This window comes from Trichosurus vulpecula, chromosome 9 (assembly GCF_011100635.1).
Source record: "Trichosurus vulpecula isolate mTriVul1 chromosome 9, mTriVul1.pri, whole genome shotgun sequence".
In the NCBI taxonomy this organism is placed as follows: Eukaryota; Metazoa; Chordata; class Mammalia; order Diprotodontia; family Phalangeridae; genus Trichosurus; species Trichosurus vulpecula.
Window position 1 is genome coordinate 76,672,175 of NC_050581.1, and position 261,918 is coordinate 76,934,092.

Consider the following 261,918-nt stretch of genomic DNA (forward strand, 5'->3'; position numbering starts at 1 on the left):
CTGTATTTGGCTAACTATGTGGAACTACTCAAGATGAGATAAGCTGCCATAGCAGATGTTTGAGCAAAGGCTGGATAATTACTGGTTAGATATGTTTGAGAGGGGGATCCTCATTCAGACTAGACTAGAAGATCCTTTTTCTAGACTTTGACTAGATGACTCCTGAGTTCCCTACCAGCTCTGAGATTCAGAGATTTGTGTTATTCTATCTATATGTAACTGCCTGTGGGCTTTATCTGCTGGCCAGGTGCTCGAGTGTGTCCTTTTCTATGCAGGCTTTCTTTGTTGAGGTGTCTCATTTTGTCAGACAAGTGCCCTAAAAAATCTTTGCATTTGCACAGTGTAAAATCACATGATTCCAGTTTCATTTAGCTCACTCCACTGCTCTTCTCTTACTTGCCTGTCCCCTCAGCTGTTTTCTTGAAAGATCTCCAATTCTCAGGGTTCTTAGTCTCAAACTTCTTGGCCTTCTTGATGCTGAAGGACATTCTTCTCTTAATCTTCTCATACATGCCTCCTCCCCATCCCCCCAAACACTAGGAATTATAAGCTAAACTTTGGTAGTGAATTAAGGGAAAGCTCAGATCAAGCAAAAGGATATACTAAACTCAGTGGATCAAATCTACAGAGGTTTGGGGTTGTTTTTCTTATCCATCTTCTCCGATTCAGTCTGCCCTAAGGAGCCAAGCCCCTTTTCTCATTCATCCCTGTCCTGACCTCTTCCTGCTCTTCCCAGGTTGGTAAGGGAGAGGAAGCTCCTATTAACTTCTCCCTTCCTATTCCCTGTCCTATGAGGTGGGGAATAGGAAGGGGGGGTGCTTGGATCTGTCCCTGGGGACACTAAGTCATTAACATTCTAAGGTGCTTAGAAAACCCCTCTCTTTTGCTCTTTTTGGCCTGAAGCTCTGGCCTAGACCCCATATTGGGTCGAGACCCACAGTTTAAGAATTGCTGAAGGGGTCAAGAGCTGAAAAGGTTTAAGAAGCCCTGGCCTAGAGCACCTGGATGAGAAAAACTTTAAAGAAGGTGCAAAACACAGCCAGAGAGAGGCCAATTCCTATGCTGGCCTACACAAATAAGATTAAAGAGGATTCTAAAAAGTCATCTCTACTTCCTTCTATCATCCCTACACTTCCTCCACTCCATCCACCCAAGGTAGAGGCACTCACAGTGCATCCTGTGACCTAACTCAGACGGATATTGACTTTTTGCATAGATTTAGGTTCTGCTCTCCAAAAGGTCATTTAGTCCAGCCCTCTGCCTCTGACTTTTGGTTAATTATTCAAGAGAAACAGTTGATATCCCTGGCATCAAACAGCCTTTATTTCCAGCAGTTATGTATCCTCTTCCACCTACAGGTAACCTATAATTTCAGGGTCACTAAGAAACTTCCTACTAGACAATTCTTCCTTACTTGTAACCAAAATATCCTGTCTCCCTCCACTTTTCCAGTCTTCTTACACCTTATACCTCATCATATTCTCTTCAGTACAATGACGCTGGCTTCCTTGTTGTTCCTTGCATAAGACACTCCATCTCTTGATTACAGGCAGGGGACCATGAGCCATGGTTCTTAGTAGATGTTGACCCAAAGAATCCCTTGATCCCAGGTGTAGTCTTCAGGTTAAATGGATGCTAAGGTGTAAGGTTAATGGGGAATAAGATCTTCCCTGCCCAACAACAGGCCTCATGTGGAGCCCATAAAGGGAAGCTTTCTTGCTTGTAGGAAGGCTTACATACCTTTTGTTAATTTCTAATTAGGCACTGAGCCTACAGAGTATATATTCTGAGAGGTGAGCTTTTGCTTTCGGGGCTCGATTATGAGAAAGATGTGAAGGGTCAAGTCTCTGAGTGGCTGCATGCTCAGAGCTCCCCAACTTCTCAGAGGTAAAGGCTGTCTTGGTCCAGTGGTGTCTGTCTGTTGGTCTTTATTTCTCTTCTCTGTTCATATTTTTTGCAATTAAAAAAAAGAATATTGACCCCTGAAACAGCTATCTTTCCTTAGTAAAGCAGATAAAAGAACCTGCACTAGCAGCCATCCTGGGTATGCCAGTGTGGCTGTTATTACATAAGGCTACATATAAATATAAGTTATTTTTGTATGTAAAATTAGACATGATATGGTAGGGAAACTCATTAAAATCTACCTTAGTAAACTCATTAAAATCTACTTTATCATAGTGTCTAGGCTTTCTAACCTGATTCTTAACTAGAGATCTTCAGGTTATATGGCCCATGGTTCTTTTTATAACAGAAACCCCACCTTATCTTAGTGGAATTCCACTCCTCATGTTTTCAGACCAAAAATGTTGTTATTCACATACCTGGGCTTTCTGGATTAAGCCCATTGGCCCATTCTTCCTATTTCAGGCTCACTCCCTCCTAATAGCATGATGGACTAGTGGTATTCCACTCATTTTCTAATATAATAATTCAACCAGTTCCTCCTCCTTCTGTTCAAAGGAGGGAAAGGGATAGAACAATCATATGTAATTTCCCCCCCATCACCTTCAAAGTCAGAACAATTCATCCTGACACCTAGATCACCCCCAAAGTTCAGGAAAGATGGCATCTTCCTCAGAGAGCTCCATTCTTAGAGCAAGAGAAGGCTTCCATGCGAGTTATAGAATACACATGAGAATATGTGATTCAGGGCTACATTGTCCAGCATAGACAATATGAGTCTGTAAGAGCTCAGTGGAAGATTACCATGAGTTGTACCAATCAGGAAGATTTTTATGGGCCTAGAGAAAGAAGAACACTCAAAGTGAAAGATGGTTGTGTAAAGAAATACATATAAGAGAAGGAACTGGCATTTCCAAGAGAGACCCAGACTGAGAGATTTTCTGGCTTCCTAACATGCTAATCCTGATTGGCTGTTGATGGCCACTAGTCTTTGCCTAGCTATGAGGAACTAGATGTCATAGATTTTGTAGATGGTACCTGGGTGTTAATGTTCTGTTTAAAGTTGTACTCTTGCTCTGTGTTCCATGAATATGGTGAAGTGAGGGAATCAAAACTTAGCATAGTGCCTGGCATATTACTTAATAAATGCTTGTTAATTAATCCATTCATTAAACTTGTATGATTAGAAAGGTGGGGAATTGCAAATACTTCCAAACTATCTGGAGGAAAGGGGAAAGGTTTTGGGTATGCATTTTTGAAAAATGAGGGATTGAAAGAGGAATGGACAAATAACATAGAGTCAAGTGGATCATCACAAATGCCCCCCCAACCTTGTATATTAGCTCTGAACATTCTGCTTTGCTGCAATTATTATTTGAAATATCTTATTTCCTCTCTCTGTCTCTGTCTCTCTCTCTCTGTGCCTTTGTGTTCCTGTGTGTGTGTGTTTTCGAGCGCCTGGCTTGAACTTGAAGAAAATTCATTTAGCCCTAACAGGTTTCCAGTCTTTAATCAGAGGCAGGAAGGTAGAAGCTAATGGTAGTCTTTGGTCTTAGGAAACTCTCATCCCCAAAGAGTGGGATCAGGCAATCTCGGTAAAAGAAGTCCCCAATAAATGAGAAATATCTGATTTGTTTACACTGGCCTTGAGGGTTCCCAGATCCCCCGTCTTTTTAATATCAAAGAAGACAGAAATTTTACCTTACTCTCAGCCATGAGTGTGCTGGAAATATTTAACAACTGGCTCCCTTAAAAAAAAAAAAGATTATACAGGCACACATTTTAAAGTTTAATGCATTATTAACATTTTCACCACCATTTTCTTATGTCTAGACAATAAATAAAACAATTAATCAAGCCCTGGTTTGTAGCTTTTGCCAATTTTGGAAAATTTAACAATTGTCTCTGTGAGCTAGTTTGAACTGGCTCCAGCACTACACAGTGGTTCTCAGCTCAAATATTTATAAATGATACTTTCAAAGAACTCGTGATTTATTATTAGATTAGAGGGGACCTAGTATTATTAGATATAGCCTAGTATAATCTCTTTATTTTACAAAAGGGGAAATTGAAGCTCAGAGAGAAATGACTTACCCAAGAGCATTCAGGTAGGAAAATAGCTTACTAGGGAATTAGGGAGCAAAGTCACATCAAAGAAAAGGAAGTGCAGAGCTTAGAGGTTCTTACATTAGTCCTTTCTGATGATCTGCAATCTGACCTCCTTGACAACTCCTGGCTTCCACTTGAAACCTGCCCAAAGCTGGTAAGGGGAGGACTTTTTGGGGTGAGGGGAAAGGACATCGGGATAATCTTCAAATCTTCAGACTTAGCGGGAAGAGATTGAAGAATTGATGAGGAAGGAAATAGGGAGTTCAGATTTAAGTGGATCGCAAAAGTACTTTCTAACTTCTCAAACAGCAGGGCCTCCGGAAGGTCAAGAGGAAAACAGATTATTTATTTGATTATAGAATTTTAAAAAATCAAACAGTGTTACTAGGTTTACAATCTAGAGTGTCTTCTCTACTGAAATGATTTTGGTATTTAGAATAGATTCTTACCTAAAAAAAATAGCCTCGATTATTCATGGGTATTATTTATGTCCCAGGTCTGAATCTCTCTCTCCAGAGATGGAAGGATTAGAGCGCTGGGAGTTGATTTCTGTTTTCTCTTCGAGTTCCATAGCCTGGGCAAAACCCGATCTGTCCCAAGGGCGGCGGCGGGCCGAGGAGGATGCTGCTCCCACCCCTCCCCCTCCTGGGTCCAGAGAACTTCCCAAGCCCCCACCCAGTCTGTCCCGGACTCCCTCCCCTGCCGACCACAGGCACAATGGCCCTGACTGAGCCAGGAAGAAACTCCCAGATAAATTTCCTCCTTGGTCCCTAAGGCTGGAGGTAGTGGGGAGTGGAAGGGAGGCAGGGGCCTGCAGCCCGGGGCTCGATTGAGAGGAGGTGGGACAGTGCGGGAGGGAGGAGGGTCTGGCTTTTGCATACTCTGGACAGAGGCCTCCAGGGGGCGTCCCGAGGTCACTTTTTGTAGCGGAGGAAGGGCGGAGTTGCTAGGTTTTTCTCAGACTCTCTTAGACACCCCCCACCTCCGCCCCCCACCCCCCTACTCCCTTTGCTCCTGTGCAGGGACTGGGCCCCCTATTCTTATTCTTCCTCCTTAAGTGCTGACCAACACCTTCTGGTCTCTGTTCTCTGTCTTTCTGTCTCATTCTCTATTTCTCTTTCTTATTTCTGTCTCTCCACTCTGGTCTGTTTCGTTCTCTCCTTATTGTCTCGCTGTCTCAGACGATCTCTTTATCCTTTCTCTGTCTCACTCTCCTGTGACTCAGCTTCTCTTTCCCCTCTTGTCTGTTTCATTCTCTCTTCTCTGTCTCCGATCGTCTACTTCTCTTTTTTCTATCTTTCCTCTGTGTCAATCTCTTTCTGTCTCTGACTTTGTCTCTTTACCTTTCTCTATCTCTCCATTCTGGTCTGTTTCATTCTCTCCTCTCTGTCTCTGGCGGTCCCTTAATTTCTTTCTTTTTTTAAAAAATAGTATTTTATTTTTTTCCAATAACATGTAGTTTTCAACATTCATTTTTATAAGATTTTGAGTTTTTCTCCCTCCCTCCCTTTCTTCTCCCCTTTCCAAAAAGGCAAGTAATCTGATATAGGTTATACATATGCAATCATGGAAACATGTTTCCACATTAGTCATGTTGTGAAAGAAGAAACAGAACAAAAGGGAAAAGCCACAAAAAACAAAAACAAGAAACAAAAAGAAAATAATATGCTTCTATCTGCATTCAGACTCCATAGTTCTTTCTCTGGATGTGGATGGCATTTTCCATCATTAGTCTTTTGGAATTGTCTTGGATCATTTTATTGCTGAGAAGAGCTGAGTCAATCATAGTTGTTCATTGCACAGTGTTACTGTTACTGTGTACAATGTTCTGGTTCTGTTCACTTCACTCAGCATCACTTCATGTAAGTCTTTCCAGGTTTTTCTAAAATCTACCTGCTCATCATTTCTTAGAGCACAATTTGTTACTTCTTATATTACATTCGCATACCACAACTTGTTCAGCCATTCCCCAATTCATGGGCATCCCCTCAATTTCCAATTCTTTGCCACCACAAAAAGAGCTGCTATAAATATTTTTGTACATGTGGGTCCTTTTCCCTTTTTTATGATCTCCGTGGGATACAGACCTAGTTGTGGTACTGCTGGATCAAAGTGTATGTATTCGCAGCTTGATTGCACTTTGGGCATAGTTTCAAATTACTCTCCAGAATGGTTGGATCAGTTCACAACTCCACCACCGATGCATTAGTGTTCCAATTTTCCCACATTGTCCAACATTTATCATTTTCTTTTTCTGTCATATTAACCAATCTGATAAGTGTGAAGTAGTACCTCAGAGTTACTTTAATTTGCATTTCTCTAATCAATAGTGATTTAGAGCATTTTTAATAACTATAGATGACTTTAATTTCTTCATCTGAAAACTACCTGTTCTTTTCCTTTGACTATTTATCAACTGGGGAATGACTTGTATTCTTATAAATTTGACTCAGTTCTCCATATATTTGAGAAATAAGGCTTTCATCAGAAATGTTTGCTGTAAAAAACTGTTTCCCATCTTTCTTCTTTCCTTCTAATCTTGGTTGTATTGGTTTTATTGGTGCAAAAACTTTTAAATTAATGCAACCAAAATGATCCATTTTGCATTTTGTAATGTTCTTTATCTCTTGTTTGGTCATTAATTCTTCCATTCTCCATAGATCTGACAGGTAAATGATTCCTTGCTCTCTTAATTTGGTTATGGTCTATACTTTATGTCTAAGTCATGTAAGCCATTTTGACCTTGTCTTGGTATACAGTGTAAGATGTTAGTCTATGCTTAGTTTCTGCCATACTATTTTCCAGTTTTCCCAGTAGTTTTTGTCAAATAGTAAGTTCTTATCCCAGAAGCTGGAGTCTTTGGGTTTATCAAACAGTAGATTACTATGGTCACTTACTACTATGTCTTGTGTACTTAATCTATCCCACTCATCCACCACTCTATTTCTTAGCCAGTCCCAAATAGTTTTGATGATTGCTGCTTTATAATATAGTTTTAGATCTGGTACGGCTAGGCCAACTTCCTTTGTATTTTTTTCCACTAATTCCCTTGATATTCTCCTGAACTTTTGTTCTTCCAGATGAATTTTGTTATTTTTTCTAGCTCTATAAAATAATTTTTTGGTAGTTTGGCATGGCACTGAATTGATAAATTAATTTAGGTAGAATTGTCATTTTTATTATGTTAGCCCAGCCTACCCATGAGCAATTGCTATTTTTCCAGTTGTTTAGATCTGACTTTATTTGTGTGAAAAGTGTTTTGTAATTGTGTTCATATAGTTCCTGGGTTTGTCTTAGCAAGTAGACTTCCAAGTATTTTATATTGTCTACAGTTATTTTAAATGAAATTTCTATTTTTCTTGCTGCTTAGCTTTGTTGGTAATATGTAGAAATTCTGATAATTTATATGGATTTATTTTTCTGACAGTCTCTTTCTCTTTTTTCTATCTCTCCTCTGTGAGTCGATCTCTTTCTGTCTCTGTTTCATTCTCTACTTATTGTCTCACTGTCTGAAAATTTTTTCCTCCTTTCTCTTTTCTTTTTTCTCCTGTGACTCAACCTCTCTTTCCACTCTGGTCTGTTTTATTCTTTCCTTTCTGTCTCTGATGATCTCCTTCTCTTATCTCACAGTCTCTCCTCTGTTTGCTTTCTGTCTCTGACTTTGTCTCTCTCTATTTCTTTTTCATTCAAACTTCTAGTTTCTGTTTCTCTCTCTGTCTTGCTTTTCTTCTTGCATCTCTCCATCTCAATGCACTTGCTGGCTCCCTAGAGTGGAGGCTTCCTGCATCTTGGCTAATTAGTACTCATCAGTGCCAGTCCATGCAGGAAGCCTGGCTCAGCTTCCTCTATTAGTGTGGGGGAATTCCCGCAAACATTCCCTTCTCTCAAGGCTCCCCCACAACAGGCAGAGTTTGCTTTCTTCCTGCCCATTACAGCATTTGGACAGTGCTCAGAGACCCAGGCCTTCCTCTCCCCACCCCTCCACACACACATCAGAACCTTGAATCCCTTTCTCAAGTCCTTAGTGGACAAAAACCTAGGTGGGTGGCTCTCCTTGCAGTGGTAGGGACTGTGAGGATGAATTCCCTACTCTGTAAGAAAGTTATACACAAACCATCCTGGGACCAGGTGACTTGGCTGTCACCCTGGGATGGTAAACTGAAAAGATCACTAGAGTGAGTAGGACAATGGGGCTAGGCCCCTTTCCCATTCCCTAGACACCATTTATGTTTCAGATAGCCTGGCTCTTTCCTGGCAGCTGCCAGACACACCACCATTCCTAGTGGAGGTGGAGAGCAAGGATCACCTTGTCTATCCCCCTGCCTCTGGTCTAACCTCCAGCTGGAATGAAGGCAGACATACAAAGGTTTCTAGTCTCTATGTCCCCCCAGCCTAAAGCTACTTCTCAGGATCTATAACGCAACGCAACACACCCACAAAATCTTACATCCACAATCACTCACACAGTTAGATTCACATCTAATTACATACATGGTTACACAAATAGAATAAAATAGAGTTAGTTACACGTAGACTTACACAGCTAACCAAAGACATTAATAATGTACTTATCTGTTGTCACAAAATATAACTTTAGACACCTAAAGTCATTCACAGATGTTGAAATTACATAGCCATACAACTATATATGACACACATACACAACTATAGTTATCCAGATATATGCAAATTCATACAGACAGTTACACTCAGTGTCTTGAGTATACACGATCACAAATATTAAATCCTACCCACAGATAGTAACATACAGTTATGTGCCATCATATACATACAGCCTTATAGAGTTACAAACATACATGCAACACACAATTAGAGACCTAAACAATTATATGAAAACTAGGTGGTGAAGTGTATATAGCACTGGGCCTGGAGACAGGAACACTCATCTTCCAAAGTTCCAATGTGATCTCAGACACTTACTGGCTATGTGACCCTGACCAAGTCACTTAACCCTGTTTGTCTCAGTTTCTTCATCTGTAAAATGAGCTGGAGAAGGAAATGGCAAACCACCCCAGTATCTTTACCAAGAAAACCTCACTGGGGTCATGAAGTGCTGGACATGCATGACTGCAAAATGACTAAACAACAACAGCAAACAATTGTACATAGTTTCACACCCAACCTGGGCTGGTTCACACCCTTCTCCCCTTAGCACGTTATTGAAACATTCACCTTCAGTCCAAAAATCTTCAGATTCCTCTCCCTCCCCAAACCTCCCCCCCAGACTAGGGGCGGGGAGAGGTAGTACACAGCGTGAAGGACTACTGCTTTGGACTGGAGAGACCAGTTACCCTTCCCCAGACTATAGGAGAGATCTTGGTTCCCCATTAATCTCAGCTGGGGGACAAAGAGCTCTTGTTTGGAAGCAGGGATAGTAACCAGAACCCCCTCAGGGAATGTCCTGGCCCAGTGGCCTCTGCTGAGCCCTGACAATTCCTATTCAGAGGAAGGAGAGAAGCTGTGACTTGTCTCATGTGTCTCTTCTGTGTGTTATAGAATCATAGGATTTAGCTGAAAAGGATCTTGGAGCTTATTTAGTGCAACCTTTCATTTTACAAATATGGAAACTGAGGGCAAGAGAGGTTTTAGGTTTTACTTGCCTAAGAACATACCATCAATAATAATAATAACAGCTAACACTTGAAAAGACTTGAAAAGCACTTTATGTATGTTATTTTGATTGATTCTCACAACAACCCTGGAAGGTAAATAGTCATTCCCATTTTAGAGCTGAGGAAACTGAAGATCAGTCATCTAAGCTGGTAAGCATCTGAGACAGGATTCAGACTTGGGTCTTTTGGACTCCAGGTTCAGCACTCTATCCCCTGCGCCACCTAGATGTTTCTCTCCTCCATCCCCACCCTGCCCCCAATACCTCCATCTGTGACCCAGTCCTTGACTCCACCCCAAGTGACCTGTGTAACCCCATTACTTCTATGGGCCTTGATTTTCTCATCTGTTTGAAAGCCCTTACAAATCAGAAGAAACATGGAGGAGTTATGAAAAAGGGGAAAAACAGGCTTGTACTGGTGTCTTGGGAGAAAGGTGATTAGTGAATAACAAGGGGTGAGTCTCTTGAGAGAAAGTTGAACAATGGGTGAGTATTGGAGGTGTGGTGAAGATGACAGAGAGCAGTTGGCAACAGAGAGTGGGATTAGGATGAAGATTGGGAGGCTAAAAGGCAGAAACAGCACCGGATTTGGTGATGGAGGACTGGGGGTCCAAAATCTATCCTTGCCAGTTATTACCTGGGTGACCTTGGACAAATCCCTTCTCCTCTCGAGTCTCCTTTGCTTCCTCATCTTTAAAATGAGGGGCTTCAATTAAAGTATCTTCCAATGGTAAAATCCTATTCTAAGTTGGGGATGAGGATGGGACAGGCCTTTGTAGGGTTAAGAAGGTTAGGCCCTTTCTCTAAGAGGAGCTAGGCTGGTGGAGGAAGTGAAGTAGAGACTGAAGAGCTACCTGCGCCCTAGGGCTCTGGGAGGGTTGACAGGGAGAAACAGGGTTGGGTTTAGAGAAGAAATAAGACTACTTGAGAGCCAGGGAGAGAGGGTGGGTCCCTAAGCTGGGCAGGCTGGGTTCAGTAAATATACTGTGAACAGGATAGAGGGAAGGAATTTGCTCTGCTTCAGCCCCAGGGCAATGGTGTGAGTAACTCAGCTCAGGAGGAGTGTTGGAGGAGTGATGGAGGAGCAGGAGCAAAGATTTTTGACTTAGGAAAGAATCTGGAGTCTTAAAGGGGGCTGTTGTGGGGAGAAGGAGGAGAGGCCAAGAAGCAGTGGAACTGAGGCCATTATACCTGGTATCTCTCCAAGAGGACTCCACCTTCATCACTGAACCTAGCTTAAACCTTGAAGATGGGCTTCTGTCACCAGTGAGTGACCTGGGTGGAGTCAGTACCAGCTCAGTGGGGCATGGAGGAGTGAGGGCAGCAGTCACAAAGGTGATCCTCATTCCACCCTAATGGCCCTGCAGGATTCATCACAGAAGTACAGGCCCTGGGCTCAAGTGTCTGGGGCCCCAGGTCTTGCTGTTTGGTTTCCCCCCAAAGTGCCAATAGGGTGAATTTTAGCTTGGCATATACTGGAGGGGCCCAGGACAAGGTGGAGGAATACATTCCAGGATTGAGAAACATACCCTATAGAGAGACAGAGCCTATAGAAAATGTGGTATGGGCGAACCAAAGTGAAAAGACCCAGGAGAACTGTGTTCAAATCTTGGCTGTGCTCTTTACTTCCTATGTGAATTTGAGCAAATCCCTTCTCTTCTCTGGATCTTTAAAATGAAGTAGAATGGGGTAGATGTTACCTAAGGTCCCTCTCAGTTTTAATCTTGTAATCTTGGAGCTGAATCAGGGTCTGGCTAAAGACAAACTCATTGGACGAGGCTAGAGAGAAATTGATGACTTAATGTCCCACCAACATTAGCCTAAGTGGCTTTTATGCCAAGGGAGTGTAGGAGAGGAAGTACCACGTGGAAGTCCACTTAGCCAGGGAGAGTTACCCGAAAAAGGGGTGGGAAGCTGTTGCTGGGATGCCTAAAGATCGAAGACCAATAAGACAAACAACGGTGCTGAGGTTGGGCGTGGGATAGCCCAGTATGGTTAATCTTTATATTGGAGAGCAAGCAGCTCTGATAAGATGCTCTAATCCTCTGCCTTCATGGGGAATTGGCTGGGTCTGCTTTGTGGGACACCCCCAAGCCTGGTAAGTATCTTTTCATCTGTGTATCTTTGTGAACTAGAGGAGGACGGGGACCCCACGAAGAGAAGCCAGAGAATCCTGGGAAATCCTGGGAAAGCCTGCAGAGAAGAGATAACTTGGGGGCTGTGGGATAGAGGCCTAGAGGGGGAAAGGAGGGGAATAGAGAGACTTCTAGAAAAAGGAGAGACAATGAGGAAGGGAAAGTGAGAGTATGAAGGATGTAATGCAGGTGGGAAAGACAGAGAGAGCCCCTGGTGGTGGCAGTGGAAACTGGGGCTTTGCTCCAGGGCACCACTGAAGATAGAAGGTGCTAACAACTAACAGCTCTTTTGGTTATTCAGCCGTGTAGGAACAACAGAGCTCAGTACTTGGTTAGCAAAAATGATTAGTGAAGGTAAGAAGTTTTCAGATAGTGGGTCTGGGTGAGCTCATATGGAGTTCACTTCTTTTCTGTGCTGTCCCCAAGTGCAAAAATTCCTGGGCAAAATCTCTGAGTCTTATCCAGGAGTGGTATGGGACCCTTTGGGAGATTGGGGAAGAGCTTGGAGGTTAAAGAAATTCTCCTAACACAGCAGGTATTACTGTCACTATGAACACACACTCAGGGTTACTCTCACTCACCCACCAGCACTCATAGTCCACCTGGAGGGGTCATCTGAGAGGCCAACATTTCTTCCTTTAATAAGATGAGAACATATACAGAAAGGCAAGTTTTTACTCTTGGGGTACATATTAACTTGAATGGAAGAGGCCTCTTTTATTGATACTTTAAGGATCTACGACTTCCTTAATGTACAGACTTCCTCTCAATGATCCAGAACTCAAATCAAGTCCACTATCCTTTATTAAGCACCTACCTTGTGCCAGGCACTGTGCTGGAGATACCTAGAAAGGCAAAACCAGTCTCTGTCCTAAAGGAGCTTACAGTCTAATGGAGGGAGACAACATGAAAAAAACTATGTGCAAGTAAGATATGCACAGGGTAAATTGCAGATAATCTCAGAGAATTTCTCCATAACTTAGTGGCCATCTTTGAAAATTGTCACCAGCCTGAAGAAGAGATGAGAAAATGCATCTCTCCCTGTCTCCCTTCTTTGGGTGAGCTGGAGGACTATGGGTGGGGGAATAATTTCAGACTTGGTTGATGTCTTGGTTAGTTTTACCAGGGTTTCCTCCCCGCTCTTTCTTTTCTATCCCTTGTTACAAGGTATGGCTCAATGAGTAGGAGGGTGGAGGGGTATATTCAGAAGATGTTGCAAAACAAACAAAAGGCAGCAATACAGTTTTAAAAATTGTGGTCAAAATATGCATCTCCCTAGAACCAATCTGGTGATGAGTATCTCAGAACTTAGTGAAGCTGGTCTTTGGACAACCAAAGTTAGCAAGAGTCTATACACTTGTTCTTTTTAAGTGCTCTTTAGCTTTTCCTCTTAAGTCAGTTTAGTGGGACCCCTGCAATCTTCAAAGCCTAATTATTAGGTCTAAATGAACAAGATTTGACCTGTAAAGCATACTTAGCCAGGAAGGCTGGCCCATTCCAAAGGACTGAGGAGTGAAAAATAAACAAACTGAGAACTGTGGAGGACTAGAAGGGGGTGATGGGATATTGGCTGAAGGGGGAGCATGGCTGGTGGAAGTGGAGCCAGAGGAAGAGGGGGAGAAGAAAGGAGAAGGGAGACTGCTGTCTCGTGGTCGATCCTGAATCTTTGCAATTGCCGTGGACAGAGCAATTTATTCCCATTAGAGACCCGAACTCCTTCAAATCCAGAGCAGTGCTAACAAGGATCCAGAGAGGTTCTCCAATCCTTTCTTGAGACCAAATAGATGTTTAAGCCTTCTAGGATGGGACTGGTCTGTTCACTATTGTAAAGTGTACAGAGGTGGAGAATTCTCCTGAAGATCTTTGTATCTGACAACAAAACTACCTGCAAGAAATCTGTTTCCTTTTTGTGGAATTTGCTTCTCACTCAGGAAAGACTTCTTGCTTGGCTCTGCATGGGGAGGGTGTTCCAGGCCCCAAGCTGTCCCTCCCTCTAACCTTCTGCTCCCATATTCAGTACTGAGCTGGGAGATTACAGGGGACTTGTCAAATGATCCTGGGAAGGGGGTCCCTAGGAGATGAAGAGAGTCAGAAGAACCAGGTCAGGCAGGATTGGGAGAGGGTCACAGCCCTGAACCTACTGCCTAACTGGGGAGGGTGGATGAAGTCTGAGATAAGAGACTAGCACTGCACAAAGAAAGAAACTTAGCCCTCAAAATGCTCCAGTTAGTGTGTTTGAGTGATTTGGGGACTGTGTGTGTGTGTGAATACAAGTGTGTCAGGCAGTGTGGGGGTACTGAAAAGAAATGGGGAAATGGGCTTGTTTAGACAGGGTGGGTGGGGTTAGGAGGAATTTGTACTCTCAGGGACCTTCCTGAAGGATGGTGGGGATTTCTTTCAGGAGCTGGTAAAGGAAGAGAAAAGACTGGGTCTGGGAAGGAGAATTTAATACCAGAGAAACATATCAGAGAATGTCAAGGGAGTTAAGGGGAGGGAGGAGGCCTCAAGGTTGAAGCAGCAGAACTGGAAAGAGGACCCCGAGTTTTAAGTAACATGCCAGGCAGCCTGTGATTAGGTACCTTCGGAGGGCAGAGCTGGCCACTCTGAAGGAGAGGGTTTGCTGATAGAGGACAGATTGGGTGTTATTAGAGGGGAGAGGTAGTGTTAGGAGTATTATCCAGGGATCATTCTTTCCTCCTGCTTTGGAAACCTAGAAACTAGGGTACCCCTTCCCCATCCCCAACCGCCACCGTATAACTCAGGGACTGGCCTGCTTCGAGGCAGGAGGACGGGCGAAACGACCCCTCAAACCCTTTCCACAGGGTACCGGAGTCTCCAGGCAGGTCCCAGGCAGTGCCCCTTCCCCCATCCTGCGGCTCCGCCCCCGGACCTCCCACCCGGCGGGGGGCTACTGGGCGGGCGGCCCGAGTCCCGGTGGGCAGAAGGAAAAGGAGGGGGTGGAGGAGGCGGGGCGGGGGCGGCGCCGAGCAGGAGCCCAAGCCCGAGCCCGAGCTCCAGCCGGAGCGGGAGCGTAGCTTAGCCACCACCGCCGCTTGGTCCCAGCAGCCGCCTCCTTTTTTGCTCCAGCTCCAGCTCCAGCTCCAGCCCCAGCCTGGACCCGTTCTTGGGGCGGCAGCAATCGCAGCCTCTGGTCCGGTCCAGTCCTGCTTGGTCCTGCCCGAACCTAGAGCCCGGCCCAGCATGGCAGCAGAGGCCCCTGCCCCCGGTCCCAGTCGTTTCCCGGCCCAGTGCAGCGTCCAGCCCCGCCTCTGAAGGACTCCCGACGGAGGTCCCTGGGAGCCCGGCGTCCCTGCCCGCCCGCCCGCCCGCTTCCCCTACACTAGTTGAACTGCGGCCCGGACTTCCCGGATCCCCCAAGTTCTGCACCTCTCTGCCTCCCTGCCTCCCTCCCTTCCTCCCTTCTCCTTGCACCTAGATCTTCAGCAACTGAACCCCTCCGCACTGCACACCCGAGTTCCATCACCCGGATCCCCCAGACTTGCGCCCGCCATCCCCTCACCCTCCCTCCTCCCTCTCTTCTAGCTCTAATCGCCTACCCCACTTAATTTTCCTCGTCCCACATCCTCGGCTCCTCCAGGTCCCAGATCCCCCCTGGCCTTGCGACCCTTTCTCGAACTCTTCAGTCCCAGAACCCAAGATCCCCGAGTCCTATACTCGGGGTTAGGGGTTCCTCGCAGTCGCCCCCGCCCCCTCCACTCCCCTGAGCTCGCGCCCCCAGCGGCGGCGCCATGGCCAAGGACCAACTGCGGCCCCGGCTGTGCCGGATGATCAAGGGCGAGCAGGGCTACGGTTTCCACCTGCACGGAGAGAAGGGCAAGAGTGGCCAATTCATTCGCAAGGTGGAGCCGGGCTCCCCGGCGGAGGCGGCGGCGCTGCGCGCCGGGGACCGACTGGTGGAGGTGAATGGGGTCAACGTGGAGAAGGAGACGCACCTCCAGGTGGGCCCGAGATTGTGTGCATGTCAGTGTGTGTGGGTGATAGACACAGAGGGTCGGAGGGTGGCGGTGGATAGCAGCTATCCTGTGTCTGTGTGATTGAACTACTCTTGTATGAGCCTGTATATTGTGACACCGTGACTGTATCGAGGTGCGATAATGTGCGATATTGTATGCCTGCGTGACAGTGTCTGTGATTATATTGTGATACTCTGTGATAATGTTTGTGTGTAACCCTGTATCTACGTGCATTACTATGGGATATTGTGTGTCTGTGTGGATGTCTGGAAGGGAGTAAGGGGAAATTGTCTGGGGCAGAGAGCATGACACATGGCTGTGTGGGTCACTATTTTGAAGATGGATTCCTGGCTGTATCTATATTCGATACTGTATAATATTGTATCTAGGTGACACTATGTGTACCATATATGACACGGTATAGCTGTATATAATTGTCATGTAGCTAAGTGTAGCTGTGACTGCATGATATTGTATCCATGTGACATTGTGTATAGTTAGCTATGTAAACAGTGTATCACTGTGTGACACCATGTGTGACCTTGTGTGATAATACACCATATATACACATACACACACACAGTGTGATACTATATACGTGTATACTGTGGGACACTAAATCTGTATGATCCTGTGATAGTATGTTACATCGTACATGACACTGTAGATCTATGTATGACATTGTGGTGTGACGTTGTGTATAACTGTGACACCATCTGCATATGACTTTGAGACTTTTTGTGTCTGTGTTTGGGTGTCAGAGACTGTGTTGAACGCTGAGAAAGACATTGCTGTCCTCAAATGATTAGCCAGCTCACAGCTCTCACTTGTCTCCCCTGGGGAAAGTCTCCCTGTATAAGGAAGAAAAAAGTGTCAGGGATCAGGAAATACCTGTCCCTATGATGGGTATCCTAGCCACTGTCACTGGGTCCTGAAGGTGGGGGTCTTTGTCTGAAACCTGACTCTGTTTGGAGGGGACAACTCTTGGGTCTGGGCTGTGGGCTTTTCTGGCACCGTGACTCATTAGTAAGGGAGGGGTATAATTCTCTGTTGATTGTGTTTCCCAAGTGTATGTATATTTCTATGTATATTTTTGACAGAGAGAACATATGGGTATATGAATACCAGACTTGGATTCAGGAGCCCTTGTTCTGTTATTTACTCACTGTGTGACCTTGGGTAAACAGTTAATCTCCCTGTTTATCTGTAAAATGGGGATGATAATGTTAGGACATCTGGTGTCACAGGAATGTTATGAGGAAAGATTTTGTGTGCTAAAGAAATGCAAGCTATTGTATCCTAGTTTTTCCTGGTTTCCTGTGTGTCTGTGTGCACGTATGTGTGCTCACATGTGCGCGTGCACACACACACGTACGCACACACACAAACTTCAAAATATGTGTGAGACAATGTATTATATAGTGTAATCTTTAGCTCCAGAGCTACCTCGAGATATACACCCTGGGACTGCAGCTGGGGCCTTATACTTTTGCTTGCTCCATCTTGGCAAACTGCAGCAATCTTAGGCTGGGCAGGGGTGGGGTTGGGTTCTGTGTGTGTCTCTCTATCAGTCCTAAGGGAGAGAAGGTTGGGTAAGGGGCTCGCCTTATAGAATCAAAGAATGATGAAGCACCTGGGAGGTATTTGATTTGGAGAAGAGAAGACTGGAGTGGGGATCAGGAGGGTCCCCTTCAAGTACCTGAAGGGCTGTCATATGGAAGAGTCTATATAAGAGTATATACATACATAGCCTATATACCTATATATACATTCATATAGATATATACATGGATCTGTTTGGCTCTAAAAGAGCCAGGGCAATGGGTAGAAACTGCAGAAGCAGAATTGACAGAAGCAAAGTTAGACTTGAATAAAGAAAAACTGCCTAAAAAGAGAGCTATGGCAAAGTGCAATGGGCTGACTGGAGCTAGTGGGCTGCCTCTCTATGGAGGGCTTTAAACAAAGACTAGATGGCTACTTGTCCAGTGTGGTGTAGTGGCCTTGCATCTCTGGTATGAGGTTGGATGGCATTGCTGATGGGGTTCCTTCCAGCTTAGAAATTCTGTGATTCTGGGAATTAAGTGCCGGGAAAGGACATAGAGATCATCTAATCTAGTCATTTCCAACCTTTTTTTATATTGAAGAACTCCCTTGGAAGTCTGGTGAAGCCTCTTATCCAATGACCTCTTCTCAGAATGACATTTTTAAATGCTGAAAATAAATAGATCACAAAAGAAATCAACTATATTCAAATGCAGTTACATGTACATATTTGTATGTATGTATTCATATAATACACATGTATAAATATAGGTATGTAAGCATATATACGTATAATGCACATGTATGTCTATATGTATATGTACGGATAGTTCCTCATAGCCTATATACCTATATATACATACACATAGATATATACATACGCCTATGTGTGCGCACGCGCGCGCGCGTGCACACACACACACACACACACACACACATATATACAAGTTTAGAGACCCTCAATTAAGAACGCTGATGTATTCCCGACCCCCTCATTTTACAGATATGGACACAGAAGCCTAGCCAGAGTGGTTACATGATTCGCTTAAAGTCAATTGACCATTCTGTGGTTGGACCTCAGTTTCCCTGCTGTAAAATAAGCGCACCTCATTCCCAGGTTGGCTATGGGGTGATGAATTTTATAATAAAAATATTAACAACTCTATAAAGCTTACTATGTGCCAGGTGTTTTACAATTATTATGTCATTTGATCCTCACAACAACCCTGGGAGGTAGGTGCTATTACTATGCTCATTTTACAGATGAGGAAACTGAGGCAGACAGGTGAAGTGACTTGCCCAGAGTCACACAGTTAGCAAGTGACTGAGGGAGGATTTGAACTGAGGTCTTCCTGACTTCAGGCCTCTCAGTTTATCCATTACACCATCTCACTGAGTAGTTGCCTTAGCAACTCTCCAAAACCATTTACTAAGGTTTTAGAAAGGTTGGGAACCTATGTTAGGCAGAAGGACTACCCACATTGACAAAATTATAGATCTTGAAGTATTAATTATTCTCCTCCCCCGAAGGCTCATTGTGGTATGGAGATGCCCTGGGGTTCTCTGGGGTTATGCTAACAGAATGCAAGTTTTGGCAGGTTCTGCCAAGCTGGGAAGACTTTGAGTGCAGCCTGGCAATGACTGCTTGTCTTTCCTCTAAGGATCAGCTTTAGCTTTGCTAAAGCTGGTGACCAGGTTGGCTGCAGGGTGGATTTTTCAGCCATAGCAACCCCTAAGATAGTTTTTTTAAGGCATAGAGGAAATGAAATTTTTGTTGGTGGAGGGAGCACTTACACTGATGAAATCATGGTCCCTTGAATTATTGAAGCTTTAATATTACTTATTTTTTTGAAAATTAACCATACACCACCCCTATTTTACAAACAGGGAAACTGAGGTCCAGAGAGGATAAGTTGCTTAAGGAAAGTCATAACAGTGAGTAAGTGTCTGAAATGGGTTTGGAGATTAGGTTTTCTAGAGCCAAATCCAGAACTCTTCTATATTATTCAAGCCCCTTTGGGAAAGGCAGAGACAAGAATGGGTAGAAAAAGGCAGAGTTGGAGTATCATACTCCCCTTCCACTTCCTGGGACCGTGGGGTATGTATTAGCACAGTTCCTGGCACATGGTAGGCTACATGTTGATTTATTGATTGGTTGCCATGGAACCTCTCCCAGCTTGAGGCTCTAGACATGAAACCAGTAGGTGGCCTGGGACCACATAGGTTCAAGGGGAATAAGGATGCTTGTATAATGTGTGTGTATGGGGGGAAGGTTTCATACTCACAAGGTTTTTTTGGATGCATAATGGAATCATAGTTCTAAAACTTAAAGAGACTTGAGGACATCTAGTCCATTCCCTTTATTTTACAGATGAGAAAAATAAGGTCTTGGGAAGGTTGTGACTTGCCCAAGATCACATAGCTAGGAACATATCAGAGGTGAGATTTGAATCCAGGTTCACTGACCTCAGGATCAGTGCTCCTTCTACTGTATCATGAGTGATCTTTCTGTGAGAATGCTCTCAGCAGTCAGAGAAGGGTCCTCTACATTCCCTGTACTAGGATTTAGGCCTCTGCTCAATGCTGGGTTAATATTTCATCATGTAGTAGGCACCTATTCTCCACCACTGTTCCCCTAGGTCCTGACTCATTAGCATTTGTTTCTTCCTGGGAGGGTCTATGGACTGTGTCCCCACCCCTGGCCAATCTAGCTTTATTGTCTGGGAGTTCTGGATAATGTCACACATAATCACATACAATCCCTATTTTACAGATGAGGTAACTGAGGTCCAGAGAGGGTGAGTTGCGAAAGGAAAGTCATACATTAAGTGTCTGAAATGGGTTTGGAGCTCAGGTGTCCTAGAGCAGGCTGTGGTGAAGGCCTTTGCTTCTTTGCCCCCTGCTCCTCATAGCATTCAGGAGGTGCCAGAGTGTGCACATGCATTATGTCATCACCTTCCTCAAGCATACACTCACATTATACTGTCATTCTGCTCCATACTCAAATATTCACTCTGTCACCTTCATACGCACAGTTGTATACTCCTTCTATCACGGATACCAAAATACACTCATGGAAGTGCATGGAAGGGCATCCATTATGCTTTAACAAGAGTCCTCTCTACAGCAAGCAGTCATCTAGTTTCTGCTTGAACACCTTCAGTGTTCATGGGAAGCTCACTATCTCCTGGGGTAGCCCATTCTACTTTGAGATATCTCTAATTGGGGCAGCTAAGGGGTACAGTGGCTAGAGCACTGCCCCTGGAGTCAGGAGGACCTGGGGTCAAATCCAGCTGCAGACACTTACTAGTTGTGTGACCCTGGACAAGTCACCTGCCAGGGCAGGGGGAGGGGGAGAGGAGAGAGGAGAGAGAGAAAGAGAGAGAAAGAGAGAGAGAGAGAGAGAGAGAGAGAGAGAGAGAGAGAGAGAGAGAGAGAGAGAGAGCTTTGCTTTAATTGTTAGGAAGTTTTAATTTACATCTAGCCCAGGCCTGCCCTCTGGGACAAGCAGACCAAATTATCTCATCCTTCTCCCACCTGACAGCTTGGAGATGGATGGTGGTTTCCTTCAGTTGATTTTTGTAGAACTTTCACCACCCTGCTTGCCAGTTTGTCTATGACCTTCCTAAGATATCATGTACAGAAATGGACACAACATTCCAGAGGTGGTCTGACCAGGACAGAGGACGATGGGCCTACAACATCCTTTATCTTGTGTACTTTGCTTCTGTTAAGAATAAGATCACAGTGGCCTTTTCGGTTGCCTTATCCCATCAATATTGGCCTGTAATGATCTTGTCCCCTGAAACCTCCAGATCTTTCCCCACATGAATTGTTTTTAACCATGGTTCTTCCGTTCTGTGCTTAGGTGGTTTTCTAAAAATGTGATTTTAGGCCCTTCTATTCATGTTCATTCCATTTCAGTTAATTAAATGTAAGCCTATTGTTCTATGGTGTCCCCCTTTGTTGGAACCCTGACTGTTCTGCAGTGGGTTGTCTAACTCTCCTGGATCTGCTTCATTTGTAACTCTGATAAGTGTGCCATCCATGCTTTTGTTCAAATTATTGGTACAGCTGTTAACAGAATAGGGCCAAGGACAGATCCTTGAGGCACACTCCACTGGAGACTTCCCTCCAGGATGCCTCGCTCACCCTGACTCCTACACAGACCCCAGTGTTCAGTCACACGCTCTGTCTGGATGGCACCCTACTAGGACATGCACGCTCATTCCCAAGCTATCTTACCTCCCCCTAAATGCACCCCATATTCACGTACTCTGTCACCTGTACACAGTTATGCATTCCATTGTATACAACGATGTATACATTGTGGTTCTGTTGCCCCCACAGTCATGGATCATTCAGATGCAGTGGATAGAGTATTGGGCCTGGAGTCAGAAAGACCTGAGTAGAAATCCAGCCTCTGATACTTACTAGTTTTGTGACCTTAGGCAAATCACTTAACCTCTGTTTGCCTCAGTTTCCTCATCTGTAAAGTGGGGGTGATAATAATAGCTGCCTCCCAGGCTTGTTGCGAGGATCCCATGAGATAATTGTAAAGAACTTGACACATAGCAAGAGCTATATAAATGTTAGCTATTACTACCCATCAGTCTTCTCCCCTCCCCATTCCCCCCACGTCCCTCCTCTGAAGGTGGCTAGTTGGCATACAACGTCAGATTATGGGACTGAGCCTCCAGAAGACCTGTGCTTGAATACCACCTTGGACACTTATTAGCTGCGCAACTCTAAGCAAGTCATGGAAACTCTCTGTATCTCAGCTTCCTCATTTGTAAACATGAGAATAATCATGATCCTTCCCTCCCAGGATTGTTGTTCTGAAAAAATGAGCTAACGTTAAAGCATTTTTGCAGTACTTAAAGTGCTACATAAATGCTACCTATTGTTCCTGCCCTTTCCCATTTTCTTATTCTTCCTCATGATGTACTTATTTACTCTGGGCTGGGCTAGGCACCCAGCCAAGGAACCTGTGCTCTAGCTTCAGCAACGCCACTGACTCAATGTATGCCCTTGGACAGGTCTCTTGCCCTGTCTGGGCCTCAGAGTTGTGTTCTTTAAAATGGGCTTGGTAATCCTTGCCCTGGCTCCCTCATAGGTGGATAGTGTGAGGAGCTACTTTACTGTTACAGCTGTGTGTCACCTAAGGTGTGTTGTTAGTATTACTAGATTGGGAGCTCCCTGAGGCCAGGGACAATGTTCTATTCTTCTCTGCCTATCCCCCAAATTTAAACAGGGTCCAACATGCAGCAGGCATGTGTCCTAAATGAGGGAAGCCACATGTGTGTGCGTGTATGCTTGTATACAAGCACAATTATGTGTGTTTGGTGGGAGGGAAGCTTGGGTACTTGCTCCCTGCTCCCAAAGAAAGGGTCAGAAGTCTTGCCTTGCCTGGCTCCAGGGATTGTGCTCCAATTGTGCATCCCCAGCCTTGGTTTCGCCCAACTTTCCTCTAATGTCTGGCATTGGGATGATCTCTGGGGCTAGATCAGGAAAAAAAGATTAGGACCAGCGTTTTCCTTTTAAAGGCACAAACTTTCATCCTTTCAGCCTGATATCTTTTTGACCAAGCCTGATTTCTTTCTTTCCTTGTCCAACTGATAAAACTGGATGAATGTTTCAGAACTGGCCAATAATCTTCATGGTGTCCTCTTGGTCAGGCCTTAGTCATTTATTTTTTAATTTTCATTTATTTATTTATTTGGAGACAAACAGGATTAAGTGACTTGCCCAGGGTCACACAGGTAGTAAGAAACTGAGGTCAAATTTGAACTCAGGCCTTCCTGACACCAGGCCATGTGTTCTATCCATTGCACCATGTACCTGCCCAGGAACAGACCTATACTGAAGCATCCATCCATACCCTGTGGAGTACAACACAGGATCACAAGATAAGAAGTAGAAGGAAACTTAGAGGTCATAGGTGGCTCAGTGGTTAGAGTGTTGGAGTCAGGATGAGTTTGACTCCTGCCTCAGACACTTACCAGCGAAACTGGCAAGTCATTTAACCTCTCTCAGCCTTAGTTTCCTCATACGTAAAGTGTGGATGATAGTAACACCTATCTTACCAATTATTATGAAGATCAAATGAGATCTATAAAGTGCTTTGCAAACCAATGAGAAAACTCTAGCCCAGAGAATGAGAATGACTTGTCCAAGGTAACACAGCTGTGACTGACAGTAGAGTTCTGAACCATAATCTTCTGTCTCTATTCACTATACTAGGCTGCCTTCCCATATGCTTTCCAGATGGTCCTTCCTACTGGAAAAGAAATCTAAGAAGTGTTCTGAGGGGAAGGCAGGTTAGGAAAGAAAGGGCCAGCTTGGGTAGGGTCAGTTGTTTGGTCAATGAGCATTTATTATGTGCCAGGTACTGGGCTAAACCTTAGAACATTCACAGGAAAGAGAAGATGGGATAAGTTCTGATAGACTCAAGGGAAAAGGGGGAGACCCAGGTAGATTGTGAAATTTCTCCAGAAACATTTGTTCAGGGAACCCCCAGGAAGCTGCTCCATCAAATCTCAGGGGAATATAGCCCAGGGCTGACCACACTGGGACAAGCCACGCCTGGGCCTTTGAAGCTTCTCTGAAATGGGGGGAGGTACCCCAAGAGGGAGAGGTCATAGGGATCATAGGATTTTAGAGGAAGAAGGGACCTTAGATATCATCTGGTCCCATTTTACAGACTAAAGAAATTGAGGATCAGAGATGGGGAGGGATTTGCCCAAGGTCACCCAGGCAGTAAGCAGCAGACAATTTGAATCAAGTTTTTTTGCACCCAAATCTGGTACTTTTTTTTTTACTACACTCTCTCTATATTTGTGGGAGAGGGAGGGGAGTTCGTACACTAAAGCTCTAAGACCTGACTTCAGGGGATAGACTTGGTTACTTGGTGGAGGGAACCAGATCCCTGGTTGAGGCATGGATTAGGTGAGCAGAACTCCCAGGGCTCTGTCCCCTTTTATCCTTAAAGCTGCTTCTAGTCACTGGCTTCCAGCCTCCATTCTCTCCAGTGCTCTGGGAGGGGAAGGAGATTTCATAGTGTGGGAGTGGGGGGCTGGCCTAGCCAGGAGGAGGGGGAAATGAGGAAGGGAACCCTGCTCAGTCCTCATTGGCAGGGCAGGGTAGAGCCAGTCATGGCCAGGAGGGAATCCTCACCCATCTTCTCTGCCCTGGGAGCTGGGCAAGGCGTGGACAATGACTGTCCATATGCGCATCTGCCTAGATTCTAGCCACTTCCTGGACTGGGTGGGTGGCCAGCTGGGCTTCTAGCTAGTAAAGAGCCTTTGGCCTGGACTTTAACCTACCTCTTCCCTCCCTCAGGTAGTACAGAGGATCAAGGCTGTAGAGGGTGAGACCCGGCTCCTGGTGGTGGACAAGGAGACAGACGAATACCTGGCCAGCCTGCATCTGACTTGCACGGAGGAGATGGCTCATCATGGGGTTCTGCCGTCAGCTCCCATAGACCCCCAGGATAATGGCAACTTGTGGGAGCGCCAGCCAGAGACCTGGCCACCCAGGGCTGTGGGGGACAGCTTCAGCAGCCAGAAGGTAGGGACAAAATGAAGGGGAGTGCTCTGTGATGTCTTAGCCCCCGTCAGCTGACCTAGTCTCTGCTCTCAGAAGCTCTGGTTTCTTCCTGGGGTGGGGGGTGGGGGATGTAGTGGTAAGAATAATGCATTTGGATTCAGGAGTCCTAGGTTGGAATCCCCTTTCTCCCTGCTACAAGCTTCACTTCAGATTCTCTGGGCCTCAGTTTCTTAACATATAAATTGAGGAGACATGGAGCCTATGATCTCTAAGGCTTAGTTTTAAAACCCTCTGATCCTCTCTCCAGAGATATGCCAAGTCCGCTGGGGCCAGCAGCCTCTCTCTGGGCTTTCTCAGTCCCTGCTGAGCTGGGCAGCTCCCTCTCCACTGGGAGCTGCCAAGCCTAATGCTGGAGCTGTCCTCCCACCCCCATCCCTCTGCAACAAACACACAAGGACAAATGTCAGCAGAAGCTGCCTTGGCCCCCAGAGCGATGGCCGCTAACATGGGGGTGGGAGAAGAATGCAGGCAGTAGGAGGGGTAGGAGGTTACTCATAGCTGGTCTGTGTGTGGATGGCGTGTGGGCATGTGAGAGAGTGAAAGCCGATGCTCCTTCAGGGTGTTGGGGGCAGTGTGTACTGTGAGGAGAGGAGCTGGCCTACACATTCCTCCACACATACTCCCTTAAGGAGGGAGCAGTCCCTGGGCACACTCTGGGCAGAGCGATTTCTCTCCCTCATCCCCATCCCTACCCCCTTCTCAGAGCCCAATGTACCATCCTCCCCCAGCTGAATAGATCTCAGAGCTGGGCTCCTGATATAGCTAAAGCCGAGAGGAGGAGGGGGAGAGTCATGGTTCTAGGCCTGAGGTTCTTAACCAGGGGCTCACCATCTCCAAAGAATCCATGGATGGATTTCAGTCAAGGATGGAAGGGGGCGGGGCAGTCTGTGAACCTGGAACTTTTAATATTTTGATAGCTATATTTCAATATAATTGAGATTAAAAAATTTGTAATCTGAGGAGTCCATAGGCTTCATCAAACTGCCAAGGGGACTCTTGTTCTAGGCAGAGATCCTCGAACGGATGGGGGTCTGAGTGCTGGCGTCATTCTGGCAATGATCTGGAGTTGGGGGCTAGGAACCAGCTGTGGTTCAGGTCTGGGCTCAGCCAGGGAAGTCATCTTGAAGCAGGTGGACTGTGTTCTCAGCTGCCACAGTCCCTTGAGTTGCCTTTCCTGGTCCTCATTGTTCAAGGAAGGGGGTCAGGACTTTGAAGGAAACTCCCCCCTCCATTGTGAGATGAAAGACCTCCCAGAGCAGTCCATAACAAACCCTCAGGAAGCCAGGCCCGAGCTTCCTGGGGCCCCACCCTAGACGCACCCTCAAGAGCCAGGGCACTGATTTCCCTACTTTAAAGCACTCTTGATTATCTTCCCTGGGCACCTTCTTCCTCCCAGGCTGACCACACCTGGCTGTCAGGTGAGGGTCTCCCTTGTTCCTTCTCTTAAAGATTCCAGTCTCCAGTTTCTTCTTTTCTTTCTTCCTTCTCGGACTGGAGCCAGGAGGGAAGGATTTTGTCCTTACTAAGTCCAGGAAGGCACACTAATAGAGAGCTATTTATGTATGTGTGTGTCAGTGGGGGTATGCCTGACTGAAGATGGGTTTTTGATTGTGCCATGGGTGGGAGACATGTCTGCTAGCTCCTCTCCGCCACATTGTCAGTCTCTGTCAAATCCCTCTCCCCACCTCAGAACTTTTCCCAGCTCCAGGGTGCCTTTTCTGCTCCAGTCAAGCTATATTCCTCAAAGCCTCCTCTCACCGGCCCCCCACATTAGGCTTACTTCATTCCTGCAGGTAAAACCCTTCTTCTTCCTTTCTGCTTAGTCAAACCCCACCCAAACCCCACCTCCTCCATGAAGCCTTCTCTGATCCCTCTGACGTCCCATCTTGGAGCTCCTAGAGCCTTCAGAGTTTGAGTATAATTGCCCTGTTCTTGTTCTCTCACCAGTCCTTATGTCCTCCTCACCCCTGATTATGAGTTCCCTAATGGCAGGGCCTGGGTTTGCTCCTCCTGTGTCTTCCTGGAGACTGTATACCCATCTAAGTCAGAACTTTTCTCTGCTGTTTCCCGACATCATAGTTGAGCACAGGGGTTGCGTGCTCCAGGGGAGGAATTTGGAGAGTATAAAACTTTAGATCTGAAAGAGGATTTGGACACAATTGAGTCCAATCCCTTCATAGACTGAGTTTCAGAAAAAGAAAATGATTTATCCCAAATTACCCATCAGATGACTGACTAATAGAGGCGAGATGGGAAGCCCGTTTCTTGAAATAGTCGAGGGCTCTTTTTCATAGTCTAATCTCCCTCTGAAAGAAATCCTGGTATAAGGAAGATCTTCAGTAAGAGGGACAGAGTGGCAAAAGTCTGGGGATTATTGGAACCAGGATTGGAAGGGCTATTTCAGGATCCCCCCTTCTAGTCCCGGGGGCCAAAGCTGGCTCCCCCTCATAAGGCACATGACCCTGGGCAGGTCCTAGGCCCTTGAGGAGGAAAATATAGCCTCTCTCCTCTCCCAATTTATTTGGACATAAATGTTCCTGGGTTCACCTTCCTGTGGAAAAATCCACTAGCCCAGGCTGTCCAGACCTTATCTATAGGCTCCAGAGTCCTTGGCAGGAGGGCAGCACCCTTTGGGCTAGCTGGGGCTGTTCGAGGAGGCACAGGGTCATTCTGGAGTCTCAGGAAGCCATGGGGCGGGGGTGCTTCCTCCTGACTATTTTTAGTGCAGCACAAAGGAATGGGGTCCCTCTGTCCTTCTTTGCGAAGCTTTGGGGCTGGATGGAGGTGGGGGACGTGTTGGGGGAGGAAACCTGGGAGCAGTGGGTGGAGCAGGACAATGATTCTGGGTGTGGGGCTCCTTAGACTGGAGAGTGAGGCCATCCCAGGGGAAGGTCATCCTGATCCCTCCCACTGCTACAAAGATGAGGACAGAGGTCAGGGATATTGCCTCTCCACCTCCATATTAAAGAGTGGGGTGCTGAGGGGGCTCTGAGTTATAGGTATCCCTGAGCCTGGAGCAGGAATGGAGTGACTCAAGCCAGCCCAGCTCCATCCTTTAGATATCATTGGGCTAAGTGGTGAGGGACCTGCCTCAACCAGGACTGATTTAAGGGCTGAGATCTTTACCATCATCATCATAGCCCAGCTATATATAGTTTTAAGGTTTTACAACTGGCCCCGCTATGCCCTGACTTTGGTGGAGGCAATCCTTCCTCAGGCTATCAGGATCCAGTGGGTTTTCAGCCTTCTATTCAAGAGGATAGAAATTGCCTTTAATTTCTCCCAACCACCCTGATATCCTCTGATTTTAACTGAGGCCAAATTTGGGGGAAATCACATCTGACCAAAAGAAAGGCCAAACAGTATTAACTCTGACCCTGTTTTCTGGGTGGGGCCAGGACGGTGCCTCTATTTACCTCTCCCGGGCTGGGAGGGCAGGAGGAGTAGCCATTGCTCTTGAAACCAGCCTCCTGCCTGTCTAAGGGAAAATGGGCTGTTAAGGTGATGATGAGAGCTAAGCAAATTCCTTCTTATTCAGCTTCCTCTACTCTCTGGGCAAATTGCAACGGTCTAGGTGTTCTAGACTGGGGCAGGGAGGGGGCAGAAGAACTGGAGGAAGGACCAAAACGCATTAGTAAAATATGTATTATCATTATATAAATATAATATATGTGATATATAATAGAAAATATATTTTATATATACATATATACATATACATATACACATATATACATATATATATGAATATATAAAAATTAAGCTGGGGTGGATGAGGGCTCAGATACCCCAAGACCAGCCAGAGTCCAGCTGAGTGTTTGTCTTGTCTTCTCTCTGCCTTCAAGGGGGCTTTTCTGGCCTGGGAGGGAAGAGTGGAAGCTGTCTTTAATAAGGGAGAGGTAGTGGGGTTATCTGTTGTCAACAGTAACTCTAGGGGGAGGTCAGGGCTGAGGATAGCCCTTAGAGATAGGAGCTGTGTACAGGGGTCATCCCTTGAGATGTGTATAGGGTATGGGCTTAGGGATGGGAGATAGTAGGGTATTTTCTATGAAGTTCAGAGAGGCTCTCAGACCAAATGAGACCTCACCCACTTCCTCTCCCCCCACCTCATAAAAAAGTCCCTGAGGAAGGAAGGAAACAAGAATTTATGAAGTCATCTACTATGTGCCAGGCACAAATATCGTCTTGTTTGATTCTCAGAACAACTCTGGAAGGTATGGGCTATTATTATTCCCTTTTTATAGTTGAGGAAACTGAGGCAGATGGCAATTAAGTGACTTTCCTCAGGTCAAGTGGCTAGGAAGTGTGTGTGGAGGGGGAGGAGGGAAGGAGGGTTACCCAACCTGAAAGGGCAGAGATGCTTTTTAAGTCAAAGGGATCGTTCCCACTTTATCAGCAGATCTCACTGAATTGGGGAGATGGGAAGTGGGGGAGTAGTTTCTCTATCTCCGTTGGGATCTCCCTGAGAACAGGATTCCCTGGATTTGTTTTTCTAATGCCAAGTTTTCATTGATTGCTAAGCATTTCATAGATACAGACCCAGCAGTATTAACCAGACCCTCAGAGTGGGTAGGTCATTTCCCTTCTGTCTCTACTCCAGACCAACTTCAAGCCCATAGGGAGGGTGGCCAGAGACAAGCAGAGCAAGACAGGATTTATTCCCTCACCAGAAGATCCCCATAGACTGGGCTGAGGGCTGACACCATCCCAAGGTAAGGGATGAGTTGACAGAGTAGAGACTCAGATGAGGGAGCCTAGCTGTGCTCATATCTGAGAATGGCTTAATATCCAGATACCCTTCTACAAAATCCCTGGGCTCTTTGAGGGTGACAGAAAAGCTGCCTCAGGGAGGGGCCATATGTTCTGGTTTCCATATCTCTGGGCTGCTTGAGCTAGGGGCTGGACCAGATCACCCTAAGAGGGCCCCATGGGTGAAGAGTGGGAACAAGACGGGAGACATATTATCCACCCCAGAAGCTGACACTTCACTATCTTCCCCCCAACCCTCACTCCTTCCTGAACTTTTATCCAGGAACAGGGCTGGGGCAGTGGCTTCTTTCCTTTCTGGGGGAGGGGGTGGAAATTGAGGGCCCATGCTTTGAACTATCCAGTCCCTTCCTTGCCGTGTAACCAGATTTGAGAGTTTGCCAGATTTACACTGACCAAGCCTGGGATATATGACTTGTGCGAGAGAGGTGAATCCATGCCCTCCCCCCAAGTCCCCTGAAGTGACTCAGGCCCCACAGCCCTGGGCTATCAGACCCCTCCAAATGACTCAGACACCCCTTCCAGAGCCCCCCAGTTCCTCCAAGGTGACTCAATCATCCCCTCCACCCTTTCAGCCGTTATCTTTCCCAGCCTCTCCTCAGACAAAGGGTCTGGCCCCCGCCCTGCCTGTCCCAGTCCCCTGGGTCCCCCAGGATCCCTGGGCCAGGGGAGGAGGTAAATAAGAGGCTGTCTGTGCTCAACTGGGGACAGAAGGTGAAGGCTGGAACTTGTTCACTTGTACTCTCTCCCCGCTGGATAGCTGTGTCCGTGTGTCCATCCAGATGGCTCGGTCTGGGATTACTGCCCAGCCTCCCAGAGCCCCTCCGAGGAGTCCCCCTGGGGAAGGCATCCAGGTCAGGCTGGGTTGAGTACCATGTATAAGTAGGACTGTGGGCTGGGGTGGGGGTGAGCAGAAGGGTAAGGGACATGTCTAAGTTTGGAGACAGACATGTGTGTGAGTAGAACTCTTGGACCAGGGGCATGTGTGACCAGGAGTGCCAGGGCAGAAAAAGTTCCATGGATGGATCCTCTGGAAGTTTACTCGTAAGGGATTAGGAGTGACCAAGATGACCTGGGCCTGGGAACTCTGAGGAGAAGAATATATCTGACCGGTGTCCGAAGCTGGCCACAACATGAGTTGGGGTGGCTGGTCCAGACTATCAGAGATTTGCAGTGGTGGATGGGAAATCATCAGCTTCTCTGCAGCCCCCCCCGGTACATCCCTTCCTGAACCTAAACTTTCTTCCTGGATCCTAGTTGACATCTTGTGGCTCTTTCTTTGCCTCCTATCCATCCAATTCACAGAGGCCTTTGAAGCCTGAGAGAGCAAGGAAGGGGCTGAGGTTTATGCTCTGCTGTGCATCCTAGGGACAGGCCCTTGTTCTCTCTGTGCCTGTGTTCAGGGCTGAGGATTAGGACCTTAGCTGTCCTATTCACTGTCCTTTAGGCCCTGCCTTGTATGAGCCCTGAGACCCTTACGGAGAGGGAGAGAGAGGCCTTAGGGAGCTTTAATATCTGTCCTAAGCCTTGTCCCTGTCTCTTCTTTTTGTTTTGGGCCTGTCCCTGCTCTTGGTTTCCTAGAGGTAGGGGGTACATGGGGTCAAGACTGTCCCAGTCTTTGCCTCTCCCTTTCCAGGACTGGTGGCTTAATAAGGAATGTACCATATGATGCAGGCCTCCCCTTCCAATTCAGGAAGTGCATGCGGGTCCTGAGTCCAGATCCTTCTGGCTGTGTCCATGCAGACTGGGTGTGTGTGTTGGGGGCTGGGGATGCCTTGTGGAGTGACAATGAGGGCTTTTCTGCTGCCCTGGGATGGGTATTCTGTGAGTCATCATGCCCCTAGGGGAGGTGGGATGCTGTCATACTGAGCCTCCTGTCCCCTCCTTGGCACAGTCAAAGGCTTTGGACAATGGTTGCCCCAGTGTGTCCAAGGCTGGGTCCGCCTTCCTGCCGGGCACACAGCTGGCCATACAAGGATCCAGAGAGATGCTGGAGTGGGGACAAGGGGGATACTTCAGTGAGTCCTGGGCCTCAGCTTGCCTGTCTGACAGATGGGGCTGAAACTAAGAGTGAGAGACATCATTGGGGCAGGTCTTCAGGGCCAGGTCAGGCTGGCCAGGATGGCAGAGGGTGGGGCAGTCAGTCAACTGAGCTCCCTGTTCAGCAGGAAACTGACTTCCATGCCTGGAGTGAGAGCCAGAGCCAGGCCAGGAGAAGAATGTTAGCAATGTGATTTGGCTGGAACACTCCCTCCTGCCGCATTCTCTCCCAGCGCTCACCACCCAGAGGGGAGCTGGAAATGAAACTGGGGACTGCCCACTCCCCATTTGGCCTTGGGCTCAACCCCTCCTCAAGTGTCCCTGGAGAAGGGGAGATGAAGGTACAGAAGTCTTACCCTGATGATCCCGTGATGCCACCAATTGTCTCTGGAGTTTCTTGTCCTAGGATGGTCTGTTTCAGGATGGTGCTTATGTGTGCCTAGCCAGGGACTGAAATAGGGCAGGAGGGTAGTTTGTAGTATGAGGTTTCAGGGCTAGACAACAGGAGGACTTACTAGCTCTATGATACAGGGGTGGAAGGCTGAGGGAAGGGAATGGCCTTGATGACCCGAGGCCCTTTTGGCTTAGTACTGGAAGGAAGAGGTGTTGGGGCCTCTATACTCCTTGGACACTCACCACCCCCCATCCCTGTAGCTTTCCCAGCCAGCTTAGCCCAGGAAGGACTGACCCTGCATGCACCCTGGCTTCCTGTTTCCCCTATTCTAAGGCATAAACTAGGGGAAGAGACCGCTGAGGCCGTGAGAAAGTTTCTGAGTGGAAAGAGCCTCTGCTGGGGGGCCATGTTTGTACATGTGTGTAGAATCCATGGGGCTTTTCTCTGTCCTCATCCTCCTTAACCTCTGCATCACTGGATTATGGACTGGAAGGTCAAACACTGTGGCATGCCAGGAGGAACCCTGGGCCTGGAGACAAGAGAGATCAGAGTTCAAACTCTGTTTCTGATACTGAGCTAAGCGATTACTTTAACATCTCTGAGTCTGTTTCCTCTTCTGTAAAATGGGTTATGAGAGGATTCCTGGACTAGTGAGTAGAAAATCCACCTCAAAGTTAGGGACATCTGGGTTCAAGTCCTCCTTCTGAAACATACCACCTGTGTGATTTTGGGCAAAGTGCTTAACCTCTCAGTGCACCCAAGCGACTGCCCAAGACCATAAAGCAGAAGAGTGAGTGCCTATCTTCACTGGTAGAAGGATTTTCCTCACTGGGAGTTCCCTGTGCCAATGAAATCACAAATCTGGTTTAAAAAAAAGGAAGGGGATTAAAAAAATCAGAATAATATCTATAGATCAATGAGCTGTAAAGCAAAATATATTGCTGTATAAATCTTGGCTCTTAGTAGCAGCTGAGTTTTGAATGACACTTAAGTTTTATGAAGCAATTCATATACATTTATCTCATTGTTCCTCAGAACAAATCTGTGAAAAAGCTGGTGTTATTATCCCCAATTTACAGATGAGGAAACTGAGGCTGAAACAGTTTGTGATTTGTCCAAGGTCCAACAAGGTAGAAAGCCAGGATAGTGTAGTGGATAGAGATCTGACTTTGAAACCTGGCATACTTGGACTCAAGTCCACATACTGGCTGAATGACCCCTGGGTATTCAAGTCATGAACCTGATCAGGGCTTTTGGCCAGAGGTGTCAAACACTGACTCACCCAAGGGCCTGAATTCAGCCCACAACCCTCTTTGAGTGCAGTGGGAATCAGATTAAAAAGTAACTGGGAAATATTTTACAAAGTGAATAAAAATACAACAAAACATAGATAATAGATTACTTTTTAAAACGAAGTGGATGTGTGGCCCACAGGGATCCTCATAATGGGCCCCAATTCTATTTGAATTTGACATTATTGCTTTAGGCAAAGCTCTAAAATTGTAAATTGAGGGGAAGGTGCTGACCTACACAGCTAGAGAGAGTTTCCTTATGTGGGGAGTTCCATTTACATCCATGGAATCACAGCCTTCCCATCCCATACAGCTAGTAATTCTCTGAATCAAGATTGGTACTCAGGTCTTCCTGACCCCCAGTCCAGCCGCCTAGCCACCACACCTTCCAGGGCCATTGTGAGCTTTAAATGAGGAAAAGTATCCATTGTGCTTTGCAAACCCCAAAGTGCAATTTAAACAAATGTTAGCCATTATTATTGCTCAGCCCTTCTGTCTGGATATTCTATTCCCCTTTATTTTTGGATCACGGGGTCTTGGCTTTGGAGTTGGACCTTGGGAGATCACCCCTCATTTTACAGGGGAGGAAATTATGGTTATTTTAGACGCAGGGGTGGGAAACCTTTGGTCTTGAGGCCACATGTCATCCTCTAGGTCCTCAAATGTGGCTAAGGGCTGCACTTGAGGACCTAGAGGGCCATATGTGGCCTCGAGGCCACAGGTTCCCCACCCCTGGTTTAGAGAGATTGAGTGACTTGGACAAGGTCACCAGCTAATAAAGGAACTCAGGTCCAACTACACCATGCTGTCTCTGTGACACTCGCTGTCTTGGTTATCTATCTTTCTTCTGGGTTTCTTTAGTGATTCATCATCTGTCTCCTACTGCCTAAATGTAGGTATCCTGTAATGAGGCTCTGTGCTAAGCACTTCATTCTCTATATACTGTCTCTGTTTTGGCAATCCCATCTGTGTCTATAGCTTGGATTATCACCTCTGATCCTCATAGGGATCTGGATCTGTAGATACAATTCTAATCTCTCTTCAAAACTCCATCTCTGAGTCTCTGACTAATGGCTAGACATCTCCACCTGCATGTCCCATCAAATGCTGCGAAATCACCATGTTCATAATGGAACTCATTTCCAGCCCCACTCCCCAAGCTGACCATCCTGACTTCCCTGTCTCTCATGATGGCACCACCATCATGCTTTAAGTAAGTCACTTAAGCTCTAAATCTCGCAATCATCTTCCAGGAGTGTTCTGGAATCAGCTCAGGCTGGCTCAGGAGAGCTGATTGTTAAGTTTGCAGGGCGAGCATTTACACCTCAAAAATCTAAAAATACTATAAACCTGGGCTTGATTTATTGTTGATTGTCCATCTAGACTTAAGAAAGTGGGGGAGAAAATGTTATAATGAAGATTAAACTTAAAAGTGTGCTCAGTATGCATTTTTTTTTCCCATTAAAACATTTACCAGCACCTCCCAGGCAAGTCTCTAAATATAAATTACAGATAGGTTGTTGATCTACATTGCTGGAAGAAGTTTTGACAGCAGGAGTTCCTGTGGACTCTTTGCTCCTTTTGACCAAATCACCCTCCAAGCTAGGTGGCACAGTGGATAGAGCACCACCCCTGAAGCAGGAGGACCCGAGTTCAAATCCAGCTTCAGACACTTACTAGCTGTGTGACCCTGGGCAAATCAATTAACTCCAATTGCCTTTAAAACAATCACACAGCAAGTCCTGCTAATTTTGCCACTGTCTCTGGCTACACCCCTAGTTTAGACTTTCATCTCCTATCTGGCATGGACTATGGCACAAACTTTCTAACCATTCTTTGTCTGTAGTCACTTCTAGTTGAACCATCCTGTGCAAGTTGCCAGGTTAATTTTCCTAATGCACAACTATGAGTAGGGTGGCCCCTGCTCAGAAACCTTCCGGTGGCTCCCCACGGCCTGCAGGATAAAATCTAGACTCTTCAGCCTGCTTTCCAAGCTCTCCGCTGTCTGGATCTTCTCTTGCAGCTCTGACCACTTCTTTATGGATCTGATCTGCCCTAAGCTTCCATATTCCTTGAACATTTCCCTCAATTTCACTCATTAGTATCCTTCTATATACCTGAAATATCCTCTCTGGCCCCTTCTTTTCATCTATCAAAATCCTTCGATCCTCTAAGGACTAACTCAGGCATTATATTCTCCTTGAAATATTTCTTGATTCCTCTCCTTGACTTGCCCCTCCCCCCCAATAATTACAGCTAGGTAGGTCCCAATTAATGTCAATTTTGAATCTTAATGAAACCTGTGAAATGGTCACATTATTCAGATTTGCCCTGCCTATTTCCATTGGGCTGGAACCATTTACTACATTTATCCATGTATAACTTTGAATAGAGCAAATTCAAACATATGTGACCATTTCATGAGATTCATCATTCCATTAATTGGGACCTAGTTGAATAACAACAATAGCTGACATTTATATAACCCTTAAAGATATTTCCTCATACACTACCCTTATGAAATACATAAAGGAAGTATTATTATCTTCACTTCACTTTGAAAGAAAAGAGATTATGGGAAGTTAAGAGCCTTGTCCAAGGTTACACAGTAAATGTCAGAGGTGGCAGTAGAACCAAGATCTCCTGACACCAAATCCTATCTCATATGTACTTTGCTATTCTATGCTATATCTCTCATTTGTGCTCCCACAGCACTTTTCTGAGGTCATGTAGACCTAGAATTTCAACAATGTAAGGAACTCCTGCTGTCAAAACTTCTTCCAGAAATGTAGATCAACAACCTATCTGTAATTTATATTTAGAGACTTGCCTGAGAGGTGCTGGGAAGTTAACCAGCTTGCCTTTGGTCACACAATTAATATGTGCCCAAAGCTGGACTTGAACCCGGGGCTTCCTGACCCCCAGGCTGACTCTCTATTCAATACACCAAGCACTTTGTGCCTCTCTTATGTACTTATCATAAGAGAACAGCTTTAGTCAAGTGGTAGGGACCAAAGCCAGATTCCTGGCAGTTGAAGAATAAGTGGGTGGTGAGGAGTGAGTAAGCAGGCAGGTAGTGAGTGAGCAGAATAGCGTAAATGACTCTTGAGATGCTTTGCCATGAAAGGAAGAAGGAAATGGGGTGAGAGTAATAGAGGATGCTGATTTTTTTTCTAACAAGAACAACATGAGTGTGTTTATAGGCAGAGAGGAAGGAGCCAATGGAGAGGGAGGGATTGAAGATGCAGAAGAGAAAGGAAATAATTGATGGAGTAAGGTCCTAAAAAGAGGAAAGAGGTGGATGGGATGAATAATTAACCTTGAGAGCAAAAGTTAGGAGAAAGGATCATAGGATAATGTTGGGATTTCAGAGGTCCATCTAGTCCCAACCTCTCATTTTTACAGATGAGGAAACTGCTTAGTGACTAGCCCAAGGTCTTCCCACCAGTCTGGGTGAAGCTATGGAGAAACTTTGAGGGGGAGGAGATGGCCTTGAAAGAGTAGGTAGGGCAGGGTGGGTGGAGTGGTAGACTAAAGAAAGATTTGGAATAGTTACTGTGCAGCCTTGTTCAATACAGATGAATAAAAGGGTTGCCCTGAAGTTGTCGGGTGTATGCCTGCAATACAGGTACGTGCACACGTGCATGTGCCTCTGTGGGTGTCTATTTGTCCATGAACACGTGTGTTTGTGTTGACTGGTATCTGGGATTCTCTAAAGAACCTTTGAGATATGGCTTTATGCCACAAGCCTTGATCAGAATATTCTATACCTCTACCCTTATGTATATGTACGCATGTATGTATATACACATAATACATATATACACATATATGTCTGAGTATGTATATAAATATATATGCATACACACATACATTTATATATGTGTATATTGATATTTGTTTTTACATCAACTTCATTTTTCATATGTCTTCCCCTTTCAGAGAGCCATCCCTTAAAAGAAAAAAGAAAAAAACAAATCAACCGAGTTTGACAGTATATGTGGTATTCCATACCCATAGTCCCCACCTCTGTGAAGGAGGAAGGAAGGGAGGGAGGAACATGCTCCTAGCTCATCTTCAATGCTAAACTTGGTTCATTATAATTACAGTGTTCAGTTTTGATATTTTTCTTCCTATTTAGAGTAGTGCATCATTATGTTTATCATTCCCCTGGTTCTGTTGACTGCACTTTGCATCAGTCCTCAACAGTCTTCCCATGATTGTTGGTATTTGTCATATTTGTTATTTCTTACAGCACTGTAACATTCTATTACGTTCATATACTGCAGTTTGTTCTCCCTGGTTGATGGGCATCTACTTTGTTTCCAATTCTTTGCTACTACAGAAAGTGCTGCTATAAATATTTTGGTGTGTATGGAGCCTTTCTCTCCAGCTTTGACTTCCTCGGTTGTCTATGCCTAGCAGTGACTCAACCCCCTTCTTTTAGCAGCAGCTGGAGAATCTCATTCTCCCCGCTCCAGGAGCAGTGTGGGCTAGTGGAAAGAACATGAGATCCAACTGCAGATCCAGGCAGTCAGTAGTTGGGTGACCTTGGGCAAGTCAGTTAATTAGTAGAATTGTATTCCTTTATTGTCATATTCTTTGCACTTAGCGTAATGCCTTATACAAGCTAGGCACTTTGATTAGGCACCTACTTACTGTGCCTATTTTACAAGGCTGATGTGAGGAAAATGCTTTGTAAGCCTTAAAAGTTGTAAAGGAATATGAGTTGATGATATTCTGGATTGATGACAGAGGAAGGAGAGTGTGTATAGCCTTAAAGACCATTGCTTCCACATAGCTCAGCCCTCAGCTTTACAGACAAGGAAATTAAAATTCTACTGTTCCTCTTCCAGGCCGGGCCATTGAGCCCAGTTCCTCTCCTTCTGAGCCTTGATTTCCCTGTGACTTGAGGGGGAAGTGCAGGGGATGTATTCCCCCACCCCCATCTGTTTCTGCCTATTCTCTGCCCAGCCCCCTCCAGTTGGCCTGAGAAATCGGAGCACCTGGGCTGCCCTGGCCCTGTCTCCTGGCCACACCTCGATGTTTAATTCAGCACCTGCCCTGCTGCCTCTGAACTAGCTGAGGCCACTGTTGCTTGCTTGGGGAGCCAAGGGGTGGGAAGGGGGAGGCCCTGCCTCCCCTTCCCTGGGGGGCTTTCCAAAGTCAGGGTGGCTTCTCACACTCCTGATGCTCAGAACTAAATGCTGCATCCCTTGAAATGGCATCTCTCAGCCTCTGAGTACTCCAGGTCTTCCTCCCCCTGACCACCATTTTGTCGGTCCATCTGCCTAAGGAAGCCAAGCATAATGAGGAAGGTAAATCTGATGATCTGATGCATAAGACTTTCATGATGTGTGGCCAGTTATGATCTTTGGATTCTCTGTTGTTTTGGATAAGCTGGGCTCCAGATCTCCTCCTGGAATCTGATAGACTGGGGTCTGGGCTCGTCAGGGTCTGATACTGATTCTGGTGGCAGGAGAAGCTGGGAGTGGTCAGGGCTGGAGACTGGGGGAACTGAGAGGGTCCTGAGAGTTGGGGCATGCTGTGCTTGGAGCTCCTCTTTTCCCCACATTCTTCTGATTCTAGGCTTGTGGTATTGGTGAGCTCTGTGGGGGGGGGGGGTTGGGGGGAGCTGACCAGCTTAAGTCAGCTGGGGGAGGCTCCATCTGCTGTTGGAATGTTAAGAAAAAACAACCAAAAGGCCAGAGGCAGGATCCCAGAAATGACTCCATCCAACACACATGAACACAGATAGACATGGATCCATTTACACATATACACATGGATCATGGGTCTGTAGAATGTCAGAGCCAGAAGAGATACACAGACCATCGAGTCCATCTCCCTCATTTTAAACCCTGGGGAAAGGGAGGCTCTGAGACAGGAGAAAGCAAAAGTTGAGGACTCTTTCCACCACTTTGTGCCATCACACACACAGAAACATACAGTTCTTCATTACCCACATGAATGTGGACAGATGGACAAATGTTTAGAACTGCCCTTATATCTTATTAAGAGTCAGTATCGGGATGAGGCAGGAATCCACGGGTGGGGGAAATTTTGCTGGAGTTGGGAGAAAGCTCAACCCAGGAAAGGCCATGAAACAGTGAGTTCAAGAGGCATCCTTTCCTCCCCTTGCCCTGGCCTGTGACCCTGCATTCCTTAGCATAGTTGTCCTGTTGTGTGTGCATGTGGAGGCACCCAGATGCTAACAGCTGGAGGAGAGGCCATGCTGACAACTAGCCAGTCTTTCCTAGGTACCAAGGAATTCCTGGCAGGAAGGAGGGAGGTGGGGGTGGGACCATGGCACAACTGGGATAGCAGAAAGGGAGGTGAAATCTCTATTGACCCTTTGAAGGGAGGAGGGCCTGGAAAAAAGAAGTGTTGCCTGTTTGGCCTCCAGCGTGTGTGTGTGTGTGTGTGTGTGTGTGTGTGTGTGTGTGTGTGGGGTGGGGTGGGATAGGGATGGAGACCTGAAGGATAGTCCTCAGGCCGAGCTGGGGCCTGTCTACTGCTCTCAGCCATTGGGAGTAGAGTGGGGTGCAGAGAGATGCCTATCTACGTATACCATGGGAAAGCATAGATGTGAGAAGTCAGAGGTGGGCAGAATCTTGTGGGTCTGGGCTATCGGTATATTTAGGTAGCTGCCTTCAGAGACCATAACTTTGAACCATGGAAGACCTAAAGGGATGTGGGTCTGAGCTGTGGGGTGAAGTGTGGGATCTGGAGGGTCCCTGGGTCTGACCTGTGTCTCAGGCCATGCACAAGGCATCCCTATTTGTTCATTCATTTTTTTCCAGGATGTGCCTGGAACTCCTCGGGAGCTGCGACCACGTCTCTGCCACCTCCACAAAGGCCCTAACGGCTATGGCTTCAATCTGCATAGTGAGAAGTCCCGGCCTGGGCAGTACATTCGTGCTGTGGATGCTGGGTCACCTGCTGCCCACTCTGGTCTTCGAGCCCAGGATCGGTTAATTGAGGTGAGCTCAAGGACTGTGCTTCTATTTGTTCCTATGCAGTCAGAACCATGTGTGTTCCTGTGGCATTGTCTCTGTGTGTGTGTTTGTGCATGGGCCCATGTCTCTGCATCTTTATGCAAGGAGCTGGGGGAGGGGGAGGCTGACCTGCTGTGTTAGGAACCTGAGCTGTGTGGCATTAGTCATAGCCTTGGCTGCATTGGTGGCTCTAATAAATATTTGATGTTAAACCTGGTGCTGGAGATGGGGGAGGCAACAGGGGATGGGGATAAATAGGGTCCCAGGGAAGTAGGGTAGGTGGGGTAGGCTTACCCCCTGACTCTTCTCCCCTGATATCTCTGTCCCCTAATTCCCAGGCTCTCCCCTGCCTTTACCACAGGGGGAAGGGCTCTGACCTTATATCCTTAACTGCAGCACTGAAGGTGACTAACTTGATTGTAGAAGATCTCTGTTTAAGGCCCCTACCTTCTTTTTCTCTCCCCAAATCTGGCCTCGCTCTTGTCCCTGGTCCTTCTTTTTCACTCCCCAAATCTGGCCTCACTCTTGTCCCTGGTCCTTTTTTTTCATTCCCCAAATCTGGCTCACTGTTGTCCCTGGTTCCACAGGTAAATGGTCGAAATGTGGAGGGACTTCGTCATGCTGAGGTTGTGTCCAGCATCAAGGCCCATGAAGCTGAGGCACGGCTGCTTGTGGTTGATCCTGAGACTGATGCCTACTTCAAGAGACTACGAGTGGTGCCTACTGAAGAACATGTCACGGGTATGTGGGGGGAGGCAGTCCAGAAAAGAGCCAGGGAACCCCATCCCTGGCCTATTATCATCTCTTGTGGCGACCACCAGTCCTGTCTATTTAGGGTAAATTTAGCCCTGTCTGTTCTAAGAGCATCCTTCATCCCATCTGCCCTGGGGATACTTAGCTCCATCCATTCTGTCTGCCCTCAACTATAGCCTCATCTGTCATGGATGCTTTTTGCATTGGCCACCTTCAGAACCCCCAGGAACTGACCTTTTTTCCATCTCGAGAACTCCCAATCATATCTCTTTCTATCCTAGGGATTTCTGGTATTTGGGGTATGGTTCCCCAAACGAGACACTGGAGTGGTTTGGGTGGGTATAATGTTCTAAGCCTCCCAAGGCTAACCCTAGTTCAATGATGTGTTCTGTTTGGCCTCTGCAGGACCATTGCCTTCCTTGATTACAAATGGGATGAGCCCACCCCAGGTGAGCAACTGAGTGACCAAAGACCCAGGAGGAATGCAGGTGGTAAAGGGAGAAGGGGAAAGAGGTGATTGCCAGGTCTAAGACACTGGGCACCTGGGTACCATAATCTTTTGGGGCTTCGACTCCACTTGAATTTGCAGTGGGTATGTGCCATGGGACAAGGGATGAAAGGCTGGATGCTGGGGTCTTCCTGATCCTTGCTTCAGCCTAGATTTCCCCTGTAAGACTTCACCTTTCCTCCTCATGGAATGGAGGCAATTATCCTAGAGTTCCCTCCTTGTGGGCCGTTAGGAGGGCAAAGCTTTGGTGTATGTATGTTTTGGGGGAAATCACACTCCACATCGACTCTTGGGACTCAAGGAAAGGCCTGAGAGTGATTAACCCCGTGATTCCCCAGATCAACGGCGGTTCGACTTGCTCATCTCGGAGTGACTTGCAGAATGTGGACAAGGACACAGAGGTAACTGCCCAGCTGATCACCTCAGAATCACTACAGCCTCTACTGTCCACAGCTTCTCTTTGTAAACAATCTCCCTCCCCTGGCCACCCTCACCCTGACTGACCTCTGGACTTTCTTTCTATGACGCCTTCGTTTTCTTTCATCTTTCAGGATCATCCCCTCTCCCCCATCCCAAAAGTTAAAGTCTCCACACCTGCCCCTGATCCTCCCTTTGTGGGTCCTTCTTCCCTTCATCAATCTGTTCCTCTCTGTTCATCCATCCTCATCGCTCTGTCTGTCTCCCCTCTGCCCTTTGCATTTCTGCTTTGACTGCTGGACACTGAGCCAGACGTATGACCTGGGCCAATGGCCTTGCCTGTGAGAACCACTGGCAAAAATCCCATAGACTGACACCTAGATGTCTTAAAATGAGAATGGGGTTGAGGGCAAGGGTGGAGAACTGTCCAACAATGGGAGGGACTATCTCATTATATAGAAAGTTCTTTGGTCTGGATGACTGCTTGGCAGAGATGTTCTACAAGGAATTCTTGTTGGAATAGGTGACTTTTGAATTCCCTTTCAATTCTGAGAATCTTTGATTTTTTGGCAATTCCACATTGGGATCAAGCTGTTGTCCACCCATAAGCTGTTGCAGTAAAAAATAGAGAGCTCAGATGAATGAATGAATTAAAAAAGCATTTATTAAGTGTGAACAGGATGTGAAGCACTGCACTAAGTTGGGCACATGAAGAGAAAGATAAGAAAGTCCAAGGAGCTCATATTCATAGTAGAGGGAGATAGCATAAATAAGAGGGTTCAGCAACTGGACAGATGGCAAGGCTGAGGGGTTATTAGGGGAGCTTAAGGCAAATGGCAATGCATCTTCTTTAGTGTCATTTCTGTTGATAAAATTATATCCATTTCTGATGTTGAGCCATCAAATGGTAGGAGATAATTTACAGATTCGTTCACCAGTTCCTGGAAAATTGAGAGCTGATTGTATATTGAGTCCTTTGCTCTTAGCCAGATAACTTCTGGAGGGAGGGCCTAGTTGCCCACCTCCTGCAGAGCTCCCTGTTCAGATGCACCGATGGCCCATCATCTGAGAGGGAGGGTTTAGCTCTTTGCCGTGGCAATCCTAGCCTAAATGAGCCGTGAGCCCACCTGGGCTTTGTGTATGTGGGTGTGCATGTGCCCACTCCAGGAGAAGTGCATGACACAGATGGACAGCTGTAGGATGAGTGTTTAACTTCTGTGTGGGTGCACATCTCATGTTGATAAACAGCAACCAGGTGGCCTATTTCTCCACTCCCTCCCCTTTTCCTATTAAGTAAGGACTGCAGAGGTGGAGGTTGATGTCTCCCAGGAGGACCCAGGGGTTTGGCCCTCTCTGCTCTGTCTTAGATTTGTCTCTGCCCCCATAGGACAATGACATGGCCAAGAGGGACCCCTTCCAGGAGAGCGGACTCCATCTAAGCCCTACCGCAGCAGAGGCCAAGGAGAAGGCCCGGGCAAAGCGAGTCAACAAGAGGGCACCGCAGATGGACTGGAACAAGAAGCGAGAGATTTTTAGCAACTTCTGAAGCCCTGTTCCTTCCCCATCCCCCACAGCCAGTGGCTCCTCCTGCTTCTCCCTGACGGAAGGGAACTAGGGAACTCCCTGCCAGGAGTCACAGGCTCTGTGCTCCACTGCCCCCACCCCCTTCCTGAGGCCAGAGCTCCAGTACTGTCTTTAACCTGTGTCTGAGGAGCCTCTGGCTGAGGTTGGGGAAGGGGGGGAACTTCCTCTTGGTCCCAAGGATTTGGTCTGGTCTGTTCCCCTCCCAAGCCTCACTGCCTGCCTGCACCCTTGTTGCTAGAAGAGCCACTTCCTTCCCCATCCTCCTACCCCGACCAGAGCCTCAGTGAGGCAGGACCAGAGAATGGGTCTCCTTAGCTCCAGGAGCCAAACCTGACCCTTGGTGCTGGACCCTTGCTGAAACTTCTGTTCTTGTCTCTTTGGGGATATATTCCCTGAGAGGAGGGCAAGAGAGAGAGAAAGATTGAGAGAGACTCAGAGAGCCAGAGAGAAACAAAGAAAGATAGAGGCACAGTAAGAGAGAGACCCTTTATTATTGTTTTTTTTTTTTGCCATTGGCCAGTGGATTTAAGGGAATTTTTGTGTTACACATGTTTTCATTTACTGCCAGGAATCTCCCCTCCCCCCACAGGGACACGGACACACACACACACACACACTCTCTCTCTCTCTCTCAGTCTTTCTCAGGCAGCAAAACAAACCTCACTGCAGTCCTTTCCTTCTCCCTCCCTTCCCCCAATCACTAGTCCTCTCCTGTTAAAGTCACAGGGACCTGGGGACCAAGGCCAGAATTGGCAGCTGATGAGCCCTGCGGGTGGGTGGAAGGGAAGGAAGCTCGTTTGGGGCAATGAGCCAACCTTGCCCAGTTTGGGGTCTCTCAAGGAGGTTGCTCCATCTGGGGATGCTGGAAACAGCTCAAGGGACCATCCTAGGCCCCTGGAGGCAAGTAGGGGCCTAGAACTGAAGGGCTCCCTGCTCTTTGTCACCTAGGTCTGGGTCTCTCCTGAGCTTTGCTGCCTTTGCTCCATGTGGGCCTAGAACCTGGGTCAAGCCCTGGTCATTGGTGGGCCACAGGTCTGCTCTGCTCTGCATGAGCCTCATTGGGCAGTCGGCTACTGCATCCACAAGCCCCCCCAGCATCTGTTCTTGGATGGGCTGAGCTGGTGAACAAGGCACCTACAGCTTGTGCATCTCCTGCCCTGCTTCTCAGATTGGCTTCTTCAATGCTTCAAGCCTTCCTGGCAGTTGCCGCTCCCTTCCTTGGACAGCCTCTTGCCTTGGAGCCTGGAGGGCAAGTAATCCAGACCTTTTGGGAGTTTCTTTTTTAATCCATCAGTCTTTTTAGTTGCTGATTGATTTGCGTTGAAGACAGATATTTGGGCTGGGGATGTCTGCTTCAAACCCTATTGGGGTCAATTATTAAAATGCCTTTGGGGTCTTCTTCTTTTCCCAAAGCCACTGCCAACTGGAAGCCTCTTAGCCCAAAACAACCTGGATAGTTTATGGAAAAGGACCTGGAGGAAGGTGGTGCCCAGGGGCTCTCCTGGGTTAAGGTCTCTGTATGTACAGTTTTGTATATGTCGTAAAAGGTGCCTTAGGATTGTCCTGGGTGTCCCAGCCCATTCAGGGAGGGCTGAGCCCTGGGGGTGAGTGGGAAGGGGAATAGTTTTAGGAACGTGCTCAGGGCTAAGGAGGAAGAGTCAGATTTGCTTCGGTAAAGTTTGTTCTGGTTTGTTTTGTTTTGTGTTGGGGGGGAGTGAAGGAGTGAAGATGGAGTAAGGATAGAATGAGGGATTATCATGGTGAGGTTGGGGGCAGGGGTCTGCAGTGCATAGCAGCAACTGGGGTCCCAGCTCTGATGAAGAGATTGTATTTTGGGGTTTCACACCCAGCTCTTCCCTGAGGAACTGGGACACTCACTGACTGGACAATGCTATCCTGGTTGTTTGGTGCTCCTCGAAGAGACAACCAATGGAGGGAGTGATTCTGGCACAGAAAACCTGTTATGAGTGGAACTCACTGTTACACTGTGGTATCAGTATTGCTCTAGCCTCCAGGTCTCTCTAGGTGTAGGGCCTGAACCTGCCTGAAGACAGGGCCTTCCTTCCATGTAAAGAGCAAGATACAGAGTAGATTGTCTCCTCTTCTGTGTAAGGGCCAAACAGGGTGGGCACACCCTCCTCATCCATAGACCTCAGGAAAAGGTTTATGGTGGCAGTTACAGTGGGGAAGGCAGAACCAAGGTTGCTACTCAGCTGAAATCAGGTATGCATGATTGCAAATGCAAAATTAAGCTGCCCACTGATAGTGCACCCTACATCACCCATCTCTCTCTTTCTTGTAGTGTAATAGTAATAACTCTTCTTTCTTTCCCCTCCCCCCACTTACCTTGAAAACCAATGCGAGTATAAGCTGTTGGCATTGTAAGCTGTAATGTGCACTTTTAACATCAATAATAAACTTGGAATCGCCATGTACAGTAAAGATAGGCTGCTAAGCTGGAAGCAAGGCTTGGTTTGTTTTCACGTAACCCAGACCACATCCACCTGGGGTGAGGGCCAGACTTCAACCTGCTGCCCCGGGTGTTCTCCCACTTTGGAGGGAGAACGGAGGACCCTGGGCTCACCGAGCTGTTGTGGCTTGGAATTCTGAGACAATGCCACAGGAAAGCAGGCTCCCGGCACTTCTTCCCTCCAATGCCAACTCAGCCCCAGGCAAGTGTGGCCAAGCCTGCCTGCTGCTCTTTTCTTCCCTCTTTCTTAACCTGCCAGGTTGAACTCCAGACAAAAAAAAAAGTTGGGTAAATGTCTTAACGAACAGGGGAGGGCACAAGGACTACATGGGGTCCCCCAAGGAGCCTTCTGACCTTATGGTGTGGTACAAAGTACTTAGTTTGGAGTCAGAAAACTTGGGTCCCAATCCTGGATCTGCTATTTATGACCTCTCGGACCTTGGACAACTCTTCTTGCTTCTCAGGGACTCAGTTTGCTCATCTGTAAAATACAGGGATTGAACCAGACAGCTCAGGTTCTGCCCAGTTTGAGATCTATCCATGATCTTAACTTCTGAGCAGGAGGGTCAAGCTCTTGGAAGCCTGGGGGAAGGCATTTCAGCTGGGTCAGGGTGGGGTTTGGCCCAGTCAGCCGGAGGGAAAGATAACACGGCGATTTGTTTCCGGTCCCTTAGCCGGACCCCTTAGGGGTCCCATGGGGATCTGTCCAAACAGCCTTCCCAGAAGCTAGCCTTCGCCCTATTTCCCAACTTCCTCACTCGCCAGTTGGCCCATGTGCTCACTGCCTTTGCCTTTCTGTGTGTCCCCTCTTCAACACAGAAATCATCACACGTAGAACCTTCCTAGAAGTCACCAACTCACTTATCCTCACTGGGGTACAGAGGAAACAGAAGGGGATGCTGATGTCCCCAAAGCCAAAACTTGGCCTCAGTCCCTTCTATTCCAGCTGAGGTTTCCCGAGATTTCCTCTCTCCTCAGCCAGCAGCTCCCAGCTGAGAGGCTAAGCCTCAGTTCCTGGGCCCCTCGTGGACCAAATTTCCAATCACAAAAGAACACCAAACTTTATTAAACAGACCCAATGTGGGTACAAGTCTTAGGCACTTGACGGGAATTCCAACACTGGCTGGCTGTCCATCTGACCCCTGTACCTCCGGGGTCTTTGCTGCAGCCTTCTTCAAGGCCTCTGTGCTGCTGGGCACAAGCCTCCGTTGAGGCAGTCCCCACACCGAGGGTTCACTGGCAGGCAGGTCTGCTGGCCAAAGCCCACCATCAGCCAGTTAATCTCCTTCCACAGATCCCTAGAAGGGGAAAAAAAGGAACAGATTCTGTAGTGTAGCATGTGGGCCAGCGGGTATGAGATTAGAGTGAGCCCTGCCCTGTTCCTCCCACCCATGCATCCTTTCCCTATGCTGAAGCAGATGGTCCAGCCTGGCCTCTTCTCTCAGGCTAGCTGCACTCTGGCCCAATGGGGGCAGGGAAGACCGAGGCCTTTGAAATCGTTCACCTTGCTCATATCCATTACTGAGTTTGAAGGTTGAGTGCTACGGGAAACTGTAGCACTCAACTGGGGAAATCAGAATTGATCAGGCTCCTCTAGGGGTCATCTAGGCCAGCTCCTGCCTCCACAAACCTTGGCAGCCAGTCCTCCAGGGCAGCTCTGGTTTCCTCAGGGTACTTGGTCTCCTTCTTGGTCCATTTCAGTCTGTTGCTGATCCTGTGTACATGTGTGTCCACTGCTACAGGGGCAGACACAGAGTGAGGTTGATAAAGCTCATGTCAAGGCTTCCCTTTCTGTCTTTGTCCTGGGCCCAGAACATTTCCAGGGCCAGACTCTCCTCACCAGAGCTACAGAGCCACAAGGGAAGACTGTGGAGTGTCCATTATCATCTTAGTAATGCTGATAGCCCTTCACATCTGTAGGGCACTTTACCAAGCACTTACGAATCCATTATCTTACCTGATTCTCAAGGCAATCCTGTGAGAGGCTAGGCAGGGATTGTTATCCCTATTTTAGAGATGGGATTACTAAGGCCCAGGGAAGTAGCATGACTTGCTCAAGTTACACAACAAATTAGTGGCAGAGCTATTTTTCTTAAAAAAAAAAAAAACAAGATTTTTATTGATATCTTTTGTTTTTATATCACCTACATTTCCCTGTGTCTCTCCCCTTGCCCCTACCCAGAGAGTCATCACTTATAACAAAGAATATAAAAAGGGAGAAAAGGAAAAAAAAAGTTCAGCAAAACCAATCAATGCATTGAAAAAATCTGATGTGATACACAATGTTCCACGTCCATGGACTGCCTCCCTTCCCCTCTCCTCCCACCCACCTCTGCAGAGGAGCAGGGAATGGGGAGTGAGGAGTGGAGGAAACAGGTTTTCTCCTAATGGCAGAATTGACAGTACAATTTAGGTTTTCTGACTCCCAGGCCTAGGATTTTTCCATGGGGTCATACTGATTCTCATCTTCATTCAAGAGTTTAACCAGGATCTGGCTCAGATGTCTGAGGTTTCTCTTAAAGTCTCTAGCAGGGGTGGGGAATGTTTGGCCTCCAGGCCACATGTGGCCCTCTAGGTCCTCAAGTGTGGCTCTTTGACAGACTCCAAACTTCACAGATTACATCAAAGGGCTGAATTTGCGGACCTAGAGGGCCACATGTGGCCTTGAGGCCACAGGTTCCCCGCCCCTGCTAGGATCTATGGAACTGAACTTGGTGGTATCAGGGTTAGAGGCAGGGGAGGCACTGGGATAAGAATCCACCTGAATCATGACTTTTCCAGGTGGAATATACCTGTCTTTTTCTATCAACAGATGGAGATGTTTGAGGTGACAGGCTGATCATGGAGAAAGAAGAGGCTGGGATAATGCCCCTCCACAGGGCCTGGCCTGCCTAGTATGGGTGGTTGCCCCTACAGTTCCATCTACTTACCACTACAGTCAAGGGCAGCCACCCAGGGACAAGTGATGTCAGGGTAGCCTAATGAAATGAAGTCCCAATAGCTGCTGCTTAGGGACTTTTAATTGAATGGATCCGGCCCAGAGCTATTTACTTTGCCTGCAACGTTCAGCGCTGAATTGCTAAACCAATATGAATTATTCACCCCCAAAAAGCTGGGAGCAAACCATAGCACACAGCCCAGGGCCTCTGCTGAGTCAATATTATGCTCTAGCAGACTCCAAGCCTCCTCCCTCTTTCTCTGACTTGCCTCAGCATCTACCTCCCAGACTCCTCATCCTCCCCCATTATGCTATATGCTCACACCGAGCTCCAGAGAATGGGACATCCCGAATGAGCACGGACATCCTTTCTTACACTAACCTGAGTGTCCCCTATGGCCAATGATGCCTCTCCTTGGAATAATGCTGTCCAACTCAACCTCCCTCTTCTCCAAGGTAACTCAGATCTCAGCTCCCATAACTTTTTCTCATTTCTCACTTTTCCTGTGGGAACCCTGTTAATCATATCCAGGTCTCTCCCCTAAACCCTCATCCTCACTACCTCAGCAGCTGAGAAAGCTGTAGACAGTAAGCTGGGGAGGGCCAAGCCAGGATGAGCAGTTCAGGAGAGGTGACCCCAGGGATCCTCTCCGGATACAGAACTCCTCTTCACTTCCTGTGCAGGGCTGTCAGGCTGCTGGGAATCAGCTTTCTTACCCTTTCCTCCCCCAACTGTCTCCTTCTCTGGGCAGTTTCATTTTTTTCCACGAAGAAATAATGTGTGGATGGCTCTGGGGTCCATCTGGTGCAAAAGGCTGTGTCAGCAGCTTGTCAGCCTGGGCTGAGGCTTCCAAAGTCCCCACACTCCCCAGATGGGTATTACAATCCAAGGAATTCTGAACTGGCGCTCAGGGTGTCTGGTCCTGTGTCACTGCCCGAGAACAACTCATCACTCTGTGTCTCTCTCTGGTGGATGGGGGGGCAGGGGGAGAGGAAGCCGATCCAACCTTGCAGTCAATCTGCCGGTCTCCAAGAACCCTCAGCACCTGCCTGCCCTCCCGCCTGATCAGGAGAGCAGCAGCCATCCCTGCAGCAGGGAATGAGATCACCTCAGCTGGGGAGGCCAGCCTTGCCAACACAGAGCTGTCACTAAGCAAGAAGGTCACAAGGATGGCCAAGCAGGGCTCAGCTGGTTTCTACCTGGGCCAAGACAGAATTTTAGCCCCTCCCTCTCCCAGCTGCTGCAGCCCTTCCCTAGCAGTGAGGGTTTATTCTGGACAAAGCGCTGGGGAGCAGAGGGAAAATCACCTGATCCCATCATGGGGGCTTGAGGAAGGAACTAGCACATTTGTACCTAGTGGACAGACCCTCCCTCCTGCCCACTCTGCCCAAGCTAGAGTTCCCCCTTCGTACTTTTCCCCTGTCACTCCAGGCAACAGTAGAGGCCCCATGGAGCCCCTCTGGCCTCAGGTCATTTATTTTCCCAACACAGCTTAGTTCCAGACAGCAAGGTAACCTGAATTGCACCCAGGGCAGGGCAACGTGTTGAAATCCAGGACATTCCTTCTTTGTGATAAGCCAGCCGGCAGAGCTTGCCAAAGACAGAACCACTCCTCCCCCTCCCCCATCTTCTCCTGCCCCTGCTCAAACCAAAAAAGTAGCCCTGCCCATTTTAAGAAGTAGCTAAATGGTTAAAAGAGACCTGCTATCCAAACATCAGGGTAGGCACAAGCCCTCCCCTTTTGGCTTCTTTCAATCCAAGACAACAAACATTTGTGTGGTGCCTACTGCGACAGTCCAGGGCACTTACTACTGTACCACGCTGTGGAGGCAGCCTGGTACAGGGTTCAAATCCCCTCTATGACACTTACTTCCTCTGTGATCTTGGACAAACCACAAACCCTGGCTCTAAATTTCCTCATCTGAAAACTGAAAGGGCTAGATCCAGGAGAGGGCCTTTAAGGACTGTGAAACGAGGGTGGGGATGAGTCTGGATTCCCTCAGGCATGAGATCTATAAGCCTGGAATCCTTGGACCTTGATAAGAAACAGAGCCCTGTATGCATAAGAGGGCTCTGCCATGTGTTTACTGTGGGTCCTTGGCCAAGCCTCATCCTCCCTGTTTCTTCAACTTCCAGATGGACTAGATCTATGGCCTTTAAGGTTCCTCCGAGATCTAGTGTGCAGCATAGCTTCCCTCGGTGTTCTAAGTCACAGTACAATGGAGGCAGACAGCTGGTGGAGGGGACAGTCAGGAAGGCCTGAGCTTGAATCCTGCCTTATATATTTATCGGTCGTATGATCCTGGGAAAGGCATTTAATCTCAGGCTCCTCAACCATAAAATGGGGATAATAAATAATGTCTACCTCACACGGTTGTTGTGAGGCTCAAACGAGGGAACGTATATAAAAAGCGTCATATAAGTAACTATTTACATGGTGCTTTAAGCTTTGCGGAGCATTTTCCCGCAGAGCCCTGCGCAGGCAGTACAGGATTCTCACATCCATTTTACAGATCAGGAACAGGTTGAGAAGTAAAGTGATTTGTCCGTGGTCACAGAAATATCAAGAGCAGGGACTCAAACCCGGGTGTCTCACCTCTCACCTGAACCGGTGTAGTGACCGCTTTGCTGGTTTAATCAGATCACGGACTTAAAAATCACCTTGTCATAGGGTCACAGATTTGGAGCAGGAAAAGACATTGTGGGTCATTTCATAGATGAAGAAACTGAGGGCCAGAGAGACGAGGTGACTGAGGTGCCCAAGGTCACACAGGCAGCAGGGGTCAGAGCCAGGATTTTTACTTGGGTTCTTTGACATCAAAGTTCACAGCACCCATGGCTCCTCCCTCAATTTATTCTTCACCTGGCTGCCAAAGTAATCTTCCTAATGCACAGTTCTGATCATGTTCCAACCCTACTTCAAACACCTTCAATGCTGGCCCACTGCTGACCAAACAAAACGGAAAACCTTGGTCCTGGCATTCAAGGCCTACCACAATGTGCCCAGCCTTATCGCATATCATGCTCCCTATTTTCTATATAAATCTGACTACTTCTGTTGACGGGATTTAAAGATAGAAAAGACCCTAGAGACCATCTAGTCCAACACCTTCATTTTACAGACAAACTGAGGCTTTTTCTGTGCCGCCCCCCCCACTCTCATCCTGTACCTGGAATGATCTCCCCCCAGTCTGCCTGTTGGAATTCTCCCTTTCCACATCTCTACTGTGGATTTATAACAGTCTATCTTGTGTTATTTAGTTATTTATCTAGCTGCTGTATCCTCCTTCCTAAAGTCCTTTAGGCAGGGGCCAGGTTTGGTTCATCTCTGTGTCGCCAGCATTTTGCACAGGGCGCCATAGCTGCCTCGTCAATGTTGGCTGCATTGATTTCCTCCATACAGAGCTGTTTTTAGGGAATCTGCTGTCCTCCCCCTGGCTAGGGAAGACTCCTGGATATCCCAACTCTGAGGCTGGGGCTGGGGAGGTGAGGCATCTGCCTAGGAGTCCAGTGATTGGGCGCCCCCTGCTGGATTAGCCTTGCCTGCAGAGCCAGTCCCCAGTCCAGCTCACACTGCTTCACTCCTACTGGTCAGCTACACAGCTGAGAATGCTACAGGGCCCCAAGTTTTAGGGCTGGGAGCCATTTTAGAGCTCATTTAGTCCAGCCTCCTTATTTTACAGAAAGGAAAACTGAGGCCCAGGGAGATGTGATTTCACAACGGTCACATGGGGAGTTAAGTGGCAGAACTGGAGTTTAAAGCTAGCTCCTCTCACTTCGAATCCATTGCTCTTTCCAGTGCCCTGTACCATACCGGGCACACTGTGGATAAAGAGCACATGGCCTGGAGCCAGGAAGGAACTGAGTTCAAATCCAGCCTCAGACACTTCCTAGTTGGGTGTCTCTGGGCAAGTCACTTAACTTGCCTGCCTTGGTTTCCCCATTTGCCTCCCAGGATTGCTGGGAAGCTAAAACAAGATAACATTTGTATAGTGCTTTACCAAATTTAAAGTGCTCTGTAGAGGCTAACTAGTTAGCTCGGAAGGAAGAATTGTTGTAGACAACTTAACTGGCTTTGATGTGGAAGAGAGGCCAGAAAGGGGCAGGTTGAGAGCTGAGTATGTAGATATAACAAGGGGAAAAATACAGGCATTGAAAGTCCTTAGATAAAGATGTCCTACACCAAGGCCTCTGTGAAAACAAAACGAGATGTACCAATCGCCCCCACTCCACCCCGCCCACCATGACTGGCTCTGTCTCAAGAGACCCATGTTCTAATAAATTTCTCTGGAGACTGATGGGCACTATAACCAGGAAATGGGGCTGTCAAATGACCTTGGCAAGCCAGGGGGCTGAAACCCTCTCCCCAAGACGTGAATAGAGTTTTCTGTCCTTTCTAGATTGAGAGGCTGCCGCTGGAAAATACCTCAAATCCTGGCTTTCTCAAAGTGCTGGCAAATGGTCCCCTTTTGTCACCTAAGGAACTGATCAGTCCTATGATCCCTGGAAGATGTGAAGTGATAGCCAGCTGTTCTCCCTCTGAGGCAGGGAGGAAGCCAACCATGCTGCCCAGGTGGATCTCACACTGCAGGGTGTGCTCAGAAGGGCCAGAATGCCCACATTTGGTGTGGATGTATGTGTGTTTGGGGGGGGCAATGGGGGAGGTGGGGGAGATGTAGGCATATAGATGAACTTGTCCCTTACCCACTTTTCAGATGAACTCAATCTGTCACTCCTATCTCCTCCAGGGTCTATGATGTGGTCTCAGTCTGGAGGATTCATACACTAGCTTAGGGATCAATTGTCTCACTTCTTTTTCTCTGGGAAACCAGTGGGAAGATGATCTGATCTTGTCTGGGAGCTTCCCAGCTGTCACCTGGGGCTTGGGAAGGCATAGCCCACCAATCTTTCCAGTGCCAGCCAGTACCAGCTTGTGGCAACTGAATCACCAGCCCCTGAACAAAACTAGGAGAATGACATTTAAACACTCATTTCCTGCGTTTCTCCTATCTCTAAATGGCCCTTTCAAAACCTTATTACCAAAGCTCCCATCAATCTATTAATTTCATGCCCTTTTTCAAGCAGCCAGCTCTCAGTAAGACAGACCCCTGGCAGAGACAGCCTGAGGACAGTGTCAGAAACAAGCCTCGAGTGCCAGTTGTGGCATGGTGCAGCATCCTACTACAAACACTGGCTCCAGGCCAGGGGAGAAAGAACTGATTCCCCAGGCCTATCTCTCTACTCCACTGAAATGGCTTCCCAGGCAAAAGACACAGCAGACATCTCAAATGCAAAACCATCTGCTCTTTTGTAGGGCCCAGAGTCTCCACCTGTTAGAGGACATATGGGAGAGAGATAATTCCAAGCTAAGATCAGGGATAAAAGAAAGAAGGTCAGTCTTCATGAGACAGGGAGTCTAGCTGACTTCAGATCCCTATTCTCACCCTCCCTAAGGCTTGCGCCCAGAACCCTGTGATGGTCCTAGAACCAAATGCCGGAGCTCTTTATTCAGGACATTTGTAACGCTGAGGCTACTTTGTAGGTTATTAATTTAAAAACAAATGGAGAGGGCAGCTAGGTGGTGCAGTGAGTAAAGCACCGGCCCTGGAGTCAGGAGGACCTGAGTTCAAATCTGCCCTCAGACACTTGACACACTTACTAGCTGTGTGACCTTGGGCAAGTCACTTAACCCCAATTGCCTTGCCTTCACCCCTCCAAAAAAAATAAATAAAACAAATGGAGAAGAATCCCTGCTATCCAAAATCCCTTTTGTGTCTTGGACCTCTTGACAGTAGAGTGTTTTTAAATATATAAAATAAAACACAGAAGTATAAAGGAAACCAATTATGTAGTAAAATAAAGATGTAATTTTTTTTTCTCCCATCCAAGTTCATGAACCCTTAGGTTAAGAATTCCTGGTCTAATGGGTCTGTTTTCAAAGCCCCCAGCCTGAAGCTCATTGGCTAGTCATCAGGAGACCTTGGTTTATGTGGTAAGGGAGAGGCTTGGATTCGAATCCTGGCTTTGACTCTTACTAGTTATGTGACTTTGGGCCAGTCATTGAACCTGTAGGCCTAAATTTTCTCATCTGTAAAAATGACTAAAATGCTATTTTTTATGACTTCATAGGTATGATGAGGAAAGTACTTTGTAAATCCCAAATAAGGAGCTATATAAAATGTGAGTTGTTAATTAGTATTATTTGACTTTTGAGTCATCGAACCTCTCTGAGCCTCAGTCTCTCCACCTGTAAAATGGAGAACAATGTCCAACCTGCCTCTCTCAGGGCTGTTCGGAGGAAAAGTTAAAGCAGGAGATTCTACAGCATTTTTAAAAGCACGAAGCACCACAGATTTATTAAGTATCACTAACAGTTAACTTACTCACCTCAATTCAAGTTACTCCACATTCCAAGCAGCCTCATGTTACCTACGGGTGGAAACTAGTGGGGGAATGGCTAAAATGCCACAGAGGAACGGGGGATTCAGGTTTCTCTTGGGTTGGAAGCTTAATTCAGTTTTTTCCAAAGCTCTAGGTCCTCAGAGACACAAGTAAAGACAGAGAGGGAGAGGCCCTCCCACTCCAGGCCTTCCTACTGCCAGAGTAATTTTCTCACAGACACTCGGTAAGATCAAGCTGCCCCCACTGCTCAGAAGCCTCCAATGACTTCCCACTGTCTACTACCAGGAGCCTCAACTCCTTGGCCAGGCTTTCAAAGGCCCCTCAATCTAGGCGTCTCCTACCTCTCCCACTACAGGGGGTCCCAAAAGCTACTCTGCCTTAGAACTGCACCAAGACTTTTGAGATACCCTGTCTACTTTGCTCCCCAACACACATCTCTGCCAGCAAGGGTCGTCTTTGTACTTGTTCCCTATATGGGGCACTTCCAAGACCTATAGTATACTGAATGATAGTTCCTACATTCTCTCTGCCTGTCCACATTTTCCTGACCTTCAGGACCATGATAAAATTCACCTTCCTTTTTACCAAGGCAGGCTGCACTGGTCCCTCCCTTCTCCAACTTCCTACAAACCTTAGTGTCTATACTATTCGTGGAAGCATCGTGATGCACTGCTGATCACTCCCTGCTGCCACCATACTGGCCTCTTATGACGATTGAGCCCCCAGGATTTGGAGTCTGATGACCTGGGTTGGAATCCCAGCCCTGTTACTTACTAACCTGTATGACCATAGGCAAGTTCCCCTGATTTCCCTGGATCTTAAATGAGAGGCTTTTCCTGAGTAATTGTATCTCATTTCTTCGCAACTAGACTCTGATTTCCTGCAGGGCAGAGACTTTTCTTTTACCACCTTCCCCCAGTGCATATATATCTGGAGGTAAAGACTTTCTGGAATGAATAATTCCCAAGTGCCTTTTCTGTTCTCATGACTGGGCGAAGAAGTTGGGGTGTACCCAAAGTCAAAACCCTCAGATTCAGAGCTAAAAGAGACCATGGAGATAATTCAGTCCAAACCTCATTTATAGGGGAGAGAAGGGAGGCCTAATGAAGGAAGGGCCAATCATTGTGAATAGCCGAGCTGGGATCTGAAACCAGGTCTCCTGATCTCAAATCCAGTGGCTTAAATAACAGCGAGGGTGAAGTATGAGACTCTGGGACAGGAAACAGGAAACTCTGGGACCGGATTTCTGCTGAAAGCCAGTGGCTCAGTGGATAGAGTGCTAGACTTGGAGTCAGACAGACTCAAGTTCAAATCTAGGCTTGAACACAAGCTGGGCAAGTGACCCTGGGCAAGTCACTTAACCAATGCCCGCCTCAGCTTCCTCATGTGTAAAATGGGGACAAGAACAGCATCCACCTCCCAGGGTTGTTTTGAGGCTTCCTAAGGCACACTGAAAACCTCAAAGTGCTATAAATGCTAGCTATTAAATATAAATATAATATTAAATAAATGCTAGCTAGGTTGAGTAAGTCCCTTTCCATCTCTCAATATCAATTTTCTTTCCTGGGCAATAGGAGACAAGACACCTATCCCATTTGTACCTCACGAGAGGAGGGACCATACCCACCCACCAGCAGGTAAAATGCCTCACTTACCAATGCCTGACACCTTGTCCCAGGCAATGGCCATGGCCAAGTGCGCCATCTTGGGTCCAACGCCAGGAAGTGCCACCAGCTCTGCCACAGTGGCTGGGATGTCGCCCCCATATTGCTGCTTCAGGATCTTGCTTGTCTGCTTTATGTACTGCACTTTGCTCTGAAACATCCAAGCTGAGATCAGCTCTCTGCTCTCTGACAACAACAGGTCTCATGCTGGGGTCCTACAGCCCCCAGGACCAACCCATTCCAATGACAGAGTATGGGTGCTTGGTTCAGGCCAAAGCTTGGAACAAAGGTGGACTGGAGCAATGATACCTCCTGCCCACCATGGGAAACTTCCCTGGTCTGGGTCAGCAGAACCTTTTCTTTGATCTCTATGGGATATAGACCTATTAATGGTATTGCTGGGTCAAAGGGTATGTACAGTTTTATTGTCCTTTGGGCATAGGTCCAAATTGTTCTCCAGAATGGTTAGATCCGTTCGTAACTCCAGTAACAGTACATTAGGGTCCCTACTTTCCTACATCCCCTTCATAATTTGTCATTTTCCTTTTCTATCAACTTGGCCCATCTGATAGGGTGAGGTAGTACTTCCAAGATGTTTAATTCTGCATTTCTCTAGTTATTAGTGTTTTAGAGCATTTTATATTTTTCCTATTTATATGACAGTGATATTCCATTACATCCACGTAACACCCAGATTTAGGGAGGGTGACTAGGAAGAAATTTAGACAAGCCCAATCCTTTTTGGTCAACTGAATGAGGCAAGCGGCTCATGGGGCAAAGGCCTGGCTTTGAGCCAGGTGCTGCCAGACCTGGCTCATATTATTTGGATCCCTTTTCTAGGACCCCAAGTCCTTCACATCTGGGTGTGCGTGGTGCCAGAATTCCAAGGATCCACAGCTTATGGCAGATTATGAAGAAACCAAACGAGCAGCAGTTCTATCTACAGTTCTGTGCTTTTTTTGGGGGGGGGGGGTAACCTTTCCTCACAACTGACTGTATGAGAAAGGTAGTCCCCATGTTTTATAGCCAAGGGAACTAAGGCTCAGAGAGAGCCACATGACCATTAAGTACCAGCTAGTACTAGAACCCAAGTCTTTGGACTCCAAGTCCAGGGGTCTTTCCATTACACTATACTGCCTGTCGGTATTAGATTACCCAAAATACCCCATGAAGGACCACAGGCTTGGAGGGATAGTATAAGGACAAAGGAAGAACCTTGCTCCCCATAGGGACTCGCTTGGCTAGTCCCTTCAAGGAATTTTCCCTTATGGTGAATTCCTTGCCTAGAAACATAGCCTCGTCAGCCAGGACATCCCTTGCTATAAGGGAGTTCCTATATTTACAGCCAGCTATGTGGCAGCATAGTTTGTGAGGCACCAATCTGGCCTGTAAGAAACTCCTGGTGTTTATGTCTTTCTCCTGGCGTTCATCATGGGAAGGGTGCCACGTGTATTGAAAGCTAACAGAGCCAGGGACCTTGAGGGTGAGTGGGGAACAGGAGGTTTGTTTGGTTGTTTGGATGGGTGTGTATTTCAGCTCAGGATGTTTGGAGCACAAAGCCAGAGAGAAGCCAGGGTCAAGTTGAACAGGGCACTGGTAGTACGTGGAAGCCTGGGACAGGGTCTTCCCCCAGCCTGACACAATAGCAGTTTCTGGCTGAGGGCCCGTGACACCGTTAGCTCATCGTTGTGAACAGCGTGATCTTGTCCTAATAAGTTAGAACATGAATTCCCCTGGAAAGTAATGGGAGAGAGATACGGGGGGAAGGGTCAGCCTGGCTGATGTCTCACCTCCCACACAAAGCCTGGCCTTTGGCAAGGCTGTATGATCCACCAAGAGGCCACAGACAGGCCTGATGCTTCAAAACAAGGCTCTCCCCCATGGAGACCCTGGGAAAAACTCTGGAGGGGAGCCCGTGAGACTTTCAGGGTTCCCCTCATTCCAAAGCATCCTGAGTTTGGGGGCACTGAGGACATGAAGAAAGAAAGCAGCATTTTCTTTGTGCCAAAGCAGGCTTGGTTCTTTTGCAGACCAGCCCCTAAGCTGCCTGTTTACTGCAGTCCCACGATCTGCAGACACAGAGCTGAGAGACCTGGGTGGGAAATATACCCTCTGAGGCACTAAATACAGAGGACTATTTAAAAACACATTTGACAAAATAGAGCCCACGCTCAATGCTGCCGGGAAATGGACTCCACCCTGCAGGGTACCTCCTCCAGGAACAGGCAGAAAAGCAGAATTGGGTATATTTAGCTTCTGCATTGCCAAGAGCAAGGCTCTTAGGCACATGGGGTGGACAGCCGGAGATGGCACCAGTGACTTGGGACTGAGGAGAGGGGGTGGGGAGAGCTGCTGAGAATACCATTTACTTGTTTCACTTGGATGAGGAGCGTGTGACAAATTCCATGGGGTAAACAGGGGAAATTGGGAAGACCGGCATGTCCTACAGATCAGTGAAAAGCAGGAAGGGAAGGGCCCAGACACGGGGATGGTGAAGAAAGCCGGCTTGGGGGTACGGAAAGCAAGAAGAATGGAAAGGACAAGTGAGAAGTAATAGACTTCCAGATCTGCGCATCCAGCACCAACCACTCCCTTGACCTTCAGCCTCACATTTCCAATGGCCTAGGGGACAGCTCTGCCTGAAGATCTCCATGGCACCTCAAACTCAACTAAATTCATCATTTTCCCCTTGCAAGCATACTGCTTCTCCTGACTTGCTTATTTCTGCAAGACATACCTATATTCTCCCACTTTCCCAGGCTTGAAACCTCTGATTGATCTTTGCCTCTTTTTGTCTCTTCTTTCCATCCCCTATCTAATCACTCCCATGCCCTTCAGGCCCTGATGTTGCCACCTGAACTGCCTAAGTACCCCAAGGACCCTCAAGACCCCACAGATCCTTTCATTGGCCTGGTTGCTGAACTCTCCTATATGTGACGTCTCCTCCTATGGACGCTTGTTTTCTATTTTTATCAATAACTCTTGGCACGTAATTAACACTTAGTAAATGCATGCTTCCTTCTTGTTCAAAGCTATTTATTCTTCTTTCTTCCAGAGCATTTACTTCACTTTTTATTTTTTGCTTCATATATATGTATATATGTATAAAATACTTTGGGGAAAAATCCATTTTTTCCTTTCAATGACTACATGTAGTTGTTACAGAGTTATACTTTCCTTCTAAGGGGGCAGCTAGGTGGTGAAGTGGATAGAGTGCTAGGCCTGGAGTCAAGAGGACCCGAGTTTGAATCCAGCCTCCGATACTTCCTAGCTGTGTGACCCTGGGCAGGTCACTTAACCCTGTTTGCCTCAGTTTCCTCTTCTGTAAAATGAGTTAGAAAAAGAAATGGCCAACCCCTCCAGTATCTTCACCAGATGGGGTCATGAAGAGTAGGACACGACTCAACAACAACACTTTCCTTCCGGGGTGGATTTTTGGATGTCTTTGGATCTACGATGATTCTCTATAGTGGCTGTATCTTCTTTTGCTTCCTCATCTCTCTATCCTTAGTTCTTGAATTCAGGCACTGTACAGGGGCTGGGCCCTCTCCACTCTGGTACTTTTCGGGTGGGGAGGCTTGCCCTTCTTGCTCTCATCTTGTATCACCTGGGTTCTGGCTCTGATCTCCACCTTTCAGCATCTGTGAAGTCCAGAGCGATGGATCTAAAAGGCCTTCTGTGGTATCTCAGAACAGAGTACTAAGGGTCTGGGCCTTTTGAGTCTTGGAGTACGTGGTGGTGTGCCTGGACTGGTCCCTGCTGCTCTTGGTCCCTTCGAAGGTTCCTGCTGTGGGTTTCTGACCACCCTGAGGCTCTTAGGGGAGCCCTCTGGATAGAGAACTTGGAAGGCTATCCTCATCTCTTGTCATACTGGGAAGTGGCCTCCTGGTTTGCCTGAGTACAGGAGCTGGCTTTTCTGATGTGCCCTACATCTTTTCTTATTTATTGCCTGTGGGCCTCTGGCTGCCTTTTGGTGTGGTTCTGTGGTGGATGAAGTCACTGTAGTTTTTCACTGGATTTACTGATTATTATTTGGTCCGATGTGGGGTTTTTTAGTGTTTTTTTCTCCTGGAGTAGGTTTTGGGGAGCTGATTGACTGTCTCTTCAGGCAGCCATCTTGGCTAGAAGTCCTTCTCATTCATTGATTCATTCATTCATTCAAGCAGACATCAAGTCTTGCCAATTCTTCCATTGAGAATTGTCTTGGTACCAAGGCCCAGCTTCTCCTTTCTATTCCTACCCAAGTCATTATTTCTTGCCTCAACTATCATAACAGCCTCTTACTGTCTCTGTTTACCCATCTGCCCCAATCCATCCTGTAACAGCTACTTATCATTCTAACACAAAGCTCTGGCCATGTCACTCCCCTGCCTGAAACCAATAACGTCCCCCACTCTCCATCACTGACTAGAAGATAAAAATCCAAACTTCTTGACTTAAAATTCAAAATTTTCTACAATTTGACACCAATTTTTTTTTCTATCTCTTTTGCTCACTCTTCTCAAGAGATCAACTGGTAAGCATTAATTAAATGCTTCCCACCTGCCAGGCACTGTGCTAAGTGCTGGGGATACAAAGAAAGACAAAAAAATACCCTGCCCTTGAGGAGCTTATGTTCTGGTGGGGGAGGAGGAGTAAAAAAAACAGGTACATTCGAGATATGTACAAAGCAGCTAGAATAGACCTGCAAAACTTGGCAGTAGGTGGGTAGCCAGAATTAAAATAGGCTAAACTTCTTTGGGCTGCAGATAGGTTTTTAGCGGCTCACTTTCCAAGTAAAGGTATAATTAATGATTAAACTACTTCTCAAAAAACATTTTTTATTGGGGCATAATCTAGAAACTGAAATCAGGAAATACTTCTTTATGAAGTCACCTTCAGTAAAAGACTTCCCAGCAGCAGCAATTTCTTTAGAAATCTGAAAACTAACCTTAGTAACTGCCTCATTTTCTGAGTTTATTTTCTTGAAAAACCGCTGTTTGCCAGAGATTTTTTCCAACAATTTGGACGCTTTAATTCATTTTTATTGGTGTCCGATTTGCTTAAGTCAGGACGTTCTGATTTGAAATGGTGACAAAGATTGTATTCCTTTGGAACAGCTATCACTTCTCGGCAAACAAGGCACAATATTTTGTCTCTCATGTAAGTAAACAAGTTATCTACTTGTCTACTCTGGATTAAACAGTTTATGTTCTGATTTGATCTTCCATGTCTTTTTATCGCCCATTTTACCAAGTCACCCAAAAAATTCAAGGGAGGGGAAGAAGCCCTCAAATTGTCGCCGCTCGTTGAGTAGCGGGCATCGGCTATGTTGGCATGTAGCTGCACTCACTTTGTCCCTATGCAACACCAATAACAACCAAAAACACAGCAAAAAGATATGACTCTTGCTCCTCTCAGACTAGAGACAGACTGATGATGGTTGGTTGCCTCAGGCCACATGACAAACAGGAGAGAGTGCATAGTGGCAACCCACCCATAGTGACTGGTGAAAGGCAGGTTAAGCAGGGCATGGACAAAACACTTGATACATCTTTACTTTCTTTTACATCCTCTACATTTTTCACAGGCTGCCTGAAATCCACGGGCCATATGTTGTGTAAACCTGAGCTAGAGGGGCAGGTCCTAGAGCAGCTGGGAGGACTGGGAAAGGATGCCTATAGAAGGTGGCATGTAAGCTGAGTCTTGAGGGAAGCCAAGGATTCTAAGAATCACAGGTAAAGAGGAAGAGTGTTCTAGGCACGAGTGAGTACAAAGGCATGAAGATGCGTGATGGAATATCTTATGGGAGGAACAGTAAGTAGGCCGGTATGTGGAAGGGAGTAATGTGTAAGAAAACTGGAAAGATAGGAAAAGGTCAGGCTGTATAGAGCTTTAAATGCCAAACGGGACTTTATATTTGATCCTGGAGGTAAGACGTAGCCTGTGTAATCTGTCAAGTAGCTGGGGTGAAGGAGAGAAGAAATATGATCAGACCTACACTTTAGGAACTTCAATTCTGTAGCTGTGTGGAGGACAGATTGGAGTGGGGGAGACTTGAGCCAGGGAGTCATGCCAGCAGACCAGGGCAAAAACCTAGGCAAGAGATGACAAAGGCCTGAACTTTGTAAGGTGTGAGTAGTGGGAAGGAAATACAGAGAGATGTTGTGAAGGTAGAAATGACAAGGTTTGGCAACACACTGGATATGTGAGGTAAGTGTGAGTGAGGAGTTGAAGATGACAGCCACCCTGGGTGCTCTGGAGGATGGGGGTACTTTGATAGTAAAAGGGTAGTTTGGGAGAGGGGAGAGTTTGGGGGGAAAAGATAATGGATGCCATTTTGGAAACGTGGAGTTTGAGATGCCCATGAGACATCCAGTTCAAAATGTCCAGCTAGGCAGTTCAGATGATACATGCCTGGAACTCAAGAGAGAGGTGTGGGTGTGTGCAAGGGGTGGTGGGGTGGTGGGGTGGTGGTGGTGGTTAGAGTAAACCTAGATCTGTTTATCTGCGAATCATCTACATGGAGAAAATTGAACCCATGGGAACTGATGAGATCACCAAGTGAGACTGCAAAGAGAAGATCCAGGACAAAGCCTTGGGGGACACCCACAGTTAGGGGAAGTAACATAGAAGAGGATCCAGCAAAGGAAACTGAGGTGTGTTGGCCATATAGGACGTGAAAACCCAGAAAGGAGGGAGAACCTGGGAGCAGATGTTGGTTGACCATGTCCAATGCTCCAGAGAAGTTAAGAAGGAAGTAGATTGAGTTCTCCATTAATTCTAGCATCTTCTTGGTTTGTCCTTTGTAATCTACCTTGACCTCAGTCACATCTTAATTGGACAGTTATGAGATTAATGATAACTTTGGAGAGAGCAGTTTCAGTTAAATGATGATGTTGGAAGCTACCACCTCCATCTTTGCCAATTTTCAAGATCCAGATCAATTCAGATGTCCTCTCCCACTCTAAACCTTCCTACCCCCATCACTGCTTTTTCATGAAGCTTTCCTTACCTGCCCTCCTGGGAAAGGAACAATCTGCTCCTTCTTCTCTGACCTCTGACATTCAGTTCTTACCTACTACTATCTCATATTGTTTGTTTTCTGTTGGTGTGAATCTCTCTGCTATCAATAGTTTGAATTCCCAGTTGTTAGGGACTAGTGTCCTCTACCAGTAGAGCTCAGTAATGAATTACTGATTGAGGGACCCCTTCCCTTAGTGCCAAGTTAGGTGCACTAGTCCCTGACATACACTTAGAATAGTTCTTCATTTAGAATGTACCCATTACTTTTCATTTATCATAGAGAAGTCTTATATACTTATTTCTCTGAATCAGTGTGTAACTATTCAGAGGGCAGGGGAAGAAGAGATGGTATCTTTGTAGAAAACATAGTAAGCTCCTAGTTCAGGAGCTAGGGGATGGAGCGAGCCATGGGCCTAGAATCAGGAAGACCTGAGTTCAAATCCAGCCTCAAGCTAGCTATGTGACTTTGGGCAAATCACTTAACCTCTGTTTGCTTCAGTTTCCTCCTCTGTAAAAAGGGGATAACAGCACCTACTTCCCAGGATTGCTGTGAGGATCAAACGAAAGAATCATTATAAAGTGCTTAGCACAGTGCCTGGCAGATAGGAAATGTTATATAAATACCAGTTATCATTATTATTAGTAATAGTAGTAGTAAATTGCTAGGAATAGAAAGCTACCAGCCCTTCTGGTGATGATAATGATGACGGTAATGAAGTCTTTTTGGAAAAGAAAGTGCCCTTTCCAAAGCTGGCTAAACTTGATGTCATACCTTGGTCCTCTCAGCCCTGGGAAAAACCTCCCTGGGCCTGGACAGACTCACCCTCCAGAAGCCAACTGGGTAGATGAGTTGACCCAGGGTATTATCATCCATCTGCAAGATGCTGTCTAGAGTCAGGCCTCTCTCTCTAAGCCGCCGCATGGCAGCTGCTGTGACCTGGTCTTTGGTCTGGCTGGAAAGCATCAGTGACAGTAGTACTTGGTATCTCATCACCTGTTGGGCAGAAACCAGGAAAGAGAAGAAGTCATATGGAATAGGAAGGAGGTGATACTTTGAGCAATGAAATGACAGAAACCTTTAGAGCAGACCCTATAGACCAACCTAGCACCCAGCTATTGGTGGCATTCACTGGAACCAGGGCTAAGTGGCAATCATGAAGTGGATGCTCTGCAAAATCTGAGGTTTAATGCCATGGTTTCCTCCCAGGTACCAATTGTAGTCATCATACAGGAATCTAAAAGGAAGAGGAATTTATTTTGCTAACCCTTAACAATTCCAGGTACTGACAGCATCTCACTGGTCCAAAAGAATGGCCAATATCTGAGGTCAGCTTCCAGCCAGGAGACTGATTCTAGACCTCCCTTAAAGGGAGTCTGACAAAATAACATTCTTATTGAATAGAGACAGAATCTGGTTTTGAAGCTAGGAACGTCCTGGGGGTTGACAGAAAGGTACCTCCTACCCTGAGAGACAAAAGAACAGGCTCTCTGAGAACACTGAGACTTGACAGGCCGCGGTGTATGAGGCAGAGGACTAGTCTGGCTTCTTTACCTCCGGAGGAGCACTTTGGTCATAACACTTCTCGGCTCCCATGTGATCGACAGGAGCATCTTTTGACTTCCTCATTTCTCGGATATTCTCTAGCTGGAGTCTCCAGTTTGGGGGTTCCCACTTGGGTTTCTTGGGAGTGCCATCATCATTATCTGCATCTCCATCTCTATCCAAAGACTCGTAGGCCATCTCCAGTTTCACCTTCCGTTGTCTTCTCGGGGGTTTTGGTGTTTCCTTTTTCCCTGCAAAGAGTCCAATCTCTAGTTCTGGATATACTTACATTACTATTATTTTAACATTCATTTTTAAAAATGTAAGTTTCCAGCCCTTCCTGTCCTTTCCTTTTGAAGTGGGGATGGGGTGGGCAGCCTGGCTCTCCAAGGTCAGAGATCACTAGAATGGGTGGAAAACGAAGCTAATGAGATCACACGGGATGGGCCTTTGGGCTGGGCCCTCTGTACAGCTGGGCAGAAAAGACCCCCTCCTTTGCTAACTCTCCCCAAAACACTCAGCAAATCTTTCCTGAGTCATCCACTGCAGCTCGACTCATTCCCAAGGAGCAAGGAGACTTATCTCTGCCTCTGTCCAGCCTCAAATGGGAAGTGACTTTGTCAGTTTGGTGGAAGCCTTATCCCAGGCAGGAAGAAGGTTTTTTTCCCCCCGAATAAACAAACAAACAAAAATTTTGGATAAATGAACAAACAAATAAATAAATGTCCACATACTTCAGAAACCCACTCGCTCTAGTCCTCCTACTTCAGGGCTCCTCCTGCCCTTCTACCTCATAGTCTGGGGGTCTCTGTCCTGCCCCTCTTTCTCCCCTCGTAGCCCCCTCCTCAGAATTCTCTCTCTCTTTCCTTCCTTCCTTCCTTCCCACCCCCGCCCAACTCAGGATCCTAACACGGGTTCAAGTTCCTCTTATCCATCCCCAGAAATATTTATTAATCATCTACCCTGGCGTCGGGCAACTAGAGATACAGAAACGGACAGGATCCTGGAGGTTATCTCGTCCAACCCCTTCATTTTACAGAGAAGGACACTGAAACCCAAGGTTTCAATGGTGGTACAAATAGCACAGTCGGGTTTCGAACTCAGATCCCGCGTCTCCAAGTTTAAGAGTGAAATATGGGTAGAGGTAGGACACAGGGGTGCTACCTGAGCTGGCCTGTTTACCAAGGGATGGTGGAAGCTTATCCTCTGTGAAAAGCTGCTGCCCAGAGGAGCGGCTCATGCAGCGGGTCACCATCCTGGGCGCAGTTGGGGTGCTCATGTCTGACTACGCACCGTGGACTACAACTCCCGGAAGGCGCTGCGGCTATATCACGTGACAACCAGTTCCTCGGCCTCTGTAGCGCTGAATCCCCGCCCACCTCATTCACTTTCAGTGGAAGAGGAAGCATCGCGAGGCCTGGAAGTGCACTCAGGGAGGCCCAGCCACGTGATACATCCTGGCTCTTCCCCGGATCCCTTGAATCTCCTCCCACCTCTCTCGGTGTCTGGGGGAGAGGGTGACGAGGCGACGAGACTACAACTCCCTGCAGGCCTTGCCCGGGGAGCGCCTAGCGGGCCACAGTTTTCCGGAAGTGGCGGGCGGGCTTCCGGAAGGCCTCTGGTCGCTCTGGGGTCGTTGCAATTCTCGTCTCCCTGGTGGGGGCTCCCCTAGTCGGTGCCAAGGGTGGTTTGGGGTGAGTCCTGTCCGGACCCCCGGATCCAGGGCCCCAAGCCCATCCCCGGATCGCGGCGCCCTAGGCAGCAGTGCCCAGGGCCGGCTGGTGGGCTGAGGCTGGGGGTGTTCTCCAGGGGGCGGGACCCGGGGCCTCCCCAGAAGCTGGGAAGCCAGTGCTGCGCCGGCCCGAGGGTCTTCGGACCTTCCGGGGTTGCAGCCGCCACGCCCCCTCCCTCCCGGTGCTAGACAGCCGTGGTTCTGGTCTTGTTGCTGCCCTCACCCCTTTTTGGTGTCTGGGGTAGGGGCGTGGATTAGACGTCGACTTGGCCGTGGGAAGCCTGCCTGGAACCCACGGGACGTGGGCAGATGTGTGGAAAGAGCCACGCTCGAGTGCGAGGACCCTGGTTCGAGGGTCTGCTCTGACATTTGGAAGTTTACAATCATTAGTGTAGGAAGGAGAACTTAGAAATGATCTGTCAGGGTCCCCCCAAGCCCATACAAACAAACGCAAAGCTTCGCAGTGTGACTTTGGGAATGCCATTTAATTTCTTTGAAGCCTCGGTTTCCTTATCTGTAAAATGGGGATACTATTTGCAGCCCCTTCCTCAAGAAACTAAGGAATGCAATTTATAAACCTGGAGGTACTAGAGAAATACAAATACTGTTAATATTAGGAGAGTTGTCCCTGGGTTCCCCATCTAGTTGGGCAGTGAGGTCACCGTTCCCTGTTCTGGCTCCATTCTCCCCTCACCAATCTCCATCCTCTGCCTCCCATCCCCCAGTGCACACCTCTTGGCTCGTCCTTGAATGGTGAGGAAAGTTGTGCTCCCAGACTTAAAAAGATCCTTGCAAAATGGAGTCAGGTAGGAAGCTTGGTTAGCTCCTGGCCCAGTGAGACTCAGAAGTTGTGGGGAAAAAAGGATGAAGTCATTCCAACTGTTGTGTGGAAGTTCTTGTAGGGCTTGGCTAGGAAAAGGCAGAGAATGAGTGTGTGTGTATGTATATGTACGTGTATGTATATATATGTATGTCTTCTGTTTTGTTTGGACAGAGGAGCCCTGGCACTGCCTTGCTTACCATGGCTAAGCCACCAAGCAAAGATTCTGGGCTAAAGGAGAAATTCAGGACTCTGTTGGGGCTGGGAACATCAAGACTTCCCAGGTCTTCTGAGGGGAAACAAACCGAGTTTATCATCACTGCTGAAATTCTGAAGGTGAGTGGCCTCCCAGCTTGATTTTTCTGTCACTTCAGAAAGATATTCCTGGGAAAAGGAGCTTGGTTTGTTATGTTATGAAGTGTGCTGGGAGCTTAGTGATCAGCAACACTACCTTGCCCTGACTCTTTGAGGAGTCTGGTGATTTGGCACAGGAAAGATGAATTAGAATTTTTATGAGGCTATGGATCCAAATATACCCAAGCTTTGGAGAGTTTCTAGTAGTGTTATACCACTGGCTTAGGGTAGCAGTCCATGACAGACCCTCATTTCAGGAAAAAATTGCTTCAGGCCTACCCTGTGAAAACAAAGGTTCAGGATCACAGGAAACACATAGGGACCCCTGCTAGAATGACTTTCATATGTCATGGCTCATGGGGTAGATGGTGGGCTTGGGCCTAATAGACCTAAAAGACTGGAGATGATTGAATACTTTGCTTTTTCAACTTCTCTTTCCAGGAACTCAGTGTAGAATGTGGCTTGAACAATCGGATTCGGACAATAGGTCAGATCTGTGAAGTAGCAAAAACCAAGAAATTTGAAGAGGTATGTTTGTGCCCAGGGGGATGCATGTGTCAGAGATGCAATGCTGAACTCTTGTTAGCGTCTGAGAGCTTCTGAACTTTAGGAATTGAAGAGATCTGAAACTTCTCCACCTTCAGTGATAGGTAGAAAAGTTATTTAAAACGTGAGTGACATTCTAGTGGAACTTAACAGGCTGCTGAAGGGGAAACAGGAAGAAAAATCCTTAGCAGATACAGAGGTGTTTCTTTGGTAGAGAAGTTGTTTTACTAACCCCTAATCTGGTGATTAGACCATTGTTAATGGGAAGTACAGAGGGGAATTAGCCTGGAGTCTCTGATTCCTTCAGATAAAAAATTATAGAATATCTTTAGAAGGGACCCTAGAGATCCCATCTAGTCTCATCCCCACATTTGTAGAGGGAGAAACTAAGTAATTTGTGCTGTCACTCAGTGAATCATTGGCAGAATTGTGACTAGCACTGAAATTTCTTGAGAAATTGAAAAGACTTGTGGCTTAACTTATGGGTAGCTGGGTGCTGCAGTGGATAGAGTGCCAGGCTCGGAATCAGGAAGACTCACTTTCCTGAGTTCAAAACTGGCCTCAGACACTTACTAATTCTGTGACCCTGGGCAAGTCATTTAATGGCATTTGTCCCAGTTGTAAAATGAGCTGGAGAAGGAAATGGCAAACCACCCCAATGACTTTGCCAAGAAAACCCCAAACAGGGTAACAGAGAGTTGTACGTAACTGAAACAACAATGACGAGGAGTGTCTTAACTCACCTTGAGCCATTCCATTTGTTAACTTAGTCATAGAGGGTTGTGGATAGTACACAACAAAATGTGGATTTCTAGCCATTGCAAAGGAGAGAAACTTGGTTTCATAGTTCTGAAATGGAGAGAGACTACAATTTAAGCTATTTCCTTCAGCTTCAGGAATGTCTCTTGGTTGTCCTTATACTAAAAGGGATGGAAGCTGAGATTATTGAGACCAGGGCAGTAACTACCATTTCCTTTCCTCCCATTTTCAGCATGCAGTTGAAGCTATCTGGAGAGCTGTCGCTGACATGTTACAGCCTGAGAGGCCAGCAGAAGCCCGGCATGCTGTTCTGTATCTGCTGAAGGCCATTATTCAGGGTCAGGTAAGTCAGGCAGGTAAGGGGCCGTTGGCCTGCTGTAACAACTTGCCTTGATGTTCCCTTCCTTGGGTCCCTGACCCCTGGAGTGAGCTATGAAGGCATTAGAAGATGTGTGTAAAGCACTTTGCAGACCTTCTAATACCCTAATCAATATCAGTGATGGTGGGCACATGAAGTAGTAGGTGGTGGTGAATTTGGCATCTGGAAAACTGGAGTCTTGAATCCTTTCACTGGCCTAGTGAGGGAAAACTGTTTAACCTCAGTTTCCTCATCTGTAAGATAGGGATCATAATAACATGTACCTCACAGGATTATTGCAAGGATCAAGTGAGATACGCAAATGACTTTGCAAATCTTAAAGTGTTGTATCTATATGAACTTTTGTTCTTATCAGAAGTGGGAGAGTCAGTATTAGCTAACTCTTCTCCCACTCTTCTAAATGACTTTCATGCCATTTGCTTTTGGGGGAAGTACTTTTGGTAACTATAGTAACTATAGAAGAGGAAGTCATATCTCTGGAGAGAGTAGGAAAGCTAAGGAGGCTATTGCTATCATTTTCTCGACCTTAGCTTGACTTCTGTTGTAATAATTTTATTTGCTTTATCCACTTATGAGTTCTGGCTGAAGAGAGAATTCTGGAAGGATCTTAAAATGGGGCTTGGCTAGGAAATGACTCCATATCCGAAGGTCTCAGTCCTTAGTTCTGTGTTTTACTCACAGCCTGAATAGCTGCTCTTTGTGATCTCTCTGGCCGTTATGGAATTATTAGGCGTGTATATTAGCAGTGGCACAGAAGACCCAGCTGCTTTTTAAGAGGACTGAAGTCTCACAGGTTCATAGATTTCAAGTAGGAGGAGACCTTAGGTATACTTTGATCCAGCCTCCTTGTTTTATTGTGCGGTGCAAGAAACAGGCTCAGAGAAGGGAGATGATGTGCTTAAGGTTACATGGAGAGCAAATGGCAGAATGGGAGTAACTTTTTTCTTTCCCCTAGGGGGAACGTTTGGGTGTTCTCAGAGCACATCTCTTTAAGGTAATCAAGAATTACCCCTCCAATGAAGACCTGCATGAGAGACTAGAAGTTTTCAAGGCTCTCACTGACAATGGCAGATACATAACATACTTGGAAGAAGAGCTGGGTGAGTTCATCTTTCTCTATTTTTCTCCCTTCAGCTTGTATGGAGAAGATTCTGTAGGTTGGTGGACTGCCCAGGAGAGGGCAGTAGAGCCCGTGGGTGTGATCAGCCAGTCAAGGTGGCCTTGGGTAGATTTGTAATTGGAGTTGGAAAGGACTTTAGAAGTCACTGAGGCTGACTCCTTACCTGACCAGAAGACACCCCTATGGTATCCGAGCAATTGGTCATCAGCTCTCTCATTGTAGACCGCTGGCAGGAGAAAACTCTGTACATCTTGAGACAGCCCATTTTACTTTGGAACAGTTATAATTATTAAGAGATTTTTTTCCTTATATTGGGTCTAAATTTATCTCTTTGCACCTTCCAGTCATCATTTCTAGCTTTGCCCCTGGAGCTAAGCAGAACAAGTGTTGTTCCTTTTCTGTGTGACAGCTCCTCTCTTCTCCCCCCGTCCCCCTTCTCTTTTAGGGAAAACATCCCCAGCTTATCCGATCCTCACATGAGTTCCCTTACCATCCTGGTCAGCTTTTCTCGGACACATTTGTCCATGTCCTTCCTAAAACCCTAAAAAGAGCTATCCTAAAGCCAGGCACCCAGACCCCAGCAGTACTCCAGGTGTAGTCTGATGAAGGCAGAGTGCATTGGAACTATCATCATCCTTGTTCTGAGACACTGTCTCGCTTAATTCAGTCTGAAATTGGCTGTCATATCATGGTATTGTTGATTTTTTTTCCCATTAACTATGACCACCGCGTCTTTTTCACATAAATCGTAGGCCACAAAATTAGTCACCTGGTGATGAGCCTCCCTGAATTATTTAGGTGCGCTTCAATCAATAGACATATAGTCTCTGACTGAACATGGACTTCTTACTTCCTGGGACCTGAAGAAAAAAGAATAACAGACTGTTATAGGTTTTGTTGTTCTGAGAAAAACACTCTGTAAACTGTAGGATGCTGTACAAATGTAAGGTGTAATACTATGTAAAAGCTCACTCTGTAATTACAGAGTGCAAACGACCTTGTGACGTGGTAATGCACATATTATCCCCATAGCACAAATGCAGAGGCTGAAGCTCAGGGCGATTAAGGGACCTGCCATGAAGCACAGGGCTAATAAAAGATGGCATTTGGCACTCGAACCCCAAGTGCATGAATACCTGATTCTCCCGAGCTTTTTCTGCTATACCAGGAGTCAGAAGCCATTTTGAGGAGGAGTAGTTTTTTTGAAAAAATTCATTTTTACCAATAGCTTTGAGCTTCCCTCTGTTGTTCCTGTACCCCTCCCAGAGTACCACCCCTTATAATAAAGAATAAAAAACTGTAAGAAAAAATGGTTTAGCAAAACTAACCACCATATCAAAAAAGGGCAGATACTGTGTTCCACATTCACGGTCCCTTATTTCTGCAAAGAAGTAGGGAGACTGCTACTTCTAAGATTTTTCATAATCTTAAGACAGACCTTTTTGAAGAACTTTTAAAAAATACTGTATTTGTATATTAATTTTAATATTAATATTGCTCTAAATAGAAGCCTTTCTCCATATTCTTTCTCCATATCTGGCAGGTATAAAATCTTAGTACAGTCTTTAATTGTGCTTTTAGTAGAAGAGATACTATTTAAGCCTCATTGGTGTCTAACAGCTTCATCCCTGATACACACATGCTAGGACAGACCCCCCTGCTACACATGCTGTACTGTAGGTGAGGTAAACCCCTCCCATTCGTACTCTATGAGTGATGCCAGCACCTCAGAAATGGCAGTCTCATAGCAGAGCTCCTTTACTCCCCTTTTCTTGTATTTCTGAGGCTTACAGAGGATATTGGCATAATGCTAGAGTCGGGGGTCCCTGAGAGTCCCCCCTCCGAAAATATTTTCCTGTGGCCCTACAACTCAGGCCTCTCTTTCATAGTGGCTCTTCACAACTAAGGAAGTGCTTCCTCAGCTTCTGATTGTAGAAATCAGAAAAGAGGGGGAGGGAAGTGGGGGGTTAGTGGCTCCCACAGGGTTGTGTGGGATCCCACAGTGTGCTAGTGGGTTTCTAAACATGACAGCTGAGAAAGATCTGACTCCCCAAGTTAAAGTGAGAGGAGGAAGAGTGGGGAAGTAGAGCAAGTGAGAGTGACCTATCTATCTGTTAGCATTCATCTCAGCCTTGAAAAATTCACCTTACCACACTTATTTGCTTTTCTAAATTTTTCATTTTGTGGGCTCCCTTTGATTTGTTTACATTTTTGTGTGGCAGAAGCTTATTTCTTTTCTAAGAAAAAAATAGAACAAATTTCCCCTGAAGGGGTTGGTGCTTTTATTATAATACAGAATTTTTTTTGTGTGTTATATAATTTTTCAGTGTATAATCTTTACGTTTTTTGTTTTTTGTTCATTTTAGGGCTGTAGTATTAAACATATCCATATGCATATATATTTTTATGTATGTATTTATAACGACAATTTAGGTTTGAAGATCTTTCCCACCCATTAATAGGCCATGTGACCTGCTTATGTCACAGGAAGTGCACCTGCATGCATGTGCATACACACAGACACACACACTACACATACACATAGATTCATTTGGTATCAGAAATTTCACTCCTGTTTTATTTGTACTTGTCTATCCATTTTTATTATTATTTTTAAGATTTATGTAAGTTAATACAAAAGAGAGGCAGCATAGAGTACTAGAAAGAGATTTAAATTTAGAGACAGGAAGCCCCAGGTTCAAGGCCTGCCTCTGACATATACTGGCTGTGTAGCCCTGGGCAAGGCGCTTAACTTCTCAGTACTCTAGGAAACTTGTAAGACTATATATTGCAGAGAAGGTACTGACCTGTATTAGTGGAGGAAGTTTTCTCATCTGGGGAGTTCTCTGTAACAGTGAAATCATGGGTCTGGTCCCTATCCCCAGTTCAATAAATAGGATGACTGGCTCCTTATTTGTTGGCTTTAGAAGGACCAGATTTGTTTATAGCCTAGGAACTGGAGAGAGGGTGCTGAGAAGTTCTGTTGGTCTTCCCATTAGTGTATTAGGCCAGGGTATTCCTCACTTTAGCCAGTTGTTACCTTTGAAAGGCAGGGAGGGCCTGCCCCTGAGGGGATGAGGTATGGAGCAAGGGGAGGGGAGGAGGAAAAGGAAGCAAGGCATCAGCAAGGCTGTTGGGGTGGCAGTTACCAAGGAGAAGAGTGGCTCACCAGAGACTGCTTTGAGCAGTGGTGGTGGTTGCAGTGGGATGGGCATAAGAACTCCACTTTTAGCAATTTGATTTGTCATATACATTGATTCTGCTTGTCAGTGAGTGAGTCAGCATATACTCACTGGTTTATTTTGGCTAGAAGAACTCCAAGTCTTTAATGTCTACACTCCAGTCATAGAGCTTCTACCTTAGTTCATTGCCTGGTGCTTGCACTAATTACCTCCTAATGGATCTCCCTGCCAGTAGTCGATTACTTCTCCAACATGGCCTCCATGTTGCTACCAAAATGATACTTCTAAAGCACAGATCCAACCACAACACACCCAACCCTCCCTCTCTTCAGAAATATTCAATGGCCTCCCATTTGCCTTTAGGATAAAATACACAATACGTTTAACTTTTAGCCTTCACGATATGGCTTTCATGTACCTTTTCAATTTTATTTCGTTCAGCCAACAAATATTTGTTAATCAGCACAGAGTGTTTATTAAGACCCTACTATGGACTGAGCCCTGTGCTAGGCACTGGTGATAGAAATGTGAATGACAGTTCTTGTCCTGAAGATGCTACCATTCTCTTGTGGCAGATGTGCTCCCAGACTAATACAGGATATATTTTAAACTATGCAGTGGTTTGCAGGGTACTAACAAATGGGGAACTTAGGAAAGGGATCTTAGAGATGTTCTTTGAGCCGAGCCTTGCAAAGGATCTTGAGTTCAAAGAAGTAGAAGAGAGGACAGAGAGCTCTGCCAGCGTGGGACAGCCTGGGTAAAGGCCCAGAGGTGGGAGATAGGCTTATGCAGGAAGAATAGCAAGCAGGCCAGGTTGCTTAGAGCAGATAGTGCACAAGGGGGGAAAGATGTGTACTGTAATCAGTCTGGAAAGATAGCTAAAACAAGGCCATGAAGGGCTTTAAATGCCAAACATTGTTTATTTTAACCTGAAGGCAATGGGGAGCCAACGAAGCTTCTTGAGGAAAAAGGAGTTATTGAGGAAGTAGAAGATGATGACTTTTTGGATACAGGGTAAGGGGTGTGTAAGTAAGAAGGAAGATCAATTGAGAATGACTCTGAGATTGCAAATCTGGATAATTAGAAGAATGATTGTATCCTCAACAGGAATAGTGACATTAGGAAGAGGGGTAGTTTGAGGGAGAAAGATACTAAGTTCTGTCTTTGACATTGAGCTTGAGTGGCCTATGGGACGTCCAGATGGCTATGTCAAGCAGGTAGTTAGAGATCGCCTACTGGGGCTTAGAAGAGAAATAAAGGTTGGCTGTGTAGATTTGGAAATCATCTGCTTAGAGATGATAGTTAAATCCATGGGAGCTGATGAGATGACCAGGAGAGAGAAGAGAGTCTCAGACAAAGCCCTGGGCTATGTTCACAAATAGAGGCTGGGACGTGGATGAGGAACCTTGAAGGAGACAGAGAAGGATTGGTTTGATGGGTAGAAAGAGAACCGTAAGAGCAACATCACAAAAACACAGGGAGGAGAAAGTATCCAGAAAAAGGGAGTGGTGCAGAGAGGTTAAGAAGGACGAGAATTAGAAAAGGCCCTTGAACTTGGGGAATAAAGAGAGCAGTAGTGTCCTTGCAGGGAGCAGTTTTTGTTGAATTTGGGGGGATGGAAGTCAAAATATAAGGGATTGGGTACCTTAGCACCTACCTCTTAGGGTTGTGAGAGATGTGGAAGAGGTACCGTCTACTAGAGGGATTTCCTTTAGTAGGAGTACCCACACTGGTGAAATCATTGATACACCAAAACCCAGAAAGTTTTGTTAACATCTCCTGAATGTAACTGGTCTTTTAACGCTGGGTCTGGAGAGTCTACTGAGTTATTGAGGATGTTAGGAGCACCAGTCCACATGAGAAATTAAAATTGGATGGATGAGAAAGATCTTGATGCTGTTTGGAGGCTAACCAGTCTCATTTCCATCTCTTTTAGCCGACTTTGTCTTGCAGTGGATGGAGATTGGCTTGTCATCAGAATTTCTCCTGGTGCTCGTGAACCTGGTTAAATTTAATAGCTGTTACCTAGATGAATACATTGCTTCGATGGTCCAGTAAGATAACAGTTTAAATGTTTTTGTTGTCATGCTCTTGATGATTTGGGGGTGTCTCTTCCCTCTCAGCCTTTCTAGACTGAGCGAGTTCTAGCCTAGGGAGGGATGTTGGTAGAGCCCCAGAGATCAGTGGGGAAGTACAGGCAGCTACTTCCTATTTGCCTGAATATTTAAAGGGTGACTGGGAATAGTAGTTTTAGTGATGGCACTCTGGGCCCGTCTATACAGGATGGGCTACTGTTGAAAGTTAATTGAATAACATTTCTTTTTTCTGCAAAAATATCCTGGTAACAATGTGGTGTCTTCCCCCAACAGCATGATCTGTTTGCTGTGCATTCGCACTGCATCTTCTGTGGACATAGAGGTCAGTAGCTCTGCTCTTTAGTTTATTTTGATTACTTGTATTGGACAGAACAGGCTTTGGATAATTAGAACTTTTCCAGTGCTAAGTTTTGTATCAGATTAGGCTGCTTTAGCAGTGTGAGAAGTGAAGGGTAAACAGTGCTGGTAGACTAGAAAACAGCCTAAAGAATATTTGGAAATCTACCTTAATCATATGTATCACACCATATACTTTCCATTATCTTATGAGAGAAGGTATGTAATGGTCTTATCTTCACTCATTTTCTTCCTACATCTTCCTTCTGCCATAGGTCTCCTTGCAGGTTCTAGATGCTGTGGTTTGTTATAATTGCCTTCCCTCAGAGAGCCTCCCTGTGTTTATCATCACACTGTGCCGGACCATCAATGTCAAAGAGCTCTGTGAGCCCTGCTGGAAGGTTGGGATTTTTACAACTGTTTTTCTGGGAAAGATTTTTCCCCAGGATAAAATAATAAGCCAGACACATGGATTGAGGGTGGGAAAAGGGCCATCTTGTCTTAAATGAGTTCCAGTCTGGATCTTCATGGGAGCCACATAATAGCCTATTTGGTGGAAATTGAATAGCATTTTGCCCTTCTGGGGAACTTAGTCTATTATTCCCAAGATTTGAGACTCCTGCTGCCTCTGTCTTTACGATGGAAGTAAAAGCAAAAGGATATGGTAAGTCACTGAGAGCTTAGATACACTAGCTAGTTTTATTGCAGCGCTTTTTTGTGAAGGGTAGGAAAGAAGGCAACACTTCTGAGGTCCCAGAGGTACATACTGGTCATTTAAAAAATCATATCTGCATATACTAAAAAGAAATATGCTTTACTCTACAGCTCATGCGCAATCTTTTGGGAACCCATTTGGGCCACAGCGCCATATACAACATGTGCCGTATCATGGAGGACAGGTGTGTGAAGGTTTATCATATTGGGTTGGTACTAAAGAAAAATGAGAGACCAATGATCATAGCATTTAAACAAATGAAGGCTTCTCTCTCCAGTGTACAAAACCCATTGATGTTTCTGCTGCTTTGGTTTAATTGTTTCATGAGTTCCATCTCTGCTAGTATGCTTGTCATTTTTATTCTTGATTCCCAGAGCTCTGTTACTTCCTGTTTCACCTGTAACTGCGTAACGGCTAGTCTTTGCTTTCGGCCTTCATTTCTCTGTCCCTTCTTCCCTCCCCTTCCTTTCCCTGGTTTTAGCTTCTGTCCTTAGGAGTTCCACGTGACCATCGGAGACTGATGAAGGTTGGGTAAAGGCACTTGGAAACGACACTAATTTATCTAGTAAGCACGTAAGTGTTTTGTACCTCTCTTGTAATTATGTTCTGTGCTTGGAAAATGGTTTTAGAGCCTACATGGAAGATGCCCCTTTGCTGAGAGGAGCAGTATTCTTTGTCGGGATGGCTCTCTGGGGAGCTCACAGACTGTATTCACTCAAGAACTCACCTACATCAGTATTGCCTTCTTTTTATGAGGTAAAGTGTTTTTCATGATAGTAGGAATAAGGGCTTCCATTGGCATAGTCTTTCCTATGTGCCATACCTCTCTGCTCCAAAGTGCAAAGCGTGTTTGAGGTGGTATCTTTAGATGCCTCCTTTAATTAATCAACTAATGTTTGTGGCTTTAAACGTGATAAATCTTGTTCTGACGTAGACAGATCCAAACAATTTCATAACTTTTTTGCATAATTCCAAATTACTTTCTAAAACTGTAAGGCTAATTCACAATATCATCAGTTCATTAGCATGCATGCCTGGTTTCCTATAGCTGAAGTGAGCACCTGGGTGGTGCAATGGATAGAGCACTGGGTCTGAATTCAGGAATATCTGAGATAAAATCCAACCTCAGATACTTACCAGCTATGTGTGACCCTGAGCAAGTCATTTAACCCCATTTGCCCTAGTTCCTTATCTGTGAAATGGGGACACACTGGAGAAAGAAATGGCAAACACTCTAGTATCTTTGCTGAGAAAATTCCATGGAAAAAGTCTGTGGGGTTACACAGAGTCAGATGTGATTAAACAACAAATTTCCTATAGCTCCTCCAACATTAAATACTTCCCGTTTTACCACATTTTCCAGTTTGAGGGTGAGATGAAATTTCAGGATTGTTTTAATTTTCATTTCTCTGATTCTTAGCAATTTTGATTATTTTTTTCAGATAGCTGTTGATAGTTTGTGTTTCTGCTTTTGAAAACTTTATACTTTGATCACTTCCTATTGGGGAATAATGACTTTCAGATCTTTCCACTTTGTGATTTTGTGTCAATTCCATAGAGATTTGGATGTCAGATTTTTGTCGGGATGTTTAATTAGTTTTTCTCCCAATCCATCTTTTCTTCTAAGTTGCATTGATTTAATTTATGCAAACCCCTTTTTATTTTTATTTTTTTTTCATTTGTCAAATTTTTATTGAGTAAGTGGGGAAGATTAGCAGTGTCCAGTTTAGGCTTTCTTGGCAGCAGTCTTCCTCATGGCAGCTAGGACGTTGCTGAGCTCCTCTCTCTTCCTCTTGGCCCGGATGTGAGTTCCCACCCTTTTTTTGATGAACTTAAGGGCTCGCTTATCCTTAGAGGCCTTTAACAATTCCACGGTGCACCTCCAGTAAGGGGCGAATCCATGCATTTCCCAGATCGTATCTCTCACAAACTTGGTGTGTTTGGTCAAGTGCCCATGGCCGTGGCAGTGTCTCGGCTTCGAAACATTTTTGGTAACTTTGTGGACCTTGTTGAGGCCCACAGCTATGGGGTATTGGATGGCCATGGCTGCATTATAGCCCCAGTCGAAGCCACAGCAGAAGTGAGGAGAGAGCATTAAACTCTGCAAACCCCTTTTTATAAAATCATTATTAGTGATAATTGTTCTAGTTCTTTTTCTTTATCTTATCCTTTCCTGGTTTGAGTATTGAAACTCATTTGTCTCATGATGAAGTCTGATAAAGTGCTTTCTTTACTTTTGAAAATACCTTACATAGCATGAGGATTATTTGTATTTTAACTACTTAATTAGCTCACTTTTTTGGACTCAACAAAATTATAATAAATTTTATTTAAGCTCCTCCCTTTATTTTCCCTAGCTAATAACTTTTATTTCTGCCTTTTTAATATCAAAATAATTTCCAAATATATCTCCTTACTGAATCCAGTGATGTAACCAAGATAAATTTAAGCAAAATTCAACTGTGTTCCAGTATTCTAATCAATATTCCTCATGCACAGTCATCTATCTTTTTACCAAAAGGAATGAATTGTTTTTTCTTAGAATGCATCCTCACCTCATCTCCCCCTCTTAAAATTCCTTATTTTATTTCATAATTTTGCTTAAGAGCTGCCTTCTACAATTCTATCCATATGAATCCTTTCCTGACCTCCTGTTGCTAGTCCTCCCTTCCCCATTTATTGTGTAGTTACATTATATTTATTTAATATATACTTTAGTGCTCTATTAAGAGACTTTTATTTTTTGTCTTTGGTACATAGTAGGTGCTTAATAAATACTTGGGTTGACTGACTGACTTTTATCTGGAACCAAAATTGGTCTCTGCAGTTCACCTTAGTTCAGCAGCAACTTAATATTATTTTCATTTACATTATTGTAGTCATCATTGTGTAGATCATTCTCAACTCCCTTTTTTTTCTGAGTTCATATTACTCTTCATGTTTCTCTGAATTCCTCTACTAGTCATTATTTATGGCATAATATACCATTACATACATACACATATATCACAGTTTGTACATCCATTTCCCAATTGATGTGTACCCACTTTGTTCCCCATTTTTTGCTATCACAAAAAGTTCTACAAATATTTTGTTACATATAGGACCTTTTTGTTATTGATATCCTTTGGGCTATATGCTAAATAGTGGGATGATTAAGTCTAAAGGTCTGATTTAGCAACTTTTCTTAAGTAATTCTAAATTGTCTTCCAGAATAGTTGAACCAATTTACAGAGGTGATCCCCCAGTAGGATATTATTAATGTGTCTGTTTCCCTGTAGTCCACCCAAAATTGATTATTTCTATTTTTAAAAATCACATTCTTCTGTGTGGTCAAAAACTTCGGTTATTTTTAGTTTACATTTTACTATTAACGATATGAAGCATTTGTTCATCTATGGCTGATATTTTACATTTCTCTTGAGAACTGTTTGATCATATCCTTTTGACATTTTTTGAATAACAGCTGTTGATCTTATATATTTGTGTGAGTTTCCTATAGATCTTGGACTTTTATCAGAAATTTTGATGTGAATTTTTTTTTATCCAATCAACAGTTAATTGTCCTATTCTAATTATATTGATTTTGTGCAAAAACCTTTTTTATCTTTTGTTACCAAAATTGCCTATTCTGTTTGTTTTTTACGATTACCTTTCTCCATTTGGTTATGGATTCTTTCTCATCCATTTATCTCATCTTGTCTCATCCATCACAAGAAGCAGCATGGTGTAGAGCAGGGGTGGGGAGTCTGGCCTCGAGGCCACATGTGGGCCTAGGACCTTGGGTGCAGCCTTTGGACCCAGTCTAAATTTTACAGAACAGCTCCTTTTAGTAAGGGGATTTGTTCCGTGAAGTTTGGATTCAGTCAAAGGGCTGCACTTGAGGACCTAGAGGGCCACATGTGGTCTCAAGGCTGTGGGTTCCCCAGCCTGGGTGTAGAGGATAGAAAGCTGGCCTTGGAGCCAAAAAGAATTGAATGCAAGTCCCCCCTCTGAGGCTTATTGGCTATGTGGTCCTGCACAAGTCACTGAAGCTCTTGGTGCTCAGGCATCTCTATAAAACAGTAAACTGCAGAGGAGATGTCAACCTGAATTGATGAAACTTTCTCTGAAAGTTCCTGTGCTGGGGAACTATAAGTCGTGTCCCTCTCCCCTGGTAGAGAATGAGGCCTTTCTGCTATGGCCTCTGATTGTTTTTTAACGATGTGACCTTTTATGTTACTTAGGTACCAACATATTGTCACATTGCTTGTTTTGCCTCCAGTCATAGTCACAATGCTGCCTTAAAGCTTCTGTTGCTTTTTATGGCTTTTAGAGTACTTTTACTTACATCATTTTCCTTTGATCCTCACAATAGCCTTTTGGAGGAAGGTCTGATAGGTATCACTCCCATTTTCAAATAAAGATGCTGAGGTTCCCAGAAGTTGAGTAATATTTCCCAAATTATGGTTCTGAGATGAGCAGGATGAACACTGGAAACCAGGCTCTGACTCCTAGTTATGTTCTTTTCATTGGGCTATGTTGTTAGGAAGGGGTATATGGGGGTGTTGAATCTGTAGTTTACTCAAGATTTTCAGCTGTCCTACCTTGATTCTCTTTGCATGTAGGCTTTGGGACCCACTTGTCCCCCAGAATCCATTCCTTTGTGAAGCGACCATTACTGGGGATATAGATATAAAGAAAGTGAAACAAACCCTAATTTCAAGGAACTTAAATTCTGTGGGGGGAGAAGAGAGATGAGATGTACTTATGTAGAGATATACAGAATAAATAAAAGACAAAGAAGTTGCTGAGGATGAGCACTAGCAGTGGGGTGAGGGGGTGGGGGCTTGAGGAAAGTCTTCATTTAGAAGGTGGTGCTTGAGCTGGGTCTGGAAAAAAGAAAGGGATTCTCTGAGCTAGAGGGGAGAAAGGGACTGAGGCATGGGGGATTGCCTGCCAGAACAAGCAGAAGGCTTGTGCAGTTAAGACCATGGAGTGTGAAAAAGGGAATAATATACAGTGAAGGTGGAAAGATGGCATGAGGCCAAGTTGTAAAGGGCTTTGAAAACCAAACAGGAGTTTGTAGTTTATCCTAGAGACAGTAGTGAACCACTACAGTTTATTAAGTAGGAGACTGAGATGGTCATGTCTGTGCTTAAGGAAAATCACTTTGGCTGCTGTGTGGAGGATGGAGTAGAGTGGGGAGAGACAAATTAGGAAGCCATTGTAGGAGTCTAGGCAAAAGATGGTGAAGGCCTGAACTAACATTATGTCTGTGTAAGAGGAGATAAAGGGTATGTGCAAGAAGCTGGAAGTCAAACTGGCAAGATTTGGTAACTGGTTGGATATGTGGAGTGAGGAAGAGTGAGGAGTCAAGGATTACATTGAGGTTACAAACTTGGGAGACTGGAAGAATAGTGTTACTGGCAGAAATAGGAAAGTTTGGGAGGGGGTTGGGTTTGAGGGGAAAGATAACGAGTTCAGTTTTGGACATTTTGAATTTTGGATGTCCCTGGGAAGAGCCTTTGAAGTAGCCAATAAACATTTAGTATTATGGGACTAAAACTCAGAGAAAAGACTAGGGCTGAATATTTAAGTCTGTGAGTCAACTACACGGAGAGGATAATTAAACCTATGGAAGCTGATGAGATCACCAAGGAGAAAAGTATAGAGAGAAAAGAGAAGAGGGTCCAGGGACACTCCCATTGGGGTAGGAGACTTAGAAGGCATAGTGAGTCAAGAAGCAGGAGAATCAGGAGAGAGGATCCAGGAGAGGAGGGTGGTCAGCAGTACCATATGCATGGAAAGATTAGGGCTGAACAAAGACTGTTAGACTTCACAATTAAGAAATTGTTGGTAACTTGGGAAAAGTAGTTTCAGTTGAGCTAAGAGCCAGATTACAAAGGGTTGAGGAGTAAGTGGGAGGAGAGGAAGTAAGGACAGTGAGCGTAGACAGCTTTTTCTAGGAGTTTGAGAAAGGGAAGAGAGCTACAGCTTGAGGGGATGGTAGGGTCTAGACTAGGTTTTTTAAGGTTTGGGGGATCAGGTATATTTAAAGGTAGTAAGTAAGAAAGAAACTAGTAGATAGGGAGAGGTTTAAGATTAGAGAGGGAATGGTTGAAGGGATAATCTACTGGAGAAGATGAGAGGGGATGGGATCAAGGTATATATGTGTAGAGAGGTTAGCTTTGGCATAGAGAAGGGCCACCTCATTTTCTGGGGGGACAGATAGACTAGAGGAAAGGAAGAGATAGTAGAGGATAATGTCCAGGAGTTTTTATTTGGAGTGTTTAATGCAACATCACATGAATTGTGAGTTGTGCCTTCTCAGGTATCTGACCCCCATGATCCTGAGGTATGATGACTACAGGAGCTTTAGGTTGGTGACCTAGAAACTGCTGATTTTGGAACATTGAATAGGAAATTGTTTTTTAGGCCATGACGTGTCCCAATGAAGTGGTGTCATACGAGATAGTCCTGTCTGTGACCAGGCTTGTGAAGAAGTACAGAAAGGAGCTACAGGCAGTCACGTGGGACATCCTTCTAAAGATTATGGAGCGGCTCCTACAGCAGCTACAGGTGAGTATTGAGGGAAAATTTCAGCCAAAGCAATGAGTGTTAATTTGTTCTAATAGATAGGCTAATTTTCTCTATCCATGTAAGTGAGTGTTGTCCCCGTGAGTGGCTATTATCAAGGTTGCCTTTTCTCTTCTAGTTCAGTTTCTGGAGGCTCTTAAGGAATCAATTCTGGAATCTGTAGTAGATGCTCTTTTATATACTTTCAATGAGGACAAATCCTAATCTTTTGAGAGTGAATTTAAATTTTGGAAATAACCAATATTTAGAGCCAAGTTCAATGAATTAAGTAGGTAATTATTGGTGGTGGGAGTCAGCTGGTTTGCATCAGTTTGGTTCAGTAAACCTAATTTTAGGTTTAGTTCCGTAAACCCCTTTGTGGGGTGGGGGTGGGGGGCCACAGGCAATGCGTGCATGTCTGCTTGGTCTGCTGGTTCCTCGGAGAACCGGTTGTTAATTCATTTGAATCCCACCACTGATAATTATATCGGGAAATGCCTTTTTTGACTAAAAATCAGTTGTAACAAGTAGGTCTAGAAAAGAGGGACCAAGCTCTTGGGAACTGGGCTTGAAGCTGAATTCTGTCCCTGGTTGGTTGGACAAGAAAATTAGTCTAACTCCTTCATTTTGCACGGGGGGAAACTGAGACTTTGCAAGATTAAGGGAATTACCTGGTACCATTTGGACAAGAACTGGAGAGCCGAGCTTTGAATGAGGATTTTCCAAGTCAATCCAGTGCTCTTTCTACTACCTTAAGAAATTACAAAGTAATAAAACTTGTTTTCTTGTGGAATTCATAAATTGGCTCTGAAGGTCACTATGAGGGAAGAGTCCAAGCCTGGCCTGAACAAAGTCTACTTTGTCGCAGCTTCCAAAGGGGAGTACTTTGAAGGGAACAACACTTATTTACATATATAGAAGTCCTAATGAGTATTTGAAAAAAAATAGACAAAACTAGTTACATTAATTTATAGTCATACTTTGTAATTTAAAGCTACACTTCATATTTTGGTTCAGTGGTTGCATGGAATTTAGTGTCTAAGAAGAATCTTAGATTTAGCGCTTCTGTTGTATATCACAGAGGTGTACAGACAAAACAGGCCTGTAGGCCTCAGTGTTATTACATGTAATGAGAACCGAGTAACACTGATACAGAAGTGCTTTAGGTAACATGACCAAGGGGGTTCTGCTTCATCCGCTCACTGGCTGGCTATTGCTTAGATGCATTATCAATATTTGCTTACTGCTACTTAGTGTTGGTGGGCTTCTCCCTTACTGTTCTAAGGGAGTCTGGCCCAAGTGTGGGAGAATGGCCATTGAGTTGATGCTTATGCCTTAAGTGGCATATACCCTTGGTAGTCAAAGTAGTCTCTTCTCGCTCTCTTTCCCTCATTGCTAGCTTAATCATCTGCTCTGATTATCTTGGGCTGTGGATGGGAAACAGAAAACAGCATGAGGTAGTGCCCTTCCTATCACTGTCACTCACCAACACTGTATTAGTGCCTGGGCCATAAGAGAAGGGGAAGAGGGCTATGCAGAATAGATGCAGTGGATGTCAGGGCTGTTTGTCTCAAACTTGGTCTGTACAATGTAAGAATCCAGTCGTTCTGGAGCAACACAAGTAATCTTCTCATCTTGATTCTACATAAACCACTTGACAACTTTGTATTACAGACTTTAGAGAGCCAAGAGCTCAAAACCATTGTTCATGACTTGTTGACCACTGTAGAAGAACTCTGTGATAAGAATGAATTCCATGGCTCAGAGGAGAGGTTCTTTGGACTTGTTGAGAAATGTGCCGATCAGCGACCTGTAAGATCATTTTCCCCAAATCCTTCTTTTCTGGCCCTCCCCTCCCAAATTCTTTTTTCCCCTGGAGCCTTTTCCTTTAAGATTCTTTGCTGCTGGAAGGGTGTATGCTCTGGGGGAGGGGGAAGATGGTGGGAGCCCACATGGGTGGAGTGAAGGTAGGTACATGAGGGCAGTTTGATGAGAGGTCTCATCTCTGAAGGAACTACTGACCAGAAAAGTCTGGTAGCATGTTGGTTTGGCTGCCTGGCTGCTATTCAACTCTCAAGTTTTGCAGGATTTATGTTCCACTGGGGAATTATAGCAGACTTTCTGTAAAACCTAATTATCATATGTCAGTTGAAGGGCACTGCAGTAGCCTAACCATCAATTTCCTCCCACCTGTGTGGAGGAAGTTGAAGGGGCAGGCTCAGATTGTGTTGCCACCCTGGAGCTCTTGCCTTTTAGCACATCTGCTTCCCACACTGCATTCATTTTTTCCAGGAATATACAACTGGAGCCCAAGATTTTTACATACTTTTTTTCCCTTTAATTTTCATTGCTACCACCTTACTGCCTTTGTTCTCAGTGAGTCACAGGTGGTGGCAAATGCCAGGTTAATCTAACTTGGCAAATTCGTGTAACTGCCAAGATCAGCAATAGGGGGACATGTTTACTTGAAAGCTGCTTCTAAGAGAGGAAAAAGATTGGATAGTTGAAGCAATTCTATTAATACCAAAGTATCCTTCTTTTTGACAGGAATCCTCCCTTCTAAACTTAATAACCTACAGAGCTCGGTCTATTCATCCTGCCAAGGATGGCTGGATTCACAATTTACAATTATTAATGGAGAGATTCTTCAGGTAGGTAAAATCTTCAAAACTGTTATTTTCAGAACTTCTTAAATCCTTAAATTTTAGACCTTGGGAATAGAGCACGACAACAGAGATGTTGTTACTGAATATAGTTTTATGAATTTTCAGTAACAGTAAAGGAAGACTTCTTTTTTATGAGGAAAGATTTGCTTTCCAGTTGGTCAGATTTCATTTCCAAAGCCATTGCATTAATTTTGGACACTGAGTCATTTTTTGAAAACTGCCCATAACTCGCATTCATACACATTTCTCTACTGTTAAATTTGGATTCCCAGTTCAGCGGTTGGGAATCTACTTGCAGAATACAGTCATGATATTATGATCAGAATATAATCTGTTTCTAACATGGACTATCTGATACTTGACTAAGGCCTTTACTTTGCTGGCTCCTTTCAGTGTCTTCATGCTCAAGTATAGTATGGAGACTGCTTGGTGAATTCTTGAGGTCTAGAGTGAGTCCATTGAAAGTTAATATATGCTGTATGTTGCTATTTTTAAGTATGAAGAAGGTGGGAACATCTCTGCTCTGTTGTCTTTGTCTTTCAGTAAACTTCCTTCATTTTCACTTGCTTCTTCTCCAGGAATGAGACCCGCAGTGCCGTGCGCATTAAAGTGCTGGATGTTTTGTCCTTTGTTCTGAGCATTAACAGCCAGTTTTATGAGGTGTGTATTTTACTAGTGTTCCTGGTGAAGCTTAGGACAGTGCTGTGAGAACAGAGGTGGTACATGGGAATGAGAGCGCGACAAGTAGAGAGTGGTTGTTGTTCGTCCTTCATTCTTTTTTTTTTTTACTTTTTTTTTAATTAATTTATTTTTTTCGGCCTTCATTCTTGAAAAGGACCAATGATATCATGAGGGTGATGTCTTGACTTTCAAGTGAATTGGATTTAAGTGAGGCAGAGCTGTGCAAAGCTGTCAGCCTCACTTTCTCCTCTAGAGTCATCGAAGTCCAGTTGCAAGAAGTAATGGGCATCCTGATGCCCAGGATGCAATGGGTCACCTTGGCCTTTCTAAATTAAGATCTTTTCCAGGCCTTTGTTGAAGTTTGGCCAAAGAAAACACATCAGGGGCAGCTCAGTGGTGCGGTGGTTAAGAGCGCTGGGTCTAGAGTCAGGAATACCTGAGGCCACAGCTGGCCTCAGACACTTACTAGCTGTGTGACCCGGGACAAGTCACTTTGTTTCCGTTCACCTCAGTTTCCTCATCTGTAAAGTGGGAATGGTCATCATCACACCAACTTCCCGGGACTGTTATGAGTGTCGTGAGATAGTGTTTATAAAGCACTCAGCCCAGTGCCGGCCACATAACAGGTTCCTTATAAACGCTAGCCGCTGTTATTAATATCATCATCATCATCATCCTCTCTAACCATTGAGCGTCTGCCTCTGCAGACCCCAGCTGCGTTCTGCTCAGGCGCTTTGGGCTCTGCATTGCTCTGGCCAGGTGCCATCCCTGCCCTTGTAGAGTTACTGTATCTTTGCGGTAACCTGGTCCTTTTATTTATTGACCATTTTTCATTTATCATTCATTTATATGTTTATTCAGTAAATGTTACTGGGAGTATACTACAGGTAAGGCCCTAAGGAGAGCACCACGATATTGTGAGATATGGATAAGATATATTATAAGATATAGATCCTACTGTCTAGGAGCTCACGTACTGATTGGTAATACTCTAGAATTTAGACCTTGTAATACATTTCCTTTAAAAGTCCTTCTGTTGAAATCTGAGAAAAGAAGGATGTGGGTGGTTTGGTCATGAGCACACCTATTTTTGGACTATCCAACCTGGAGGTTTCAGTGCTTTCTCCTCCTTATGCATCATGTGTCTGTCTGGTGGTCAAGAGGTTGTTCTCTATCCCCTCTGCTGAATGTCCAGTAGGTGTAGCAGGGCACTTGTAAAGAGTGACTTGGGAGGTAGCAGTGACACCTGTGGCTTTGCAAGTTGTGCCCTCCATAGGTCTTTATGTTACAAACCCTTCCTATGAGTGCCATTCTTTTTTGTCTATCTTTTGGGATCATACTCCTGATTTTTTTTTTTTGCAAAGAAAAGGCTTTGGGAATGTTTGTCTGAATCCATAAGGTACCTAGAAGACCAAATACTATTCTGTGATGATTATTGCTTTCTAAAGTCTTGAATAAATGCTGTTTATGAATGAGATCTGATAAGCTAATGTCATGCACAGTCATAGACTTTGCTTATAACTGTATTCTGTCTTGTCATAGGAAGAGCTGATTAACATGGTAGTCATCTCACAACTAGCCCACATTCCTGAGGACAAAGACCACCGAGTCCGAAAACTAGCTACTCAGCTGCTGGTGGACCTAGCAGAATGCTGTCACACTCATCACTTTAACAGCTTGTTGGATATCATTGAAAAGGTAGGACCTCAGAATTAGGGATGTTACTTCTGTCAACAAAATGTGCCTGAGGCAAACCAAGCTCACCTGACACAGACATTCCTTCAAGCCCAGGCAGTGAATGTGTGTATGCCTGTGCAGTCTCTGAAGACCCTATCTTAATTGGCACTCTTGCAGAGGCAAGTGGTTCGCCAAGCGTTCACAGAAAAAGGGGTCCAGTTCCAGTGAACGTACTTCCTTGATCCTCCATCCTAACCTGAAGGTCTCTAGGGGTGGTTGATGTTACTGATGCTGATGCAAGAGCCCTGGAGAGCGTTCTCATCCCATCCAGCTCTTTTTCTCCCATACGTTTTTGAATTGCATGGAAATCTTGAACATATTTATTGAAGTGAGGGAGAGAAACCTTTTTTTTTTCTTAAACAAAGGAACACTGACTTGGTCTGCCTGGTAACTAGGAGCACAGATTTAATAGCTGCTGAAGTAATGAGTTGTGAGCTTCAATATTAAAAATAGTTTTTTTTTCCTCTTAGATAATTGCACGTTCACTTTCTCCTCCTCCTGAATTGGAAGACCGAGACTTAGCTTCATATTCAGCTTCCTTAGAAGATGTGAAGACTGCTGTACTTGGTCTTCTGGTTATTCTTCAAGTAGGTTCTCTAGAAGGGAGCTTTAGAAATTTTATCCATTCTTTTCTGGAAAAAGTTTTCTGGTTGTATATGATCATCTGACTGCTTTCTCAGTATTTAGTTTGGTTGGAATTTCAGTCTCTGGGATTACCTTCCCTTGGAAGCTGTTTGTGAAGGTGATTGACTCTCAAGGATGATAGACCTACACCTGTTAGAATTCCCTGCTGCTATATCTTCCTAAGTCAGTGCCCCAAAGCATCCTGTTACTTGACAAATGGTGTGTATAACCATTATGGTTAAATCATTTCAGTTTAGGACAGAAAGATCCGAGCTTACCTTGTGTCACCCATTGATAGCACGAGGGCCTGCCAGATGCATGGCATGCATGTCTCTTCCGATTCCCTTCCAGTCAGCTTTATAAATGTAAGAAAGTTTTGTGGGTCCATTTCTTGAGCAGATTTCTGGATGAGGTACTAACTCTGCAACAGTCATTCTTTAACTCTGTTCCAGTTTTAGGTGCTAATTCCACAGTAGTGATTCTCTATATGTATTGTAGTGACTGTTTAGGTTCTTCTCTAGGTGGCCCATGGCCTAGCCCAGGGGTGGGGAACTTGCGGCCTCGAAGCCACATGTGGCCGTCTAGGTCCTCAAGTGCAGCCCTTTGACTGAATCCAAACTTGACAGAACAAATCCCCTTAATAAAAGGATTTGTTCTGAAAAACTTGGACCCAGTCAAAAGACTGCACCCAAAGACCTAGAAGGCCACAGGTGGCCTTGAGGCCACAGGTTCCTCACCTCTGCCCTAGCCTCTTAATGAATACCAAACAATTGTTACCCAGCACAGCTATTAATCAAGTATTCCACTTAATATTATGTTACTGTTCACAGATTACCAATTTTCTAAGAATTAGAAAAGACCAGTATTTACTTCTTAAATATGATGTCTTTCCTTGATTCAGAAAGGACTTCAGGAAGTGTTCTGAATTTTAGTTTTCATTACATATGACAACATTAAATTAATAATAACATGTAGAAAGCTGTAAGATTTACAAAAACACTGTATATGTATCTCATTTGATTGAGCCTTATTGCAACGTTTACAAGGTAAGTGCCTCATTCAGCCCATGAGGATAGACAGAGTTTAAATCATATGCCTCTGATCACAGAGCCGTGTAAATTAGGATGCAGGATTTGTGTTCAGATCATAAGAGTCCGAGGTGTCTGCGATGCCAGACAGTCTGTAAACATAGATATAAGAGGAGGATACTATGCTGAATCTTCCTAGATATGCTGCTAAATGCTGCTTTGGGAAATAAATCAAAGCTCTTCCACCCTTCTGTCTTAGCTGCTTCGCTAGCTATTACTTTCCCAGGGACTGGGTCTTATATCTCTGTAATTGTTTACTCCTACCTTCAAGAAAGCAAACATTCCTATTCTGCCTCGGGAAATGCTGGATAACAATGAAGCTCCTCCAGTGACATTTATACCATGAATACTCAGCATGTCCAAAATTGAGCTTCTTTGTCCTAAAACCTCCTGCTTCTGACCTCATAATTTCTAAACGCTGCTATTCACCCATGCTTCCGTATTTGAAACCTTGGTGTTATTTTTGAACCTTATTTCTCTTTCTTCTCAAATCCACTTAATCAATTACTCTTGATTCTGCCACTACATTATCTGTCGCCTACATCTTTATTCTTACTCTCACATGTCCTCATCACTGCCCATGGGACCTGTCGCCACAGCCATGTCGTCTGTCTTCCCACTTGCACTTTTTATCTCCTCCAGTTTCTTCTTCTCACCATTGAATGATTCAGCTTCCATAAACATAGATCTGGTCATTTCACTCATCTCTTCAGTACCTTTAAATGGTTCCCTAACTTCTGTGTAGTAAAAGTTTGAATATCTTAGCTTGGGATTCAAGGCTTTGAGCGAGTTGGTGCTACCCACTTCAGGGGTGAGGCCACATGTGGCCTTCTAGGTGCTTGGGTGTAGCCTTTTGACTGAGTCCAAGTTTTATAGAACAAATCCTTTTATTAAGGGGATTTGTTTGTGAAGTTCGGATTCAGTCATAGGGCCGCACTTGAGGACCTGGAGGGGCACATGTGGCCTTGAGACCACAGATTCCCCATCCCTGCAGTAGCTATATATTTTTTTTCTTTAAAAGAAAATTTTGAACTTAACAAACACTAAGTAAAGAGAGCATTTCCATATATGTTGTGTAAGAAAAGGAGGGAATCATACATGAAACTGCAAATCTCTATGGAGGACTTGCTTTTCTTTTCAGTATATGATAACTTTACTATGTAACTTTCAAAGATCTTCTTGTAGCTTTGGGATTCCTTATGGCCTTTCTTCTTTATTTATTTTGTTTGGGATCCCGATCCCTACCTTCTCTTCTTCCCACTTCTCCTCAACTTGGGAAAAAGAAAAGAAAAAAATTCTAGTAACAAACATGTGCAGTCAAGCAAAACATTAGTTATATCCAAAAATGAGTGTCTCCTGCATGTTGAGGCTATCACCTGTCTGTCAGGAGGTAGGTAAGCATGCTTCATCACCAGCACCCTGGAACCATGGCTGGTCATCACATGATCAGAATTTATAAGTCTCTCCAGGTTGTTTTTCGTGACAGTACCTACCTATCTCCTAGGTCATTGTGAGAAAAGGGCTATGTAAATCTTTTTTTGTTGTTGTTGTTTTTGGCAGGGCAATTGAGGTTAAGTGACTTGCCCAAAGTCACATAGCTAGTACGTGTGTCAAGTGTCTGAGGCTGGATTTGAACTCAGGGCCTCCTGACTCCAGGACTGGTGTTCTACTGACTGCGCCACATAGCTGCCCCTGTAAATCTTAAACTATTATGTACATATAATTTATTTATTATTCTTTTTCTATCTTTATTTCATACTACTCCCCTCTACATACTTTATTCTGGCCAAATAAAGTTTCTTAGCATGCCTTTGTTTATGCTGTTTCCTAAGTTTGGAATTCCCTTCCCATCACCATCCCTGCATTCAGGGAGTGTCACATCTGTTACTTGGGGAACTTGTTCAGTTCCTACCTATCCTTTAACATTCAACTCAGCTTTAACTTGCCTCCTCTAGGAAGCTTTTTCTGGTTCCTACCCAAGATGAGAATGATTTTTTCTTTCTTAGACCTTTATTCAGTTTCAGATTGCTCAGAAAACTTGTATTAAGCTCCCACTGTGTTTAGGTAAAAGTACTATGCTGGGGATACAAATGCAGAAATGCATGTTTTTGCTTTCAAGAAGCTAACATTGTACTGAAGAATGGCTGTACCATGGAAATGGGTGTAGTACAAGGAAAGGAGTGCTAAGAGCCAAAGAGTGAAAAGGCAGAATGCTCTAAGAAAATTGGACGGGGGAAGAGAGCACGCTTTCAGCTTCAGGGGATCAGTGAAGGCATCACAAAGGAAATGGCGCCCAAGCTGAGCTTTGAAGGAAATAAAAGTTTCTCAAGGGCAGAGGTGAAGAGGAAATGCTTTCTAGATATTGTAGACTCAGTACTGCATTGAAGGAGGTGATGAAATGCTAACATTTCATCACCTAGATTATATTGTATTTAAAGGGAAGGAATGTAAAATAAGGCTGAAAAAGATAGGTTGGAGCCAAATTTTGAAGGACTTTTAAATGCTAGGTCAAAGAATTTGTATTTTATCTTAGAGATAATGGGGAACCACTGAAGGTTTTTTTTTTTAGCAGGACAGTGACATGGTCAAATCCATGCCTTAGGAAGTTAATTTTGGCACTAGTAGGAAGGACGGGTTAGGATAATGGGGACTGGGGTGAGACTCAAGGCAGGGAGACTGGTTGGGAGGTTATTATACTAGTCTAGATGAGAGGTGATAAGGGCCTTAAAATAGTAGTACAGTGGATATGAGAGAAGCAGATGGATGTGAAAGATTTGTGGAAATAGAAGGCAAAGTTGGCAGTGGCTCGGATGTCAGATGGGGTTAGTGAAGGAAGAATGCAGGATAACTTGAGAAGTTTCAAGTCTGTATGACTAGGAGAATGGTAGTGTCATCAACAGAAATGGCAGTTGGGAGAAGGGCAGGTTTTCTCAGGAGCTGTGTTTTGGATGTAGTCAAATTTAAGGCTTTGGCAGGATATTCAAGTGAAGATTTCTGGTAGGCAGCTGGAGACAGGTTGTGAGACAGAAGCTCAGGAAAGAGACAAGAGCTGGATCTATAGATTTGGAAGCCATCTGTAGAAAGAGGATAATTGAGTCCATGGGAGCAGATGAAAAAAAAGAATGCAGAGAGATGGAGAAGAGTTCTGAAGACAAGGCCTTGGGGATGTTTAGGGGACAGGAGATGGAAAATGAGCAGTCACACAGGAGGAAAACTTCAAGAAATTGGTGCCACAGAAGCCAGGAGAGAAAACGGTGCTCAGGAGTGGTGGTGAATGTACCCAAAAGGTCACAGAAGCCAAGTTCTGAGAAAAGGTGAAGTCTTTCCTAGTGATTAGCACAGTGCTCTACGTATAGCAGGTACTTAATAACATGTTTGTGGAAATGAGTATCTGTGTTCTTTTTGGTATGAATTAATAATTCATGAAATTTAATTAGAAGATAGTACTTTATGAGAACATCAAAGCCAGACTCATCTCTCAGATTCTAGTGCAGAGATTCTGACACTTTTTTGGTTTGGGGTGCCTTGGTGTCCCAGTAATTTTTTTTTGTAGTGCCCTTAGGCCAAAAGAAATTGCCTAACAATTCTATTTATCAAGTAGTTAGGTTCAAACAATAAATACTCACGTCTTAACAACTTAGTAGCCATTTTAAAAATGATACATATAAATCGAAAGGAAAAATAGTTGTTTTATTTCATTCTCAAATCACCACAACTACTTACTAATGGGACAGGTATGCCTGTTGGGCACTGCACAGCTTCTCAAACCTGGGAATCAGATTGGACACTGCCACCTTCATTTCTTGTTCCACATAGTTTTGTGTGTGTCGTACTTGCTTTTTTTTTTTTTTTACCACAGTAACAAACAAAAAGAAAACCCAGCTATACAAAGATTTGTCACAAACAAGAAAATTTGAGAAATTACTGGCATAGCTGAAAATACAAGTAAACGAAATTGTGTCTCAGACATTTGAGAACATCACCTAAAAAATATAGCATGATCTGTACGCTACCTCAAGCCTGGGCATCCTACAGAAACAAATGTTGATCTGTTGTATTTCTCTTGAAAATTTAAAATATCCCATGGTGCCCTGAGGGTCTAGTGAATGAATTTCTGGGGACAGGATGACTAGGGCCAGGGAGGTGGTTCAAGAATCCTTGGTCCCTGGGGCAGCTAGGTGGTGCAATAATAGATCACTGGCCCTGGCTTCAGGAGGACTTGAGTTCAAATCCATCTCAGACACTTGACACTTACTAGTTGTATGACCTTGGGCAAGTCATTTAACCCCAACTGCCTTGCCTTCCCCCCTCCGCCCCCCCCTCCAAGAAGAATCCTTGGTCCTACCAGCATAGTCAGTAAACAAAAAAAATTCAGAATTTCACTACTTTAAAGGGAAAATACTTTTCTGTCCCTGCTCCCACAAAACAGTATGCCAAATGAGTATTTTGGGGCTCCATTATGGTTCCTTCTTGATGAAAACAGATGAACATTCTCACTGTTCTGCTAACTAACTGTTATGTTATTCTTCCACAGACCAAGCTGTATACCTTGCCAGCCAGCCATGCCTCCAGAGTGTATGAGATGCTGGTCAGTCATATTCAACTGCATTATAAGTACATGTACAGGCTTCCAATTGCCAGCAGCATCAGGCTTAAGGTATGAACTGGCCTCTCAGAGTTAGTGGTGGAGCCCAAATGGGTAACTGAAGGTCTTAGATGAATTAGAGAATGTCTCATGTCCAATTTGTGCCACAGAAATCATTGAATGTTCAAAGATAGAAGTCCTGCTTAGCCTACAGGGACTGTACAGTGATGTAGAGTGGGAGAAAATGTTCCAAGTGGTTTTTTCTTCTCCACGTCCCTTTCCTGCTAATTGCTGTTCACTACCAACCTCAAAACTAGAACTAAGTGTAGATGGTTAGAGCATGCATGCCTTTTGTCAGCTTGATACTCCCTTTCACGTGGTGTGTCTATTGCACCTGGCAGCTAACTCTCGTTGTGGCAGAGTTAGGCCTGGAGGAGAGGAGGAGATCTTGAAGGTGCGCAGGCCTTGGTCACAAATACCTCTGCCCTTGTAATGGCTGGGCTTTTGTTTTTTTTCAGTAGGTTATTGCAGAGGCTTTGTCAGTAGAGGGAGGGTAGGAAAGGAAACTGTGATCAAAGGCTTCCCAGGCAACTCTGGTCACGAAGCATCCCTCCCTGCGTTGGGAGCCGGTATGTCTAGGAGTACTGGTTGGCAAGACAAGCTGTGATCCGCTTTAAGGAAGGACTTTGGCCTTCCCCTTGAATCCTCTGTTGCTGAGAGATGGGGGGGTCTGCTGACTTAGGGTTAAGGAACAATATGGTGACTTGTCCGTAGGCAAATGCATTAGCAGAGCTAGTGATAGAACATGGCAGCTCTCCTTTCTGGCTGAAGTTGCCTTCTGTACCCTGGAGCTGAAGTTCCTTCATTGCTTGAGCCAAGAACTTGTACGCCTGCCATGTGTGGTTTGGTGCTGTGTCCACTGAACTTGGAAGTAGGTGGAATGTGACCCCTTTTGTTCCTTTGTCTTTGAATATTAGTCTTATCTGAGTTGTCAATTTATTCTCTTCTAGGCCTTTGACTTCTTGCTGCTGCTACGAGCTGATTCGCTCCATCGTCTTGGCCTTCCCAATAAAGATGGTGTTGTGAGATTTAGCTCCTATTGCCTCTGTGACAACATGTATGTTTCTCATCTTGTTGCCTTTCCCCTCAAATGCCACAATTATCTGCCTTCCCAAATTGGTGACTAGTTGGACTTACCATCTTCATTAATTCTGTGCTCTATAAAGGGCATATGGGTAGAGGAGATGGCCTCTATTGAGTAATTGAATTCTTGAAATGATGTCCCCAGAGGTTTTTACAGTAGTAGCTATGAGGTTCAGGCTCTGAAGCTTCCGATCTTTCTCTTCTCTTGTTAAATCGATGGCTAGCACTGGTGTTAGTTATGCAAATCTTACAGTAGCAGCAGCCACCTGAGGGAGTTGAGTTTCTTCCTGCGAGATCATTGACGGGAGTCCCCCAGGGTGGCTGACCAAGAAGGGGGCCACAGGATCTTTGTTAATGAGTAAGCACCTGTGTTTCTGTTCTCCTCACTCTTCACTCTGGCTCCCCCTTAGAGAACCTGAGAGAGGCTCTGAGAAGAAGGCCAGTGGTGGTACCCTCTCTCCACCCACGGGGCCTCCCAGCATTGTTGCGCAGGGTGCATCTGTCCGCTTGGGCTATTTGCCCTATTCCCGGTTCTTTGGGGTGCTCCTCCAATGTTTGAAGCAGGTAAGCAGCCGTTCCTTTTACCTTTAAACCCAGCTTTTCTTAGTTAAGGAAGCAGTTGAGAGTATGTGTGGTCTATAATTTGGACTTTTGCTTCAGAATAAAAATAAGACTAGTACCCCTAAAATAGCACCCTTGTGGTTGAAAGTGTTCTGGATGTGTTGTCTTCAAAGTTCTTTCTTGTCTATTAACTAACTGTACAGAACTGACTGACTCGACATACTCAAGAGCATTCCAAAGACTTCTGTGATATTCTGAGGCCCAAGCATTGCGATTGGAATCTGTGATTCCTTGTGACAGATTTGCTGCTGCATTCACATGCTTGGGAATGTACATTTTTAGAAAGAGTTATTTGGAAATGGTGATGGAGTAGGGGGAGTAGCATAATAAAATTTTACCAGGTACTAGTTTCTAGTTACTTTGTTGTTTCTGATGGATGTAAAGTGGCTAAATGTGGTGTTGGTCCTACAAAGTGTGTAGTAGGTGGCAGCTAGGTGGTGCAGTGGATAGATCGCTGGGCCTGGAGTTAGGAAGACTTGAGTTCAAATCCAGCGTCAGACACTTACTGGTTCTGTGACCTTGGGCAAGTCACTTTACCTCTGCCTTCCTCAGTTTCTTTAGCTGTAAAATGAGGATAATAGTAGCACCTACCTTTCAGGGTTGTTGTGAGGAGCAGATGAGGTAATAACTGTGAAGTGCTTAGCACTCCTGGCACATAGTAGAGACCATAAATGCTGTCTGTTTATGATGATTATTGTTGTCGTCGTGAGCTTGTCTGCTGCTGAAGAACTGCTTGTTGCTTTTTCTTGATTGACAGTGCTGCCAAGGCAGTACCTGGAGAAGATCAGGTCTGGTGTCCTGGTAGGGGGTCAGGGGAGCAGGTGGTATGTGTGTGTCAGGAGCAGAGGTCTTAAGGGCCTGGGGCAGGGGTCTCACTTGGTGTCGCACCCATGCGGGTGGGCAGAGCCAGGAACACTAGTCCAGTCAGAGTGGGGGAAAATCAGAAAAGACTTTTTACTCTTCCACCTGGTCCTGTTATTTGTTCTGAGGCCTGCTTTTGACTTGGGGGCACTTTTGAGGAAGTCTTTTCTTTCTTTCAGTAGTATAGCATCGCATAGGATCATGGGGGCTGAGAACAGAAGTCATGATTTCAGCAATTCTGCCTCACAGTGAGACCAAGAAAGAGCAATGCCGGTGGTTTTTCAGTTAAGGGCTTTAAACAAAGCCTGAAATGATGTTCCATCTTTCCAGAAATTTCTTAAATTCCTTGTTAACTGTTTCTTTCCTCTCTCTTCCCCAGGAGACTGACTGGAAAGTATTGAAACTGGTTCTCAGTAAGCTGCCAGAGTCCCTCCGTTACAAAGTTCTCATTTTCACTTCTTCTTGCAATGTGGACCAGCTCTCCTCTGCTCTCTGCTCAATGGTAATGTTGACCATTTCAGATATCTGTAAAACTTTTTTAGTGTCCCTTGATGGGAAGGTCTGTGTTGGAGTGGGCCAGGTTGAGCCAGTAGATGCTTTCCCTCTTCAGCAGGGAGAATCTGAGCTCTAGAAGGCAGGCTGCTTGGCAGGGGGCACCAGACAGTGGTTCAGAGGATCAGAACCCAAGTGCTTTCATTTACAGGCTCCTATTGGCTTTGAACCTTGTTTGTCCAGTACCTTCACCAGCAGTCAGAATAGGCCTGGGTGCTCTGATCATACTGAAGATTCTCCGGGTGTAGGCCATGCTTTTCAGAGGGTGAGGTGAGCATGTTTATGCCACGCTGCTGTAAGGCAGATCAATTGGACTTGAATGTGTATTGGATGAGGACTGATACAAAGAATAGGCATATTTAGCCTGGAGATATTTATAGCAGTTGTTGAGGAAAAAGTAGAAACATGGATGCTGTCTCCAAGTATTTGAAGGGTTGTCATGTGAAAGAGGGATTAGGTTTGTTCTGCTTGGCCCCAGAGGACTAAACAAGAACTGCCAAGTAGATGCTATAGAGAGAGAGATTTAGACTTGATGTAGGGGAAAAACTTACTAACAGTTATTGCTGTTCAAAAATAGAACAGGTTGTCTTTGGAGTTAGTGCCCTGTTCCTAGAAATCTTTAAGGAGATGACACTTTCCAAGTTATGTCATAGAGGAAATTCAGGCTTCAGATAAGCATTGAATTAGATGACCTTAGATGTCCTTTTCAGTTCTAGGACTATGAGTCAGAAGCCTAAACCTGGCTTGACTTCAAATTGACCTGCCTTACAGAGTGACCAAAGGAATTGTTTGAAAGCAAATTAGCAAGTTTCCTTTTCAAGCCCTCTGTTCTTTCTAGTGCTCCTTGCTTCTGGACTGATTTTGGGAGCCCCTTTCTAGGTAGAGCACATGCTGTACCTGACACCTTCTCTCACCCCTCGAAGGGAATTTATGCCCTGCTGGAGCCCGGTAGTACTGGGATCCTTGCAACCCTTGGCAAGAAAATACTTTATCCTAGGGCCTTGATTTCTTCTCATGCCTTAAAATCCAGCTGCTCTCCCCTCTCCAGCTTGTCCACCCCTGAAATGTGTGCCATCGGCCTTTTGGGGCATGTGCACTAATGAGAACATGTCCTCTGTTAGCTTTCAGATAAAAAGACTCCCGAGCGACTCTACGGCACACCTGATGGCTTCTCTCGGACAGACTTACACTTGGCAGTGGTTCCAGTACTGACAGCATTGATCTCTTACCATAACTATCTGGATAAAACTAAACAGGTACAAAATGGGAGGGAGTTTGTAGGAGAGAAATAGTTTAACATCAAGGTAACTTGAATGCCAGCTTAGATTAAATGAACCCGAACATTCTCTCCTCTGCCACCCCACCCTCCTCTTGTTCCCATGGCTGCTCTGTTGTTTAGGTGCTAGAAAGTGCAGCTAGAAAGAAGCCTTTGCTTCTACAGATGGACCTGACCTTCCTTCTTCCCATCCTCTTGTGTGACAGGCTGACCTTTACCTAATAAAAAAGTTCTTTCTGGTGGATGGGGTACCATTTGATCCTTTCTGATAAAACCCATCTTTGGCAAGAGAAGGACTGTAATCTCCCAGCCTTAAAGATGTTGCCTTTACCAGTGTTTGTCCTTACAAAACCATCTGATTTTAGAAAATGTTCGCCTTTAGCTATGAGAGAGCCTGAAGCTGTTAAAATCAACAACTTTTAGAAAAGTGAAGTGGTTGTATCTTCCCTTATTGTGTTTTGAGTCAATAACCCTTGTATCTCCTTCCAGCGGGAGATGGTATATTGCCTGGAGCATGGCCTCATTTACCGGTGTGCTAACCAGTGTGTCGTGGCACTGTCAGTGTGCAGTGTAGAAATGCCAGATGTCATCATCAAAGCGTTGCCAGTCCTGATTGTGAAGCTCACCCACATTTCTGCAACAGCCAACATGGCTATCCCTCTCCTGGAATTCCTTTCAAGTAAGTGGTCCGAGTAACACGATAGAATGAATGTGTCCCTGATGCTATCTTTAGTCTTGCATTCATCAGGATCATGATCCAAAACAGCTTTTTTTGGTGTGCTGAGGACTGAGCATCAGATGGCATAGTTGACCTTAGAGCTTTTGAGACTGTCTGCTGAATGTGTTGTGTGCCTCCCATTCCTGCCTGTGCTCCCTTGGTCTAGAACAGCCTTCTACGCTTGGACTTCATGGAGTACTTCATACCTTTTTGACGTATTGCTTATGGAGTATTGTACATTGTAATTATCTTTGTTTGTGCATTGTGTCCCTGCCAGACTGTAAGCCTTATGAGGGCAGGGAAAATTTCTCTAACTTGAGATCTTTTCTAGCACTGTGCTCTCTGTACTCTATTTAATGCTTTTAAAATGTTTTTTTGAATGGCTTTGGAGCACTTTGAACCTCCTTGGCCAGGAATACTTTTGTTGGTTTTTGAAGACTAGCCCGAGACAGCGCAAGTGTGCAGATGTGTGCACACAGCTGTGTATGTTTATGTGTGTGTCAGTACATGCTATTCATATGTACACACCACACATCCTCTCGTTACCAGCAGCTTCAGGCCAGCCAGGGCTTTGTGGTTCCCATTTGATAAGTCAAGGCCCAGATTTCCTGACCCCCTTTTTTCCCCTATCATGTTTCAGCTTTAGCCAGATTGCCTCACCTCTACAGGAACTTTGCTGCCGAGCAGTATGCAAGTGTGTTTGCCATCTCCCTGCCATACACAAACCCTTCCAAGTAAGTTCCTTGCTGTGCTTGCTACAGCCTGTGAGGTGCATCCATTATAAATTCAGCAGCCGAGCTTGTTCTCTGGAAATAGCATATCTGAGTTATCTACAGATGGAAGACCCACCTTATTGTTAGAATAAATGATTTGCCAAAATTTACTCACTTACTGCTTAGCCTTTTAGAGACTGGTTATAACTTTTGCATCTCTAGTTTGCTCTTGGAAATTTTAAATGCTTTTTATTCTTGGTTGCTAAGACTAACTTCCAGTTTTTTCCTTCCTTTCCTCCTTTCTTAGATTCAATCAATATATTGTATGCCTGGCTCATCATGTTATAGCCATGTGGTTCATCAGATGTCGATTACCCTTCCGAAAAGACTTTGTACCCTTCATCACCAAGGTATAACTATTTCCTAGTCCCCAAGTATGCATAGTGCCCTATCCACACCAGAACAGCCCATACCACTGAGTACAGCTAAGGGATTGCTAGAGAGAGGTAGTAGATGGGAGAGTAGTATTTGAGGAGAGTGGGTGTTCTTGGGCCCCTGGGTATGTATCATGCCATAGTTCTGCTGAACCAGATTGAGGTATTTTGATGGTTCTCTCTAGTGCTCAGCCTCCTGGGGCCCACATTCCTCTTCTCTGAACTGAATGGTTGGAGTGCTAATGAATGTATTAAATTAACACGGTCTGATCAGGCTGAGCTGCCTTAATTTTAGAGTACATGGCCTACAAGTGTTCTCAAAAAATTCAGTTAATGGCTGAAAGTAGAGATTTAGATCAAGCCACATAACCTGAGAGGAGCAGTCCTTATTAATAAACAGTCCTCAGGTGTTTCCATGTCAGTGTTAAAGTCATGCTCTCATTTGATAGGGCTTACGCTCCAATGTTCTCATGTCTTTTGATGACACCCCTGAAAAGGACAGCTTCAGAGCTCGGAGCACGAGCCTTAACGAGAGGCCCAAAAGGTAAAAGCATCTCCCTCAGGGGAACATCCAAGGTTAGGAGGAGGAGGGGAGGCTGTTGTGTGACCTGATCTTATCCTCTGTATAGGTTTAGAGGACCAGAAGGGTCACTTTGCGTCTCGTTGTGTGTTTAGTAGCCTGAAAATAGAATCATAATCTAGGTTGCCTGCATTGTATACAGAGATGCAGAAAGTGTTTGACTGAAAGCAATCCCTTGTGCATGAGACACTGAGGCTTCTGAGAAGATGACCAGTGCAGGACTCAGGGAATCGTGCCATGATGGGATGCCTCATATTTTATAGTGTCCTCTCAGGGCTTACAGAGCTACAAAGCTAAAAGACCCCCAATTTGAGCTAACGTACCACTTCTGCTTTTCTAAAGCTTTGATGATGTTGTCTAAAGCACCTCATAAAGGGGCCCCAGAAGGGGAGCTCTCCTGACTTCTCATCTAAGACTTGGGAGGTGCTCCCACAGGATTCCCTTCCTGAGCCTGGGGGTAGCGGAGACCATTTGACTCAAGACTGGGTTAGTGTAAGCAGAATGCTGCCTTGCCCTTCTTCAGTAATACAGAAAAACCACAGCCAGCCCAGAGCAAGGAAGAAGTATGGGGCTGTGAACTGCCTTCCCTTTCCCAAGTCATAAAAGTTCCCAGATGGGGCCCTTTGATTTCTGTGGAGCTGTGTCCTGCCTTGGAATGTGTCTGGAAAGGGGCCAGCTGGCCAGTGCCCCTGGAGCTGTGTGACCTGGCTGCCCATTCTCCTCTTAACTAGGGAAGATGCTCTCCTTTGTCATCAAAGCTCTTCTCCCCTCCTTCCAGATTGGCAATGAGGCTTCGGCCGGTCCTTTTAGTTCTCCTTTGCATTTCATTTGACATTCCCCTCCTACTCCCCTCTGCCTCCCCTTTCTGCCCCAAGCTTTTTTTGCCCTTCTTAGGTTGGAATACTGCATTTTGAAGTATGACCAGGTTACTTTGGGATAAGCTTGGGAAGATTCTCCAAAAGCCATGAAGCTTGGAGAGGGGAGTGGGCCTCAGTGTGGCCTGATGGGCAGCCAAGGCAGGAAGCTCATTTCCAGTCATCTTGTGTCCCTGCCTCAGAACCGGCCTTTTTATTCCTATGAGTTCCAGCTGGGCCTAATGAGCCTTCTACTCCAGTATGTCCCTCCATTAGGCGGTTAGCATTTCTCCTGTTCATGGTAAGGAGCCTGGGCCTTCAAAGCCTGTCTGACTCCAAGGTTCAGTCCTAAGGCTTCAAACATTCCCCTGGTCAGTGCAGTGTCGTATTCCATCGCTCATTCTGACCCATGCCTGTTTAATTTGTACTAACGTCATTTGTTTTTATGCCATGTGTTCAATCTTTTGTGTTTTCTTGGTCATGTTACAAAATGTATTTTATGCCTTTGTATTTTTCCCTTTTTTTGCAATAACTTTCCTTTTGGCACGTTTCTTTGTTTTGTTGGCCTCACCCTCGGGGATATCCCCATCTTGACCCTGTGAACTGTGACCTTTCAACTTCATTCCTCCAATGGTTCCTTCCCTTCCTGTGAGCTGTGCAATCATCATTCTTTGGGGCTTGGTGCTTCCTCACCTAGTAGTTTAAGGATAGCCAAACCCCCCAAGCAAGGCTTGAATAACTCTCCTCCCGTGAAGGAATTCAAAGAGAGCTCTGCAGTTGATGCCTTCCGGTCCCGCAGCATCAGTGTGTCTGAACATGTGGTTCGCAGGTAGTGGTGCTTTCATAGGGAGGGGGGGCGCACACCCTGGAGCTTGGCCCTTGCAAAGTGTTGCGGCTGGGGTGGGGGCAATGGTGCATGGGGGCTTCTTGCATGTCTTCATAGAAGGTAGAGACTTGAGGTCTCCTGGGTACTAGTTCTGGAGGGTCCAGAAGGGTTGCTCACAGAGTATGTGGTTGGGCATGGTCCAGGCTGTAGTCCATTGGGGCTTTACCAGCAAGAATGCACCCCCCTCTTGCAGAGGAGAGCCTGACAGTGAAGGATAAAAAGGTTGCATTCTGTTCCAAACACTTATGAAAGAAGCTGGGCATAGGGGCACGTTGATGAATCACTGCGTTGGGGAGGGCCCTGGGGAAGCGGAAGCTGAGGAACTTTCTCTCTGACAGTGCCAGGGTCCTGGGCAGAAGCTTCTCCAAGGTCTGTTTCCATGGAGGGAGAGTTAGCATTTAATATTTTCAACTAACTGAGAGCTTGTCCAGTGGGAGAGGGGGAGTCTCTGGATCCTTTGCTCTTTGACCTTTTCTCTCAACGTCAGGTCCTCTGAGTCTTGTTCAGATAAGGTCTACGTTGTAGATAGCCTAGCAGGAAACATCAGTGGTGTTGTCTGGCTGTGCATGTGTGTGCATGTGTGTGTGTGTGCGCGCGCGCGCGGCGCGCATGTGCATGTGTATATGTATATGTGTGTACACACATCCTTGGGAGAAGTCTAAACATTCTCTGTACTTGGGCTTTATCCAGGCTTGTTCTTTCCCTGCCATTGTCTTTCTGTGTCAGAGACATGGCTAAAAGCATTCACTCAGCAGGAGATTAGCAAGAAGGGTGTGTCTGGAAGGTTTTCCTAAAGTATTTGTGTAATAGTAGAAAGTGCCCCGATTTGTACAGTAAAATCAGAGCTGCCCCCTCGGTCTCCTCTGGAAAATACCCCCTCAGAGCTGCAGGGATTCCTACGACCTTGACCTGAGATTTGAACCTGTATTACAAATGGTTAGGACTCACATCTTGTTGCCTTGTGCCACTGCTGCCCCACCCCCACTCCCGTCCATTCCATCTGAATGAGACCTCGATGTGGCTCTTTTATTAAGCGTGACTTCTCTCTTCCTACCTCCCTATAGGTAAAAGGATTATTAACTCACATTTCTGTAGCATGTTAAGATTTCCCTCCCAAAACCTCTGTGAGGTAGGCGGTACCAGTATTATTAGCCTCAGTTTACAGAGAATTTAATGGAGGCTAAGAGAGTTGAAAGGACCTGTCCAGAAGCCCAGAGCTAATCAGTGTTGTAGCTGGGACCCAGACCCACTTCTTCTGATGCCCGAGGACCAATATTCTTTTCACTGTTCCACAAAAGAGCATGAAGTAGTTGAGATGAAACATTTCCAGTGATCTAGCATACATTTTTAATTTCTCTTCTAGGAAATTCTTTATCTAAATGCAAAGTATGTTTTAAGGACCTTTGGATTTTTCTTTCTAGTAGTTAAGGCAGCAAAAGCTGTTTTTTGGATCATAGATATTTGAGTCAAACAAGCCACTGTTTCACTTCTGAGGGAATAGGCTCCTGTGTAGGAACTAAGTCTGAACGTGGATGGGCACTGCCTGTGACCTGACCTGTGTCAGTGTCTTCAGCACTGACATGGTGAAGGCAGGATTGCTTATGTCAATCAAACACTGGTTTTGTGTGCAGAATGCAATCTTTTGTTAATGAATGTACTCCAGAGTTCTGATTCTTGTGCATGACTAAACCTCTTTCTGCAATTAAAATGTTCATTGAACTTTAACAATGTGCTTCACTGAGATTTGACACCCTGCCTCACATCTCTCCTAAAGTCTGTCATCCAGCTTGGGTCCCTGGACCTTTCAAGATCAGCCTTTTCCTTTACTCTCTGGGATAATGCAGTTGGTGCTAACTTGCAAAGATGGGGTCAATCAGAGAATGGGCCCTGTGGTTTGTCTCTTTATGGGCATGGCCAGAGGGCCCTCCCCCCAAGCCCATGCATGCATTACAGCTTTAAGCCAGGTGGCAGGCAGTGTGTCATGGTGTGTCCTTGCCCTCCTGATTTAGCTTCTGTGGTTCTTCTTTTCAGCAGGATACAGACATCCATCACTAGCTCTAGTTTGGGCTCTGCAGATGAGAATTCAATGGCTCAGGCTGATGATAACCTAAAAAACCTTCACCTGGAACTCACAGAAACTTGCTTGGATATGATGGCCAGATATGTCTTTTCCAACTTTACAGCTGTACCAAAGAGGTAGGAGCCAACAAATGGTCTTTGGCAAAAGTCAGGATTTAAATTAATGTATCTTCAAAGTGAAAACTAAATCTAGCCATACCACCCCAGCCACCCTTGCCCCCTACTTCCCTTATTAGAAATCAGAGACAGCTATACGTATGATGCCATTGTTTTTACTTAATTGGTGGTAGGGACTTTTACCTCAATCCATTTTTCAATAAATGTTTTTGTGAGCAGAGTGGTAACAAGCTTGTCCCTGTGGCATTATCTAGATGACTTTGCCCTGGTATCACAGAGAATTACAGTAGTTGTAGGCCCACCCCTGGTTGAAGCATGTGCTTTTGAATCTCAGAATTGGGAGGGATTTCAGGGCCCACCCGTACCTGAACAATAATCCCTTGATCTTATTTATGATATAACCAACAAGTGGTCATCCAGCCTTATATTTGCAGAATGGACTGTTCTCTATTAGTCCCAAAACATCAGCTCTCTAGAAACTGAGTTTCTCTCTCAAAGGTTTTAGGAGATATTCTTCCATACCCTCTGGGTTTTTGTCTTTACAGGTCTCCTGTGGGAGAATTTCTGCTTGCTGGAGGGAGAACCAAAACCTGGCTGGTTGGGAACAAGCTAATAACTGTAACGACAAGTGTTGGTACTGGGACCAGGTCCCTGCTGGGTCTGGACTCTGGAGAGCTGCAGAATACTGAATCAAGGTAACTGGAGAAATACCATTTTTCCTTTTGGTGTGTTTTTATTCAATCATTTGAACAAAAGGCATTTACTAAGTGCCTGCTATGTGCTGCCAGGTACCATTTGAGGCACTGGGGATAAACATATCAACAAATGAAACAAAACCTACCCTCAACGAGCTTACGTTCTAACAAAAGTGTCCAATTTAGCACCTAACACTTCATATTACTCCAGTGCCTCCCACTATGTTCTCCTCTGGTGCTATCTTACAGGGAAAGGTGGCCCTTCTCATTGTCAAGGCAAATCCCTCTGTATGTATGAGTGATCCCGTTCCCTTCTTCCTTCTCCAGAAGATTATCCCTTCTGTTATCCTCACTCTTAACCAGATTTCAGTCTCTCCCCATCTACTCACTGCTTCCTTACAGCCTACAAAGGTGCCCATCACTCCCCTATCCTCCACAAACCCTCATATGATTCATCCCTTCCTGCTAGCTGTCAGCCTGTGTCAGGTCCTCAAGGAGCTGTCTGCCTCATTGCCTCCTCTGCCTATCCTTCCGTTCTCTTCTTCACTCTCTGCAGTCTGGTTTCTGACCTCATTATTCAACCAAAACTGCTTTCGCCAAAGTTACCAATGATTTCTTAAGTCATCAAATCGAATTAATGGCCTTGTCTCAGTTCTTCTCCTTCTTGACCTCTTGGTAGTCTTTGGATGTTGTCGATCATCCTCTTCTCGCTGATTGCTCTCTTCTCCCTAGGTTTTTATGACGCTGCTTGCTCATTGTTCTCTTACCTGTCTTACTGCTCTTTCTCAGCCTCCTTTGCTGGATCTTCACCTAGGTCATGTATGCTAACTTTGGGTGACTCCCAGGCTCTGTCTTGGGACTTCTTTTTTTCTCTGAACTATTTTGCCTGATAATCTCATCAACTCTCATGGGTAAAACTGTCATCTCTATGAAGGTGATTCTCAGATCTTTTTTGTTCAATCCTAATCTCTGCTGACCTCCAGTTGAGCATCTCCAGCTGCGTCTTGGACATCTTGAATTAAGTGTCCTGTAGACATCCCAAACTCAATTTGTCCTCTTCCCAAATGCTTCCCTTTTGCTAACTTCCCTATTCCTGTGGAGGGTACCACCATTTTCTCAGTCACCCAGGCTTGCAACCTAGGTGACATCCTCAACTCCTCACTCTTTGTTGCCCCCCCTCCCCCGCCAATTTCCAGTCTGTTGCCAGGACCTCTTGATTTCATCTTCGCAACATTTCTTGAATATACCCCCTTCTTTCCTCTGACACTGCCATCACTCTAGTGCAGACCCTCAGTACCTTATGCCTGGACCATTACCCTAGCCTGCTGGTGGGTCTGCCTGCTTCCAGTCTTTCCTCACTCCAGTCCATCTTCCATTCAGCTACTAAAGGGATTATTCTCCCCTCGCCCCCCGCCTTTGTTCGGTCAACTCCAATGACTTCTTATTACCTCTAGGATTAAATATAAAATCCTCTTTTTCACTTTTAAGGCTCCCCTAACCTAGTCCCTTCCTACCTTTCCAGTCTTCTTACACATTCCACAGATTCTGATGTTCAGTGGCACTGGCCTCCTGGCTGTTTGAGGCACATGATTTTCCATCTCCTGACTCAAGGTGTTTTCACTGGCCATGTCCCATACCTAGAACTCATTCCTTCCTCATTTCAGCCTCTGAACTTTTCTGATTTTCTTGAAGTCTCACCTTTTACAAGAAGCCTTTCCTAGTCCTCCTTAGTCTTAGTTTCCTCCCTTCAAGATTCTTTCCAGTTTACCCTGTACATAGCTTTTTTGTACATAACTGTTTGCGTGTTTCTTCCCCCTTACGCTGTGAGCTTCTTAAGAGCAGCAACTATTTTTTGCCATTCTTTGTTATCCCCAGTGCTTGGCATAATGCTTGGCACGTAGTAGGTCCTTAATAAATGTTTGTTGACTGACTGACCCAACTGCTGTCAAGCTAGTTTACATACTGTTTTATCCTTGATGCCTGATGTACATATGTGTTTGTGTGTTTCTTAGCACAGATCCCAGTTTGCAAGTGAGACAGACAAAGGAAGCACCAGCCAAGTTAGAATCCCAGGCTGGCCAGCAAGTTTGCCGGGGATCCCGAGACCGTGTTCGGTCTATGTCAGGTAGGCTAACTATTTTCTTCTTCCTTTCTTTCCTGGCTCAGGTGGTTGCAGACACCCTTCTATAAAGGGGTACTCCTGCAGCGCCAGCTGCAATGAAGAGCAGTAGAGAAGTGTGGGATAGATATAAGGACTGTCTGAGACCTGACTGTGCTCCCTGCCTGACATTCTCACTGTCTCTGAAATGAAGATAGGCCCCTTCTACCTTGTGTTTCATGCTTCTTAAAGACATTGTCAATGTATGTGGCAGCCTGTGTACCCTGTCTTCCAGCTCTAAAAGTCTTCGGTTCATTTTTTTATTGTGATGTTTCCCTAGAAATTCTCTGGCAGAAAGAAACTCAGATATACTTATAATCTTGTCCATAAAGCATCTCTCTTTTTCTCTCTCTGGTAATTTGAAAAGTGAATCTTTGGATAGGGCCTGTAGCTGTAAGTGTTCCTTTTTCCTGGAAGCAGTACATTCCCTTCATTCTTTAGCCTCAAGTTTCCTGAGCCTATCCTCGGGGATGTTAGCCAGTAGAACAATAGGCCATCATGGAGAGAGAGGGGCCCTTTTTCTTTTCTCTCCTTTATAATTTGATGTCCCTTGTGTGGCAAAAGCACTAGGGGTATGGGATCCTAGTGCTTATCTGCATAGTTCTGGCTAATAGATTTAAAGGTATGTATTTCCTGATGCTTCTTGGCAAATTGGTACTATTCATTGCTTGGCTGTGTTCGTCTCTTGACACACAACACAGTTTTTCTTTTCTACCTATTACCAGGGGGACACGCTCTCCGGGTCAATGCCTTGGATACTCCAACCTCCCACTTCCCAAGCAGCCCTGCTTCTCCAGGGTTACAGAGTGCACCCACTGCTCGGACAGAGAAGGCTTCAGCCAGTGCCCAGACCCCTTTACAGAAAGGAAAGACCAACCTGGCTGCCTACGTGCCCCTCCTCACCCAGGGCTGGGCTGAGATCCTGGTCCGGAGGCCCACAGGTATTCACTTGTCCTTGCCAAAGTATAGCTTCCTGGCTTATCCCCACATTTGCAGGTGCTTCCCTCCTGGTTTGCTTAATACTTATCAGCCCAGTCACTGACAGAGCTTGGCCACACCTTATCCTGCCAGGACCCTAACTGTTTGCTTCCTCCTGGGAAGTTAGGAGAATAATCTTCCAAAAGTGCATTGATACTGGAATGCCAGGTGTTGGTTTGTTATGGAGCGGTGCACATATTCAGTGGGATACTCAAAGCTGCAAGGCAGTGAGCGAGGAGATCCCAAGAAACCCTGGTCAGGTAGGAGGTTTGGGTGGCTGGTTTAGCAGCTTCCAGGCAGCAGCCTTGGGGCTTAGCTTTTTCAGTGCCCTAAATAGGTCTAGCAGTTGACTAACTGAAAAGATACTTATCACAAGGCTAACTGCTTGGTGGTCTTGTCATGTTTAGGGTACCAGCAGCGAGGGGCCCTAATCCCCTAGGAGGAGTAGAGTCTGCAAAGAGCCTTCCTTAGAAGCAGAAGGCAGCTTACGCAGTAAGAGGCAAGAATCAGAATGGAGTTGTAAGTGTTGTGTCCTTAGGGAGACCACATCAGGAAAGCCTTCCCTACCAGCTGGCCTCCACAAGCCAAACTGAATGTGAAAATCCTCACTGTGCCAGTTGGCACACTTACTCTGTGCCAGATTTAGTTTCTAAGCACTCAGTACAGGTGAAAAAGCAGTTGCTTTGCTGCAATCAAGGTAGGCTGAGAGGATTGAGACCTTTTACTTTGGGGCCATCTACTTTACCCACCTTGTAGGCTACTGCCTACAAGGCGCTTGTTTTCTTTTCCTGAAGAGGGAGCAGAAGGTCTGTACCCTGGCCAGTGATGGCTTAGTTTCGACAGTAGCCAAATCATTTTCTTTTGTCATTGAGCTAGAAGAGATAGAGGAAACTGTGAATTGATTTTTGAGTTTGGTATATAAAGAGTGCTTAAGATGAAAAATGCCTAAATTAGCTGAAGATGGTTCAGATGGCTTAGCTTAGTAATGGTTGGGGGGAGGAGTGGATTTGGGAGGAAGAGCCCTGGAGTGAGAGGTGTAGGACCTGGGTTCGAGTTTTGGCTTTGCCACTAAGTTGCTTTGTGACCTTGGGCAAATCGCTTCAGTTTGCTGAACCATGGTTTCCCCATCTCTAAACCGATTGGTTTTTTTTGGAGGGGGGAAGGCAGGGCAATTGGGGTTAAGTGACTTGTCCAAGGTCACACAGGTAGTGTGTCAAGTGTCTGGATTTGAACTCAGGTCCTCCTGACTCCAGGGCCGGTGCTCTGCTCACTCTACTCTAGCTGCCCCTGGTTGGGTTTTTAATCAAATTACCCTTTTAACTCTGAGTCTGTGATTCTTTGAGAGATACCCTCTGACCAAACTCAGACTGCTGGTTTGTCTGGGTATGGGGACATGATGACCCTTTTCCTTTTTAAAAGACACTCCTTCTTCCTAGGGAATACCAGCTGGCTGATGAGCTTAGAAAACCCTCTAAGTCCATTCTCTTCAGATATCAACAACATGCCGCTTCAGGAACTATCTAATGCATTAATGGCAGCTGAACGTTTCAAGGAGCACCGGGAGACGGCCCTGTATAAGTCCTTGTCGGTGCCGTCCTCTAGCCTTACCACGGGGACAGACAAGCCTTCCCTCCTACAGCGGTCCAATACAGGTGAGAAAGGACCTTGACTAGGCCCTGGGGGCAGAGTCAGAGGGGGATGTAGCATGGGAATGCCTGTTGGGACTATAACAAGGCAGTCTCTCTCATGGGCCTGGTATCTCTCCTTGAGATCACATGGTCCATTCATTGAATATCTTGCCTTAGTGCTTCATAGAAAACATCACCTACTTGAACCAAGTCCCAAGGGAGAGACTAGGCGGGTGGAGATTATTCCAAGGGTGCTTGCGTCTGGGTATAGTGTTTGCCTCCTTTTATTTTTAGTCTTTGGGGGAATAAAGCATTTGGATGACTCTTGGTCCCCCTGGTCCTCAGGTTTTGTTTGGAAAGTTTTGTCAGAACCTGCTGTGGCAGATTACTGCGTGGGGGTAACCCCCTGAGGTTTGCTTTAGTTCTGTGATCTTCATGAGGCTAGTGCTTACCTCTAACCACAATTCAGGCTGTCAGGAATGTTCTCATTTCCAGTCTCCATTCTTCATTTTCCTCCCTGGGAGCAGAGCCTGGTATGAAAGGCCTTGACTTCCCAAGAAGCTACACCTGCCAAGACAGTGTCACATGTATGGTCTTTAGACTGCCCCTGATCAGAATTTCCATGTTGTGCTGAAGGCTCTGGGCTTGCAAGAAGGAAGAGTAGTAGTTAGGAGGTAGTCTAAGCCCCAAAATGCTCCCCTTTGAGTTCATTACCTGGGAAATGGGCATTGGCCACGTTGACCCCAGGCACGCGGTGGGAGGTGGAGGAGAGGGCACCGTGGACAGGTTTGCTGTCTGCTTTGGAAGTGTGAGCTCTCTGTCAAGGTGAACCTTTGCCTTCTGTTCTATAGCCTTTTCTAGCAAGGCCCTCCTGAATTTGTCTTTGAAAATAGACATACTGAGGGGTTTGTACTCTTGGTTATTTAGGGGAACAAAGAAGGGGTGGTCAGGGACACAAATGCCTGGCTTAACTCTAACCAAACTGTAGAAAGCTCCTTCAGTGAGCCCACACAAGGCCCTTCTTTCCCAGTAAAGGTGTTGGGGTGGCTGAGGGTCCCTGCAGTGGCTTGCCCTAGCTTACTGTAGCTGACTCTGGTTCGGACTTAAGGGCTCTTGGTCATTGTAATTTCTCTGCTGTGTGGGGTGTGTGTGTGTGTGTGTGTGTGTGTGTGTTTGTGTGTGTCTGTGTGTGTGTGTGTGTTTGTGTGTGTGTGTGTGTATGTATTTGTGTGTGTGTGAGAGAGAGAGAGAGAGAGAGAGAGAGAGAGAGAGAGAGAGTGTGTGTGTGTGTGTGTGTCTGTGTGTCTGTGTGTGTGTGTGTGTGTGTCTGGGGGGTGCATGTGTAGTCTCTCCTTCCTCTTTTATGTAGCTGCTCACGTGGTTCCCTTTGCAGTGGCCTCTTTCTCTTCCATGTACCAGTCCAGTTGTCAAGGAAAGTTGCATAGGAGCGTTTCCTGGGCAGGTATATTTCTATCTCTTTAAGGAAACAAGTATTTGCCATAGAAGAACACCTGATTCATTAGACACTATTTCCCTCATATTGTCACCCTCCCTTTCATGTCTCCTGTTTGTACCTGGTCTCATGATTCTCAGTGAATGGGATCTTGACTAGCATGAAGAAGTCCATGCCAGAAACAGTATTTGCGATTGTTAGCCACTCAGAAGTAGTTCTTCAGCTGAGCTCCATTCCTGAAATGGAAAGAGCTGGACCCTCTTTTCCTGGCCCGAGGACAATAGAAGTCCTTGTCAGACTCCTCAGGGCAATGGTCTGGCTTCTGGATTAGTTGATGTGAATGACAGTTGCCAGTTACTCTTCATTTACTCCTCTGTTGAAGGAGCAAAGGCCCATTATCTTCTCTGCCCTGGAAGCTCAGCAGACCGTCTCCTCTTAGCTCGTATAAGTGCTTGCCCGGTCATTGGCAAGGTAATTTGGCTGTAGGGAAAAAAAGTGCCCCAAACCAAATTGGCCTCTGTTTGGATTTTATCAAAATTTTGCATCGTGAAGTGAAGTCCCAGAATCTTGTGATTCTGATCCCCCATGGGTGATGAGCAGCTCTTGTAGCTCCTTCTTTCAGCCTGCCTCAGTCATCCTGGGAAGAGTGCATGGGTGGTGGTCCCCAGAGCAGAGGCCATCCTGTGGCATACTCGCTGCGGAATGGCCTCTGCTCTGTGGTCCCATGCAGCTTCCTCCTGGCTCGGGGTGTTTGCTTGTCTCCACGGCACCATGACCCCATGGCTATGTAGAAACTCCAGCTGTCCTGGAAAGATCCTGGGCCAGTTAGGAAAGCTCAATGACCGAGGCCCTGTGCAATGAGTTCTGGCTTGGACAGCTAACCAGATCAGCACGTTTCTTAGAAGGCCTGTGTGTGCAGCGCTAACTCCTTATTCGCTTCTGTTAAATAACTGCTCCCGGGAGCTGGAATCCATTCAGAAAAAGCTGCTTCAGCAACTTTCTGCTGATTTTTTTTTATGTGCTCAAGTTGGTTTTACCTTTTATTTTGGAAAGCAAATCCTAGCTTTTCAGATGGGTCTTCCAATTCTTTGTTTTAAACTTCTTACATGTCAGCCTTTTCCTTAGGACTAAAATAATAGAGAAACCAGTGGACTCTCTGAGTTCTAGAGGACTGTGTATTGTAGACTCAGGTTTCACTTAACCTCTCTACCATACATGAGAATCCCAGTGGATTATGAAGAGCTCATGAAGCTGGTTGAATTGACCATTACTCAGGTCTGCCTCCACTTGTTTGCCCCAGGATCACTCACAAGAAGAGGAGGGGTGGTGGTGCCAGTCTACTGCTAACTGCATGTCATTGAGTTTGACTAGTATACCTGGGCCTTGTCTTCCCCTCAACCCCTGGGACGAGGCACATGTATATTGGTGCCTTGGTGAGGAATACAGGGTGACTCAGGCAGATGGCCATAGACCTCATGTCTCTTTTCCCAGTTGCTTTGATGAACCTGGGCTAACCTATCACTCCCCACTCATTACTTCAGTCACAGAAAAGCTATTGCCACAGACAGACCTTTCTCTTCCCTTGTGTTCCTCACTGGGTAATAGGAAGCTGAACTGACTGATTTTGGGGGATGAGGCAATATGACCATTCATTGGGCTCATGAGTGAAGGAGAAGGGATCGAGGACCTTGTAAGGGAAGGGAGGCTGTGCTGATCAGAGTCTGATTTGCCCTTCGAAGGTCACATCTGCTGACTTTCTTATGGCTGCCCAGCAGTTCTGTGGTAGGGAAAAGGCTGACACTTCTGCAGAGCAGAAGGGGTCCCCCTTGGGCCGGTCTAGGCTCTAGTACTTACTTTTTTTTTGTTTTGTTTCTTGGTAGAATCTGCAGTTGTCCTTGAAGAAGGAAGCCAGACAGAGGTGGACTTGAGAGAGACAGAGTCACCGTGCGAGTGTCAAGAGATAGAGGATTTTGAAGGCTCTCAGTCAGCTGCAAGTGATGAGAGGTTCAGCAAACTTCAGGAAGTCTATAGTAGGGTGAGTTGTCAGGCCTTCTAGAGAATAACCATTCTTCCACCCCTGGTGTTTCTGTAGGTCTTCATCTGCCCTTGTCTTCTGCACAGCTAAAGTGAAGCATTCACTAGCAAGCCAGAACATCATCCTTGCATTCTTAGCCAAGTTTAACTCCTGACTAGATGACGACGGAGGCCCACTTGAGGTTTCTCTGGCATTTTGTTGATTGGCCATGTGACTGCCTAACCCAATCCTTGCTATTACTGTTGTGTTAAGGCATTTGCTATCCAGAGAGGAGTACCTATTCTAGGCAGCTTCTCCCTGACCAACCTTCTCAGTTGGTCTTTGTGACTTAGTATTTATTCCCTGGTGGCAATTGATTTTTGGGGCATGTAGTGTTATCTCTCACCCTTATTGCATTTGGAACATTGCGAATGGCGTGTGGAATCCTGTTTCACTGATGAGGAAATACATGTTGGGAAAGTGTCAGGGTCTCATGAGGAATGAGCAATAGAACTCAATCTTAGGCCAGGTCACTTGGCTCTGGGTTACAGATTTTAGGGACAACTTTGGGAAGACATCTCTGATTTTGGAACAGGACCCTCTCCTCACAATAACTTCCCTTTCTCAAGGGGACCATATGACTAGAAAATCATCTGTGTCTCAATCCAATCTCTTATAGATGACTTTGACTATAACTGCCCCTCTACTGCTTTTCTAAACTATTACCACCTGAATACCTGTTAACACTGACCTGTCGTGGTGATTTGGGACGCAGGTCTAGAAGGCAGTTTCCTGACCCTTATTTCATATTGCTCTCCTAACTTGTACAGCCCCTCCCTACTCCCCCACCACATGCATACATTTCAGTAGGCTCCTGCTTTTCCATCCATCTGCCGGTTTTAGCCCAGTAGGGAAGAGCTCCTTTTTTGGAGATCTAGCCCAGACCACATGAGGGAAAGTCCCAAGGATCCCATCTTCTTTCCCCATGCCTTCAGCTTATTGAAGGCATAAATCCCTTGGGAAAGAGGCTACCAGGTCTCTTGTCCGCTGGACTATGGAGCGTAGTCCAGGAACCTGAACTGAATGTAACTCAAGCCATATTGAGGGTTTTTGAAGTGAATGTTTTTCTTAAAAATCTTCTTTTGGATGATTTCATTTAGTCCTCATCCACTTCAAGTCAAGAAGAGAAATCCTTCCGCTCCGAAGAGCTCATGACATGTGGGATTCCCATTGAGAGAGCTGTCTCTTCTGAAGATGGCAGACCCATAGCCGATCACTCCTTCCAGCCTTCCCAGCCCCTCAGCAAGTCCAGCTCTTCTCCTGAGCTACAGACCCTGCAGGATGTCCTTAAGGATGCTGAGGATAAAGGGCATCTTGGGAAGCTGAGCACAGAGGTCAAAGCTAAGTCCCAGTCAGGGAATTTAGAAGGGGAAGGAGCCAACATCTGGCCAAGCCCAGGAGAGGAGAGCAGAGACCTTGGTGCAGGCCGGCAAGAGGCTGTAATGCCATCTTCAAGCTCACCACGTTCCCCAAGTGGCCTCCGGCCTCGGGGCTACACTATCTCTGACTCAGCCCCCTCAAGGAGGGGCAAGAAGATGGAGAAGGATGCCTTCAAGAGTAGAGCTGCTACTTCCAACACAGAGAAGGTGCCTGGGATAAACCCCAGGTGCTGTGCATGTCTCACCAGTACCCCTTCCCTTGTCTTTCTGGGCAAGCCAGCTGTTCTGGTTTACTTTGTTTTAGCCATGTCTTCCATCCTGGCAGTCCACTGAGTGCTGTGAGCAACCTTGACATGGCCTGGCTCTGGACTGCCCATCCCCACCCCTGAGGAGCCAGAGCAAGCATACTCTCAGGAGGTGTGGCCTTGCTGGATAGCAGCACAGCAGTCTGCATGTCAGCATTTGGGCTTAGGGCTGCAGACTTGGTGCTGCTCCCCTCTAGCTATTTGAAGGGGCCAGAGGGACAGTCAGTAGCTTGGCTGTAGTGGGAGTTAGGGGTGGACTAGCCCAAAGTGCTTCTTAGCAACCCCATATGGGGTTGTGACCCACAGTTTAAGAAACCCTGAAGGGGTACGAGTGGAAAAAGTTTAAGAAGCCCTGGACTAGAGGGTAGGGTTTAGAAAGGAGGTAGGCTCTCCCCTCATTTGAGGGGTAGCCATATTCCCTGTGCTTTAAGGCCGTTGAGATGGTTGTACCTGAAGCCCTTGCTAACACTGTCCAGAACGTGACCAGGGCCTCTGAGGGAAGGGCAGGAGGTGGTCATGAGCAGACTTTAAAAGGCGTGTGGAAGATGGAGCCCATTCCTTCAGGGTCCTAGGGAAAGTTTCTCCTCGGTTTCTGAAATGTGACCTCTAGTTCTCCCATCTTTCTTGGGCCTTGTGACCATGTCCTTTGAAGGTGGACACAACTGTGCTTTGGCCTTCCTCTAAAGGTTGCTAGAGGAGATGGAAGCAGCGTCTCGGCTATTTCCTTGTGGGATGTGTGCAGGGATTCTCCCAGTATCCCCTCTCTGTTAACATGCCTTTCCTACTTCTCTCTGTAGCTTTGTATTCCTGCAGCTCTACCATTCTCCTTTCTTTGGAGATGAGTCCAACAAGCCACTCCTCTTGCCTCCTGAGGTAGGTGGGCATCCTTCGGACTCCCCACAGCCCTCTGTGTCCCTCACCTCTAGTCTTCTTGGAGGAAGGGAGGAATCCTAACACTTTCGCTGGTCAAGTTTCCAGAGTTCCCCTTTCTCTGACTCAACTGGGCTGGGTCCCCTTTGGGGTCTCTTTACTCTTGGAAGTCATAGGACCTGGCCTTTAGCACCGGGGCTTAGTCATGGAAGGTAACAGGGTTCCCAATTTCTTGGCCCAAAATGAAGTAGGCTGGCCATCTGCACAAATCCCAGAGAGACAAGCCTGTCTCTTGAAGCAGAATCACTGTGGAGACCCCCTCCCTGGCTCCGCCCCCCGAAGAGAACCTTTGGGTTGTAACCAGTTCCAAAGGAACAGAAACTCAGTGAACTAACTGGGCTTGTGGCTGACTGCAGTAGGGGCCCCATGACCTCTGCTTTCCAGGGTCCTGGCCAGCTAGTACCTTTTAGTCCCTCACAAGAATGAATTTACACCTCACTGGTCATCCTCCTCATTCTGTGGTCCTTGAGACTTTTTTTTTCTTGAGGAGGGGAAGTGACTTGCCCAAGGTCACACAGCTAGTATGTCAAGTATCTGAGGTCACATTTGAACTCAGGTCCTTGTGACTCCAGTGCTGGTGCTCTACTCACTCTGCCACCTAGCTGCCCCTGTCCTTGAGACTTCTGCCTGAACCTTCCTATCCCTGCCTCCCAAGACTCAGGCCTTGGTTCCTCACACCTCACTCCTGCCTGCTCTGGGTTGGCTCTGTTTAGTTGATCTCAGGGTTGGAAGGTTTAGATGAACTCTGTCTCACCATTGGACTTACTGCAGACTGTCATCTTGATTGCAGACTTTTGAAAGGTCCGTGCAGCTCCTAGATCAGATTCCTTCTTATGATACCCACAAGATTGCTGTCCTTTATGTAGGAGAAGGCCAGGTAAGGTAGCCTGGACACATGAAAGCTAATGCATACAAGTAACAGCTACTGGGATACCAGAGGGCACCTTGCCTGAGGACAGAAGGGCAAGCACTTCTGTCACAGTGGAGCCCCGACCTGGCTAAGACCCTGGTGGGAAGAGGGTATGTGAGATTGTATGAATCTGTGCACATGAACTTCTCCATCTTAAGGATTTTCAGTCCCCTTTTGTTCTTGACTTTAGGGTGGCTAATCCATTGAAAGGTACTGGTAGATTCCTTTGGTTAGCATTAAGATCCCTTCTTCTGACCACCCTGCCCTTCCCTCCCCCTCCATGCTGCACCCCTTCCCCCCAGTATGCCCAAGATATAAAAATAAAAAAGAATTCAGTGTTAAAAATCTATGCCAAGAGGTAGAAGGAGAGGATACCCCGGAGTCCAACAGGCCAGGCAAAGGCCAAGATTTCAGTGGAGGCAGTAGGGCCTGGTTTTGCTAAAAGTACTATCACACACCACCTCTTTTCTCTGGTGCTTGAGTCAAGGCCCCCTGATCTCTTATCTTCTCCAGAGCAACAGTGAGCTCGCCATCCTGTCCAATGAGCATGGCTCCTACAGGTACACAGAGTTCTTGACAGGCTTGGGGAAGCTCATTGAACTCAAAGATTGCCAGCCAGACAAGATCTACTTGGGGGGCCTGGATGTGTGTGGGGAAGACGGGCAGTTCACCTACTGCTGGCACGATGATATCATGCAAGGTAAGGAGCAGTTCTCTGTCTCCTGTCTTGGGAAGCTTGTCAGGCTGCAAAGGACAAGGTTTCTTAGTCACAGCAGGATGAAACAGTGGTTTCTTCCTAACCCATAGCATTGCCCATCTGTGCCCTAAGGCTAGATCATGACAACATCTTTGTGATGACACCCTTCTCATGGCCTGCCCAGTTTCCTAGGTAGCTCCTAGTCAAGATGGATTAGGTGTTTAGAGGGTTGGGAGTAGGGTGAGGCTGAAGGGTGCTCTATAAGGGATGTTTGGCTGCCAAGATCCCTGAAAGCTGTTACCGAAGATTTGTTGTGCTCAGCCCCCACAGCTGGGTTTGGGCAATGTGACGGGCTAAGGCAGCTGTTGGCACAGTGAATAGAGCCTGGGCCTGGAGTCGGGAAGACCTGAGTTCATATCCAAGTCACCAAGTTACTTAACCTCTGCTTTTCCTCAGTTTCTTTAACTGGAAATGGGGCTCATAATAACAATGCCTTTCAAAGTTGTTGTGAGATGTTTGTAAAGCACTTAGTGTGGTGCCTGGAACATAGTAGGTGCTCTGTAAATGCTTATTCCCTTCCTCTAAGGATCTCCTGGTAGGAAGAAACCTAATCATGGTGCATGGTGCAGACCGTCCTGTTCTCCTGTAGCCCCAGATGCTGTGATGTTCCCAATCAGGTGCCAGGCAAGGGAGCAGCCTGGTATGGCACTCAGACCTCTTGAAGTAGATGACTTGGCGATGCCACCTCCCCTAGCATAATCTATACCCAGAAGGACAAATTGCCGTGGGTGGCAGCTCTGCCCAGGACTGGTACTGATCTCCTGCAGGAGCAAGTATATGGAAAAAGAAAATTCCCTTTCCTCCTATTTCACCCTTCCTGGGATGACCAGGTGTCCTCACCCTGCCCCCATGAGCACATCCCATTTACCTTAGGATGGGAGCAGCATATTCAAGCTTCAGCTTCTCCAGTGAGTGGTTGCTTGCAAGCAGTGAGTGAGTGGTATGTGTCATGCTGGCTGGGCAGCTGGCTCACATGCCCTGCTTGCCTCTAGCCTGTCCTGCTCTCCAGTCTCAGTGTGTCCCCTTGGTTCTGGTTCACAGCTATCTTTCACATCGCCACTCTGATGCCCACCAAAGACTTGGACAAATACCGCTGTGACAAGAAGAGGCACCTGGGGAATGACTTTGTGTCAATTATCTACAATGACTCTGGAGAAGACTTTAAGCTGGGCACCATCAAGGTAACAGTTCTCTTTGGAACATTGACTTTTCCCTCTTCACTCTCTCCCCAATCGCAGTGGACTTTTTGTTATAGAAACAGAGGTAAGAAAGGCCTACTGGGCCATCTCCTTTGTGACCACTCTGTGGTCTCCTTTTCCAAGGCCTAGCCTAGACATAGATGAGCAGCCCAGTGCCTGGGGCTGCCTTTCTGGAATTGTGATTTCACATATCCACAGAAGAATTTTGTTGTTTCTTCCCAGGGCCAATTCAACTTTGTCCATGTGATAATCACTCCTCTGGATTATGAGTGTAATTTGGTCACGTTGCAGTGTCGGAAAGGTAAAGGGCCCCTTCTTTGCTAGAAGGGGACTTGGATACCTCAACTTTTCCCATTCCATTTAGCTGCAGGTATGCTTTTGGGCCTAGGACAGGTTGTTGATAAAGGCTCTGCCTGGCTGGCAACTCTCTGTGCTATAAGACCAAAGCAGTGTCTAGCAGCAATTTTGGGGGTTTGTGTGGGAACTTCTTAGACGATCTACGGTCCCTAGTAAAAGGAACAAAATTTAGATTGGTTTTAGATGTCTGAGACCCAGCCAAGAGCTAACAGTAGGGTCCATATGAGCTTGGCCAGATGAGCAATGTTTGTAGTTTGTACCTGTCTTCCATTCACTTAGGGACCTCATGGAGATCTGTGTAAGCTTTTGGATGTGAGAGCACCTTGAGACTTAAGACCTCTAAAGCCTGGATGTGCAATTACAGATCTCACAAACACTTATGTATGCTCCAACATTGCCTTTTCCTCCCTTAGATATGGAAGGCCTTGTGGATACCAGTGTGGCTAAAATTGTATCAGACCGAAACTTGCCCTTTGTTGCCCGCCAGATGGCATTACACGCGAATGTGAGTGTTGTCCAGTTCAGCCTGGCTTCTATTTGGGGAACTGGGTGGGTTGAAAAAGAGGAGTGAAGGGCAAAGACTGAACTGTGGCCAATATCTAGATGGATCTAACTGGAGTGGTTCAGTCATCCAGCTTAATGTTTCACCATGGTTCCTGTGCTAAGCAATTGACCATTTAACTCTTTTTCAAACCAGATGGCATCTCAAGTCCATCACAGCAGGTCAAACCCTACAGACATCTATCCCTCCAAGTGGATTGCCAGATTACGCCACATCAAACGGCTCCGGCACAGGGTAGGTGAGGAGCAGGGCAGTGCGTGTGTGTGTGAAAAAAGTATGAAATATACAGGTAGGGAGCAGCGACCATTAAGTACTAAAACATGGCCTCCTTAAAAATTGGGGTGGGCAGAACAGTGAGGACCTTCTTTGGGGAAAATGTCCTTCTAGCTCTAGGTGAACCCTGTTTGTTCCAGGAAATGCCTAAGAAGGAGGAAGCCTAATTTGAAACACCCCTTTTCAGTTAGATGTCATACTTCGCTAAGCACGTGAGCCAAAGGGAGAACCATCACACACATCCAACAGGTTAATCTAGTGGCTCAGTAACAGATATTTGAAATCCTAACATGTACAAGGAAGGCCCTGTGGAAGAGGGTGGAAAAGAGGTATGAAGATGTAGGGGAATTCATGAACAGATACATCTTTTCTAGCCTGACTTGTTCCTCTTGTGTTTCTTAGATCCGGGAAGAAACCCAGTATCCAAACTCTGGCTTCCCCTTGATGCAGATGCATCCACCAGCTCACCCCAAGTCCCCACCCCAGGCCCCATCAGATTCTACTCCCACTTATGAGACAGGCCAGAGGAAACGGCTCATCTCTTCCGTGGATGACTTCACGGAGTTCGTATGAGCCTTGGGAGACAAAAGCCTGTGATCACTTCCCAAGGTAGCGTCTCTGGTTCTGTTCCTGAAATGCTATAGGGTGTCAGTGACTTCACAGACTGTGTCTCAATTGGCATTTCAGCTGTTGAGCCCTGAACCAGCTCACTTTCTCCTGTGAGATTAACACAGACCCTCTGCCTTGAGAGCTGGCCAGGCCTGGCCCAGAACTACCGAAGCTGCTTCCTTCTGACTGTGTTGTTCATTAGCCCAACAATGTAGTCAGAACTGTTTATAAATGTAAATGAAATAAAGTGTTTGGATGGTTTGCCCTTGGGGCCGAGGAGGGCTTAGCTTTCCCCTTGCATGATAGCTTGTTCTCGGGTGTTGTGTGCCAGGTAGTTGAAGTAGTTGGAGCCCCAGACAGTGATCACAAACAGAGGCAAGCATGTAGCAGTCCATAGTATTTATTTGACTTTGTCTTTTTTGTAATTGTGGGTTTATTAAAAAAAAAAAAAAGGGAAATGTTTGTGGCCTTGGTCATGGTCCCAACTAGAAAAGCAGTATATTGACTGCCCAGGCATGGCTGGGCAATGCATCCTGGTAGGTAAGACACAACCAATAATAAATAAGAAACCATCTCTGGGGGCCTGCCTAGCTAGCCCTGGGCGGCCAGTCAGCTTGAGGAGAGGATTTGGCTTCTTACCTTATCTCCCTCCTGGTCCTTTCTTAGCTCTTTTCATGCTCCCCCCTCCCCCTTTTCCTATGCACTCCCAGGCAGCTCCACAGCCTGTCTAAGGCTGGAGGGCAGTTGTCCTGTCTTTGCCACTCCAAGAGTGGTCTTTTGTGGTCCTCACCCAGTGCTCATACCTTCTCTTTCTCCCTGCACCACCACCCCCCCCCCCCCCCCACCTTAGGGAGCAGGCGCATGGTGTTGACCTCATTCCAAGGGCCTAAGGCCCTTTTTCCTGTACAGTGCACCCTGGGCATGTCTTTCTTAGAGGGGTTTGGTTAACTCTAACAGCTGTTGCCTGTCTCTCACATACACACAGACACAGACACACAGACACAGACACAGACACACACACACACACACACACACGCCTACCTAACTCCATCACATTTTCCTTTTGGCACTTAGTGATCCTTGCCCATCTCCCCAATTCGTGGCTAAAGCAAGATTATATCTGGGGGCCTCTTACTCTAATTCCTTCCTTTCCCAATCATTTTGGGCTGGTGGGTAGGACAAGTAAGCCTGTAAAAAGGATCACCACACCCTCTTCCCTCCCTCCCAAGGCTGGACCTGGCCCCCCAGGCCAGGTTATTGTGCAAGAAGCAGATGTAACAGTTCCCTGCCCTAGCCCCCAGGCCTCCCATGAGAAACAAACCCGACCCCTCGTTACCTGCTCCACACCCTGACCCCCCAGCTCACTGACCTGGGTCCTGCCCCTCTGGCCTCTGAACTACTCCTCACCCCAGCCTTAAAAGCCTGCTGGGAGCCCATGGCCCTGGCATGGGGACCCAGGAGCAGCTCAGCTCCCTAGGCCCCTGGCTCTGGGGCCTCCACACACACCACTAACACTTTATATACAGCAAACTCGGTGAGGGCTGTGCCCTCGGGAACATCACCTTAAATAATGGGGGGAGGGGAGAGGCTCAGCTACATGTGCTGCAGCTCTCCCCCACCCCAGTGCTATGAAAATATAGCGACATACAAAAATATACACATTTTAACCCCGTATAAATTACTGACAATATACATATACATGGTGAGACAGTGGCTGGAATGTAAGTGTAGGGGATGGCAATAACTTAGGGGTTGGGGGAGGCAGGCTGGGGTGCCCTTAGTGTGAGGAGGTGCCTGCCACTGGGGGAGGTGGGGCAGGCACAGCCCCGCTGTACCTGAGGGCCCAGGTAATAAATTAGGGTACGAGGGGCTGAATCCTTAGCCCTCAAAGGCCCCAACCTCCATCTGCTCTCTCCCCCCACCCCCATGTTCTACTTCAGACACATGGGGATCAGGGGAGGAGAATCTCTTCCTCCGTCCTAAGGGACCTGTCTCCCCCTACAACTACCATCACCACAGGGAGCCCCCCTCCCCTACACATGGTGGTCACACCTTTGGTTCTCACTTATTTCAATTTTAGACCTAAAAAAATCCAATACTGCTCTTCACCCCAGCCCTGTTCTGGAGTGCTGGGAATACTTGGGTCCCTGCCTGTTAAGAAAGCCTCCATTAAAGTGCTGAGTTTTGGAGCTCCTCCACCCAGGGCTTAGGATTCCTGTAGAGAGACCATGCTAGGGATCTGGTTGCCATCGTGTCTTCCTTTTCCTTAACCCCTGGGCCCAAGTACATCACTATTGGGGGTGGGGATAGGGAAGCTAGAACCCCTGGGTAAAAGAGCTTAATACTGAGAGGCATCCCTGCTTCAGGTATAGGGGGCTGCAGCCAGGGACAAACTACAGCCCACATCCCAAGGGAAGGAACCAGTGGGTTGGAGCGGGGCCAAAGGAGGTACCCTAGGAAGTGGTCTGTTATTAGGGATTCAAGCTGGAGCCATAATAGTACCAAAGACTCCTACTCCACCCTGGCCAGGTCCCCTCTATGTAAGGCTAGGGTGGATCTTGTTCTTTGCCCTAATCGATGCCCTCACAAGAGGTGAGCTAGAAGACTGGGCGGTTGCCATGCCAATACCCCTGCTAGCCCGTGCAATCCTGGCTGGCAGAGTGGTCTGGATCCCTAGGGTGGGGCCTGGGGAAGGTGAAGGTGTGGGAGGTCCAGGGCCCCAGGGTGGCCTGGTCAAATGGCCACTGGATCTCTGATCTCGTAGCCCCTGCAACCGCCGTTCCAACTGGTACACATCCTCTGTGGCCTGGTTAAGGCGGTCAAACTGGGCTAGCAGTGCCTCGAAGACTGAGAGGAGGCGAGAGGGCTCTGGCTCGGGGTCTCCCCGGGCCCCTGCTCGGCCCATCAGCAGGCTCATCCCATCCAGCTGACTGGACGAGGTGGACGGGCGGGAGGTGTCTGAGCCAGCGCTTGGTGGGGATGCATCCTGAGACGATTTGGAATCACTGGATGAGCGTGAGGGCAGCGGTTCCATCCCCTCAAACCGGACCTTATGTCGAAACTAGGGAGAATGCAAAGGTCAGTCAGTCAGCCCAGTCCAAGCAAGTGGAGTTAGACCTATTTCGACACTAAATGAAGTTGTGCCAGGATCGACAACTAGCTGTCTATCCCCTCCAAGGGCTCCTCTCCTCCTCTGCACTCACCTCCTTGACTTTGCTGAAACCCATCCAGAGACGCAGGCGTCGCAGAAATAGCTCCACCATCTCATAATCCTGGGGCTCCCATGCCGGACGGTAAAGCTCTCCCCTAAGGGCGTGGTAGCGTCTCCGCAACACGACGGCCCCCAGCCTCAGCGCTCCCCACAGCTGCAGCACCATGAGGCTGGTGCATAGTAAGGGGGAGAGACGCCAGGGCTCTGAGGGACACAGATGGGGATCCCCACCTGCTGGGCACAGCAGGAAGAGATCCCAGCCCATGCTTCGAAGGGAGTCGGAGCAGGAGGAAAACAGCTGTGAGGAGAGACAGAGGCAGTGAGCCTGGGCTGCAGTGTGTATGAGGAAAGGAAGGGACTGAAGATGCAGAATGAGAAGGTTCTGCACACAGCCAACGTAGGAATTTGTTTTGCTTAACTATGCTTATTTTCTACAAGGTTGGGTTTTTTCCTTCATTTGAGCGAATGGGAAAGAAAAATAATTGAAAAAAGAAATGAAACATTTTTTAAAAAGTAAATGATGAGGAAATCTTATCACACGACAATAATAGCCAACACTTACATAGCACACGCATGCCAGGCACTGTGCTCAGTGCTTTACAGTTATCCTCATTTGATCCCCACATCAACCCTGTGAGGTGGGTGCTATTCTTATCTTCATTTTATAGTTGAGGAAAGGGGCAAACAGGTTAAGTGACATGGCCAGGGTCACACAGCTAGAAGTATCTGAGATTGGACTTGAACTCGGGTCTTCCTGACTCCAGGCCCACTGCATCTCTAGGGAGTTAAGGTGATTCCCACAAACTCCCACTTTCTCTAATTAGATTCTGAATCTCCTTAGCCATTTCGCCAATTTTACTTTTTAAAGATTTGTTCTCATCAGTGATTTTTTTTTTCCATTTTTTCTTTTACCTCCCTAATTTGGTTTTTAAAATCCTCCTTTAGCTCTTCCAGGAATGCTTTTTGGGCTTGAGACCAGTTCACATTCCCTTTTGAGGTACCAGATGTGGGTACAGTGTCAATGCTATCCTCTTCTGAATTGGTATTTTGATCTTCCCTGTCTCCATAAAAAGAATCAACGGTCCTCGGGTTTTTTTGTGTTTTTCATTGTTGGTTAGCTTTTTCCTGACTTTAAAGTGGACTTCTGCTTTTGGGGCTCAGGGAGCTCTGCCCTAGGTTTCTTGTTCTGGGAATTGTGAGCCTAGTTACTGACTTTGTGTGCTATAGCACAAACTCCCACTTTCTCATCCTGCCCCTTCACCCTCTAGCTTCTGGGGACCTGGGCACAAGATTGACACTGAGGAAGCCCCCATCATCCTCAAGCCTCATCGGTTCTTTCATTCCTCCCTTGTGACGGGTAGATGGCTCTCCTACCTAGGGATTCCTTTCTGGGAAAGATGACTTACCATGAAGCCTAGTTGGGTATAGGCTATAGCCAACACTAGGAGGGCCAAGCCAGCTGCCACCAACTCTCTCACTGAGCGGTAGAGGGTTTTCCCAAACACTGACCACTGGCGGATGAAACGAAGTTGCTGGGCAGCCTGAGGACAAAGATCAAGCTGTCACCAAGTCTGAGAGAAGCCTCTGGGGGGATGAGGCAGAGCCTACAATGGGTGGTTGTGAGTCCAGGAGGGAAAAAGACGGGGTGAACTTTGAGGGTATACTGGCCTGACGAAAGAGACCCACCTTGATCATCAGCAGGAAAAGCAGGGATGCAGCCAGGCTGGCAAAGGCTGAGCTAAGCTGGGCCACTTGGTAGAAGCTGGTGAAGTGGTGGGGACGGCGTTTCAAGTAACGGCCCCACTGCTGGTCAGCCAGGCTCAGCTGACTCAGGTGGATGAGCACAGTGGCTGTGGTCAAGAGGATCAGCAGCCACTGGCCCCAAGCCCGAGCACGAACCAGGTATGCCTGGCCCTCCTTCTGCATGGCCAGGGCCTCAGCCACGACGAAGTACACGACAAAGAGCATCAGAAAAACCTGGGGGAGACAATCAGCTTGCTGGAGGGGAAGCCCAGGTGAGCCGGCAGAACTCAGCAGGATTGAGGGGGTAAGGATCAGGACCGATTGGTCCAATGGGAGAGGGAAGGGAACCACCAGGAGAGGGGCACGGCACAGGACTGACCATCATCAGCAACTGCAGGGTGATGCCTGCACTGAGCCGCTGCAGGGGAAAGGGGCGGACGCTGATGGCTGTCAAAGCTCGTCCGGACACTGGGAACTCGAGGCGCAGCGTGACTGCAGCATGGAGCCCTACAGCCGGGCTGTACTGCGTGAGCTCCACAAATACCGCCCGGCTCCTGGGGACAGAGAGGCAGGAGTTCAGCTCGTGGACCAGCCTCCCAACACAAATAATGGAGGAAGGCTGGTCCCTGCCCTCCTCTCTGGGCCTCAGTTTATCATCATTAGCATTGCTAAGGTCTGCAAGGCCCTTTACAAATATCTCATTACAGATAAAACTGAGGCAGATAGGTTAAGTGATCTGTCCAGGATCACACAGCTAGGAAGTGTCTGAGGTTGGATTCCTATTCAGGTCTTCCGGCTCAAACTCAGTAATACAAGGAGAAAAACTCCCGTCTCTTCCAGGGACAGTGTGGGGTAGGAGAGAAGAAATGAGAACTTAGAAAAGTAGAAAAAAGTGTTAAACATTTGCTGTTCACATTCTGCCCCAATGCTGTACCCTTGGCCCTTTCTGCTTCCTCCCACCCCAGGCTCACATGTTGTCGATCCAATTATGCCGCTGCAGGAAGCCCAGCAACTCTCGACTCTCCTCCAGGCTGACTCCCAGTTCCTGAATGTAGCCGCCACTGTCGTAGACAGAGAAGTAGCCCCAGTACCAGACCCTAGGAGATGTAGGGTGGGAATCAATGAGTCAACCCTGTAGGCCTGTGATACAGCCACAGCCACCTTTTGAAGCCAGGGAGATGGAACAGGCACAAGGTCTTGTCCTAAATGCCATGTCCCCTAGAGATCTACAGTCTTGAGGTGACATTTCCCAACTGAGGAGTGAGGGAGGACATGAATTCAAAGGTCACTCTATGCAGCTGTCCCTCCCTCCCTCCATAAATCTGACCTCTTCTGGACTACAAGAAAACAACCAGGGATCGGGGAGGCAGCTGTCTTATTGTGCAGTTTCACAGCTAGCCTTGTTCACACGTGGGCAACTGGGAACACGGTGGGGGGGGGGGCGGGGAATCCATACAGTCCACCTTCCATACCCGGGTTCTCACCCTGCCAAGTCAGGCGCTGAGTAGGGCCATGCCCTTGTCCCATTTGGGGAGCTGCTTTCCCAGCCAACCTCATAATCCTTGGTGCTGAAGCTGCTGGATGCTGTGCATGTTCTTCTTACAGTCCCCAGAGCATCTGGGCAGAGTGCTGAAATGCAGCCAGTCAATCAGTCATTCAACTAGCATTTATTAAGTGCTCACTGTGTGCTACAGAGACAAAAAAACCCCAAACCCCAAACCCCTCTCCTCTCAAGGAGTCCCCATTCTATCCATTTCAGGAGGGATAATGTGAATGGGTGAGAATGTTTTGGTGGGGAAGAGAGAGAAGGTGATGTTGAAATAGGGCTCCAAATGGGAGTTAGAGGTCCAAGAGAAGAGGATGGGCAGGGGGGAGGGAAGGGATCACTGTCTTCAACTCACTTTCCTGTAGTCGAACCTGCCGAAGGCGTGGGGGCCCCAGCTCCAGGGCAGATTGGTTCCCATGGACGTAGGGGAGCAGCACCCGTGACATCCACACCCAAAATTCATCTGACCTACTCCCCGCAACCCAGAAAAATGAATTACTGTCTTCCACCAGCGTCAGAGATGGTGACATCCACTCATTCCCACCTGAAAGTCCAGCTCTAACCCCAAGACACTAAATCCTTTCCTAGGTTACATAGGTCATAGCTAGGCCTGCTTTCTGATTACCCCTCCAGTCATGACCTAACATCATCTGATGGCAGCAATGACCAGTCCAGACACAGCCCCACCTCATCCTAGCGACTGGTTCTGTATCAGAGCTTTTGGTGAAACATGTAGGGGTCATTAATTTCTACAAGCAATACTTACAAGTGGGAGCTATGTTCCTGGTAAGTTACAATTTGGACTATAAAAGCTGCCTGGGACTTAAAAAAAAACTGGACTTTATTGGTCTTTACAGAGATCTGACACTATATTTGGGGGATCTTATAGGGATTGAGCTGGGCTGGGGTAGGGCAGAGCAGCTGGGGTATACTCACAAACCTGAGATGTGAAAGCCTCACAGCTCAGGTCATCAAAGAGCAACCCTGAGGTTTGGGAGAGCAGGCAACTTCCTCATGAGTAGTGACCTCCCCAAAGGTAATGGGGAAACTACACGGGGAACTAAGGAATCCAAGGAAGACTTGAAGGTCCCTCCCCTTCGATCCTCACCAAAATCCTGAAACCTTTAGTTTAAGATCTGGCTAGAAACCAGAGCCCCAGGCCCAGTGTCAGGAAGACCTGAGTTCAGATCCAGCCCTAGACATTTCCTAGCTGTGTGATCCTGGACAAGTCACTTCACCCTGTTTGCCTCAGTTTCCTCATCTGTAAAATGAGCTAGAGAGGGAAATGGCCCACCACTCCAGGATCTTTGCCAAGAAAACCCCAAATTGGGTCACAAAGAGTTGGACGTGACTGAAACAACTAAGCAGAAATGAGAACCTCATTTTCAAACATTATTCTCTTTTCTTCCCTCAAAAATAAAAATAAAAATCCATTGCCCACAGCTGGAAAGGGACACTAATCTCAGGAGAGCCAGATAGGGGAAAGCGTACTGAATCCTAAAGCGGTTTGTGAAAGGAGACCGGTAACGGGTTCGAGACTGGCTGTCCAGGAAGCAAATTTCCCTTCTTCAGGAATAACAGTAGCCAGAACTTTAAGGTTCACTAAGAGCTTTATATACATCACAGCAACCTTCTGAGGTGAGTGCTGTTATCCTCATTTTACAGGTGAAGAAACAAGCTCAGAGAGATCTTGCCCAGACTCACAGTTAGTATCTAAGGCAGGATTCGAACACAGGTCTTCCCAGCTCTAAATCAAGAACTCTATTTCACTACATTGTGCTGATTTCTCCCAGGGCCAAAAGAAGGCCAACCACTGTGACACAGTGACTTTGGATTTGCAGAAGAAAAAGCTAGACTAAAAATTTTTAAAAGCCTCAACATTTTTTTTTTCTGTTCTTGAGTTCCAAAAACAACTGAGGTAGAGCATTTGTACAAAGTGCTGAATGCTCTCTTGGCGGTACTGAAAAACCAAGACTCAAATCACTTCCTTTCTGGCTAGACTCACAGGAGTGGGGAACCTGTGGCCTCAAGGCCTCATGTGGCCCTCTAGGTCCTCAAGTGCAGCCCTCTGATTGAATCCAAACTTCACAGAACCAATCCTCTTATGAAGGGGCCTCCAGGCTGCAGGGCCCCCACCCCTGGGGGATGTCACAGGCCATAGCTCAAATCCCAGACTTCGGAGGAAGGCTTAATTGATGTATTAATAATGTTTGTGAAAGTACATAACTTCTGACTGGGAGGTCCCGGGACCCTCAAAGAATGGGGAAGGGTCCAGAAGGCCAAGATCTCCAAGGATATGGCTTTGACCTTGTAATATAGCATCATCCCTTTTCAGCAAACCACACTATGGTTCACTGCAAAAGATTCTCCAGAAGGAAACAAATAAAGACACTTTGGGAAAGCTGTGCAGGTAACCAGACTCCCCAAATGACCTTGCTCCTCCACAAAGGTCTCATGGAGCTGGGCTAACCTTCCCTTTATAGACTGGCTACTGGTAGCCTCAGAGTGGGAGAGAAGGCTGGTGCCTTCCTCTGAGTTATTAGCATTAACTTCTGCTTGCCTGTCTTTCCTTCCATCCTGTACCCCAGGGGAGACTAGATTCTTTATCTCACCCAGGCTGGAAGTACAGTGGCCACTTATGAACTCAACCCTGCTGCTGATTACCACAAGAGCTTGGACCTGCTCTGTCTCCACCCTGAGCTGGTTCAGCCCTCCATAGGCAGCCAAGTGAGGAGCCCTATGCCCCTCCTGCTTCCTAGGGCTCCTTATATCAATGAGGGACTTAGTGTGGACACCTTTAGCTCTACTGCAACTCGGAGCTCCCACGCCCAAGTGGTCTGCTAGCCTCAGCCTCCTCCAGGAGCACTGCACTGTCATAGGCTGCTTCCTTCCTGCCTCAATTGTTCCCTGCCTTCCAGATTATAGTAACGATGCTACATGCGGGGAAAGGACATTGATCGGGCCAATCTCAGGTGGGGTATGCCTGCATCATATTAGAAGGAAGCTGGCATATAGTAGGCACTTAATAGATGCTTAGTGATTAATTACTATTTCCTACTATGATAGAAGATAGAAATGAAAAGAAGCTGTAGTTAAAGACAGACAAGTTAGAACTTGACATAAATCCAGAGGACCTCACAGTGAGAAAACAGGTGCCCAGGGAGAAGGCAGAGGCTCTCTTCTAATGGCATTCAAGAAAAGAGCTCCTCTTCAGTGGATGTATAGGGAGCACGAGGCCCCGGGGGAGAGTGGCATATCAAAATCCAGGCTCTCAACCACTGTTCTACACGGCATCCTGTGGCCAGGGTGCTATCTCTCATCACAACTGCGCCCTCAGCTGAACAACTGTCTGTACTGCTACCACTGTCTTCCCCTTTTGGTCCCCACTCTACCTCCCTGACACCGGCTTTAACCATTCTTATCCCAAGTGAAAATATTCCTAATTATGGACTTTAACCGTTCTTATCCCAAGTGAAAATATTCCTAATTATGGACTTTGCCCTCTGCCTGGGACAGCTTTGCCCCTTCACCCAGGACGGCTTTGCCCCTCTGCCCCTCCACCAGGGACGGCTTTGCCCTTCTGCTTCAGGTTGTTTTCATGGGGTCCTGCCTGAAGGCTGGGGGCTAGACAAAATGAGCTTGGATATTGTTCCAGGGCGGTTACCTGGTGATCCCCAGGAAGGCCTTGCTATCCAGTTCTTGCTTGATGGAGCTCTGCAGACGGTAGGCATGGGTGTGGCTTGAGGGATCTCCGTAGTTAGTGAGGAGAGTCACCAGCAAGAAGAGCATGTACACCAGAAAATTCTGAAGATGTGGGGAGGGGCTGTGAGCAGTCACTGAAGGACTGAGAGAGCCCCAAATGCTACAGAGGACATTAGGGACTTCCTCCCCTTGAGGATCACAGCAGAAATTCAGACTTCACTCCTCACCCCTACCCTGGGGACCTGGTAGCTGGGAATATTCATGCCTAGCCTCTGGCCAATTCTACTTGCTACCTAATGCCACCTTCCAAACCCCATTATCCTATTCCAAATGGCTCCAGAAGAGACCATGTTTGCTAGTTGTATGAGGTATAGAATTGGTCTCTTGTTTCCACCCTACCCCAATAGTTTATTTCTTAACTACTTTGTAGATATATCTATTTATTTTGCTTTATATTTTGTGTGTGTGTGTGTGTGTGTGTGTGTGTGTGTGTGTGTAAAGCACTGAGTTATTCAGTATGGCTACAGTGTGTAGGGAAGGGATGTGAGATAAAATTGGAAAAGATAGCTGATGGACAGGGCCTTGAATGCCAGGCTAAGAAATCTGCATTTTTGTCTGTATGCGCTGGGGAACTATTGAAGGCTTTTGAAAAGTAATTTAGGAAGATTAATTGGCAACATGTTCACAGTGATTTGGAGGGGGAAAGATTTTGATCCAGGAAACTGGTTAAGAGACTACTGCACTAGCCCAGGAATGATGTCATATGGGCTCTAATCCAGGGTGGGGGATGGGGCCATGGGAATGGAAAGGAAGGGAAGGATGTGATAAATATTTCAAAGGAAGAGAAGCAAGGAGACTTGGCAACCAATTGGATGTGGGTGGTAAGGAAGAGGGAGGAATGGAAGATGACACTCGTGTTTCATTCGAGCCTGGGTGACGGGGAAGATGTTGGTGCCATTAATAGAAATGGGAAAGTCTGGAGGAGGAGCAGACTAGCAGGAAAGATGATGGTATTTGTCTGACATGTTGAGTTTGAGGTGGGACATGCAGGTGGAGAGGTCTGGAAGGCAGAAGCGCCAGGGTACCATGACTACCTCAATAAGGAGCAGAAGCCACTGGCTTCCCCCTGCTTACTCTGAGGCCCAACCTACTGGCAGTGACAGATGCAAGGACAAGGAAGTCCAAGGTCACCTTGAGCATCCTGTGCAATAGCTTGACTTTACGAGCCTCCTCCTTGGCCTGGAAGAGGGCAAAGCCCTGGGGGGGCCGTACTCGGGGGATCCGCTCACACACAGGTTCCACAGCTGGACACTCCACTAGAGTGTCATCCTCCTCTGGGTGGAGTCGCTTTGCCACTAGAGAGAAGTAGAGGGCTTCCAGCAGGACCTGGGGACGCAAGTGACAAAGGGGTCAGGCTCTTCCTCATGGGGTCTTTCCTTTCCTTACATTGTCCTGGCCTGTCATCCCAGGCTCCAGTAGTAAGGGCACGGTAGAGCAGGGTAGCTGCTGGTAGAGAAAGGTGGTTGGGCACCTGCCCCTCCATGTGTGATCGGATGTGTTGGCTTGTGGGTAGCTGTGAGTGGAGACAGACAAAAGGAAGAGGAAAGGGGCAGTTGTGAAGAGAAAGGCAGAGGTGGGAAGGAGAAGAGAGAAGAGAGAAGCAGCCAGACAAAGAGAGGCAGAAGGGAGTAAATGGGGGAAGGAGACATGATCTACCTTGAGAGGTTCCCAGACCAGGAATGAGGACAGGAAGCTGAAGATGCCTGAGATGAGCCACATGACGCCAACGCTGGAGGTGAAGTCGGTGCCTATCCAGCCCGAGATGCCCACGGCCACCAGTACAAGCAGGAGGCTGAGCCCATGGGCAAGGGGGGCACACCACGGAGGAAGAAGCCGCTTCTGCAGACCCTCAGCCAGCCCTACAGGGGACAAGGTGGAGCCCAGTCAGAACACACGGTGGAGAAAGGCGCTAGAGAGAAATAACCAGGGGCAGGGGATGCTGGGAGTCCTACCTTCTCTGGGGAACCTTGCTGACTGGAACAGCTCCTGTGGGGGCGCCCCGGGGGGCAGTCCTTTCCCATTCAGCCTCTGTAACATCAGTGTCTCTGTTTTTGTCCCCAGAGAACCAGACCTGGGGAAAGGGTACAGGCTGTGAGCTCATCTTAGAGCAGGGAGAATGAACGACTATTAGTGGTGGAGGGGACAGGAAGGAGTGATGAGATCAGCCTGATGGAAGAGGAGTTTTCTGACTCTCTTTTCTCTCAAAGAAATTGCTTCAAGAGCAGTTGCTTTCAGAGAGAATGTCCCTGGACTGGAAGATAGGGGTGAGAACTAATCCCAGTTCAGACCTTGGTTGGGTAATTGAGTCTTTTTGTGTTTTATTCTTCCCACCTGTGAAATGGGAAGATTTCCTTTTGGAGGAAAGGAAGGCACCAGAGAAAGCCTCCATGATGCTGATGCAGGGACCTCACTATAATGGTGTTCAGGACAGAAGCCTTCTAAGGAACTGAAGACCCCACAATGGGCCTCCTTCCCAGGGCATGAAATTCAATACAAAGTGGATAGGCCTTTGAATTCAACTCAGGAGGCCAGTTACTGAGTCACCAAGAGGCCTCTGGTATCAGCTAAACCCAGACAGATGGTCCTAATGACAGCCTCATAACAAGGCTCGGGGACTTTCATGCCTTGGGCTCTGTGGTCTTCACTCATCTGCGTGATCCAGGCCTCGGTTAGGCAGAAGGGATCTAATCAATCAACCGAGAAGTATTTATTAAGAGCCTATGTTATGTGACAGGCCCTGGGCAAGGCATAGGGGGAATGAAAGTACAAAGAATGAAACTATCCCTTCTGGTGAGGAGCTCACACTCCAAGTAGAGAGAGAGAAAACATATGTAAACTATATAAAGTGCGAATATGATGAAAATAAAAAAAAGACTTCCTGGTAAGACTAGAATGATGTTTTTTTGTTCTGGTAAGTAGAGAATTCTCAGTCCCTCAGGCTGCTTGCTTACTCTCTCTTTCTCTCTCTCTTTCTCTCTCTCTGTCTCTCCTCTCTCTCTCTGTCTCTGACTCTCTCCTCTCTCTCTCTCTCTCTCTCTCTCTCTCACACACACACACACACACACACACACACACACGTTGGAGATCCAGAGTTTATTTACTTATTATAAGCAATCACCTGACCAGTGGATGGGTTAGAAATCTGCTGCTTAGACGGCAGTTATTTCTACAGGTTCTGCCCTCTAGATTGTTCCCCATATACATTTTTACTTCTCTATCAGATTAACAATGGCAAGATGGGCTCCCTTCCCAAATCAATGCATGCAAATTTGCTAATTTCTTTGAAGAAAGGAGCTGGGAAATGGTCAATAGAGGGAGATTTCGAGCTCCTTCCCATCACACCACAGACGACCTTGCCCTCCATCCCAAAAGTTGGGCCCAGAAAGGTTTGATCCTCCCTGCCTGTTCCAACTCTGCTTCACTTCCCACAAGAACATCCTGCTCCCGCTTCACTCACAGGCCAGTGAGGAGATCCGTTTCCAGGTGAGTGTCTCTAGCAGGGGCGATGCTGCTGGCTCCCTCAGCAAGTATCTGTTGGATCAGATCTTCGTCTAGAGGAAGCAGAATCAGCAGAGGAGTGTTGGGCATAAGTCAGGGTCAGGCCAAGACCTATGGCTCTATCCATCACTCACACTCTCCCAGCCCTTCTCCCCAGCCCCCCACCCCCCTAAGGACGAGCTACCACTTTTCCCAAATGGCTCAGAACTGCTAGGGATACAGCTAGAAAGACCAAAGGTTGCCTATGGCCCAACCTAGAAACACACCCTTTCCTGGGAAGGCTGAAATAGGAAATCCTCCCTCCCCTAGGTTTTCTGCGCCTCTGCCTTGGTTTTCCATCAGAATAGAGAAGGTACTCTGATCATAAAAGAATTCCATGTCCTCCTTCATCCTAAACTAAGGCCTGCTTACTCACCTGAGGTGGAGAAGTACTTGGTCTGAGAAGGGGGGCTGCCCAGGGAGAGACCATCTTCTTCCATGACCTCCAGGGCCTGAGTGTTCCCAGCCCGAGCCTGTACCAGCCTCTGAAGTGTGTTACCCACGATGGAAGGGTCACTGAGAAGGTCTGGCCAGCTAAGAGTGCCATCACTGGATTGCCAGTGCATCAGGCTGTGAGAAGCAAGCACACCCACCCAGAGGAACACATGAGAGCCTGACAAACACACAAACACACCTGACCATACCCAGAGAAATCCATGCAAGGGACACAAACCATGTCCTCCAGGGGCAAACAGCATGGGACTGTGGAAGAGCAATGCCCACATGGCATGTGGGGAAAAATAGACACAGAATCCAGGCAGCTGCGTATGCATGATGTGATGCCCGAATGCATATTCACGTCTGCCTGAACCCAACATGATTTTGCTCTAGGGGCACCCACCTTTTAGAATCATCCAGAAACAAATCTGTTTTAGTTTGTCCAGAAAATGCCTGTGGAGAAGAATATAATGCATCTCAGAGATATGATGGCCAGGGAGAATCATGGACTTTACCAACATCTTAGGGATCTATGAACATTTAAAAAAATTATATTTCTAGGTAATTGGTTTCCTTTGTAATCCTATGTGTTTTACTTTATGAATTTAAAAGGATTAATCTGAGAAGGGGTCAAAAGGCTTTACCAGACTGCAGGAAGGGTCCAAGACACACAAAAGGCTAAGCACCCCCTGCCTGGGGATCACTGGGACCCAACCAGAGAGCCTCAGCATCAAGTGGGAGTTCTCACAATAATAATATATGGCAACATAAGGTTTAAAAAACCCTGCAAGGCAGGCAAGGTAAGTACTGTTATCCTCACTGAGGCATGGAGAGGTTACAGGAGAATCATTCCCAGTCACACAACTAGAAAGTGCCCAAAGTCGCTCTTTCAACCAAGGTCGGCTGACTGGGGAACGGGGGGAGTGTACAGCTCCCGAGATTCCATCTGGCTTGAACATTCTGTGTTTGGGGTCCCTGAGACCAAGGCTCTTTCCACATGGCCTCTTAGTTACTGAACAGCCATGCCAGGCTTCTTATAACAAGGAGGCAGGTCACATGCAAGGTCTATGCCCAGTCCCCATCACCTCGGCACGGAGCCCAGACAAAGTGAGGAAGGAGCTGTCTAGAACCGACGTCTCCAGGTAGTTCTCAATGTCCAGCACCTGCTGCCCCCCAGGGCTGCGGTCAGGGCTTACTGATACCTGTAGAAAGAATGGCACTCAGCCCGATGCACTTTGCACAGTGCCTGGCACACAGTAGGTGCTTCATAAATGTTTACTGACTGACTCGTGCAGCTGCTTTTCCCCTTTCCTAGAGATCAGTTTATTCAACTCTGCTTCCAGTTAGGACTATACTATGTCCTGATGAATTGGAGCAGGGCAGAGGACTGAATGAACTTGGGCAGCAAATCCCATAGACAATAATCCCCAAATCCACTCTCTACCCAACAAAAGGATGCTTAAATAATTACCCCCCTCCCCATCCCATTCCTGTAGGTCCTGGCCCCTCTGTCCCATGTCTACCATGCCACTGGTCCCATTCTTACCTTGCTCCGGGACATTCGGAAGAGAAACAGGATAACCAGGTAGAGGGGGTAGACAACCACACTGGACACCAGGCCAACAGCCACTGTGTCCACACTTAATGGAATCAGGCTGGACATGGGTATATTGCTGCAAAGGAGGAAGGAAACAAGCATTCATTAAGTGCCTACTACGTACCAGGTACTATGTTAAGTGCTTTACACATGCTATTTCATTTCAATCCTCACAACAACTCTGGGGGTGTTATTTTTATTCCCCTTTTACAGTTGAAGAAACTGAGGCAGACAGGTTAAATGACTTGCCCAGGGTTACACAGCTAGTTAAGTGTCTGAGGCCAAATTTGAATTCAGGTCTTCCTGACTCCAGGCCCAGTTCTGAGGGTACTTAAGTCACTTTGTCATAGAGAAAAAGTTAATAGCCAAAACACTCTTTATACAAATGGGTCAGATTTAGATAATTGGAGAAATATTCATTGTTCATGGGTAGGTAAAGCCAATATAATTTTTTTAAATGACAATTTCATTTAACTAACTTATTCAATGCTATCCAAGTTAAATTACTAAAAAATTATTTTACTGCATTAGAAAAAATAATAAGAAAATTCATTTGGAAGAATAAAAGGTCAAGAATTTCAAAGAAATTAAGGAAAAAATGTAAAGGAAGGAGACTTAGCAGTACCAGACCTTAAACTATATTATAAGGTGAGAGCACTGTTGAAGTATAAATTGAATAATTTTGATTATTTTAAATTAAAAATTACTTGTATAAATGAAACCAATGTAGTTGGGATTGGAGGGAAAGCAGAAAATTGGGAAGAAACTTTCTTAGTCAATCTCTCAGATAGGATATGATTGTGAAGGAATATTGCTGTGAGATAGGAAATAACAAGCTGGTTGATCTAGAAAAACATGGAAAGACTTGGACCTATGAAGGAAGATGCTATCACCTCCAGAGAGGGAACCAACAAATGGAAATATGTATAGTATGGTCTTACATATATGTATAGTTGTGTGTACACATATATGTGTTTTTATAGATATGTATACGTATTCATGTTTAATTGTAGCCTTCTCTAGAGCAAGGGGGCAGAGAGGGAGGGAGGAAAAAAATAAAAAGTGCACAGCAGAGAACAAAAGAAAACCTAGAAGGAAGTACAGAAAAGTTGAGTTGCTTTGAAAGCAATGTGTAGGATTTAGTACAGAGGTTTTCATGAAGCAGAAATTTATTATTTTATATTGAATCTTCTCTGATATTCTACTGTGTACACAGAAATGTTCTTTTTTTCTTTTCTCATTTTGTATTTAATCTTGAATGAAAAATTTAAAATTTAAAAAGATAGAAAGAAAGGTAATATGGGAAAATATGGCAGGAGGCAGAGAGATTCAGATAAAACCAAAAGGGAAAAGGTCTCTGATAGTGAGGTGGACCAGGTACTGCCACAGGAGACCATGAGGGGTAAGAAAATGTACATCCTTGAACGGGCGTGTATTTGGGAGAGGAATGGACCTGATGGCATGCACCTTGGCCGCTTCACTTTGGGGGATATCATTGGGAAAGGGTTGGAGATTAGATGTTACTGCCCAGGATGGCTGGGGGGCAGGGGAGAAATACCCACCTGTGATTGACATCTCCGACAACTCCATACCACACAGCATTGGCACCCAGGAAGAGGCAGATGAGGAGGGCACAACAGGTGGCCCGCTGAACCCGAGTGAAGCGACTCCGTGGAGGGCGGTCCCACAATGAGAGCCAGATGTGCTTCTCAAAGAAGCCTCTCTGGAGTTCTGCTGTCAGCAGCCGTGGGAACCGGCGCAGTGTGGCATCACCTAGTGGGCACAGAGAAAGGGGGAAAAGAAAGGCACCAACGTTGGAAGGGAGATGGACACATTCATTCTCACACACACTTAGCTTCCCCCTCACATATACATTCAATTTGATACAGTGTGGAGTAGGGAATAGAGGGTTGAACATGGAGTCAACAAGACCCAGGTTCAAATTATGCTTCAGGCACTCACTCTCTGTGTGACCCTGGGCAAGTCACTTAACCCCTCTGTGTCTCATTTTTCTCATTTATAAAAGGAGAGGACTGAGCTCAATGGCTGGCCTCTAAAGTTCCTTCCAGCTCTAAATCTATGCTTCTCAGTCTCAAATACCCACAAACATGCTTACTCCCATGCTTACTGTCACACAGACAGACAGAGACATATACAAGCATGGGAATTTCTTGGATGGAGCCAAGAATCTGAAAAGTGAAAAATCAGAAAAATCATGGAAGACATAGGGCTAAAATCAAGGGAAAGGAAGCTAGAGAAAAGACTTAAAGGAGGGATCCAGAGGCTAAGGAAGGCTTACTTGCTGCTAGGACTTCCTTCTCCACCAGGCCCCCATTGTCCTCAGTCTCCACCGACAACCAATCATTCACCAAGAAGAAGGCGCTTCGGCCAGTCTGTAGATCCCGGACAATAACGTGCTGCAGGAACCAGGCTGGGCTAAGTCCTAAGGACAGAAGACAGGAAGCCATAGGGGTTTGGACCATGGTTCATAAGAAGAAACCAGCTCATGGTGGGCAGAGGAAGGAAGGTCCCGACTGGCCAAGCCCTCTCCCCACACCTTTGTTGTCATGCCACACTCGGATCTTCCACACGCTTCCAAGGCTGCGCTGTGTGGCAATCTGGAAGATATCTAGACTGTTTCGATGGAAAGCACTCTCTCCATCCAGGTGCCGGTGTCCACTTCGGCCATCTGCCCCATAGAGGGTGATGCCCACATGGGCTGTTGTGCCTAGACAGAAGGGAGGGAAAGTAGAGAGACTTTAGCATAGAGAGGCCCTGGAGACAGTTTTTGCAAAGGCACCGTCAAAGTCAGAGTCTGGGGGATAGGAGGGGCTAAAAGCTCTGGAGCTGTCCAGCAGGGGATAGGAACCTGGAAGAGGGGCAGGAATGATATTTATGAACTTAGATTTCTATACACCAAAGCCCAGGGTATGAGCAACAAAGCAAACTAGAGATCTTTGTGCAAAAAGATGAATTGTAATTTCACAGGTATCACTGAGATTTGATGATGATCTACCGTAGGCAATATAATGGAATTCTGTTTTGCCATGAGAAATAGTAAATATGAAGAATTCAGAGACTTACATGAACTGCTACAGAGCAAAGAGAGGAGGATCAGGAGAATGCTTTATACAATGACCATGCAAATATAACAGTAAATAAACACCAAAGAAAGATCATGGAGCTCTGATCAATGTATTAGATCACTGGATCATCAACAATAAGTCCGAAGGGACTTTTGAGGCCATCTAGCCTAATCCCATTTGTTTTACAGATGAGGAAACCGAGCTTTGAGGGAGCTGAGATTTGAACGTGGTCACCGGATCCTAAACCCAGCATTCCATCCACTTCCTCAGGCTTCCTCTCAGCGGACCATTGGTGAAGCATGTCTCTCTTGCCAGGGCAAGCTTGTGTTCTCTGAGACCTCTGCCCTCATGCCAGGCTAAGCCCATTTTCCTTTTTGGCTGGGTTACTAAACTGATGGATGAGGGGAAGGTCAAAGACATTAGCTTTACTTACCTGGATTTACTCCAGTAAGGAGTCTTGTTATCAAGTCTCTTAAAATATCCTTGTGGACGGGATGGAGAGGCATGGGCTAGAGTTATATAAACCCCTGAACAACTTGACCTAAATAGCAGTAATTAGGGAACTACTTTTATCCCGACCAAAGATCTCTAATGAGTGCCGTAAGTGTGGCCTGCTGACATTTTCATTAGTGACTTGTATGATGATAACAAGCTTATCCAATCGATGGATGCTACGAAAGCTATGAGGCTGCTGTGGTCTCCAGGAAAGACAACTGAACTTCGAATTAGAGAGACCTGGGTTTGAATCCTGGCTCCACTACTTACTACCTGTGTAACCCAGGCAAGCTGCCTCCCTGTTCTGGGCCTCGGTTTCCTCCTTTTAAAATGAAAGGGCCAGACCAGATGGTTGTTTTAAGGTCCAGATCCTATGAGCCTCGCTACTGTGTTGAATAACAGAATCAAGATCTAGCGTGATCTCAACAGGCTAAAGCGAAGAAGTTTGGAACTGTGAGCCAAAACTGACAAGAGGAAGTGTAATAGAGGCAAATGTCACATCTTACTTATGACTTAAAAAAATTCAGTTGTGCAAACTCAAAATAAGGAAAGCAAACCTAAACAATTAGGTCATTCAAAAAAGACCTGAGGACTTCAGTGGACTGCAAACTCAACGAGCTGAATATCAATGAAAAATGAATTCAATCTCAGGTAGCCTTCATAGAAATCTAGCATTGGAAGAAGGGTGGTGGAAGTCCCACAGCACTCGACTCTGCTTTGAGCACATTGGAAGCCCTGGGTTCAATTCTGGAAGCCACATTCTAAGGAGGATCTCGACAAGCTGGATAATGTTCAGATGGGCAACCAGAAGGGTGAGGAGACTCAGGACCTTGTCCCAGAAGGATCAGCTGAGAGAAATTAGGGCTGTTTAGCTTACAGAGGACTTAAGGGGCCCATAATTGCTATCTTCAAATATCTAAAGAACTGTCCCGTGGTAAAGAGAGAGTCACTTGATTCTATTTGGCCCCAGAGGCCAGAACCAGAACCAATGGGTGGAAGTTACTTAGAGGCCAATTTCAATTTACAATAAGGAAAAACTGTCTAACAATTAGAGCTGTCTGAAAGTAGAATGGGCTACCTCAGGAGAGTGTGAATTGCTTATTATTAGAGGTCTTTAATCAGAAGTTAGAAGACTATTTGTCAGGGATTCCTGTTCAAGTAGCACAGGATGGATGGCCTCCGAGGTCTATTCTAACTCAGATTCTAATTTTGTCCTCGAGATCCCAGCCCTTAAATAGGGAGTGTTAAGGCCAAGATGGTCTGGTAAAGGTGAGCAGCGGGTAAGCAGGCACGGTAAATGATGTTAATGATCATAGTAGCTAGCATTTGCAGAGCACTTGAAAGTTTTCAAAGCTTTTCACATACATTATCTCATTTATATCCTCACAATCATCCTGGGAGTAAGCCTGCTATTATCCCCACCTTATAGCTGAAGAAAATGAGGCAAACAAAGGTTGAGTGACTCGCTCAGAGTCATAAAGCTAGTTAAGTGTCTAAGACCACATTTGAACTCAGGTCTTCCTGATTCCAGGCCCAACACTCCATCCACTATACTCCCTAACTGCCTCTGTGCTAGGGCATTTAAGCAAGGCTGTCCACATCCAGCCCCAAGGCCAGGCTAACCCTTCCCACAGCCCCCACCCGGTCCTGCCCGCCCCCTCCCAGCCCCTGCAACCAGTCCAGCTGTCTCTGCCTGCTTTCACCTGAGCCCTGGCCCCAGCCAGTCTTGACAAGTATCTCATACTTGAAGCGACCATTCTTCCCACAGAAGGGGATGATGCTCACTCGGCTGACGTCCATCAGGTCCAGCTTGTGGACAATCAAAGCTGTCACTGCATAGGTGGCCAGGCACACAGCGCAAGTCAGAAGCACAATGTAGTTGATGCCTGGAGCTGGGTCCTGTGCCAAGAGAAAGACTGTCATGCCCAAGGCTGGCATTAGCTCCATCATGACTACCATACCCGCTCAGGGCCCTGATTCCCCCCAGCAGTCCCCCTCCTTCTTAACTACCTTCCAGTCATACCAGTCTTTTCACCTCTCCTTACAACCCCCCTGTCCCTTAAAAAAAAGGCTCCTATTTTACTTTATTTCTTTTATTCTGGAGGCATTCTGGGTTAAGTGACTTGCCCAGGGTCACAGAGCTACTAAGTATCTGAGGTTGGATTTGAATTCAGATCCTCCTGACTTCAGGGCCCATGCTCTATCCACTGTACCACCTACCTGCCCCACTGTTAATATAGCCATTTTTTGTTGTTGTTTTTGGGTTGGGGTGGGGAGGCAATTGGGGCTAAGTGACTTACCCAGGGTCACACAGCTACTATGTGTCTGGGGCTAGATTTGAACTCAGGTCCTCCTGACTTCAGGGCCTATGCTCTATCCACTGTACCACCTACCTGCCCCACTGTTAATATAGCCATTTTTTGATTGTTTTGGGGTTTGTGGGAGGGGGGGAGGCAATCGAGGTTAAGTGACTTGCCCAGGGTCACACAGCTAGCATCTTCCTGACTCCAGGGCAAGTGCTCTATCTGCTGCGCCGCCTAGCTGTCCCAAAGGTTCCTATTTTAAATGAACTTAGAGTTCTTGAACTAAGCCTTGCAGTGAATCCTTTTGTCAGACAGAGAACATTTTTAAAAATAGCAATCTTCTTGTTAAGCTTTTCTTATTAGAATTGCTTGAAGCAAGGATCCCTAAATCTCCGGGTTGCTTGGTCTTCACTGAGCTTTAGAGGGAAGGGATTAGTTCTCTTGGTTCCAGTGCTACGCACCAGAGCCGGGCATATTAAATGCACAAGAAATGCTTTTTCACTCTCTGAGTCATTGATTCATTCAGCTTCCCAGTGGTAAGCGCTCTTTTCCTCTTGAAAATACTTTGTATCTACTTTGTACTGACTTTCTTAGGGGTAATTTTGTACCTACTTATTTTCCCTCCATTATAAATAAAATGGGGATAACATCACCCCCTAACCTCGAAGGGCTGTTGAGAGGATCAAATGAGATAATGTTTGTCAAAAAAGCTTATCACAAATGCTTATTCTCCTTCCTTCCCCTCCCCCATTCATTTGAGTCCATGGAGTAATAACTCCTCCGGTAGAATGTAACCCCCTTGAGGGCAGAGACTGTTTTGATTTCATCCCTGTACCCTCAGCACACAGCACAGTTACTTGTGGATAGTAGGCACTTAATGAATGTTTTTGGAATTGTACCAAACTGAAATCCCCTGTCTCTCCCCTACCCCTTCCACTTTCCATTTCTTGTCCAGCGCTAACATACCAGCTTGGGGATAACTGATGGCAGCTCATTTCCACAGAGGCCATTCTCCCACCCCAGGCCAACCACAACATCTGCCCCAAGTGCAAAAGACCCTAAAGGAATGGAAGTTACGCACAGGGATGATGAATTTGATGGAGCCAGGTGGAACAAAGAGGCTAGCACCAAAGGCTGTGAGGTGACGTGTGAGGCAGACAGCCTGGCTGGGGGAGGTCTCCTCCAGGGGCACGATGCCCTCTGTCTTCCACATCATCTCCTTCTCATTGAAGTACTGGCAAAGGGACGTGTAGAGACCCACCGTCACTTCTACCTCGGACCAGCGGAAATGGCTGGTCATATTCAGGTAGTAACTTGCTGTTGTGTCTTCCTTCCTAGAGGGCAGAAATGGGAATAGGGTCACAGCTCGAAGACCCTGGGAAAGGTGTCCTGGATCATCTCCTTATGGGCCTGGAGCTTCCATACCTCCTCTATCTCCACCTTTAGCCCCAGGACCTCATTTCTTCTTCTTTTTTAAAAAATTTATTTATTTTTAAAATTGCATTTGTTTATTTTTAGTTTATAACATTCAGTTCCACAAGCTTTTGAGTTCCAAATTTTCTCCCTCTCCCTCCCTTCCCTCCTCTTCCCTCCCCAAGATGGCATGTAATTCAATATAGGCTCTACATATACTTTCACATTAAACATATTTTCCCATTAACCATGTTGCAAAGAAAAATTTTAACCAATGGAAAGAAGAAACCAATGGAAAGAAGAAACAAAACAAAAAAGAGCAAATAGTATGCTTTGATCTGCAGTCAGACTCCATAGTTCTTTCTCCGGATGCGGATAGCATTTGCCATCATGGACCTCATTACTTCTGATGTGATTAGAGTGCGGGGGTTCTTGACTTTTTTTGTATCATGGACCCCTTTGGGGGCTTGGTGAAGTCGATGGACCCCTTTTCAGAAGGCATGATTCTCAAAAGTGTGCAAAGTTTTTCAGAATAATATGCCCCAGGATAATATTTTTAAATGCATAAGATAAAATGTACAGATAGATTCCAAAGGAAACCAATTATGCTGAAATAGTTATTAAAATATTTCTAAAAACAAGTTTTTAAACTTGTTTCATAAAGAATCAGCCCTAGGATGAGAACCCATAAAGGAAGTCACTTAGCCTCTGCTTTGGGAGACAACAGAACTTGACCAAGAATCAGAAAACTGAATTCTAGCCCCAAACTACCTGTGTTACCAGGGCTTAGTCACTTAGCTTTCTCTTCTGTAAAATGGGGTTGATGTTCTTCCTCACAGGGTATATATGAAAACAGTTGGAAAACAGACCACCACATTGAATGTGAGGTATTCTGATTTCTTCTTCTCTTCTACTCAGTTGTTCCTCCATACAACATTTCCTGTGGCTCCAGCACAAAAAGGAAGCACTTACCCTGGAGAGATGAAGAAGGTGTAAGGCCTGTGGTCTCCTCCGGTCAATGCCTCCAAGCCAATCTTCTTGCTGGCTGTATAATTGTACTCATTGGGCTGTGGGGCCGAGTGCAGATAGACCACAAGGAAGGGCTCAGGCTCGGCAGACAGGTATCGCTCTGGGACAGGGTACAGAGACAAAAGTTACCTTTGCAATGGCTGAGCCACCCCAGCCAAGCCCCAGGGCCCGTGGGAGGCATGGCTCTAGCAGATCCTGGGACCTCCAGTACACAGGGCCAAGAACATCAGGTGAGCAGGTATGATCTGAAGCTGGGACAACTTCTTTGCACTAAGCCTAGGTTTGAGAGAGTGTGGGCATGTGTTTACGGAGAGGGTGGGAGGTACTCAGAATTTCGACAGTGGGCCTTTCATAGACAACACTGTGAATGATCTACAGTCTCCCCCCCACCTTTTTTAAACAAGCATTTATTAAGCACCTATTGGTGCTTAATAGCCAGGCACTATGCTAAGTGATTTACATATGTGATCTCATTTAATTCTCACAGCAAGACTGAGAAGTAGGTGTTATTATTACACCCATTTTACAGCTGAAAAAATCAAGGTACACAGAAGTTAAGTGACTTTCTCTGGGTCACAGAGATAGTTAAGTGTCTGAGGCAGGATCTGAACTCAGCTCTTCCTGACTCCAGGCCCAGAGCGCTATCTACTGTACCACCTGGCTGCCTTCTCCCTTTTGCTTTCCACATGATTCCTGGGATACCTGAGCCAAGTCAGAAAAAAGTTGGGACCAAATCCAGAGGGATAAAGGGAGCGTGTGGGTCTCTCTCCTTTCCAAAGTTGAAGAGACATTATTTTTGCATTTCCAATGAATATACATATTACTTTATATTGTGGAGAACCAACGGCTTTATTAATCGCATTTCATTTATAAAGGCTTTTAAGGAACATTTTATGCACATTATCTCATATGATCCTTACAACAGCTCTGAGACAGGGTGCGATCATCATCCCCGTTTCAGAGATGAGGAAACAGAGTTTCAGTAACTTGCTCATACGGCTAGTAGAATGTCCAAGGCGAGACTTGAGCCCAGGTTTTTCCAAATTCTGAGTCTACTGCTCTATCTACCGCGCCATGCTGCCTAGTTCAGGGGGAAAAGTAAATATGCCCCTTTGCCACATTCCAGAAACATCGCATTGTTGCTGTTTTTTAATGGTGTTGTTACAAAACAACAAACTACTAGACTGAATTGGGAGAGTCGAGATCTGTAGTCTTTATCTAGGCCAACTGGTTGTAATAAATGAATTTGTGAATCAATCAGTCTTGGATAGATCACGTAACCTCTCTGCACCTCCGTGTGCTCATCTATAAAATGGAGATTTCATCTATTGAACCTAATAATAATAGTTAGCAGCCACGATTTTCTTTAAGTGTAGTTTTGACCATGTCAATCTCCTACTTGATAAACTCCCTCTTGCCTCTCGGATATTGTCCCTTCTGTCTAGCATTGAAAGCCCTCCTCGACCTTGGGCTGACCTAATCTTTCCAGCCTCATTGGACATCACTCTTTATTATTCCTCACTCTACGCTTTGGCCGAACTGGCTTTTGTCACTCTTAGCAATCCATCTCTGGTCACTGTGCCTTTCACTTGGCTGTCCCTCATGCCGGGACATCCCTCCTCACCTCAGCCTCTCCTGCTTCAAGACAGCTCTGGTGCCACTTTCTACATGAAACTGTTCTTGATCCCCACAAACTGCTAGTGTCTTCTCTCCCTAAATACTTTGTTTCTGACAACTTTGTATTTATTCTCTTCATATTTATTCAGTATGTACTTAAATATGTTGTAGTCTCCCATTACAATTCATGCTTCTTGCAAGAAGGAATGATTGTTTCATTCTTCATACTTGTATCCTCAGTATCTACCAGTGGTGCCTGGTGCATAGTAGGTGCTTAATAAATCTTGTCAATTTACAGATTTATAAGGTTTACAAAGTTTACATTAACTCATTCATTAACTATATTCTAGGGCTGCTAAAAGGAAGAAACAATATAACGGCTGTAAAATCAGTAGTAAAGGATTAAAAAAAACCCACAAGAGAAATGTACCGCTGCCCTTGAGGACTTGCCTCCTCCTGCTACAGGCTAGGGCCCTTACATTCCCTGCCACAGATCCCCTAAGGATGCTGAGCCCACTATACCCACCATTCAGCACAGTGTAGTTAAGCTGGAAGTGCAGGCCAGCCTCAGGGTTGTGGTTTTGGGGGTCAATGATGGCACTGACAGATGTACAAGGCTGGATGATGGCAGTGTTGGTGGAGAGGACTCGGTCCCCACTCCCTCCGCTGGTGTTGTTAGACACCTTGACGGTAATGGCCTTCTCAGAGCCCAGCCGTTCTATTGGGATCTGGGCCCCTGCCTGAGTCTGGAAGGCCATGGAAGCCACCTTAGTGGAAACCGTGTAGTTGCTGATGTAGCCGAAGGGGAAGGGGTTGGAGTCCACGAGGAAGATGAGCTGGATGACATCAGTGAGGTCAGAGAAGGTGCTGTTGAAAGCAGGTGGGATGGAAAACTGGCAATCAGAGGTGTTCTCATAACATAGCAGGCTGAAGGGGTCTGAACGTTTGCCTCTAGCCACAATCTCTTCCCCTGCCAGGGTCAGCGGTTCCTCATTCAGCACTCGAGACTTCATGAGGATTCGCATCAAGTCGGATGAGAGGTTATAAGCCTTGGAGGCCACTAGAAGGGTATGGGGTTTGCTGCATAGCTCTGTAGACTCTAGGTCCTGGGTATCTGAGTTTACCAGGTGAATGAGGTCGCCTGAGGGAGATAAAAAGTGAGGCAGTTACTGCCAGCCCCATAATATGAGCCCCAGCATAGAAAGCACTCAGCTGGACCTTCAGCAGAATGGGGAGCAGGTGGGAGACATAGCCACTGACTCTGGAAACTCTTAATCCAATAGGGAAGCCCCCGACTGGGAGAAAAGGGCACTTTCCCTTCCCCATTTTCTTTTCCAGCCCTCTCCCTGACCTCTGCCATCACCCATTCCCTGTGTTAGGTTTCCCTCCTGGCTCACCGGTGATGTTGAGGATGTTGTCAGCAATGGCCGTGGGGGTCACGGTGCCTTGCGTGGTCTCATTTTGCAGGATGGCCATCATGTTCTCCAGCTTGTTCAGGGTTTTTTTCAGGCAAGAGTGACATACAAACTCCTTACTTGCTACCTGCAGGGAGAGAGCCCAGTGTCATAGGCTCACCCTCCCCCCCTCCTTCCACCTGTATCCAGTGTGTCTGAGCAGACAGATGGCCATTGTTTTCTTCCCAAAAAGGATATCTGAGGTTCTACATTACTCCCTCCTTCACCATCAATCCCAACCCTTCATATTTATTAATCTCCCTCACACACAGCATGCTCCTCCCCTACTCCACATGCCCCTCATTCTTGGCTTTCTAACACTATGAATCATTGCCTCCTCATCGTTCCCCATCTCCCATCTCTTTCTCATCTTCGCCTTCCTTCCTGTCCCACAGTGGGCTCATCTGCTCACCACAATTTCCCTTGTTCTTTCTGCAGCCCCAAGAGCTTACTCTAACACTGAGATAAGGTGAAATAATCAGAGACCTGAGAAGTATTGATTCAATCTGATTCAAAGAAACACTAATGAAAGGAGCCATCAGCTACCTCTCAGCCACCCAACCTGCAGGAGAAACATACTAGCCCCAGCCAGGTTCCCTAGGGCACCCATCCTGCAGAATGGGTCTGAGCTGTTAGGGAGGAAACAGGGGTGTGGAGGGGAGCAGGGTGGCTCAGCGTACCGTGCACTGGGCCAGGGCAGCTGAAATCTGCTGAATATCATCCACAGTGTTGACACGAAGGGAGACAAGGATCTCAGTAATGTTTCTTCGCATCAGCACACGGAGTTGCCTCTCATGGCTGGCCTCTTCGTCTGAAGATGTCACTTGTTCATACTGATGAGACAGGAAGAAATAGGGGCTTCATCAGAGCACAGAGAAACCTGGGGGTTTGTATACATCTCCTCACACACACCTCAAATTCCCCATAGCAATTAATGATCTTTAAAAACAGCCTCTGATCCACTGACAGAGGGCTGGGTTTTTTTCATTTTTGTCTTTGAATCCCCAGCCCCTAGCACAGAGCTTAATAAATGTTTATTGATTGACTGATCTGCAGTGGTGGTCAGGGAATGAAGAGTCACCATTTGAGATCCCTCCCTTTCTGAAATCAGTCTAAGTAACTCAGGAAATGATCTCTTAAATTTCAACCATGACATTGATCAACTACCCTGGGGCTGCCCAGTCTCTTGCCTCCTCCCTTGGTCGCCCATCCAGGGTAGGGGTGGAGATGGCACTGACCTCATTGAGGACGGTGATGAGGGCCAAGGAGTACTCGATGACATGCTGAGGGTCGGCCTGTTTCACCAGCCCTGGCAGGACTGTCTCGGTCAGGCTGTAGAGCCAGTGGGTAAGACAGTGGAATCCAGCAGAAGGCTCAGGCAAGGTAATAAGCAGAGACCTGGGAGGAGACAGCCAGGTAAGGATGGGGATGAGGCCTGGGTGGCAATGACTGCCCAAGAGTAGAAGCCAGACCTCTAGGCTGGGCAGAAAAATGCGCATCCCTAGCAGATCCTCACGACCCTCCCCACTCTCCAAAAAACCGCTCTACCAACCCTCTTCTCCAGGAGACCTCCTCCCATGATTAGTTAGCCTTACTCCACGTGGAATACTAATTTTCTTTTCATTTTTTCAGTGCTCACAAGCTCATCCTGAAATGTATCTGACTTGAATCATAGATGTAGAGCTCCCTGAGGGTCACGAAAGTCACCCCTTTCATTTTAACAGATCAGGAAACTGAGGTCCAGAGGAGTTAGGCGGCTAAGTTCACACAGGTAGAAAGAACCAGGATTCAAACCCAGATCCTCTGGTATCAAATCCAGCATCCTTCTACTGAACCAAACTTCTTGTTTATATACTTCTTCCCAAAGATAATCACGTTTCCCTCAATGATGTCTTCTGCCATCTATCCCAATTCTTTCTCTCTAACCCTTTCAACTCCATGGGGGCCTAGCTCAGGGGTTGGCCCACAGGGGACCCTTAAATTACTTAGTATAGTGCCTGGCATATAGTGGGTGTTTAATAAATATATGACTGACTGGTTGACTGACATTCTTGGGTAGGCTGGTGCCCCAAGGTTTAGAATGCCCCTCTGCCCCCTTACCTGTTCAGGGCTACCACGGCAGCACCTAATTGGTCTTGCACAACTACCGAGAGGTCCACAGTGAAGTGGGTCTTAAAGCCAGGGGGCAGCACAGCTCCATACGCAGAGAGACTGCCTTTGTAGATGCAGAATTCCTCACAGTAGCCTTGACGGCAGCGCCGCAGAAGTAAGGAATACACCAGTGGGGCATCTTCGTCTTCTGTGTCCCTCCAGCCTGCAAGAACCACAGCGCAGCATTGTCCCTCCGGACACCTTGTTCTCCCTTCCCCTGCCTCACCCTCCTCCACACCCTACCATGGGCACACCATGACAAAAGTCAGCACCTTAGGTGGAGAACAGGAAGGAAGATAAGGAAAAAATAAACACTTATTAAGGCCTACTATGTGCTAGGTGGTGCTAAGCACTCTACAAATATTATCTCACTTGATCTCTACAACAACCCTGGGAAGTAGATGGAGTAGGAAAGTGAGACATGGAAATGGATCAAAGCCATAACTAGGAATTTGTGTATCTTTCTGATATTGAAATTGCTCTCAAAAGTCACCAGTGACCTCCAAATTATCAACTCCCATGGCCTTTTTTTTCTTTACCCTCTATGACCTTTAATTCTTTGGCAATTCAGTACGTTCAAAACTGAGCATGTTGTCTTTACCCTTAAACCTGACCCTCCTGACTTCACTTTCTTCCCAGGGCACCGCTTCATGCTGTCTCTTATGCCACAAACCCTGGGGTTACCTTTCATTCCTCCTTCCCTCTTACCTCACTTATCCAATTTGTTACCAAGTGTTATTGCTTCTACTTTTGTAAAATCTCTCCCACTATACCACCCCTCTCTTCCCATTGCTACCATCTTACTATAGATCCTCATTATAATTTACCCGGACTATTGCAATGGCTGCTAATCCATCATTGCTGGTATACTCTCCCTTGTGTATAGATCTGGCCATATCACACCTCCGCTCAAAAATCTTCAGTGACCACTGGGCCAGGTTCCAACTTCCTTGTTTGGCATTCAAGGTCCTCCCTGAAGTCATTCACATTTCCAGCTTTCTCTTTCTTTCCCTGCATATACTCTCTATTCTAGCCAAAGGACCATTCTCGGATCTCCCAACATGTCCTTTGCTCTCTTGCTTTCACATCTTTGCTCCTACTGTTCCCTGATTTGAAGTCTTTTCTCTCTTTCAGTAGCAACCTTGGCCTTAAAAGCTTGTACAGGACTTTGCTTATAGGTGTCTCATGCACTTACTGGATAGTCCTGTATATTATAGAAACTGGTGTTTGTGTTTCGTCCTCACCTGCTCTCCCCATTCAACAATAAACTCCACTAGGTCAGGGACCTCATCTTATTTAACCTTAGCATTCACAATGCCCCACCCCACCACCCCAAGTTCTAGTAGAGTGTTCTATATATGGTAGATACTCAAAGTTTACTGAATGAATGAATCAGAGGTGGTCCTTTGTCACCTGAGAATCAGAATTCCTGGGCTCTCTGCCCAGCCTCTCTCCTTTACCCACCACCCTGATTCACTGTGTGATCTTAGACAAATTGCTTGACCTCTCTGGGCCTCAGTATATCCTTTTGGAAAACAGACAGAATTCTTCCTGACCCACATGAGGGGAACAAATGAGAAGGTGGGAATATTCTGTGGGGTGAAGACTTTTGAGGAAACTGAGGGTGAGTATTGTTGGTGGCTTGGGGACTGTCCTCACCTGTACACTCAAAGTGAACCTTGGTGGTGAGAGCCCTGACGGCTTCATGAGGGAAGAGGTGGCAAGAACCTCCAATAGGAGGGCGATTGGGGAACAGGTCGATGGAAGCAAAGCCTTCTTCTTCCCCGGAGCAGCCCAACACAGTCAGGGTGAAGGTGTAGCCCTCGCCATCGCGAAGCACACCTCGCCTCAGGACCAGCCTCATGCCCGAGTTGCCTGTTGATGTTGTTGACTCATCCAGTATAAGGGATTTGTTGCTGAATGTCTGGGCTGCCCATCGCTGCCAGGTGAGACAAATAACCACGTGTACATACACAAAGACACGCACAAATGACAGCTACATGCGCACACAGGTTTGCACATAGCCACCCAGAAACATGCAGACTCAGACTCCAGTGGGTGAGAAGAAAACGTAACCAACCATTTCATGTCCTGTCCTTGCATGGCCCCCTTCTATAATACTCATCCCAGACTCGTCCCTGGCTCCTTACCCCTCTCTTAGAGCCACTACTGCAGTTGTGGCAGGTCCCCTCCAGGTACACATAGGAGCTCTTGCTCACTTCATACACTGATTGTGCTTTGCAGGAAACACATTCCAGCGACACAATGGGCACCAAACCATTCCTGATCAGCACCTAGAGAAAGGAGATTATCAGCAGAATGAAAGAGTTGCCTGAAGTCTTTCTGCCTCCATTGTCTCTCCCCTCCAATTTATCCTCTATATCGATGGTAATCCACGGTAAAGCACGATAGGACTTCTGCCTAGCTCCCTGGGGCAGGTGAGAGGGAGTAACCATTAACTTCCCACCATCCATGCCAACAGATGGCAAAACAGCCATCAGATACCACAAAGAGCCGTGGGTATGACATACCCTAATGGAACTGTGATCTCAATATTGGCAGCATTCCCTCCAACAATGCAAATCAGAACCCCTCCATGCCTGCCTCTCATTGAGTGACACTTGTCCATGTTCTACCATAAACCCTCCATAGGGTGAGCAGCCCAGTTATTCACAGGCCACAATATCCAGGAAGAGAATCAATAATAATATTCATGGCCTCTGATAGCTATGTAAGAATGTGCAGAGTAGAGGTAATATATAAAATAAACTCTATGTCTGGTCTAAGGTAAGGACGAAAATGAGACCTTGTAATATCCCTGAGACTTAGCAGGGTGTGACTCCTCCCTGGAATTCAGCAATGGGTGAAGAGACCTTATTCAAAAACAAGAGATTGTATATGAGGGGGTAGAGAAGCATTCTATAACAAAAAGTTGCACTTCTGTGCGCAAATCCATGAACTGGAAGGAGGGAAAAAGAAGGAGAACATTTTGGGGAGGGTCAAGGCAGGGGGAATTACAAGTAATCTCGTGCGGAGTGTTGACTATGGCCTCCACTAAAGCCTTACCCAAAGCCCCAGTGTCATGGAAATGACCCTATAGTCACTTTAAAAAAATTATACAGATCTCTTTTCGACATTGGTGTTGGATTTTTGACATCGGTATAATTTTGTTGATATCACCTACATTTCCCATTACATCCTACCCTTAATACTCTCCCTATGAATAGAGTCATTTCATATAATAAAGAAGGGGGCAAAAGTCGTTTTTTTTTAAATGGGGGGACAGGGTGCCTTGTGTTTTTTGCAGGACCTATTATTCCAGCAGAGGGCAAACGTGGGCAAGGCTTAGTGAGTTGGAAAGATTTAGAGTACTGTCCTCAGCCAGAGGGAGTCACCAGGTGCCTTCAATACGCTGAAGTCATCAGCCCAGATGGCGGCACAGGCATAAGGGAAAGTCCCTCATACTGACCACCTGTTTGACCTTGAGTAAGTCACTCAATCCCCATGGGCCTCAGTTTCCTCATCTATAAATTGACGTGCTTATATTAGACGGCATCTGCCTCAAGATCTATAATTCCATGATCCTAGGATACAGAAAGAACTGGCAGATAGATGTCATTACTGAACCAACATCAGGGACCTCTGAAAGACTGTGAGGCAGGGGAGATGGGCAAATATTCTCATTTTCAAATGGGATGAAGGTAAATCCTCTCAACTACAGGCTAGAGGAGCTTGACTTCAATTTCTGGAAAAACTATGGAATGCCTTCCTTATTAAAGGGATGTTTTTTGAGCAGCCAGAAAGGAAAGTAGTGATCCCGAAGAACTAATGTATCTTCCCGGTGGTTACTAAGTTGGTAGATCAGGATAATGCTGTAGATACAGTAACACACACAACACAACCGCTCATGCTAGCTTTGTGAACAAGAGGATGGAGAGAGGGGTGGGCAGTCAGGTAGATTTTAAAGTTTCTGAAAGAATGGATCCAAGTAGTAGTGACTGATGGGTCACTGACAATCTGGGAAGAAGTATTAAGTGGAGGCTAGGTCCTTGACATTGTCCTAGTCAACATTTTTAATCAATTACTTGGATGAAGACAAATATGTGGGGAACAAGGAAACAAATCCTTACTAGGTGCCTACTATGTGCCAAGCCATGGGGGCAGCTAGGTGGTGCAGCGGATAAGTGCCAGGCCTGGAGTCAGGAAGAACTGAGTTCAAATCTGGCCTCAGACACTTACTAGCTGTGTGACCCGGGGCAAGTCACTTAACCCTGTTGGCCTTAGTTACCTCATCTGTAAAATGAGCTGGAGAAGGAAATGGCAAACTGCTCCGGTACCTTTGCCAAGAAAATCCCAAAATGGGGTCACAAAAAATCAGGCATGACTGAACAATAATAACAAACGTGCCAAGCCCTTTACAAATACGATCTTGTTCGAGCCTCACAACAACTCTGGCAGGTAGGTGCTATTACCGTCCTCATTCTAGTCAACACTTCTACCAACGACTTGGATGAAGGCATTTGTGGCAGGCTGATCAAATTTGCAGATGACGGGCATCTGGGAGGAGCTGCTAATATTAATAATTGACATTTAGACAGCACTTTAAGGTTTACAGAGTGCTGTCGTAACAACAACCTTGTAAAATAAGTGATAAAGTAACTATTTCTATTTTTAAAGATGAGGAAACTAAGGCTCATAGCTAATAAGTGGTTCAGGATTTGAACCCAAGTCTTCTGATCCTAAGTCCAGCGTCCTTTCTACCGCCTCACACAGTTTAACACATTGGATGACAGTCAGGATCCAAAAAAAGTCTCAGCGGTCCAGAACAACAGGCACAGTATAAGATGAAATTAAATATTTAGGGATAAACACAATGATTTATACTTGAGTGAAAAAAAAAAAACAATGGTACCAGTAGAGGATGCTAGGTAATAGTTCATATGAAAAATGGGGGGGGGGAGTGGAGGAGAAAAGACAGTTTAATGGACTGGTGGAAGTCCCATGAAATTCCTGTTCAGGCATACATTGAACCAGACGACCTCTGAGTTCTTTTCTAGGCGAAGCGGTGAATAGAGACCCAGGAAGTCAGGAAGACTTGAGTTTGAATCTGGTCTCATACACTTTCCAGCTGTGTGACTTTCCTCAACTTTAAAATAAGGATAATAACACAACCTATCTCCTAGGGGTGCTGTGAAGGTCAAACGAGATCATAATTGTTAAGCACTTAGTACAGGGCCTGGCACATGGTAAGTACTATAGAAACGTTAGCCAAGCCTAATGAGCTCACCCCGCTGAAGGAAGCGACACCAGCCCTGACCCCAGACTAAAAAGTCATCTCTTAACTATCTGCCTCCCAGGTCAACAGTCCCTTCCTTCTTTGTCCTCTAGCTGGGTCCTTTGCTAACACTGAGCTGTGCTAAGAAAGAAATGGAATCTGTCCCAGAGAGAGTCGAGGGGAGACAGCAGGAATGTGTTTGCTTGAACATGAGTTTGTATCTGAATGCACCCATTAAAAAACAAGGATTTTTGGATTGTCCATTGTTTGGGCTCATCCACACTTCCATTTTCCTTTTCTTCTTCGTGATTTGGCAATATCACTTCTTCTCTAGACAATATAAATCATACTCCCCATGACCTGTCCCCCTTCTTTCACCTTGTCAAAGAGACGTCAGTACACTGGAAGGTGTGGATATACTTCTAATTCCTGGACTTGAATACCTTTTTTTAGGTATGTTCACTCATCACTTGGTTAGGGTTGCCAAGGAGTGTTGCCTCCCTGGAGCAATGGTACCCACCGTCTGATTGGTCACTTCTTCCTTTCTCCCTGCCTTCCAGACAGTCAGGTTGAATGTATATTCGACACCAGCCTCGAGCCGCTCCTTGGGAATGGTGATCACGCTGCTCCCTCGGGGGCCAAAGTTTAAGGGACACCCTCCAGGATGACTCTATATGCCACCAGATGGGATGGAAAGGGAAAGAGAGAAGCCATCAGACAGGCCAGGAAGGGGAGAGTGATCCTTCCATACAGCTGTCCTCTCAGGGAGATCTCCCAAGATAAGTAGTAGTAGCTGATATCTGCCCCAAGAGATAGTCATTCAAAATATCCCTCTTCTCATTTTAACTCTATGTCCAGGGGGATGGTTACCATGCAAAGATTAACCTTGGGTTTCCTGCATAAGGAGTAACCAGCGCACACAAAAAATTTTAGCAGTCTCTGGTGGGGTGCTAAATTGGTTTCCCATTGCTTATCCATCACTCTTCCTGTTAGTCACATCCAGTGGGATATGTGTATGGCAAGCTGTTCTAAACCACTGATAATGCCCCTGCCTGTTCCAATGACCACCGTCCTTTGGTCCCTGTTGCCCACTCCCATCCCCTGACCACGCCGAATAGAAATCCCACCGAAGCTTAACTGACCTTGGAGGAAGAGACACAGGCCCAGTGGAAGCTGAGGAGGGTCTGATCACCGTCCTCTAGGTTGGGGTCATAAGACTTGCCACCATCAAGTACTAGATCCCGTGTGTTGGACCAGACTCTATAGGAGCCACCATCAATGATGGGCACAAGCCGGCCAGGTGTCACCGTCACATTGGCCTGAATGCTGCGTGATAGGGGTGTATCCCCAAAGGACACCACAAACACGAAGCAGTAGTCACCCACAGCCAGGGCCAGCCGTGGCACAACCAACTGAGGCCGGCTCACATCCACGCCGGGCAGTGGCACGTGGGCGGAGCGCTTGTAATGTAAGCAGCTGGCTGCCCGGTACACTTGCCAGTGGTATTCAGTTTGGTAGGTGACACAGCCCCGTAAGTTGATATGTGCCTCCAGGTAGCTACGTTGAGACCGACGCATCACCACCTGGGTGGGCAGGGCCACTTCTACCTCTGGCTCCTCACACTCCAGCACTCGTACCGTTACTGTGGCTTTGGCCACCAAGAAACTAACCAAGTTGGAGGCGTTGACTTTTATGTTGTAGTCCCCCGGGAGCAGATAAGTGTGGTTAGACAAGGGTGTGGAGGTCATTTGGGTCTGGGACCCATCTCCAAAATCCCAGTGATAGAATACACGCCGGGGGCTTGGTGTGGTGGCTGCCTCAAATTGTGCTGATCGGTTCGTGAAGCAGCTTCCAGGATGGAGATCCACTGCCTGGATGAGGTCCTGAACCTCTATGGTCCTGGTGAGGTTAACACTGCCCAGGTCATTGAAGGCACGGACATGGATCTCAAGCTGCCCAGCCGCCACAGGGGTGTAAGCCACCTCTCGGCCGGAGAGGATAACCAGAGAGTCACCCTGAACCTTCTGCAGGGAGAAATACCAGGCATACGAGACTCTTGACCCCCTCTGTACCCGGGCTGTGAAATTTCTCTCCCCACCTGTAGGTATACCTAACTCACAGCAGCCCACAATCTGTAGCCCACCAATGGCTTCCAGGACAGATATGCGCACCTGCACTTGCTCCCAGCTCACATGATTCTCTGCCTGTACAGTCACCATATAGTCACCCACTCTAGGGAAACTATGGGAGAAGCTGGGCCCATCCAGACCTGTGGTGACCCCCCCACTGATTAGGAGACGGTAATTTACATCTGAGCCCAAGGTCAGGCGGATGCTGAAATGGACCCTTTCCCCTGGTTCTACCACCCTGCTGCTCGCCCAGAGCTCTAGCCCCTGGATGGGATCCTCCACAGTGATGTTGCAGCTGTCTGTGATCCAGCTGACAGCATTGGATGCATTAAGCCGGACGGAGAAGGTACCAGCATTGGGAAAGACATTAGTCATTCTTTGTCCACTCCTAATGATGTCTGGTAACTCCCAGGACCAGCTTACATTGCTCCCATGCTCCAGATCCCCCCAGAAGTGAACAACAGAGCCTGAAACCACAAAACTGCTGCCTAACTCCCCGCACCGAACAGTGAGGCCAGCCACAGGCTCCTGCACATCCACGTGGATTGTAGCATTGACTGAGCCAAGTTGGTTCTTGGCTATGACAGTGACTGCCCACAGCCCTGGGCTGGAGAACGAGTGGATGACAAATGGTTCTGTGGCTTCCACAGACACTCCCTCTTGCAGGAGCCAGGCATAGGTGATGCTGGTACCACTGGATATCACAGCACTGATGTTGACAGATGTGTTAATAGCAGCAGGGTTGGGGGAGGCAGACACTGCCAACTGCCCCACACTCTCCACAAACTCAAGTGTCCTGTTGACTGTAGCACTTCCCAGCATGTTGACGGCCTTCAGCTGGATCTGGTAAGTGCCAGCTTCAGGGACAATCAGTGGGAAGACCTTCCCTTGGGCAGTGTAGATGGGGACACTCTCCCGTTGCACTGTCCAGCTGTAGGAGATGTTAGTACCATCTTTCACTGCTGCCTGAAGCTGGAGGGTGTGGTTGGTAGGGAAGCAGCCACCGTCACCCCCACCCAGCATCTGTAGCCCCTCAATCTGCTGCAGCACATAAATGAAGATGCTGTCCTGCAGGGAACTGACCTCATTCTCCGCAGTGACAATGATGTTGAAGGTTCCTACAGAACGGAAAGTATAAGATATGGTGGAGGAGCCCGGGATCGGGGTGCAGCGATCACAGAGGACCCAGGAATAGTGCACATCACTCCCTGCCTGCAGTGCGGTACTGAAACTCACAGAGCCATTCAATGGTACCACCGTCCGGCTGGCATTGATGCTCAGACCCTCGACCCGCCTCTTGACTGTGACATTGAGCTGCGCTTTGCTGTGACTCACCTCATTCCAGCCTACCACACTCACTGTGTAACTGCCGGTGCGGTTGTAGGCATGGATGACCTGCAGGCCCTCTTGCCTCTGGCCATCCCCCAGGTCCCAGCTGTAGCTGGCTGGGCTCCCATTGCCCGTAACAGAGAACAGATAGGGCTGGTTTAGCTCTAGCACACGAGAGCTGTTGACTTCAATGCCGGTGATGCCCATGGGCTCCTGAACCTCCACAAATGCTGTATCATTGTCTGAGGAGACGTTGTTGGACACCGTCACTGTGACCAGGTAGATTCCAGGGACCTTGTAAGTAAAGCTCACCTCAGTGCCTCCTGAGCGGGCAGAGTCATCGGCCCCAAAATCCCAAGAGTAGCGGTAGAAAAATGGTGGGAAGGCCTGAACCTCAAGCTTGGCTTCCTCTCCAAGCCTCACAAACTGTCTTTCAGGCCGAAGAGTGATGTTGCCGACCTCAGGTTCCACACAGACACTGGTGAAGTAATGGGCCTTGTTGACGAGGCTGGACAGGACCAGCGACAGAGGGAAAATCCCACTGCGGGTGAAGTTATGAGTCACTGTGGGGTGGCCGTGAACGGTGGCATTGGATGAGCCATCCCCAAAAGTCCAGTCAAAGATATAGTGCGTATAGTCCCCAGTCACATGGGCAGTTAACTGGACCTCAGGCTGCTCAGGGATGCAGGATGAAGGCTCGATCTTCAGCACTTCTAGGACAAAAATGTGGATGGGCAGGACCTGGGAGAGGGAGCTGACAGGGTTGGCTGCGGTCACCTTGATGGTGCAGTTCTCATCCTGTAAGTAGACATGCTGGACGGAGGCCTCTGGGCCAGTCAGGACTGTGCCATCTCCCATATCAAAGGTCCATGTAATATTGTCCCCGGATTCCACCGAAGCATTGATAGTGACAGCCATGCCCTTTTCTGTGGCTACAACCGGACTCACTCGCAGCCCCTGAATCTCCTCAAACACTCGGACAAAGAGGTGTGCCCTCACGCTGCTCACAGTGTTGTTGACCACCAGGCTGATGTTATATACCCCCCTGCTCAGGTAGGTATGGCTGGCTGTTGGCTCACTCTTCAGCACAGCTGGGGAGCCATCCCCAAAGTCCCACATGTACAGAACACCAGCTGGAGAGGGCAGCGGGCATGGGGCAAAGGTGATGGGGTGGCCAACCACCAGGGCTCCACTGTCTATCTCCACAGTGACAAGGGGCAAGGAAGCCCGGACACTCAGAGGTACCTGTTGGGTCAGATTCTCAAAGGTATTGAACACAAACACTGTGAGGTTATAGTCACCTGAAGGAGAGAGATATGGGAAAGAGAAGAATCAGTCAATCAAACATTTTAAAAGAACCTACTGTGTGTCAGGCACCACACTAGGTGCTAGAAATACAAAGACAAAAATGAAAGCAGTTTCTGCCCTCAAGAATCTTACATGCTGGGGCAGTTAGGTGGCACAGTGGATAGAGCACTGGCTCCAGAGTCAGGAGGACCTGAGTTCAAAACCTGCCTCAGACACTTACTAGTGGTGTGATCCTAGGCAAGTCACTTAATCCCAATTTCCTCAAAAAAAAAAAAAAAAGGAAGCTCACATTCTATTGGAGGAGGCAACATAGTACAGTGGAAATTCTTGGATTCAAATCCCACCTCTAACACTTACTACTTGGGTGACCTTGGGCAAGTCACTTAACTTGCCTGGGCCTCAGTTTCCTCATCTGTAACATGAGGTGGTTGATCTATATGGCCTCTGAGGTCCTTTCCAGCTCTAGTTCTATGATCCTATATACAAATATAAGTACATTAAAATGTATGCAAAATAAATACAAGGCAGTTTTGACGTAGGCATGAGCTGGGGGTGTCAGGAAAGACTTTTTTTTTTGGTAGAAAATGGCACTTGAGATAGGTTTTGAAGGAAACTAGGGATTCTAGAAGGCAGAAGTAAAGAGGCAGGGCATTCCAGGCAGGGGAAGAGACTATGCAAAAACACAGAGATGAGAGATGAGAAACAAGTAACTAGTTATTACACCTAGCATTTCATTAGGAGCCCCAAATCCTGGAAATCACACCGGATTTAGAGGCGCAGTACCCTCACTCCTCATGCTGGTGGGAGTTTCTTCCTTGGGACTCAACAACCCTATAAATTGGGAAAGGACCATAAGTAGGGAACCAGACAAGAGAAATAGATTTGACCCATGTCAACGAACCCAGACAACCTACAGTCCTGAAGGAGGAATCAAGGAGGAGAGAATTGCTGATTTGGGGGCATATGTCTAGGGAATATCGCAGGAAAATTGGGAGGGGCAGGAAAACCCTTACCCCTAACTCCCTGGCTTACCTGGGACATGGTAGGTATGCGTGACATTGTGTTCAACTAGCACTTGATGGACACCAGGCTCAGGAACTAGAAAGGACTCATTGTATGGGGGCTTGAATTGACCACTCTCCTGTTCTCCATCTCCAAATGTCCACCTGGAGAAGGGGGAAGAGAAGGGGTCAGGGAGTGAGCAGGTAGCTTGAAGCGAGAGAAGGGAGGTCAAGATTATCAGCCAGACCCAGCACGGGACTAATTTAGGGTGGGAAAGGTGATGCCCACCACCTCTTGTCCCAGCAGCCCAAGGGGCAATAACTGGAATTGACACACAGCATTTGGAGAGGGAAACTACCTCTTCTAGGTCAGAGGGGTGACATTTCAATTCCAGAGAAGATGAAGAGGAAGGCAAAGAAGTATTAAAATGCTCATACGGCTCTTTGGAATTTGCTCAGGGTGAACAAATTTCCCTGCTCCTGCCCCCTACCCTCTGCTGCCTAACATGTAACTGACTGCACAGGTTTCCTAACTCTAGTTGAGGAGATCCCCCAAAAAGGGGCATGTTCTCAGACCAATGCAGACTAGCCTAAATGTCCCTAGCCACAACTTTGGCAATGGCAACTCCAAAGGGAAGGCACTGTGTCCATCTGACCAGCAGGGAAACTGAGGCTCAGAGTAGCACAGGGGCTGAGCTGGAACACAGACCTAAGAGCCCTTGTTGCCAGTCCCCTATGGCTATGGGGGAAGACTCACAGGAAAGCTACTTCCACAGCCGAGTCCACTTGGACACTGGCACCAAGCTGCAGCGTGGTGTTCTGGGGAATGATGGCTGGAACCTCTGACATCACCAGGTCTCTCATCTTATTCATCTTCTCCACTGTGACATTGTAGTTCACGGTGACGTTACTCACGTGGTTGGAGGCTGTCAGCTGTAGGACACAGGCAGGGCTGGTACCAGAGACCTTGAACCAGGTCCTCAGAGAAGAGGAAGGGGAGAGTAATAGAAAAGGAAGCCAGACAGGAATTCAAAGACAAAGCAGCATACACACACAGAGGAACAGAAGGTTAGAGGCAGAAGGTTAGAGAAAGACCCACAGAGTCCCTCTCCTCCTCCCCCTTCCCTCTCCCAACACTCCCAACCAACTCACTCACCCTTAGGTTTTTCAGGACCCTTCAGGAACAGAAGCAAAGCAGAAAAAAAAGGCAGAGGTGAGATCACAGGAAGCGGTTGCTACGTCAGCCTGTCCTGCTTAGGAAGCAGGGATGCCCAGGCCCAGAGCAGCCAGCTGGCCTCTCTCTAAAGCCCAGGAAACAGACAAGGGGCCGGGACCCTATTTCTATTTACCGAGAGCTTAAAGACAGCAGCACTCTGGTAGATGACATTGAAGACAATGTTGTAGAAGGTCAGAGACTGTTTATCATCGATGGTCCACTTAAAGACGACATCAGAGCCAGCATCAACTACAGGGCTGTATCTCTGGAATGAAGGATACAGGTCACATTCCCCATGTTCCCAAGTTGGGGAGCGGACAGCCGAGACCTCTCCTACCAAAATGGGCCAAGAAGGGCATTAGGGAATCCCAGACTATTCCTAATTATGGCTCCTTTACCTAACCCTGATTGGTAATAATTCCTTCTGGCTCCAGTAAAGAGATGTGAGGACTTGCATTCATTTATTCATTCAACAAACCTTTATTAAACTTATTGTATGCTAGACTCTGAGGATACAAAGTGAAATATGAAACAATATTTGCAGATATCCCACTTAACCAGCACATGCAGTCCTTTCTATAAACTGCCTAATGGGCTGGAGTTCTTCTCCAGCTTGCCTCCCCCATCCCCAACACTAGGCAGTCAGACTATAACTGTGATTAGGAAGAAATGCTCCCCACTTAAAATCAGCTAAACTTATTGCCCAAGATTCTAGACCTCAAGTCAGGGTATCCAGGGACTAAAGCTACTGTTATTCCTAATCCCCTGAGAAGGGCAAAAAGAGGAATCCTTTTAAGTACGTGTGACTTATATCCAAAGCAACCTCTCAGTCCTTCTGTTCCCTGGTTCCTACTCACCACTAAGGTGCTCTGCAACACCCGAGTCTGGGGGTTTGGGGTGGCACTGAGTCCTCGGATAGGCTCCTCAGCCTTCACTTGGATGCTGATGTTCTCACAGCTCACATGGTTCTCTGCCACAATCTCCACCAGCCTTTCATCCTCTCCAAGACCATCAAGTTCAAGTAACGCAAACCAGGTATCATTGGTTTCCCGGATACAGTCTTCTGTCAACTGGGCCACCCCTGGAGGGCAGGAGGCTTCAAAGGGCACACTCTGGTTGCTGCCCAGCTGACTGGCTGTGGAGTTGACCCCTGAACTGATCTTCAGCACTAGGTAAGTCCAGTTGGTAGAAACATAGAATCGACCACTCTCGGGGCTAGGATGAATGACTCTGAGTCCCACCACAGGCGAGAGCACATTGAAGCTACAGGACAGGTTGTGGCTGGACACACCATTGTCCACAGAAGCTCGAACCACATAGTGCCCAAGGTGCTGTAGCCCAGGGTTAGGGGGCTGGCCAAGCAGATGGGTTACCTGTTCTGTAGCAAAGAGCAGACGCAGGGAACAGGTGGTGCCATTGAGGGTAAGCATCTCAGAGAGGTGAGCAGGCAGGCTGTGCAGCCAAGTTGAGACACTGGCATTTAAACACTCAGGCTGGAGGTGTTGTTGGTGGGAAAGTGCTTCATGACGGGGCATACAACGTAGGAGAGCACCTGGGCCTGCATCATGTTGGATACTGAAGAGATCCCCAGGAAGCAAGGAGATATTCTTGCTGCTGAAGCTGACCTGGAGAGAAGAGCAGTACTGTTAGATATGTCAACCCAAGTGGCCCCACCACTGATTTCTGGAAAGCAGTGACTAGGATGTGTAAGGGGGTTAGGCAGAATCTTCCTTGAAACAAAAGGAATTATAAGATGACCTGGAAAAACTTCAGTCCTATTGCCCTGAAGGTGAGTGAGGACAGACACAGCCCCTCCACTGTCCCTTCTCCCCCAGTGTATGTCTTCATTGCCATCTCAGCTGGGGCTCCGTCCCTGGGTATATGGCATCAGAGCAGTCTGCTCCCTTGAATACAGGAACTCTTAAAACTTTTTTGTGTCCAGGACACCTTTGATAGTTGGGTGAAACCCTTCTCAGAATGATGCTTTTATGAGCATAAAATAAAATACACAGTATTACAAAGGAAAATAATTATGCTGAAATAGTTATCCCTCCAAATTATATATTTTGATGTGGAACTTAGTTTATTTTTTAAAAAGTCTCGACTTTAACCAAATAGCACCAGAAATGTCCTCTTTGCTTCTGCTTTTGCTTCTGGGTTGTTTTGCTATTATTTGCATGGTTGCTGTCAGTGTATACATTGCTTTTGGGATTCTGTTTCCTATCCTCTGCATCCCTTCATATAAGACTTCCCACAAAACTCCATGTTCTTCATACTATCACTGTCACATAGTCATATATTAGTTTGCCCAGCTGATTCTCTAATCCTTGGACATGTGGGTTATTTCCAGGGTTTTTATTCCTGTGAATGGTGTTTCAAAGAATCATTTTATAGAAGCAGGTGTCCTCCCGCCTTACCACCACTCCCCTCCCTTCATCACAAATATTCTCAGGGTTCAAAATATATTTTTAAAACCAAGTTCACAGACTCCAGGTTTAGAACCCTCACTCTAACAGGATTGTTCCCCAGAAAGAACTCTGAAGGAAAGAACATTCTCCTTTCCCCTCCCTTTCTCTCCCCTCCCTTCCTCTCCCCTCTTCTTCCCTCCCCTCCTCTCCCCTCCCCTCCTCTTTTTTCCCCTGCTCTCTTCTCCTTCCCTCTCCCCACCCCCAGGGCCCAGGTCCAGAGCTGGGGATACATACTGAGAACTTCGAGGAAGGGCCCGCTGGGATGGAGAACAGGAACTCCCTCCAAAATGAGTAGTAGCTAGACCAATGGTTGTCTTGTTCAGAGGAGGAATCATTAGCACAGGGTGATATGCTACAAGGACTGTCCAGGGGCAAGCACATATTTGCCAAAGGGCACCAGTGCTCTCCAGCCAAACATTCAAGGGGTAACCATGTTTGGTTGTCTAAGGGTGGACATGAAAGTTGGCTGGTGTTCTCTGGGATACCTGGAAGGAGAGCAAGAAGGGGATATGAGACTGAGGACCCATTTGCCCTAAAGGGAAAATCCCAGTCACACCCAGCTAACCCTTCTACCCTACTCCCAAGAAGATAAACTGTTTAGTATCTTTCTCTAGCAATAAACGGAGAAGACCCAGTCTCAGCACAGACCAAGTGGGTTAGGCCAAGGGGTCAAAAAACACGGGCTTGAATCCTGACTCTAAACATACTCTTTCTGAATGATATTGGGCTGATTTCATCCCTTCCCTGTAGACAAACACTATTATCCAACAGTTGTGTCTAACTCATAGGCTCTGGCATGCAGAGAGGGCCCAGGCCAGGCCTCTAAATCCTTTCCCTATTTAGCCATACTCTCCCCACCTCCCTCCCACCTCAGGGCCGAGCCATGAAAATATGATAGCATCTTACCTCCTCGCACAGGACGATACACCTGAAACCTCATTTGTACAGGCTCTATCAGGTCCTGAGTCCCAAACTCAGCAGCAGTGAGAAAACCCTTATGCTGCAGCACCATGCCAGGAAAAATCATCACCTGGACAGTGAGAGAAACAGATCTCAATATACAAGTAGAACCCTGTATGTTGCCAACCTGGATCAAATGGTCCTCTGTGTTGAAGACTCTGCTCAGAGCTGGCAGGAAAGGGGAAAAAGAGAGGATCTTTACTCTTGGAGAAACCCTTGTATGTTGCGGGGGAGAGGAAGAATTCCTGACCTCAGGAAACTCCCAGTCTAAGAAGAGGCACTGCCCAGTATGATGGGATATAAATCATTCTTGTCTTTGGGGGGAAAGGAGAGCTCCTATTCTGACAAATAGAGACCATCCTTGTCTTTATGGAGCTCATAGTCTGACAAGAAACATGACTCCATCCTTTGGGGAGCACCCAATCTGATGGGGGACACATATTCCTGTTGTCAGGTAACTTCCAGTCTCACTGGGAGATGAGGAGGCCTCAGGAATTTTCCAATCTGATGGGGAGGAAGAGTTCCCAGCCCTCAAGGGAGGGATTCTTAACCTAATTCAAAAGACAAGGTGCAAACATATTAAAAAGATCCAAGTAGGGGACCAACAAATGCTGAGGGATGGGGGTAGGAGATGAAAAGCGCATGAATAATCAGAATCAGGTGGGGGTGAATCAGATGAGGCTTCCTGGAGGAGGTGAGTTTTCAACAGGATTGGCAGGAAAGATTTAGGATGCAGAAGCTCCATGTTACCTCCACAGTCTCATGTCCTGGGGCAGAGAGGACATCCTGCTCCTCCACAGGGACCATGGGCCCTGGTAGATCCGAGTTGGCATCACCCACAAAGAAATTCTCCGCGTTAGACACTGCCCCTAGTAAGGAGAAGAGACTGATGACTTTGGTGCTCTTGAGGGTCAGAAGGTCTGAAGGAGGTGTCTGATCTTGGAGAAGAGGAAGCAATAGCTTGAATGGCCAGAGAGAAGCAGAGGCTTGTGGATTTTTTTTTTCTTCTTTCTGTGTGTGTGTGTGTGTGTGTGTGTGTGTGTGTGTGTGTATGATGGTAACGGTAGTGGTAGCTAGAAATGGACAGGTACACTTGCTATTCAACAGCCTCAGGCCTCTCTAATCCCCCCCATCCCCACAACTTGGCTCTAAGTCAGCCACTGACCCATGGATAACCATCTGGGGCAAGTGAGTGGTACCTAGCTCCAAGAGTAGCATTTGAGAGCTGTATAGCTCCCCCATGTGGGATCTAAGGAGGCAATTATGGGGCCTGAGAAAGATTCTACACTGTCAGGCTGCCTTGGCCTTGGACCTTGGAGCGCTCTTGGCTGCCAGAGAGCTCGCCTCTTGGGGTTTGTATGAGTGTGTGTGCATGCATGCGTGTGTGTTTGTGTGTGTGTGTGTGTGTGTGTGTGTGCTCTCTCCCCACCTCCCAAGACTGAATACCTGTGGGCTGGAACTCGCACACATAGCTGTGGGTGGCTGTACAGAGGTCGGTATTGCACTGGCCAGCGGGGCCCAGGCGCACACAGTGCTCAGCGTTGGCGGGGTGTGGCTCTCCAGGCAGCCAGTTCTGACAGCTCTCCAGGCTGAAAGCCTCTCCATGGGGTGACACCCCAGGACCCGTCAAGGCCGTGAAGCCAATCCACACATCGAGGCTCCTGTCAATAGTCAGGGTCCACTTAGCTATAGCCCCAGTGATATTTGAGACTAGGGAAGAGTGAGAAGTTGCTAGCCCCAAGAAACAGTGTTCTCCGGTCCTCAAGATCAGGAAAACAACTCCCTCCACATAGGGCAGAGCAAGGCACGATAGTGGGGGGAGAGAGAAGCAGCTTTTCTTTGGAGACTATTCATGTCTAAGAATAGATTCTCTGTGTCTCTGTCCCTCCTAAGCCTTAGACTCATGGCCTGGGTAGAAAGACCATGCTGTAAAAATGGAGTCACTGGTTTAAGGGCAAAGTCCTGGAGGAATATAGTCAATATACATCTGCAAAGTCAGCGCTTATGGGGAGTATGAGTTTAGTGTCTACAGAGTCCTAGTCACAGCCAGGCCTCTTCCTTCATGTAACTTCGCTGTCCCCTAGCTGCCAAGGCCTTCTCCAAGTGTTTTCTCCCAGCTAGCACTCCCTGCCACACCACGTCAGGATGGGCGTGTGCATGAATCACGAGGGAGGAAGATTCTTCTTTCTCCCAAAGTGGAAGCGCCCCTTCCCAATCCTCCCCTATCCAGACCCGTAGCTGAAGAATTGCAGTATGGACTGAGAATGAGCAGCTCAGTTCTGGACTGAGTTGTGACCTTAGAGATGGGCCCCAGGATCTCCGTTCTATTCAGCACCTCCCATGAAATCACCCGTGCAAGGTCCCCTTCTGTCCACTGATCTTTGGGGTTTGAAAGCCTCTCTGTGAGCTGGTGGGAGGGAGAGGGAGTAGCATCACCAGGAAATAAAGAGACACACACACACACACACTGCTCACATGTATTCATATGGACAAGTGGCTTTTACAGAATAACTTTGCTTTGTTTCTTGGTCTCTCAGGGTGGGGGAGAAACAGAGACAGAGACAGAGAGAGATAGAGAGAGATAGAGAGAGAGAGAGAGAGAGAGAGAGAGACAGAGAGAGAAAGAGAGAGAGAGAGAGAAGAAGAAGAAGAAAAACAGAGTCAGAAAAAAACCAAGCAGACAAGCTAAGAGATCCACTAAAATTTCTTGCTAATGGGAACCACATTTCTGCTTCATTTCCCCTAGAAATCTGAAGCCTTCAAAATGGATGACTCCATGCATGTGTCTTCTCAGAGAGGGTTGGTCACACCTGCTTTGACTAGGACTTGTTTAAGAGGGTCTGAATATTCAAGCGTACAGGGCCCAAGGTGGTAGAGGTCAAGAAGGGACAGACACACAGTCAGAGATCATAGGAGTACTCAAAAAGAGAAGCTGGTATCGAGAAACATCGTAGCCAAGACAGAGTTTCTCCCTTCCAGGGATGTGAGCACTCAGGAGACACTTGAGATAGGAGAGTTGGGGTATAAAATTCACTGAGAATATTGAGTGTGAGGTTAGGATGGGCCTGGGGCATCAGAGAATTCCAGGGACTGTTCCATTTTGCCCTGTACATCTGGGAAACAGATTCCCCTACTGGGTGGTGATGGGGGAGGGGCATGAAGTCCAGGGAGGGGCCACTGGGAAACACCCCTCCACCCCCACATCTGGGCCATTCCGTGTGCTTTCCTAGACATGTTTATAAAAGCCACCCCTGGCCAACATCTGCATCTGGTAGTGTTGACAAGAGCAAGCCATCAGGACGGAAGAGTTCTTCTCCCCAGGGCCAGAGCAATAATAGCCCTGCCATGGCAGCTGGCCAACTGGACAGAACCACCTCCGGACCAAGCTGCCCAGTCCAGCTGCCCCCTCCTATTCTCCCTCCCCTCTTCTGCCTCAGCTCTCACGCCCTTTTTCGCTCTCTGACTTCTCCAGTGGGTATTTGCAAGAGCTGACTACATCCAGGGACTAAAGTCCTCAGACCCAGTGTATACATATCTTATGTCCTGCTTCTTGCCCTCCCCCCCCCCCCCCACCCCCCCCCGCTCCGCCACCGCCCCAGGGCTTTGGGGAAATCCCCACTACCAATGCCCTGCCATCCTTTTTCCAGCAGTCTCTCTATTATCCATGCTACAATGAACAGATGTGTTCTGGATAATCCAAGAAGCATGTCTATGGGTTTGGGAGTAGTGATTTCTTTTATTTTAAATTTTATTTTATTTTTGGTCCACCTTCTCTCCCTCTTACCTCTCTCAATGCCCCCCCCATGAGAAAGCAAGGAAAACAAAGCCCATTACAAATATGTATAGTCAAGCAAAATAAATTTTAGCATTGATCCTCTCTCTCTGTGTTTCTGTCTGTATATATGTATGTATGTATGTATATACATGCATACATACATACATATATACATATATATGTGCATGTATATATATGTGCATATATATATACACACACACATATGTTTCAATCTATACCCTGTGTCTGTTCCCTCCCTATTCAGAGATAGGTAACACATTTCATCATGAGTCCTCTAGAATTGTTGCTGGTCATTGTGGTGATCGGAGTTCCTAAGTCTTTCCAACGATCCAAGACAATTCTAAAGGATCCATGGTGAAAAATGCTATCCATTTCCAGAGAGAAAACTCATGAAGTGCAGATTGAAGCATACTTTTTTTTTAAACTTATTTTTCTTGGGGTTTGTGTGTGTGTGTGTGTGTTTTCTTTTGCATGACAGCTAATATGGAAATATGTTTTGCATGATTTCACACGTATAATCAATATCATACTGCTTGCCTTCTCCAGGGGTGGGGGAGGAATGGGAGTGAGAAAATCTGGAACTCAAAATTTTTAAAAATGAATGCTAAAAAAACTTTTTACATGTAACTGGGAAATATTTAACAAAATAATTTTTAAAAACAATTTTAAAAAAGAATTCCTAAGTCTTTCGAAGTTGTGTTTTTATTATCTTAGACAAGCATTCTCATTCTAATTCTGCCTAGCTTAGATGTATAATGCTCATAACTGAGCAGTAGCTAAGCACACACTTCTTGCACTATGTGGAAAAGCGGGGCGGGGTGGGGATGATAAGGGTGGCCAAAAGTGGTTCCCTAATTTTTCAACATCTATACACTCAAATCCTCCCTCGATGCTAATAGTGGTATGGAACTGACTTTGGGTTCTCAGAGGTTATGCCAGTGGGGCACAGGCTCTATCAAATTAGTAAAACCACATATATGGGCACAGTGATTGTCTACTGTGTGAAGAGAAGTCCAGCTAAGTTCAAAAAGGATTATGACTGAGTCGACAGCAGGGTGATAGATTGTTTTGGCTTAGCAACTCTCACCAACTCATTGAGGGGCTGCCATCTACATCATCAGAGAGAATGCCCACACTGATGAACCAATGGCTTCTGTTTATCCATGGATAGTCAAATGAAGAGTCCACAACTGAAAGACTGTGATGGCCCCTACCTCTAGGGCTCCCTCTTTTATCTTTAGCGCTTGTGGGGGTTCCCCACAAGCCTGACAGTTGGATGCCTGTGTCTACAGAGTGCCTGCCAGATTTGAGACTCAGAGTTCAAAGAGCTAAGGATCTTTAGACCCGCTTCAACCATTCCTTTAGACTCCTAGGTAATAGAGATCCCATCTCTGGCCAGGAAACCAGTCCAAGTGGATTCCTTGTATCCTGTCTGTAGCAGGCAGAGAAAATACTGCCCTTACCTGGTGACCTGGGAGACCAGGAAGTGTTGAATCTCAGGGCTGCCCACAATGGCCAGGTCTCCCCCGCCCCAGGCTTGACAATGCCTCTGGGCCTGGAGCCACGAAGCCTTCTCCACTACCAGGCGGTAGCAGTGACCATTTCCAGGGAAGATCTCAGTGTCAGAGGGGCAGAGGGGGTGGACCACTGTAAAACAGGGTGGGGAAAGAAAGAGTAAGTGTTTCTTTTGAGGGAAACCCGGGAAGACCCCACTGTAGCAGTGAACAAAACTCCTGGGCATTCTGCCTTGTGCCTTGGCCTCTTCTAGGGAGTTGGACCCAGATAAGTAGGGGTGGGGGGCCATGAAGGCTCCTTCCTGGCTGTTCCATTATACTTTGAATCATTAGTAAGAACATGATGGGTAGGGAACTAGGTTATGCAGACCACGAAGCTAGAAGGTAGGGAAAACTAGTAGAATTAGTGGATTCACTTCCCTCAGATCCCACCCCAGGACCCTGGAAGGAGTAAATCTGAGCAGGAAGAAGAAAAATGGGCATGTTCCCATGGGACTGACCTCGGGCAGGCTGCTCGCTCTCTGCCATGATGCTGTAGATGGCACTGAGCCCGGTGCCTCCTCGGTTCCGGATACTAAATTCAAGGCTTTCGTTATTTTGTAGCCAAGATGGGCACAGCAGCTCTAGTTCTGTTGGCACAGCCTCTATCTGCACCTCTGTCCACAGCAAGGCTGTCCTCGCTTCCAAGGTCAGAACAGCAGTCACATTGTAGTGACCAGGGAGAGTAAATCGGTGAGATGCGGCAGGGCCAGTGATCAATGCCAAAGCCCCGTCCCCAAAGTCCCATCTCAAGTCGTTGGCAGGAAGTGGGGTGCTTACATTGAAGGCCACAGGGTGGCCAGCAGGCTGGGGGACCCCAGGCCCCAAGAGTGAAGCTTCTAGGGAGGCAGGGAAGACATTATGGAGAATAATGGGTACCCGGCATGCAGCAGGAGATGCCGTGAACCCTGGGCAGAAGAGGAGGCAGCTAGAGGAGGCATTGGTGGAGTGTGCTTTACCACAGAAACAGCAGCCCTCCTCTGAGAGACCCCCATACTCCTGACCAAGGGAAAAACAGAAGGCACTGCAGAAGCTCCGGGCCAGGACACCATCATGGGCAGCAGAGAAGACGACTAGAGCTATGGTGCTTGAGCTGTTGTCTTGGAGGCAGGCAATATACTCCTCATCTGGCAGGATAGGGAAACACGTGGCATGAGGGGCTGGCATTCCCTTTCTTCGGGAAGCCTTCCTTGATTTCCCCTTCCCTGTCCACATGCCTCCCATGGTTTGGACCACTTATTGTTTTATGAACTCAATTTGTCCTATCTCAATTTGTACTTGTTTCTAAGTGGCTTTTTCAGTCTTCATTTTCCTGTCTCTGTCCTACTTTTCCCACATCAAAAGCTCCCCAAATCAGGGACTAGCTCTCCTCCTTCCTCCTGTCTTTTCCCCACAGGACCTAGAAAAGGACTCTGCCAGAAGGGAAACTCAGCATGCAGTGCCAACTGACCCCTCCAGGAAGCTTGCCCCACTCACCACAGGTGTCATCAGAGAAGGAGACGCTGAGGATGGGGACATCTGCCAGGTGAGGTGGCTCGGCACACCGAGCCTCCCTCAGCTGAACCACACTGACCTTCTGCTCATCCACCCAGCTGGGTAACCAGGATAGGTTGCAGTCACAGACAAATGGATTCAGACTCAAGTTTCTGCCACAAGAGAAAGGATGGGGATCAGGAGAACCTCAGACATAGAGGAAATGGGGCAAAGGCAAGCTAGTTCAACTTCTGCCTATATGTAAATAGCCCACACTTGAGGGAAAATGGGAAGAGGGCTTATTTTGAAGTCCCTTAGGAATTAGGACTCCATCACTTCCCTTGGGCACCCTTCCAGGCAGTGTTCACCTCGTCCTGATGGTGGAGAGTAAATGTCTAATCTAAATTTCTCTGAGAACCCTGGTGTCTTAGTAGGTGAGACTTGCCGGGGCTCATGTTCCACTGCCATCAGCTTCGAATATTTACTACGTCCTTACTACGTGCCATCCACTGAGCTAAGCACTGAGGGTACAAAGAAAAACAAAAAGTCCCAGCCCTTGAGGAGTTTAAAAGAGGACACCACACCATGCAGAGGCATGGGAGTAAGATTTGAATGGAAGTCACTTAAAAACAATTAAGTTAACTTTTTAAAAGAATGCCCTGAACTCAAAACAATAAGATTAATTATAAAATGGGTTAAACTTGCATTTAGTAAAAAAAACTGCTGTTCTGACCTTGGAAGCAAGGACAGCCTTGCTGTGGACAGAGGTGCAGACAGAGGAATGCCAGCCCCTCATGCCACTCTTTTGTTTAGTCTTTAGAGTGTGGGAGCTCCTAGAGAAGCCCTGAACCACACAGGGAAGTGATGTAGGGAGTGTTGAACCCACACTGACTTAATCTTATTGTTTGGGTCCTGTAACTTGAAGCCCCGGGAAATCCTCAAATGTGACACTCCTGACCACTCAGGAAGTAGATATCCAGATAAACGTCTTTGTCCTCCAGGAGCTACACTCAAGGTCAGTCTAAGGGGAAAGGTGTGTGTGTGTGTGTGTGTGTGTGTGTGTGTGTGTGTGTGTGTGTGTGTGTGTGTGTTGGGGCAGAGGGTGATTCTTGAACCAATCAGACTAGTTATTATTGAATGAAAATCATCCCAGCTTACATTTCACTTAAATTAAATAAATTAGCAAATATTCCTTCTTCTAGTGTCGAAATCTTGTTGTTGCTGATGTCTCTGGAAGATAGGAAAAGAAAGAGAAAGGTCTTTTAGTTATAATGATTATGTCTCCCTCCCTCCCAGAACTAAGGACTGACCTGGGTGCTTGCTGTGCCTAACACTTAGCTAGCTTGGCCGAAGTTGGTTGTTCCCTTCTTAGAATGCCTGACTGCTTCCTTGGGCAAGTCAAAGCCCTTTCTGCCTTGTTTATAATAAATACCACTGACTTATAAATTCCCAAAGCATTGATTTGTCTTCTCTAATCTAACATTGGTCATCTTCAGTCCTTCATTGTCTTCTAATTGTTTCAAGTATATAGGTTTGGTCTTCCCCACTAGACTGAGGGGCTTCCTTAGAGAAGAGGATGTGCGTTCTTCCCATATCACCTCTCATTGGGACAGGCACACAATATTTCAGGGATCTCCACTTTCAATGGAGTGGGCACTACTTCTACTTAGACAGATTACAGTTTCTCTCTGGCTTAGCAGATGATCACAGAGTTGCTGTGATCAAAAAAATATATCACCGACTAGCCCACCGATGATGAACCTCTGCGAAGCTACCTAGGTTCAGGTCCAGAACCCTGGTGTCTTAGTAGGTGAGACTTGCCGGGGCTCATGTTCCACTGCCATCAGCTTCGAATATTTACTACGTCCTTACTACGTGCCATCCACTGAGCTAAGCACTGAGGGTACAAAGAAAAACAAAAAGTCCCAGCCCTTGAGGAGTTTAAAAGAGGACACCACACCATGCAGAGGCATGGGAGTAAGATTTGAATGGAAGTCACTTAAAAACAATTAAGTTAACTTTTTAAAAGAATGCCCTGAACTCAAAACAATAAGATTAATTATAAAATGGGTTAAACTTGCATTTAGTAAAAAAAAATCATTGAGTGTATTTATTAACTTAATTTTCTTTGACTTCAATAAAAATATTTTTTAAATTAAATTTTTCTTTTTTGTTTTGTTAAGCCCTAAATCTAGCTCTTCTCTGGAGAGATCCCATGTGGGTTGGTTTCTTCCATTTCGGCTGTCAAGTATTTATGAATGGGCTGGATCTCACTGCCTGGTGTCACCTGACCTGTAGGACCCCTAAGGAATGGTCCTGAGGAACTTGGGGGTTGGGGAAGCAAGGTGTGGGCATGGGGTTTTTTTTGGGGGGGGTGGTTTGGATTAAAAATGGATTGATGCCAACACAAGTTTTGGAAGCATGATGGGAAGAGTATGAGGGTGGTCACAAAAGGTAGTCAGAGCAGGTAACATACAGTTGTACCAAGGCAGACAGGTTTTCAAAGAACTCCGTCTCTAACGTGCTGATGAAGTTGTCCGAGATGTCCCTGGGGAAACAAAAGGGATCATGGATAAGGCCCTTGGGTCACTTCCATGAGTTAGGCTCACAGCTGCTTCACTAAAGGTCAGGTTTCTGCTAGCATGCCTCCAAAGTGCTGGGGACAGGTAGAAGGTTTCCTGTTCTCTTCTCATGCCCATCCTTCTCTGTGAGTGGGTTTTCTAGGCATGAAGGAAGGGAGGGGAAGGAAAAGGATGCAGCCCAAAGAACCCTCTCCAGGGTCCAAGGCCATAAAATAATCCCATGTTAAAGCACAATTACTGTCCAGAGCCCAGGGTAGCTGAGGTGATCATAGAAAAGCAAACTTTGATCCAGGGCCATGGAGCAGTTCAAAAGGAACAAACGCTTGCCCCAACCAAGAGAGGGCTAGGGCTGTTCCATGAATGGAGTTCAGAAAGGTGTAGTACCCTCAGTACCCTTGGCCACTTTAATCTTCATCCTTATAATAAATGCTCACCCTTATGAACAAAGCTCTTTCTTCACAACAGCACTGCACGGTAGGTAAGTACAATCTCTAGAGGAGAGGAGACCTGGTATAGTGGATAGGGGTTGACCTCAGAGTTAGGAAGACCAGGGTTCAAATCTCACCTCTGACATACTGGCTGTGTAGCTCTGGACAAATCACTTAACCTCTCAGTGTCCCCAGATGCTTCTCTACTGTACCATTGGAGGGAGTTTCCTTCCAGGGAGTCCCTGGCACTCTTAGTTAATACAGATGACCAGAGCCAGTTCACCAGTCTGCATGTCCCTCCTCTGGGTTCTGTTGCTTCATCTTTAAAGGTAAGCACCTTCATTCTTATTGTCAAGTAATTAGTCCCAGCAGAGAGATTCCTCTGCCTCAATACACAGTCAGTTCAACCTGTCCCCAAGAGACCAAGCTACAGGGCAGTGGGAAGGGGCCAGGCTTTGATGCAGAGGCATCTGTGTGGGAATCTCAGGGAGACTTGTCTCCTAAGGTTGGCAAAGATGGATTCTCTCTCCTTTTGCTGCCCCATTTCTTTCTTTGTGACCTTATCAATCCTTACCAGAAAAGAAGTTTTTGTAACAACGGTAACAATTAGCCTGAAAATGTTGCTTTGCATGACTCACTCCCACAGGGAGGATGAGAAGGGCAACTGTCCAAGGCTATCACTACAGACAGTGGTCCTCAGGTGATGGCAGCAAAACCATGGAACGAGACAATTTGCCACCAATGAAGTCCTGAGCCCACATACACCCTGGTGTCCCCTTCCCTGGGAACACTGATGGCTTTCCTCCCACACCCTACAGAAGGAGGAGGCATCCGTGCCTAGCAGATTGACCTGGGACCATTGACAATTGCACCCCTTTTAAAAAATTATCCACTGGGGGATTTGAGATCTCACTTTAACATGTAAGTATACTATATAGCTTATCACACAATAAATACAAGTACCACTTTGGGGCCTTAAAACATGCATTAATAAAAAGTAATAATAGAAAGTGCCCCCTGAATGTTGCAGCTGCCTATATTGTCTAGCGTGGTCCCATTTCTTTTCCTCCTCTGAGAACTTTCGTTTCCCTCAGAGAAGAGATGCCTTCCCTGGGTCAAGAGTTGGGGGCTCCTCCCCTAGAGACACAGCTGTCCTGGGTCTCCATGGCAACAAAGAGCTCAAATATTTACTTTCTCTCCCCAGTGACCAGGGCCAACCTGCTATTGGAGAGAGGGAAGTATGTGTGGGGGAGTGGGGGGTGGGAGGGTGGTCTCTGGCTATCTGCCTTTTTTTCCTTCCACTTTAGATAATCCTATCACCCAAAAGGGAGCAAGCTGAGAAAACTGATTACTCCAGGGGTGGCATAAACTGATTCCCCAAAGGATTAGATAAAATCCCAGGTGACAGACTAAAAAAGGTTGAACTGAGGGTAACTTGGAAAAGGCTGGGGCATTTCTCCATGAAGTGCCCAGAGGAGACATTCCACTCCCCAAAAGCTCCCTTTAGTGACCCTGACAGAACAGATTCCTGGGGGGCACAGAAGCTATGACCTACTTAATAACAAATGCCCACACTTCTGTACTTAGCTCTTTCTTCACAACAGCACCGCAAGGTTGATGTTATAAAAATAATCTTCAACTGAAAGGAGGCCATGGCGTAGAGGATAGAGTGCTGGCCTCAGGTTCAGGAGCACCTCTGACCCATGCTGGTTGTGTGGTCTTGGGTACCATCACTTAAACTTTCAGTTCATCAGACACTTTTCTACTGCACTGATGAAATCATAGATCCAGTCCAAAAAAACCCAACCAAACAAACACAATGCTAGATACGATAAGTATCAGAATAGTTCAATGGTTTTCACATAGCAAATGTCTCAGCCGGGATTTGGATCCATGCCTTCTGATGCCAAGATTCTTCCCAATAAACCCTAATTTGAGGACCAGGTAGAAGGGGCTTCTTCCCTACAGCCAACAGAGATCAAGGGCTTACAGATTTAGAGACAGAAGGGGCTTTAAAGGTCATGTGGTCCAACCTCCTCATTTGACAACTGAGGAAACTGTGGACTAGCAAGGCTGAACAGCTCGCCCAAAGTCATGCAGGTACCAAGTGGCAGAGCTGGGATTTGGAATCCTCAGGAGATTCCAAGTTTAATGCTTTTTCCACTGTAATATGATGCATCCCCGGGACCCATCCCTAGAAAGCCAGCACCTCACACAATACCTGGTACCTGTTGTTCAGTCCTTTTGCAGTCATGTCTGACTCTTCATGACCCCATTTGGGGTCTTCTTGGCAGAGATACCAGAGTGGTTTTGCCATTTCCTTCTCCAGCTCATTTTACAGGTGAGGAAACTGGGCAAACAAGGTTAGGTGACTTGCCCAAGGTCACACAGTTAGTAAGTATCTAAGGCTGGATTTGAACTCAGGTATTCCTGACTCCAGGCCTGGTGGGTGCTCTATATAACTAACTGACCCCACCACTACACCCTCAGCCTTTAGTAAATGTTTGTTGAATTCAACTGCCTCCCTTGGTTCCCTCATCTGCAGAGGTGGAGGACTACAGGTACTTCACACTGCATATACTGACCGAATATGTCACAGAGCTGGAGTTGGAAGGGACCTTAAAGGCCGTCTAGCCCAAAGGGGTGTCAAACTCAAGGTGAAATGGATCCTCGCGGGCTGCATGTTGACTGAGAAAACCACAAACTGTTATATTTTTATTTATTCTGTTAAACATTTCCCAACCACACTAGCAAGGGTTTTGTAAGCCACAAGAATGACACCTTTGATAGGCATAGTTCAACCCCCTCATTTTACAAAGAAGGTAAACTGAGGCCCGGGGAGCATCAGCAATAGGCCCAAGGTCTCACACAGATAGTAAGCATCACAGGTGGGATTTGAAGCCTGGTCTTTTTATTGTATTGGCAAAATCTGTCAAAATGCTTTTTTTCCTTCCTCTCTAATTTTTTTGTTCTTTGTTACAAGTTCTAGAAGGCAGACTTCCTTAGCAAATCTTTGGGAGCCAGGTCAGTTTTCAAAGAGACCAAGTTCTAGGCTGGGAGACACAGAAAACCTCCCGAGTACCCCTAATGTCTCCAAAGAAGTCACTCCCGAATAAGAGAATGTCTTGGATGCTTCCATCTTCCCTAGCTCTACTATACTCAAGAAGGAATAAGCTACATCTTCCCCACACACAAACCAAAGGGGCCCTCTCACCCAGTTTTGTTGCTAAACTAAATTCCATCCACTCATGGAAAGTCCATCACAGCCCTGTCCAGGATTCGGAATGTTCCTCTAACCAAGAGAGCGGTCAATATAGCCGCCTCTAACCTGGGGCTGGCCATCTGTTTCTGCGTGGTCATCATCATTGTTGTCAAGGTGAAGCTGGGGTGTGGTCAGCTGGGAGTCAGGCTCTGGGCCTTGGAAAAGGGATTCGGATGATACCTGGCAGGCAGAAGGGAAGGTGGGAGGACTTTCTGCCCTTGATTTCCTACCTGTCAGCCAAGTAGACAGAACAGGAAGCCACAAATGGAGGAAATGGGCCTGCCTTGTGGCAAGATGAGAAATTTAGGTTAGACATAAGGAAGAACTTTCCAAATCACTGGCAGGATTGAGGGAACAGAATCTGATTCTTTGCAAACTGTTTTTTTCTAAGGCAGAGCCTTATCTGCCTGGCCCAGAGAAGCAGCAGGCCTGGATGGACTGACCAGGTGGTCTCTGGAAAAAATTTTCCTACCTGATGATTCTTTGATTGCAGAGCTTTCATCAGAAATGACTACAAGGAAGCTAATCACCAAACAAGTAATGATTGACACATGGAACTCTGGAAAGAGGACCAGATTTGGAGTCAGAGGACCCTCAGTTCAAATCTTGGTCACCTGTGTGACCTTATGCAAGTCATTTAACTTTTCTTGATCTGTTTCCACATCTGTAAAAAATGAGGGCTGGTGATAGGATAGATGACCTCTAAGGTCCCTCTCACCTCTAAATCCATGATTCTATGAAAAGGGCAGATAAGGAGCTGGAGAGTAGGAAGACAAGGACTCAGGTGTCTGACACAAAAACAGAGAGTCAGAGAGGTTTGCATTTGGATGCTTGAGATGAAAGTTAAAGAAAAGCAACCTCGATGGGAATTTGAGGGGAGTGTTACAGGGCAGGTAGGTCCCAACTTCAAATGCGGTTATGTGCTTTTCCATACTGGTTAAGGGTCCTTCTCAATTTCTTTGTATTTATTCACTTCATACGCATGATTTTTAGGTTGATATGTAGGCACTTGTTTATTTTCCACATTAGAACGTAAGAGTAGGGATTGTTTCTTTCTCTGTGTTTGTATCCTGCTGTGCCTAGCACAGAGCCTGGCATGTATATATTTAATAAATGCTTATGCTTGATTCCTTCCTTCTCTCTACCCACTTCCTAAGCTTCCTAAGACTAGGAAAAGAGATCTTCATCATTAACTAGAGTCATTAGAGACCTCGATCCCAGGGTATAACAGTCCCCATGGGATGAGGTGAGAGGGGTACTTTAATCCTTTTCTCAGGCACTGCTAGGCCTCTTCAAATAGTCCCTTCCTTGGTGCCCCCAAATTCCTCTAGACCAGTATTTCCCATGGGCCTCATCTCAGGAAGACCAAACAGGAAGGGGGGTCCCTGATTTCCCACATGGCATGATTGCCAGATGCCCAGCACAGCCTCCCCTCAGTATTTGGGGAGACCAGAGAAATGTACTATGTTCAGCAAAAATGAGTTTTCCTGGCTTAGGCCTCCCAAAAAATACCTTTAAAAATAATATTTTTGAAAAATAAAAAATCCTATTCTCTGGAAAAACCATTATGGATGCCAGAGCCTGGACACTACATCAGAGAAGCACCAATACTCAGTATGTTCCTCCTACTGGTACTGGTGCCCGCCACCTCTCAAGTCATGATAGGAGATGAAATCCTCTGCCTTTTGTCTCATTGGGTACTGCCCAATTTCTGTAAAATGCTTTGTGACACCACAGAAATAGAATCCAGGCAGAGATAACATGACTGCAACCCCTGCTCTCATTTTAGTGGAGCCCTGGTATGGGAGGCTCACAGTCTATGGGCCTCAGTTTCCCTATCAGTTCAATAGGACGAACACAGAAAGACAACCCAGGGAGAAGCCTGCAACACCAATCACAGGGTTAGATAAGGCAAAGGGCACACAGCTAGCTGGGGAGTATTTCAACAGCTTGTCTGTCACCCGTTACTCAGTCTCTGTTTATCTTGCTGCTAAATGGCCGGAGCCTTCCCTGGCCTCTTAGCCAAATACTGAGGCTCTACTGTGTTCCAGCTTCCTGCCAAGAAGAAGTGAATCCCCCCTATTTGCCTGCTTCCTGGCCAAAAAGTCATCAAGTCTAAACAGAGAGCACACAGCTCAGGAACCCAGAGATCCCTCACCAATGCCCTAAGTACATCACTAAACCTCTCTGGCATTTAACTTTTCTTTCTGCCAGCCCTAGTGGGTGCATCCCCTCCCACCTCTGCTCCAGCACTCCCCTTTGTGCTAGCCACCTCTCTGAGGAGGTTCAACAGCCATCCATCCAGGCTCTTTCAGCCCCTACCACATACCTTGGACAGGCAGAAGAAAGCTAGAACCCAGGGGACCAAAACCAGAACCTGAAACTCCAACTGACTTCTCTCCAAGTACAGATTCAAAGTCTATAAAAAGACAACAACTCAATCTGGGGTCTCTGGTGACCCTGGCTTGGCTCTGCCATTTATTTATGCATGGTGTATTGGAAAGAGCATTGGATGTGGGAACTTGCTTGGCTTGAGTGGGTATATTTGTTACAAGGGTTTTGTTTTTCTTTTTTCCTGGAGGGGGGAAAGGGTGGAACTTGGGTAAGAGAAAATAAATGCTTGTTAATTAAAAAAAAAATAAAAATTGGGGGAATAAAAAGAGCATTGAATTCAGGAGCATAGGAGTTTTCAGCTGGAAGGGACCATAGGGAACATAAGATTCAGAATTGCAAAAGAACTAAAGAGAACTGGAAAAGATCATTAGACCGACCCCTCATTTTATAGATAAGGAAACAGAGACCCAGAGGAACCAGTAAATTACCCTGCATTTTACAGATGATATGGCAATAGCCAGGATTTGAACTCAGGTCATCTGACTCCAAATCCTGTGTTCTTGCCAGTACATCACACTGTCTCATCTAGTCTAAGCCTCTTGGTTTTATGGAAGAGAAAACTGACACCTGGAAAAGGCAAAATGTCTTCCTCAGGGTCATATGACTTATTTCGGAACCAGGACCAGAATCCAGTTCTCCTGACTCTTGATTGAGTCTTGAGGGTCAGATGAGATCCCTATAAAAGCTCACTGAAGTATCACATGTTAGGGATGATTACTTCTACCCAGGTATGTTTAGTGGCTGTCTGCCTTTCACTAAGAATTCTTCTCATTTCTCACCCTCCCTGATCCTCTCCTCAGCTTCTGGTACCATAGACCATCCCCTTCTCCTGAACACTCTACCCTTACCTTTGGTGACACTGTGACACTGCTCTTTCCTGGTTCTTCTCTTTCCTGTCAGACTGTTCCTTCTTCGCAAGTTCATCATCGATGTCCTGGCTTCCCTAGCATGGGTGTACCTCCAAGACAATCCTGGCCCCTCTTCTTTCTCTCTCCTCTTCCTTCTTCCTTTTCCTCCTCTTCTCTCCTCTCCTCCCCTCTTCTCCCCTCTCTTCTCTTTTCTTCTCCTCTCCTCCCTTGCTTTCCTCTTTTCTTCTCTCCTCTCTCCTCCTTTTCTCTCCTTCCCTTCTCTCCCCTCTCTTCTTTTCTTCTCTCCTCCTTCTCTCTCCTCTCCTCCCCTCTCCCCTCTCTTCTCTTTTCTTCTCTCCTCTCTCCTTCTTTTTCTCTCCTCTCCCCTCTCTCCTCTTTTCTTCTCTCCTCTATCCTCCTTTTCTCTTCTCCACTCCTCTCCCCTCTCTTCACCTCTTCTCTCTCTGATCCAATGGTTACCATGGATTCAATTATCATCTCCACACAGACGATTCCACCTCCAGCTTTGATCCCCGTCCTGAGTTCCAGTCCTTGCATCACTTTGCATGCTGGACATGCCCTTTCCCTATAAACCCACATCTCTGCATTTCCCTGTTTCTGTCAAGAACATGGCCATCTTTCCAATCACCCAAATTTATAACCTTGGAGTCATCCTTGACTCTTCCTTCTCTCTCCCACATTCATTCAATCATTTGCCAAATCTTATTGATTACAGTTCTACAACACCTCTCACATATGTCCCCTTCTAGTGCAACCCCTCATTTCCTCCCCCTTGGACTACTGCAAAAGTCTCTGAACTGGGTCTCTTGTTTCTAGTCTACCCCCTCTTCAAGCCATCTTCCACACAGCTGCTAAAATCATCCTCCTAAAGCTCCAGTCTGACTGTGTCACTCCTATGCTCATGAATCTTCCATGGCTCCACGTTACCTTTAGGATAAAATTAAAATTCCTCTGTTTGTTACTTCAAGACGTGTTCATTCTGGCTCTGCCCTACCTTTCCAGACATATTTCACATTATTCCCTCTCCATCATGTACTCTGAATTCCAGCCAAGCTGTCCTGCTTGCTATAAGGCATGATCTTCCATTTCCAATCTCTGTGACTTTCCCTTACACCTAGAATGCACCTTCCTCCTCACCTCTGACTCTTTGAATTATAACTATTTCCCCTTAAAGCCTTAGCTCAGGTGACACTTCCCCCTAGGAGTCTTTCCTAGGCTCTCCCTGCTCCTGAAATTACCTGGTTTTGACCTTCTATTTACTTATCTAATTATACGTTATTATTAAGGACAGGGATTGTTACTTTTTTTTTTTACTTTCCACTCCCAGCTGGAGTGAATTGAATTAGCTTCTGCTAAGGACAGAAACAATTTGGAGCAGGGGTTAGAAAGCTTGCCTTGCAGCCAGGAAGATCTGAGTTTGAATCTAGCTTCTGATACATACTGGCTGAGTTACCCTGGGCTCTTAGTAACTTAACCTTTCAGTTCTCTAGGCCAGAGATGTCAAACACAGGGTGCAAAGAGTACAGGAAACAGATTAAAGTGTAATTGGGAAATAGTTAACAAAATAAAGAAAAATATAATAGAATATAGATAATGTTAATGTGTGGGCAACTGGGTGACCCAGTGGATAGAGTGCCACGCCTGCAGTCAGGAAGACTCATCTTCCAGAGTTCAAATCTGGCCTCAGACACTTCCTAGCTGTGTGACCCTGGGCAAGTCACTTAACTCTGTTTGCCTCAGTTTCCTCATCTGTAAAAGTGAGCTAGAGAAGGAAATGGAAAACCATTCCAGTATCTTTGCCAAGAAAACTCCAGATGGAGTCAGGAAGAGGACAGGACTGAAATGACTGAACAAAACAATATTAATATGTGGTTTTCTAAGCAGACATGTGGCCAGCAGGGATGTTTGTTAGGGTTTGGTGGCCCCTGTTTCTATTTGAGGTTAATACCACCATTCTAGACAAGAAGAAAGGAAGGAAACAAGCATTTACTGAGCACCTACTATATGCCAGACACTGTACTAATGGCTTTACAAATGTTATCTCATTTGATATTGACTAGGAGAGGTAGCTTCCTCTCTTGGGAGTTCCCTAAACTAATGAAATCTCAGGTTTAGCCTCTATATGACATTTACCAAGAGCAGAACTATCCCAACTCACTTTGAAGAGGCTAGAGCCCAGTGCCACAGGAAAGACTGGCTTCAAAGTGCTATCTGTCAAGGAACTTTGCTCACCCCGCCCCCCCCCCCCCCGGCCTCTCATAGCATGGGAATGAACAACATACAACAGCACCCTGTTTTGTGTGGACCACAAACTCAAACCAATGAGGTAAGGTGCCAAGCAGAGCAGGGGTCTGGCAGATGGTGTGGGGATGGGGGTGCAGTGGGGGAGAAGGAGAGAGAAAGGGGATCCCAGGCTTCCAGATCCCTAGGGAAAGGTTGAGTTACTGGGGGAGCCCGACTATGAGGAGCATGCCCATGAATCTCCAGCTATGGTTGGTCTAGGACTGAAAGAAGGGGAAAGGGTGCTGGGTCAGGATCTGAGGCTCTGCCTCCCACCCCTACATGCTCAGATACCCCAAATCTGCTCCTCAACCCCCACCCCATTAGGCATCTGAAGTCCCCTGCCTTGGGCTCCCTTCCTCAGCAGCGCTTTGGGAGCCAGTCTGCACCCAGAACTAATCCTCAAACTTAGCCAGACGCCTCTGCTGTGCATGGACAATTTTCCATGTCTCAAGCTGCTTTTCCCATCACTGTTCTGGGGGAACGCCAAGGTCCCGAAGGGCCAGGCAACAGGCAGCCAGTCCTCCTCTCTCAGCCGCTCCCTCCACTCACTCTCTCCCGCCTCCACAAAGCAAAGTCCAATCGGCCCCAAGATAACGTCATGGGAACATGACATCAGCCTTGGCAGCACACTGCCCGTCCCTCCCTCTCCCTCCTCCCTCCATCTCCCCTCCCTCCCCATATTCTGGTTAACATTATATGTTCTTTGGAATCACAGAGACAGGAAAAGGGGGGGGGGGAGCCTACGATGCTACAAAAATAAAATCAGTAAAGTCTCAAAATTGACTGTATCCTACGAAAATGAAGCAGACTTATCAGTCATAGCAGCAGCTACTCCCAGGGACATGGGGCCATGGGGCCTTTCCTGCACAAAGACCCCATTCCAGTCTGTCCAAATTTTTAAAAAATCTGGATGGCTCTGAAGGGCCTTCTCTTCCCCCTGCAATCTTCACGCTTGTAAGGATAATTGAGTCAGTGGTAATCCTAAATAACTCCCCCACTGAACCTCCTACACCTCCTCACAACGTCATCCAGCCCATTCCCCAGCCTATACTTCCCCTCTCCCTTTCTCCTCCTCAACCTGGGGCAGGCCCTGCTAGGAAATCAGAAGCAGGACCACCCTCAGCCACTTGTGGTCAAGCCAGAGGCTGGTGAGGATGAAGCTGGGGCCCAAATGCCCCACCCACTAACAAGCAGGTTAACCAGTTATTTGCCCAGGCCTTGAGTGTGTGAATCAATCAGTCAATTAATTAACAAATATTTAGTAAGTGTTTATTATGAGCCAAGCACTGCGCTTGGCACTGGGGATATAAATACAAAAAAAAAATAAAGTGATCTCTACTTGAAATGAGCTCCTGGTACGTTTTATATGGTATGGGAAATAGAAGAAGAGTAAAGAGGGATGTCCTGATATGAGGGGAGGACAGTAGACAGAACTCACTCTCAGCTCATGTTGGAGCTTCATGCTTGGAGTGATTTGCCATCATCTTCTGCAATCCATAGCCTTCCAATGAAGACAGGCCATGCGGGAATGGCTGGGAATGAGGCATGATGCCCCCCAATGGCAGCCTCACTGTCCCCCTTTCATACACTCCTCCTCTCTATGGAAAAGGCAGGTGGTTCAGTCAGGCTGATACATGGTCCTTCCAGATCCATGTTGTCTTCTGACTAAGAAAAGAGCCTTTTCTCTCCCTGCTCCGGGTTCAATTATGAATTTCCAGAGCACTTACCGGAAGTCAGAACACAGGGCACTGATGCCTCAACCCTGGCAGAGAATTTTCAGCTTCAGTTCTAGATGGGTTGTAGGTAGGAGAGTGTTGGAACCAGCTCCCAAGAAAATTTTCTGGGTGAGTATTTATACCTTGGAAATCTTCGGATGTTATAAATCTGGGCTTGATTTATTGTTTTATTATTATTTTATTATTTATTTATTATTTTATTTTTACTGTTTATTGTTTTGTTGGTTGTGTAGACTTAGGAAAGCGATGGAGAAAATGTTAATAATTCAGATTAAACTTGAATGTATATCTTATGGTCTTACTATTTTTTTTCCTCTGAAGAGCTGGTTGCTACACATTTGCTACACATTTACCAGCACACGCCCAGTTTTAGGTTCCTGGACATTCTTTCTTCATGTTTCTGATACCAGAGCCTGGCTTGGTGAGGGTAGTGGCCCATTTCCTGTCCCATGGGAGGTTGAGGAGATTGATTTTTCATCAACCCATAGTCTTCCCTGCCCTTAAAGTCCAATTTAAAACTCACCTCCTCCAGGAAGCCTTCTCTGATTACCCATTCCCATCCTATCCTATACGCAATTTGACTATAATTATGGGTTCACAGAATCATAGAATGTTACTGTTGTCACACACTAACACTCATTTCACAGATGAGGAAAACTGAAGCACCAAGAGATTACTTGATTTATTGAAAGTCATACACAGCCATCTTGAAAAATGGCGGGGCTGGAATGGGAACCCAGGACTTAGCTGGCACTCGTTTACATGGTTAACTTTGTTTTTTTTGTTTGTTTCATTTTGTTTTGGACCAAACCTGTGATTTCATTGAGTAGAGAACTCCTGGTGAGAAAATACCCTCTACCAATTAAAATCTGTGACCGCTCTGCAAATCAGAGAGTTGCCAGAGACACTGAGAGACCAAGTAACTTGCGCAGGGTCCCTGGGTGTCAGAGGAGGGACCAGAACACAGGCCTTTCTGACTTACAGGTTCATAGATTTAGAAGGGGTCTTACAGACCATTTACTCAGGAGTTTTCAAAAATCACAGCCCAACACCAGCTTGAACCAGATCAAAACATTTAACAAAATAAATACAAATATAATACAACACAGATAACATACGTTTATGGTTTTTTAAGTCAATATGCTGCTTGCAGGGATCCACTTCTATTTGTGTTTTGACACCACAGACTCTAGTCCAACTTTCCTCATTTTGCAGTTGAGGAAATGGAACCCAGAGAGATGAAGTATCTGGCCCAGGATCCTACAGTAGTAGAAGCAGAATTTGAACTCTGGTTCTCCATCTCCAAGTCTAGCACTTTTAGGATGAGATGCCTCCCTTTTGTTCTAGTAAGCAAACTTAAATGTGTTCTAGGTATGTGTCTGTTTCTGTCTTTTCAATTAGATGGCAAACTTCCCCATTAGACTAAAAACAAGCCAGGAACTGTCTCCTATTTCTCTGGTCTGTGCGCCCCCATAGGACCTTATACTGAGTTTTGGCAAAGGGGTTTTGTTTTGAGCAGTGCTGCTAAAGGACCATCAGAGACTATACCTCTGAGGGAGCAGTCACTTGGTCTGGACTGGAACTCATATCTACTTGATTCCCTTCCAGTCCCCCGTACTTTATGGATTTGCTCTCAGAAGAATTATTCCGCTAAGAGGGGCTTTTCATTACTGACAGCCATGAGAGGAGGGAGGCAGGGAGCTGCCTCTGCATAGATCCATTTTAAAGACAGCTCTGGTAAGATCCCTGAGATTCCAACAAACCAATGTCCCACACTCGGCCTCAGTTTCCCCATCAGTTAAATGAGGAGATAAGACCAGATAAATTCTAGAGCTTCTCTAGTCAAGCACCGAAGTACCCCCTCTCTCCCACCATACCCCCTCCTGGAGAGCTGGCCCCTGGTACACCTACTGACTCCCCAGGGAGGCCCTAATGAAACTGCAATCTTGTCAGTCCAGATCAAAAGCAGGAAAGGCTGATCTTCTCTGGAGAAACTGACACAAGACTTGGACTCTTTTCTATAATCTCAAAATAAAGTTCTGCTGGAACCTTAAGGTCTTTGCCATAATTCCTGATGTTCCTCTCTCATCCTGGCACAGCCCAGGATGACTTCCCTTCTCCCAGAATGTCATGCACCAGATCCACAGATGCTCTGGTTAGAACATACTTGTCAGTTTGAAAATTCCCACTAAGCCTCTGCTTATCAGGAAAGGGTGGGCACACCTGCCCAACTGAGGCTTGGATATCTGCAGATATGGTCCCTCTCAAGGGGACACTGGCTAAGTGGTCACAGGATCATAGGGTTAGAACTGGAAGGGACCTAAAAGGTAATTTAATCCAATCTCATTTAACAGATGAGGAAACTGAGATCCAGAGAGGTTAGGCAATTCGCCCAAGTCCACTCAAGAAGTTAGTAGCTATGGGATTTGAACCAGTGCACTGTCTTGTGTACCATCTTGTCTCTCTCTCTCTTCCTCTGCTCAATCCATGGAGGAAAAGGAATTATGATCTCAAGAAAAGACAACTGGGTTTTCCACCCATCCTAAGAGCTCACAAAGGCCTCAACTTTCTTTACTGCATCTCGGTATCTCCAGACTTGGGCTGTGGGGCCCTCAAGATCTGGGCCAGAGGTGACCAAACTGGGAAATGTGGAACAGCAGAGGTGGGGGCCTGGCAGGGGAGTTGTTTGGGGCTTGGCTCTGGTTTGGGGTGTGGCTTCCTGCTGGAGTCAGCCTGGACAGGCAGGCGCCCCAACTCTGGCTGGCAGCAGGAAAAAGGGAAGAAGAAGGCACAGGGCCCTCAGCTCTCTACCATGGTCAGTGACCGGAGAGGACGGCACAGATTCAGATAAAAAAAGCCAGCCGCTACCTCTAGGCAATTTCTCCAGATTTCCCAAAGCCTGTTGGATGAAATGGGGAAGGGAGTCCATCTCAACCAATGAGAAACTAAAAAACCAACATATTGTTGTCCAAGTCGTCCATGGCTGGTAGATCCAAAACCAGCTAACTCTGACTACTGAACTTCCTTTCTCACAACACCTAGGGCTAAGATGAAGAGCCAAAGGGCGATGTGACCCGACAGAGGGGCTTTCAGAACCTCAAAGGACTCTACGGATCCCTAACTTCACTGGAAGCCAAGCTTTGAAGAGTTAGGCCCTCAGGGTCCCTCTGATTTGGCAGATAGGTCCTGTGAGCTGGGGGAAAGGGCTATTTATTTAAGGCTACCCTTCTCCACAAGAAGCAGAGGGATCACAGGGTGAGACCTCAGGTTATATAATCAGCAACATCTGCCTATTAGACCCTCATCTATCCTTCAGAGTGCAGTTCAAATGGCAGCTTCTTCATGACACACCCAAAGTGATCCCTTCAGATCTCCAATGGTTACTTCTGCTGGTAACATCTTAGGGGATTGGATCACTGTATCATAATTATTTGTGTGCATGTCTTAACTGTCTTAATAGACTATAGTCTCCTAGAGGACAGAATCTCTCATTTATCATTGTATATAACATTCCGAGCATTTGGTAAAAATCCTGCACGTAGTAAGCACCTAATACACATTTGCCAAGTTGAATGTTTAATGTCTCACATACCTGACACAGTCAGAATGTTTCTTCTCGAACTCAACCTCACTCTTTTCCAAGAGATCAAGATACGAGAAGATCTGTTCACAGCATGCTCCAAATAATGGATATGATGGAGAAGAACCCCATTCTGATGTCTTCCTTACTGCCCCACCCCCATATCCTTGGAAGTCAATGAATCCCAGGATCTTCCAGTTGAAAGTGACCTCAGAGGCCATCCCATTCAACCCATACCTGACTAAAAACCACCTCTACATCACCAATAAATGGTCTTCCAATTTCTTGGTGAGAAGCTCAAGCAAATGCAACACCTCCTGAGGCAGCCCATTACACTCTTAGGCAGCCCTATAATGATAATAATAACTAATATGTATATAATAATGTCTAATATTTATATACGTTATATAAATTATCTCACGTGATTCTCATAACAACCCTGGGAGGGAGGTTTTATTAATTATCCCCATTTTACAGATAAAGAAATCAAGCCTTTGAGAGATTAAGTGACTTGCCCAGGGTCACACTTCTGAGGAAGGAAAGCAGGAAAGAAAAGAGCATTTATTAAACACCTAACATGTGGCAGGCACCATGCTAAGTGCTTCACAAATATCTCATTTGATCATCACAACATCCAAGAGAGATAGGTGCTATTAATATCCCCATTTTACAGTAGAAGAAATTGAGGCAGGCAGGTAAAATGACTTGCCTAGGGTCATACAAATAGCGTCTGGGACAAAATTTTAACTCAAGTCTCCCTCACTCTTATGTCCAATGTTCTATCTACGTACTGCTTAGCTGCCTTCATATGGGCTTTAGGGTTTGCAAAGTACTTCACATATATATATATATATATATATATATATACACATATTATATATATATAATATATATAATATATAACATCATTTTATATGGCTCTAATTGTTAGGAAGTTTTTCCTTAGGGTAGAGAAAAGTCTGCCACTTTTCAGCTTTCACTCATTGTTCCTAATTTCCCTTGGGGCCAAACAGAACAAATCTAATCTTCTTTGTGACAGCTTTTCAGCTAGCATCTCACCAAGCCCTTTCTTTCCCCGGATAAATATCTTCAAGTTCTTTACTTGACTCACAATGGCTCCAAATCCCTTTACAATCTTGGTCCCTTCCTCAAGAAGCCGTGGGTACCACAGGTGCCTCCTTTCCCCCTCACTCTCTTCTTAACTCTCTATTTATAAAACGTGGATAATAACAGCACCTACCTCCCAGGGAGGTTGTAATGGTCGAGAGAGATAATGGCTTCCAACCTTACCATTCATTAAAACTGCTCTTTCCAAAGTAACTTGTTCAGTTGTGTCTGACTCTTCGTGAACCCATATCCATGGGGTTTTCTTGGCAAAAATACTGCAGTGGTTTGTTATTTCCTTCTCCAGTGGATTAAGGCAAACAGTCACCGGGCTACTGAGACCGATTTGAACTCAGGTCCTACCTGACTCCAGGCCCAGCACTCTATGCACTGAGCCACCTAGCTGCCTAAGTTACTAGCAATCTCTTAAGTGCCAAATCTAATTGCCTTTTCTCAATCTTTATCCAATTTGACTTCTCAGTAATCCTTTTGGTCTTTAACCCTTTACATCACCCACTTCTCCTTGATATTCCCTTCTCTCTAGGTTTTCATGACTTTCTCCTGGTTCTCCTACCTATCTTGCTCTTCCTTTTCAGGCTTTTTTGCTGCATCTTCATCAAGGTCATTGCCTACTGACTGTGGGTGTCCCACACAGCTCTGTCCTTCTTCTCTTCCCCCTCTATACTAGTTCACTTGGTGATCTCATCAGCTCCCCATGAATTCAATTATCATTTCCATGCTGATAATTCTCAAATCTATTTATCTAGCCCTAACCACTGCTGTCCTCCAGTCTCACATTTCCCACTGCTTACTGGACATCTTGAACTGGATGTCCCATAGCTATTTTAAACTCATGGTGTCCAAACGAGAACTCATTATATTTTTCCCAAAATCCTCCCCTCTTTCTAACTTCCCTATTACTGTTGAGTCACCCAGGCTAACAACCAAGGTATCATTCTTGACTCTTGAAGTTGTCTCACCCCTCATATCCAATTTGTTGCCAACGCCTGTCAATTTTACCTTAATAACATCTTTTGAATATGTCTCCTTCTCTCCTCTGACACTTGTCACCACCCTGGTACAGGCCTTTATCACTTCACACCCAGGCGAGAGCCTGCTGGTTTGGTCTGTCTGCCACAAGTCTCTCCCCACTCCAGTCCATCCTCCACTCAGCTGCCAAAGTGATCTTCCTAAATCACAGGTTGGACCAGTGGCTCCCTATCACCTCCAGGATCAACTACAATATCCTCTGTTTGAAGTTTAAAGTCTTTCATAATATGATCCCCCAATCCTATCTCTTCAGTCTTCTCACTCCCTGCATTCCCCTCACCCACTCACTCTGTGATCCAGCAACATTGGCCTCATACAAGATACTCTATCTCCCAACTTCAGGCATTTTCCCTGGCTTTTCCCTATGCCTGGATTTCTCTCCTTCCCTTATCTCTACCTCCTGGCTTCCTTCAATTCCTGGCTAAAATCCCACCTTCTACAGAAAACCTTTCCTGACTCCCCCTTAATTCTAGTGCCCTTTCTCTATTGATTAACTCCAATTTATCCTGTATGTTGTGTGTCTGTACATAGTTATTTGCATGTTACCTCCCCATTAGACTGTGAGTTCCTTGAAAGTAGAGACTACATATTGACTTTCTTTGTATCTCCAGGGCTTAGCAGAGAGCTTTGGCACATGGTAGATCCTTAATAAATGTTTATGACTGACTCTAGATGCTCCCTACTTTGACAACATTCTTCCTAAAATATGGTGATAATTATAACAACAGCAACAACCATAGAGAGATAACATCATGTAGTGGATAGAAAGCTGGCATCGGAGCTAGGAAGTTCTGAGTTCAAGTCTCACTTTTGATGCAAACTAGCTGGGAGACTGGCAAATCACCTAACCTTTAAGTTAGTACGGCTATAGGCCATTCTCTAAAACTAGAGCGGTCAGCAACACTCCAACTGAGGCCTGAACCAGATGAAAATGTAATTGAGAAATATTTAGCAAAACAAATAAAAATAAAATAAGATAGAGATAACACTATATTTTAAAACTAAGTCAATACATGGCTTCAGGGATCCTTATATGTAGATTAGTGAGTTTGACCACACTGTTCTAAACCCTTAAGTATTAGGGAAGGTATTGACCTGCATCAGTAGAAAGTTTCCTCATCTGGGAATTCCCTATACCAATAAAATCACAAGTCCTGTCCCGATCCCTAATAAAAGTAATTTTTTTTCATGTGGGCACTATAAAGTCAGAATAGGATTTGCCTTCCCCTTCCCATTTTCCACAGTCTTTCCAAGATCAACAATCCCATCAGCCAGTTTGTTCAGTATCCTAGAATTTGGTCTATCCAGGATTGGCGAATTGGTGACTTGAACTCATCAGGAGATAGTGACTTCAAATCCCAATACTAGCTGTTTTTATTCTGCCCTTTCCAGACCAAGGATCATTCTCCTGGACAGAAGAAACCACCAGGGACATACAAGTTCAGGCTTCTCACCATCCTTCATTCTGAGAAGTGATACTATCCTTTCTTTGATCTGTTATTCCTCAATATAGCTAAAAATAACCCTGCCCTTTTTGCTCCCATCATGAGCCTCAGATCATTCCAAGTTTTACCATTCCTGACACTATAATTAAAAGACCACGTCCTGATTTTGCATTCTATCTCTGTTACCTGACTGCTTCCATCTTCTACACGTGTCTTTTTAAAAATCTGAGATGGCCTATGAGTTTCTTTTGCATTTACATCCATCTGATCTTTAGGTAGCTCCTTCTTTTCCTCCTCACTGGTCTTTTTGTTTGTTTGTTTGTTTGAGTCTTCAGAATTTCATTCCTGAGAGATTCTCATCCTTCCTAGTCTGACTTCATCTCGAGTTTGGAGCCATGGGATCCCACATAATCTTCCTCTGAACCCTTTGAAATCCTCGCTTCCCAAATCTAGTGTGTTTGGCAGACTATGCCCAGCTTTTGTCTTCTTCTCTATCAGGAATTCCAAGATAGAGCTGGTAACTTTCCCCCTCCCTCCCCTTCCCCCTTCCCCAGAAAGGTTACTATCGTTTCTACTTCTCTTGTTGGTGAGAATTAGGTCCAGAATAGTAGTCCTTCTTATTGCTTCCTCCACCTTTGGAAGGATAAAATTATCATCAAAGCAAGCCAAGAATTTATAAACTATTCTGCTTCTGGCAGGGAGAGCCTTCCAACAGATGCCCAGATAACTGAAATCCCCCACCCCTACTCTGTCTTGTCTCTGTGCCAGTCTTGCGATCTATTTGCCAAATTTTGTCTAGTTCCTCCAAACTTCATTTATCTCATTTTGTCTCTGTACCCACAGCACCTAGCATAGCACCTTGGACATAGCAGGCACTTAATCTGCGCTCACCAGAATGGATTAGACCGGATACCTCCTTCTGCCCTGGTGGTCTGTAGTATATGATCACAGGACAATATCAATTCTATTTCTCTTCAGTTATTTTCCACCCTGAGGATCCTGCTGCAGCTGCCACTTTACTGCTGGAGGCCATTCTTGGGGGAATCCTAACCTTCACCCTAGGAGTCACCTGGGTTTTTACCTTTCTGCCCCTTTCCCCACCCCTCCCCTTCTGTCCCTGAGAACTATAATCAAATCAACACTACCATTGCCCCCAGAAAGGGTGTTAAGGGTCATCCACTTTGTGACTTCCTTCCCAAACTACAACTCTTTTCCCCATCAACCCCCCACCCCCACATACGTATTATCTCTCTCCACTCTCCACGAGGGCAGAGACTATCTCAATTTTGTATTTGTATTCCCAGCATTTAGCACAGGGCTTGGCAAACAGTAAGTGCTTTTCACTCATCTTCACTAAATGCCTGTCACCCTATCGACCCCTGCTCACTCTTGGATTTCCTCACATCACTATAGCTTCTTACTACTTCACAGACTTCTCATCCCTAACTTCTCCACTCCTTCTTTATACGGTATAATATTCCACAGTCATGGTCCCATATCACTAAATCTTTCCTATGTACATGTATCTATGCTGCCAAATCTGCCACCTCGCAGTCAGACTAGTGCCCTGCGCTTTTGTGTTGCAACACCTATTCTAGAGTCACGGCTTCTTCCTTGGATGGTGCCTCAGCCTCAGTTTCCTCCTCTATAAAACGGGCACAATAAGAACACCTACCTTCCAGAGTGATTGGGAGGAGTGAATGAGATAACCTTGGTATAGAGCCCTGCAAACCTCAAAGTGCTGTATTTGTTTTCAGTCACCTCCGACTTGTCGTGATTCTGCTTGGGGCTTTCTTTGCAAAGATACTAGAATGGTTTGCCATTTCCTTCTCCAGCTCATTTTTACAAATGAGGACACTAAGGCAAAAAGGGTTAAGTGACTTCCCCAGGGTCACCCAACTAGTAAGTATCTGAAGCCAAGTTTGAACCTAGGTCTTCCTGACTCTAGGCCAAGCGCTCTACCCACTGTGCCACCTCACTGCCCTGAAGTGCTGTATACATGCTAGCTATTATCATAAATTACTGGGCGATTCTGCAGCCATCTTAGGCTCTTTGCTCCCCTTTGTGGCATTTAGCTTTCTCTCTCTCCTGTCAGTTCAAAACTCTCGATTAGATTTATAAGATTCAACATGTACCTTCTCTTCCCTGTGTCTGAGAAAAGAGAAAGGCTTCGGTTCACCATCATACAGTTGCCCATGTGAGTGGCAGTAGGTCAAAGTGGATCCTTTTCTGCTCAGTGTCCACCAGCATCTACATCTCCCTTTGCCATCCTCGGAACTGGAATTCTCCATTGGATTGTAAGCTCTTGAGGACAGGGACTCTTTTCTTTTTCTTTTTTTCTTTACTATCCTCAGAACTTAGAGCAGTATTTGGCACGCAGTAGGAGCTTAATCAATGTTTGTTGATTCCATTTGACTTGGGAGAATGGGATCTCAACCCCAACCCTCATCAAGGGCAGGTTTGGAAGTCTCCGTGCTCTGGAACCTGCTGGCACACATAGAGGCTGTACCTATTTTGTGTCAATGAGCCCTCTGAGTAAGCAGCAGAGATGCCATATTCTCTGTAACAGGAGGATTGGCCAATGAGGCTGATTCCAAATAGTTATAATGAAGGGCTCCTCCTTCTTTTTCAGAATAGGTGCTAAACTAAGGTATACTGTTTCCTGTCCACTTACTGCAATACAAAGAAAAGTCTTTTAACAAGTTGCTGTGTCTACAAAAGGCACTAACTGGTGAAATCAGGCAGGCTCTTTTTGCTTCTGGGCTGCTTCTGTAAGAAGGATGACAAACTGTAAGCCATTGAGGCTGCTGCCAAGTGGCCTATGAACTCATGGCCCTGATGCTGCCTTTACTTCTCTTGTATCTATTCTTCTTGTTTTTAAGTGAAAGAATATAGAGATGAAATAGACTAAGGAACAACCTAGTGAGCTTCAAAAGGTCAGGAGAGCCACCCCTTTGTGGTCCAAGAATAGAAGCCCATGCCACAGTTTGCAAAAGGTAGGGGAACGTGGCATAACCTTAGATGCATCCACCTAGTACTGCTCCCTGCTCCAGAGTTTAGGTGGCTTCTTCAGTGTCTGTATTTATGAGTGTGAGGGAGCATAAGCGAATGTGTGATGATGAGCATATGTGACTGAGAGAAAGAATACTGGATCAGGAGTGAGGAGACCAGGTTTTAAATTCCAGCACTCCCACTCATTATCTGAGGGCTGCTTGTTCAGTTGTTTCAGTCGTGTCCGACTCTCTTCCATGATCCCATTTGGGGTTTTCATGGCAAAGACACTGGAGTGGTTTGCCATTTCCTTCTCCAACTCATTTTACAGATGAAGCAAACAGGGTCAAGTGACTTGCACAGGATCACACAACTAGTAAATATCTGAAGCCAGATTTGAACTCATGAAGATGAGTCTTCCTGATTGAGAGCTCTATCCACTGAGCCACCTAGCTGCCCTTATCTGTGTGACTCTAAGAAAATCACTTTCTCAGGCTCAGTTTCCCTATCTATGAAATTAGAGAAACTAGATGATCTCCAAGATTCCTCCCAGCCCCAAGTTCCTATGGATCCATGATGTGTGTGAGTACATGCGTGTGTGTGTTTGGGTTTTTGTGAATCAAGTCCTATAGTGGAGGGAACCATCCCCTCCTTGGTGGGGGGCTGGGGGGTGGCCTGGAGCTGATTGGCCACTGAATCCCCCAAAGGAAACATCTGCACATTCCAGACACATGTGGTAACTGGAGAGCAAACCATCCTGGATGTGAGAGTTTACAGCCACCAGGGGCCGACGCCTCATGCTGGCAGCCGGCTGTGGAAAAGTCATGTTTAAAATATTATTACAGGGGAAGGGCCGCCAGAGCCTCAAATTAATCATGAAAATGTCTTCAGAGAGAGCCAGCCCATCCGGGCGTTATGTAACCTCTCCACCTCCGGGCAAGGAGACAAGGATCTGAGCTAGCAGGGCTCCAGGACGTGGCCTGGGCCCAGGCACTGCTCTGCCCTCAAGCAGGAGAACAAACCTCACTGTCACCAGCAACAGAGGGGAAATGATGATTCTGTTTGAGAACAGAAATTCCTCGCCGAGAAATGAGACTGGATAACCTCCCTAGGGCCTGGGCACAGGGAATTTTTTCTTGGTGTCTGACTTTAATCCTTCCCACTACCATTAGGCCCACCCCTCTGGACAGGACGGGTACTCAATGTCTCCCCTTCGGTCAGATTCATCTAGTACTCCAGACCTTGGCTCCCCTTGGCTCCCCTCTGGGGGCGGGGTATTACTTCTTGTTTCTGTAATGTGAATTGTATCAGGATGAGCAGATTGTGCAGGGTTCCAGGATGGGGACCATAGTGGCCAGTCTGGTCCCCACACCCCCCCCCAAAAAGCACACAACACACACAAACACACACACACACACACACACACACACACACACATACCTCTTACATTTAACTTTACAAATGACCATGGAAAACACCTGGGAAGTGGTCTAAGGTCATTAGAACTGATCATATGGAACCTGGAAAGGATTTCAAGAGATGATAGAATCCATTCTCTGAGGAGCTGGCATAGCTCAAAGACTTAGGGGGAGGAGGTTCATTTGAACTACCTCTAGGTCTCATCTGTAAAATGAGGGGGTTGTACGAAAAGATTTCTAAGTACCCCGTCAACTCTAAAAATCCTATGATCCTAGGAAATGGCTCTTTTATCTGTTCCCTCATCTCATTCCCATGGCCACATCTCTCACCTTGGTGACTATAACAGCTTCCAAACTGACCTGATTCCCCCCATCAGCCTCGTCATCCATCCATCCTACCCATATTCCACCGCCAGAATCTCTTCTATGAAACATGTGTAAGAAGCACTTGTTTGTTGGTTAATTGCTTGGTGAGAGAAAAGGAATTGTTTCTCAATGTTTCTTAATGGCAGGATCTTGGACTTAAGAATGGGGATAGGGACCATGTCTTAACTTTTATCAGAAACTAACTTAAGGTATCTCAGTATCTCCCTTTTCTGGGAGATACCTAAGGGTAATCATGCTTTCTCTAAAGGCTCTCAGAAAGACCTTAATAAACTCAAGCTTACCAGAGAGTTGGGTGGCTACCTACTACATCAACACATCATGTATAAAGTGACCATCAAAGCACTGGGACATGGCACCTCCTCCATTAGTCTCCCCCTCCACCTCAGTTTCCACACCTGTAAAATGAGGAGGCCATACTAGATGACCTCTAAGGGTCTCTTCCAATTCTTTATCAATGTTCCAAAGACAAAGCTATTCTAAGATCTTCTCCCAACTTTATCCCCAATATGAAATCTGGTTTTTTCATCAGCCAAGACATAATCCCCTAGATGGGGAAATGGGGAGGAGGAGGAAGAGAGAAGGGAGAAGAGGAAGAGGTGAGAGGTGTCTCCCTTTACATATGCCTATAAACTTTCACCTGGAAAGACCAGGATATCAAGTAACACCAACTCTTCCCCATCTCTGGCATAAACCTATAGACAAATCTCCTTCCAAGAACCCTTTTTTTCCCATCTGGCTGGCAAGTTGCATTTCCTCCTGTTACAAGGATCAGTCTCTGCTAGCCAGCCCCCTACCTCCCCTTCCCAAAGTTACAGTCCACTCATTTAGGGGTGGGTTAACCACAGTCAAACTACTTTCTCTTGACAGAGTTCTCCAGGGCAGAACTAGGGTCCTTGGCTCCCCTTCTCTCCCTCTCCCCTTCCCAACAACTGCCTGGAAATCTCTTTCAAGGCCACTGACTTAAAGTTACTTCCATCTCCACAATGCTGGGAGGTCTGTTACATAATCACCCAAGGTGATAGCCGACAAGGACAATTCTAAATACTCATCTCCTTGTCAGTAAGATAGCTTTTCTCTGGAGATGTTAGCATATCTTTGCCAGCTGTTACAGGTCCTTTCCTTCCTCCCTAGTAGCAAGACTTAAAACAGGTCCCTTCTAATATCTCACTTTTCTGTCTCATTCTCAAGTGAAACTGGGAAAAAATAAAACCTAGAAAAGTTCTTCTTGGCTGCTCCTGACTAATTATGTCACTTCCCTACTCAAAACACTTATTGTATCTTGTCATCTCTACCTTCTAAATATCTCCCATATCCATCCCTTTTCCTTCTCATTCCTGCCTTACCAAGACTCATACCACTGCAATAGCCTCCTAACTAGTACCTCTGTTTCCACTTCCATCCTCAACCCCAACAATCTAATGATTCATTCACATTTACTTAATACTCTCTATGCACGAGATCCTTTTCTCAGTAATGTGAGGGATATAAGACATAACACCTGTCCACAATAATGTTGGCAAGTCACTCTCTGAACCCCAATTTCCTCACCAGCAAAATAGGGCACAATAATAGAGGTTTTCAGTCCAGTAAGGATGAAACGAGTACAAATTACCACAATGCACAAATTAGCAAAAGACACCTAGGCAGGAAAGTGTGGGACATGTTCAGAGACAGTAAACAGTCCATTTGGCCAGAACACAGAATGGGGAGAGGGGGCAATGTGAGAATGTGAGAAAAGGCTGGAAAACGGTCTGATATGGAGAGTACAGAATGACAAACTGAGGAATTTGGCTTTTGTTCAGTAGGCAATGAAGGATTCTGAGCAGTGGATTGTGCTCTGAGCAGAACTATATGAAGATCAATCTGGCAGCCTACGTGGAATGGACTGGATAGAAAGAGACTCACAGCAGGGAGTTGCATTAGAAGATCAAGGCAGAGGTAACGAGGAAGTGAGATTGGGAGTTAGGAGTAGCCATGGAAAAGTAAGGACAAATGGAAGAGATCCTGCAGAGAAATATTCATTGGATCAAAGATTTAGAATTGGGAAGGACCCCGGAAGCCATCTAGTATAATCCTTCTCATTTTACAGATAAGGAATTGAACAGACTTGTCAACTAACTGGATGTGAGAGATAAGAGGCAAGGAGTCCAAAATTAGTTAATTAGCTCAACAAATATTTATTAAGTTCCTACTATGTGAAAAGTAGAACACAAGGAGCTGGGGATACAACCACCCAAAAATGGCATGGTCCTTGTCCTAAAGGAAGTTACAATCTACTATTGGGAAAGCAGACAATAACACAGAGGGAGGACAAAATAAGTAGTGATGGGGGTTGGAGGGCAGGGAGAGAAGAGCTCTCTAGGCTTGATGACCAGATGTCACATATGTCGAAGAGGGGATTTTTGATCAGGTATGAATTAGACTAAATGGCCTCTAAGGTTCCCCCAATTCAGATTCAATAATGAAATAAAGTGCTCTAGGAAAATGAGGGATTTTGATGAAAAGTCCAAGATATTTGTAATACAAGAATCCCTTTGAGGGGCTATTTGACAGAAAATCATACCTAAGCACTGCAGGTGTTTCTATTGTTGGACAGCTCTAATTGTGAGAAAGTGCTTCCTTACACTGAGGTAAAATCTGACTCTCCTACTTCTGCACCCTTCACAGTAGAGATCTACTCCCTTTTCCTCATGGCAGCCCATATTTGATGACAGCCATCATCTCCCCTTAGTTTACTCTTCTCTGTCCTAAATATGCCTTTTTCCTTCAAATCAGTCTTTCCTCACAATGACAACGGTCTCCATTGTGTGAGATACTTTGAGTCAAAAAAAGATGTAGGTTCAAATCCTGCCCACTAGCTGTGTAATCATGTTGGTGAGTCATTTGACCTCTCTGAGCCTCAGTTTCCTCACCAGTAAAGTGTGGGACAATAATTTCTACAGTATGTACTTCGCAGGGCTTTTTCGAGGATCAAATAAAGCAATGTATGTAGAATACAGTTAGTATTATTTTGGCTGCCCTCTCTTGGACGCTTGTCAGCATTCCTTATTATGGAACCCAGAAAGGAACACACCACGTTCGATGTGGTCTGACCAGAGCAGAGTATAGTGGGCCTATCATTTGGGGGATCTTAGATGCTATATTTCCACTAATTCTGCCTAAGATTGTGTTAGTTCTTTTAGCAGCCACATCACACTGTTGCTGGCTCACAGTGAGTCTGTGGTCAGCTAAAACCTTCAGGTCTTTTGTACATGAACTGCTTCCAAGCCTGGTCGTTCTCTATCTTGCTCTTAGGAAATGGATTAAAAACAAAACTAAAGGAAACTTAAATATAGGACTTTACGTTTAATCCTGTTAAACAACTTTGAAAGACTTAGGAACTCTGATCAACACAATGATCTGCCACAATTCCAGAGGACTCATAATGAAACATGCTGCCTACCTCCTGAAAGAGAGAGGTGATAGACTCAAGAACACAAATTGAAACTTCTTCTTCTTCTTTGGGACATGGCCAATGGGGAAACTTGTTTTGCTTGACTGTACATTTTTATAACAGGGTTTTTTCTTGCTTTCTCAATGGGGATAGGGGTGGGAGATTGGAAGGAGGGAATAAAGACCTGAAAATAAGGTAAAAATGAATTTTTAAAAAATTAAGATTAAATATTGCCTACTTAAGGATCTTCTGCCCAGGCAGCTAGGTGGTTCAGTGGATAAAGCACTAGATTTCAAGTCTGGAAGAACTGAGTTCAAGTTTTCCTCAGACACTTACTAGCTGTGTAACCCTGGGCAAGTCACTTAACCTCTGTCTGCCTCAGTTTCTTCATCTGTAAAATGGGGATAATAATAGCATCTACTTCCTCCAGGGCTGTTGTAAGGATAAAATGATGTAATATTTATAAAGTGCTCTGCCAACCTAAAAGAATTATATAAATTCAGGCTATAATTGTTAATATGAATGATCTACAGTTCCTACCTCTTTCCCCTTTTTGAAAATGGGACATCTGCCTAGCTCCAATCTTGTTATTTCTTCTGCCCTACATGAGTTCTCAAAGATCAGTGATGCGGATGCAAGTCAAGGGGATAGGAACTCCTTCCGTAAATCTTGATGGCTTCCTGCATCCTCGTCACCTGTCATGGATTTCAACTCTCTCTAAGATATTTAGAAGGTCACATAGCTTTGAGCTAGAAGGGAACTCAAAGGTCAACCCCCCCCCACCACCAATTTTTTTTAGCAGATGAGGAAACTGAGGACTAGAAAGGTTAAGTGTCTTGCCCAAGGTCACACAGAGAATAAAGAAACAGTGAGGATTCAAAGACAAGGTTGGCTGACTCAAAATCGAACTCTCAACTTTTGTTCTACCTTTTCTGAAGAACTGTTCAATAGCTGAAGGTAACGGAAGGAAGATGGGAGATAAGTGGTTCGTGTTCTGTCCTCAGTAAAGGAGGACAAAGCCCCAAACGAGGGGCTTTGTCTATCTTGTTGTTTGTTGTTAATCTCCTTTTTCTGAGTGTGGTTCCAAAGGCCCTTTGTATTGCCTTGCTCATTTTACACCACCCTTAGTTGTCTTGGCCAGTTACCTCTCTGTACTCGATTCTTACAGCTTCCTGTCACTCTTTTATATCTGTCCTTGGGGATCTGCTCCTCTTGACATCCTTTGTATATGTCCTTCTAAAGACTGAGCTGATTAGAACACAACCCATGTAATCACACCGTTGTTACTGACATCTTTTCTCCCCCTTCTCCCTCTCAGCAACTACTTATTTAGTCAGAGTTTCATCCCTTATGAACCCTATTCCATTTTAGGGTTCTGTGTGTGCGTGCATGTTTCTCTGAACTGGCTATGATAATCAGAGAAGGCTTCATAGAGGAGGTGGCATCTGTGCTGAACCTTGATGGATGGGTAGGATTTTGATAAGAACTTGGGGTATGAGGGCTTTCTGGGCTGAAGATAGCAAAGACAAGAAGGTAAGAAAATTACAAGAGGTATCTAGGGAAAAGCAAAACACACCAGGTGGGCTGAAGCAGAGGTTTAGGTGGAAATTCTGTTAGGATTAGTCACCAAGTCCAATTAATTCCACCTCCACAGTATCTCCTGAATCCATCTTCTCCTCATTCCTATTGTGCTCACTCTAGTTTGGGCCTTAATTACCTTCCACTTGGACTACTACAATAGCCTCCTACCAGGTCTCCCAGCCTACTCCAGATAAAGGAGGAAGGGGCATCTTCATCTGATCCATCTCTGAAAATGTATCCCCACTACAATATTCCTAACAAACAGTCATCCAGATTTAACTTAAAGACCTCCAAAGAGGGAGAATCCACCACTTCTTTTCCCCTACAGCAAGCCTAGATTTGTTTTTGTTATTCAGTCATTTCAGTCGTATCCAACTCTTTCATGACCCCATTTGCCATTTCTTGGCAAAGATACTGGAGTGTTTTGCCACTTCCTTGTCCAGCTCATTTTAGAGATGAGAAAACTGAGGGTCACACAGATAGTAACTGTCTGAGGTCAGATTTGAACTCAGGGAGATGAGTCTTCCTGACCCCAGGTCCAGTGCTCTGTCCACTGCATCACTTAGCTGCCCAAAGCCTAGATTTGCTTCCTTGTAATTTCCACCCATTGTTTGTGATTCTATCCACTGCAGCAAAACAGATCCAGTACAATCCTAGTTCCTCATGATAACCCCCTCAGATATTTGAGGATGGTTCTCGTCAGCCCCCAAATCTTCTCCTCTGTCCAAATACATCCTCAGTTTCTTCAACTGATCCTCACAGAGGCAGAGTGCTGAGGCTTAGTGCTTAGCACCAATGTCTGGCACATAATAGGTTTTTAACAATGCTTATTGACTTGATGTGATACCCAACGTGTAATATCTTGCTTCACGAAATGGCTTGGGGAGATTAGTTTCAGTTCAGTCATTTTCACCCCCCATACTTTTTTGGGAATTTTAGGGAAGTTAGTGGTGAGAGGCAAAGATATAGAACATAGCCTATGTCCTAACCTAGTAGAACTCTGACAGAGGCAAGTTCAAGATCTAGCTGGCCTCTTCATAAACAATGAAGGTATTTCTATTTCCCACCCTTTCTTGGGTGGGAATTCAGATTTAGTGTCTAAAGACTTCCCCCTTTACCTTCTATAGTCTTTTAGCCCCTCCAGATCTTCTCACCTGGCACCCCTCTAAACACTCTTGTAACATGAACTCAAGGTCTTTCACCACCCCAGCTATCTTCCTCTGGCTACTCTCCAGATCATCAGCAGTTTCTTAAAACGTGACTCCCAGAACAGAACAGAACACTGTAGATGTGCTTTGACTAGGGTCCTGCTGTACCATGGAACAATCCCCTCCCTAATTCTGGAATCTAGAATTCTCTTAATTCTTTCCACGTTCAAAAGAGGTTTTTAGGCTGCCAAGTCACACCACTGACACATATTGAGACTATAGTATACCAAACCAATGTCTATGCAGCCTCCCTAAGTGTAAGACTTTATATTTATCTCTATTGAATTTACCCTAGCTTTGCCACTTGTGACCTATGAGACTTTGGGCAGGTTACTTAAAGTTTCTGACCCTCAGCTTTGTCATCTGTCAAATCAGGGGTTTAGACTGAAAGAACTAGGTATTTTCCAGCTCTCAAACTAGTAGAATCTTAGAAACAAACTTAAAAAGAAAGGAGAACAGATCAAGGATCAAGCATTTACTCAAGCGTGTACTGTGAACCAGGTACAACACAGCCTTGAGAAACACTCCCTCACACACAGGGCCAAATTAATTTTCCCATAGTACCACTTTCTTAATGTCACTACTCTGACTCAAAAATATTCAGTGACTTTTTACTGTCCTCGGGATGAAGTACAAACTATTCTGTCTGATCTTCAAGGCTGCCCATAATCTGACCTACACCCTTCATATCCAACCAATCAGTTTGATTAAACAATTATCAAGTTTCTAATCATGTGCAAGGCCCTATCATCCCCTCCTCCTCAGTTTGAATGAATTCTCTTGCTTGGCCACTGCACCATGGGTTTTTCATGCCTTTTACTCATCCTCTTTTCCCTCACCTAGGGTACACTTTCTCCCTTTCTCCTATCCAAAATCCTACCTTTTATGATTGAACACAAGCCTCACTTCTGCCACAAAGTATTCCCTGATTCATCCAGCCCACATTGGTCCCTCCCTCCTCAGGTCAGGGCTGAAAGTAGTAGTGAGCCTCTGTCTTCTTTGTTCCCATTCTCTTGATGCTTGAGACAGCTGAGCTGTTCATGCTGGTTTTCTGATCTCCTCTGTGGGTTCTTTTCTTGATCTCATTCTATCACTTTGGTGTCAGAATCATATCCTCACACATTCTACTGATGATCACATCCTCCCTACTTCTTCAGTTCAGTTTCAATAAGCCTTTCTTCTTATGAAGTGACTACTGTTCCTCAGGGCAGAGTGCTGGGAGTCTGGGTAATAACTTCAGGGTGGTGGCTAAAGCACTGGATTTGGAGTTGGCTGCCTGGGTTCAAATCTCAGCTTTTGTGGCTTCCTATTTGTGTGACCTTGGCTAACTCACTCCACCTCTGTGGGCCATAGTTTCCTCATAGTTCATAGAATTCTATGAACTATGGAAAAAAAAATTTAGTTAAGGTCCCTCCCCTCATGGAACTTACCATCCATCCAGCAGAAGGCTCAAACAGAATTACAATGCAAAATAATACATGGTAAGTACATAAGAGAGATGAAAGAAAAGTGATCTGGGTGGTACAGGAGAAAAGGGTCATTGTTGAAGAGAGGAAGGGATGAGGGATCCTAAAGGGTATTGGTCTTTAAAGGATCATAGCATCATAGATCTAAAGATGGAAAGCACCTTAAAGGGCCATCAAGTCCAACCATTTCATTTTATAGATGTAGACACTGAGGCCCCAGGAGGTAATAGTAACTTGAGGCAGCTCGGTGGTACAGTGGATGGACTTAAAGAGTTAGGGAAGCCTTGTGATAGAATCCTGTTTCATGTGTTTCTTCCCCAGCTAGACTTCTGAGCTCTGTCAGGGCAGGGACCATCTCACACTTTACTTGTATTCTCCACCACTCTCAGGGCACAGAGGAGAGCACAAACATATGTTCAATAGAGGCTTAATTGGCCTACTAGCTAATGTAATATAACTTCATCACAGTGCCACTGCACTATACCTGACATGTCCCCAGGCTTCTGCTATCACTTGGAGCCAGTGCCTCAGCTGGGTTGGCTGGGGGAGGGAACAAGCATTTATTAAGCGCTGATTGTATTCAGGTACTAGGCTAGATCCTTTACCCCTTTCTCTCTCTCTCTCTCTCTCTCTCTCTCTCTCTCTCTCTCTCTCTCTCTTCCTCTCCGCCCCCCCCCCTCTGTCTGTCTGTCTCTCTCTCTGTTCTGTCTCTGTCTCTCTCTCAGAGACAATCAGGGTTGACAGACTTGTCCAGGATCACACAGCTAGTGTCTGAAACCACGTTGGAACTCAGGTCCTCCAGACTCCAGGACAGAAACAATATTGTCTCTTTTGATAAAATAAAGCTTCTCATTGTTTTGCAACTGATTTAAGGGCTTTGTTTGATTGCAACAAATATTTATTAAGCACCTATTATTTGCCAGGATTCGAAGATGAGAGAAAGAAAGAGAGAAAGAGAGAGAGAGAGAGAGAGAGAGAGAGAGAGAGAGAGAAGGAGGGAGAGAAAATCGTTCTCTCCAAGAATCTTAAGATCTCTTGGAAGGATACAAGTTGCAGAAATGAGTAAAATCAAAGATATTTGAGTAAGGAGAGAGTGATAACAGCTGGGAGGACCAAGGAAAACTTCAGAAAGGAGGAGATACCTGCACTAAGCAGTGAATTAAGCTGAAGAACCCAAGAGGTGGTAAGCAGTGAGGAGGAAGTACTTGCCAGACATGGCAGACAGCCTGTGAAAAGGCACAGAAACAAGAGACAAGATGGCAAATTTAGCTTAAAACGCAAATATGAAATGAGACTGGAAAGGTAAGTTCGAACCAGAGGACCTTCATTGCCAGGTTGGGGGGCTCTTCATTTCACCCTAGAGGCAACAGAAAGCCGTGGAAGATGTCTTTCTAACAGGATACTGGCCTGGTCAGACCTGCTCCTCTGACAGATGATTCTGGCAGCTGTGTTTGTGGGATATGGACCAGAGTAAATGGGACTGGAAGCAGGGAGACCAATCAAGAAGCCTCTTCAACAGTCCAAGTGAGATGAGATGTATTTGAGATGGCTGTGTGAGGATAAAGAAGGGGATAAATTTGAGAGGTGCTGTGGATGTAGACATGATAAGACTAGACAAGCGATTGGCTACAAGAGATGGTGGAAAGGAAAGATTCAAAGAGAGCTATGAAGTTAAGAGCCCAGGTGACTAGGAGGATGGGGCCTCCGCTGAAACGGATAAATTTGGAGGAGGGTCAGACCTAGGGGGAGAAGATCATGAGCTCCATTTTGGACATGCTGAATCTGAGGTGTTAACAGTCTGTCATCTGGTGATCCAGGGACACCTAGGTATCTTTTCTCAAGCACAAAAATACGCATATTTATAGATTATACCCTCATCAATTCAATTCAACATCAAATGTTTATCCAGTGCATTGAATCAGAACTACAGTCCCTCCCCTCAAGGGTTTTATAATCCCACACATGTAAAGAATTAGCTAGTAACACAAAGCAGAACAAATACGTCCCATCCAACATCACAGAATGTTTCTATGAGAACACAATTGAGAGGAAATAACCTTACGAATGAACTAGCAATGGGCCAAACGTTATCTTGCAATCTTGTGACTTGACAGTTGGGTTTGGTGGTCCCATATTAAGGATGGCATGGCAAATTGCCCTTAGATCATGTGTGCCTACAGAGAGGCGCAGACAAGCACTCTGTACCTCTTTAATTGACTTACCCTTTTTGTTCTTAATTTGCACTAACTGTCCCCTAGTTTCCTTCAAGACTCTATTCAAGAACCATCTTCTACATGAAGCCTTTCCTAATCTCCCCAACTGTTAGTAACTCTCCCCCCAAGCCCATCTTGTATTTATTTTGTATGTATCTCTATATGGACATGGTATCTCCTCTCCATAATGTAAGCTCCTCAAGAGCAGGAAGTGTTTTACCTTTGTTTTGGTATCCCCAGGACAAAACACAGTGACTGATTTTAGTGTAAGTTCCTTGAGGGCAGGGTCAGAGTCTTTGTAGTTTTGTACATGAATTTGGTAGCTCCTCCAGTACCCAGCACCTCAGATTTTTAACACAATGGATGTTCAGTGACCACCTTTTGGATTGATCTGTTGCATTGGACCAGTATGAGGCCAAATGATGGAGGGCCTCAAAGTGAAAAGTGGGGACTCGAAGTGGGAAGTGAAAAGGTAGGGACAGGATGAAGGCGAAACTTCAAGAAGATTAATCTGGCCCTGCATGTGAGGGGGTGGCTCCTGAGTCTCTACAATATTGAGTGCAGAGGAAGGAGCAGATGAGCAAAAAGAACAGACAGATTCAGATGCCTGGGTTCAGATCCTTGCTTATCTACTTCTACCTTGGGCAAATCGCTACAGTTTCTTCATTTGTAAAATGAACAGATTGGATTAAATCACCCATAAGGTGCTTTCTAACTTTAAACCTATGATTCTGTGTTAATAAATTCTATAGGAGTTCAGGGGAGAAAGCAAGAGAATCAGTAGGAGCTGTCAGACTAGGAAGGGCTTCCTGGAGAAAGTAGACTTAGAGCTCAATCTCATGCAAATATTTATTAAGTACCATGTCCTCAGCACTAGGTGTATATATGGGGGGATGGGAGGGGCACACTCTCTCTCTCTCTCTCTCTCTCTCTCTGTATGTATGGGGGGATGGGAGGGGCACTCTCTCTCTCTCTCTCTCTCTCTCTGTATGTATGGGGGGATGGGAGGGGCTCTCTCTCATATACACACACACACACACACACACACACACACACACAGAGTTTAAAGTACCCCCCAGGAATCTGATGGCTCCTTTGGTTCTATGATGACCTTGTAAATATCCATTAAATAGATTATAATAGGAGCTGGCAAAGCCTTTCCCCCCTACCCTACCCCCATTCCCCCAGTAGCAAAACCAAACAGGGTCCCTGGGTTACTGTAGGCCCATATGTTATTGTAGCCACTGCTGTCTGCCAGCACAAACACCCAGACTTGACAATCCAACCTTTACAGCAGGGAGTCCAGGCCTATGAGGCTTCCCTGGCCCTAATTGGACACTTGGTTAGAAAAACCCACCTCTGTTAAGGGCAACTCTTGATTCACTTCCCTCCTGACCCCATCCCCACCAAGGAAGGAATTCCTGAGATTACTGATGTAGGGAATAGAGGAAGGCTTTAAAAAGAGAAGTCAGGAAAATTGATGTCAGCAAACACTGTCTTTGGGGAACACCCTATATAAACAGTAGCCATGTGCCTGTGGAGTTGCAGAGGGCTACCTGGCCTGGGAGAGGGAGCATATACTCCACCCCATGTCTTCTCTCTGTAGCCCCTTCTGAAGGAAGACAAATGTACCAAACACAAGCACACAAATTCATAATTATACAGTTACTACAGCCATATTCTTATATACCCAGTCCTCCTCTCCTCCCCCGCCCACATTCTCTCCACCATCATATGCACATGCACAACCATTCACTGTTGTAGTGGCTGAAAATCTGCTACTCCTTCTATTATTTTGGGGCCTCTGGAAGAGGGAGGAAACCAGCCCAGGGGAATGGAGAAGGTTAAGATCAGCCTTTATAGCTAGTCTATAATTCTCTCTCCCCATTTAAACACAGATCGCTGGAAGCCTGGTCCCAGCCAGCAAAGAAAGGGGGTGATTCTTGTGAACTTTTGGGAAAAGCAATGGGGGGAAAGCTTTAGAACATGGGTTCTTATCCTCAGAGCCATGAACTGATTTTTAAAAAATATTTCCATGACTGTATTTCAAAATAATTAGTTTCCTTTGAAATTCTGTGTATTTTATTTTATGCGCTTAAAAATATCATTCTGAGAAGAAGGTGATAGGTTTCCCCAGGCTGCTAAAGGAGTCCAAGACACAAGCAAAAAGTTAAGAACACCTGCTTTTGATGAGAAAAAGTTTTTCCAATGACAATAATTCAACCTGACACACAGATCTTGGCCATCCCCAAAGTTCACAACAGATAACCAACTCTTTCTACAGCAACACCTCCCCATCCCCCCCCAAAATAATTCTACGCTCCCCACCAAATATCCTACCTCCGCCCAAGTGTTCATGGCCACAGCCACCCAGAAAAACTCACATCTTCAGCCAAACAAAAGTAAAAATAGGCTGCGGACTGAAAAAGGAGGAGGCCTTGGGCCAAAGCAAACAGCCTAGCACAGATATCCAACTCAGAACAGCCCTGTGAACAGCCTGGCTGGCATAGAAAGCTGCCCCAGAAACATTTACTACAGGTATCTAGGATTGTCCCAGAAACCAGGTAGCCTTTGAGGTATTCCCCATTTTAATATACTGAACTGATTTCTGAGAAGCAGCAAAGGAAAGAAGAGAGAGACATGAGGAGAATAGAAACACACAAAATTAGAGAAGAAGGAAAAGGCACATGACAGAGGGAAGGTAAGAAACAAGAGGGAAAGAGACAGGTAAGACTGAACAGGCCTTCCCTTCCACTCCAGGGCAGAGAAAGTTGTCACTGGGTACATCCTGGAGTCCCCCTAGGTCGGAGGCTTTTAACCGAGGGTTTGTGAACTTGGTTTTTTTTAAATAGACAACTACTTCAACATAATTGGTTTCCTTTGTTACCCTATGTATTTATTTTTTGCAATTAAAAATATTATTCTGAGAAAGGATCCATAGGTTTCACTAGATTGCAAAAGGGAGGATGGGAGGGGAACATTTATTAAGCACCTACTGTGTGCCAGGCACTGTGCTAAACACTACAAATACTTCATTTGTGCCCAAAACACCAAAATTGGTTAAGAACCCCTGCTCCAGGGTTTCTTCTCAGAAAACCAGCTTCTCAGGGAAGTAATTTTCCTGCCTTTCCTCTTCCATAGCAGACTTGGGGAGAGATAGCGGCTCTGGAGTCAGAGCCTGGAGTTTAGATCTATTGTATATCTCACCTATTAACATTTTCACCTGAGACCCAGGAGTCCTTTCTGTTCCCTCTTACAAATGGAAGAGATCCCAGAATTCCTTCTATGAATTTGCCCATTTTTGACAAAGGCTGGCCTCATTAGCCTACATGGCCATGGAATGGGGGCAAAGTGTGATCACAATGACATAAGAAAATGCCTTCTGTGAGGCTCCTGCTTAGCCAGCCAAGGAAGGATCATTCCCATCTCCACTTGTGGGTTCTGAAGGACCAATCGACCAATCAGCTGTCAGAGAGAGAGAGAGTTGTAGGGTCATACCTTCTTCCAACCCACTAGACTGGGTCTGCATTTCTTCTCCCTTCCCAAAAGAGGGCTTGCAGGGTGTGAAGGACTGGATGAGGCCACTGACAAACAAGGACACTGTAAGGAACTCATGTGGGGATTAGAATGTTTGGGGCTTAGTTGTGTGACCTTAGGAAGGTAGACATACCAGGAGGGCAGGGCCTCTCAGGGAAGCCCCCTCAGCCCTAACAAAATGACCTTTCAGCCCTCTTCCACCCAGGATTATTGAGCAGGTATTGGAAAGCTTAGGGAGGAATTATGCACAATAAAAGCACCACCTGACTTGAATGGATGGATGGATGGATAGATAAATGGATGAAGAGCATGTATTCATCCCTTACTACGTGCCAGGCACTGGATATAAATACAGAAAGACAGTCCCTTCCTTTAAGAAACTTACATTAAAGGATGAAGGCAACAGATAGAGATCTAGTGTGATTTGGTGTGGGAAAATAAAGGGATGATGACTAGAGCCATAGGGTAATTTATTTGGATGGTTGTTGGCCCCAAGTATTCCTTTTGTGCCAGATCAGAAAGAATCGCCTCTCCTAGGACTCAGGGGCTATAGGCCCAGCAGAAAAGGAGAAAAAAAGTGTCTAACCTATCAACTCAATGATAATAACTATTAACTTACAAAGTATTTGGCATTTGATGTTTTCCATTTTCTATTGGAATACACAGACATTCCCCAGCTCTCCTCTTTCTTGATATTATACCCCTAATTTCCTCATCATTTAGGAGATTTCCCTTTCTTCTCTCTCCCGCCCCTTTAAGAAAGCACCCAGCCCATCTAAATATATACACCCATTAGAGGGACTGAGGGTTCTTAGACAACTGCAGAGACTGAGTCTCCCAAATTCCAAGGCTCCCAAGGTTCTCCCAGACAGGCTCATGAAAGGGAGAGAAAGAGCAAAAGACAAAGAGAAGAGGAATACAAGAGAGCACTCTGAGCCCAGACAAACCCATTTCTGCCACTCCTCTGGCACTGATGAAACTAAACAAAAAAGTCACCCAGTCTGGGGAAGGAAGGCTATAAAATAAAGATCCCCAGGAGGTACACCATAGGGGATAGGTACTGGTTGGCCAGATCAGGAAAGGCAAAAGGCCAACGAGGGCAAAGATTGTAAACCAACCAGAAAGGATCCCCTGAACCAGGAAGCAGGAGAGCTAAAAAGAATAGGCCCTACTGTAACTCAAGGAAAAAAAAAATCTTGACCCCCCTAAGGGGACAAGATCCAAGGAAATTTGCTCAGGTACCTTTCCACTTGACCCCTTCCACCCCCCATCCCAAACTATTCCCTAAAGGAACAAAAGAGGGAAACCAAGGCAATGCTAAGCCAAGATGACACTCAGATTCAGGAACAGGAAATTAGCAAGGAGGAATGAACCATCCAAGATGGCACCTGGGATGAACATGTGGCCACTACCACAAAGGACTCCCATGTTGCCTATATATATTTAAGGAGCTAAATCAGGAGAAACCTCCTGCTCACACGCTTCTTCCCCCTCCTTATACAGAGAATAGATAGTAGAGGAATGGCTTCATCTTTTCTCATCTGGACTATTAGAATTGCTGTCAAACTGGTCTACCTGCCTTTAGTCTTTCTCCTTTCTAATACATCCTTCACTATTCTGCCTGCATTACCTTTCTAAAATATTTCTTTGACCGTGGCATTACTCTACTCAGAAACCTGCAGTGTGTCCCTATTGCCTACCAAATAATGCATAAACTATTCTGACATTCAAAGTCATTTATACTCCAGCTTTAATCAACTTTCCAGCCTTAACTCATATACTACCCCCCTTCACATGGGCTACTTTCTAGCCAAACATTCTCAATTTACCCTCTCTCATCTCTATACCTTTCTGACATCATTCCTCAATATCTGGAATAGACTTCTCTTCCTTTCCTTTCTACCTATCTCATTCCTCACAGAGACAGTTCCAAACTTTTTTCTCTCTTCAAACCCCAACCACATCTCCACATCCCTAAAGCAAATGATTCCTACTAGTTAACACCACTGGCCTCCTTTCAAGTAGCCATTAAGCCACTGATGACAACTCTTTCAGTCTGGTCACTCAATTGGGTTTAAATCTACCTAGTTGTATTATTATCACGCCTAGCCTACATCTTTCTATCTTTTTCCTACGAGAATACCATGATAATCTTTGCTGATTTGCTAAATTCTAGGTAACTTTTATCAATGGCATTTCCCTGGCCTAGCACATAGTTAGTCTGTCAAAAAATAAAGAAGAAGAAGCAAGGTTAGTCTGCCATGATCTATTCATGATGAAGCCATACTGGCTCTCTGTAAACACTGCTTTCTTTTCTAGATGTTAAGTAACCATCCTCTTAATAAGGTATTCTATATCCTTGCCAGGTATTAAAGACAAGCTTACTGACCTGTACCCTGCAGATGCCATCCTCTTCTTTACTCTGAAACTCAGGATAATATTTGCCTTTTTCCACCCTGTGACACTTCTCTCACTCTCCGTAATCTTTCAAAGATCTCTGCCACGTGGTGCAACAACCATATCTGCCATTTCTTTCAGTACCCCAGAATGTAGTTCTTCTGAGACTAGCAACTTAAACTTGTTAAATAGGAGCATCTTAGGACTCTTATTATCTCCCTTCTTATCTTGGCTTTCAACTCCCTCTTGAAACTCCCTATGGCCATTTTTGTTTTGTGCTTTCTAATCCAGATTATTCTCCTTGGCAGAGAAAATAGAAGCAAAATTAGAGCTGAGTAGTTCTGACCTCTCATTGTAATTTATTATCATCATCCCATCCACCCTGTACACCCACCCCTTCCTTGATCCCCTGCATCTTGCCTGCCTACCTAAAAACAAAAAGAAAAACAATCCTTTCGGATGGTCTTAGCAGTTCCCAAGAGCCTCAGTTCATCATGAGTTTTAGGACACCTGATAATATTGTTAAAGGGTCATATGATCCTATTGTATTCATCCATCACTACCTAGCCCTGCTTTCACATCTTACCTGTAAATCTCTTTAAAATCTGTTAGTCAATGAGTTTCCTATGCATGCATCCATATTCTTCTCTTTAGACCACTTCCCCTTCTTTTCCTCAGCAGAACTGATCACCTTTGTAGCTTCAGAATTTCATTCCTGACAGTTTCCAATCTTCCCTGGACTGGCTTCCCCTATAGAATTTTAGTCTGTGGATCCTATCCATCCTTTCTCTAAGCCCTTTGAAATCTATTCTCCAAACATCTAGGGTACATGTCAGACTATGCCAAACTTTCATCTCCTTCTCTATCACAAATGCTAAAGTGGTCAAAGATCACTTCTTAAGGTCTCTACCATTTATTTCTACTTCAGCAAACAGTTCCTCCTTGTTGGTGAGAATCAGGACCAGAAGAGCAGCTTCCCTTTTCCTTCCCCCGCATTTCAAAAGATGAAATTATGATTAAAGTAAGTCAAAAAATTATGAGCTGCTCTATTTTGAGCAAAAAGACAACTTCAGCAGATGTTTGGATAATTGAAGACGCGCCCTCCCCCCCCTCCCATATCATGTCTCTGTTCAGGGTTTGAGATCTATCATCTGAACTCTTCATCTATTTCCTCTTTCTGTCTAGGTGGTCTTTAGTATATTCTGACAACAAAATTGTTTTTCTTTCTACCTGCATTGACCTTTTCCTAGATGTCCTCCACTATGTTTCACCTCCCTTCCCGCATTCTAAGATTTCCTCATGAAACTATCTTTTTAATATACAAGACACCGTACTTTTCTCTTCCTATCCCATTCTCCTTTTATATAAAAAGTATAATATTCCAGAATCATTTTCCAGTAATGGGTCTTATCCTTTAAAATCCAGCTCAAATGCTACTTACTGCAAAAAGCATTCCCAGACCACCCTGTTAATAATTTTCTTCCCTTCAGAGCTCAGGTTGCTCTTTGTATTTCTCCAATGCATTTATCAGGTATCATTTTGTACTACAGTTAATTTTATATGTATGTCCCTTCCTTCTACTAGACAACAAATTTTACCTTGATTCTGCCATCCCTTTAAGGTATAGTCCTATATCTTGCCCTCCCTTTCACTGCTAAAGGAGCAGTCGACACTTGTTGCCTCCACCTCTTACTTCTCTGTGTAACACTGGGTGGGTCCCTTCAGTCCTCTGGCCCTCCATTTCCTCACCTTTAAGCTGATGAGAATAGACTAGATGACCTCTAAGATGCCTTCTGATTCTAAATCTATGATCCGATGGTGCATGGAATGTCATGGGATGCCCAAAATAATGCCCCCTCATCTGAAAATATGTTCCCCATTGATGCCTAAATTTTACCACTGGGGATTCATTCTTTTAAGTATGCACTCTAGTTGTCTTAAAATGCACATCTTCTTGTTGTAGAGGGAGGAAAGGTGACAGAGACAGAGACAGAGAGACAGAGACAGACAGAGAAGAGCATTCAAAAACTTGCTAATTTGGGGTTTTGACTAGAAGAGGTTCCCACAAAAATCCTCCCAGAAAAGCTCAGTCCGGTCCTTTTCAGGGCCTGGTAGCCAGAGATCAGATAGGGGGCTTATGTTCTGCTCAGTGGCTCTCAACCCCTCATGCTTTACTCAAGAGCCTTATCCCCCCCGAACTCCTCTGGCTCTGGGCTCCTTAATCGACACCACTTCCCACACACACCCCCCAATTCTTCTTGGCAGAGGGAAGGTAATGGGAAACAAGAAGTGTCTGCAATGCTAGGAGGGAGAGAGGACTGGGAAGGGGTCCAGGAATTGCCAAATGGAAACTAATCTCAGCAGGAAATCATTGCATCACACTTCAGACAGATTCCCCCAACCCCCTTCCACCCTTCTGTGAAAAAATCTCCCCAATTCCTTAGCGTGGTACAATCCTGAACACACACATGCATACCCTACGTAAATCCCTCTCTCCCATCTATCTAAGAGCTTGGGAAGCCTTAGCAGCAGCGTCAATGATCTGAACCCAAGAACACATGTTGGGGACAGCGGAGGAGAGACCGAAGACCTACTCAGGCCCATCCCCCCCAGGGCAAGCTGCCTCTTCTCCCTTCCTTCTCACAGCCTCAGACAAGGTGCCTCCAGAGGGGCAGCTCAAGAAAGACCTAAGAGAGAGAAAGGAGAGCCCTTTCCCCAATGCTCCAATATTTCTGGGTGCCTGGGCTGGGGCAAATCAGCTCTGTCAGCTCCAGATGTGGGGGGAAGATGACCTCATTCTTCTCCAGAAGAAGCAAAGTCTAAAGCTAGAACATACCATATGGGAAAGGAAAAGGAGGGGGGTGGGGGTGAGAAGCAAGAAAGAACTTGCATTTCTAATGGAGAAGACAGCAGAGAACACTCCTAAGAAGCCAGGTCAAGAGACACAGAGTCCAGGATTCAGGTCCCTGAACCCTCTGGTCCTGAGAAAGTCCCACAAGGGTCAGTGTGATCCTTTGGTTTCTCTCAAGGGCATCCAGAATTCACAAAGCCAATCCTCCTAAAATAGCTATAAATAAAATGAATGCTGGATAGCCCCCCAAAATAGAATTTAAACAGACAAAAAGTTTAAAAATTGAGGGTAACTGTACTAAAGAAAATAAAGCAGAAGTAGTCACTATCTTTAAATCTACGGAAGTTATAAAATGAAAAAACAGTGCCCTTCCATTTACTATGTGCACAGCAGCACAAAATTCATTCAAATAGTAATAAAAGCCTGGAGTTAAGTATAGACAGGAACTTGACCAAAGGGAAGCTCATTCCTGAACCCCTTTCCCAGAATGCCTTTAAGAACAGGGGAGACATGCATCAGTTTTGGACAACTGAAGAACAGAGACTGGTAAGAACAGCAACTGGAAGGAGGAGGTGATCGACCCTTTGAGGGCTTTTCCTGCTGCAGTGGAAAGAAGTCTTAATTTGAAGTCAGAGGACCTAGGTTCAAATCCTAGTTCCTTTCCTTCCTAGCTCTGTCACTGTGGGCAAAGGACTTAGCCTCTTTGGGTCTCGGTTTCTTCATCTATAAAAATGAGGGAAGAGACTAGGTGTTCTTTAAGGACTCTTCCAGACCTAAATGTATGGTCCAGAAAGATTTTAAGAAACAGAAAAGACAATGTGCAATTCCAGATTCTCCCCATTAAAAAAATACTCTACTTGAGCACAAAGACGGACTGGGCTGTACCACCAGGCCCTGCTCCTCTAGTCTGAGGTCTCCAAAGCCCCTCTCCCCCCTTGGCATTCTCAAGCCCTGGGCCCCCATCCTTTAGAGGCTGCCAAACAACATGAACCTGGTGTTCAAGGAATAAACGACATGACCCTTGTTTTCCAAGAGCTCATTTTGGCACAGAGACTTGGACACATCCTCAAGTCTGCCCCTACCTCCAAAAAAAGAAAAAATATACACAGACAAGTATACACACATAAACCTACATCCTCTGGCATGCAGACAAGAATACACACACACACACACACACACACACACACACACACACACACACACTTAGACACACATCTCTTGGGCTCAAACAGGAAGAAATATGTTTTCATTTCTAAGTAAGGGGTGTGTATGTCTGATTGTACTCACACTGGAACTACTGGACAGTTATAAACTGTATTGCAAAAGGAAATATTTATCCCTACCCAAAATGGCTTCTCAAGTATATAACTAAAATGCAGTCACTTGCACCCCTGCTTGTTGGGTTTCACAATCTCCAAGCACTTTTCAGAAGGGACTCAATTATTTTTATGGTATGTCAGGGAAGACGCAATGTGCCAGATTAACCCATTTTAACAGCTTCAGTCCAAAGATGGGACAGAATGTCAATTTGGCAGTGGTACTCAAATTCTGCCCCAAAGCGAATTTAGTGGGAACACTAATCTGTCCAAGTCCACCTGGTCTGAGATTTTGGGGTACAAGGAATATTATACACACAAGGAAAACATAGCCCTTAAAGAAATCCAAATTAGTAAGTCCTGCTTCTAAGAACCAAGACTGCAATCCTTTTTATAAAAGTGCTTCAGTTCATAATTCAAATTATATTCATCCTTTCATTCAATGAACATTTATTTTGAAGCCTAGTCTTTGCAAGTCACAGGGGTTAAAATGGCAAAAATAAAACAGTCCCTGTCCTCAAGGACTTTCGATTCTACTGGAGGAAATTGCATGTACACAGATGTAATTATAAAATATACTCAAAGTATTGTGGGGCACAGCAAAAGCTAGGGGGAATCAGGAAATAACTCAGGGGCTTAAAAATACTGCTGGGCTCCCACCCCCAATGTTCACAGAGGGGGCTCAACTTTCCTTACCACTACCAACACCCTAAGTGCTAACCACTGCCACCAACTGGCAGGTAAACCCAAGAACCTTGGGAGTGTCAGCACCCCACTCCAACCCAGACCTGCTGCCCAGATCCTGCTTCCAGCCCAGCCCTGAAGGCCATCATTCCGGGATAGCAACAACCCCCATGGAGATTCAACCAGGCAACTGCTTCGGCAGGGGCTGCAGCCACAGCCACTGAAGTTCCAGAAAAAGAAATTCTCATCACCCGCGCCCAGGTCCTGCTAAATGGTTTAATATAAAAAAAGGATAATAGGGGATGTGACATTAAAGAAGCATTGCTTCTGTGTCCTAAGGAACGTGGAACCTTCCCATCTGACTTAGAGCTGAAACTTTCCATATTTGTTGTCTTCCACATTAGAATGTGAGCTCCTGTCTTATTTTTTCATTTGTATCCCCAGTGATTAGCAAACTGCTTTGCACATAGTAAGTATGTAATAAATGTTTTTCCATTCATTCATTCATTCAAAACTCAACTCAGATGTCCCTGCCTCCACGAAGTCATCCCTCTTCACATTTCTCAAACACCTCACTTGGACTTCTCCTTTGCACTTATTTCATTCTTCTTTATATCACAGTTACTTGAATACTTGTATCCTTTCCCCCCCCGCCCCCCCCCCGTTCTTTCTTCCAATCCTTCTTGAGGTCAAGTTTTGTATTGGATTTCTTTGCATCTCCAGCACCTGGCACAGTGTCTTACACATAGTAAATGCTTAATGAATGCTTGTTAAGTCGAATGACTCTCAGAGATGGAAGGTACCTCAGAGATCCATCAAGGTATAGGACCCACTTTTAAAAGGAACCCAAAGCAGCAGGGAGAGGGGAGACATTGCCACCAGGGTGTTTTTCACCAACCTTCAGCTTCCTTGCCTGTAAAATAAAGCAGCTGGACTAGATCAGGGAATATTAACCTTTCGTTTGGAGGGGAGGGGGAAGATCATCTGGCAGTCTGGTGAAGTCTATGGACCCATAGGCAAGTAGGTGATGCAGTGGATAGAACACTGGGTCTGGAGTCAGGAAGACTGAGTTCAAATCCAGCCTCAAACACTTACTAGCTGGGTGACCCAGAGCAAGTCACTTAACCTCTATGTCGGTTTATTCAACTAGAAAAGGGGATAATAATAAAAACATACCTCAAAGTATTGTTGTAAGGGTCAAATTAGATAATATTTGTAAGGTGCCTGGCATATAATAGGTACTTATTCATTCCTCCCTTCTTAATAATGTTTTTAAGTATATAAAATAAAATGCCCAGAATTGCAAAGGAAACTGACTCTATCGAAATACAGTTTTAAAAAAAAGTTCATAAACCCCAGGCTAAAAAACCCTCTGCTAGAGTTAGCTCTAGATTTCAGCCTATGATCCTGTGAACACTGCCTGGAGAAAACCTGGAAAGCCTAGGGCTGAGCATTATCCTTCAGAAAGCAAAGGGGGGTGTGGCCAGAGACCCAGAAAAGGGATGGATAGGGAAGGGACCCACCTGGCCCTGCTCACCGTTTCCCAAGTAGGAGAGGCAATAATTGTAGCTAGAATCCTGAGACACTATCTTACAGTCTGGCTTTCTGAGTTTCTGCACACTGGCTTGGTAGAGAGGCTGACCCCACCCATTGAACATTCTCCCTTCTGGGCCCTCCCTGTATCTCTTATGCACTTAACACATTATACCCCATATCACAGAAAACTCAGTGACCAAGAAGAGTGAGGAGCACAGCTGGGAAAATCAGAGAAACCCAATCAGCCATGATCCCTGAAAATCTCCTATGAAGGCTAGAACTATAACACACAACTGGGGCTTCTCCTAAATGAAATAAACTAAACAAACTAAGTGAAAAGAAGTTAAAAACCAGTAAGACTGGTAAGAAGCCCAAAACTACTCATGGATGCTATGAAAAGGAGCAGGCAAGTTAGCCAAGCCAAAAGAAGGAACTAAAGCAGGGAGGGATGGAAGGGCTAAAATGTCAAAACGGCAGCCCTAAGACCTCTATGAAACTGCCCCAGAGCACTCTGCCCCAAGATGATCACTGCCTACCCCTACAGTATTAATTACTATTGCCTGTGCCATTCATTTGGCAGTTAATCACCTGCTGCCTTATGACACCTCCTATTCTAATTTGCCTTTTATGGTTTGTACTATTGTTTAGATTTTCATGGGTTTATATCTTATTTCCTTTACTAGACTATGAGGTCCCAGAAGGCAAAGGCAGCACCCAGCAGTTGAGCACAGAGAAGACACTCGAAGCCAACAATTTTGTTGATGGGAACAATAAAGAGACTTAAGCATCCCTGAGCTGGGCCCAGAGCCTCCCTCACAGATTATCACCAAGAACAGAAAAGATAGAGTGCTCTTAGATCCCAGGGGGAAAATCAACACCCGGGGAAAAAAAGAAAAAGACAGATTGAGCTGTGAGAAGCAAAAGGTCCTTTTATAATGATTTTTTAAATTGTTTGTTTTTCTTGGATTTTAAAAAACCCAAGTCAAAATTTAACTAACATCTTAGAAAAAAACTACTTTTCAAAAAACATTTCCCCCTTCCCCAATAAATCAGTGCTGAAACCTAGAAAAATGGAGCAAGCAGCAAAAAAGGAAACAAAGAATGGCTTACTGATTTTCACAAGGCTTAACTTAATCTGGCTATACTGTTCAGGTGTCATCCCATTTCTCCCTCCTTTGGAAGGCCCACCCCCATCCTCCATTGTCCCCCTTACCCATTGCTTCTATCCTCCAGTGAAAATGTCTTTTCCAAAGTCACTGGTCAAACCTCACACGGCCTTTCCTCAGTCCTCATTCTTGACTTCTCCTTAGAATGTCTTGCAGTTTACCAACCCCTCCTCTCTCCCTGAAATGCCTTCTTCCTATTCCACTGATTTTTCACTAGTTCTTCCTGTGCCCTGTAACATGTAACTGTCACCTAAAGTTCAGTTCTTGGTCCCTTGCTCTTTTCACTATACCTGGTGACTGAGAACTCATCATGCCTCTTGGTTTCAACAATTGCCTTAATGTTGATGACTCCCAAAAGTTCCTTTCTACCCAAGAACTGAGCTCCAATCCCTCATATCCAAGTTAGAGGGAGAGGATAGCAGACTTCAGGTTTTTTAAGGGATGTTCGTGGGAGAAGAATTAGACCTATCTTGCTTGGCCCCAAAGGGCAAAGTGAGGAGCAATGGGTAGACCTTCCAAAGAGACATTGTTCAACCTGATGTTAGGAAAACCTTCCCAACAGTTATAGCTGTGACAAAATGGAATGGGACACCTCAGAAAAGAGGGTGTTCTTGATGCCATCAAGAAAAGGGGAGGTGACTATTTGACAGGGATGTCAGAGAATTCTTTTTCAGGTAAGGGATGGAGTTCATGATCACTGAAGTAAAATTACCTTCAGCTTAAATTCTGTTGTTTCCACTTGAACTCAACTGAACTCGGAATCTTCATTCTAAACTAGGTTCTCTTCCCAACTGTGATATTCTAGTCAATGGCACCAATGGCGTTCAACCAACCTTCAAGCCTTGCCATAGGCTCTGACTTTCTCCTCTCCTTAATATCCCACATTGGATCACTCACTGAGTCCTGTCGATTCTCCTTCAATATGCCTTTTCTCTCCATCATTTTCTCTCCATTCCCACTGACATCAACCTTGTCCTTTGTAAGGACATACATAACTGGATGTTATTTTAAATGCTTCCTGGGTGATTTTTCTGAATCCAATTCTTCCCATCTCCAGTCCCTCCGACATTCTACTCCATATAAATTTTCTTAAAACATTGTTTACACAGCATATCATTCTCTTATTTAAAAAAAAATCACAATGGTGCACTTTCCTGTTGGCTCAAATTCAAATTCCTCACTTTGGCATTCAAGGCCCTCATCAATTGGCCTCAACTTAGCTAGGTAGAAAATGGTAGCTAGGAAGAAATGGATTGCATGCTGGACTTGGAGTCAGCAAGAGGTGAGTTCGAATCTGCCTTAGATATTTACTAACTGTGTGACCTTGGGCAAGTCATTTAATATCTCTGAGCCTCAGTTTCCTCATCTGGGAGTAATAACAGCACCTACCTCCAAAGTTATTGTGAGGATCAAACAAGATAATATTTGTATAGTGTTATATACACGATCGTTTTTATTACTAACCAGCTTTCTCTCTCACTGCTCACCAACAAAGATCCTCCCTTCCTGCCAGGACAATCTCTTCTCAGGCTGCAAGCATGCCAGCCTAATTTTTACCTTCACATTTTAAAATCATCTATATCTTCTGCAAGGGAATGCATTCTTATCTCCTTCCTCTCTCCCTGCCCAAAGCGTTCCTACTCTTGCAGGGGAAATTTAAAAGCTGCCTTTTCCACAAAGTCCTCCTTTGCCACCCCAGGCCACACACATCTCTTTCTCTGAACTCACATAGCCCTTGTAGCCCAATTCAGAACTGGACAGAAATCTATTTACATTGCTTTTGTTTAATTGTTTCGGGTACTTCTGTTTTATCGCCTCGATCTTTTGCTTAACTCTTTGAAATCGAGGATCTTGTCTTCTATTTCTTTTAAGATGACAGGTTAAGAGCAGGAAGGGACCTTAGAAGACCATTCGGTCCAACCTCCTCTCCACACCCCTCAGCCACTCCGCAGTAGAAGAAATGAAGGCCTAGAGAGGCTAAGAGAGCTGGCGAAGCACAAAGAGACAGCAATTGAAGGATCTGGGATTTGAACCTTGGTCTTCTGTCTGTGCTATGGCACCAAGGAGGACTTCATTGAATACTTGTTGACCTGAGCCGGATTCCTCAAACTAGTCCTGAGGGGGCCTGCCAAAAAGACATAGTCTGGCTGATAAAGTCCTATTGCATATATACATAGGCCATGCTTTGCGTTTCATTAAGACAAGGCTAAGTTAATATGAGTACATAATCTTGGAAACGGCGCCTTAATTGAACAAGTTGATATTCTTCACAACAGAATTATAAACCAAACAGAAAATTAATAAATCCGTTAATGGCTCTTCCATCCCTGCTGTAGCTCTGACACATACATTAACTGACTGATTGAGTATACTCTCAGTCACAATATCTCAGCAGACAAGAGGCAGTATTAACTTTCTCTGAATCAGGCTTAGGTAGACAAGGTGGGGTTCATACATTCTTTCACATGCCGGGGTTCTCTCTCAAAGTTCCCAGCGTTTTGTTACATCTAAGAACGGGGCAAATATCTGGTCCAATGCAACTGTTGTTTTTGAGTTGTTTTTCAGTTATGTCTGACTCTTTGTGACCCCATTTGGGGTTTTCTTGGCAAAGATACTGGAACGGTTTGCCATTTCCTTCTCTGGTTCATTTTACAGAGGAAGAAACTGAGGCAAACAGGGTTAAGTGACTTGCCCATGGTCATACAGCTAGTAAGTATCTGAGGCCAACTTGAACTCAGGGAGGTGAATCTTCCTGACTCCTGAACCAGTGCTCTATCCACTGCACCTCCTAGCTGCCCCAATCCAGCTAGCACTGATTAAATGCCTATTATGTGCAGGTCACTGGGCTAGGTGCTAGAAATACAAACTCAAAACAAAAAATAAAATTTGAAAAAAGTTTAACCTCACAAAATTATAAACCTCTGAAATTCTTTCCCTATTCAGCAAAAGAAATTTTGTGAGGTTGGTTTTTTTTCACACTCATTTTTCCTCCTCAGTTTTACCTCCTCATCCAAACCCACCCTACCAAATCTAACCAGAGATACTAAACTCTTTTCTCTGAAATGCTATCATAAGTCCCAAGTGCTCCCAGACGCCAGGACATGGACAGTACCAGGATCCTTGGAAGATGAGTGAACTGGATCTAAGTAGATCAGGGAAGGATAGCTGGAGAGCGTTACTCTTATCTACTGCCCTCATCTACCAGCATGGAAGTTGAAAAACATTGGACATAAAGGAGAAGTAGGAAGGTGCACGAAGGAGAAGACAACCAGATGCTGGCTATAGATGAGGACAAGCTATGTCTTCTACTAGTAATATCTGAGCAAGAGAAATTGTAGTGAGTAAGATCTAGAATTTTTTTTTAATGGATGTCTGGAAAGATGTGTTTCCCAACTCAGTGCCAGAGTGTATCATGTGCAACAACAACAAAAAAATCCCAACCATGTGTGTACATGCACGTGTACTTAGAACTGAAGTCATAACTACAGAGGGGAGGCCAGGACTTTGTCCCAAGTGCCAACTCAGGCATCCCCTTGCTTTATGTCTCGAGGTCTATCAGCCAGAATCCCGGTAGTGGTAGGAAGGAAGGTTAGCCATGGGAGAGGGAGAGGAAGAAGAGGACAGGAAAAGGGAGCAGGATTATGAACCAGCTGAGGAATGAGGAAGGCAATGACAGATCATCCCTTCTTTTGGCAAGACTATATCTTCAATCAGTGTCCTCTGTGCATTAATGCTCCCTGCCCTGTCCTTTGAGCAAGTCACAGTTCCCCACCTCTCCCAACTGTACTCTGTGCACTACCAGCGGCCCCCAAAATTATTTTTGTCCCAGGTGAAATTTTTTCTAGTTGTGTATATGTTGCACATATAAAGGTGTAATTTAAGCATATCCATTAACATTCTTCTCCAGGTATTTTTAGTTCTAATGCAGTACACAGGCTTGATGGATACCAAATAAAACTCTCCCCTCCTTAATTTTTTTTTCTTAGACAAAGTGTTCTTAAGGCAACTAATACCTCAGTTATCTACAATAATGGGAGGGAGCAAAGAACTAGATAGTCCAAAGTAACAAAGAAGCAATTATTACTTGCTTTTAATCAATGAATGAATCAATGAAGTATTTGAGGATCCTGTGGTATGCCCAGTCCTAAGAAAATAATTAGCAAATAGTAATTGAAGAGGAGGAGAGCAAACTTGTCTTTCTTTGGAAAATTTTGCAGTTCTTTTAATGACCAAGAGTTTCTCTCCAAAAACAAAGGTTCGTCTTTGTAATAGCAATAGTCTTCTGATGAAGTATGGCTGTGAGTCATGGAATACCACAGCCTCTGAAGAACTTAATTTGAGGATCACCCAAGGGCAAGAAGAGGCACATTGGTGGGTAAAATCAAGCTGCAACAAATTAGAAAAGAGGGATTATGCAGGAGAATGGGCATTAAGAATGTCATCCAAGAAACATAGAGCGGGGCGGGGGTAGAATGGGCCAGTCATGCAGTAAGAGCAAACGCTACAGACAGAACAAATGGTCTCTGCTGGTACCCCTACAACGTCAAGAGAACTAGAGGGAAGTCCCTAGCATGTTAAATGGACCCTCTGTGGTGGGCTTATGAAAGGCCATGGACAAGAGTCACATAGGAGAGGCAGGCATGAATACAGTAGATAAGTTGTGATCTCAGGAAAGAAAACCTACAGCGATGATATCATTGCTCCAATGATATATAAGTCAATAGATAATTAAGGAATAAATTGTATGTAGTATAGAATACAAGTGCCTTAAGTAAGAGTTCCAAAGAGGGAAAATCAGTGTGTAATGGAGTAGGTCCAGAGGATATCATGAAGGAGGTGGGTCTAGAACTAGACCTTGAAGGATGGGTAGATGGAGAGGGGAAGGAACTTAGATAAGCGGAACACGGAACAAAGGCATAATTTAAGTAAGAGTAAAATGGCTATTTTTAGACACTATTGATCCTCCTATTCCTACTTAGCTCAAGCCAATACTAAAATTTAAATTTGAAGATCTTTCCCACTCATTAATAGGCCCATGTGACTTGCTTACATCACAGGAAGCCTAAGTCACATGAGGTGAGAGGAGCTTGATGAACAAGAGGAACTGGAAGAGTGGAGCTGGCAATTCTCAGAGCAGTTACAGCTGGGGGAAAGAGCAGATGTGTCCTTGCTGTGTGGTGAGTGTGTTTGTTGGGGGCAAGGCCCTAGCAGGGGGAGAGGAGGTTATGGAATGGAATCATTCTCTTCTATGATAATGTGTATTAATTTCTTTGTTGCCATGATGGATTGAGCTTATTGGTTTGGGGCTCTGGTTCTCTGGTGTCTGTATAAATGGTTTACTTCTTCTACCTTCTATGTGGAGAGTCTCATATTTTGTGACACAGAACTACATAGGCATATTGACAATTATCGTCTATATTGTGATTATTGCCTTGCTAATACAGATGGCACCACAGAAATTGAGAAATTCAGGAAAACATGGGAAGTGTTATATGAACTGCTGCAGAGTGAAAAAATCAGAACCAGGAGTACCATGTGCACAATGATAGAAATGAAGACAACACTAAAACACAACAGAACACAAATCAAGTACAATGATCAACACTGGTGCCACTTAACTAATGTTGGAACATACTCCCTTCCTCTCAGTAGAGAGGTGATGGCTCACAGGTAGAGAATGTCAATATTGACCAGTTTTGCTTAACTGTTTTGTTTTTCTTTGATAAGAGAGGGTACCATGGTAGAGAATTATAAGGATATAGAGTGAAAATAAAAATGCATTCACAAACCAGTTTTTTTTTTAAATCAAATGAATTGGCATTTCTTAGGCAAACAGTCACCAAGCGGAAAGAAACTACTCAGGATTAAAAATTGTATCAATAGTACACAAAGTGGATGGGCTATGAACAGTTTATTGAGGGCTGTCTATATTCACACTAAAACATGAAGCCAGTATGGATTGGCACTGGCCTGAACTCCTGTCTAGGAGAGGAGGGTGATTCTTACAGGCTCAGTCTGTTTACACTAGAAATCCTATACCTACAGTCAGAGAAATGTGACTGACAACCTATCAGGTTCACCCCATCCCCCTCACTCTGGTACAGTATAAACTTATCTCTCATAGGCCAGATGTGAAAATGAACTGAATGCCGCAATGAATATTTTAATATTCATGAGACCTTTCTTTCTATCTTTGATCTCCTTCAGGTATATGGCAACAAAAGAATCTCTCCCTCAATGAGTATGGACATCTCAGTCACTTTTTTTTTAAAAGCATAATTCTAAATTGCTTTTCAAAGTGATTGGACCAATGGATAGCTCCAATAGTAGTTTCAGTGTGCCTGCCATTTTACATCCCCTCAGATGTGATTTACATCCTTTATCATCTTTGCCAATTTGTATCAACTCTTCAGTTTGTGGACTAGGAAACTGATGGCCATCAATGTTAAGTGACTCGTCCAAGTTCACACTGGTATTATCTGGCAGAGTGAGGATTAAAACTTAGGCTCTCTGACTCCAAATCCAGAGCTCTTGCCATCCCCACTGGACTGCCTCATCATAAGGTTTAATAGCAAAGGTGATTACATCTTTTTATGGATCAAAATTTTAGGCCCTTCAGAAAATTTAGTCTTGGATCTCACTGGAACAAGATATAGAGGGTCTGAAATATGACTAGGAATTTGACAACTGGGTATCCCCTGATCCATACACTCCCTCACTTACATGATGTTGGACAGCTTGTTTGATTTCTCCATGGTACATTTTCCTCTCCTTTGGGAATGGAAATACTTCCTGTCATCCTCATGATGGATGCCACAGCTGTCTACAGAGACCCTACACAAGAATGATTCCAGATGTAAAGGCTCAAAGCATGGATACACCTTGGGACAGGCAGGTAGGTCAACCTAGAAGCCTGGAATCCAGTACTGGAAAACACCTCTGAGGTCATCTAGTCCAGTGCTTCTTAAAATACATGTTACTATTGAGAAAAATTTGGCAATAGTAAAAGGTTTCTGAACACACAACAACCAAAAATTAATTAAAAATCAAATGAGCAATGAATCCAAGGTGTTTCTGGCGCACTTCCCCTTGTTGCATCAAGCAACTTCACTGCAGCCTTGGTTCCGCACATAAAGCGTGTCCACCTTGTACTGCGCATGCCCAACTGATGCTGCTGAAATTCAATAAAGGTTTTCAAGTGGAAAAAGTTTAAGAAGCCCCGAGTCTAGTCTAACCTGCACCTAAGCAGGGACCCCATTCAACCCATCCCTAATAAATGATTATCTAAATGCTTCACCTCCAGTAATGAGGAACTCTCTACTTTCTAATTTTCAATTTTTGCAAAGGCACCCAATCTCACGAGGGCATCTAGGGACTCTAAGGAAGCGGACTTGATCATGGTGCTAAATCAAGTCTTGATTCACTCCACCTCCCTCAGCCTCCTCTACCCTCTGATTGGAGGGCTGGAGGGCAGAGTACTAAACTCCTTCCAATGCCTTCCTTTATAGAGAGCAGAAACTGGACTCTCAGCTCACTCCACTTTTCATCTGCTGTTTTGCCTGGTTTTAACTCCACAGAACAATATGACCCCAGGCGAGGCACCCCCTGGTGTCCTGTTCTCCCCCTCCACCTTCCTGCCTCCTTTTGTGTGTTGTCTCCCCCTTTAGATTGTAAGCTCCTTGAGAACAGGGACTTTTCTATTTTTATTAATTGTATCCTCAGTGCTTAGAACATTACCTGGCACATAATAGGTGCTTAAAACTGTTTATTGGATTAGAAATTAAAACCTCCTTCTTCTACTCTTAGCCTCCAACAACACCACTTCCACCGCCCCAGGCTTCTGTGTTTTAAAATATTCTTTAGAAGCTCACATTTGCTAGCACTTTGAGTTTTGCAAAGTGCTTTTTCTCACAACTCTATGACATGGGGCTTGCCAGTATTATTAGCTGAGTTCTGCAGATGAGGGAATTGAAGATCATAAAAGCTATTATTTGTAATAAGTAAATGCTCATTAATTACAATTTAATTCAATTCAACAAAGATGGATTAAATTCCTACTATGTGTAAAGAGGGCAGCGTGCTAGGTGTCGGGGACATTGTTGTTCTTGTTCGTCCTTCATTCTTGAAGAGACCATTACATCAGGAAGGTGATGCCACGACTCAGCAAACGAACTGAATTTAAGCGAGGGAACACTGTGCAAAGTCACCAACCTCACTTTCTGCTCCAAAGCCATCTGGGTCCAGGGGCAAGATATAGATCAGGATGACTGGAGATGTCCCGCTGGGGATATAACCCCTAACCTTGAAGAACATATAGTCCACTAGAGAGATGGAACAAGCGCACAAACGAGTAAACAAAAATTATATGCAAAGTAAGTCAAGAGGCAAAGAGTGCTGATTATTTGGGGGGAAGCAGGAATAACCTCAAGCATGAGTTGACAGAGCTGTCAAAACCTAAGGCACAACCAGAAACTAAGGGGGGTGCTCCTCATTTGGGGAGTGGCTAAACAAGTTATAGTATATGAATGTTCCGGAACATTATTGTGTCATAAGACATGATGAAAAGACATTCAGAAAATCTGGGAAGACTTGTATGAACTAATGCAGAGTGAAGTGAGCAGAACCAGGAGAACCATTTATACAATAACAACATTGTAAAGATAATTTTGAAAGATTTAAGAACTGCGGTCAATGCAAAAACCTGCCGTGATTCCATGGGATGATGCATGCCACTAACTTCCTGACAGAGCGGTGGTGGACTCAAGATGCAGAATGCAGCTTATATTTTTGAACACGGTCAATATTGGGAATTTCTTTTGCTTGACTACACAGATTTGTTTTTGTTTTCCTCTTTTTTCCAGTGGAGGGAAAGTAAATGTTAACTGAAAAAACAAAGAACTGAGACACAGAACAGGAGAAATGAGTTTCCCTCAATCACATAGCTAGTGTCAGAAGTGAAAATTAAATCTTCATAAAGAAACATACCTAGAGGAATCAAATTGATATTTCCTGTCTGGATTTCCAAGGCTCAACAGAAGGTAGTTGGTTATTCTCCTTCCCCTCCACACCCCAATCCAAAAAACCCAAAGCAATATTTAGTCATGCCCATTATGTGTAAACTTTCTTCCCTCGCATCCTTCATTCTAATGCTATGGGTGATACAATGGAGAATAAGATATATTATCTTCCCTCAAGGAGTTTCCAATCTAGTTGGGAAGAAAAGATATATATATGTGAGAAGATAAATGATATCAGAGGATAATAACAATTTAAAGCAACAATATTTTTGATAGAAGTAACATCACTAGGGACCCCATGCCAAATAGTAGTCTAGAAAGGAAGAACTGTTTGCTCTAAGTCTTCAAGGATAGGTGGGATTTGGATCCTATTTTCTTTCCCAATGTCCAGAAGGTGAAAATATGTTTCTTGATACAAACAACTCATGGTAATTCACATGCAGCTTGTCCACAACAAATGTTGAGTCCCAGGTCACCTTCCATTACGCAGAATATTTCTAAGTCACCTGACACCATGATCATTTGTGTTCAAAACATTTAAGCTCATTTTAAACACTGCACTACAATGTTTCCATAATATACATCTGCTCCAAAATATCACAATTTATTCCAAATCCAAAAATGCTTTTTTTTAGATTATCTGTCTCATTATTGCCAGGATTTGGAATCAGTGGTCCTGAATTCAAATGATAGCTCTGCCACTTACTACATTTGTGGCTGTCTGCAAGCTAACCTCTCTGGGCCTCAGTTTCCTCATTTCTAAAACGAAGGGATTAGCCTAAAGCAGTGTCAAATTCAAATACAGTAGAAACAGGTCCCTGAAAGTGACATATTGACTTAGAAAACCATAAATTAACACTATCTGTATTGTATTTTTATTTATTTTGTTAAACATTTCCTAGTTACATTTTAATCTGGTTCAGGCCACACTGCATAGTTTGGGTGACAGACGTATTCAGCCTGCAGACTTGAGCTTGACACCTCTGGATTAAAGAAGCCCTAAAGTCCTTTCCAGCTCCAAATATGAGCCCCTATGGCCAATAATGGAGAGGTGAGGTATGCAGATTTTTTTCCTTCTTGGCCTCCTTTTCAGGTAGATGTCCAACTATTTCCTTTTAAGTACTGTCACAGTGATCTGACTTTTTTTTAACTGTGTGTGCAGTTTTATTCAACATAGTAATTGTTAAGCAAACAACTCACTTTGATAAGCAAATAATTGGTACATAATAACTATTGCACAATGCATAATAAAATAATGAAAAATATGCCAAATGGTGATAAACCTGCCACTCTCCTAGACTCCAGTACACACCAGATATAAGATTGATCTAGACCCAGGAATCCTGGGGAGTATACAGTTCAAGTTATCTCTCAAGCAGGCAAAGCAGCAGAACAGATATTTCTCAAGGATACTGGACTCATACCTCTAGAGGACTGATCGTTAGACACCAGTGCTGAATCCTGGTGGAATGTTAGACCTGGGACTCACAATACAAGGAATGCACTAGGGATCTGAGTGGACAGTTTACATTCCTAAGTGACTAGACATGAACAGCAAAACAATCAACCTAACCTTGAAAATAGGGAAAGTGTTAGGAACCAGACAGCTGTTCAAATGAACCAATTCAATGACAATTAAAACTGAACCCCCTCAAAACATCTTCTAATTTGTGAAAAGTCCTTTCTTAGCAATCCTAGACAGAATGCTAGATTGGCCTGCCTGGTCTCCTCTCTCCTCCAATTCTACCGAGAAGAAGGACTTGTGAGTTTCCTTCTTTACTACAATGAAGTTCTAACTTTAGTTGCAACATGGTTCTAAGTTTTCCTTGTTTTAACATGCATCATTTCTGTGCACAGCAAAGCTCAGTTCTACATTTGGCAGGCCCCTGCTCCCCATCTAGGAGAGAAATAACAGCAATTTCACTTTTAGAGTTTGAACGACAGAGGATGGCTGGGACAGAGTCCCAAAGGATTTTTGTGGGGTTTGACCCCCTTGGCTTCAGGGCGGGCCCAAATACATTTCAGATTAGTGATAATGTCCTGGCCATCTCAATGCCCCAAACAGATTCCCCATGTTCCAAAAACCCTTGCAAAATTCCACACAGAAAAACCATGCTAAATCCCACATATCCATCACCAAGTCAAGTAAGGAAGGGAGATAGATATGTAGGTTCAGCTGTCAAAGTGTGTACGTTTCTGTTTGGGGTTGTATCTAGGTCTCTGGAAGAACTGGGAGGACAGCGGGAGTGTACATGGAGACCAAACATTCTCTAGGGCTCCATGGACCAAACACAGAACCAGAGTTCGGGCCTACTGCTTAGAGATGGTCAGGCCTTACCCACAATTTTTTCTGTCCGTCCTCCACCTCCTTCCCCACCCCCTTGCCTTCCTCCAGGCCCAAAGCCATGGCAACAGTACTGCCCGCGTCTCCAGCCAAAGACCAGCTGGCAAAGAACAGGGAAAAGTGCAGTGAAAGAAGGGGAGAGAAGGCCCCCTTGCCCTGGCCCAAGTGGTGCAAATATGGTTGCTGGTACCTAGATCCCCAATCTGCTTGCTCTTCCAAGATTATTCCCTATGGGTCTGTGCCCCAAAAGAGAAGGTGGGAGGCAATAGCCAGACCCTCCTATCTCCAAGTCGACTGTCTCTGAGCAGAAACACTGTAACCTCCTGTTGAAACACTGTAACCTCCTGTTGAAACACTGTAAGCTGTCCCGAGACAGCTACTATGTGTCACCCAGGAAGGGTGCCCCACCTCCACGTGAACCCAGAGATCCGGGATGTGCCACTTCCCTCCTGGGCATCCACAACACGCATAGCGCTGGGGTGGGGAGTGGCAAAGGTTGTGTGCGGAGAGGGGGGTCCGCAGAAGCTGGGGGTCTGGAGGGAGGTGGAGGAGAGGGCGGCCAAGGGGCTGAGGACAGTGCTGGAGCAGTACCAGAAGCCGGAGCAAGAGGGGAACGGTTACTCACAGAGAAGTCACGTCGGGAGGGATGGGCAGCTCGGGCCCAAGCCCCCGCAAGCCGCGGCCCGAGCAGTTGACGCTGCAGGCACCGCCGGGCCCCGGGGTGCAGTCGCAATCAAGGCCGCAGGGTTGGCAGCCCGGGTCTGGGGCGGCGGAGAGGCCCCCGATGCAGAGACCCAGGCAAAGGCAGAAAGCGAGTCGGGCGGGGGCGGGCGCGGGAGCAGGGGGCGGCCGGGGGCCGCCATGACCGTGCGGGGAGGGGGCTGCGAGCGGCGGCCCCTGTCCCCGCGGCATCGCTCAGTGCACCCTGCGCATGGCCCCGGCCTGGCCCGGCCCGGCCCGGCCCGGCGGCCGCGGCCCCGCAGCCGCAGCAGCAGCCGCGGCCGGAGCCAGAGCCGGAGCCGGAGCCAGGCCCGGCCGGAGCGCTCACGCCGGGCTCCCGGGCTGCATGGGCGCGCGAAGGCCGGGGACCGGGCGGCTGGGAGAGCGGAGTGGACGGACGGCGGCGGCAGCGACAGCAGCGGCGGGCTCTCGACCTTTTTCTTCCCGGCTCGGCTGCCGCCGTCGCCTGGGCCAGGCCGCGCTCGCTGTCCGTCCCCGGCCGCTAGCTGTGCAGTGCCGGGCCGGGGTCGCTAGGGCTCCTCCCTGAGCCGGGCCCAGAGGAGGGGACCTAGCCAAGCCTCCGCCTCCTGCCGCCGCCGCAGCCGCCGCCGCCGCCTTCGCCTCCGCCTCTCGGGCCAGCGTCGGCTCAGCGCCCAGCCGGGCCCACCCTTGCCGCCCAGGTTGACCCTGCCGTGCAGTTCGGGGGCACGGGCCCTCTCTGCTTGCCGGGCTCCCACCGTGGGAAGAAAGAAGCGTGTTGCCTTACCGCCCGGTCTCTTCTAGGGGCCTGTGCTCAAGAACCTTCCCGAGCTATCCCAAGTCCCGGAGAAAGGGACGCCTAGGGTAACTGTGCCCTCCTTTCTGGGCCAAAGGGATGCTGCCCTACCTGGGATGGGGACCTAGAGCTCCGAGGGCAGGGATTGGCCAGAGGACCCTCCTCCTACCCTAACCGAGAGAAGGGGCCTTTAAGCACAACTGTCCCTGGGCTCCGCGATCTCTACACCCTTCTCTGATTTCACCTGCACCCCAAATAAAATCTAGATCTCTCCAAGAACCTCGAAAATCTTTCTTTATTTGCCCAGAGTTCATATCCTCCTTTTACATCCCTTCGTTCGACCAACATTTTAAAACACCTACTGTGTACCATACCAGGAACCCAGGATAGAAAGCCAAAAATAAAATATTCCCTTCCCTCAAGGACCAGCAAACATGTTTACAAGAGTATATATATTGTGCTTAGCCCTGCAACAAGTAATGTCTTGGAGGCAACTTGGTCCTGAAACTCTAACTTCAGAGTAAGTGGATTCAAATCCTTGATCCCCACTCACTACAAGTCATGGAACCTCTGTGAACTGGTTAGCTTATCTATAAAAATAAGGGTTGGACTGGATGGCTTCTGAGACCCCTTCCAGCTCCGAATGTATGAACCTACAACACAAAGCACAGTTCCTACAGAAATTGCGGTCTCATTGAAGAGTCAGAGACAAACATTTGTGAAATATTTAAATAGCAATACTGTGATAATGATGATAACTGGCATTTAGCTTTTAAAGGTTGCAAAGGGCTTACTATACATTCTCATTTGAGCCTCATTTGAGCCTTGTGAGTGAGGGCCTGATTAATTGCCAATGGTGTTGTGGGAGTTCAAAACAGGGAGAGGTCAATAAAAGCTCCCAGAGGGAAGGCGCAGATTAGTGTTTATCTTCATCTCACTCCCAATTCACTTGTTAGACACAATAAATGGCTGTTGAATTGTTGGCCTTTAGCTGTAGGGGATGTTTCCTAGGGAAATGAGAATGGAAAAGGGCTAAATATGACAAACATTTCAAAGGAAGAATCACCAGTACCAGGTGACAATGTGGGAAGGGAGGAGCTAAAGATGACACTTAACTCATAATCAGTGTTGTGCTGCTTCGTGTTTTAAAAAGAAAAAAAAACCCAGAGAATCATGGAACTTTGGAGCTAGAGATCATCTAATTGAACTCTATTTTACAAACCATAAAACCGAATCTCAGAGAGGGTAAGTGACTTACTTAAGGACACCCAACTAAGCGATTTATGTAAATTGGCATTTTACACTGCCACAGTGAAGATTTCTGAGATCCGTGTTAGACTGGGAAGGATGAACTAAGTGGCACAGGGAGCTGCCCTGGGGTAGAATGAGCCTAGAGCAGGAAGAGGCCTGAGAGGTGATCTTATACAAGTACCTCATTTTACATGGGACTCAAACGGAGACCCAGGGAGGTTCAGAAGAGACTTGCCCAGAGTCACACGGGTAACTAAGCAGACTCGGGATTCAAACTCAGGTTCTTTGACTCCAAACCGGATATCCTTTTTACTGCATCATGTTCCTTCTGAAGATGTGTTTGGAACAGGACCTGTTTGTGACAGGAAGCACAAATGGTCATTCCCATGGGCTAATCTTTATGTGTAGGTGGAATAATAGGTACAATTTAAAGGAAAGCTCCCACTGCATTTGCTGAAGTGCCAACCATGAAATAAACTTGATGAGACTGTTTCCCCTTAACATATGAATGAAATTCTGGCCAGGCAAAAGGAATTGGTTGAGGATTAGAGGAATGGACACAGCTGTCCCTAGGGAGGTTTGGGGCCTTGGGTAACTCAGACTCTGCTTCACGTGTATATGTGTATGTGTGTATGTGTGTGTGAAATCCAATTAGAATGAATAGCAAAACATGCATAACCTCTAACTGACTGCTTACTGTCTCAGGTAGGGGAGAAGGAAGAGAGAAAATTTGGAACTCAAATTTAAATTTTAAAAAATTTTTTAGTAAATAGTATTTTTTCCAATTACATTCAAAGATAATTTCCAACATTCATTTTTTATAATATTTTGAGTTCCAAGTTTTTCTCCCTCCTTCACATCCCCCCTCCCCAAGCCAGCAAGCAATCCGATATGGGATATACATGTACAATCATATTAAACATATTTTGAAACTCAGTATTTAAAAAAATGAGTGTTCAAAATTGTCTATATGTAATTGGAAAAAATAAAATATTATTAAAAAGGAAAAAAAAGAATGAATAGCAAAGGCACCCTTGAAAAGGGTTACTGTAGCTGAGTATATACATATATATGTATGTGCATATATATTACACGTATTCGTATATATTTCACATATATATATATATATATATATCTTAAAGCTACACTAAGGCTTTTTAAGAATACTCTGTATGCCTCTGGCCTTTTCGTTTTCTTTTCTTTCTTTTTTTTTTTGACACCAGCTAACTAAACAACTTCTTTTCTGCACATGTTGACTCACTGAGTCACTGCTCAATACCAGCAGCTCAGACCAGCTCTCATCCCCATCACCAAACACCGTTCCTTGACTCTGGTTGGGAAGAGAAGGAAAAAGGAAAAAAAAGAATGTAGAGGCATGAGACACCTTACATGGGATAGGTCTGGGTGTGGAACTTTGGGCAGCCTGAGGGGCCTCAGCTGGGAGGGTTGGCATAAAGGAGGGCAGCAGGGGCACTGAGAAATAGATAGGCACCCAGCTAAATTAAGCTAGCCCTGCCCTCCTCAAAAAGGCCAAGAACTGCTAGTTAATTATTGAGGTCACTCCATCTGACTTTTTTTTGTCACTCCAAGCAGACAAAGCAAAATAGGAGATTAAGTCAGTCCCAATAAGCTGGCTCAGTGATAGTGCTTTCTTCATTCTCATTGATATTCCCATCCATTCAGCCCAAATGCTACCTCTTCTAAAAAGCCTTCTTTGATTTTACCAGTCAGTAAAACCCTTCCCTCCACCCCAGCCCGATATGTATAATGCTTTGATTGTACCTTTCAACTGTTCACATGTATTTTATATTGTAGCTGTTTATGTGTTTTACCTAATAAGCTATTGGTTTCTCAAAGCTTCAAGTTCCATTTAAACTGTTTATCTTACCCAAAGCTATAACTTATATGGAGTTACTAGGGTTTTGCTCCAGGGTGAGAAATTTAGAGGGTGCTGACAGCTTCCTCTCCACTCCTCCCACTCAGGGAGTAGCCCCAACCCAAAACAAGTCTCCTCCTGTCTAGCCTCATGCCCCCTTGGTAGTGGCTTGCAGCCTTAAGAACAAACTTCCTCTCACTTCAACGACCTAGAAACTCCAGGGAGTGCTTCCTCCACTGCCCCTCCACCAACAATAGCATCTAAAGCCTTCTCTCTAACAATATCCAGCCCTTCAGCATCGTAGAAACCTCATGGGCTCCTCCTCCTGCCACATCCTAAGGGAGCCTTCCACTATCCCACTTATCCCAAGAGGAAAAATGTCAAGTCAGGGCTTTGATCTCACCCATTGGCTCTCTTTCTGGGATGTCTTAGAGGTCTTCCGACTCTCAGGCTTGGTAGGAATATTCTTGCCCACTATAATCAATGGAAACATGTTAGAGTTAAATACAACTTCTCACTAAAATAAAAGGAATCTCCCTCATTCATTTGGAGAGATGGGAAACCATGGGTATGGAATGTTACAGATGTTGTCAAATAGTTGACTTTTAGTTTAGTTTTGCTTAACTTAAAAAAATGTTGTTACAAGGTACAGGTAAGGGAAGGAGGGAAAGAATGCATTATTAAGGGCTAGTATTTGTAAAGTGCTTCAAGGTGGGCAAAGCGCTTTCCGCAGGTTATCTCATTTGTGCCTCATAACCAGGCTACAAAGTAGGTGCAGCTATTATTCCCACTTTACCAATGAGGAAACTGAGACTGAGGGACAGGCTGGATGACTTACTATGGATCATAATGCTGGTATCTGAGACAGGATTTGAACTCAAGTCTTCCTGGGGCAACTAGGTGGCACAGTGAGTAGAGCACTGGCCCAGGAGTCAGGAGGCCCTGAGTTCAAATCCGGCCTCAGACACTTGACACACTTACTAGCTGTGTGACCTTGGGCAAGTCACTCAACCCCAATTGTCCTGCCTTCTCCCCTCAAAAAAAAAAAAAACTCAAGTCTTCTTGACTCCAAGTCCAACACTCTGGCCACTGCACGCCTAACTGCCTCTGAAATAAATGTGGGTCCTCCTGACTCTGAGGCTGGCACCTACTACTTCAAATGGCCTCTCAATTAATTCAACTAAAATGTGCTCAGCACCTGCCACGTGCAAGACATCATCCTGGGGTCTCTGTGTTAGCCTGAGTTGTTCTTAGTTGACTCTCCTTGACTCCTAGTGATCACCTTTCTAATCACCCAGACTCTATTTAATTCATTAATTTAGTTCATTTAATAGTTCAGCCCCTACAACAGTTCCTTGAACATAGTAGGTTAATACATGTTTATAGGATTGAATTTTAGAATTTTGCCAAGTATGGACAGGAATAAATGAGTGAATGATTGATTGGACAAATGAATGAAAAAATATTTATTAATTGCTTACTATGAGCACAAACTGCCCTTGCAGCTTAAATCCTCATAGAGATGATACATATAGGAGAATAGTGGCTGGGGAAAGGTATTTTGGTATGGGGACAATGACAAATCAAGCTCCTTCTCCCCTACAGACACTTTTTGAAATTCAATGCATTTGTTCATCTTCAGTCTTTTGGCCCTTCTTCCATTCTCCTGGAATCCCCCAAATTCATGTGGTTCTTCAATCACATCTGTAAGTTCTTTCCTCTGGGCCTAAAGATTTGAACTCGCTTAAAGCAAGTGCTCTCTTGCTATCCCCTCACTCCAGGTTTCAAAATCTTCTTAACCATGTTTACTTTACCCTTCCTAGTTGTTAGGTCATTCTCCTTGATTGAGGAGAGGAAAGCAAACTAACAGTTGGGTTAATTCACTTTTTTCTCTGTCATCTGTTAACATTACACCAGCTACCTCAAGTACCTGGGCCTAGCCCCTTCTCAATTTAGGGCAGTTGGACCTTTTTTTGTTGACCTTAAAATTTTTCAAAAACTTCAGCCCATTCTGGGCTTTAGCCTTCCTGACATTACCCTTAGGGCTATCCACTCATTTTTGTCCTTTTATCTTTTGTACATATTCTTTTAAAATCTGAAATCATGAAATACATTCAAGGTGAAATTAGTAGGTCTAGGAAGAGCTTAGCTTAACTCATGCTCCATGGGATATGCTTTAGCCAGAGCACATGATGGGGAGAGGAAGGACTCTCCCCCCAGTTAAATATTTGCCATCCCCAGCAAGTAGATGGGTTCATTTGGCACACTTGTTCATATTCCCAATTCTGGAAAAAAATTGGGGAAGTTGGGAAGTTCAAGCATTGTCCTTTTAAGAGCCTCCCAAATATCTTGCTCTAAAGAGTTTCAATAAAGTCCACATGGCACAGCAATGAATGGCCTCCTAAAGGCCATATAAAGTGTCTCAAGCAGGACATCCAACACTGTTCTTGGGTTATCCCAAAATTAATAGTGTCTTGTCAGGGCCTAGAGATTAAATCACCACAAAATAAAGAATTTGGCAAACTGAACAAATAAAATTTTACAAACTTTATCATGGGTTACTAACTGCTTAATATTTATTATACTGTCCCAACATGGGACAGTATAATAAATGGGAGGGAAAATAAAAATTCTACTTGCGATTTAAAAAATGAACAACTAACAAAAGTGAAAGAGAGAAAAGTAAAGGGGAAAAGTCCCAAGGAGCTTCCAAAACACATGTGGCAGCTTTCCCAATAGAGATTAGGTACCTGGGGTAGACTGAAAATCACATCACTCTCAGTTGAGAGACCAAACTGTTTGGGTGAACATTCCTCCATGGGTCCCTGTAGTATATACAGCAACCCATGTATTTCCCCAACAGATCCTCTGCCAATGCATAGAATAATCCAGATAGAGGTCCAGATGGTCACAGATTTCTACAGGTGTTATTGCGATACATAGAGCACACCAGATACAGAACCAAAATCACCTGTGATGGGATAAACAGGTTTATCTTCAAAAAGAAAGCAAATTCATATGATTCCTGAACCCACACAGAACTCTTCAAAATGGATCAAGCCCTCAAAGTTTATTGAAATCAACTTCTCAAATCTTAGACAAGTTCCAGAGGGTAACAACATAGTGGTACTGGACCCAAGGGGCTGGAGAAACCCTCTGCCACTAAGGGACCCCAATTCTGGGCTCACATGCCGACCTTGTTCAGGCCCAGAGCAGCCTGACCTCTAAAGAGAAAGGTCAGGCTATTTTTCTTGTCATTTTTGGCCCTTTATTCCCCCCACTCCAGAGCCCTGGGAAAAATCCACTATGGAAGGCTTAGGTTTGTCTCATATCTAGGCTCTCCTCAAAAAGGAATAAAACAGGAAATACAGATCATATATATGATAGCTATTTATTTCCCCCAAACAAAAAAAATTCTTAAACCACAGTGACTTCACAAAGACTTAAAATATGAAACAATAGCCCGTAACTCCTGTTATACTCTCCTGGAAGGTCAATACTTAAAACAGGAAAACATGAGATATTTAGTAGGTTTGCTGAATAGCTATTTCACCTTAACTTTGCCTTTGTAGTATGCAAAAATTCACTCAAGGTCCATGTCTTCTGACCAGTCAACCCAGGGCTTGGACTCATTCTCCTTCTGCCAGTAATCTCCAACTGGAACTTCCAAACTCTCAAACTGATGAAGGTTCCTCCAAGGCTGGAAACATCTATCTCAGGATCACTGTTTGGTCACCTATAACCAAAGAAAGAAAAACAAAATATAAGGCAGCCAGGGCTTTGACATCCTCACTCAAGCTCAACCAGATGAGCAGATCTAGGCAAGCAGTGGATAGAGCCCTAGGCCTGAAATCAGGAAGACCTGAGCTCAAATCCGGCCTCAGATAATTCCTGGGTAAGTCACTTAACCTCTTTCTGCGTCACTTTCCTCAACTGTAAGATGGAGATAATAATATCTACTTTACAGGGTTCCTGTGAGGATCAAATTCGATAGTATCTGTTAAGTGCTTAGCACAGTGCCTAGCACATAGTAAGCTTTTAATAAGTGCTTATTCCCTCCCTTTCCTCTAGCTGCCATAGGGGTCAGTGGAAATAGGTACCCCTCCTTCCACATCATGGGAAGTCCAAAGAGAGCCTTACAGATTCTTCACACACAGCACAAGACCAAGAACAGAAGTCATCTTTTCCTTTAAAATCCCCTGGAGAGGTGGTGGCTCTTCCTGGCTCAGTGACCAGTCCTCTTTTAATGCATCCCCGCCTCCCCCCACCCCATCAAGGATGTCACATGGACCAAGGACAAAGGAATTTGGAGTCATCTCAAAGCACAAATCCTTCATTGATAAGCCAGAGCACACGTGGCCCACTGAAATTGGCCAAGGGAACTTATTCAGCCCCGAAAATGCTCTATGGGGCAAACTCTAGCCAGAGTACATGGTGGGGGTGAGAGCTGATTACTCCCATCACAAAAATGGAGAGCAATTTTTTTCAAGTGTACATGGATCTGAGTATATAATTAGTCCCAAAGAAGCTCTCAGTAAATAAAAACGGACAAAAATGGAACACACCACCTTTCAGTTAACAAGTACTTACATGATAAATGTCACTGGCATATAAGCTCCTTGAAGGTAAGGACTGTTTTGATTTTGTATCCCTAGCATCTAGCATAATTCCTGGCACACAGTGGGTGCTTAATAAAGGTTTTTTGAATTGAACCGAACAAAAACATAAAGGTACCAGATTGCCTCCTCAACCCTACCATTATTTAAAGTACTGTTTTCTTTTAAAATTCAAACTAGGAGGAATTTTAAAAGAAAATAATACTTTAAATAATGGTAGAGTCAAGAAGGAAATCTGTAAGACAGACTATTTAAAGGGCAACAAAACTACAAACACAGTTCCTTCAAATAAAAAACACAGGGAAATAAAACTAGGGGGAGAAGAGCAGGAAGACAACAGCTGCTGCCCTGTCATGCTGAGCCCTCATGACTACACCAGCCTCTCTCTGTCACCGGGGCTGCCTGCTCTGGGCACATAAAGTAAGCAGAAATAGGATTTCCGTATTGGTGTTGGAAGCCTGGGCAAATCACACTGCTAGTTCTCTGCTAGTTGTACTTAGGAGTAAGAGAGAAGTGGAAGACAACAGTGGAACCATTGAGTGATGGAGCATCATGGCTCCAGGGATCTGATGCCCTGGGGTAGCTTTCCCTATATATCTGCGGCTTCTAGATGGTGTCTTCAAAAGTTTTTGTTCCAAATTCCTTCCCTAGTCATTGATGTTCTTGAGTTTATTAAAACACTAGATTAGCATGTGATTTTATTTCTAAATCTTACTTTTCTCAGTTAGTCACTCAATAAACATTTATTATATGTCTAATATGTGCCAGGCACTGTGCTGAGCATTGGGGATGCAAAGAAAGGCAAAAGACAGTCACTGCTCTCAAGGAACTCATTGTCTAATAGACTAATCCATTTCTTTAGTTGCTAATCCCAATAACAAGATATTTTGATTAGTATTTCGGAGGATCTCTGCCCTCTTTCCAAAGGAACAATCAATCAACAAACATTTAATAAATGCCTACTATGTGCCAGGAACTATTCTAGCTCTGAAGATACAAGAACAAAGAATTTTGAAATCCCTACTCCCAAGAAGCTTCACACAAGTGCAAAAAGTAGGGGGAGGAAGGGGACTTGTGATTTCATTGGTATAGGGAATGCCCAGATGAGGAAATTCCCTTTACCAATGTAGGTTGGCACCTTCTCAGTAATTTACAATCTTTTAGAAAGTTGACTAGATCACTGACAGGTTAAATGACTTGCCTGAAGTTACATAGCCAGTATAGACCAACATTTCATGCAAAAGGTGGCACTTGAGCTTTGTCTTGAAGAGATGGACTCTTGAGGGAAAGGTGAAGAATAAGGATATTCCATACATGGGGGACAAGCAATGCAAAGCCATGAAGATGGGAGGCGTAGTGCCATGTGTGAGGAATAGAGAGGACAATTTGGCTGGATTGCAAACTGCGGGAATGGGGTTGATAAATAATGAGGCTGGAGAGATCGGTGCCAGGATGGAAAGGACTATAAAAACCAGCCATTTCTATTTTATCCTGGAGGCAATAGGGAGCCACTGGAGTTGTTTGAGTAGGGGAGTTACTTGGTCAGAGCTGTACTTAAGGATCACTCTGACTGCCGTGTGAAGGATGGTTCAGAGTGGGGATAGACTTGAGGCAGGGAGATCAAGTAGGAGGCCATTGCAAAAGTCTAGGCAAGAGATGATGAGGGCCTGAATTAAAGTGGCAGTTGTGTCAATATGGAGAGGGGGGTCATATGTGAGATTTTATGGAGGTAGAAATAAAAAGATTTGGCAATTAATTGGATGGGTAGAGTAAGGTAGAGTGAGGAGTCCAGGATCTAAAGTTATGAACCTGGGAGACTAGAATCTGGGAGACTAGATTGTGGTGTCTTTAACAGACATAGGAAATTTGGGAGAGAGAAGTTTTTTTGGACAAGGTAAAGATTTGTTTTTGACATGTTGAGTTTGAGGTATTTCTGAGATTTCGTTTGAATGTCCAATAGGCAGCGTCCAAGAGGCAATGAATGTAGACTGCTTTTCCTAGGTAATATGGGCCAGAAATTCAATGAAGAAACTGCGATAGGATATATAAATCTGTGACTCATTTGCTTAGAGATGATAGAGAAACCCATGGGACCTGATAAGGTTGACAAAGCAGAGTATAGAGAAGAGAGCCTAGGACAGAACCTTGGGGAACACCTATAATTAAGGAGCATGATATGAATGATGAGCCAGAAAAGGAGACATAGGAAGATCAGTCAGACAGGGAGGGGAAAACCCAGAGAAAAAAAGAATATCCAGGATAAGGCAATTATCAACAGTGGCAAATGTATCAGATAGGTTAAGAAAGATGAGGACTGAAATGGCAGGTAATACGGGCCTGAAACTCAAGGAAGAAACTGGGATGGGATATATAAATCTGTGAGTCATTTGTTTAGAGATGACAAAAACACCCATCAGACCTTCTCTCTACCAAAAATTGTTGGTAACTTTGGAGAGAGCACTCTCAGTTGAGTAAAGAGGCCAGAAGTCAGATTGCAAAGGACTGAGGCATGAAAGGAGAGGATGTAAAGCTAGTGAACATAGATGGCTTTTCTGGAAAGCTGAAGGCTTAGGAGAAGAAGAAAAGAGATTCAGGCTTTAAAGAAACTTATCAAGAGCTTAATGAGTAAAGAGGAATTATCTAATAAATTCTATACACACTGCTATACCAGCAAACTAATTGAATACTTGCTAATCCTGACATGGAAAAGGAAATAGTTAACCACAACATAATAATTTATGTAAATATCATGATGTATCTTTCAATAATAATAATAATAATAAACATTGAAACTTACTAAGTAGGATAACACTCATGTGGATTGTGGCTGAATTTTACCAGTTACTTGTTACCCTATTTTGACCTCAATTTAATATATTGAATTGAACACTTCCCTTTTATTTGACTCACTAAATTAGAAAATTAAATTTTTATTTCTCTTTTATTTGACTCACTAAATTAGAAAATTAAATTTTTATTTGTCTTTTATTTGATTCAATAAATTAGATTAAATTGGTGCTAGAAATTGATATGGTAGGCATACTCATGATTAGCAACCGACAAAGAGGGGATGGTTGTCAGCAGATTTCTTACTCATGAAAGCATGAGACATATTCATGAAATACATACTGAAGTCATAATAATGGATCTGTTTGGCATATCTAAGTACTGAATCAATCTCAGGCTGATTACATACATACACACACATACACACACATATGTGGAAAGGAAGGGAAGGTCCTATAGAATGGTCTCTAGCACTTTGAATAGACTCCCATGGAAGTTTAATGGAAGGACATGGACAAGAGTTAGCACAGGATGAGAAAGGGCAGGTAGTTTGCAATCTGTAGCACTGGAGGGAGTATCTGTATCAATGGACTCATGGTTCCATTCTATTTTGATTGTCTATTTTTATCTCATATGACACTGCCTTGTGCATAGCAGTCACTCAAGAATTGATTTGAATTGAAAAAAATAAAACTAGGTAAGGAGGTGAGAGAGAATGTCACATACAGGTAATAACAAGTAGGTTGATTTCCAGCAAATTGGCTAGTAAGTTACAATGCATGAAGGAGTATAATATAAAATCAGTTGAGAAAGATAGGTAGAAGCCAGGTTGCAGAGGGCTTTAAATGTCAAATAGAGGAGTTTACATTTTGTTCTAGCAGCAATAGGGAACCACTGAAATTTCTTGAGCAGGGGAATGACATGGTCAGATCTATTCTCTCTTTCCTTTTTTTTTTTTCAATTCTGAACTTCAGACACCAAACCGAATAAGCATCTCTATATACAAAGTAGAACAAAGAAGATATATCATGAAACTGTGAGTCTCTATTACATATCTAGTTTTTCCTTTTACTCTTATAAGTAAATTTTAATTTAATTTAATCTTTTTCTTATTATTTTCCTTTAAATAATAAATGGAACGTGCAGTTTTCCAGGTTATCCTGCCCCCCCCTCTCTCTTTCTGTGTGTGTGTGTGTGTGTGTGTGTGTGTGTGTGTGTGTGTGTGTGTGTGTGTGTGTGTGTGTGTGTGTGGTTTTTTTCCTGGACTTCCTTCTGATCTCTTCTGTGCTTTAAAAAAAAAAAACATTTATTCAAAGACCCTCTTTTCTTTTGCTGCCACCTCCCCAACCCCACCCCCATTCACAAATCTTGGCAATTGATTGGATTGGATATGTCTAAATGAGAAATAGTAAAGAGTCAATGCTGGGGATATGAGTAAGAGGGAAGAATGATAGTGCTCTAAACAAAACTAGAGATTGTTAGAAAGAGAGGTGGGTTTAGGAGAAAGAGGATTAAGTTCTGTTTTGAAGTACTGAGTTTTGAGATGCCAGTGAGACACCTAGGTAGAGATATACAGCAGGCAGTTGGAGTCAGCTACAGAGCTTGAGGTAGCAGAGAAATGAGGGCTGCACTTGCCAATTTGAGAGTTATCTGCATAGAAATGATAATTAATCCCATGGGAGCTGATGAGATCACCCCGAGAGAGTAAAGAGAGAAAGGAGAAGACACCTAGGACAGAGCCTCGGGGCACACCCACACATGGGGGCCAGGATGTGATGATGATCCAGTAAAGGAGACTGACAAGGAGCCATGAGACAGATACCCATGCCCAGGCACAGCTACTTTTCTCTTCTTCCTATATTTAAGATCCTGTCTGATTCACTGCCAGACTGTTGCTCAGTCAGCCCATAAAACTGCACATGTCCCTTGAGTCGCTGGTTAATTGACTTGTGATTAAAAAGTTGCCGGAGGGTGAAACAAGAGCTGAGAATTCAGACCTCCAGTAGGGACAAGTGTGTGAATAATAGAATAATATCAAGAGGACAGGAGGGCAGTCTTAGCTATGCTATGGAGAGGTTGGTGGGTAGGTCAGAGAGGTAGATAAAGGCATCCAGATCCCAGCAAGGGTAAGAGCAGGGACCTTAGACCCACCACCCACAGTCGATAAGCTGCTTGCAATCTCCTCAATTTTACTGTGTGGTTCTTTGTCATCCCCTTCGGTCATCCCCCGCCCTCAAGCCCCAGCATATGTAATTGGATGAATAAATCTTCGAGAAGAAAAAATGGTACAAAATAGCCTCGAATAAAGTCCTGCTCTGCTGCCTCCTAGTGGCCCAGGTAACCTTGAGTCTAAGGCTCTAACAGTGAAATCCAATGTCCAGCAGGTCCTACCAAGCTAGAAAGGTTCCCAGTAAGGATCCAGTGACAAATGGACAAGTTTAGCTCAAGTCAGAGCGGTTCGTGGGCAGAAGGTTGGCCACTAGGTTTTATCACCATTTGGGGGGCACAGCAAGTCATTGGCATCAATGGAAAGGGTACCTACATTAGGAAAAAAATCAGACCTTTTGAAATACTTAAATGCAAGAGAAGCAGCCTGGGCAAATGAATAAAGGGCTAACAAAAATCAGGAAGATCTGGGTTCCAGTACTGCCTCTTATTAGATGTGTGATCCCAAGCAAGTTGCCTAAGCTCTTCATGTCTCCAAGCTACTTTCTAAGCCAAGAGTTCTTAACCTGGGGTCTATGAAATCCCATGGTATCTATGAATAGATTTCATTGGGTCTATGAATCTGGGTAGGAAGAAAAAATAGCTCTTTATTTTCAATAATCTCTAACTGAAGTTTGGTATTTTCTTCAATCATATAAAAACATTATTCTGAGAAAGGGTCCATAAGTTTCACCAGACTTCCAGTGGGGTCTTTGACACCAAAAAAGTTAAGAACTCTGCTGTAATAAATTACAGAGCTGCCCAATTTCCATGGAAGAAAGTTTTTAGTGTGGGAGGGAAGTATCCAACACTGATAAATTCATAGACTTACAGAACTTTAGAGTTAGAAGAGATCTTAGTGAACATCTATCCCAAGCCAGATCTGAAGAAAATCCCTTCTACCGCATACCAAACACATCCACCCTTTGCTAAACCTTTGTTGATGGGGAAGGCACTACATCCCTATGAGACTGACATTCTAGCAGTATTTCCTAATTAATATTTCAATTTTGGAGGGTCTTGATAATAAGCCTTCAATCATAGGCTTGAAAAAAAAAGTAGGTGGGAATAGATGCAGGGGTGGGGAACCTGAAGCCTCAAGGCCACATGTGGCCCTCTAGGTCCTCAAGTGTGGCCCTTGACTGAATCCAACTCAAAGAGCCATACTTGAGGACCTAGAGGGCCACATGTGGCCTCAAGGCTACAGGTTCCCCGCCCCTGGTTGTTAGTGCTTTAAACCTATAACAAATATGCAAGACGAGTTTTAAGGTCACTGGTCAAAAGCAAATTTCTGGCAGAACTCAGTATTTCAGACTATTTCCTGTTTCCAGTGGTTATAAACTCAACTGGGGTCATGGCAGGCCCTTACCCGGGGTCCCAGCTCCTCTCCTCCAACCCATTTCCTGTGCTTAAGGGATTATCATAGAAATGGTTCATCAGGCTTCAGCAGGATACCAAAACCATGTCATTTCTATCCCAGCAAGCTTTGAAGGCTGATTAGTCACACACTAATTGCAGTGACTCAGCTCTGCCTCCTCATTAGGTCCCACAGGTACTGTTCCCTGACTTTGAATTGCCAAGCTGAGTTAGGGGCTTATTTAGAAACAAAGAAGCAGCAGCCCTTGGGAAATGATGAAGGTCAGGATTGTGCCCCAGAGGATTTATTAGAGATTGATACGAAAATGAGTTTCCATCTCTTGAGTCAAACTAAAGAATCCCCTCTGTGCAATATAGGGTACTGGGGAAGATACTAAACTGGACAAGGTGCCTGACCTTGAGGAGTTTACCATCTAGATGGAGAGACAAGTACATAGTGGAGATGACAAGTCCACAGGTAAATACCATATAACTTATTGACTTAACTGTATGCAGAGCAGTTGGGAATGTTGGGGGAGATATGGTTAGATGACATAAGGCTAGATAAGATGTAGTCCTTTTCCTCATGGACTTTACAATCTAGAAGGGAGAAATGAGGGAATCTTCACCATTTTATGGAACAGAGGTAAAGAAGACAGTCCAGAAGCATTAAAATCCTGTTAGGTGGAAACAGTCAATGTTGGGGCAGGGGAGGTTGTGGGAAGACAGGCACACACTCCACTGTTGGTAGAAGAGTGAACTGATTCAGTCATTCTGGAAAACAATTTGTAATTATTTGAAAAAAGTTTATATACTGTTCAAACCCTTTGACCAAGAAATACCTATAACCCCCAAAGAGGTCAATGTCAGAAAGGTCCTATATATACCAAAATATTCATAGCAGCATTTTTTGTATTAGCAAATAACTGGAAACAGTGAGTGGATAACAGCTGAATAAATTATGGTATATGGATGTTTTAGAATATTATCTCACCATGATGTGGAGACAATGGGGGTGCAGTGGTTAAAAGATTTGCCTTAAAGTCAGGAAAAACTGAATTAAAATGCTGTCTCTGATACATAGTAGCCGTGTGACCATAGAGAAGTCATTAAGGCTCTCAGTTTCTAGGTACCTCTCTAAGAGTATCAATTATAGATAAGGTGCTGATTTACAGCAATGGAGGGAATTTCCACACCTGGGGTTCTTTAAACTAATGAAATTACAGGTTTGGGTACCATTCCCACCACCACCACCCCCCCCCCCAAAAAAAGAAACCATGACTAGGTAGGAGAAGTTCAGGGAAATGTGGGAGACTTGTATGAACTAATATAAAGTGAAGAAAACAGAACCAGAGGAACAACATACGTAGTTTTGTCAATAAAGATCCTTTACTGAAAGACAGGTGTGAGCCATAGTTTAGGAAGCATGGGGAAGGAGGGAAGACTTTGGATAGACTCTGTGGGGAATGTGATAAAAAGTGAAGTAAAGGAAAATAAAGATTGCCATGTAGCAGTGATGGCCTAATTGAGATTAGAGAACACATTTACAATGGACAATGAGGTGTAGTGGTTAAAGGACTGGCCTCATCAGGGTTGCATGACCATCTCCAGCAGTATTCAGCATCTTGAGAGTAGGAGCAGAGAAGGCAGATAGTGGGAATAGGACTCAGGGTTTGGACTTGGCAAGGCATGAAAGTGGTAGGACAAGAGGATAAGGTTTTCAAAGGTAGAGAATAGAGGTTCAAAGATAACAAAAATGGCTGAACTGTTCAGCCAGAAGTCCAAGACTGTGAAGGAAGGAAAGAGAAGCTATATCAGGGGGACAGACTAGGAGAACATGTAGATCTGTAGAATATGAAGGTTGAAATGAGGAAGTATAAATTTAGTAACAATAAGGTAGAGAAATAGAAAGCTGTTATGACCAGAAAGAAGGATTTTGAGTTCAAGATCACAGGGGGCAGCACAGTTATGGGGCAAGATGGTAAGAGTTAAGATGTGATCATCCTTCCCCATGTTTTAGGTTAAGTAAAGATATAGGATATGATAATTGAGGTGCTTAATCAACCATATGGCCAGGGTGTCCAGTAGACATCAGAGTGTAAACTGAAGTCCCACGTAGGAGCACAGTGGTTGGGGCAGAGAAGAAGAATGTCAGCTAATGATAGAACTTGTCAAAGGAGGGAGAATGACTTGGAGGTTGGCAGGTGACCGACAAGGATGTGACTACGACAAGGATCTGGGTCAGATGATATAGAGGGATGAGATGAACTTCGAAGGACAGGAAACTGCTGAGTGATGGTGACAAAGGAATATTCTGGAAGCATAAGTGAGAAGCAAAGAGTACACCTGCTTCTCCTTCTGACCCAGCATTTCAGGGGGTATGAGAAAAGGAGCAGCCAGGGAGACAGCATTTTCTGGAGTGATCTAGGTTTCTGTTCATACCAGAAGAGGAATAAGTGTGAGGAAAATAAATGGGACTTTGTTGACAAGGGTATGGATGTTCTAGAATGGAATAAAAAGGTAGGGAAGGACATGGACTGTGCATCTTTTCCCATTTTTTGTGCTTCCTTTACCAAGTGGTTGACTCTTTTCCCATGATTCTTTCATATCACTCTCATTTGTTCCCCCAATTTTCTTCTACCTCTGTTATTTGATTTTTAAAACCTTTTTGAGCTCTTCCAGGAATTCTTTTGGGGCCTGACACCAAAGCACTTTTTTCTTTGAGGCTTCACATGTAGGTATTAGACATTGTTATCCTCTTCTGAATTTATGTTTTGATCTTCCCTGTTACCATAGTAACTTTCTAAGATCAGGTTCTTTTTTTCTCATTTTTCCAGCCTATTTCATAACTTTTGACTTTATGTTAAAGTTGGATTCTTTTCCTTTGGTGGAGGAGACACTGTCCCAAGCTTCTTGCATGGGGCTGTGGGGCTTTGCTGTCAGTTTGCCTGGATGATGCCGGCACTGGACTGCACTCCTCTTTTATCCCAGTGAGATAGACCTTTCCTGATGAACTTCTAAGTTGTCTTGGGCTGGAAAATTGTTTTCACCCCATCCTTTTGTTGGCGCTGCCACTCCAGAATTCATTTTGAGGCATTATTTTATAGTTGTTTGGAGGAGGTGAATTTGGGAGAATTCAGGCAAGTTCCTGCCTTACTCTATCATCTTGGCTCCCCTTCCTGGACATAGACTCTGGAGGAAGAGATAGAAAGGAGATAGAGATCCAGATGGATAAGATTTTTACCTTAGCAAATGGTGATTAAATCATAGGGCAAAGGTGAATAGGAATTGGGAGTTGGTTTGCCATAGAATGAGGGAATCTATCTAGGATATTGGTATGACTGAATGCAGCCTCCATGCAGGAGTAGTGGTATCAGCTCCCATAGTAGCTTGCTAGAAATATAAGGAAGCTGGGAGTGGAGGTAGTGAGTGGAGGTGGTGGGAAGTTCTGTTTGGATGTCTGGGTCAGCAAATAACTGGTATTTACTAAGGCTCAGAGAATTTGGCTCTCAATTTCCAAACCCTTCTTGTTGCCTTAAATTTTTTTTTAACTTTAATGTTTAAATTATTTTAAAACACTTGAGCAAAAAGTAAAAAACGAGAAGAGTGTAGTATTTCTTGCCTTCTTAATGGATGGGGAAGAGGGTGAAGGGAGGGAGAAAATTTGCAACTAAAAATAAAACCTTTTTTAATTGAAAAAGAGAAAGAAGAGGATGAAAGGAAAGGGGGATGATGGTTTAACTGCAATTCATTGTAACTGTTCTCTAGACTCAATTTCCTTAACTGTAGAGAGAAAGGCTCGATCTTCTCTATCTCCAGGTCAGTGCCCAGAACACAGGGCTTCACACCTAGCAGGTATCCAATAAAATCTATTGAATGAAAACGGAATTTTCATTTTAAGTGAAAATGACAGTTACCATCTTAGTAAGTTCCCTAAAATTTATCTTCTCTGATTCTTGGCTAGTTGTGAGAGTCCCTTCCAGACAACAGAAGGGCAAAATTAAAGAGGTATTTATTAAGCCCATGAAGCATTTATTAAGTGTAATGTGAATAATTGCAATGGCTTACAGCTCTATGGTTCTTCAAGTTTTTTCGATCACAAACCTGTCAAGTAGATGTCATAAATCTTATTATCCTATTTCTATAGGAAAGGAAGCTAAGCCTCAGAAAAGGAATGATTTGCCCATGGTCACATATTAAGCATCAGAGCTGATCTCTTAACTCCAAGTCCGTTGCTTTTTCTACCATACCATACTACTCCCACTTTGCCCTTGGTCCTAGACCAGGATTTGTGCTCAGACAGTTTTTACTTTTCCCCCTAAGGGAGCATAAATGTAACTGTGGGACAAGGGGAGGAGACAAGAGACCTGAATTCTAATCTAGGTCCTACCTGCACTATGGGCTACATTTTCCTCATCCACAAGATGACTTGCCTAGATGGTCTCTAAGGTTCTTCTAGGTTTTTTTGTATTCATAAGAATCAACTCTTGGATACCTCTTCAAACTGGCTCCAGCACAACCCTTCAAGGGGTCCAGAGCAACAAAAAATGGTGAAGAACCCCCAGACCAGATGACCTCCAAGCTTCCTTCCAGTTCTAAAACCTCTGGTCCTATCATTTGAATTAACAGTCCCTTCCGCTAAGAATCAGTTTGCATTCTACCTGTTGACTCTACCAGGGCACCTTGGTCTTGGCCTTTTGGGGAGCTCCCATGGTGAGAGTCACATCTTCACCTTCATAGTGAATAAGGCCTTTGTCATATTTCCCTTCTCCTCTACCTTAGCCATGGAGAAGGCAAGGAAAATAAAAACCATTATAAATATGTATGGACATACAAAATAAATTTCTACATTGGTCTGTTTTTCAATTTAATTCAATAAATACTTATTAAGCTCCTATTGTGTACAGAGCACTGTGCTAGGTGCTAGGAAAGATATAAGATTTAGAAAAAAATATAATCCTTGCCCATAGAGGGTTTTATAAACAAATATTTCTGTGGGTATGGCAGTAGACAAACAAATATGATATAAATAGAATTTAAGAGAAAATGTAGTACTAGGTAAGGTCCAATGAGGGAAAGATCATTACCCAATGGAGGAGAGAAGAGGGGGTAAGAGAAGACTTCACTGAAGAAGTGGTTTTGACCTAGGTCTTGAAGAATTGGTAGGATTTTGACAGTTGGCAATGGAAAGAGGCAGGGCATTCCAGTCCTGGAAAATGGCATACGTAAAGACAAGGAGGCATGAGACTGGGATACATATGGGATGACAGGGAGTCTGATTTTGGCCAGAACAAAGAATACATGTATTCCTTGGAAAGTAGGAGATAAAGCTGGAAAGGCAGACTCAGATCATGACCTACTTTGGGGCAGGGCAGGGCCTTGAATACCAGGCAAAGGAGTTTGGATTTTTTTTCAGTAGACAATAGGGAGCCATTGGAGGGTTTTGAGCCCAGAAAAAAGCAGGTTTATCCATAAGGAAGATTACTCTAGAAGCCTGTGCAGGATAGTATTGAAGAAGAGACTGGAAGCAAAGACACCTATGAAAAGACTATTACAACAGTCTAGAAAAGTGAAAATGAAGGCTCAGGTTAGGCTGGCAATGATGGGAATGGAAAAGAGAGAATGGATTCGAGAGATATTGGGAAAGCACTGTTGACATGACAGTCTGGATGTGGGAGGAGACAGAAGAGAATCAATGATTACACCAATGTTTTCCAGGTTAAATGTTATTGGCTTCAATTGATTCTTGTTTGAGAAGGTTTCATTCTTCTGGTTGTCCTGCTCCTGAATTGCCTCCTGAAATGGGAAATCTGAGGTGCACAATATTCTAGCGGTGGTCCAACCAGGGCAGCGGACCTAGCGGCCTTTTACCTCCTTAATTGTAAACTACGTCCTTGATGTGTGAGACGTGGCTAACAAGGCCAGGGACCCATGATTAGATCTACGGCAATCAGCTGTGACTCCCTTTCTGTCCTATCCAGTTTAATTCAACATACATTTCTTAAGTATCTTCTATAAGCAAGGCCATTCTGGTATCCTCTATAAGAAGACATAGACAAAAATTGATGGGCTAGTATAGATGGGTTATGATAAATAGGTATAGACTGGTTATGATTTAAACCTGGAAGAAGCACATGCATTAATGAGATAGTGGAACCATTGAAGTCCTATATCATGCTATCTTAGCGGCAAGATTTCTGACACTGCCCCACTAACCGTGTTCCCCAAGACAGTAAGGACCCTTTTCCAGGTCCTGGGAGAGGGTGTCTTCAATCTGATAACAGGAACATCATGCTCTTTGGAATTGGGAGAGGAAAGTAGGTGCTTGCCTGCCAGCAGAGAGACAGATTTGGCACCATCTTTGCTTGGCATTTGAGGCCCCTGGTCCCTTCTGGAAGCCAACACACGCCATCTGGAAACACTGGAGGGGAGGGGAGGGGTCCAGGATGCAGCCCGAGGTGGGGAAGGGAGAGGGCACTAAGGAACCTTATTGGGTCAGGGGTGAGCTCAGCAGGACCAACAGTGACATCTGGCCACCTGGGCCCTTATTCCCAGCTCTTGGACTTCCCTAGTGCCCATCCCATATGGGGTTCACTCATGTGCCATGTACATGAGACAGCAACACCTCTCCCCCAAGAGGCCCCAGTCAGCGCCTCCGCTTGACTTTCTTCTTTCCTCTTCCCCTGCTCTCCTTGCCTTCCCTCAGTCCAGCTTCCCTCCCTCCTCCCCAGCCAAACCTCCCAGTTTCCCTTCGCATCTCTTCTCTCTTGGCTCTCTTTCCTGCACCGCCCCCTCAACCCTCCCCCTCCTCCCCAGCAGCAGCCAGGAGCCACCCTTGTGCTGCTGCCCTCAGTGCCTGCCCAGACGCTCCTGTGGCTGCTCCCACAGGCAGCTCTGGAGCTAAGACTGTCAGGAGCTCATGGAGAGCCCAGGGACCTGGGGCCAAGGTGACCGGCGACTCTCTGGTGGGGGGCATAGTCCAGATTCCACGATGGACACTCTAAAGGTAGGTGATGCCAGGCAGAGACACAGGAGTTGGGGTAAGTCTTGAGCCCTGAAATCTGGACCCCTATCAGACATCTATCTTCACTCCCTTGCCCTTTCTTCTTTTCTCTCCAATTTGCTCAGGTCAGAAAGACTGAAAGTGGGGGACTGGGGAGACATGGTAACCTCCTGAGCCCTCAATGAGAATCATTCTCAAGTGGGGAGGGGGAGCCAGACTGAAGTCCAGTAACCCCAGGGGTTCCAAGGCAAGGGGGAAAGGAGAGGCCTGAGGGAGGTGCAGAGGCCCTAGGTCCCGAGACAGGAGAATCGAACTTCAATGACCTCAGGATTCCCAGAACCCACTAACATGAGCCCTGTCTGGTGGTCACTTATCTGAATTTTCTTGAGCCATCATTGTCTCTTCTTTCTCTGCTGGTCGCTCTGTATGGCCTTTCTTCACTAATCACTTTTGGAAGAATAAAGCTGGAGAAGTAGTTAGTGTTGGCCCAGGTCTGAGGGAGAGGATTGCTTAGATCTACCCCACCACCCACCACCCACCACCTACCACCCACCACCACCATAGGCTTAGGGATGGTCAGTCCTACATCAAGAACAAGTGGGCTTTTAAGTGTTCTGTGATCTCACAGACATCGATTTAATTATTTTGATGAACATTTCTCAAGAAGCACTGTGCTATGGCCCAAGGACACAAAAGTAAAACAAAATGTAAAAAACAAGAAATTGTCCCTTCCCTCAAGGAGCTCACTGGGGAAAGAAGGAAGGAAGGAAATAAGCATTTATTAAGCACCTATTATGTACTAAATGTACGCAAGCATTGTACTAAGTGCTTTACAAATATTAATTCATTTGATCCTCACAGCGACCCTGTGAGGTAGGTGCTATTATTATTCCTATTTTACAGTTGAGAAAGCTGAGACAGGCAGAAGTTAAATGGTTCGTCCAGGGCCACACAGCTAATAAGTGTCTGAGGCTGGATTTGAACTCTGGTCTTCCTGACTCTGGTGAAATGAAGATGAGAAGGGAATGGGGCCGGCCTATGCAAAAGCATGAAGGCAGCAGATAGAATGTTGAATCCAGGGAAAAGCTGCTAGTAAACCAGTTGGGCAGGAACATAAAGGAGAGTAATAAAAAACATCTGGAAAGGTAGGTGGGAGCCATACTGTGAAAGGCTTTAAATGCCAGGCCAAAGTGTTTGTCTTTTATTCTAGAAGTAATAGGGAGCCATTGAATATTTCTGAGCTGGAAACTGACATGGTCAGAACTATGTTTCAGAAATATTCATTTGGTAGCAGTATGCAGAATGAACTGGAAAGGAGGGACTGGAATTGGAGAGACCAATGAGGCAGTTATTCCAGTAGCCCAGCTAAGATATGGACAGAAATGGAGAAAGGGGGACAGATCTAACAACCGTTGGAGAGGTAGAAATGAAAGGACTTTTCAAATGGTTGAATGTGCCAAGATGGGGAAAGGACTGGGGCATGCTAGAGCCAGCTCTAACCAATTCGTAAGAGCTGATTGTTAAATTTTCAGTATAAGCATTTACATCTTGGAAATTGGAAAATGCTATAAATCAGGGCTTGATTCATTGTTTTGTTGATTGTCTAGACTTAAGTCAGGGGGAAAACATTAATAATACAAATTAAACTTACAAGTGTGTACTATGTACTTTTTCTGGAGAGCTGGTTGTTAAACATTTACCAGCACACCACTATGTGAGGGAGAGGGAAGAGTTAAGGATGGCTCTGAAGTTATGACTAGATGACTAGAAGGATGATGGTACCCTATACAAAAATAGGGGAGTTTAGAGGAAGGGAGGGTTAAGGGGAAGATATAAGTTCCATTTTAAATATGTTGGTGATGTGGCATTGGAATTTAGGAGCTTGATTAAGGCTAGATATATAGACTAGTGGGTCTAATGAACAGAGATATTAATTGAAGCCCTAGGAGTTGATAAAATCATTGAGAGTATAGAAAGAGCAGAGAGTTCAGGACAAAGCCTTGGAAAACTACGATGCTTGGTAGTAAAAGTTAGATGGTCATTCAGCAAAAGCGACTGAGAAGGAGCAGTCAGACAAGTGAGAGCAGAAGCAAGAGAGAGCATTGTCACAGAAGTCAAGGGGGGGGAGGAAGACAAGGGAGAGGGGGAGAGGAAGAAGGAGAAGGAGAGAAGAAGAATAAGAAGAGAGGGGGAAGAAGGAGGGAGGGAGCAAGACAGAAGAGAGAGATCTAGAAGGGAGGGAGGGAAAGGGAGAAGGAGGAGAGGGTTGTTTAACAGTGGAAACAGCTACAGAGAGGTCAAGAGGACTGAGAAAAAGCCTTTGGATTTAGCTCACTGGTAACACTGGAAAGAGCAGTTTCAGAAGAGTGGCAGGGTTGGAAGCCAGATTGCAAGAGATTGAAAAGTGAGTAGGAAGTGTGGAAATGGAGGCGACAAGGGCAGGAGAAGATGGGCTCCTTCTAGGAATGTTGCTGTGAAAGGGAGTAGAGATGTAGGATGATAGTTTCAGGGGGTGGCAGGGTCTGGTGGATGTGCTTTAAGGATACAGAGAGCTGGACATGTTTGTAGGCAGCCTCGAATGAGCGAGTGGATAAGGAGACATTAAAGGTGAGAGAAGAGAAAGATGACAAGAAAAAGAAATGACTAGGGCCACAATCCTGCAGGAGACAGAGAAGGTCACATGTCATATATTGACCCTGACAAAATCAAAAGACAGTCCTTCCTCAGAGACTGGAAGGCACATTATGGGGAGGGGAGCACAGCTAAATTTTGTACCTGAGAGAAAAGGGAGTCAGAAATGTGCTTCTGAGGGGGTGGAGGAAGAGGTGGGAGAGCTGACCCTGGTCATACCTAGAGGGTTCTCACTGGTTTTGATGAGGGAAGATCATGGCCACACCTGGGGGTGGTCTCTCAGTAAGAACCAGAAGAACGAAATCATGTGAGATGAGGAAATGGGAAGGGGTCCATAGTTAAGCCCAACAGATAAGAATTCTGACTGTGACCATGGATCCAGTGGTGAAATCTGGAGCCAGTGACATATTAGCTACTTGGTGCCACCATGTGGCTGTGGGTTTCAATGTGACCCAGGTTCCCAATGAGTTTGGGGAAGTCAGATGGCCCAGCCTCACTGGCATCTCTTCTTCCACGGAGATATTAGGGAGACTGGTTACACCCAGCAGGGGATAGTGAGGGAGAGATGTAAAATACAATTCACTGTTCCTATCCCAGAGCGAAAGGAAGCGATGGGTAGGACCTAGGCCATCAGCAGGAACTTTTTCCCCAGTGGCTGAGCCATTATTTAGGAGCTAACTATTGGTTCCATTTAGAGCTGCCTCATCCCCGAGAGCTAGACCCTGACATCTCAGAGATTCTTGTCTGCACCTCTCATAGGGAAGGCTAGATGAGGTACAGTCTTCAGAATGGAACACTGAGCCAAGGAGGTAAGAAGCTTAGCATCAGTTGCCATAGGCATTTCATTAAAATGCCCATTCTGGAATATCCATCAGAGTAGATACTTTTTTCTTTCTCTGATACCTGGATTATCCAAGGCTAGCCTTGGAAGCAGAGCTTCTGGTAGGAATTCTTGCCTTATGCCTACTTTGGGGACCTCCTGCTTCAAGAAAACCAGATCTGTCTTATGAGAATGGCAAGCATCTCTTTCTCTACACACATCCTCCAGGAAGCTGGCCTGTGCAAAAATATCTGCCCTGAGCCTCAGTATCTGCAACCAATTTCACTCTCTATCTGTCTGTGTGGTGACTGTATGTCTATGATTGTGTGTATTTGTGAGATGATATGTGGTTGTGTATGTATTTGCATGTTGTATGAGGGCATGTGATGATGTTTGTAACTACATGCAATTGTATGTATCTAGGTGTGTTTTGATGAAGGAAGACCATGGCCACCCCTAGGAGTGGTCTCTCAGTAAGAACCAGAAGGTGGAAATCATGTGAGATGAGGACATGGGAGGGGGTCCATTGTTAAGCAGGACAGATATGAATTCTAACTGTGACATATATGTCTTATATAGCTGTACATCTGTGCTAACATGTGTAACCATACATGTATGATCACATGCATGAATCTTACCACATATGTATATAGGTGTTTGACCATGTATATGTATGTGACTACAAAAGCTAATAGGATCTTAGTTTTAGAGATAGAAAGGACAGCAGAGGTCATCTAGTCTAATCTCTTATTTTGTAGTTGAGAAAACTGAGGACCAGAGAAATTCAGTGATCTGCCTAGGGATGAGATTCAAACCCAAGTCCTCTGACTCCAAGTCCCTGCCTCTTTTCCACACTCATAAGTATGTATATGATTACATATGGCCACGTGTATTTCTCTGTATGTGACTACCTACATGTAGGTAACTACCTACATGTGACTACAAATGAC

The 261,918-nt window shown here is 45.5% G+C and overlaps 4 protein-coding genes across 18 annotated transcripts; 2 read left to right on the plus strand and 2 right to left on the minus strand.

Annotated features, from left to right (window-relative positions):
• The first annotated feature begins 14,740 nt into the window (after positions 1–14,740).
• Positions 14,741–46,120, plus strand: SLC9A3R2 (SLC9A3 regulator 2). Its single transcript, XM_036738889.1, has 7 exons — positions 14,741–15,740; positions 24,639–24,866; positions 40,202–40,381; positions 40,984–41,137; positions 41,555–41,598; positions 41,996–42,058; positions 43,462–46,120. The coding sequence occupies exons 1-7, from the start codon at positions 15,531–15,533 to the stop codon at positions 43,618–43,620; spliced, it is 1,038 nt and encodes a 345-aa protein (XP_036594784.1). The 5' UTR covers positions 14,741–15,530; the 3' UTR covers positions 43,621–46,120.
• A 1,050-nt stretch (positions 46,121–47,170) lies between these two features.
• Positions 47,171–66,983, minus strand: NTHL1 (nth like DNA glycosylase 1). Of its 2 annotated transcripts, none has more exons than XM_036737570.1 (6): positions 66,864–66,983; positions 65,691–65,932; positions 64,962–65,132; positions 57,125–57,284; positions 47,759–47,864; positions 47,171–47,426 (listed from the first exon to the last, which is right to left on the minus strand). In XM_036737570.1, the coding sequence occupies exons 1-6, from the start codon at positions 66,958–66,960 to the stop codon at positions 47,303–47,305; spliced, it is 900 nt and encodes a 299-aa protein (XP_036593465.1). In that variant the 5' UTR covers positions 66,961–66,983; the 3' UTR covers positions 47,171–47,302. The 2 variants fall into 2 exon arrangements, with proteins under 2 accessions (XP_036593465.1, XP_036593464.1); XM_036737569.1 differs by having other exon boundaries at positions 66,846–66,983.
• Positions 66,984–67,194: 211 nt separating this feature from the next.
• On the plus strand, positions 67,195–123,025 carry TSC2 (TSC complex subunit 2). Of its 14 annotated transcripts, none has more exons than XM_036737890.1 (42): positions 67,288–67,375; positions 68,408–68,569; positions 69,029–69,115; positions 70,125–70,235; positions 71,227–71,371; positions 76,510–76,627; positions 76,943–76,991; positions 77,281–77,406; positions 77,831–77,904; positions 78,350–78,476; positions 84,138–84,281; positions 85,953–86,090; positions 86,826–86,929; positions 87,523–87,604; positions 89,168–89,323; positions 89,833–89,949; positions 95,609–95,731; positions 96,670–96,776; positions 97,213–97,366; positions 98,664–98,786; positions 99,958–100,092; positions 100,602–100,791; positions 101,471–101,564; positions 101,851–101,953; positions 102,427–102,521; positions 104,109–104,240; positions 106,329–106,493; positions 107,039–107,188; positions 109,201–109,313; positions 110,072–110,287; positions 111,761–111,976; positions 113,322–113,414; positions 115,286–115,440; positions 116,580–117,085; positions 117,961–118,036; positions 118,884–118,970; positions 119,517–119,703; positions 120,802–120,941; positions 121,182–121,260; positions 121,730–121,821; positions 122,014–122,112; positions 122,554–123,021. In XM_036737890.1, the coding sequence occupies exons 2-42, from the start codon at positions 68,435–68,437 to the stop codon at positions 122,722–122,724; spliced, it is 5,514 nt and encodes a 1,837-aa protein (XP_036593785.1). In that variant the 5' UTR covers positions 67,288–67,375; positions 68,408–68,434; the 3' UTR covers positions 122,725–123,021. The 14 variants fall into 14 exon arrangements, with proteins under 14 accessions (XP_036593798.1, XP_036593799.1, XP_036593793.1 ...); XM_036737893.1 differs by having other exon boundaries at positions 106,332–106,493; XM_036737891.1 differs by having other exon boundaries at positions 104,112–104,240.
• A 119-nt stretch (positions 123,026–123,144) lies between these two features.
• On the minus strand, positions 123,145–179,914 carry PKD1 (polycystin 1, transient receptor potential channel interacting). The gene is made up of 45 exons (XM_036739578.1): positions 179,889–179,914; positions 177,127–177,198; positions 174,654–174,823; positions 173,639–174,304; positions 173,088–173,271; positions 169,275–169,489; positions 168,579–168,697; positions 167,775–167,898; positions 167,103–167,353; positions 165,258–166,025; positions 164,534–164,665; positions 163,942–164,117; positions 163,216–163,349; positions 158,560–162,176; positions 157,938–158,087; positions 154,293–154,436; positions 153,802–154,081; positions 152,092–152,305; positions 151,230–151,389; positions 150,672–150,824; positions 149,935–150,079; positions 149,064–149,678; positions 146,864–147,020; positions 145,560–145,812; positions 143,879–144,074; positions 141,152–141,322; positions 140,894–141,037; positions 140,157–140,367; positions 138,544–138,670; positions 138,083–138,199; positions 137,401–137,450; positions 136,936–137,129; positions 136,480–136,573; positions 134,975–135,093; positions 134,679–134,881; positions 134,154–134,348; positions 132,925–133,064; positions 129,616–129,728; positions 129,199–129,343; positions 128,686–128,811; positions 128,094–128,268; positions 127,658–127,948; positions 127,378–127,512; positions 125,964–126,269; positions 123,145–125,821 (listed from the first exon to the last, which is right to left on the minus strand). Exons 1-45 carry the CDS (start codon positions 179,912–179,914, stop codon positions 125,297–125,299), a joined length of 12,702 nt encoding a protein of 4,233 aa, XP_036595473.1. The 3' UTR covers positions 123,145–125,296.
• Between the last annotated feature and the right edge of the window lie 82,004 nt (positions 179,915–261,918).

Coding starts and splice junctions, on each gene's coding strand:
- SLC9A3R2 (XM_036738889.1), top strand. CDS start 15,531: ATGGCCAAGGACCAACTGCGGCCCCGGCTGTGCCGGATGATCAAGGGC. Junction 15,741..24,638: donor AGAAGGAGACGCACCTCCAG/GTGGGCCCGAGA, acceptor TCCCTCCCTCAG/GTAGTACAGAGGATCAAGGC. Junction 40,382..40,983: donor CCCAGGATCGGTTAATTGAG/GTGAGCTCAAGG, acceptor CTGGTTCCACAG/GTAAATGGTCGAAATGTGGA.
- NTHL1 (XM_036737569.1), bottom strand. CDS start 66,960: ATGAGCACCCCAACTGCGCCCAGGATGGTGACCCGCTGCATGAGCCGC. Junction 57,285..64,961: donor ACCCAGTTGGCTTCTGGAGG/GTGAGTCTGTCC, acceptor TGGATGTTTCAG/AGCAAAGTGCAGTACATAAA. Junction 47,427..47,758: donor CTGGAGGACTGGCTGCCAAG/GTTTGTGGAGGC, acceptor TTCCCCTTCTAG/GGATCTGTGGAAGGAGATTA.
- TSC2 (XM_036737890.1), top strand. CDS start 68,435: ATGGCTAAGCCACCAAGCAAAGATTCTGGGCTAAAGGAGAAATTCAGG. Junction 106,494..107,038: donor TTTACAGCTGTACCAAAGAG/GTAGGAGCCAAC, acceptor TTGTCTTTACAG/GTCTCCTGTGGGAGAATTTC. Junction 118,037..118,883: donor CACTCCTCTTGCCTCCTGAG/GTAGGTGGGCAT, acceptor TCTTGATTGCAG/ACTTTTGAAAGGTCCGTGCA.
- PKD1 (XM_036739578.1), bottom strand. CDS start 179,914: ATGACTGCAAAAGGACTGAACAACAG. Junction 141,323..143,878: donor TGGCTGGGGCCAGGGCTCAG/GTGAAAGCAGGC, acceptor CCTTCTGTCTAG/GCACAACAGCCCATGTGGGC. Junction 137,451..138,082: donor TGTCTGGGCTCCGTGCCGAG/GTGATGGGGACT, acceptor TCTTCTCCACAG/GCATTTTCTGGACAAACTAA.